Source organism: Oryx dammah, unplaced genomic scaffold, assembly GCF_014754425.2.
Source record: "Oryx dammah isolate SB20612 unplaced genomic scaffold, SCBI_Odam_1.1 HiC_scaffold_13, whole genome shotgun sequence".
Lineage (NCBI taxonomy): Eukaryota > Metazoa > Chordata > Mammalia > Artiodactyla > Bovidae > Oryx > Oryx dammah.
Genome location: NW_024070197.1, coordinates 12,204,637 through 12,482,104, shown reverse-complemented (window position 1 = coordinate 12,482,104; position 277,468 = coordinate 12,204,637). Strand labels below are relative to the sequence as shown.

At 51.8% G+C, this 277,468-nt stretch overlaps 14 protein-coding genes, 2 long non-coding RNA genes and 1 other non-coding gene across 31 annotated transcripts in view; 7 read left to right on the top strand and 10 right to left on the bottom strand.

Annotated features, from left to right (window-relative positions):
• The window catches only part of CKM (creatine kinase, M-type), a 9,626-nt gene extending 5,693 nt beyond the window's left edge, over positions 1 to 3,933 (bottom strand). Inside the window, exons 1-3 of one of the 2 annotated variants that reach the window (XM_040252585.1) lie at positions 3,634 to 3,933; positions 1,243 to 1,456; positions 49 to 203 (exon numbers count right to left, since the gene is read on the bottom strand). In XM_040252585.1, the coding sequence (XP_040108519.1) occupies positions 49 to 203; positions 1,243 to 1,435 (348 nt within the window). In that variant the 5' untranslated portion in view covers positions 1,436 to 1,456; positions 3,634 to 3,933. Of the gene's footprint in view, positions 1 to 48; positions 204 to 1,242; positions 1,457 to 3,520 lie in introns of both variants that reach the window. The other variant, XM_040252586.1, reaches the window with a different exon arrangement.
• A 12,128-nt stretch (positions 3,934 to 16,061) lies between these two features.
• Positions 16,062 to 20,872, top strand: KLC3 (kinesin light chain 3). The gene is made up of 12 exons (XM_040252571.1): positions 16,062 to 16,391; positions 16,893 to 17,123; positions 17,426 to 17,495; positions 17,929 to 18,148; positions 18,511 to 18,598; positions 18,676 to 18,777; positions 19,051 to 19,224; positions 19,809 to 19,899; positions 19,974 to 20,014; positions 20,100 to 20,206; positions 20,347 to 20,410; positions 20,651 to 20,872. Exons 1-12 carry the CDS (start codon positions 16,134 to 16,136, stop codon positions 20,720 to 20,722), a joined length of 1,518 nt encoding a protein of 505 aa, XP_040108505.1. The 5' UTR covers positions 16,062 to 16,133; the 3' UTR covers positions 20,723 to 20,872.
• Positions 20,494 to 37,693, bottom strand: ERCC2 (ERCC excision repair 2, TFIIH core complex helicase subunit). 2 transcript variants are annotated; one of them, XM_040252534.1, is made up of 23 exons: positions 37,598 to 37,693; positions 37,188 to 37,287; positions 35,233 to 35,310; positions 35,088 to 35,150; positions 34,792 to 34,905; positions 31,656 to 31,772; positions 31,457 to 31,573; positions 31,039 to 31,162; positions 30,853 to 30,949; positions 30,637 to 30,770; positions 30,350 to 30,518; positions 28,260 to 28,378; positions 25,884 to 25,953; positions 25,724 to 25,793; positions 25,529 to 25,630; positions 24,481 to 24,544; positions 23,862 to 23,983; positions 22,398 to 22,490; positions 22,228 to 22,300; positions 21,951 to 22,021; positions 21,715 to 21,858; positions 21,466 to 21,609; positions 20,494 to 21,075 (listed from the first exon to the last, which is right to left on the bottom strand). In XM_040252534.1, exons 1-23 carry the CDS (start codon positions 37,600 to 37,602, stop codon positions 20,983 to 20,985), a joined length of 2,283 nt encoding a protein of 760 aa, XP_040108468.1. In that variant the 5' UTR covers positions 37,603 to 37,693; the 3' UTR covers positions 20,494 to 20,982. The 2 variants fall into 2 exon arrangements, with proteins under 2 accessions (XP_040108468.1, XP_040108469.1); XM_040252535.1 differs by lacking the exon at positions 25,529 to 25,630.
• Positions 33,086 to 33,691, top strand: LOC120872334 (ATP synthase subunit d, mitochondrial-like). Its single transcript, XM_040252620.1, has one exon. It carries the CDS (start codon positions 33,128 to 33,130, stop codon positions 33,611 to 33,613), a length of 486 nt encoding a protein of 161 aa, XP_040108554.1. The 5' UTR covers positions 33,086 to 33,127; the 3' UTR covers positions 33,614 to 33,691.
• A 7,629-nt stretch (positions 37,694 to 45,322) lies between the features above and the next one.
• PPP1R13L (protein phosphatase 1 regulatory subunit 13 like) lies at positions 45,323 to 61,103 on the bottom strand. Of its 2 annotated transcripts, none has more exons than XM_040252519.1 (13): positions 61,074 to 61,103; positions 55,211 to 55,291; positions 54,956 to 55,101; positions 54,111 to 54,615; positions 53,906 to 54,004; positions 53,740 to 53,831; positions 52,978 to 53,446; positions 51,354 to 51,808; positions 49,037 to 49,168; positions 48,815 to 48,948; positions 48,557 to 48,723; positions 46,775 to 46,974; positions 45,323 to 45,918 (listed from the first exon to the last, which is right to left on the bottom strand). In XM_040252519.1, exons 2-13 carry the CDS (start codon positions 55,263 to 55,265, stop codon positions 45,880 to 45,882), a joined length of 2,493 nt encoding a protein of 830 aa, XP_040108453.1. In that variant the 5' UTR covers positions 55,266 to 55,291; positions 61,074 to 61,103; the 3' UTR covers positions 45,323 to 45,879. The 2 variants fall into 2 exon arrangements, with proteins under 2 accessions (XP_040108453.1, XP_040108452.1); XM_040252518.1 differs by lacking the exon at positions 61,074 to 61,103 and adding an exon at positions 59,700 to 59,964.
• A 107-nt stretch (positions 61,104 to 61,210) lies between these two features.
• POLR1G (RNA polymerase I subunit G) lies at positions 61,211 to 64,027 on the top strand. Its single transcript, XM_040252568.1, has 3 exons — positions 61,211 to 61,501; positions 61,988 to 62,129; positions 62,303 to 64,027. The coding sequence occupies exons 1-3, from the start codon at positions 61,468 to 61,470 to the stop codon at positions 63,735 to 63,737; spliced, it is 1,611 nt and encodes a 536-aa protein (XP_040108502.1). The 5' UTR covers positions 61,211 to 61,467; the 3' UTR covers positions 63,738 to 64,027.
• On the bottom strand, positions 63,856 to 78,565 carry ERCC1 (ERCC excision repair 1, endonuclease non-catalytic subunit). 3 transcript variants are annotated; one of them, XM_040252599.1, is made up of 10 exons: positions 78,454 to 78,565; positions 77,837 to 77,948; positions 76,634 to 76,849; positions 73,089 to 73,192; positions 72,126 to 72,225; positions 71,051 to 71,127; positions 65,853 to 65,952; positions 64,556 to 64,627; positions 64,256 to 64,324; positions 63,856 to 63,967 (listed from the first exon to the last, which is right to left on the bottom strand). In XM_040252599.1, exons 2-10 carry the CDS (start codon positions 77,927 to 77,929, stop codon positions 63,914 to 63,916), a joined length of 885 nt encoding a protein of 294 aa, XP_040108533.1. In that variant the 5' UTR covers positions 77,930 to 77,948; positions 78,454 to 78,565; the 3' UTR covers positions 63,856 to 63,913. The 3 variants fall into 3 exon arrangements, with proteins under 3 accessions (XP_040108533.1, XP_040108534.1, XP_040108532.1); XM_040252600.1 differs by having other exon boundaries at positions 63,859 to 63,967; positions 78,313 to 78,543; XM_040252598.1 differs by lacking the exon at positions 78,454 to 78,565 and adding an exon at positions 78,175 to 78,273 and having other exon boundaries at positions 63,859 to 63,967.
• Positions 78,566 to 84,472: 5,907 nt separating this feature from the next.
• LOC120872349 lies at positions 84,473 to 85,902 on the top strand. The gene is made up of 3 exons (XR_005723230.1): positions 84,473 to 84,680; positions 85,409 to 85,630; positions 85,769 to 85,902. It is a non-coding gene; the product is annotated as an uncharacterized LOC120872349 (long non-coding RNA).
• Positions 84,511 to 117,418, bottom strand: LOC120872352. Its single transcript, XR_005723232.1, has 3 exons — positions 117,329 to 117,418; positions 112,319 to 112,391; positions 84,511 to 84,660 (listed from the first exon to the last, which is right to left on the bottom strand). It is a non-coding gene; the product is annotated as an uncharacterized LOC120872352 (long non-coding RNA).
• Positions 113,119 to 120,058, top strand: FOSB (FosB proto-oncogene, AP-1 transcription factor subunit). The gene is made up of 4 exons (XM_040252590.1): positions 113,119 to 113,810; positions 115,733 to 116,053; positions 116,301 to 116,408; positions 117,405 to 120,058. The coding sequence occupies exons 1-4, from the start codon at positions 113,685 to 113,687 to the stop codon at positions 117,873 to 117,875; spliced, it is 1,026 nt and encodes a 341-aa protein (XP_040108524.1). The 5' UTR covers positions 113,119 to 113,684; the 3' UTR covers positions 117,876 to 120,058.
• A 2,367-nt stretch (positions 120,059 to 122,425) lies between these two features.
• Positions 122,426 to 122,512, bottom strand: TRNASTOP-UCA. The gene has a single exon. It is a non-coding gene; the product is annotated as a tRNA-Sec (tRNA).
• Positions 122,513 to 125,870: 3,358 nt separating this feature from the next.
• RTN2 (reticulon 2) lies at positions 125,871 to 134,823 on the bottom strand. 2 transcript variants are annotated; one of them, XM_040252575.1, is made up of 10 exons: positions 134,638 to 134,823; positions 132,709 to 132,753; positions 132,115 to 132,585; positions 131,751 to 132,008; positions 129,145 to 129,352; positions 128,650 to 128,788; positions 128,431 to 128,500; positions 128,257 to 128,303; positions 126,927 to 126,985; positions 125,871 to 126,371 (listed from the first exon to the last, which is right to left on the bottom strand). In XM_040252575.1, the coding sequence occupies exons 1-10, from the start codon at positions 134,669 to 134,671 to the stop codon at positions 126,290 to 126,292; spliced, it is 1,413 nt and encodes a 470-aa protein (XP_040108509.1). In that variant the 5' UTR covers positions 134,672 to 134,823; the 3' UTR covers positions 125,871 to 126,289. The 2 variants fall into 2 exon arrangements, 1 of the variants encoding a protein (XP_040108509.1); XR_005723220.1 differs by lacking the exons at positions 129,145 to 129,352; positions 131,751 to 132,008; positions 132,115 to 132,585; positions 132,709 to 132,753; positions 134,638 to 134,823 and adding an exon at positions 131,054 to 131,130.
• A 508-nt stretch (positions 134,824 to 135,331) lies between these two features.
• On the top strand, positions 135,332 to 140,464 carry PPM1N (protein phosphatase, Mg2+/Mn2+ dependent 1N (putative)). The gene is made up of 5 exons (XM_040252631.1): positions 135,332 to 136,999; positions 138,024 to 138,141; positions 138,218 to 138,323; positions 138,408 to 138,468; positions 140,032 to 140,464. Exons 1-5 carry the CDS (start codon positions 136,085 to 136,087, stop codon positions 140,098 to 140,100), a joined length of 1,269 nt encoding a protein of 422 aa, XP_040108565.1. The 5' UTR covers positions 135,332 to 136,084; the 3' UTR covers positions 140,101 to 140,464.
• A 2,825-nt stretch (positions 140,465 to 143,289) lies between these two features.
• LOC120872313 (vasodilator stimulated phosphoprotein) lies at positions 143,290 to 156,775 on the top strand. 4 transcript variants are annotated; one of them, XM_040252584.1, is made up of 13 exons: positions 143,290 to 144,187; positions 151,212 to 151,383; positions 151,467 to 151,632; positions 152,690 to 152,783; positions 153,274 to 153,323; positions 153,443 to 153,681; positions 153,820 to 153,917; positions 154,449 to 154,500; positions 154,665 to 154,698; positions 154,917 to 154,962; positions 155,115 to 155,205; positions 155,742 to 155,799; positions 155,924 to 156,775. In XM_040252584.1, exons 1-13 carry the CDS (start codon positions 144,183 to 144,185, stop codon positions 155,959 to 155,961), a joined length of 1,143 nt encoding a protein of 380 aa, XP_040108518.1. In that variant the 5' UTR covers positions 143,290 to 144,182; the 3' UTR covers positions 155,962 to 156,775. The 4 variants fall into 4 exon arrangements, with proteins under 4 accessions (XP_040108518.1, XP_040108516.1, XP_040108517.1 ...); XM_040252582.1 differs by having other exon boundaries at positions 154,662 to 154,698; XM_040252583.1 differs by having other exon boundaries at positions 153,817 to 153,917.
• OPA3 (outer mitochondrial membrane lipid metabolism regulator OPA3) lies at positions 156,626 to 223,691 on the bottom strand. 2 transcript variants are annotated; one of them, XM_040252616.1, is made up of 2 exons: positions 223,439 to 223,691; positions 156,626 to 158,521 (listed from the first exon to the last, which is right to left on the bottom strand). In XM_040252616.1, the coding sequence occupies exons 1-2, from the start codon at positions 223,578 to 223,580 to the stop codon at positions 158,088 to 158,090; spliced, it is 576 nt and encodes a 191-aa protein (XP_040108550.1). In that variant the 5' UTR covers positions 223,581 to 223,691; the 3' UTR covers positions 156,626 to 158,087. The 2 variants fall into 2 exon arrangements, with proteins under 2 accessions (XP_040108550.1, XP_040108551.1); XM_040252617.1 differs by lacking the exon at positions 156,626 to 158,521 and adding an exon at positions 187,255 to 191,100.
• A 3,794-nt stretch (positions 223,692 to 227,485) lies between these two features.
• Positions 227,486 to 237,865, bottom strand: GPR4 (G protein-coupled receptor 4). The gene is made up of 2 exons (XM_040252517.1): positions 237,803 to 237,865; positions 227,486 to 229,556 (listed from the first exon to the last, which is right to left on the bottom strand). Exon 2 carries the CDS (start codon positions 228,703 to 228,705, stop codon positions 227,617 to 227,619), a length of 1,089 nt encoding a protein of 362 aa, XP_040108451.1. The 5' UTR covers positions 228,706 to 229,556; positions 237,803 to 237,865; the 3' UTR covers positions 227,486 to 227,616.
• Positions 237,866 to 245,138: 7,273 nt separating this feature from the next.
• On the bottom strand, positions 245,139 to 269,532 carry EML2 (EMAP like 2). Of its 5 annotated transcripts, XM_040252514.1 has the most exons (22): positions 269,438 to 269,532; positions 266,608 to 266,826; positions 266,392 to 266,515; positions 266,103 to 266,207; positions 263,994 to 264,022; positions 263,663 to 263,795; positions 259,707 to 259,856; positions 258,889 to 258,958; positions 258,671 to 258,781; positions 257,145 to 257,240; positions 256,114 to 256,248; positions 255,243 to 255,342; positions 254,325 to 254,479; positions 253,887 to 254,012; positions 251,638 to 251,769; positions 248,911 to 248,978; positions 248,550 to 248,638; positions 248,218 to 248,315; positions 247,598 to 247,685; positions 247,064 to 247,159; positions 245,860 to 245,990; positions 245,139 to 245,560 (listed from the first exon to the last, which is right to left on the bottom strand). In XM_040252514.1, the coding sequence occupies exons 1-22, from the start codon at positions 269,502 to 269,504 to the stop codon at positions 245,435 to 245,437; spliced, it is 2,448 nt and encodes an 815-aa protein (XP_040108448.1). In that variant the 5' UTR covers positions 269,505 to 269,532; the 3' UTR covers positions 245,139 to 245,434. The 5 variants fall into 5 exon arrangements, 4 of the variants coding, with proteins under 4 accessions (XP_040108448.1, XP_040108446.1, XP_040108449.1 ...); XR_005723211.1 differs by lacking the exon at positions 248,218 to 248,315 and having other exon boundaries at positions 266,103 to 266,210; XM_040252512.1 differs by lacking the exons at positions 266,608 to 266,826; positions 269,438 to 269,532 and having other exon boundaries at positions 266,103 to 266,210; positions 266,392 to 266,496.
• Between the last annotated feature and the right edge of the window lie 7,936 nt (positions 269,533 to 277,468).

The following is a 277,468-nucleotide window of genomic DNA, read 5'->3' as shown; positions in this document are numbered from 1 at the left end:
GTGTCTCCTCCCCCCACCCGGCCCCGCCCTTCCCCTGGGGCAGCCGACCTTGAGGTTCTCATGGTTGAGGTCAGTCTTGTGCTTGTCGGTGGGTTTGAAGCCCCCGTGCCGGTCCTGGATGATGGGGTCAAAGAGGTCCTTGAAAACCGTATAGGACTCCTCATCGCCAGCCACACAGCCCACGGTCATGATGAAGGGGTGACCTGGGGGGTCAAAGGGAGGTCAGAGGTGCTTGTCACCCATGGGGAAGACCTGGGCTCCTGGGTCCAGTGTAGACTGTGTGTGCACACATGGGTGTGTGTGTGTGCATGTGTGTGTACATGCAAGGGATTTCACTGAGCACCGTGGGTCAGAACTGAGGAGGCTGAGGGTGGGTAGGAATGGGGAGAGAAGACTGGGGGAGATCGAGGCGGTATCTGGGGGTGGGCGGTGAGAGGAACGTTGAGTGCAGGGCAAAGGAGAAAGGAGAGTCTGGGAGGCGAGTTACTAAAAATATTACCACGTGTGAATCCCCAAATCAAGGGATCGTCCCCTAAAAAAGTTCAGAACGTTAGAGACTCTCAACCACCACTGATAAGAAGAGGCTTGAAAGACCCTCTTGGGCTTCCCTGATGGTCCAGTAGTTAAGACTCAACACTCCCAATGCAGAGGGCCAGGGTTCAATCCCTGGTTGGAGAACTAAGATCCTGCATGCCTTGTGGCCAAAAAACAAAACAAAACAAAACAAAACACCTTCTTATTTCTCAAGTAGGGAAACAGAGGCTTGAAGAGAAAGGGCCTTTTCCCTCAGTCATGAGTTGGAGGCTGAGGCTGGAAGCTAGTCTCCTGCCCAGTTCCACCCGCCCTGGTGGGGTGTTCCTGGAGAAGGAACCCCCTGTCAGAGTCAGAGCGCCCACTCGGTGCCAGGAGCCACTCCACATGCCTATGTTTTCCCAACCTGGGTGCCCATTTTTCAGGTGAGGAAACTGAGGCCTGGAAGATGCAATAGCTTCCCTCAGGGGAGTCTCACGTGATACTTGACACACATTTAGCAAGTGGTTTGCCACCTGCCAGACCCTGTCCCAGGCCCTCACACATTCAACTCATCTGTTTCTCACAGCAGCCCCATGCGTATGGTCCCCACTTTACAGATGGGAAAACTGAGGCTCAGGGAGGTGGGACTGAGGCCCGGCAGGCAGCCTCCAGGTCACCCCCCCACACACCGGCCTCACAGTCCCTGGGACGCTCCCCCAGGAGGCTTACCTGGGTTGTCCACACCTGTCTGGATGACATCATCCAGAGTGAAGCCAGATGGCGTCTCCTTGTCCCGCAGCTTCTTGTAAATCTCGAGGGTCAGCGCCTTGGCCATGTGGTTGTTGTGCTTGCTGAGGTCTGGGTATTCCTCCTCAGCCTTGAAGTTCAGCTTGTGCTTGTTGTGGGTGTTCCCGAACGGCATGGTGGCAGTGGTGTGGGGGGCCTAGTGGGGAGGGGTGGAGGGGGACGTTAGGTCACATCCACGGAGACCAGCAAGAGAGCAGAGCCAGGCTCTGGGGTCAGGCAGGCCTGAGAGCCAGTCTGAGTCCTGGGCTGTGCGACTTGGACCCAGAGGGATCCCTTCTCTGAGCCCCTGCATCTCAACAGGATGTATCATCAGTCTGGTGTTGGGATCTTCGCTCTGCCTTATCCTGCTGGTGACCCTAGGCTAATAGCATTGCTAGAGCCTCACTTTCTCCAGCTGGAAAAATGGAGGAGAGAACCCCTCAAGCCTGTGATAAGATATGATAACTGATAGATAAGAGTATAGGTTCTAGAATCAGGCAGCCTGGCTTTGAATCCCACCCAGCTCTGCTGTGTGACCTTGGGCGAGTTACTTAACCTCTCTGTGCCTCAAAGTAATCATCTGTACAATGCGGGTAGAATAGCATTCATCTCATGGAGGTGCTGGAAGGATGTGATGAGTTCATTACATAAAGCACTTAAAATAGTGCCCGACACACACTAATTATTTTGCTAGCTATTGTTATTATTGTTGTTTTGAATTACGAGGAGCTGGTGAGGGTGGAGGCTGTTGCTGGGAATGAGTGTGCGAGCAGAGAAGGGCCGTTCTCTCTATGAAGATTCCTGGGTGCTCAGTCGAGGGAGGAGGGGCAGGGTGCCTGCCTCCACCACTGTGTGCTGACAGCTGTCCTGCAGGGCACAGTTAGGAACAGCTCAGCCTCTGAGGTCGACAGAGCTGGGTTCAAATCTCACCCGTGCCATCTCTGGGCTGTGTGACCCTAGGTCAACTGCTCAGTCTTTCTGAGCCTCTGTCTTCTGTGAACTGAACTTTTCCCATGGGGTTGCCCGGAGGATTCTTTGAATCTAGCACAAAGCCAGTTGAGCACAGGCCCTGGCATGGAGCTGGGGCCTTGTAAAGAACCTGCCTGCCAATGCAGATGTAAGAGATGAGAGTTCAATCCTTGGATCAGGAAGATCTCCTGGAGGAGGAAATGGCAACCCCTTCCAGTACTCTTGCCTGGAGAAGCCCTTGGACAGAAGAGCCTGGTGGGCTAACAGTCCATAGCGCCACAAAGAGTCTGAAGCAACTAGCACGCGCACACCTAGAAGGGTGGTTGCTGTACTGTTATTATTACTTTTATTCACAAGACCCAGGAGGAGGGAGGACCCTTTAGCGGTGGCGGTAGGGATGAGATGCTCATTCCCAGCTCCAGGAATGGGAAGTGGGCAGGACGGTGGGGAGGAGACGGGCACAAGGGTGAGCTGAAGGCCGAGGCATCAGGCCAAGGGGGATGGAACCCACGAAAGCCTCTGGAGTTGATGTTCAGGGTTGGGATTTATTTTTAGAATCTGGCAGACTCCTCTCCCCCACCCCCAGCTGCCACCCCACCCTCACATTCCAGGGGCTCGGCTTGCACCACGTCAGCAGGCCAGAGACAGGTGGGCCAGGGTGGCCGGGAGCACATGCATTCAGGCTTTGGGGCTCAAGGGCTTTCAGCCCAGAAAGCCCCCTTCAGAGCATGTCCCCACCCCCATCCCTCCTGGGGGCAGGCCGGGAGAGGGCAGGGAAGCAAGGTCGGGGAGCCCAAGAAACACCAACAGACGTAACCCAGAGCCCCTCCTGCACACACCCTCACGCACCCCCAGGTCGCACGGTAAATGGGCCCACATGTGCACACCTCCCAGCTCAGGGACACCGGCATACAGGGACTCATGCAGGAGCCACGGAAAGCCAAACCGACACAAGGTCACGCTGTGCAGAAGGCAATGGGACCACAAGGTCACCAAGGCAAAGACCCTGACAGGTGATACACAGACACCTCCCATGGCTTACGGCACCCAGTTCTGGCCTCAGACCATCATGAACAAGGGCTGGCCCGCAGCCCCTTGCAGGGGGGCGACAGCTGGTCGCTGTCAAGGCTCCTTTCCATCCTGTGGTCTCCCCCCAGGACGCTTGCCCCAGCCATCACAGGCATGGCCGGGAGTCAGGGGCTGCAGGTGGAGGGGACTCTCTGACATAAGGACCACCTTGCCACACACTGACCTGCCTGTGCACGGGGGCATGTGGGGGGCAACATGCAAGTCCCCTTCCAGAGACAGCTCGACCTCTGGCTCCTATGCCAGACACCCCACTCTGGACCCTACCCCGGGCAGTACCTGGCTGGGCGGTGCTGGAAGGGGCTGTCTGTATCCCGGAGGCGACACTGACCCAAAGGAAGGTCCTACAGCCCTGGCCTTATATAGGGGGCGCCTGAGCTGTGTGATTGGCTGGGAGGGGCTGCCCCTTGGGAGCGGGCTGGAGGGCAGCTGAGCTCTTCACCTCACTGCCCAGGCATTGTGCCCACCCCGAACCCAGGCATGCCTCGCGCCCAGCCCTATGGCCTTGTATGGGCCGCGCCAGGGTCTGGGCCCATATCCCCCCCGCAACCAAGCTGGTCCCCCGACCAAGTGCTGAGTTGGGCTGGCGGGGACAGCTGGAGCCCCGCCTGGGCCACGGGATAGTGTCAGAAAATGTCCCAGGCACGTAGAAGTCACCCTCCCCTGGCCCTCTGCTAGGCCACTGGCCTCCCCTGAGCCCCCAGTGGCCTTGACCCCAGCACACAGCAGGTCCTGAGCTCTGTCCCTGGGGAAGCCTTGCAATGGCCCCTGGAGGTCAGGTCTTTGGTTTTCCTATAGAGGAAAGGGCCCAGAGAGGCTGTGTGACTTGCCTGCTGTCACCCAGCTACAGGCAGTGTGTGACCAAGGCCGAGGTGGGAACAGGGGACGGCCTGACCCCAGAACCCTGTGCTGGGATGCACTTTCCTCCTCGGAAGTGCAGGGGAGGGAAACTGAGGCTGGGCCGAGCTAGGGCGGTTCTTACTCAAGGGCAGGTTGAAGGTGGTGGTCACCCTTTCCACTCCAGTCCACCAGCTCAGTGACCCAGGGAGATTTCTGCTGTGGAGGGGACAGAGAGGGACGGCCTGCCGGGAAGGGAGTTTATTTTTAGAGCTCACTGCTCGAGATCTCCTCTGGGAGACCCGAGGTGCTGGGGCTGGGGGGGGGGCACGGGGGCAGGTGTTGGTGGGGTGAGGTCGCCACGTGTCCGGGTTAATTATAACCCAGCGTCTCGGGTGTCCCTTGGCCTCGCCTCCTTACAAGGGCAGCTGAGAGCTCGGGGAGGCCAACCCCAGCCACGGCAGAAGGGGGCTGGGTGGCAGTTCAGGTCAGGGACGTGCTCAGATCCAGGCTTGATCGGGGACCGCAAGGGCTGAGCAGGAGATCCTGCAGAAATGGGATATCACAGAGGGAACGGCGTCTTCGGCCTAGAAGGCACCAAGACTGCAGGATGCAAGGATCGGGCAAGTCCAGGGAGCACCCAGCATTGAAACAAAGAAGAGAATGTTCCTTTCCCTCTGGAGTTCCTCCCTCCTCCTGGGTCTCCCCCGCTTCTTCCTAGGCAGAGAGCACTGATCTAGAGAAAGGGGGGCCCTTTCTGCCTCTTCCGATGTTCCTGGTGGTAGGGGGGCTATTTAGAAAGCTTTTCTCCTTGCGGCCTAGTCCCTGATCGCTCCCTTCACTGTCCTGTCCCAGCAAGGTCAGTGTGTCAAAGCACTCCTTCACAGTTACAGAAATTGAGGCCCAGAGAACGAAAAGGAACTGGTCTAGAGTCGTTATGCGTGTATCATGTCAACAATGATTTATTAAGCACTTACCGGGACCCAGCAGAAGATAACCCAAACCCCTGTCCTTATGGAGTTAATATTTTAGTGAGGGTGAACAAGTTGTTATACATTTTAATGTTGGGGACAATGGGGCTTTGAAGGAAAGAGACAGAGGATAAAAGATGCAAGTGACGGGACACAGCGGAGGGGATCAGGTCAGACCTCTCTGGGGAGGTGACATCCAAGCAGAGACCAGAGGGAGCCAGCCATGTGGGTATCTGGAAGCGGGACAGCAGGTGCAAAGACCCTGAGGTGGGGGTGGCGTGGCATGTCAGAGAGACGGGGAGGACGCTGGAGCAGATGGAGGGGAGAATGGGAGGAAGAATGTGAGGTTGGAGGGGGACCAGGAGCAGATCTGTAGGGTCCTAGGGCTCCAATGGGAGTCCCTGAGGGTTGTGAGCAAAGGAGAGACAGGATCCAGCCACGTCACACACAGCCCAGCCCCCAGGGCCCCAATAACCCCTTGTGTGGACATATGACATTCCTCTTGGCCACACAGCATCCGAAGCCCTTTCTATATTGAGGGAGTTCTCCACCCTTTAACCACCTCCTTTGGAGAAGCCCAAATATTAGAAACTCAGTTTCCCAGAATCCTTTGCAGCAATGGTTCGGTCATGTGACCTGTTCTGAGCCAATCAAACCCTCCAGCAGGACCTTGCAGTCATGTGACCTGGGCTGAGCCAATCAAACCCTCCAGCAGGACCTCGCAGTCATAGCCCTACCTCCTTTATCTTGAGTCTGGCAGAAACAGTTGGCCTTGGGGTTGGCCTTGGGGAGCACGGTGATCCTTATCGTATAGCTTCCTCCCACCCCTTGAGCCCCTCAGTCTCCAAGGCTTGTCCCTCCCCCGTCCCATGCCTCAGGACTTCCACATTCCCTCCTGCCCTAGCCTCCTCGCTCGTCTCCTGACCCAGTCTTGGCCCCTCCACTGACTTCCCTGCTGACCTCTCCTGCTCAGAACCTGCCATGGCTCCCCAGTGCTCTCAGGAGAAATGAGTGTTTGTTGACTAAGTAAACAATAGCCTTATCAATCAATAGGAAACCCCTCCAGCCAGCTTAGGCATAAAGGGCTTTCCTACCAAATGCTTACAAAATTGTTACAAGGGCTGAAGGAACACCTCTTGCTCTCAGAACTATGCTTCCTCTGGAAACTGGACATGCTAGAAGGAGGTTAGTGTGGAGGTTAAATGGCCTCTTCACTTTCTGGGAAAGACTGAGGGTAGGAGAAGAAGGGGGCTATAGAGGATGAGATGGTTGGGTGGCATCACCGACTCGATGGACATGAGTTTGAGCAAACTAAGAGATAATGAAGGACAGGGAAGCCTGGCATGCTGCAGTCCGTGGGGGTCACAAAGAGTCGGACACGACTTAGCGACTGAACAACAGTTAACTCTCGGAGCACTCCTACATGTTGAGTACTAGGCTAACTGCTTGACATTTAACTCATTTACCATTCTGAGCCTTACCAACAATAAGGCTCAGAGAGGTTAACTGACTTGTCCAAGGTTGCACAGCTGGGAAAGAGCAGAGCTGGGAATCCAACTGGCGCAGGGCTGCTGAAAGTAGGTTCAGTGTTTGGTGAAGATAATTTCCAGACTTCTCAGCAAGGTGAGACTATATTGTCAGCCCCAGAGTCCCTTTCTAGGTCTTCAGGCCCACATCCCCTTGCCCACTTAATCACTTTAGCAGTCTGACTTCAGGTTTCAATCACTGTATGTGTATTAACCAGTTTTAGTTTTCCAACAGCACTATGAGGTAGGTCCTGAAAATTTTACACAGCAGGAAAGTGAAGCCAGAGAGTCTGAGTTACTTGCCCCAGATCACCCAGCTGGAAAGTAGCAGGAGCAGACTGGATGAGTTAGTCACTCCCTTCCTCATTTTACCTCTTTATGCTGAAGCCTTATTTTACAGAGAGTGGATGCTGAGGCTGCAAAAGGGCCAGCGATTGCAGATTTTCTTGCAGTATTCTCAGGAGGCAGAAGGTCCAAGGGCGCTTTATGGGTTCTCTCTTATAAAGGCACTAATCCCATTCATGAGAGCTCCACCCTCATGATCTAATCACATCATACTAATACCAAAGTGAGTGAATTCGCTCAGTCATGTCCGACTCTTTGCGACCCCGTGGACTGTAGCCCACCAGGCTCCTCCGTCCATAGGATTCTCCAGGCAAGAATACTGGAGTGGGCTGCCATTTCCTTCTCCAGGGGATCTTCCTAACCCAGGGATGGAACCCGGGTCTCCCGCATTGGAGGCAGACGCTTTAACCTCTGAGCCACCAGGGAAGCCTAAAGGCCCCGCCTATTAATACCTTCACCTTTGAAGGTTAGGATTTCAACATATGAGAAAATACGTTAGAATCATAGTTGTTTGTTGTTGTTTAGTCGCTAAGTCGTATCTGACTCTTTTGTGACCCCATGGACTTTAGCCCACCAGGCTCCTCTGTCCATGGGATTCTCCAGGCAAGAATGCTGGAGTGGGTTGCCATTTCCTCCTCCAGGGGATCTTCCCGACCCAGGGATCAAGCCCGAGTCTCCTGCATTGGCAAGCGGATTCTCTACCGCTGGGGCACTAGGGAAGCCCTTAGATCATAGTACCAAAGATATAATGCTAAAGTGAAAGTGTTAGTCACTCAGTTGTGTCTGACACTATGCAACCCCATAGACTTTAACCCCATGGACTGTGGTCCACCAGGCTCCTCTGTCCATGGAATTCTCCAGGCAAGAACACTGGAATGGGTAGCTATTCCCTTCTCCAGGGGATCTTCCTGACCCAGGGATCAAGCCAGGGTCTCCCGGATTGAAGGCAGATTCTTTACCATCTGAATCACAAAGGAAGCCACCTACGTGAGGACAATTCTCTAACCTGTTACCACAAAAGTACAGTGAAACCCATCACCCCAAAATGCAGGAGCTTAAAAGCGGACGTAGGGCTGGCTGAGAGTTGGTTGTTTGGGGCTGGGTGTGACTGGGAAGCTTTGTTCTATACCATTATGTTAAAAATGAGACAACAGGCTCAAAATGCTAAGATCCATGTCATAAAATCAAGACTTAATGACAGCTGTGGCTCTCCCGGAGACTGAATCTTAAACCAGCCACTCAGATCAGCTCTAGTTAGGTAATCTGCCCAGATAGGTGCCTGCTGTCCCTAAAGGAAAGTGACCTCACCATAACCAGTCTGCTTTTTTGCCTGCTTTGTTGTTCCAGGAACTTTCTTGTTCCTGCTCCCTTCCTCCTATAAGAGTCTTCCATTTTGTTTAGTTCCTCGAAGCGCCTTTCTGTCTGCTAGATTGGGTGCTGCTCGATTTGAATCGATTTTAAGTAAACGCAATAAAATGTCAACATGCCTCAGTTTATCTTTTAACAATATGGAGATGTTGTGGTAAGAGGGAACACACAGGGGCTGTGTCATGCCTCCACCGGGATGCAAGAGGGAATCTTCAAAGCCCCTGAGATCGAAGCTCAGAACTGGGAGGACTGTCACTTGTGCCCCTCTGCGATGGACCAAAGCAAGTCACCACACCCAAAGTCAAAGCCATCATTACCCTCCAGGGGTCAGGTTTTTCTCATTTGCGTTTTTCTTGAATGGTCACTCATGCTCAGTCACACACAATTCATTTCTGTGGACTAGCTCAGGAGGATATTAGAAACTGGTAATCATGTCTGCCAAAATCACTGCAGATGGTGATTGCAGCCATGAAATTAAAAGACACTTACTCCTTGGAAGGAAAGTCATGACCAACCTAGACAGCATATTAAAATGAAGAGACATTACTTTGCCAACAAAGGTCTGTCTCGTCAAGGCTATGGTTTTTCCAATAGTCATGTATGGATGTAAGAGTTGGACTATAAGAAAGCTGAGAGCCGAAGAATTAATGCGTTTGAACTGTGGCGTTGGAGAAGACTCTTGAGAGTCCCTTGGACTGCAAGGAGATCCAACCAGTCCATCCTAAAGGAGATCAGTCCTGAGTGTTCAGTGGAAGGACTGCTGTTGAAGCTGAAATGCCAATACTTTGGCCACCTAATGCGAAGAGCTGACTCATTTGAAAAGACCCTGACACTAGGAAAGATTGAGGGCAGGCAGAGAAGGGGCCAACAGAGGATGAGATGGTTGGATGGCATCACCAACTCAATGGAGATGAGTTTGGGTAAACTCTGGGAGTTGGTGATGGACCGGGAGGCCTGGCGTGCTGTGGTCCATGGGGTCTCGAAGAGTCAGACAAGACTGACTGACTGAACTGAACCGAATCATGTCTGCTTCTTGGAAGAGTATCTGAGGATCAAGGAGAGACAAAGACCTACTTTTCATTCTGTAATCTTTTGTTATCTCTGAGCATCCTTCTGACACCACTTTTTTTTTTTTCGTTTTTATTTATTTATTTGGCTGCATTGGGTTTTTGTTGTGTCATGCAAGATTTTTCATCGCAGTGCGAGGATTCTAGTTGTCTCACACGGGCTCAGTAGTTGTGATGAGTAGGCTTGGTTGCCTTTTAAAGGGATTACTCATTAATCCCCACATCAGCCTCACAAAATAGGTTACCCTTGTGAGTCCATTTCTACAGACCAGGACCGTGAAGACCAGAGAGCTTGGCTCCTGGCTCAGGGATTGTACAGCCAACAAATGACGGAGCAGGGATGTGCCTTAAACCATCTGACTCGGTGCACTGGTTTGGAGTGAGAGTGTGGCAGTTCCAGAATCAGTGACCAGTGTCCTGAGGCCAGAACAATCGGGGACAAGGGCTCAGCTGCCCTCTTCCACCCTGTTCCCTAGACATACCTGGAGAAGTAAGAGCGTGAGTTTGAGTTTGATTTTCCATCGGTCAATCAACAGACATTGTCAGTGCTTTCTCTGGGCTCAGGCTGCGCTGGGGAATGTGCCTTGGCTCTGTCAGTCCTCCTGGGGTTCCAGTCACCGCGAGGGAGAGAGACATGTGATGACCTAGAGTGGGCAGGGTTGGAATGTGGCAGCCTAGACAGTCGCAGGAGCCCAGGAAGGTCGTATCCTCCAGCGAGAGGTCAGCGAGGGCTTCCTGCAGGCGGGAGCATCTGCACTGAGGCTCCGAGAACAGGGGAGCGGCGCCAGAGTCTGGTGCCTGGTCCACGGGCCAGCAGCGCCCTCTGCTGGATATATACTATAGTGCAGTGACCGGGATACTGCAGAGTTTGGCAAAGCTGGCGATCAAGCTAAAATCCTGTTGAGCCTAGCTTTGGCCAATTTATGTTTCTAGGACTTGATTTATTGAGTAAGTCACTCAACAGGTATTTATTGAGCACCTACTTTGCACCACGTTGTTCTATTGCTAAAGATAACGTGCTTACAACACAGAGCCCTGCCCTCAGGGAGCTGGCATTCTAAGGTGGTTGTTCAGTAGCTCAGTCATGTCCGACTCTTTGAGACCCCATGAACTGCAGCACTCCAGGCTTCCCTGTCCTTCACCATCTTCCAGAGGTTGCTCAAATTCATATCCATTGAGTCAGTGATGTCATCCAAACATCTCATCCTCTGTCTTCCCCTTCTCCTCCTTTCTGCCCTCAATCTTTTGCAACATCAGGGTCTTTTCTGATGAGTCAGCTTTTCGAATCAGGTGGCCAAAGTATTGGAGCTTCAGCTTCAGCATCAGCCCTTCCATTGAATATTCAGGACTGATTTCCTTTAGGATTGACTGCTTGGATATCCTTGCAGTCCAAGGGACCCACAAGAGTCTTCTCAAACACAGTTCAAAAGCATCAATTCTTCAACGCTCAGCTTTATTGTCCAACTCTCACATCTATACATGACTACTGGAAAAACCATAGCATTGAGTGTATGGACATTTGTTGGCAATGTTTCTGCTTTTTAATACGCTGTCTAGACCGGTCATAGCTTTTCTTCCAAGGAGCAAGCATCTTTTAAATTTCATGGCTGCAGTCAAGATCTGCAGTGATTTTGGAGCCCAAGAAAATAAATCTGTCACTGTTTCCACTGTTTCCCCATCTAGTCACCATGAAGTAATGGGACCAGATGCCATGTTCTTAGTTTTTTAAATGTTGAATTTTAAGCCAGCTTCTTTACTCTCCTCTTTCACCATCGTCAAGAGGCCTTTTAGTTCCTCTTCGCTTTCTACTATAAGGGTGGTGTCATCTGTGTATCTGAGGTTATTGATATTTCTCCCGGCAATTTTGATTCCAGCTTGTGCTTCATCCAGCCCAGTATTTTGCATGATGTACTCTGCATACAAGTTCATAAGCAGGGTGACAATATACAGCCTTGATGTACTCCTTTCCCTAGGGGAGAACAATAATGCATGTGTGCTGAGTTGCTTCAGTCGTGTCTGACTCTTTGTGACCCAAAGGACTGTAGCCTGCCAGACTTCTGTGTCCATGGGATTCTCCAGGCAAGAATACTGGAGTGGACCGCCATGCCCTCCTCTAGGGGATCTTCCCAAACCAGGGATTGCACTCGCGTCTCTTATATCTCCTGCATAGGCAGTTTTTTTTTTTTTTTTTAAGCTCCACTTGGAAAGCCGAACCAATAATATAACACCACAAAATCAGCAGCTAATATTTGCTAAATGCTTCCAATCCATATATTAAGGCATTCAGTCCTCACAGCTTTTGACTAATCTATTACAGATCAGGGAAACGGAGACAGAGAGGTTAAGTTACTGTCCAAAGCCTGCACAGCCAGTAAATGGTGAAATAGAATGTGAACTCAGAGCAAGATTTTTAGCCTCGCCAATAACGTGATGTAACATAACATAGTAATTATCATGTTATATAATTTTAGGTCCTGAAAAATTTTATTAACAAAATCAAGCAGATAAATGAGGCTGTGTTTCGGTGGGAAAGGTGTATTTTAGAGGCGGGAAGGAAGGCCTCTCGGAGGAAACGGCCTTTGAAAAAGGACAAACGTCGAGATCTGTGTGGAGAGATTTCCAAAGCGGGCGCACAGCCGAGGCGAAGGGCCGGAGGCTGGCCTTGCAAGAAGGCCATCCGTCTGGGATGCAAAGTTTCTAAGATTCCGAGTTTCCAAGATTCTAGTTTCGCGGAGACTGGCATTTCCCGCGCGCCTGCAATCATCCCGGATTCGACGTGCCGCAGACTACCGGCTAAACGTGCGCACAAGGCTCTGCTATTCCCGCAGCGCTGGGGCGGCTGGGCTTAACTTTCCAGCAGTGGCGGGCGGGGCCGGTCTCACCTGCGGGGCGGGGCTCCGGGCCGCCCCGCCCCCCGGAGGAGCCGCCCGCGGCCGGAGACTGCGGGCGCAGCTGCAGGCGGCGGGCGTGCGTGCGCAGCGCGGAGAAGCGGGACTTGGAGCCGTTCGCGGTCAGGTGGGCACCAGGAGTGCGGGGTGGGAGTCCCGGGAGCCGAGAGGATGGAGGCGGGAGCAGAGGGTGTGGGCTGGGCCTGGCACACCCCTGGGACCGCTGGCCTGGAGACGGGGACGGGCCTTGGGGTCCCTGGACGCTCCCTGTCCGGCTCTAGGGCTCTCCCGGGTCTGGAGGCCCCGCTGGGGCCGTGCCCCCTCTCTCGGGGCGCAGGTAAACAGGCGCGAGGACGGGGCGGGGCCTGGGAGAGGGAGGGGGCCCTTGTGACGGGCCGGCCGGCTGGCAGGCTGGCAGGCTGTGAAACCGGGGTGCGCGGGGCTCAGCCGGCCGGCCAGGGGTAAGTTGTGTGGTTTAGAGAGCGGGCCATATACTTCCGCTGCAAGTGTATATGTGCGTGGATATTGGGCGTGGTGTAGAAAGCTCAGGTGTGTGTGATGGTGTCAAACGGTTAGTACAGATGTGGGTACAGGCTGGTACAGGGGATGGCCTGTCCGTTTAGCCCTGCGAGGACACCAAAGGACCGTGTGAATGATGTGAAACTTTCAGTGGTGTGAAAATGTGGGCCACCTCTGATGGTGAGTCTGTAATGCTGTGTGTGTATGTGTGTGTGTGTGTGTGTGTTTGGCAGAGTTGAACTGTTTATAGGATTAGGTATGTGACCAAGAAATTGCGTGGCCGTGGTTGTCTCTCTGATGGTAAGACTGGTGGGGGCGGGGATGGCAGGGAGGTGTGTGCTGTGGGGTACGGGATGGATGTGTGGAGTGTGACTGATTATTGTGATCAGCTGTGTGCTGGTTCACACGGGGCTGAGCAGGTGAAGGGGAGTGTGCTGTTTGGAGGATGTGTGAGTGTGGGAGACGTGTCAAGGACAGTCCGAGTGATGCGTGGCTGTGGTCGAGCCGTATGTGTTGCTGTGAGCGGTACTCTATGAGGCCATGTCTGGAACAGTTGACTCAGCTCTTCGAGGTTGTGCGTGATGTTGTCGGAGGTTGTACACGTGAATAAGGGTCGTGGTTGTCAAGATGACTCAATGAACTGGCGTGGTTGTGAGTTTGATCATTTATAGGACTTGCGTGTAAGGTGTGAAGCTGTTAATAAGTCTGATGTGATATACGCACACATACGTACAGCGTACATGGAGATCAATATGTGCGTGAACACGTACATAGGGAAAGAGGGAGATTCGGGGTGGAGAGCCTGCAGTGTGTAAAACCCCTGCGGTTACACACCTGCCCTTGCTCTGTGTCTGAGTGGATGTGATTGTGAGCATGTGCACAGGGGTGAAAAGCGCCGCACTGCTTTCGGGGATGCCACGGGTGGAGTGAAGTCAGCCTGCGCGTCTGTGCGTGAGAACATGGAACTCCGTGTGTCTCCGTGTGTCTGTGCCTTGGGCACCTGCTTGCGAAGCTGTAAGAGCTAGCATCGGGTCATTTGCACATTCGTGTGTGAGACTCTAGTGTGTCTGTGTGTGGCCGGGCAGGGGCGGTGGAGGAAGCGGGGAGGAACGATGACAGGTCCACCGCGAGTCCTGGGAGCCGGCGAGGGAGGGAGGCGTGGGATGGAGGGCTGGCGCTGGCAGGATGTGGAGGTGTGGGAGAGAGCACGTGTCACGGGCTCAGACGTTCAAGGAGACGGTCCGAATGGGAGTGACTTGGGATTGTGTTACATTTTCGCAAGTGACGGGGGTGAGGCAGGGGGGTTTATTTGTGTGCTGGCTTTTAGTTTCAGGGGTGCAGCAAAGTGATTCGGTTGGATTTTCTCTTTATTTTTCCCATTGTTTTCCACTGTAAGTTATTATAATATATTGAGTACAGTTCCCTGGGGTTTACAGTAGATTCTTGTTGGTTATTGATTTTACATATGTATATGTTAACCCCAATCTATCCCTCCGCACCCTCTGCCCTCTTTGGTAACCATACGTTGTTTTCTGTCTGGCGTTTTATTTCTCTTTCTTATTGTTTGGTTTGTTTTTGGCTGTGCTGGATCTTCCTTGCTTCGTGGGCTTCTCGTCGAGGTGGGTTCTCCTGTTGCAGAGTACAGGCTCTAGGCTCTTGGCCTCCATAGTTCAGCTCCCTGGCTCTAGAGCACACACTCAGTAGTCGCGGTACACTGGCTTATTGCTCTGTGGCATATGGGATCTTCCCGGACCAGAAATTGAATCTGTGTCTCCTGCATTCTCAGATGGATTCTTTACCACTGAGCCTTCAGGGAAGCCCACGGCCTTTATTTCTGAAAGGAAAATGTACCTGTCCGTTGGGTTCTGTTTTTCAGAGGGGAGTGTATGTGTGTTATTTTCCTTTTATAAAATTTTTTTAATGCTTATTTGTTTGGCTGTGCCGGGTCTCCATTGCAGCACCTGGGTTCATTAGTTGCAGCATGCGAGATCTAGTTCCCTGCCCAGGGATTGAACCTGGGACCCCTGCATTGGGAGAACGGAGTCTTAGCTACCAGGAAAGTCCCTACACATGCTGTTTCTGGAAGAAGAATATATGTGTGTGTGTGCCTGAGTTAGTGTGTTGTACTAGGTTGTATTTTGAAAAGAAAACGCGGGTGTGAGTGGGTGTGTTGAGTTGTATTTTTAAAAGAAAGTGTGTGTTGTATTTCTGAAAGGAGACTGTGTATTATATTTCTGAGATGGAGTGTGTGTAGAGGCATATTTCTGAGTGTGTCTTGTGTTATATTTGAAATAACAAAGAGTATGTATCACATATCCAAGAGGAGAATGTGTATAGCATGGTTTTAAGAAGGGAGGGTGTGTGTGTGTTGAGGTCTGTTTCTAAGAGGGGAGTGTGTGTCCCAGAGACATCGTCCCCACTGTCGTTGACCTTGTCACCCCCATACAACCCCATGCAGTCCCACGTGTGAGACCCTCCCCCCTCCCCCATTACCATCTGGGACTCAGACCCTCAGCTGTCACGTGGCCCGTGTGACACCCCTGGGCCATGCCTGCCACACGTGTGTTCCAGCACGCTTTGGGCTGGCCGGGCCTGTCTGCAGTGGAGGGGGAAGCCGGTTTCCTCTGGTCTGTCAGCTCCTCGGGTCCCCAGGAGTCGCCACATGTGGGGACCCTCCCTGACCTCCCCAGTACCCAGGCCTCCTCAGCTTCCTGCACCCCAGCCCCGTGGCCCTCTCCTCCGCCCCACCCCACCCCCAGTGGTCTGACTGGTTCCCAACAAAAACACCCTGAGAGTGAGCTCACGGAGAGGCTGCCGCCTCCACACGTCCTGGCCCACACGCCCAGCAGGGGAGGGCACCTCCGGTCCGGGTCACACAGCCGGGCCGGCCGGGCCGGGGGATCCGGGATCCTTGGGGTCGGGAGGGCTGACCAGGTGAGCTGAGGGCAGGTGGGCGGCCGTGGGATGGCTGCTTGGCTGTCTGGGTTAATTCCACACGGGAAGGTTTGGGAGTTGTCCTCGGGGCCGGGCCCTGGGGCTGAAGACAGGCAAAGGAGACCAGAAAGTTTCCAGCTGCGGGCTCGCTAGGATGGGCGTGGGACAGGTTGCCGGCAGAGGGCTGGCCGGGATGGGCGGATGGGGCAACGGCTGGGAGGGGCTGTGTGGCCCAGTGACGCGGAGGCCGAGGGGTGGGCTTGCCCGGCCCCGGCAGTGACCACCAACCCCCCACCCCGGGCCCGGTCCCCCACAGGGGCAGCCATGTCCGTGCAGGTGGCGGCCCCGGGAGGCGTGGGGCTCGGCCCGGAGCGCCCAAGCCCCGAGGAGCTGGTGCGGCAGACGCGACAAGTGGTGAAGGGGCTGGAGGCCCTGCGGGCAGAGCACCGGGGCCTGGCCGGGCACCTGGCGGAGGCCCTGGCTGCCCAGGGCCCGGCGGCTGGCCTGGAGCTGCTGGAAGAGAAGCAGCAGGTGGTGAGCCACTCGCTGGAGGCCATCGAGCTGGGGCTGGGCGAGGCCCAGGTAGTTATGAGGGGCGCACTGTCTGCGGGGGTGTGGCTCAGGCCTGGGGGGTCGCCCAGGGGTGAGGGGCCAGGCGTGCTGGGGGGTGGTCTGGGCAAAGGGGGGCCTGGGGGCACCTGGCCCAGGACAGGGAGCCTCTAGTCCTGAGATGGGATCCCTAGCCTGCAGTTCTGGGGGCGTTCCTTCTGTGTGGCAGGGACTCCTGAACCAGGTGGGATCCTTCCATAGAAGGGTGGGTCCTGGGCAGACTTCGGGGTTGCCCGGATGGGATATGTATGACGAGTCCCCATGTGTGATCTGTGTGTCTGAGTGAAACGGGAGGGAGGGGTCCCCCCGGCAGGATCGGGGTGTGGCCCTGGGACTCGCTGAGCATCCCTGGAGCCACATCGGAGGGCTGTCTGTAATCTGGGGCACCCTGGGGAGATGGGGGTGCTCTGGCTCGATTTGAGGCCCTGGGCTGGGTGGGGGCCTCTGACTCGCCGCCCCCGGCCCCTCCGGCAGGTGCTGCTGGCGCTGTCGGCACACGTGGGCGCGCTGGAGGCGGAGAAGCAGCGGCTGCGGGCGCAGGCCCGGCGGCTGGCCCAGGAGAACGCGTGGCTGCGGGAGGAGCTGGAGGAGACGCAGCGGCGGCTGCGGGCCAGCGAGGAGGCCGTGGCCCAGCTGGAGGAGGAGAAGAGCCACCTGGAGTTCCTGGGGCAGCTGCGGCAGTACGACCCGCCCGCGGAGAGCCAGGTGTGGCCAGGCTGGCAAGGCGGGGCACCCCAAAGGACCCCTTGTCCCTCTGCAGAGCCCCCGCCTTCAAAGGTTCCCTGGCCCCCCTGGAACCTCTGAAGAACCCACCACAAATCCCAGACCCACTGGAACTTACTCAGAAGCCTGCCCCACACCCAGCTGCCCTACAAAGCCCCAGGATGCTCCCAGGCCCTCAGGAGACCCCTGCCCACCACCTCCCTCAAGCCCTGGGGTTCAGGACCCCCGTCTCGGAATCAGACTCCCAAGCCCCGTGACACCCCACTTTCCTCCTCTCTCTGCAGCAGCCTGAGTCCCCCCCTCGCCGGGACAGCCTGGCCTCCCTGTTCCCTAGTGAGGAGGAGGAGCGGAGAGGTGGGTGTGGCCTCAGCCATGGAGGATGGGAGGCCGAGGCTGGGGGAGCGCATCTGAGTTGCTGGACCCTGAGGTCTCTGGGGAGGATGGGGTAGCTCAGGGCCGGGTGTCAGGAGGGTGAAGCAGGTGGCTGTGTGTGTGGGGGGGGGTGCGGGGGGGTGGGGTAACAGGGCAGGTGAGGCTGGAAAAGCTGGAAACCAGGCCTGTCATGGCGACCACAGCTCCAGGAACCAGGCGGCTCCCGCACGTCCATCCCACAGGCCAGGCCCCCTCCTACGGGCCAGTGAGATGCCTGGGATTCCCATCTTGGGAGCCAGTGCAGGGGCCCGTGGTCCCAGGGACCAGCGGTGGCTTTGGGGGGCATGTGTCCCCTGGTGTGTGGGCTGGGGCGGCAGGAGGCCTGCAGTGACTTGGTGCCCTGCATGCACCCCAGGTCCTGAGGCAGCGGGGGCCGCGGCAGCCCAGCAGGGTGGCTACGAGATCCCAGCCCGCCTCCGGACCCTGCACAACCTGGTGATCCAGTATGCGGGCCAGGGCCGCTACGAGGTGGCCGTGCCGCTGTGCCGCCAGGCCCTGGAGGACCTGGAGCGGAGCTCAGGCCACTGCCACCCCGACGTGGCCACCATGCTCAACATCCTGGCGCTGGTGTACCGGTGGGGGCTGCTGCCGCTGGAGGGCGGAGGGGGGATGTTGTTGGGCAGAAGTGGGGGGCCCTGGTGTCCTGCTCTACAGCACAGGGTACCTGCAGGGGTGGGGCGGAAGGGGATGGAGATCTGGGGAGACCACGGAGACCTGGGCAGAGAGGAGTCGGCGTGGCCGAGACCCGCAACAGAGTGGGGCGGAGGCCTGGGGCGGCAGAGGCTTGGCACCCACCTGAGGGCATGCAGGGACCCTGTGCTAGATCTGGGAGGGGTGGGGACACCCAGAAGGGACCCCTGGGGGACGCCACCCATGCTCAGCCCAGCCCAGAGCCCCGGCCCCGGCCCAACCGCCTCCCCCCGGGGCTGCTCCACAGAGACCAGAACAAGTACAAAGAGGCCACAGACCTGCTCCATGACGCCCTGCAGATCCGGGAGCAGACACTGGGCCCTGAGCACCCTGCAGTGAGTGGGGGCCCGGGAGGGAGGGCGGGAGGCTGTGGGCTGGGCGCCCCTCCCCTGACCCCCTCCCGACCCCCCAGGTGGCCGCCACCCTCAACAACCTGGCTGTCCTCTACGGGAAGCGCGGGCGTTACCGAGAGGCAGAGCCCCTGTGCCAGCGTGCCCTGGAGATCCGGGAGAAGGTACTGCCTGGCCTGGCTCCCACGGGGCCCTGTCCCACACGGCCCTTCCCGACTCTGCGGCTCTCGCACGACCGATTTGTTCTTGTGACCCCAGACCTTTTGTGCCCTTACCCATGTGATGCTATGAACCTAGAACCAATTTGAACCTAGAGTTCCCAGTCCCCTGACTCACCACCCTTGACTCCAGCTACCAACTCATGAGCCTCGTCATGATGGCTGCTGGCAACACGTGGCCCGCCAACCCCAGATGACTTGTGAACCCATGACCCCTAGGTCCTGGGTGCCGACCACCCGGATGTGGCCAAGCAGCTCAACAACCTGGCCCTGCTCTGTCAGAACCAGGGCAAGTTTGAGGAGGTGGAGCGGCACTACGCCCGGGCCCTGAGCATTTACGAGGCCCTGGGCGGGCCCCACGACCCCAACGTGGCCAAGACCAAGAACAACTTGGTAAGGGCACCTGGGGGCGCAGCGGTCTCGGTCTTGAGGCCCCAGCACCGGGCGAGCACCCATTGCTTGACGGGGCCCCATCTCTGCCCAGCCCTTGAGGGTGCCCCACAGGGATGGGCTTCCACACCAGTGAGGCTCGCCAGCTCAGAGGACGTAGAAGGGTTGGGAAACTGGCAGGTTGGTGGGGGCCAGAGAACTGCTCCGGGCAGAGAGGCGGCCAGAGACACTGGCCGGGAGCAGAGAGCATTTGTTGAGCCAGGCCCCCTTCTCAGGACTTTCCCTGGACCGTTTCAAGGGCCCTGTGAGGGAGGTGCTCCCACTGCCCCATTGTGCAGATGAGGAAACTGAGGCACAGAGAGGGCTGTCGCCGGCCCAAGGTAGACTGGGGAGCAGGCCCCTGCTCAGAGCCAGCAGGGCACCTGCCCTGTGGGAAGCAGTGGGCTCGAGCTCCAAGCCCACTCTGCGGTCGGCGGAGGGCCTGGAGTGCGGGGTGAGGCTGGGCTGCTTCCTGGGGGGCCAGGAAGGAAGTGCCTGGTGCGGCGCCTGGATGAGCCAGGATCACCCAGGCCATGCCCTCCCCGCAGGCCTCAGCCTACCTGAAGCAGAACAAGTACCAGCAGGCGGAAGAGCTGTACAAAGAGATCCTCCGCAGGGAGGCCCTGCCCGCCCCGCTCGGTGAGCCCCCGGCCCCTCCCCTGCCCCGGGGGCTGCTCGGCATTCCCCCCTACAATGACCCCATCTGTCCCCAGGAGCCCCCAACACAGGCACCACTAGTGACGCACAGCAGCAGGTGAGGAGGGCTTTGTGCGGGCTCCCAGGGGAAGGGCGACCCGGGTGGCAGGGGAGGCTGACCGGCGTCCCGGCACCCTCCCCAGACCCTTCGTCGGAGCAGCTCCTTCTCTAAGCTCCGGGAGTCCATCCGGCGCGGAAGCGAGAAGCTGGTCTCCCGGCTCCGAGGCGAGGGGGCGGCGGGGGCGGCCGGGTGAGTCTGCCCCTCTCCCCCTGTCCTGCTTGAGGACCATGCTTGGCTCCCACCTCCCCTGCGACACAGACTGTCAGGCCCGGTGCCCAAGTCTCCCAGGGTGGGAGCCAGACTCACTGCCATGCCCCATTCCTGGGCAGGATGAAGAGGGCCATGTCGCTCAGCATGCTGAACACAGATGGCTCGAGGGCGCCCGAGAACCAGGTGAGGGGACCCCTGGATCCGGTGGGACAGGCCCAGAGGCTGGGGGGAATGGTCAGGCTGACATTGGGATGGACCCCCACACATGAACACAATGGGTTTTATTGGGGTAGATGCAGGGGGATGGAGGGGTTGTAGTGGGTAGGGACAGGAAGACGGGCAGACAAGCGGGCCGGCGGCATAGCCCCGCTGGGCAGGGGCAGCCCCGTGTCCTGCCCTCAGCCACCCCGTGCCTGTCCCCAGTTCCCCAGGCAGCACCTGAGCGAGGCCTCACGGACCCTCAGCGCCAGCACCCAGGACCTGGGCCCCCGCTAGAGGCGACAGGACCACGTGGCTGCGGCTTCTCAGGAGGAGCGGGAGGGGTGGGCAAGGGGAGGGAGTCCTCTCCTCTCCCTGATGGCTCCCCACGGCTCCGGCCTCCCTGAGCTCCACTCCTGAGATTAAAGGCTGTAGATCTGGCAGCTAGAAGGTCTCCCTGAGGTGTCCTGTGAGGACCTCCAGGCCCCTCCCGGAGGCCCCTCTGAGCACCGGGACCGAGGCTGGCTAAGACTCGGGTGTCATGGCCCTGCCTGGCGCTACAGCTGCTGGGCAATCTGCTCGATCCTCCGCAGAGTCTCCTCCGACTCCAGCTGCTCCAGGCTGAGCAGGGACAGGCCCAGCTGGTCCTCCTGGGAGTGAGGAGAAGGGGTGTCAGCTGGCCCACATCCCCCCACAGGGCTCGGTAGTGACAGGAGGCACCACCCGGGGGCCCAGGACAGGATGCTTCAACTTGAAATGCCCAGTTAACTCGGGTCATCCCATCCCTGTGAACGGAAGACGGGCCCAGGGAGGGAGGTGGCAGAGCACCAGGTCCGAGCCAGAAAGGACTGGCCTTCCACAGCCCCCACGAGCAGCTCGGGGCACCCGCTGGGGACAGGCTGGCATCAGGAGCCCTCAGCTCTCCCCCAGCTGCCAGGCACGGGCTGGGGGGTGGAATGCACACAAACCTCCCTGGCTGGGGCAGGCTGGGGTTGGGGCTCAGGAAGAAAGCCCAGGGCTCTTCCCAGAAGAGGGCTCACCCGGTGGAAGGGCTGTGCCATCTGCCTCAGGAAGTACTTGGCGACCTGGACCCCCTCGTCGACGGTCAGGTTGAGGTTGGCATCCGTGAGGTGCTCCTGGATCCACCGGGGCAGCTTCCCCCGCTTGTCAGCCCGAGCAAACCGCTGGTGGTGGTGGGGGTGGGGGTGTCAGGACCCTGGTGGGGGAGCCCAGGCACCCACAGCCTGGCCCTCCCCCTCTGGTTGGTGGGGGCCCTGAACCCACCGCACCTTGTCGGCAAAGATCATCAGCCCATAGTCTGTCTTGCCCCTGATGGCCCGACCCACACACTGGGCAGCGTGGCGCATGGCATCAAAGGTGAGAAAGTCGTTCTCACGAATCTGGAACTGGTCCCGAAGGTATTCCAGCCGTGCCTGGGGGTGCAGAGATGGGGGCCAGGGCCCTTCCTCGCACTAGCCCCAGGGGAGGCCGTCACGTCCGTCCGCCTGCCCCCAGCGAGGCTCACCTTGAGAATGCGGCTCTGGGTGTAGACGTAGGGCACCCCGAACATGATGACGGCCCGCCCGTAGTGGTGCACTGCGGGGCGAGGGGGAGCAAGAAGGGGCTGACTGCGCAGATCCCAGGTGCTCTTGCCATCAGAGGGGGTCCCCAAGGGCCCTGCTGGGCGCCCAGGGATGGAGGGAAGGGGAGGCCCCTGTGTGTGCAAGATGGTGGGTGGGTGGGTGAGGTCCCCTCGGGGAACAGAAACGGCCACACGGGCGGGGAGGGCCAAGTCCACTCACCAAAGTCGATTCCCTCAGACACCTTGCCTCGGGCCACTGAGAGCAGGATGGCCCCGCGGCCGTTCTCACAGGCCTGGGGAGGGAAGGCCAGGACACAGACGCGTCACCAGGGAACTGTGCCGCCTCTGGCCCCTCTCCGCCCAGACTCCCCTTGTCCCCCCAGTACCCACCTCCTGGTACTTCTCCAGGGCAACGCTGGTCTCAGCCCCATCCTGGGTCTCGATGAAGAGCAGCTTGTTCCTCTGGATGTTCTCCAGGATGCCCTTCAGGGAGGACAAGGGGAGGTCAGGATATGGGCGGCAGACGGTGGGTTCAAGGACGGGGGTGTCCTGCTTAAACTCAGCTCTGCCACCGACTCCGGGGCGACAGGCCACCCTGTCCCCTGGCCTTGGCCTGCCCTCTGGGGACCGGGGGAGGGTGGTGGCAGGGTCCAGCCTCACTTCTTTGGAAAACCCTGTGATCCCTGGAGGGAACCAATCCCCATCTTCTGGACAAGTGGGGCAGGCAGGTGGCCCGGGGGACCAATCAGGATGCTCCACCCCCAGCTTGTGATTGGTGGGGAGGCTGATGTAGGCCAGGCAGAGCCAGAGGCTGCCTTGAGCGTTCATATTTGACACTGAAATAGACGCATGGTTCTGATCAAGGACAGATGCGTGACAGACCAGAGAGACAACATAGAGGGTCCAGAACAGGCCCCAACAGAGATATCCGTCGCCTGTGCCACTCAGTGTGGTGGGGGGAGCTCGTTTCAGCAAATGGGCCTGGAGCAACAGATTTCCAAATGGGGAAAAAATGAACCTTGACTTAAATCCTACACAAAGACGAACCTGTGGTACCTCACAGAGCTTAGATGTGAAAGTTAAGACTACAAAACTTCTAGATGGAAGCACAGGAGACCATCTCTGTGACCCTAGGGTAGACAGAGGTTTCTTAACTAGGACACAAAAGACACTGAGGACGTGGGGCGCAAGTGGCTGACACTGTGCGGAAAGAGCCTGAGGACAAGACCGAGGTCTTGCCTTTGTGCATGACATTCCCACACACGCTGGTGTCAGCCACGTTCACTTGTCTCACCCCAAAGAAGCGCTTGCTCTAACTTACCCGAGAGCTGGGCTCATGGCACAGAATCATATCAGGGGCCCAGTGCCCAGCTGTGGTGAGCCCCATCTCCAGAATGCCCCATGACCTCGCCCACACAGTCCCCAGAAGGGACTCCTCCAGGCTCTTTGCCCCAAGTCTCTGTTCAGCCTTAATTCTCCGGAACCTTCCTCTAACGGCACAGCACCCCACTACACTCACGCCTGCTACCCAGTGTCTCCACACCACACCATACGAGCTGGAGGGACAGCTGGGGGTAACCAGGAAGGAACCAGGAACCCCTCAGGTGGGGTGTGGTCAGCCCTCCTGAGGGGCACGCCACTGAGGAAGGGGCCCAGTGAGGCCGCTGATGTCCTCGTTCTTAACCTGGATGTGGGGGCACGGTGAACATAGTTCTTTAAACTGCCCTCTGTGTTTTATACGCTGTCTTGTCACTTGCAATACACATCACCATTTAAAACACAAGAGGAAAGAAGCCAACAAGGGAATGAGCTGAGAGCTCAGAGGGTCCGAGCGCGGGGCCAGAGGCGGCGTACCTGCTCATACCAGGAGGCCACGGTGCTCTCCATGTATTGGTAGCTGGTGAAGAAGGCCACGAGGCCGTCGGGGACCACGGCGGACATCTCCAGCAGGAGATTCCCGTAGTTCCGGATCACCGCTATGAGGGGTGAGAGGTCAGACCGTCTCCTGGCCTGGGTCCTCCTCCCCACTCCCCATCAGAGCTTTCTTGTCTGAAACTTGGGGTTCCTAGAAACCCCACTGCCAGCTGTTCACACGCATCCCAATTCTCCTTCCAGACTCATGGGAGGACTGCCCCTTGACCCACCAGTTAGGTGTGGCCACGTGACTTGCCACGGCCAGTGAAGAAAGGGCCGTGTCACTTCCAGGCGAGGAGCCTTACGAGCCAGTACACAACCCACCAGGACCCCTCCCGTCCCACCTCACCAGCGCAGTGATGTGTCCGATGGTGGAGGTTCCCAGAAGGGAGAGGCTCGTGGCAGGCCCCCACCAACCCACAGCGGCACGCAGCACAGGCAGGAAGCAGCCTCTGTGTGAAGCCGCTTTGACTTGTTACTGCACCAGGACCCGGCTTGTGCTGACCAACCCACCTCCCCTCCTGGGACACACACAGACCACCCGCTGTGGGAACCATACCAATATCTTCCCGGGTCTCAAACTTGGAGCTGATGGCCACCTGGTCATTGCCACGGCCGATGATCTGGAGAGCGCGAGAGGTCGTGATGAGCACGCCACAGCAGCCGCCCTGGTGTGCCCGCGAGCCGCGGGCTAGCTCTGCTGTGTGCTTTCTATAGACACAGTGTCACCAAGTGAACCCTCAGCTACCCTCTTATCTGTGGGCTGCAGATGAGTGACCTCAGGCTCACAGAGGGCGAGTTGCCCGCCCAAGGTCACCTGGCAGATAGACAACAGAGATGGAACTGACCCCAGGTCTGTCCGTGTGTCTCACCAGCAAGGACCCTCTAGTCTGCCCCAGCCTCCAGCCAGGCGGTTCCAGGAAGCTGCCCCTCATGCCACCGGCAAAATCACAAAAGCACTGTGTGGTGGAGGGTCCTTACCAGCCCACAAGCCCTGAAGGACAGCTCCAAAAGCCAAAACACTCAGGAAACTCCAGGTGCTTAAGTCTGGCACAAACTCATTTAGTAGCAGGAGTTGCCCTGCACGGAGCCTTTTCAGTGTGCTGACGGATCTCCCTTGGTCTGACTCGTCAGAATGTTTGCTCAAATATGATTTTCACTAGAAGGATTTGCTCAGATCCCTTGGGAGTGTTTCAAGTCTGGAAAATTCTCAACTCTAAAACACATCTGCCCAGTGACTTCAGAAATGGGACCGAAGGCCTATGTTATGAGGTTCATTTCACAGAGAAGAGGACTGAGGCTGAGTGGCAGGGTCACTTAGCAAGGTCACTGCCAGACGACGGGCCAGGTAAAACCCCATTAACCAAGTAGCAAGCCCTGGGCCATGAAAGCCTGTCACACTCACTGTCTCACTAAATCCCCTCAGCCACCCTGGGAGATCAGAGAGGGGGTGTTCCCATTTCACAGATGAGAAAACTGAGGCTTGGTGAGTCAAACTCAAGCCCAGGTCTGTCAGAACCCAGAATCTGTGCCCTCAGCTGCCTGAGCATCAGAGAGGAAGGGCAGCCCTCGCTCCCACCGCCCTCCCCGCCACCTCCCCCACGCACCATGGGGCAGAGGCAGACCCGGGCTAACGTCATGGTGAAGGTTGCCATGGTGACCGGGTGGAAGTCCAGGATCTTGGGGTAGATGTCCAGCGGGGACAGTGTCTACAGCAGGGACAGCAGAGGGATCTCAGCAGGACTGGGCAGGAGCCAGGAGCCCCCCGGGGAGGGCTGGAGGCCAGAAGGGAGGGTCCTCACCCCGGATGTGATGATGACGGACTGGAAGCGCTCGAACACGGGTTTGATAGCCAGTGAGGCGTCCATGCAGCTGTGGGGAGCAGACCAGGGTGGTTAGGGCCAGACTGCGGGGACCAGGCCCCTGTGGTCCGCTGACATCCTCCCTAAGGTGGGATCTCACCTGAAGTGCAGGATGGGGTTGGCAATGGTCGGGGTCCTGTCGTCGAAGGGCTCGATGATGATGGTGAAACCTACAGGGGGCCGGCGGGATTCCTTGAGGGCCAGGCATGACTCCGCCCACTTGGCCATGCGCCCCCACTTTCTCCCTCCACTCCACTCCCCCACCCCTCACATTCCTCAGTGAATGGCACCAGCCATCTGAAGCCCAACGCTACAACCCAGGCCCCTGAGTCCAATATATACCCCAACCTGCCCGCCCCTCCCTTAGGCCGACACCTGTGTGAACGTTCACAGAGGACCCTGAGCCGGGCACCAAAGGCTCACCCCTCACCCTCCGGGGCCCACGGGGGCCCACCACACCCCTCCAGCCAAAGCCTCCAGCCTTCTCCCACCAGCTTTCTGTCTAAGCGGTCAGGAGGCTGGTCAGCTCTCCTCCAAAGTCCAGCTGCCCTCTGACCGCTTCCCCTGCCCCGCCCAGACCAGCCGCCATCACCCCCTGCCTGGCCCACCGCCGTCGCTCCTCATCCCTGCTCCCTTCACAGCGGCCAGAGGATCCTTGAACTCGAGTCAGGCCACATCCCTCCCTGCTCAGAAGCCCCCCAGGGCTCCCCATGACCCTCCCAGGGTCCAGAACTGTTGAGGGGATCCTGCCACCCCATCCCCCTTCCCTCTGTGCTCACAGGCTTCCTGCCTGACTTTCAAAACCACCAGGGTCACACACACAAAAGAACAACCCCACCAGAGTCATTCCACCCCAGGGCTTTTGCACGTGCCCCACTGTCTGGAAAGCATCCTGAGGTGGCTGGCTCCTGGTCATTCAGAACCCAGCTCAAATGTCAGCTCCTCAGGAAGGCCGCCCTGGTCACCGCAGACTCTGTGTGCATGGTCCAACACAGTGCCAGGTTCCTGTCTCATGGAAACTTTCTGGAATTATCTTCCGTACCCACATTTACATCTTTGTTACCTGTCTTCCCTGCTAGAATTTAAGTTCTGGGAGGTCAGGAATGAGGTCTTTCATGGTTCCTGCCATCTCCCCGGGGCTGGGCCTGGCCCATTTATTGAGCAAATAAATGAATGAATGCATCCGCATAATCAATTTCACTTAGCAAAGATTTTTTTAAAAACATCATGTCCTCTGTGCCAAGCCCTGGACTGGGAACACAGCAGTGACCGAGACAACCCTGGCCTCGCCCTCTCAGGACTCACAGTCCAAGGATAGGGACACAGAGCTGTCCCCAGAGTGACCACTCTGAGTAGGAAGGCTGGGACAGGGGAGCCTAAAGGAGAGGGCCTGGCCCAGCCTCGGAGCCAGAGGAGCTTCCTGGAGGAGGAGACGTCTCTCCTGAGCCAAGAACTGAGGGGTGACAGGGAAGACAGTTGGGAAGACAGGGAATGCTATTCCAGGTACAAGAATGTGAGGTGTCAGTAGATGGAGAAGTGGGGAAGAAAGGAGGACGGACAGACCGAGAGGGAGGATGGGATGGACAGAGGGACAGAGGCAGAAAGAAGATTCCAGTGACACTTGCTGCCCATCGGCACTGGGGTGGGGACGGGCTATCTTCCTGCCAAGGCCAGGCCCGCCTGCGGGCCGTCAGACAGGCTGACCTAGTTTGCTGGATAGAGGAGTAATCCCCAGGGATGAGACTGAGCCCTTGGCAGCTTAAAGCTGATGAGTAGGGGGCAGAACACTCCCCTGTACCCCGGCAGGCTGGAAACCTGAGCGTCCTCCCCACAAGGCCCCACACGACCAGGCACCAAGTCCTGGCCTCTTCACCTCCCACGACTCTCTCCAGCACCCCTCCCGCCCTGGCCCAGCCTCTGCCAGGAGAATCCTCTAAAGCGCAATCTGACCCTGCCTCTCCCTGTTCAGAACCTGCCATGGCTCCCCAGTGCCGCTGGGAGCAGAATGACCACCCCATCACCTGCCCCCCAGGGTGAGCGGACCCCGTAGAATCTCTCCCTCCTCGTCTCACGCCACTGCCCACTCCCACCCACCTCCATCTGCAGCCAGAGGGAGCCTTTAAAAAATTCCCACCTGAGCACAAGGCTCACTCATTCAAGGGCTGTTCGTGGCTCCCCACTGCCCTCAAAATAAGGCCCAGAGCACTTCCCTGGTGGTCCAGTGGCTAAAACCCTGCACTCCCAACACCGGGGGCCTGGGTTCGATCCCTGGTCAGGGAACTAGATCCCACATGCCGCAACTAAAGATCCTGCATGTCCAACTAAGACCGGCGTGGCCAATAAACTTTAAAACAAATAAATAAAGTCCAAACTCCAGAGCCCAGCCTGTCCAAGTCCCAGGGGCTACCCTCTAGGCCCTGCCGGATCCCAATTCCAGCTGCTGGGGGCCGGCAGAGGCAGGAAGAGGCGAGCTCACCCTTGGCGTAGGTGCTGACGAGCGTGGCGAAGTTAGCAAGGAGGGTGAGTGGGGAGAAGTCAGTGAGGTCCGAGATCTCCAAGGTGTGCAGGAGGGAGCGGAGGCGCTCGGCGCAGAACCTGGTGGGGTCGGGGGCGGGCAGGTGAGGGAGGCGGTGGCTACAGGCTGGACAGCCCCTTGTCACCGTCAGAGCACGTGCTCACATGCCATCTCCCCAGCCGCCTGGCAGCTCCAGGAGGTCAGGGTCTGGATCACTGTGTCTCTACCTTGTACCACTGCCCATCATGGGGGGCGCAGCCACAGGAGGGCACACAGAGCAATAATCTCACTGCCCAGAGTCACTGCCCGAATTCTTAGACTGTGAGGAATCTGCCTGTAAGGCAGGAGACCCAGGCTCGATTCCTCGGTTGGGAAGATTCCCTGGAGAAGGGCATGGCAATCCACTCCAGCATTCTCGCTTGGAGAATCCCATGGATAGAGGAGCCTGGTGGGCTACAGTCCAGGGGGTCGCACAGAGTCAGACATGACTGAGCGACTAACACTCCAGAGTCACAGTCCTGTCACATGAGGTAACGCTCTCATACACAGGTTCTCAATCAAAAGGGGTGACCCACGACAACCCCCAGCATCCCACGGTCAGCATGTGAACGCTGCAAGGCCACACGGTCGCACACTCCCGCCCGGATATCCACAAGGTCAGTCTTGGCCACAGTCCTCAGTGACACAGCGTTAGAGTTCCGCACGCTCCCAGACGATGTCCTCGGTGACGGCTCCTCCCTCACCGAGCCTGACACAGGCTCTATCAATGGCACACAAGCAAGGCCACCCAGCTCGAGGCAGGGACAGGCCGTGTGTGGAGCGGGAGCACCCAGCTTTGGCGCCAGACAGACGGTCAAGTTTAAAACCTGCCTCCTGGGACTTCCCTGGCGGGCCAGTGGTTAAGACACTCAATGCAAGGGGCCCAGGTTCAAGCCCTGGTGAGGGAACTAGATCCCACATGCCGAGTGGTGTGCCCAAGAAAAATAAGAAATAAAATGAATAAAACCTGTCTCCTGTATGTCCTCTCTTCCAGTCTGCCCTTCTATCCCCCAGGCTCGATCAGACGGCCCCTCTGTGTTCCTGCAGCCTCCAGGACACCCCCCCACCCCGAGCCCTGGACTGACCCTGTCTGGGACGGGTCTATCTCCCCAACTGGACTGTGAGCCCAGGAGGGCAGGGCCAGGGCCGTCTCCACCACCGCTGTTACTGCAGCACAGAGCAGGCCCTCGGAACACGGACCCTGTGACTCCGATCCCCTCTGTCCTCACAAGTCTCTTGTGAGGGGAGAAGGGTGAAGCCGCACCAAGGGCTCCCACCTCCTCAGAGGCAGAGCAGCCAGGAGCCTCAGAGCCCGACCGGGCAGGCTTCTGGTCACAACCACACACAGTGCCGTGTGGCTTCCCCTCCACGGGACGCAGCGTCCTCATCGGCAGCACGAGGCAGGGACGCTGTGTTGCGTCCCCGGGCCGTGGACTGCGAAGCACTTGGCTCGTCATCAGTGCTCTAGACCAGGTGGGTTCCCAGGGTCGCTGCTTTGTCATTAAACCACCACAGGAACCTGGGGGTAAAGGGGCTGACCCCCTACCCCTTGCACAGAGAAGGAAACTGAGGTTCAGAGAAGACCAAAGACTGATCCACAGCACAAAGGAAAAGCAGAGGAAGCTCCAGCCCCGCTCCCAAGCCCCTCATCACTGGCCCTGCCCCCAGACTGCACCTGAGGGGCTAGCTCCTGCCCAGGGCCTGGGGGGCAATGAGAGGCCCTGGCGGGAGGAAACAGGGAGTGAGGGGCCCACAGCATTTTCTCCCAGCTCCCACCCCGCTGGCCCTCATCAGGAGCCCCTCTCCAGGCTCGCTCCCTCCATGGCCTGGAGTGAGAACACCCCTGAGCACTGGCCAGGGCGCTGGGGTCTCGCCCCCGCCCCCCTCCCTCTGCGCACAGTCTTCCATCACACTTCCCGAGGTCAGTTCTCTGATCATGGCTACTGACAAGGGCGCCCACCCCACATCCCCACCGGGACCCCTCCCATGCCCAGCCCACGCAGCAGCCGCACCTGAGGGGCTTGCGCTGGATGCAGACGCGCTGGGCCAGGCCACTGAGGAAGGCGGGTGGGCTCTCCTGGACCACATGCTGCACCCGCAGGCGCCACTTGACGTACTCCAACAGGCGGCGCAGGAAGCCCAGGAAGTGCTCGGCCGTGCGGATGGAGCCGGGCACCGCCTCTGCGGGGAGACCGGCTCAGCCAGGGGCCGGGGGAGGGGGGCGGGGGAGGGGAGGGGTGGGGAGAGGCGAGGGGGGGGGGCGCGGGGGAAGGGGGCGCAAGGCGGGGGCACGGCTCACCCTTCAGCACTTCGTCGGGCAGCACGGGGTTGGCCAGATGGGCATCGGTCTCCCGGGCGGCACTGGCCTCCCGCAGCCCCTCCACCAGGCGGCGGTACTCCTCTCGCAGTCGCTGCTCGTCCGTCTCCTTGATCCTGCGGGGAGTCAGGGTGTGGGAAGAGCTGGGCCACTTGAGGGGCAGATCAGGCGCCAGGGTCTAGGCCGGGGCACCCCCACCTGAGCACCGTCTTCTGCAGGGTCTCCAGGTTGGCCTGGCACCGATCCAGGGTGCGGCGGGTGAGGTTGACGCTCATGGAGTCGATGCAGACGTTATCTGGGGGCCAGGGAGAGGTCCGGGCTCAGGCAAGCGGACGCAGCAGCAGCGGAGGGGCCGCCTCGCCTCCCTGCCCGCTCTTTGCTCACCAATGTTGTGGGCCTCGTCAAAGACGACCACAGCCTTTCGGGCCAGCTCCTTGGACACCAGGTCGGCAATCTTGGGGTCCAGCAGGTAGTGGTAGCTGTAGACCACCACGTTGGCATGCAGGATCTGGGGGCCGAGGGGGCAGGGTCACCCCTAGGGCCCTGTCGCCTGGTGGACTCCACCAGGTCACATCTCTCCCTCCCAGGCCGGGAGAGGTGAGGCAAAGGGAGGGACACAGGCAGGTGGACAGACAGACATAGACATGCAGGCAGAGGCGAGGAACAAACAGAAGTGAAGAGGTAGAGACAGACTGAGGAACAGACACAGGCAGACCAATAGGGAGATCTAGGCAGGCAGACAGGCACACCGAGGGGCAGCCTGTAACCCTCCCACCTGCCCGCGGCCCCAGTGCCTCCTCACTGAGTATCGGGCCAGGAAATACGGGCACCAGCCCTGGCGCCGTCCCACGGCCTTCAGGTCATCCAGGTTGTAGATGCCCGTGGGGAGGGGCACCTGGCGCCCGTGGACATCAAATTCCTGGGGTGAGAGGGTAGCTGGGGGTCAGGGGGGTTGACTGCTGCAACTTGCCCTCCCTCACTCCCCGCTGCCCCGCAGGTACCTCATAGAAGCGGCAGTGGGGCAGGCTGGAGTCCCGCTGGTACTGCGCCCGCACATACGAGGCCGTGAGGCTGTGGCATTTCCCGTCCACGTCCTTCCCAAAGCGCAGGGGCGTCACCTGCGGGCCGGGGAGCATCTTAGCACCGGGACAGGCCAAGAACCCCGAGCACGCCTGGAACCCGGGGCTCAACACCTGATGGCTGGTGGGGTGGGAGGTCATCCTGTGAGATGACCAGGGTGGGACTCGGGCAAAACTTGTCCTGAACCTGCTTCGTGATTAAACAGTTAAGACACCTGCAAACTTACTGCAAGGATGCAAGAGTGGCCCAACTGTTGGGCTCTTATTCTTTTTAAAATGTTTAACCGTGGGGACTTCCCTGGTGGTCGAGTGGCTAAGACTCAGAGCTCCCAATGCAGAGGGGCCTGGGTTCAATCCCTGGTCAGGAGACTAGTTCCCACATGCTGTGACTAAGACCTGGCACAGTCAAATAAGTAAACTTTTAAAAAAAAAAAAAAAAAAAAAAAAAATTTAAAATGTTTAACCGTAAGACTTCCCTGGTGGTCTAGTGGATAAGAATCCGCCTGCCAATGCAGGGGACATGGATTCGATCCCTGGTCCGGGAAGAACCCACATGCCACAGAGCAGCTAAGACCGTGTCCCACACTACTGAGCCCACGAGCCTAGAGCCTGCGCTCTGCCATAAGAGAAGCTACCACGACGAGAAGCACACACCGCAATGAGAGGAGGCCCTGCTTGTTGCAGCTAGAGAAAGTCTGTGCATGGCAGTGAAAGCCCAACATGGCCAAAAATAAATAAAATGAACAAAACGTTAAGCCTTGTGCAATGTCAATTATACCTCAGTTTTTTGTTTTTGTTTTTAACATTAAGGCTTGAAGAACCTTCAGCATGTCGATTACACTTTATCTTTTAAAATGCTACAACACCCAGAAACCTTGGCAAGGTCTGAGAAGCAGAGGAGGTTCTGATCGCAGTTTGAGACCTTCCTTGGCCCTGCCCTGCTCTGAACCCTCCAAGGCTGTTGGTGGCATCGTCACAGCCCAGGGCTGCCCTTCCTCGGAATGAAACCGTTCTTTCCCCAGAGTGAGGGCTCTGAGGCTGTGGGCCCTCCCTCACCCATTCCATCAGCGGCAAAGACTGTGCTGCTTCTTTCTCTTTCTTTACATTTTATTATTACTTTTAACAAGCAATACAGGGACTTCCGTGGTGATCCAGTGGTGAAGATTCTGCACGGCCAATACAGGGGGTGCAGGTTCGATCCCTGGGCGAGGAACTAAGATCCCACATGCCGTGGGGTGAGGCAAAAGACAATAAATAAAAATGGGTGCAAGTGTGTCATATGAGGCACGCAAGGCTAAATGTGTCACAGATGCTCCCACAGAAAAGTATTTTAAAACTCTGAAAACTGGCTGCTGTGGACTGCGGGCTGCCCGGGGTCAGTGAAGGATCTCAAGATGGCTGGACGGAAACTTGCTCTAAAAACCATTGACTGGGTAGCTTTTGGGGAGATCATCCCTCGAAACCAGAAGGCCGTGGCTAACTCCTTGAAGTCCTGGAACGAGACCCTAAACTCCAGGTTGGCTACTCTGCCTGAGAAGCCACCTGCCATCGACTGGGCTTACTACAAGGCCAACGTGACAAAGGCTGGTTTGGTGGATGACTTTGAGAAGAAGTTGAATGCCTTGAAGGTTCCTATACCAGAGGATAAATATACTGCCCAGGCGGATGCTGAAGAAAAAGAAGATGTGAAAAGTTGTGCTGAGTTTTTGACTCAATCAAAGACCAGGATTCAGGAATATGAGAGAGAGCTGGAGAAGATGAGGAACATAATTCCATTTGATCAGATGACCATTGAGGACTTGAATGAAGTCTTCCCAGAAACCAAATTAGACAAGAAGAAGTACCCCTACTGGCCTCACAGGCCAATTGAGAGCTTATAAGCGTGAGTCCAGGAGACAGCTCTGGCCCTGGAATTACAAACTCTGGACATTAAAAATAATTACATGGTGCAAAAAAAACAAAAAAAAAACAAAACTCTGAAAACTTTCGCTAGGACTGAAGCAGAGAGCTAATAGCAAATCTACTTTGACAAACTCAATTCAGTCCAGATGAAGACTACAGCTATGCTGGTAAGTCCTTCCAAGGCAGCAGGCCCGTGGAAGGAAAAAATCGAGATGGAAATATCTGGCGCAACCTTCAGCCTTATCCAGGTCACTATACAACTCTGGAGACAACTAAGAAACCGCCCTGAAGTACAGTATAATACTGCTTATGCCCTTACCACGTTTCCAGAAAACCTACCCCAGCTTGTTAACTCTCGACTTCTTACTATCCTAAGGGGGACAGAACCACCCTTTGCATGTGTTCTGGACACACCCATGCAGCAATTTACTACATGGTAGCTCTTCATTTGTGGCTCTTAAAGTCCCAAGGCAAACTCTTACTTAAAAGCAAGCATCTCAAGGGACTTCTCTGGTGGTCCAGTGGCTAAGACTCCCAGCTCGCAATGCAGGGGGCCCGGGTTTGATTCCTGGTCAGAGAATTAGACCTCACAATCTACAACTAAAACCCACCACAGCTAAGTAAACACATAAATAAATAAAGCGACCTAGCACAGTCGGCCCTCCTGACCTGTGGTTCCCGATCCCACAGATACGAAGCGTCAACTCTACATTACATGACTTATTCATTTCATAGCTAGAAGTCTGTCCTTTTTGACTGCTTCACCCATTTCACCCAGCCCCCACCTCCTTGCCCAATCTTATCAACAACGGTATGAAAGGTAATTAATTATCCCCATTTTACAGACAGGCGGACTGAAGCCCAGATAGCAGAAATCACGTATGCAAGAGTATACGGTTAGTACGTTTCACAATCAGGAAACCAGGCCTGCAAGACTCCAGGAGCTACCTCTTCACCTCTCCCAGACTGGGGGAAGTGGGAAGGCTCCCCAGAGGAGGTGTGCCTGAGCCATGAGTGATGAGAGAGAAGAGAACTTTGTGCGCGGCCCCTGCACATCATGAGAGGTCTGGTCTGGGTGGGGATCTAGAACCCCCGGTTGGACGGAAGAGTTTCCTCAACCCTGACACTTAGAGAGAGGGGAGGAATAAGCACTCACCTCGGGATGAATACACAGGTTCTTCCGGGAGCTCAGAGCCAGCCCCAAAAATGGCAGCTTCTCACCCTCCTGTTTCTCATAGAAGCTGAGTAACTTTCGAAGTTCTTCAATCACCTGTTACAGATGATGAGGGAGGGGGGAATTGGCCTCAGTGAAAGTACAAGCCCCTGTCCAGGCAGGTTCTAGCCCCTTCCCCAGCTTCCCACAGGCTCAAAGCTACGGTCGCAACCACCAGGGGGGACAGATGGGTTAGGGAAGAGTGAGGGCGGGAGGGCCTGGGATAGCCCAGGGCTCACCTTCTCAATCTCAGGCACAGTCCTCGAGCAGTAGATGAGTTTAGTCACCTCCAGGGGATACGCCTGCCGACAACCATGGGCTCAGCCTCGGCCCCTGTCCAGCCTCCTCCTGCTGCCCCCTCCTCGGGCCCAGGGAGTCACTTACCCGCTGGTACGCCATGATCAGGGCCAACAGGGACACTGTCTTCCCAGTGCCTGAGGGCATCTCCAGGACTCCATGACCCTGTTTGTGGTGGGCAGGAGGGTCACGACACAGGCGCTCAAAACTCCAGGGACACAAACTCTGGGACCCTCCCCCCAGAATGAAACCATCTTGGAATAACAGGACAACATAGCAGTTAGAAATCTAGGCCTCAGGGGCAGTGGATTTGAACCCCACTTTTGCCACTCTGGTTGAGTGGTCTTAGGCAAGAACTCTCAACCTCACTGAGGACTCTGTGTCTCTAAAAATTGGCCTACAGTGGTGAAGACTGTGAGCCTTCACTACCGAGGGCCCAGGTTCAAACCCCAGTCAGGGATCTATGATCATGTGAGCCATGCAGTACAGCAAAAAAAAAAAAAAAAAATAGGGGTTGGGGTCTAATAAGCTCTTCCTCATCGCAGGACTATGAGGATTAGGGACAAACTGCGGGCTAAATATTTAGTACAATACCTAATATGTATGTATGCTAAGTCCCTTCAGTCATGTCTCTTTGTGACCCCATGACTGTAGGACTTAGAGCCCGCAAGGCTCCTCTGTCCATGGGATTCTCCAGGCAAGAGTACTGGAGTGGGTTGCCATGCCCTTCTCCAGGGGAATCTTCCCCACCCAGGAATCTCCTGCATTGCGGGCAGATTCTTTACTGTCTGCACTACTGGGGAAGTTCTATCAGATATGTAGGAGCCCTCTCTTTTAACTTAGCACAGCACTTAACTCTGTGCCTGGCACTATTACTAAGTGTCTTACATCAGAGTATCTCAGCCTCGACTCTTGACATCTGGAGGCTAGATAACACTTGACTGTGCGGTCTGTCCCCCACTGCAGCAGCAAATGTGGCCTCCACGTACTAGACGCCAGTTGCACCCCTCCTCCACTAGTATTGACAATTGGGAATGTCTCCACACTTTGCTGAGTGTCCTCTGGGGGTCAAAATGGTCCCCAGTTGAGAACTTCTGTCTTACTTAGTGAATTAACCCCTGCAGCTGTCATTATTATGAAAGTGAAAGTAGTGAAAGTGTTAGTCACTCCTGCTGCTGCTAAGTCGCTTCAGTCGTGTCCGACTCTGTGTGACCCCATAGACGGCAGCCCACCAGGCTCCCCTGTCCCTGGGGTTCTCCAGGCAAGAACACTGGAGTGGGTTGCCATTTCCTTCTCCAATGCATGAAAGTGAAAAGTGAAAGTGAAGTGGCTCAGTCGTTAGTCACTCAGTACTGTCCAATTCTTTGCAACCCCATGGACTGTAACCTTCCAAGCTCCTCTGCCCATGGAATTCTCCAGGCAAGAATACTGGAGTGGGTTGCCTTTCTCTTCTCCAGGGGATCTTCCCCACCCAGGGATCGAATCCGGGCCTCCTGCATTGCAGGTAGATTCTTTACCATCTGAGCCACCTGGGAAGCCCCATATTAAGCTGAGGTAGGTACTATTACTACGGCTATTTACCAAGGTGAAGGGGAGATTAAGTGATTTACCCAAGGACACACTGCTGTGGGTAGCCAATTCCTGAGTCTCTATATGCCTAAGCCAACCACAGAGCAGTTCAGCCTTTGATAAAGGTCAGCTAATGCTATTTTTAATTACTATTATTTAAGATACCAAGTTTGGCAGCGCTGGCTATCACAAGGACCTCAGATTTCTAAACTCTAGACCAGAGGTCCCCAACCTCCAGGATCTAATGCCTGATGATATGAGGCCTAATGATCGAATGTCTGATAGACCCGATATAATAATAATAGAAATAAAATACACAAAAATGAGTTTGAATCCCTCCGTTCGCAAACTGTCTTCTCCAAAACTGGTCTTTGGTGCCAAAAAGGTTGGGGACCACTGCAATCTCAGTCTTAAAGGCGCGTGTTGATCAGCCCCACCTCTCAGGTGGGCAGCGGCGGGCCCGGCCCACCCACCTTGGCATCCAACGTGCGTTTCAGCTCCAGCATGTACGAGAACTGCTCCGGGTAGATGTAGTCGTAGGGGAAGTAGACCAGCAGCCCGTCCACGTTGAGCCTGGCGGCGGGGGCTGCCGGATCAGTCGCCCGTCCCCTCAGCCCCTCTCCAGCCCCCACACTCCCCTGCCGCGGGCCGAGAGCCGTTGCCCGCCGAGCACCGTTCGGCTGGTCCGTCCCGCACATCCCCCCGGTTCTCTAGCAGCCTCCAGGTCCCTTCGGCATTCCCTCGCTGGCCCTCCCTGCACCTATCCCCACCCCAGCGCGGCAGCCTCCCTTCGCTCCGCCGGGACCCGAGGCCGGACCACGCGTCCCCGCATCTTCCGGACCCCCACGCCCGCTCGCGCGCGAACCCAGGACCCCCCTCTCACTTCATGGCGCCGGTCGCGGCTTGGAGCGGCGTCGGCCCACCTCCCTCATGAATATTCAGGAAAGACAGGCTCCTCAGGGCATCCTCGAGGCGCTGCCCCACCTTCTTCGCGACGCCATTGGCTGAACCTGCCCGTCACTACCCCATTGGAGTGACGTCAGGAGGCACAGTGCGCGTGCGCACGGCAATTGCGGGAGGCGGGTTCCGGGGGAGGTGTTGCCGGAGGCATCGCGGAGGATCGCCGAGTACCCAGAAGGAAACGCTGATGGAAGAGAACTGAGAGAATCGATCTCATTCGCTGGCATTCGGTCTTCCCGCGTCTGTCCAGATTACCTGAGCAGCGAATGCATACTCAATTTTATTCTTTTATATTCTTGGTTTTAAGAGGTACTCCTCCCTTTCCCCCCAACTTCAATAAAGTAACCAAGTCTACAATGGGAGAACCCAGAGAGGGTCAGAGCCTGGGAGATCATAGAGGGCTTCCTGAGAATCTTCCCAACCCAGGGGTCGAACCTAGGTCTTCCGCATTGCAGGCGGATTCTTTACTATCTGAGCCACCAGGGATGTCCTGTGCTGTACATAGTCGCTCAGTCGTATCCGACTCTTCGCGACTCCGTGGACTGTAACCCACCAGGCTCCTCTGTCCATGGGATTCTCCAGGCAGGAGCTCCCAATTATCATGTCCCGTGTATTTGCGCTTCCTGACGCTTCCTGATTTCCGATGCACGCAGTAGTAACCGCAGTTTGCAGCAAGCAGAAGCGAGCATAGCTGGGAACAAGAGCTTAGTTCCTAATTAGGAACTTAACCTCTGGATCTCAGAGGCCAGAGGCTAGGACCTGGATTCCCAGTCGTTGCCTGCCGTGTTAAGAAAAAATTCGGGGGAGGAGGCAGAAGGTAAAGAGAAAAGTAAAAAGTTTATTGGAAAAGAAGAATACGTGTGGAAAGACGCAGGGGCAAGCTCTGGGGGTACACCTTTGGGAAGTTGTAAGGGGGCAGTTTTCCAGATCTTGGTCTTCCTTCAGGCCAGTCATCTTGCTTTGTCCTCCCTCCCTCCTCTGAGATGCCCACTCACCCCTCAGCCAAGATGAATCTGGAGGTGAAGTCTTCTGGGACCAGCAAGCTGCATTATGGCCTGGAATTATCCCCTGACTTTTGACACACCGGGAGCCTTTCTGCCGGCATGGTGTGTCTCCCTTGTTCCAGAAAGGGTGGGGGAGGGGAGCGGAGATCCCTTAATCCTTTACTCAAACAGTGTTTTGCCCCTCTTTGTCCTTGCCATGATTATTATCTTAAGGTGTTTACAAGAGACAAAGACAGGCTATTTACCCTGTATCTGTTGTTACTTCCATTTCGGAGGGCAAACAGGAGGCTGATTGTAAAGGTCTAAACTGGAGCCCACCTATCTCCTGTCTCAGGAAATGCTAACAGAAGGCTAGTTGTAAGTATCCAGCCTGAAGCCCACTTCTTCCTGTCCCATGAAATGCAAAAAGGAGGCTAGTTGTAAATGTCTAAACTGGAGCTCATCTAGTCTCCTACCTCATTCCCAGTTTGTTCTCCTGCTGCATGGTACTGCAAGGAGCATCTCTGTGGCATGCCTTAAGGATCAGGGTCATGTGAGCAACCTAATTGGCTTAACACCCATGCCACCGCCGCCACCATCATGAGCTCTACTAGCTCCCTAGCCCCTATTTTCAAAGACTTAACCTGACTTTGGGAGTATATTCTCATTTGTATGACTGTGATAGAATGTTCTCTTTTTTTTGAAGTCTTTATTGGATTTGTTACAATATTATTTCTGTGGTTTTTTTTTTTTGTTTTGTTTTAATGTTTTCACTTTTTGGCCACAAGGCATGTGGGATCCTAGCTCCCTTACTAGGGATCCCTCACCACACCCCCTGCACTGGAAGGTGAAGTCTTACCCACTGGACTGCCAAGGAGGTCCCTAAATGCCCTGTGTTGGTTTAAGTGTCATCATCCCCACTTTGGAGGTGAGGAAACTGAGTCTCAGAGAAAAACTTGCCCTTGACTTGACAGCTAGGCCCGGTGCTGCTCCCCATCCCTCCCTTAGCCCCACCCTGCCCCCTCTGGGTCATCGCTGTCTGGGATGGCTGTCTCCCCTGCTGGACTGTGACCCGAGGAAGGTAGGGCTGAGACTGTCTTGGTCTCCAATGTGTGTGCCTTTTGCCACACAGTAAAGAGTCAGACACGACTGAGCGACTAAGCATGGCACAGCACAGGGCATGCACAGAGAGGGGGCTCAGTGAATGTATGATCAACTTCCTTACAGTCTGCCCTCCATATCCACGGATTCAGAAGCCACAGATACAGAAGATGAGCTGTCCTAGGGCATTTTTTTTGCCGGGCTTCAGTATTCAGCAATTTTTGGTTTCTGTGTGTAGGGGCAGGGGCAGCATCCAGACCTGGTCCCCTCCACTTATACCAAGAGACAACTGTATTTTCAGTCCGCTGTTGGTCCTCACTGATAGTGAGGACCTAGTATATTCCATTGCTTAGAATCCATCAGTACAACAAGGCCAGGGTCAAGGGGAGGCCTTACTCAAGGGCATCAATAGCAGGAGGCAGGGGTGATTGACAGAGTCTTAGAATGGCTGCCTCCTATCTGCTCCAAGCCTTTGTAGTCGCTGCTCCCTGTGTCTGGAAGGCTCTTCTCTCAGATCTCTGTGTGGCTTCCCTCCTCACCTTCCTCAAGCCTTCCCTAAATCTTTCTCAAGCATCCTCTCAGCGAGACCTTCCCTGACTTCCCTATTGAAATTGCAATACACAGCACAGCATACACTGGATAGGCCAGATGATGGTCCCCAAAGATCTCCTGGTCCTGATCCCTGGAACCTATGAACGTTCCCTCACGTGAGTCAACCAAAACCAAAACAAAACACAGAAGGTCCCAAATAAGAGTTTAGGGAATTCCCTGGTTGTCCAATTTAGGGCTTCCCTGATAGCTCAGTTTGGAGAAGGCAATGGCACCCCACTCCAGTACCCTTGCCTGGAAAATCCCATGGAAGGAGCAGCCTGGTGGGCTGCAGTCCATGGGATCGCTAAGAGTCGGACATGACTGAGTGACTTCACTTTCACTTTTCACTTTCATGCATTGGAGAAGGAAATGGCAACCCACTCCAGTGTTCTTGCCTGGAGAACCCCAGGGACAGGGGAGCCTGGTGGGCTGCCGTCTGTGGGGTCACACAGAGTCGGACACGGCTGAAGTGACTTAGCAGCAGCAGCAGCAGCAGCAGTGATAGCTCAGTTGGTAAAGAATCCCCCTGCAATGCAGGAAACCCTGGTTTGATTACTGGGTCGGGAAGATCCACTGAAGAAGGGAAAGGCTACCCACTCCAGTATTCTGGCCTGGAGAATTCCATGGACAGTCCATGGGTTTGCAAAGAGGCAGAGCAACTTTCACTTCACTGGTGGTCTAATGGTTAGAATTCTGTGTTTCTACTGCAAGGGGCCAAGGTTTGAGCCTCGATCAGGGAACTAAGATTCCTCAAGGTGCATAGCATGGCAAAAAAAAAAAAAAAAGTTTATTTCGGGTCTTAAGAATTGCAGTTCGAGAGACACAGATTTGGGTAAAACTGAAGGATTATTCCAGGCTTCCCAGGTGGCGCTAGTGGTAAAGAACCTACCTGCCAATGCTGGGGACGATTGCAGGTTCGATCCCCGGTACAGGAAGATTCCCCATGCCTCAGAGTGACTAAGCCTGTGTGCCACAAATACTGAGCCTGCATTCTAGAGCCCGCGAGCCGCAACTACTGAGCCCGCATGCAAAGATCTTATATTTTGGTAGGTGTTCTGGATGCCTATGTTAAGACAATAGGTGATTAAAAGCTGAGGTTCTAGCCAGGCTGGGATGTGCAGAAGGCACACTTCCTCAGTGGCCTCCCGGCTCTGTTTTAGAGAGCTCTCTTAGCAATACTGACTGCATTTTTATTTTCCCCCTACATAAAGAGTATGCCTGCTGCTGCTGCTGCTAAGTCGCTTCAGTTATGTCAGACTCTGTGGGACCCCACAGACGGCAGCCCACCAGGCTCCCCTGTCCCTGGGGTTCTCCAGGCAAGAACACTGGAGTGGGTTGCCATTTCCTTCTCCAATGCATGAAAGTGAAATGTGAAAGTGAAGTCACTCAGTCATGTCTGACTCTTAGCGACCCCATGGACTGCAGCCTACCAGGCTCCTCCGTCCATGGGATTTTCCAGGAAAGAGTACTGGAGTGGGGTGCCATTGCCTTCTCCGAAAGAGTATGCCTACATAATGGCAAAAGGGAACTTGCAGGTGTGATGAAGGTGAGGGACTTGAGCTATCCAGGTGCATCCTAAGTATAATCAATCAGGTGTCCTCATAAAAGGGAGATTTGACAGCAGGACACAAACAGAGGGAATTGGACAATAAAGCGAGATACTCGCTGTGGGCTTTGAAGCTGGAGGAAGAGGGCAGCGCCAAGGAATTCAAAGAATGCAGCTCTAGAAGCTGGAAAAGGCAAGGAAATTGATTCTCCCCTGCAGCCTCCAGAGGGAGTGCAGCCCCGCCAACACCTTGATTTCAGCCCAGGGAAACAGACTTCTGATCTGACGAACTGCAAGAAAACAAATGAGTGTTGGGGCTTCCCTGGGGGCTCAGTGGTAATGGATCTGCCTACCAAGGCAGGAGACACTGGTTTGACCCCTGGTCTGGGAAGATTCCTCAGTGGCCTCGGAGCAACTAAGCCGGTGCCCCACGACTAATGAGCCTGTGCTAACTACTAGCCCACGTGCCTAGACCCCATGCTCAGCAACAGGAGAGGCCATGGCAATGAGGAGCCCGAGCACTGTGACTTGGAGAGTAGCCCCCGCTCGCTGAAACTAAAGTCTGTGCAGCAACGAAGACTCAGCACAGCCACAAATAAATATAAAATTTATTTTTTTTAATGTGTGTTGTTTAAAGCCACCCAGTTTGTGGTCATTTGTGACAGTAGCCATAGGAAACAAATGAATACACCTGCAATCAAGCACAATATATCCACTTCTGCTTTAGTTTTTTTCCAAAACAGTGATCAACATCTGATGGACTATATGTTTTTTGCTTATCATTTTGTGCATGGTCTGTCTCTTCTGCTAGCATGTCAGATGTACAAAATCAGGGGCATTTTATCAGTGGTTGATGACAGGGACAGAATGAAAGGACAAAATAGGTGCTTAAATAGTTAATTCCCAGTAAGGGATTGTAAGTAGAAAAATAGAGACCCCTGAAAGTTAATGATGACTCGAGAACGCTGGTTTGCTTATCCACGAAAACAAGCAGGCTTGGTTAGCAACAAAACCAGGCAACGGAAGCACAGGACACGCCCCAAAACAATAAGACAATGGTGGCATGAGCCCCACTTCCTGCCCAGTGAGCTCAACAAGTGAATGATGCCTAGAACATGCTCTCTGTACACATAAAAACAGTAATTTGCAGACGTAGCTTGACCATGCAGGGACAAGAAAACTCCCCTGCTCAACCTGGAGGAGGAGCTAATGATAAAAGTATGACTTCTACTTAAGAAAGAAAGTCTTCTCTCCCTCCTCACTCTTCCTTTGATTATGAAACTGTAGCCCATTAAGTTCTCAGGGTGGAGCATTTCTCACTTCCCTCCTTGTCAGCCTCACAGTTGTCCTAGTCTAATAAATCCCTTCTTATCTACCACTTTGCTCTCGCTGAATTCTTCTCTGCACTGAGACCTAAAGGACTATGGTAGCGGAGCTCTCTGGACTCCTCCCTGAAATGACACCTATGGGTTTTATTAAGGATAATTTCAAATGTTTGATCCCTGGTCCAGGAGGATCCCACATGCTGCAGAGCAACTAAGCCCCTGCGCCACCACTTTTGAGCCTGCGCTCTAGAGCCCGGGAGCCCCGGCTTCAGAGCCCATCTGAAGCCAACGTGCCCTAGAGCCCGTGCTCCACAAAGAGAGAGGCCACCGCAACGAGAAGCCTGCGCACCGCAACCAGAGAAACGCCCGTGCAGCGACAGAGACCCAGCACAGCCAAGAAGTAAAGAGAAATAGCAAAGTCAGCATACTTAGAAACATACAAGAAAATACCAGAGCAAACAGCTAAAGCAGTTGAAAGTAGAGGCCTCTGGAAAACAGACAGGAGTAGGGAGAGGTGGCAGAGGGGACCGTTTTTCTTTGTTACACATATCTTAGTACCAGTACCATTTGATTTTTAAAGTATATTCATGAAAATTAATCGGCAGTGATAGAAAGCGTTACTCCTTATGGGGAGGAAACATGCATAGACTGAGAAGAGGCACAGTGGAGCTTCTGGATGACGGAAATGTCATCCATCAGTTTTATCCAGTAGAACTTTCTGGGATGGTGAAAAAAGTTCTCTATCTGCACAGTTCAAAACAGTACCCAGTAGCCACGTGGCTACTGAGCATTTGAAAAGTGTCTAATGTGACTGCGGAATTGAATCCTTAATTTTTATTTAATTTAAATCAATTTAAATATTAATTTAAAATAATTTAAATACACCCATGAGTTGTTTTGGACATTGCAGATAATGAGAATGACAGGGAAAATGTTCACAACATAATGTTTATAACGTTAAATGAAAAATAACAATTACAAACCATATGCATAGTATGGCCTAAATTTTAAAATATATATCATACTGTATATGAAGTTTTAAGAAAAGACTAGAAAGAAGTATACAAAAATTTTTTTTTAAGTGGAAGCTTTATGATTTGTAAAGAAATACAAATCAGAAGAGAGAAAGGCTTGTGATATACCAAAAATCTTCACGGAGCAGTTTATGAAATAAAGAAGTGGGGCAGAAACCAAGGAAAATCAGTCTTTGGGGTCAGAGCCTCGAAAAGAACACATGGTAAAACCCTGCTGAAGACGATCTCACAACCCATCATTTCAGGACACACGAGGAAAAAAGCCACTGTGAGAACCAGCAGACACAGCAAATTACAGAAGCAGATGGTCCCAAACTAAAGATGGCAGAATTATCAGACATGTAGATCCCCTGGAGAAGGGAATGGCAACCCACTCCAGTATTCTTGCCCGGAGAATTCCATGGACAGAGAAGCCTGGCAGGCTACAGTCCGTGGGGTCGCGGAGTCCCACACGACTGAGCGACTAACACTTTCACTACTTTCACGTCCATGTCTTTAAGCTTTTAAGTAAGTGTCAGCGGTCAGTCCTGCCCAACTCTTTGGGACCAAGCTCCTCTGTCCATGAGATTTTCCAAGCAAGGATACTGGAGTGGGTTGCCATTTCCTTCTCCAGGGTATCTTCCCAACCCAGGGATCAAACCCAGGTTTCCTGCACTGCAGGCAGATTCTTTACCGACTGAGCTACAAGGGAGGGAAGTCCAGTTTAAAGATGCTAAAAAAGAAGCAGCCAGGAATTTACCTGGTAGTCCACAGGTTGAGACTCTGCAGTTCCGCTTGCAGAGGTGTGGTGCAGTCAAAAAAAAAAAGAAAAAAAAAAGCACAGTTGAAAGAGGGAGGATTGGATTCACACAAGAGAAATCCCTTCCAACTGCTACTGCTGCTGCTCCGCTTCAATCGTGTCCGACTCTGTGCGACCCCAGAGATGGCAGCCCACCAGGCTCTCCTGTCCCTGCATTGGAGAAGGAAATGGCAACCCTTCCAAAGGGACTACTTTAAGACTGGTTTACCAAACATATTCCACAATGACAAGCACTTATTAAGTCAGGATGGAATTCAAAGAGAAGGAAGTCAATTTCTGTGCAAACTACCTTTATTTAAAAAGGAAAATTCCCCGTTCTGTTGTCACACCAGCGCTATGTGAAGGCACTCGACTGGAGAGAGATAGAGCAGGGATGCTGATAGAGACAAAGACGCCCACGCCTCACCTGGCCCCTGAAGGCTGCTGGTAGATACGGGGCGCAGGTGACTCCCGGGGTAATCCAGCGGCGGTGACCCACTCTAGGCTCTGCTGGGATGGTGGGTTAGCTTGCTTTGGGGGCACAGGGGGTGGGTTGGCAGTGGAAATAGGAGGCACTTCGGATGGGACGTGATGTGGCAAATGGAGGATCTCTCTTGCCCCCGATGATGTCCCAGCCCCACCACGACCTCCCACAGGTAAGGCAGGCTTCTACGTTTAAGGCTGGGGTTCTCGTTCTCCCCATGGTTTCCAGAGAGCTGTTGGCAAGGACCCCACCGCTGCAACGGCTTGGGGGTGCAGAGAGATGCAGCGGGAAGGGAGGAGGAGGTCTGGAGCGAAGGCAGCTGCTGCTTCATCCTGTCTCCCTTGGAAACGTCCTTCTCTCCAGCTACACCTTACTCTTCTGAGGCTTCACCCTGGGGAAGAGCTGAGGGAAGACAGGCTCTTCAGACGCCGGGAGCTCCCACCCTTTGGCTTCACCCCAAATGTAACACAGTCACTTAATCCACCCCCAAAACACGTGGACCGTCTCCATCCTCCCATCCCTCCCTCAGGGAGCCTCTCAGCATCGCGCAGGCCACACTGGAATCCCCTGGCAAGCACCAGATGGAGCCTTCCAGTTGGCAGCGGACTGGTGAAATGGAGACTTCCCCCGTCGTGAAAAAGACACCCGCCTCTCCCGCCCACCATGGCCGTCTGATTGGGACCCACCTGCCACCTATGCCCTACTTAAAGGCATCTTCTTGTCTCCCAGGAAAGTCATGAGATCTTCCTGGTCTCCTCCCCTTACCTAGCAGACTCTCCCTCAATCCTACCGCGATTATATTAATGGATTCTTCCTCACCCGGCCCAGGGCAGCGTAACAAAAAGTTTCCATGCCGGTAATACACAATAAGTGCCCCCCACCACCAAACTGGGATTCTTCATACTCCTCTTGGCTAAAATACATTCTTCTTTACCTCTCCATGAATATAATTAGGGATAATAAAAATATTTGCTTGAGCAGAAACCAATCACATAATCGGGAAAAGAGTACCGGTGAGTACCCCTCCGGAGTACCACCAGCAAGGGGTGGTTTTTCCTCTTCTAAGAAGGGATTTCCCTTACCTCCCCTGTTAGTATAATGGTCTCTTCCTCACCTCCCCACGACAGATAATGGACTCTTCTGACCGCCCCTCCACCCCAGTATAAAGGGATGTCTCTCTTGCCCCTCTCCTCACTCGTGGGGTCAGCCCTTTCCCGAAACAGCCGTTAGGAGACCCGCACATTTCTTCCGGGCTCACCCCGAAGTAGTTCCGGGGCACGTAGCCCTCCTGGCCGCGCAGCGTGGCCCACCACCAGTCCGTCTCTTCTAGTCCGTCCCTCCGCAGCACGGTGACCGAATCGCCCTCTCGGAAGGACAGCTCGTCCCCAAACTCCGCGCTGTAGTCCCAGAGGGCGTACACCACCCCGTTGTACATCAGCCCCATGCTCTGCTCCACGTCTGAAACAGGAAACCGCAGGGATGGTCAGCGCCCGGTCCGGGGCAGGCCAGGAACACTCAGGGTCGGAGCCTGAGATCCGACACCAGCCCCACCCGGGGGAATGAGCTCCTATTAGAGCTGTGTGTGTAGCCCTGTCTGGAGGGGGGCGCCTGAGCTGCATTCAGCTGCTGGGACTGGGAGTCTCTAATGGGGTGCATCAGGCCTGGCCACGAACCCCCAGGGAAAGATCGGTGTCTCCATTTCCTCTTATACCTGGTTAAGTTCCTGGACGACTCCTATAAAAGTAATTGTCTGCAGCCCTCCCCACCCCAACCGCTCCCCACTTAAGAGCTTCAGTCTCCATAGAGGACTCAAAGCAGTCCTTCCAAGGGTACAGCTCTACTCCACCCCCGGAAGTGGTCCCAACGCCCTTTCCAGATGGTGCAGTCTGCGCACTTCCCATTCAAAAGATAAAGTCTCCAAAGAGGATGTAATCGTTTTCCAGATAGTATAGCCCAGCCGCACCGACTCCCTTAAGTGGTAACATGCCCAAGGATTTACCCCCTTTCCAAATGGTCCAGCCCACCAGGCTCCCCCCTTAAATGGTCCAGCCCACCACGCTCCAATCTCTTCGCCCCTCCCTCCCCCTACAGGTGTGCAGTCCAATCTCTACTGCATTCTCACAAGACTCTCCGAGTCCAGGCTAGTAGGACGACAAAAGGGGTCACACTCCCCCCTAACCCGGAGGTTACAGCCCTCCTCCTCTTCGGTGGAAGGTCTACTTCTCCCCCTTCATCCCCCAGTCCCGGCCTGCCACCGCTCACCGCTAAGGCAGGTGTTACGGCCTCCTTGCTCCCACCTACTTTCCGCCACAGCACAGCATGCTGTCCCGAAGTCCCTGCAGGCTCACCTCTTACATACGCTGTCCCACCCCTACGTCCTACAGCCTGCCATACTCCAACTGTGTGACGCTCCGGAGCCCACCTTGGCTACAGTTGACCCCTTCGCTCCAGACCCTAGGCACGTCGCCATGATACTGCCTACCTAGCTCCTCCCATCACCTGTTTAGATGATATGATCCCCGCCGCTCCCCCCCCACCCCGTTCCTGGAGATACATGGTACAGTCTCGTGTCTCCCTACAAATGGAAGAGGCCCCAAGCCCCTCCCCAGAAGCCAGGGCCCGCTCACCGGTCACCTGTGTGGCACTGTATCTCCCCCAGGGAGCCCTGGGCCAGGAGACGGTATAGTTGGAGCGTCCAACTCCCCCACCCCCACAGATGGGAAGGCAGATAAAGCGGCGCAATCTCCGCAACCGCTCTCGTCACCACGGGAGTCCAGCTTGAGGGGCACGGTTGCCCTGCCCCCCTTTCCCTCGAAGCTGGCACAATCGGCTGCGTCACACACCCTTCTCGCACGTGCCAGGTGGGCGGCCCCGTCCGCCATCCCCGCAGGTGGTCCCTCCCGCCGGCCCCTCCTCGGTGATGCTGTCACAGGTCCGTACAGCCCCTCACCTCCCCAGGCAGCCTCTCTCGGGAGCCGCAGTCGGCTTCCTTTCCCTGCCCAATATCTCTAGCAGCTGGGCCCCTCGCCCCGCCTCGCACCTGCCAGGTAAGTGGCGCAGTCGGCGTAACCCTCGCGGTAGGGGTCGCACTTCTCGATGGCGGTGGCGCCGTCACTGAGCGTGGTGGCGAAGATGGCCGCGCCGTGCTGCACCAGCGCCGTGCAGATGGCCGTGTCGTTGCACGACGCCGCGCAGTGCAGCGGGGTCCTAGGCGTGGGAGGCGGGCATGAGCGGCCGCGCTGGACGCCCCCAGCGCCGTCCCCGCCCCACGCCGGCCGCGCGCGCCGTCAGGGCTCACCAGCCGTGGCTGTCCGGGGAGTTGACATTGGCCCCGGCCGCGATGAGGAAGTCCACGATGGGGTAGTTGGCGCCGCAGATGGCGTTGTGCAGGGCGGTGATGCCCTCCTCGTTGGGCTGGCTCGGGTCGTTCATCTGGACGGGCCGGGGGACCGGGAGGCTCATTCCCGCGTCGGGCCGCCCCACCCCGCCAGCCCTGCTCTCCCGCACTCGAGGCACTCACCTCCTTCACCGCCTGCTGCACCACCTCCAGCTCCCCGGTCAGTGCGGCGTCCAGAAGCAGCACCAGCGGGTTGAGGCGCGCACGGCGGACCTTGCGCGGGGACCCGGCCTTCCGCAACACCGAGCGCATCTCCTGGGGGACAGGGTGGGGATGCTTCAGTGGCTTGGGGGCGGGTCGCTAATATACCCATTCCTTGGAGGTGGAAAAAGAGGCTCGGGAACCCGGTGACCGCTCCAGGTCATCCACCTGGACAGGGCTGGAATTGGAACCCAGGAAGGTACAGAGCCTGAGTCTAGAGGGCCATGGGGAAAAGGGTGCCTCAGTTCTAGTTGTCTCTGGTTCCCTACAACACTCAGGGAATCCAGAGATTTTGGAATCTAGGGGCTTGAGAGGAGGCCGGGAGACCATCAGGTTGATGACTATGGAAGCCAGATATTCAATTCATAGTTTCATTTCATTTAGATAATAAACATGATGTTTCCAGGTGTTCATTTTAGATGTCTGAAGTTTGAATATTTGTCATACTATTCCTTCTGCTTTCCTATTTTTTATTTTCAAGTGTTCTCCTACAAAATTCATTTATTCTGAGCACAAAGCATTTGTGACTCCAGCCTTTGCTATCAATGATTTCAGGATTCTGGAATCTGAAGATCCCAAGAGCCACTGATTTCAAAATTCTCTGATGTTTCCAGTATACTGTGAGTCCAGAAATGCTAAAGTTGTGCCATTTCAAATTGCTAGGGACCCAGGACGTTGCATTCTCAAGATTCTGTGATTGAGAACTTGAATATTTTATGGTTAGAATTTCATTCCAAAAGATTGGAAGGAAATGCTCAAAATGTTCATCGTGGTTCTGAGTGCTTGTGATTTGGGCCTCTTTATTCTATTTTATCTATTTCTTCCTAGTTCCTTTCTAGTGGAAAATGCTCACTTAAAATAAAATCTTGTCTTATAACATATTAGTGCCCTAATCTGTGATATTTTTTTTGAATCAAATAATAAGTCTTTCATTTTCAGTTTTGGGGACTTCAAGAATCAGTACAACCAGGGTTTGTGCTACTAATCTTTTACTTCTGCTCTTCGCATCTTCAGTGTCTTTAGGGTTCTGAAATTTCAGTTTTGAGTTTGTGACGCCAGGATTTAATGATTGAATGCTGTGAGTTTTCAAGTTTCTCTGTGGCCAGGACTTTGTGATTCTACTATGAGGCAATTTGACCATTTCAAGGCGTTTTTATTCTTCCATTCTTAATTCAAGATCCTGAGCCTCAGGATCTTGGCTGAGCCAACATATCTTGGCTCCACCCTCAGGAAGGCCTAGGAATAGGCATTTGGGGGTCCACCTGGCCCCCACTTCTTCTCTGGGGATTGTTTCCCTCCCCCTGTCTACCCATGCTGAGCAATTAAGATTATTCCATGTGACTATGCTCCCCACCCCCAGCCTAGATGCAGAAACCTGAACAAGATCAGCAGGAGACTGTCTCCTAGTCAAATGCTAACAGTAACAATAGTGGTTAACAGTTAAGTGCCAGGCACTATCCTAAGCATTACATTAATGTATTAAATTCTCACCGCAACTCTGTAGTTACTCTCATTCCCATTTTACAGATGAGGAAACTGAGGTCCAGGGAGGCTAAAGGTCTGGCCCAAGGTTGCACAGCTAATAAGTACAGTGTAGCTGGGATGTGAACCCAGGCAGCCTTGCTCTGCAGCTGGGACACTTAATCATGAAACCCACAGGCTCAGAGACCAGAGACTGGTTCTTGAAAATTTGAAAGGAAGAAGCTCCGACTAGAGTCAAAGGATACCATGGCTTACACTGAGAGGTCATTTTGATTCAGGGCTGGGTGGGCCATTTCTAGCCATGGCATGGGCTTGCTGAGGTGTAAGAGGAGAGCGGATCTCCAGAGAAAGGGGACCTGAGAAGCTGTGCGGCAGCTCAGGAGAGAAATGGTGACTGCCTTGATTCCAGCACGCTGTTCAGATCCTAGAATAAACCCTCTGTCCTTCCAAGACAAGTCATTTCCAGGTTGGAAGACTCTTAGATTCCTGAAGGGAAGCCCATGGCAGGGACAGGTTACTGGAGAGGAGCAGAGAAAGTCTCTATATGGTCAAGACTTCCAGATGCCCCTCCATATATGTTCTCTTTCTTTTGACCCTTGTATTAAAAACTACATTTTCCAGCCTCCCTTGCAATTGGGTTCCTGGCCAGTGGAATGCGGCAGCTGTGAGGTGTGCAATTTCCAGGTTCTGTCCTAAAAGGGAAGGAACATTTCCATATGCTAAATGATATACCCTGGGTTCCTCCTGTATTACTTACCATGCTCTGTGGCTGCTCTGGTGGGCTGCTCTGGAGAGGGGCTGAGGGTGGGATGGGAGCCGGTGGGGCTGGAGCAGGGGGCCCGGCCCTGGCCTCAGATCCCTCAGTGATGGGGGACAGCTCGGGCTCAGGGCCCCCAGGCCCACCATGACGATGGAAGAGGCGGCTGATGATCTGTTGGTATTGCTTCTTGTGGGTGGGGGGCAGGGCTACAGCTGGGCTCTGCTCCATGGAGCCCCGGCGTTTGAGGGGCCGTGGAATCTCCGCCAGCACCCGGGCCACCTCCTCCAGCTCTGGCATTGACTGTGCCTCGGGCGGCAGCGCTGGCTGCAGCCGTGTGGGACTAAGGGGCCGAGTCACAGCACCTTCATCTGCATCGCCAACCTCCAGCACGGGCGTCAGCAGCCCCTCCAGCTCTGGCTCAGGTTCCAGATCAGTGGGAGGTTTGGCGAGGCCTAGAAGGAACAAGCACCCCGTCAGAGGAGGGATCCCTGGAACCCCTCAAGACTCCCATCGCACAGCTTCCAGGACCTGCCACCAAGGCCTGATTTGCTCTGCGTCCCCGGGGCAGTTCTTGCTCTCTCTGGGCTATAACTTCCTTGGGTTGTAAATAACAGACAACTATGACCTCCCCCACTCATCACACACTTAAGCTTGTGCCTTGTGCTTTCTCCATGCCTGTCTTACTGAATTCTTACCACTACCTTGTGAAGCTGATATGACCATCTTCTCATTACTACAGAAAGGGAAACCTTATCTCAGAGAGGGCAAGTCAGTTGCCCAAAGCTACACAGCTGGAATTTGAACTCACTTCTATCTCACTCCAGAATCTCTACTCCTATTATGATAGACTTGACTAAGACTCTAATCATTTCCTCTCTTAACATCTCAGGCAGACAATTGCTCAGACTAGAATCCTGGTATTTGATGGTCTCATTGCTGTTTCCTGCCTCTCGATCAGTTTCTAAAAGCAGGTTGAAATGTATGGTGCTTGTTCTCCTTGTTTTTCTTTTTATAATGATCATTTTCTACATGATTTCATTGAAAGCCCATCATAATCTATGAAGTAAGTATTATTCATCTCTCTTCACAGATGAGAAAATGAAAGCTTATATGGGTTAATTAATTTATCCTGAGTCACACAGCACGTCGATCGCAGAGAGGGCTCAAAACCCACTCTGTTTAAATCCAAGCCCTGAGCTGGTCTCACACCAAAAACTATTAATAATTATTATGACTACTATGATAGTTACTGAGGGCTTAGTATACATCAGGCCCTATTTTAAAGCCTTTATAGGGATTATATAATCGAATACCATACCCCAGTGAGGTAGGTTCTACCACTATTCATCTTTTCCACTCAAAGAAATTGAAGTCCAGAGAGGTTATGTAACTTGCCAAAAGTCACACAGCATGCAGCCAGCCAGTCTGACTCCAGAGTCCCTGCTTAAGCACTGTGCTATGGCTAGTTCCTGAGCAAACCCCAAGCTCATCTGGCCTCATGCTCTGCAGGGACAGTGTCTGGAAACAGATATTTGGTTGTGATGGGTCCCCCAGCTGGTTTGGTCCCCAGCCATCTGTCCTCCCTTCACCCAGCCCTCCAGAACCCCCAGCGCTGACTCACCTTCACTTACAGGGGCCCAAGTCTGTTGGGGGGCTTGGGGGGCTGGGGCAGGGGCTTGTGGCTGAGGCTGGGGTTGTAGTTGCGGCTGGGGCTGTGGTGGCAGCTGGGGCTGTGGTTGGGGCTGGGACTGGGGGGGTGCCTGGGGCTGGGGAGGCATCTTAGGTGGGGGAGCTCGAGAGAAGATGGAGGAGCTCGGGAGCATGGCCCTGCTGGCTCCATGCTCCCAAAAAGCATTCTGCAGCTTGAATATCATACTGAGGGGGATGGGGCGCTGGCGGGGGCCACTGCGGGGCTGCGGGCTGGAAGGAGGCATGGGGATGCGACTGACAGGCTGCCAGCTTCGGGGCAAAGTGCCTGACAGCCCCGTGGAGCCCAGTGATCGGCGGTAGCTGCCCACATCAGAACGCCTGTCGTTGGCCAGAGGGGAGACCTTGTAATTGCGGGGCAGAGTGGCGCTGGTGAAGTTGTCCTGGGGGAGAAAGAGGGAAGGAAGGAAGATAGAAAGGGCTCAGGTGGGAGGGCGATAGGCTTAAGGGGACAAAAGACAGGAGTGGAGGAAAGAACGAGGGAGGTCAAGGCGAAAGGCAAGAAGGGAGAGAAGGAGCAGAGGGCAGAGGAGAGATGGAAAGAAAAGAGGGTCAGGGAGGGGGTGGAAATCCAGGATAAAGCCAGGGAAGGGTATAGAAACTGCAGGAGCAGCCAGAAAGGGGAGACTAGTCCTGACCCCACAAAACCCCTCCCCAGGTTTCTCTGGCCGCTCACCTTGCTGGTGGCCCCCAGCCCATCCAGGCTGCTCTCTCTCCAGGGTAATAGCTGCAGGCCTGGCGAAGCAGGCCGCGGGAAGACATCCAGACCTGTGAGGCGAGAATCATTAGGGTCTGAGGGATGCCTCTCCGGCTCCCCCACCCTCTGGCCTTCCATCACTCACGTTCATAGCTCGCAGTTTGCGAGGGCTTCTTCTCATAAGCCACGTCCAGGTCGGACTCGTTCCAGGCTTTGGGGGGCCGCCGGCGCAGCGTTAGGTCGTCTGGGGGAGAAGGTGCTCATGAGGATCCCGGGTGGGAGTAGGGGAAGAGAGGCTGGTCCCGGGCTCAGCACCCCTCGCACCCGCCAAGTAGAGCCCCGTGGTTCACCTTGAGCGCGCAGAGGCGGGGCGAAGGCGCTGCCGCCCGCGCCCAGCAGAGGGCTCCCAAAGGCAGCCGGCGCGTCGTAAGCTGCGGTCCCGGGGCGAGGCGAGGGCCCGCGCTCTGGGAAGAAGACCTGGGGCCCTTCCGCCAGGGGGCTGCCACGCGGGGAGCCGGCGCGGCCCAATAAGTCAAAGGGCGTGGGGGGACCCTGCTGTCGGAGCGGACCGGGTCGAGGGGAGGGCGCCCGGCCGTGGGGGCTGCCTGTGCCATCGAAGGCGCGGGGCCGGGGCGAGGGCGAGCGGTCTAAGCTGCCGTAGGCCTCTGGTTGCAGGTAGAGCTGGGTGCGCGGTGACGACGGCCGGCCCTTCGCAGATAGCGAGCTATACGGGAGCAGAGCTGGGGCGCTCTCCGAGCGTCCGAATGGGGTGTCTGCGCCGTCGGTGGTCGCCTTCCGGGAGGGCCCGCGGCTGCCCAAGGGCTCGGGGACCGGGCTGGTGCTGTATCGGGGCAGCTGTGGCGACATTGTGGGAGACGTTAGTGGAGGGTTGGTAAGTCAATCGATAGCGGTGATCGAGAGCCCACCCTGGAGAGGTAGGCGGGGTTGGAGATTCAGGCCTAGGGAGCCCTGCCGTCGGGGCTGGGGCCAGCACACACAGTGCCTTTGTGCCGCTTAGAAAAAAGCCCCTTTTCTTCCGAGGGTCCTGACAGAAGTCCACTTCCACTGGCTCCCTTTTTCAGATGCCCTTAAACAGCCCACCGCCTGCCCCATGAGACAGGCTTGCTTGAACTCCTGGCCAAAAGAAGCTGACTTTTCGGGGGGCCAGGGTGGGGACCAGGACCCGCGGGCTCACCCTAGTCGGCGTTGCAGCCTGCGAGCCAAGAGGCGCCGCGGGCGAGTCCGACCACAGCGACTCCAACTGCTTGGTCAGTTCGTCCACCTTGGCCGCCGCCGTGTCCAGCTCCATCTGCTTCAGGTCCATGTGCTTCATGGCTAGAGCTGGGCAGGCAGGAGTGGCAGTGAGGACCAGGACCCGTGGGCCCCGCCCCGCCCCGCCCCGCCCCCGAGGGCCGCGCCCCGCCCCGCCCCGCCCCCTACCCCAGCTCACACTGGAATTTCAGGTCCAGAATGTCCCCCGAACTCTGGAACGCCTCGCTGTCCATGGTGCCGGCCGGCCGGAGCGGGGCGCCTGCGTTTGGGGAGGCAGGGGCGGGGGAGAGTCTGCTCAGGGCCCGCCTACAGGGAACCTGGGGCCCTAAGGAGCTCGAGGGTGCCTTTACTCTCCTAGTTCCTTCCACTGGAAGTTCTATGCCTCTCCATCGCCCTTGCTGGGAAATGCCAACTCCTGCAAAACCCTCTGGCTCAGGACAATTCACTCTCTTTATGTGACTCCTTGTTCATCTCTGTCACAGCCTTAAAAAAACTGGATCATTCCTTCAACCATTATCCACTGACCACCTACTATGTGCCAGGCATTATAGTGAACAGAGGTTGCAATAATAATAACTATCAATTACTGAATGGCTACTAGGGACCAAGAGACACTGCTAGATGCTGGAGATCTTTTTAAAAATAATGATGGCGTTGCCTTCTATATGTATGTGCCTACTATGTACCGACTCAATGGACATGAGTTTGAGCAAACTCCGGGAGATGGTGAAGGACAGGGAAGCCTGGGGTGCTGCAGTCCATGGGGTCGCAAAGAGACACGACTAAGCAACTAACAACATTATGTGCCAGGACCTTTGCTAGTTGCCTGAAGGTTTAATGAAATAAAGCAACAACTATTTATTGAGAGGTCACTGTCACCTAGAATTGTACCAAGTGCTTTACACCCAATACCTTATCCCAAGATCAAAACTTCCATAGCAGGCATGAAAGTGAGGCTCAGAAACATACATTTCAGATCACCCTGCAAGAAGTCAGCATACTAGGTTTCACATCTGAACCTGACATTCTGGGTCATTTCCGTCAGTCTGGAGGGGCTCCAGAGGACAGGGACCACTCAGCTTCCTCTCCCAAGTCCCCGCCCAGAGCAGACTCAGCGTGTTCCCACGGGCCCAGCGTCAACAGAAGAACCGGGAGGTGACCAGGGGCCACTGAAGTCGCCAACCCAGTGGGAAGGAGCCAGGCCCCCAGGAACCAGTTGGGCCAGCACCACCCCCATCTGCATGGTAACCGCCACGCCCGCCAAGTCTGCCACCTCCCTGCTGCACCAACCGGCTGCTTAGCTTTGATTTAGGGTGCAGGCGTGGGCAGCAGGGCGGGCTGGGGCATGCTGATTCTGGCTTCAGTCTGGGAAGCCTCGGAACAGAACCTGTTGGGGCTGGTGGCTCATTTGGGTGTGTTAGGAGTGTGTGACCTTGGACTCGGAGTCCCCTCCACTCCTTGGGCCTCAGTTTCCCCAACTGTGAAAGGAGGAAGCAAATCAGCTATTCTAAGAGGCCTCCTTAACCCCTCAGAGCCCTAGATTCTGAAATTATAAGGTCCTTGAGGTTGTAACTAAATTCCTACAGAACCTAAAACCCTCCGCTTGAGAAGTCTATGGTTTGAAAGTTCTGAGTTCAAGAGTCTATCTTTGGAACATTCTAGAATTCTCCACTTTGGCTAGCCTAGATTTCTCTGTCTTCCTGCACCCAGTTCTACCTATTCCAGGATTCCAAAGTCCTAAAAGTCTAGGTGAACGTCTGGTTTAGTGGAGCTGCTGAAAGCACAGTTAAGAATTCAAACCTGGCAGCACCACTGTCCCACCAGGTAGCCTCGGGTTCCTGATCTGTAAAATTAGAATCAATCGCAGTTCATTTCAGAGGACTGTTGTGAGGATCCAACTGGCCAGAAAGTGCAAGAGGAATTAAGGTTCTGAGAATTGAGGCCTCAAAAAGTAGAGACTATAGGAATCAAAACTCAGCATCTTTTAGAATCTTAGAGATACATAGGAAACACTCTGTTAAAATATAAAAACGAACTATCTATGCTACCTCCAGGGCCAGCATTCTGGTAGCGACTGCTTCTTTGGGGGAGTTTCTGATTCTCAAATTCTAAGACACATCCCACGCTGATATCCTCTGGGTCTAAGGAAATGCCAGGGCTGGGCGTGGAGCCGTCCCGCGGCAGACGCGGGCGGAGGGGGCGTCGGGGCCGCCAGGGGGCGCTCCAGGTCACGGCACGACCCCAGCTGAGAGCAGACCTCGCCTGAGCTCAGACACTGGGAATGCGCGGCGGGCCCAGGCAGGTGCAGCACCTCCCGCGGCAGGGGAGCGGGGACCGGGCGGGGCGCAAGGGTGGCGCGGGCCGCGCCTCTGCTCGCGGCCCCTGTCCTCCACCCCCAGGTCCTCTCCACCGGGCGCCCCTCTCCTCCGCTCTTAGGTCTCCTTCCCCAGCATCTTCTGCACCGCAGCCAGGTTCTTTGGAATTAAAAATCAGGGGCGGCGGTGGAGGTCCTGGAGGAGGCATCCTCTGTAGGAACCGGGTCAGAATGCTAGGCTGGACTGGCAATACCCAGGTTGGAATCCTCCGAGACAGACGCTGGGAGCCCCCCGCCCCACCCCACCCATCCCGCCCTGGAACTTGGTTTCCTCCTCTGTGGACGTCTGTGCAATGAGCTTGGGCCTTCCCATTCTTTCAGTTATTTAGCTTCTGTGTGCCTCAGTTTCCTTAAGTGTATAAAGGGGGAATCAATACCTTCACCTCAAAGAAGTGTGACGTTTGAATGACATAATTTATGTACATAGTTTAGAACACTGCAAGGCACAGAATAAAGTTCACACGGATAAGATCCCTAATTCCCAGGCCTGAAACAGAGAGCTCAAAACCCAAAGTGACTGTTTTTCTCCCAAATGGCCCTTTCAGATCTTTCTGAGATTCTAAAAGCCCTGAGCTTTGACCCTTCCGTCTTGACTTCAGTCCTCGGATTTCAGAACCCAAACTGTGGCCTCTATGACTCAGCTTGCCCCCTCCTGTCCATATAATGGCTGTATTGTGCAAGCCCACCACCACCAATCCCATCCCATCTTCTCCCCTGCGTTCCTGACTTCTGGCCATCTCTAGTTCTGGCCCATTCCAGGGCATAGGAATCCCTGTAAGATTCCAGACAGAAGGTGGCAAGAGCTGAAGGTATTGCCTTCACTGCAGCCTCAGTTTCCCCAATGGACCAAAGAGAAGTCATTCCCTGGGATGGGATCAGCAAACCCCAGTGGAAGTAAGACCTTCGGGCAATTGCTGGAGACTTCTGTAGACAGTGGGAACCATTTCTCTACCTGCCAGCCCTCAGCCTGGCACGCTGTGAGCTCTGCCTTGGCAGCCACGGTTATTATTTTTAATTTCATCCCAGGCTATCAGCAAATGCCCTTCAAGCCCAGACATTAGGAAGTTCTTCCCTCTCTCACCAGAACCCCCTGGCTCCCTCACCCCCTTGTATAATCCCTTCACGTGACACATAGGGGTGGAGAGAAGGGGGAGTCTTGGGAGGGAGGTGCCGGGCGTCTGCCCTCCCCCAGCTTCAAGGACAGACACACACCTCCAGAATTAGCCTCTATCCTCCCTTATCTGCCACACTACCTCAGGTCAGACAGATGGGAGGGGAGGTGACATTTCTCACCTCAGGGTCAGGGCCAGGAGCCCTAGGAGAGAAGTCAGTCAGAAAATCCGGTGGGAGGGGATGGAATCCTGACGCCCAAGAGAGCTGTGTGGAAGGGGGAGGGCAAATCCTGACCCCCAACGCTGCTGCCACTTTGACCTCTATGACTCAGCTTACCCCCTCTTCTCTGTATAATGGCTGTATTGTGTCCAGCCTTGCAAGGCCCCCCTCAACCCCACCCCACCTTCTGGAATTCTGCCCTGGATTCTAGAACCCTCTTTGCAAATCCCAGATATTTCCCACCTTCAAGGGGTAATAGGAGGTTACCCGCCCCCGCCAGGGGGCGCCCTGGGGCGGAGGTCCCTCCTCTGGTTAGGCAGGTCTGACGCCCCGGTTAATGACATGTTGAGGATCGTGCAGCGGCACAGAGAAGGTTGGAGACCTGCCCTAGTCCTCCCCACCCCAACCCCGGCCCCCACCCCAGAGCCAGAAAGAGGGGGGAACGCCGGGGCACAGTCTTCAGAGGGACCGAGGGTGTTAGTTCTGATTCATTTCAGGAACCCAGGTTCCACTATCCCCACCCCATCCCTAATTCTGCTCCCAGACCTACCTAAAGACTCGGTCGAAAAGGCAGCTGAAGGGTGGCAGGGATGGCCGCCCATTCCAGAGCCCCAGCAGTCCAAGTCTCCCATTTCTCCCCAAGAGATCCGATATCCCAATTCTACTCAAGGATTCAGGATTCCTAGAGCTCCCAATTCGAGAGACTGAGGAGTCCCAGTTCCGAACCTCTCCCCAGAACTACGGTGTCCGCGCCCACCCGTCCAAGAACTCAGGCATTCGAGCCCCCTTTCCTTCTGCCCAGTAAAGCAAGCATCCAAGTTTTAGCCTTCTAATGTCCCTGGAGTCGTGCGCACTCCCAATTCCGCCCTGGGACTCGGCGTCCTAGCCTCTTCAGGACCCTCCCCGGGACGCGAGTCTCGGGCTCCACCAGAGCCGCTGAACCCAAGGGGGTGAAACTCACAGATCCGGGGCAGACTTTGGCACCGGGGGGCTTCCTCCGGCTCCGGCTCCGGCTGCGGGGAGCCGAGGATGGGGCGGGGCAGGCGCCGGGAACAGGTTAGACGACGTGACTCCGACCGGAGGGAGGCGGGTCTCGGAGGGGAGGGGGAGTGGGGGGTCGCCTCGAGCACTTTGGGACTTGTAGTCCCGGAGGAGCGGGACATAGCCGGGTACGTTCCCATTCGAACTGACATAAAGTCCATTTCACAGACAGGAAGGGCGAGGTCGAAAAGCCAAGGGTGACCTAACTAAGTAAACAGAATTCAGACTCTCACCTCTCTGTGGTTGCAAGAGACGAAATCCTGAGCCCCTGCCCCACCCCTCCAGGCTCAGTTTCCCCCTTCTTGAATGAAGATTTGGACACTACCGAAGAGGCACAAAGTTACAGAGGCTGGGGGAGACACATATCCCGCCCCCAAGGCGATAAAGAGGGCCTCGCTCAAATTAGTATCCCCTCGGGTCTCTGAGCCTCAGTCTCTCCATCGGTAAAAAGAGTGGTTGGGATCTTGACAGAATTTCGCAGCTACAGCTTCCAAAGTTGGAGGCTGGGACTACAACTCCCAGCAGCTTTCTCGACCGACGTCCGGCGCCACCCAGTCTCGCGTCCTCTGGGAACTGTAGTCCCGGAGCTCGCAGGGGCGGCGCCCTCCTGTCTCGCCCACGCACGGGAAACTGGAGATCCTGGGAAGAGGCAAACCGTCCTCTTTCCCTGAGCCTCCCTCCGCTCTGGGTAGCCGCTGGCTCGTTGAGAAGGTGGGTGCCCCAGTTCTAAAGTAGGATCCGCAATCTCGGCAGAGGGGGCGGGAATCAGCGCTGACACACCGGTCAGGAATGCAGTCTGGTCACCCTGTCTAGTCACCGTCCCGCGGCTCCGCCTGTCTCCCCACGCGGCACGATTCCCGTGGGAAGGGACGTGGGCGTGTCCCCCAGATCTGCGTCCACGTGCCGCTGTTTACACGCGTCCAAGGACAGAGACGGGGCACTGATCAGGACTTCTACTCATTCTCCCTTCCTCAAAGCCTTTGGAAATGCCCCCCACGCACGAGAATAAATCCTCGAGGGACTCGACCCGTTTCTGGCCCACTGCCTCTCCCCTTAGTCCGCACCCCCCCACGCGTGTCCAGCTCGGGAGCCCGTAGGCTCCTTCCCGGGATCCACAGGCTCCTCCCCCTGTATTTCCCGCTCCCCTGGAGCCCCGAAAGCCCGCCCCTGGCTGGTAGTTAAAAGCCCTCATTCCTCGGCTTTCCCAGTCAAGTTCTGAACTTCCGAGGCATCTGGGCCTCCCTAGAAGGGTTTGTAACACTAAAACCACAGTCCTGACCACCTGGACCCTTACCGGTCTCTTTAAGGATTTCAGACCACTCGATCTTCCTGTCTCTTTAAGAGTTAGGGCCTATGAATGTGGCGGCCCCTTTAAGGCAACGTTGGACCAAATCATGTGTGAAATGCTGTGGGGATAACCGCCGGGACCTCGTGCGGCTCTAACGCCTCCTCACGCCCCAGACAGCGAATCAGCTGCTTTTTGGAGTAGACTTTCAGTAAAAAATGACTTTTCTCGCTTCTCGGCCGTGCACAAGTGGAAATTCCCCCTAGTTATGCTCACAGAGAGAGCGAGCTCCGAGCGACACCTCCCGCGCTCCCGTGCCTCATGGACGCTCACAGACGAGGCCCCACCCCTGTGGTTCCACGTGGTCGGCGGCGGGGCCTGAGTTGCTTGGTCCACTTGAGACATGGGTCCAGGGATGGCGGGGACCCCGTCCGGTGGTGAGTTGCTTCACGGCGGGCCTACAGGGTGCAGAGAGTTGGCTGGCGGGAGGAGAAAGGGGCGCCCTGGAGCGTTCGGACGGAAAAAAAGAGACACCTTCTGAGACCGGACCATGCTTCTTACCCCAGTGGCTAAACCTGGGGGAAATCTAGAAGGGTTTTCCTGGGGAACCCAGAAATGCCTCTTCTCAGCTGCTGCCCTCGTCTCACCAAAAGAATCTGACCAAGCGGAGAGTGTATCCCCCGGGGGATGGTGGGGACGGGGAGGCATTCAGATAGAGGATATTTGAGGGTCGCGGGTGGGGGGGATACTGGTGGGGAGAACTAGGGTTGGGATGGGGGATATAGGCGCGCCTCTGGGGAACAGACAGGAGAGAGGAAAGGCGTGGTAAGAGGATTGGGGCGCTCAAGAAGTTGAGACCAATGGACCGATAGGCGCGCCCTGGAGGACTGGACCGGCACAAATGACCATTTCCCCTTCTGCAGGTGCTGCTCGGTTTTCTTGTCCTCCCAACTTTACTGCGACGCCCCCAGCCTCAGAACACAGTCGTTTCTCTTTGGAGGCATTGACCGGCCCAGATACAGAGCTGTGGCTCATCCAGGCCCCTGTGGACTTCGCCCCAGACTGGTAAGAGGTCCCATGCCAACTCCCAGGATCATTTCTCACCCCAGTGGCTGAACGAGGTGGGGTACTTAAAGGGGCTTTCTTGGGGAACCCAGAAATGCTGCATCTCAACTGCTGTCCCCTGTCCCACCAGAAGAATCTGATCAAGCTTCTGCCTGCCTCTTTTCAACTTTCAGCCTCAATGGACGTCTCGTGCCTCTCTCTGGCTCTCAGATTGTGAAGGGCAAGTTGGCAGGCAAGCGGCACCGCTACAGGGTTCTCAGCAGCAGTGGCCCCGGAGCTGGAGGAGAAGCAACCCTGCTGGCCCCCTCAGCGGAGGCAGGAGGGGGACTCAGCTGTGCGCTGGCACCCCAGGGCAGCCTGAGGATCTTTGAGGGTCCCCAGGAATCCCTGACAGGGACTCTACTGCAGTCCATTCCCACAAGTCCCCCACCACAGATCCCCCCTGGCCTGAGGCCCCGGTTCTGTGCCTTCGGAGGCAGCCCGCCAGTCACAGGGCCTGGGTCTGTCTTGGCCCTGAAGTCCCTGGCCTCAGGGAAGAGGAAAAAGAAGAGACACTTGCCAGAAGCCTCAGTTCCTCAGGAGGCAGTGAATGAGCATGGGGCCCTGGAGGTAGAAACAGCTTTGGGGTCCCCAGAGCTGGAAGTGGGGAAGAAGAAAAAAAAGCACCAGCTGAAAGAACTAGAGGTGACAGAGCCACTGGCAACGGAGCCCGTTGCTGAGACATTGGAGCCTCCAGGAGCACTGTCCCCATCCACCACCAAGAAGAGCAAAAAGAAGCCCAAAGAGTTTGTAGAAATGGTCAAGCCAGAAACAGGGATGCCAGAGTCCAAAGAAAAGACGGTGGAGGAGCTAGAACTCAGGGTTAAAAGGGAGCCTCTGGAAGAGACAATCCTGTCCCCCAGAAAGAAGAGGAAGAAGCAGAAGGAGCCAGGAGAGATGGAGCCGGTGGAGGGGACGACAGCGGAGTCTCAGCTGCAGGTGAAGACGGAGCCACAGGAGGAAGCCATCCCACTGCCGTCCTCGAAGAAGAAAAAGGAAAAGAGGCACAAAGGGGTGAGGGAGCCAGGGATGGAGGCGACAGAGCCAGAGGTGAAGCCTGTGGAGCTCGCAGGGGAGGCGATGGAGCCTGAACTGCGACCTGATGCGCAGCCGCAGGCTGAGGCAGCTCTGGGATCCCCCAAAAAGAGAAGGAAGAGAGAAAACCAGCAAAATGTGATGATGCAGCCAGGGACACAGGTGGTGGAGCCACAGGCAGAGGGGATGGAGCCCGAGCTGCCAGGTACTGCTGAGCCTCAAGCAGCTCTAGCATCCACCAAGAAGAAGAAGAAGAAAGAAAGAGGGCACCTAGCGACTGAGCCCGGGACTGAGATGACTAATCCCCGAGGCGAGATGATGGAGCCTGAGCTGCCAGATGAGGGGCAGCCTGAGGCCAGGGCAGATCCAGCATCCACTAAGAAGAGGAAAAAGCAGGGCCAGAAAAGCCAGGTGCCCGAGACAGCACCCCAGGAGGAGATGCCAGAGCCCCTGCTGAATCCCAAGTCAGGGCAGGCTGCTCCCACGGGACAGGAGAGGAAGCGGAAGAAGAAGCCGCAGCAGGATCCTGTGTAAGCGTCCACCGGGGAAACCGATGACTGCAGCACAGACAAGTTGAAGGTGGCCGCCTGGGCCATCAGAAAGCGAGAGCAGAGAGCCCCCACCCACTGAATACACCAGCACGCCAGCCAGAGCCTGCGCCAGAAAAAAGTGCTTTATTATTACACCGAGGACCTCCTTGGCATCTGGGGTCAGTGGGGCACTTTCAAGAAGGGCTCGTGGAAGACATCAAACAGCCTTCGGGCCTGGAGAGGTGGGGAGGAAGAAAAGGAACTGGTCATTAAATGAGCCATTTGTTTGATACATTGGAGTGGGCTTCTGGTTCTTTTTCTCCTCACTTGGAGGGGACATTGTGGGGGCGAGCAGAGAAGTGGTCAGATCTAGATTCTATCCCAGACTGGCTATGTGAGGTTGGGCTGGTTCCCACCCTCTCTGGGCCTTCTGAAACCTCAGAACTTTGGAATCTACGGTCCCATTTCTTTGGGGCTCCCTCCTGCCCTTCGCCCCTCAAGCCCATTTCCCCAGGCTCTTACCTTCTGGGGTCCCAGACCTGGGCACAAGGACAGATCTTCCCGGGATGCAGCTATGAGCTGTTCCAGAGACTGAGGAAGGTAGAAGCGAATGGTCAGGGCAGGTAAACCCAAAACCTCCCCTGCCCCCAGCTGCTCGGTGGGTGTACAGTATTCCTGGAGGGCAGGGAGATCCTGCAGGGGCCGGGGGAGGCAGGAAGGATGGGGAGAGGGCACTGGGAGGTAGAAGCAAATAGGTGGGCAGCTTCCTCGAAAAGCAAAGCAGGTAGAAATGTCAGTCGGCACACGGGAATTGTTCCTCACCCCAAAAGTAGTCAGGAGGGTCTGACTGTCCGTTTTGTTGACTGACTTGACGGTGGTCAGACATTCAGTCACCTGGAGGGAAAGGAGAGGGGGGCAGAGGTGGGAGAAGAAAGGAAACCAAGACTGAGCCTCTGAGGGTGGCACTGGGCCACTGCTGTGTCCCTAGGCTGCTCTGCATGCAGGAAGCGCTCAGGAATGCTTTGGGGGTGTGTTTTTTGATTATGTGTTTTGATGATTTAAAGGTCATCTCAGAGTGATCCCCAACTAGCTGAGAGGGTGCTGGTCATGGTATGAGAAGATAAAAGTCATTTATCTTGAGCTGGTTCTGCCCGGGGGAAGACTGTAGGCTCTGAAGTTGGACCCGAGTTCAACACCAGGCCCCACTGTCTTCTTCCTGTGAGACCCTGGGCACAGGAACTCACCTCTCTGGGCCTACGTTTTCGAAAAATGGAGGTTCTCACAACACCCTGCACAAGGGTGGCTGGGGGCATCCTCCATCACCCTATCGTTGGAGCCCCAATTCAGTCCATTTGGCAAATATTCTCTGAGCACTCTCTGAGTGTTGGGTGGTGCTGGGGACACGGCAGGTCCGAGACAGCCCCAGCCCTGCCCTCCTGGAGCTCCTAGTCCACTGTGAGAGGGAGATCAGTTCCAGACACAGTGACCCAGACGGGCAGGGCTGAGGGAGCCCAGCGGGGGCACTTGACCTGACCTGGGGATCCTGGAAGACTTCCTGGAGAAGGAAGCATTGGAGCTGAGATAGGGGAAAGACAAGATCAGGCAACTAATCAACAGAAGAACAGGAATGGACACAGAAGTGACATAATGAGGAGGTAGGGGGTAGATGGGGCTGCTGGGTCAAACAGGCAGGACCTTGGAGAGTGTGATGAGGGCACTGGGGAGCCATGGGAGGGTTTGGGTGTTTGTTTATTTGTTTAATATTTATTTATTTGGCTACACCAAGTGTTAGTTGTGGCATGCAGGAGGTTTAGTTGTGGCTCTCAAACGCTTAGTTGTGGCATGTGGGATCTAGTTCCCCGACCAGGGATCGAACCTAGGCCCCCTGCGTTGGAGCTCGGAGGCTTAGCCACTGCCAGCAGGGAAGTCCCCCCGCCAAGGGTTTTGAGCTGAAGAAAGCAGGCTTAGGAAGACCCTGCTAGCTGCTGTTGGGGCAGAAGTGACTGGAAGCTGAGGGTGGGGTTGAGGGGGGAAAGATGTGACTTGAGATCAGGATTGCAGCTCAGACCCCCAGAAGGAGCTAGGGGGAGGCCCAGGCAGGGAGGGGAAGGTGCCTCACCCGGGAAACGAAGTCCTGCTCCAGCTTCTCCATCAGGAGATCGGCCGGCTTCTGCTCGTAGGCCTTGTAAGTCTCCAGGTACCGCCCGGCCTCCTCGGGGCTGGGGTGAGAGACATTCGGGTCAGGGGAAGAGGGCAGGGGGGTCATGTTTTACATTAATTTCATTTGCTGATGCTAGAATTCCAAACTTTTAATATAGAGAAATGAATGTTCTTAACCTTGCCTAAATGTCCCCTGGCGGTAACCCCTGCTGGGCAGGCACATCTTGACAGGTCTTTTCTAAGACATGTGGCTAAGGGCCATAGCTTGGGAGCCTGACCAGTGGGGTTCAGCCCCCACTTCCCACCTGAGTTACCCTGGGCCAACAATTTTCATCTCTCTGCGCTTTGGTTGCCTCACCTGTCAAGTGGGGTGGATGCTAAGTTCTAAGTGTTAGTCGCTCAGTTGTGTCTGACTCTTTCCAACCCTATGGACTGTAGCCCGCTAGGCTCCTGTGTCCATGGGATTCTCCAGGCAAGAATACTGGAGTGGGTTGCCATACCCTTCAGGGAATCTTCCCGACCCAGAGACTGAACCCCAGTCTCCTGCATTGCAGGCATATTCTATATCAACTGAGCCACTAGAGAAGAGGGGTGGATGCTAATGACAATTAAACAAGTCCACACTCTTAAGTGCCATGCCTGGTGCTTAGAAGCCTATTTAAGAAATGTTAGCTATTCTGGGAGGGAGGTTTTATATGCAGCACAACTTCAAAAGGAAAGTTCTAGAAGCTGACTGCTGCAACTAACCTCACAGTCACCATTCATGTTTCCATTAGGCACTGGGTTTTTCTGACATGTAATTAACTGTCTCAAAAGTAGCTGAAACAACTAAATCACTAAACGGGCCTGTCTGTGTGCGGAATAGAGGAACCCAAGTTTATTCACACCAGGAAAAAGCTGGCCTTTTTCCTCAAGTGTTTGTCTTGAGGCATTTTCTTAGCCTTCAAAGTCTAGCTAGAGGACAATGTTTGTTGATTAAACACTGATTTATATTCTCAAAAGAATACTCCTTTTTTAAATTCTGTGTCTTTCTGTGGGCTTTGTTGCTTTTGCTCTAGTCGCAGAGGGGACTGTTACTGTTCTTAATCATTTGTTCAGGACAAGCTGTATCCACTTCCTCACTTTCACTTTTGTTCCTCAGTACAATGAGGACATTCTTCCACATCGAAAGACAGAGCTCGACCCCATTTACTTTTAAAAAAATATTTATGTCCTTATTTATCTGTGCCAGGTCTTAGTTGCAGCAGGTAGGATCTTCAGTTGCAGCATGTAGTATTTAGTTCCCTGAGTAGTTCAGGGATCGACCCTCGGCCCCCTGCCTTGGGAACACGGAGTCTCAGCCACTGAAGCACGAGGAAAGTCCCTCGACCCCATTTACTTAGTGGGTCCAAAATATTCCCCAGTTTGGATATAAAGACATGGGAAATATTTCCCGTGTGGGGGCCTAGCTGCATTCCAGACACTGTCCAAAGCCCTTTATCTTCAGAAGCTTCTGGGCTCTCTTGAGAGATCCTGTAAGGCAGTTGTTTTCAATCCATGACAATGGAGGGGGAAACAGACGAGTGGGGTTGAGTTACTTGCCCAAGATCACACAGCCGGGCTCCCCATATGCCACTGTGCTACTTCCCACAATAAAAAGAGAACAATTTTTCATACTTGCTTCTATTTTAATATATAACTAATACATAAGCACATTTTTCTAAGTAGTCAAAAAGTATAGCAGTGACACAGCCCTAGGGAGGACACAGAATGACAAATACATGTACCCTTTGGCCTCAAAGCCCATCCCTGGGGTTGGGGGCAGTAGTGGGAGTGTTGCTGTTAACAGCCAAACCCTGGAGTCAGCCAAGTGTCTACCAACAAGGGGCTACAGGTAGCATGCTACACAGCTGAAAAAGAATGTGGGTTCAGACGGTGAGTAGTAAAGTGATAGCAAATGAACTACCAAGATCTGAAAAGACATGGAGGGGAACTTCCCTGGTGGTCCAGTGGCTAAGACTCCACGCTCCCAATGCAGGGGCCCCAGTTTCAATCCCTGATCAGGGGACTAGAGCTCACATGCAACTAAGAGTTTGCATCCTGAACTAATTATCCCCCATGCTTCAACTAAAAGAACCTGCATGCCACAGCTAAGACCCCATGCAGCTAAGTGAATTTAAAAAAAGACATGGAGAAACCTTAAAGAAACCAGTCTGAAAAGGCGTCCATGAGCTAACAGAAAATATATACTGGTGTCTGTCCCTGTTTCTGACACAGAGCTCCAAACCCCTGTAAATTCCCAAGTGATAAGATCACCAAGGGCTTCTGTTCCACAGAGGTGACCCTGGGTGGCTCCTAGATGGGCGGCTGGTAACTGGAAAGCCCAAGCCAGGATTAGAAGCTTGGAATTTCCCACCCCACCCCCAATCCTCGAGGGGAGAGGGGCTGGAAATGGAGTTAATGAGTGACCATGCCTGTGTGAGAAGCCACCATAGAATCTCAACACTAATCCTGGGATTTCGGGAGTTCCAGGCTGGCAAGCACATCCACACCGGAAGGGTGACACAGACCCAGCTCCCAGGGACAGGAGCTGCTGTGCTCAGGACCCTCACAGACCTTGCCCTGTGTACCTGTTTGTATTCTTTAGTGTGTCCTGTAATGAACTGGTAAATGTGTTTCCCTGAGTCCTGAGAACCACGCTAGCAAAATAATCAAACCTGAGGAAGGGTCATTGGAGGTCTTGACCTGCAGCCGCTGCTCAGAGCACAGGTGATTCCCTGCGCTTGCGACTGGCGCCTGCAGCGTGTGTGGGATGGGTAGCTCTGTGAGCCATTAACCTGGGGGATCCAACCTTACTCCAAGAGAGTGTCAGAACTGAGCTAAACCTGAGGAGTGAAGGAGACTCACAGGATGAAGAAGTGCATTAAAGAGTATGACTATTTTCTGCTTTAATCCCCAGTCAAGTCTCCTGCTAACCAAACATGCAGGTGCCTGTTTCTTGACGTTTTCACCAAATTAATGGGTGAGAAATAACACCTCATTCTTTGAAAATTGACATTTCCTGACAAGCTGTATGGCTGACAGTTTTTTCATGGCTTCTTGACAACCTGCTTTAGACTTCGGGCTTTTTTTTGGGGGGGGGAACACTGCATGGCTTGCAGGATTTCAGTTCCTCAACCAGGGATTGAACCCAGGCCACCGCAGTGAAAGCCCAGGATCCCCTCACCACTAGGCCACCAGGGAGCTCCTGGGCTATTTTTCTTACCGATTTGTAGGAGGTCCTTTCTATATATAAATACATGATACATGTTTAAATACATTCCTGTGAATGTAAACATGTAAATAAAATAAAACATTTATATGTAAACATATAAATTAGGGATCTTAGGACTTCCCTGGTGGCGCAGTGGATAAGAATCCGTCTGCCAATGCAGGGGACACAGGTTCGATCCTTGGTCGAGGAAGATTCCACATGCCTCAGAGCAACTAAGCCCATGTGCCACAACTACTGAGCCCGAACTCTAGAGCCCAGGAAATGCAATTACTGAAGGGCCTGTGAGCCACAACTACTGAAGCTGGAGCACCCTGGAGCCTGCGCTCTACAACAAGAGAGGCCACCGCTCGCCACAACTAGACAAAGTCTGCAAACAGCAACGAAGACCCAGCACTGCCAAAAACAAATACGTAAGTACAGTTTCCTTTAAAAAGAAAAGTAAATTAGGGATCTTAAGTCTTTTTGTCATATATAGCAAGTATTTCCTCTCAGTGTGTCACTTGTCTTTTAACATTGTCTAGAGTTTCACTCGGAGAAGGCAATGGCACCCCACTCCAGTGCTCTTGCCTGGAAAATCTCATGGATGGAGGAGCCTGGTGGGCTGCAGTCTGTGGGGTTGCAAAGAGTCCGACACGACTGAGCGACTTCACTTTCACTTTTCACTTTCATGCACTGGAGAAGGAAATGGCAGCCCACTCCAGTGTTCTTGCCTGGGGAATCCTAGGGACAGGGGAGCCTGGTGGGCTGCCATCTCTGGGGTCGCACAGAGTCGGAAACAACTGAAGCGACTTAGCAGCAGCAGCAGCAGCAGAGTATCACTTACTCTCCAGCAGTTTAAAATTTTAATTTTCTCAAATCAGCCAGACTTTTCCTTTATGGCTTCTGGGTTTTGAGTCTTGCTTTGAAAACCTTTCCCAGCACAAGAACATTATATATAGATAGATAGATAGACAGATATGAAAGTCAAAGTCGCTCAGTCGTCCAACTCTTTGTGACTGCATGACCTATATACCGTCCATGGAATTCTCCAGGCCAGAACACTGGAGTGGGTAGCTGTTCCCTTCTCCAGGGGATCTTCCCAACCCAGGGGTCAAACGAGGGTCTCCTGCATTGCAGGTGGATTCTTTACCAGCTGAGCTACCGGGGAAGCCATATATATATATATGATTTCTTATACTTTCACTGTAGTTTTTCTTTTTATGTCTATAACCATCAAGACTTCGTTCTGATTATGGTGTGAGGAAGGGATCTCTTTTTCCTGTGGAGAACCAATCAAAATGGTCTTTATAAACCTAGACTGGGAATTAATTATTCAGCCAGGTTTTATGTCTAACTCATAAGGGCCTACCATGGTCCTGGGAATTTCATCTATGTCACCTTCTTTTGTGCCTACAACCCTGTAAGAAAGATATTAAGACCATGGTTTATAGATAAAGAAATTGAAGTCCAGGGGCTCTCCAGGTGGTCCAGTGGTTAAGAATCTGCCTGCCAATGCAAGGGACATGGATTTGATACCTGGTCAGGGAACGAAGATCCCACGTGTCTCAGGGCAACTAAGCCCGTGTGCCACAACTACTGAGCCTATGAGCTCTAAAGCCCGAGCTCCACAGCAAGAGAAGCCACCGCAGTGAGAAGCCCACGCACCACAACCAGCGAGCCGCCCCTGCTCGCTCCATCGCTGCAAGTAGAGAAAGCCCGTGTGCAGAAACCAAGACCCACCATAGCCAAAAATATATAAATAAAAAATAAATAAAATATTTTTAAAAAGAAATTGAAGCCCAGAGAGGCAGTGCCTGGACCAGGCTCACACAGGACATTCCTGGGAGGAAGAAGGAAGGTCTGGGGGTGGAAGGGGGAAGAACTCTCGGAATGGAGCCTGACCTGAGGGGGAGCCTCCATCTCACCTCCAGGCAAGGATCAGGGTGCAGTCGGCCAGGATGCACATCTTAGCCAGCTCCTTGAGGGCCTTCTGAGGATCTTTCTGAGAGAAGAAAACCAGAATGAGGGATCTGGGAGAAAGCAAGTAGTTAAAGAGTCTTAAAAGCTGAGCACCTTAGGAAGCCAAGAGCCTTTCACTCAACTGACACTCCCTATTCTCCGATGGCGTGCCTGACCCGGGTGGGGCAGTCCCAGGACCCAGCAGTGACCAGGCCAGCCCTAATGCTGTCTTCTCGGGACTCACAGTCTGATGCGGGGGGCAGACCCAGCCCTAGACAGTGATGACCCAGAGTGCCCAGGGCTGAGGTGGAGAAGCCAGAGGAGCATCTGTTGTACCTGGGGGATCAGGGAGAGCTTCCTGGAGGAGGGGACATCTGAGCTGGGACCTGAAGGAGGATGAGGAGTGAGGGTAACAAAGGACAGCAGAAAAGAGAATTTCAGACAGGGGAACAGTGTGTGCAAACGAAGGAAAGGGAGAGAGGGCTTGAAGAAATAAAATCCACTGCTATGGGAGAGAAGATATGAAATGCAAGGGTGATCGTTGGAAGCTGAGAGATGAGCTGGGAGAGCAGGGCAGGGATTGGGTCATGAGGGCTTCACACAGGGCACTGAGGAGTTGTAGGGGGTTTGGACCGCGGGTCTGTGTGCTTGAAGAGCCCTCCGCTTGTAGAGAGGCACAGCTGGAGGCCACGAGATGAGAAGAGGCTGGGACAGAAACCCAGGGAGGAGAAGCAAGGGCCTGGATCAGGGTGGAGCTGCGAGGACAGAGAGAAAGAAACAGGTTCAAGAAGTATTTAGGTGGCAGAGGGCTGGGCCTGGCTGAAGGCAGGGTGGTGCGCGTGGAAGGAGAGATGGGTAATCTGACCATCCCATCTCCTCGCCAACACAGGTTGCAGCTCAGATGCAAGAAACTCCCCACTGAGGTTCCGACTTGCATTCCTCCTTGGAAAGGACTCAACACCCACCTGGCAACCAGGAGGCCCAAGGCTCCCCATTTCACAGATGGGGACACTGAGGCCCGGGGGAGTGACCCCTGCTTACCACATCCACCTGGACGAGCAGGACCCGCAGGGCGTAGCTCTTCCCGAGGCTCTGTAGCCGCTGGTGGATGTAGTCTGGGTGGAGGTTGTGGTAGCGGAGGCTGGGGGGTGGGGAGAGTGGGTGGGTGGGAGGTTGGGAGGTCTCTGGCTGAGACACCCCAGAAGCCCTCCTTCTTCCCTCTGGCTGGAGGGCTTGGAGACTGAGGCAGGCAGGCTTGCCGGGGTCTGAGGCTCAGAGAGGTTAACTGTCTTGCCCAAGATCACCCTTCAAGAAGGGAGCACAGCGGGGCCTGGCAGTGACTCTGGCTCCCTGGAAGGGTGGACCCCCGGACTCTTTCACCAAGGAAGAGAAGACCTCTGGGTTTCAGGTGGAGCACAGAGACCCTGGAGAGTGCTCGTTCCCCGGGGGTTAGGGTCACGGGGTGCTGCACAGCTGCTCTGGGGAAGCAGGGCCCACCTACTCACCCCTGGGACTGCCTGCTTTGGCCTCTGAGGGTGCTGGCAGGGAGAGGTGGGACAGCTTTGCCACCCAGGAACAAAGGGGCGTCTCTGCCCAGCAGCCGCCAGCTTCATACCCCACAGCGAGGACAGGAACTTAAGAAGTTTCACTTCCCCTGTCTGGCTCTGTCTGGAGAAGGGCCCCAGGAGTGGAGGGGGGAAACCTGTTTAATTGGTGAAGCTTACCGAAACCTTGGCTCCAGTTCTGAGGGTCTGCGGCATGAGGCCCCTGCCTCCCTCAGAGGCAGGAGTTCCGGCCCCCGGCCTCTCCTCCCTTGGACCTGGGACCTCCACTCTTGTGCTGGGCACTTACGGGCCAAGATCTCTGCCTCCTCCATGGGGTCACACTGAGGCCCAGAGGTGACAGGGCCGTGCCCAGGGGTTTCCCCCCACCCCCGACAGCCCAGAACACCCAGAGCACCCCCCTCCCAGGCCGTCTGGAGGGCGGGGGGGCCCCAGCGCTCACCTGAGGAAGAGGGCACAGGTGCTCTGGCCCAGCACATAGTCCGGGAGCACATCCCCAAACTCCCAGGGCACGTTGCGCACGAACCTCAGCACGGGGTTGCCCCTCTGGGCAGACGGAGGAATGAAGCCATTAGCAGGGGGGCCCTGTGACCACCGCACCCACCGCCACCCCAGGGCCCTCCTCCCGCCTCTGCTCCTGCCTCTGCTCAGCCCCTCCCCACCCTCTTCCTGCTTTGCACTGGGGGCTTCTCCAGCTCTGCTCTCCTCCTCTCCCCAGATCCGCTCCCCCTCAGCCCGGAATGTTCTTGGTGCTGGGGCTCTGACCTAGGCCCATCATCCCGGGCCCTATTCTTTAGTCACTTCAGTCATAGCCCGACAGGCTTCTCTGGTGGATTTCCCAGGCAAGAATACTGGAGTGGGTGGCCAGTTCCTTCTCCGGGAATCTTCCTGAGCCAGGGATGGAACTCACGTCTCCTGCATTGGCAGGTGGATTCTTTACCACTGACCCACCAGGGAAGCCTTCCCTAGCCCTCGGCCTTAACCTAACGGTCCCTAGATCTCTCTTGGGCTCAGTCTTCTCTCCCAGCCCCAGTTTATGTGTCCTGTGGCCCACTGGACACCTGTCCCCAGGTGTCTGCCTCACTGGCCCCCATACCTGCTACCCTTCCCAGCCCCAACTCAGGGATGACCCCACCATCCAGAGACCCAGGGCTTCCCTCTCCCTCCCCTCCCCCAAGTGGGACATCTAGCTTCTAAGCATCCCCCAGAAATGCCTCCCCTTCCAGTGCCACAGCTCCACCCCACCTCTTCCTGGTCCCCTGCCCCTCTTGGCTACCCTCCAAACAGGAGCCAGACAGCTCTTCCTAAAGCACAAACCTGCCCTTCCCCTGCTCTAAGCCCTGCTCTGGTTCCCCACTGCCCTCAGGAGGAAGCTTCTCACGGTGCCTGTGACCCTCCACAGGGTTAGACCCCTGGCGTCTGCTGAGCAGACGCCTCCCTCTAAACACCCCCTCACACTCTACTCTCTACCTCACACTCTACCCAAGATGGAAATACTCTGAGCAAGTCAAGTGCTGATCTATTTATAGGTATCTGAGAACCCACTTTGTGTCTAAGTCTGACCAAGAGGACACAGATCCCGGCCCCTGTGGGGGACACAGACATTAAACAAAGGCATCTTGGGGGACTTCCCTGGAAGCTCGGTGGTAAAGACTCTTCCTGCCAATGCAGGAGACGCGGGTTCAATCCCTGGTCTGGGAAGATTCCCCAGAGCCTAGAGGAGCAACTAAGCGCCTGCGCCACAACGACCACAACGATCAAGCCTGTGCTCTAGAGCCTGGGAGCCACAGCTACCGAGCCCCCGGGCCGCAACTACTAAAGCCCATGCACTCTAGAGCCTGTGCTCTGCAACAAGAGAGGCCATCGTAATGAGAAGCCCACAGATCGCAACTAGAGAGCCCCCACTTCCCACAACTAGAGAAAGCCTGTGTGCAGCAACAAAGACCGAGCACACTGCCCTCCCAAAAAGTACCTGGGGGATGGACATGTAATCACCAAGTGAAGTGGAATTCGGCTTGAATGAAGGTGTGGATTTGCTCTTGTCAGGGGAGCGGGGTGGTGGTGTGAGGTCAGAGAAGCTGGGGTGGGAAGAGTCTGCAGCCCTGGGGCATCCTGACCTGAGATGCCAGGAGTCATGGAAGGGCTTTGGGTAAGGCAGAGGCAGGATCTGATTTTAATTTTTAAAGGATTGTTCTGTCCACTTCACACCCTTCTAGAATGGCCAAAATCCAAAAGACCAACAATGACAAGTGGGGAGGATATGGCAGAAATGCAACCTCATCCAAGGCTGGTGGGAACATAAAGTGGTGCAGCCTTTTAGAAGACAGTTGGGGGTGCCTGAGAAAGTTAAGCACAGCGTTGCCACATGACCCAGCCAATCTACACCTAGATAAATACCCAAGAGAACTGGAAACATGTCCACACAAACACTGGTACCTAAATGTTCACAGCAGCATTTTCACAATCAATGAAAAATATAAACTCAAATGTATATACCCAGTATATACCTAGGATATAAAACCTAAATGTATATACCTAGGATATACCTAGAGGTGGAATTGCTGGGCCATATGGTAACTCTGTTTAAACATTCAAGGAGCTGCCAGACTGTTTTCCAAAGTGGCTGCACCGTTTCATATTCCCAGCAGCAGTGTACGGAGGATTCCAGGTCCTCCCTACCCTCCCCATCCTTGGTATCGTCTATGCTTTTGATTCGAGCCATTCTCATGAGTATGAAGTGGTATCTCACCATGGTTTTGGCTCGTATTTCCCCGATGGCTCACAATTTTGAGCATCGTTTCATGCTCTTGGATCTTACTATTATCATCATGTACAGCTGCTCTCTCCCTCCAAAATGCCAGTCCCATCAATGACAGAGACTTTGTCTCCTGTCCCCAGAGCCTAGAGCAGCATCAGGTAAACTCTGACCACCTAGGAGGATTATAAGTGGCTCAGAGGGGCTAAGTCACCTGCCCAAGAAGACACAGCTATAGTGTGGCAGAGCGGAATTCAAACTTGGGCCTGTGTTCAATAGTTTTTGAATAAATGGACAAAACTGGGGTCAGCAGATGTAGCTGCATGAATACAGTCACACCTCCAACCAGAACAGTTGGGGCAGGACTTTCCTGGTGATCCAGGGTTTAAGATTCTGAGCTCCTAGTGCAGGGGCCCTGGATTCAATCTCTGGTCAGGGAACCAGATCCCACCTGCTGCAACTAAGACCTGGTGCAGCCAAATAAATATGTATATAAATATCGTTTTTAAAAAAAGAGTTGGGGCATTAGGGACTGAATGTCTGTGTCTCCCAAAATTCATGGGCAAAATTCCAACCCCTAATGTGACGGTTCGTGCTGTGTGCTGCGCCACTTCAGTCGTGTCCAGCTCTGTGCGATCCCAAGAGCTGTAGCCCTGCAGGCTCCTCTGTCCATAGGATTCTCCAGGCAAGAATACTAGAGTGGATTGCCATGCCCTCCTCCAGGGGATCTTCCCAAGTCAGGGATCAAACCTGCGGTTCCTGCATTGCAGGCAGATTCTTTATTAGGAGGTAAAGGCAGGTGATAAGGTCATGAAGGCGGAAGTGTCATGAATGGGATTAGTGTTTCTATAAAAGAGACTCCAGGAGCTCCTCGCCCCTTCTGAAGCTGTGAGGACATAGTGAGAAGACAGCTGGCTATGAACCAGGAAGCAGGTCCTCACTAGACATGGAACCTGCCAGCCCCCTGATCTTGGACTTCCCAGACTCCAGAACTGTGAGAAATAAATGTTCACTCTGTAAGCTACTAGTCTACGGTATTTTTGTTAGAACAGCCTGAAAGGACTAGGACATGGGGCATCCTCAACCCACACACACTAGCTGAATGGATGAATGGCACTGTTGAGAGCACAACGGGTGGAACTCAGACCTTCCCTGCCAACCAGAAAGCCCTCCTTAAAAATGCATTTCCCACCAGAAAGTCCAAAGTCCCACTTCTCCATTCCCGTCCTCACCTGCCGGGGGCTCACAATGATGCTATTGGATTTTGCTCCTGGTTTGGGGGCCTGGTTGGGGGTCTCTCCTGCCAGGGGTTCTGGCTCCACCGGGCGTGTGGCTTCAGCCCCACCTGGAGGTCCAGAGAGGGCATACTCAGCATAGGTCTGAGGGCCTGGTGGGGGTGAGGTCTCCACGGTGGGCAGGCTCCGTGTGGATCTGAACAAAGGCTTGGCCTGTGGGAAGGGATGTGAGAGGGCACCTCAAGTCTGAATCCAGCCACTTCTTCCCCTCCTCGGCCACCGCCACCCTGGTCCCAGCCACCATCTTCTCTCCCTCGGGCCACTGCAGTCACTTTCTCACCAGTTCCCTAACTGGCCCTTATCCCCTCGTCTGCTCCCCACACTGAGTCATACCATGCCCCTCCTCTGCTCAGAGCCCCGAGATGGCTCCTGCCTTACGAGTAAAAGCCGAAGTTGTCACCACAGCCCTCCAGACTTTTAAAGAGCTGTCCCTGCCCCTCCACCTCAGAGATCTCACTTTCTATCTCCTCCCCCTTGGTTTTCTCTACTCCAGCCCCACTGGCCTTCTCGCTGACCTAAAATGCATCAGGTTTTCTCTCACCTCAGGGCCTTTGCACTGGCTGTTTCCTTCCACCCCATATCACAGAGCTGGCTCCCTCACCTCTTTTACATCTCAGTAAAGGCATCATCTCCTCCAAGAAGCCCTCCCTTGACTGTTCTATCTAAAGTAGCTCTCCCTTCCCATCACACTGTACATCCTTAGCTTACTTTCTTTTTCTTCATAGCGCACAGGTGGCAGTCAGTACTTAGCACCAGCCAATTGTGTTCCTGTGGGGTTGAGAACTCAGTGCTGCCAGATCCTTTATTTACCAGATGTTAGGTGTGCAGACTTATTTCAAAACCGCAAAACCTTCCAATTCTTAAAGTTCAGGAATAAATTCACGCTTTTGCAGAACCAAGGTGCTGACCACGTGAAACATTCCAGAACTAGTCCCCTTAGTGCCGGTTTTCTAACTCTGCCTCAGCCCTCCTATGACATTTTACAGACAGGGAAACTGAGACCTGCGTAGGTCAAAGGACTGCCTTCTCAAGGTGACCCAGGCCCCAACATTTCCTAACCCACACGGCGGTCCTACAGGCCCCTTCCTCCTAACCAACGCCCCCAAGCCTCTCAGAGTTTCCCTCATCTCCAAGTCCTACCCCAGGAGGAGGGACCACATCCTCGTCTATAGGAATGAGGAATTTCTTCCTTGTGGGTGGGCCAGCGGGCTTGTGTACTCCCTCTCCGTCCATCGCAAGCTCCTTCTGGGGCCTGAAAATGAAGGCGTGGTGTTGGGAGCCAATGAGACATCGGCATTCCCCAGCAGGAACCACCCCCCGGCCACCTCCAGTCACAGTCGCGCCTCCCGCCCCCCGCCAACCGCAAAATAAAATGCCAGGGATCGATAGCGTCCAGCTCCAGACACCCAGGGAAGGAGCCAAGTTCTATAAGGCCCCGCCCCAGCCAGCCACCACCTCCGGCTTGCCCCGCCCCTTACCGGTCCACACTCTCCATTCGCCACGCCCTCCAGGGCCCCAACCTTCTTTTCTTCCGCCCTCACAGTTCCCCACCTTCCGTTTGCCAGGCCCGACCACTATCCCCAACCATCCGTCCGCCCCGCCCCCAGGGCTCGCACCTGGATGCCTTCCCCTCGCTCCACCTCCTCAATCTCTTAGACGCTGTACCGATTGACTGGCAGCTGCCAATCGCCGCCGGCGGTCTCCACCCCCGACCCCTCTCGCCCTAGCCCGGCTGTCTTAGCTCCCCGAGGACCCACCTCCTTGCCCCCGGGCCCCGAGGAAAAGACCGGAGGGAGATAGAGGCTTCCCACCGCCCGCGCGGCCAGCGCGGCCCCAGGCTCGCCGCACTTCCGGCCTCTCTAGCCCTGTAGCCCGCTCCCGACGTTCCCCAAAAGAGTAGAGTAGATGGGCGGTCCTGGCGCAGCTCTCTATGGTCCTGGAGGACTGCAGCTCTCTATGGTCCTGAGGTTTGGGTTGGAGAGAGCTGTCGCCCTCTCGCCCTGAGCGTCTTGGGTTGCCAAGCCGTTTGATTTCAGCGCCCTTATTAAACGCCTCTAGTGTGCCCGGGCTCTGGGCAAGGCTTAAAGGAGAAGAGATGGCAGCATATCAAACTAGGTTCCTTCTCTCTGTACAGACTTGGGTTTGAATCCCAGTTCTGTCATTGACTTGGCCTCAGTTTCCCCGTTCACTCATTCTTTAATTCCACATATGATCCCAGAATGTCTCCTCTGTTCCTAGCTCTGTGCGAGGCACTGCTAGTGACACAGTGGTAACCAAGGAAAACGACAGCCCCGCTCTGCTCTCCTGGAGCTCACAACGCATTCGGAGAGACAGACCTGTTCCCCAACAGGGGCGACCCAGAGTGGGCAGGGCTCGAATGGAGACCCCAGAGGGCCAGGGAGCAGGGTGGGGACAGGGACACCTAATCCAGCCCGAGGGCCAGGAAGAGCTTCCTAGAGGAAGGGACATCTGAGCAGAGACCTGGTTGATGAGTTAGTATTAGTCATTTCCTGAAAGATCGTATCACACTGTTCCAACTTGTAACTCTGATTACTAAGAAGAGAGAACATTTTTTCGTGAGTTTATTGCCCTTAAATATTTTGTTTTCTGTGACTTGGTTGCTCATATCCTTTGCCCATTTTAAAAATGGGGTTGTATGCTTTTTTTTTATTACTATTAATTTGCAGGAGTGCTTTATGAATTCTAATCCTGTTAGTCAGTTACATATATTCCAAACATTTCCCCCTAGTTTGCACTTTATATTTTAACTTTATCTATTTATGTTCCTCACACAGAAATTCTTAGTTTATGTGCACCTATTTATCAATCTAGTCTATCCTGACTTTTGGTATGTTTAAGAGGCTTGCCATACCCAAAGGGGCTTCCCAGGTGGTGCTAGTGGTAAAGAACCCACCTACCAATGCAGGAGACATAAGAGATGTGGGTTCAATCCCTGGGTCGGGAAGATCCCCTGGAGGAGGGCATGGCAGCCCACTCCAGTTTTCTTGCCTAGAGAATCCCATGGACAGAGGAACCACAGTCCATAGGGCTACAGTCCATAGGGTTGTAAACAGCTGGACACGATGGAAGTGACTTGCCATGGAGGCATGCATACCCCAAGGTCATTTTTTTTAAACACTTTCCTAGTTTTGATTTTCTTTCTGTGTTGAATCCACATGAGACTTATTTTTGAACAGGGATTTATGATGGATATAGGCAGTTGTCCCAGTACCATTTATTTTATTATTATTATTTTAAATTTATTTCGAGTTGCATAACTCAGGATCTTCTATCTTCATTGAGGTTTGTGAGATCTAGTTCCCCATCCAGGGTCCCCTACATTGGGAATGTGGAGTCTTAGCCACTGAGCCATCAGGGAAGTCCCCAACACCATTTATTTGAAAAGGCAGCTCTGGGAATTCCCTGGCGGTGCAGAGGTTAGGCAGAGAAGGCAATGGCACCCCACTCCAGTACCCTTGCCTGGGATATCCCATGGGTGTAGGAGCCTGGTAGGCTACAGTCCATGGGGTCTCGAAGAGTTGGACACGACTGAGCGACTTCACTTTCACTTTTCACTTTCATGCGTTGGAGAAGGAAATGGCAACCCACTCCAGTGTTCTTGCCTGGAGAACCCAGGGACAGAGGAGCCTGGTGGGCTTCCATCTATGGGGTCGCACAGAGTCGGACACAACTGACTCGACTTAGCAGCAGCAGCACCAGAGCTTAGGAATCAGCGCTTTCATTGCTGGGATCGAGTTCCATCCCAGGTCAGAGAACTAAGATACCACAAGCCTCACTCCCAAGCAGCCCCCGCCCCCGCCAAAAAAGAGAGAGAAAGTCAGTCCTTTTCCCTGTTTTTTTTATATTCCACTGTTGTCATCTGTCAAATTCCCATACATCCACAGGTTGATCTCTGACATTTCTATTATATTTCATTGATCTCTAAATCTGCTTCTTGCCTCCATGCCAAATTGTTTATTTAGATATGTTTTGATATCATATGAGGGTAGTCTTCCACCTCTGTTCAGTTTCAAATCTGTCTTCACCGTTCCTGTCCATTTTCTCTTCTAGATGGACTTTAGTAGCTGCTTTTCTAGCTGGTTCCCTGAAAACTCCTATTGAGATTGGGATGGGAATTGCATGGGGCTGATGAATTAACAACAAGAAGATTGACATCTTTTTTGATATCCATGAACATATTGTCTCTCTCTCCAGTGATTTTGCCTTTTGTTAGGAGCCTACTGTAAAATATTTTTTAAATTAATTTTTATTTCTATAATTGACGCATAATTTCCTGGGCTTCGCTGGTGGTTCAGTGGTATAGAATCTGCCTGTCAATGCGGGAGACACAGGTTCCATCCCTGATCTGGGTAGATCTCCTGGAGAAGGAAATGGCAGCCCACTCCAGTATTCTTGCCTAGGAAATCCCGTGGACAGAGGGTTCTGGTGAGCTACAGTCCCTGGGGTTGCAAAGAGTGGCTGAGCACACAGGCACCAATGACCCCGTTTTAACTTGTCTCTGTAAAGACCGTGAAAGTGAAAGTAGCTCAGTCGTGTCCAACTCTTTGTGACCCCATGGATTGTACAGTCCATGGAATTCTCTATGCCATAATACTGGAATGGGTAGCCTTTCCCTTCTCCAGGGCATCTTCCCAACCCAGGGATCAAAAACAGGTCTCCCCCACTGCAGCTGGATTCTTTACCAGTTGAGCCACAAGGCAAATTCACAAACACTGAAGTGGGTAGCCTATCCCTTCTCCAGCGGATCTTCCCGGCCCAGGAATCGAACCTTATTTCCAAATAAAGTCACATTCTGAAGTAATGGAGGTTAGGACTCAACCTTTTGGGGGACCACCATTCAACCCTTAACAATTTTCTGTTACTTTTTATAAACTTCTTCCTTCTGAATTAATTTGCTTCTTGCTAGAGTACATTCTCTTCTCTTTCAGAGAACGTTCTAGATAGGCAATTTCTGAGTCTTGTTCATCCGAAAATGTCTTTATTTGACCCTCACAAAAGGAACCTCAAAATCTAGGGGAACTTCCCTGATGGTTAAGACTCCGAGCTCCCAACGCAGGGGGCATGGGTTCAATTCCTGGTTGGGGAACCACGCTTCCACATGTTGCATGGCTCGCCAAAAAGAAGACCAAATGGAGTCTCAAATTCTGGGTTCTTAGTTATTTTTCTTGCAGTTAGAAGATACTGGTCCAGACTTCCCTGGTGGTCCAGTTTTTAAGAATCTGCCTGCCAATGCAGGGGACAAGGGTTGGATCCCAGGTCTAGGAAAATGCCACATGCCGAGAACAAGGCAACAAAGGCCATTCACCACAACTACTGAGCCCACACGCCTAGAGCCCGTGCTCCACAACAAGAGAGGCCACCGCAGTGAGAAGCCCATGCGTGCAACGAAAAATAGCCCCCACTGCTGGCAACTAGAGAAAAGCCCGCGGGCAGCAAGGAAGACCCAGTGCAGCCAAAAATAAATAGAATAAAAAAGAAGGAAATACGGGTCCTCTATCTGGGTCGCTGATGACAAATCTTTCGTCATAAGCAAGCTCTGAGCATAATTTTCCCCAGGATTCTTTACTAGCAGTGTGACCTAGTGCCAGCAACTCAGTTTCTCCATGTAGGTCAGTTTGCTCACCTCTAAAATGAGAGTAACAATAGCAGAACTATTAGGAAGAGGAAATGAGGTATGTGGAAAGTGCCTACATCTGTATTTGGCACACAGTATATCCAATATTCAGCTCTGTCATAAAAATAATATAATCCTTGACCACATGCTGGGCAAGCAGGGGCTGAAGCTGTTGTGACCCCTACTGTATCAAAGTGCCCAGAAACCAGAAGGGACTACTGAACCACATATTGTTTGAATGAACAAAGAACTGAAACAGGGTCCTCCAGCAAGCGGCTTTACTACTGGAGCCGCTGCTTCCACATCTGTAACTGCTGAGGTTGTGGGAATTCAGTAAGACCACAGAGACACGCCTTGAGCTGCATGGTTCACTCAGTCCTTGACTAACTACATGCTAAGCATCTATGGTGTGACAGACACTGGGGATACGCGCGCGTGTGCGTGCTAAGTCGCTTCAGTCAGGTCCGACTTTTTGCGATCCTATGGACCCTAGTCCACCAGGCTCTTCTGTCCATGGATTCTCCAGGCAAGAATACTGGAGTGGGTTGCCATGCCCTCCTTCAGGGGATCTTCCCTACCCAGGAATCGAACCCGTTGTCTCCTATGTCTCCTCCACTGACAGGCAGGCTCTTTATCACTAGCGCCACCTGGGAAGCTCAGCTGGAGATACAGCTGACAGCAAATCAGACCAGGTCCCTGTACTCTGGCGCGGATGGTTTCATGGGAGTCAGACGGTAAGAAAAAAACACAAGTAAGAGTTCCAGACAGTCATTTATGCTCTGGAGATGATTTTTTTTAAAAAGTGATGTGAAGTAGATGATGGAGGAGACCACACAGTCTCAGGAAAAGGGACTTCATAAATTTAAAAATATGTATATATTACCATTAACGAGCTAACTATCAAAGTAGATTGAGCGCATACTATGAGCTAAATCCTCATAATTACCTTCCTCTTAGGAACTAGTGTTAAAGAATTCGCTTGCCAGTGCAGGAACCGCAGCAGACACGGATTCCATCCCTGAGTCGGGAAGGTCCCTTGGAGAGGAAGATCTTCTGGAGGAGTAAACTGTACCCCACTCCAGTATTCTTGCTTGGGAAATCGCATGGATGGAGGAGTCTGGCGGGCTACAGTTCACGGGGGTCGCAAAGAGTCGGACACGACTTAGCGACTGAGCATGCATGTAGGTATCGATAATTTATTTAACAAATGAAGGAGCTGAGGCCCCAGTGACACGGAGATGGCCTATGAAATTTTGTCTCTAAATCCAAGGACAGAGAGGGTTCCTAGAAGGAAGCCAGCCTGGGCGGGACTCGGTTTCTCCCAAAGGAGAATGAAAATTACCAAAGAAACCTGCAACTCGTATCTTTTCCGCCAGGGGGCGATGGCATTCCACAAGAGGATTTGAGCTGTAGGGGCGCTAGAACAGGTACCCACCCTCAGGCAAGACCCCCCAGCGAAGGCGGCGGGCTGTCCCTTGCCATCTCCTGACCCGTTTCTCTCTTGCTGAAGTGCAACAAAGGCTCCGCGGAGCGCGGCTCAGGTTAACTCTGAGCCTATTCGATTAGTTGAGCGGGAGAAAGTTGCTCTCACTTCTACAGTATATTTTCCAAGCTGGATTCCAACTTTCAGTTCCCAAGTTGAACTTTCGGATCCTGAATTCGAATCTTTCCAGCTCCCAGAGTTTGTTTGAGTCTAACAGCTGTCCGTACTGTACTCATTTCCCCATCCTTCCAAATACTTCAAGTTCAAAGTCCAGCCCCAACCGAAGTTCCCGGGTAACTCCTCGGAGTCCAGACCTTGCCCCATTCCCAAACCTTTCCCTAACCCCAACTTCGACTTTCCTCTGAACCTTCAAAGGACTAGGGTGAGAATGGTGAACATAGGGATACCTCGCTCTTAATTCCACCCAAGAGACTCTGGGCGGGGGGCCGACTGCCGCCGGACCGAAGGCTCTGAAAGCTAGGGCGCGGCCGAGGGGTGCAGTGACCTGGCCAGCGTCCCCACCCGCCTCTAAACTTAGCCGCGGTGACGCGCGGCCCGGCTATCGCGGCGGGGCCGGGGACGCAGGGGGGCCCGAGCGGAGGGGGAGCGGCTCAGCTCCGCTAGCCTCTATTTATAGAGCCCGGAACCCGAAATAGCGCGGAGCCGAGCGGCCGGGATGACGCGGGAGCCGCGGGGGCTGACTCACCCGGCCCGGAGCGGCGGCCTCCGGATGGAGGACAGTGGAGACGCTGGACTCGACCCCGCGCCATCCCGGGCACCTCTTCTGCTGGGACGTCCCAGGTTTCCACGAGGCACTGTGGTTGGATACGCAGCAAAAAGGAGGATCTGCAGCACGAGAGACTGAGGTTAGATCAGAGGTGGGACTTCCCTCAAAGAGCCCAGAATCAAGGAACTAACTTTATACAAGAAGAGGGGTTGGGAAGGAGAGGAGATGAACCAGATATACACACGTATTTATCACCAGCAACAGCACTGAGGCGTCTTGGGGGCAGAAACATGGACACAACCAAGCCAAACCTCTGGGTCACAGCTGTCCCCCTCTCCGCTTGCCATGGCTCCTTGCATGCTGTTCCCACTCCCTAGAATGCCTTTCCCTGCCTCCCCAGTCTTACGAATTCATGCTCCTCAGAGACCTGGTGCTAAGCGCAATCCCTCACAAATTAAAACTCTGACCCACTGGCCTGGGAGCCCCATGAGAGTAGGGCCAGGCGCTTCTCAGTCATCACCATTTTCCCAACATAAGATAGACCTCTGGAGAAATTAACTGCATGAATAAAAACTGTTGGTAATAAAATAAAATGATGTTTCCCAAACGATCACAGCAAATGTTGGTTGTATGCTACATGCCAGGTGTGAGTCGGACAGTAATCTCCTATGGGTCTCACTACAACCTTAGGAGGGAGGTATTTTTATTATTTTCATCATCACCAACCTCATGATGTTGTCTTTTTTGTTTAGTCACTCAGTTGTGTCCGACTCTTTGTGACCCCAGGGACTGTAGCCCGCCAGGCTCTCCTGTACACAGGATTTCCTAGGCAAGAATACAGGAGTGGGTTGCCATTTCCCTCTCCAGGGGATCTTCTCAACCCAGGGATCGAACCTGCGACTCCTGTATTAGCAGGCAGATGCTTTACCACTGAGCCATCTGGGAAGCCCAACCCCATGTTAGAGATGAAGAAACTGAGGCTCGAAGAATACCTTACATGTCCTCAGAACTGTCTCCTGAACCAGGTACCCTGGCCCCAGAGATGTCCAGTTCCCAGGATACTGTGTTTGGTTCCTATTGGACCAAAAAGTAAGGGGTGATTCTCAAAGTGCAGTCCACAGAAACTTGGGGGGTTCCCCAGCACTTTCTTGAGGTCCCTGGGGTCAAAATGATTATCATAGTGCTGATACTTAACTCACTTTTTCACTTTCTCTCTCAAATGTTCAGTGCAACCTGCAAAATATCTCAACACACTGGCACAGAAGCCGAGGTGAAGACCTAGCTATCTTCTGTCTAGCCAGACATTAAAGTAATCTGTAAAACACTGCCCCTCTTCTTACTAAATGTTCTCTTTCTTTCAAGTACTGTTGGTTTTGTTTGTTGGTTGGCTTTTTTTTTTTTTTTGCCATGCCTCAAGGTCTGTGGGGTCATAGTTCCCTGACCAGGATGGAACCCGTGCCCCTTGCAGTGGAAACTCAGAGTCCTAACCACTGGACTATGAGGGAATTCCCCCAAATATGGTGGTTTTAAATTTAAAATATAGGATTTATGTTAACCTGATTTTTTTGAAATTTTTTAAATGAACCAATAAATAATCTTTAAATATCTCAGCTTTAATTTCTAATATAGTAAATATGGATAGATAGAATCCACATCAGCAGAAGTTCTTTGGAGTCCTCATTACTTTTTATGCATTTATTTTTAGTTTTTGCTGCGCTGAGTCTTCGTTGCTATGCCCAGACTTTCTCTAGTTTCAGTGAATGGGGTCTACTCCTCACTGCGTTGCGAGGGTTTCCCCATCGTAGTGGCTTCTTTTGTCACAGAGCTCAGGCTGTAGGAGCTCGGGCTTCAGGAGCTACAGCACTTGGGCTCAGCAGTTGAGGCTCGTGCGCTTAGTTGCTCCTTGGCATGTGGAATCTTCCAGGACCAGGGATCAAACTTATGTCCTCTGCACTGGCAGGTGGACGTATCCATTGTGCTGCTAGGGAAGTCCAGTCCTCATTACTTTTTAAGAGTGTAAGCGACCTTGAGACCAAAAGTTTAAGAATCTCTGACCTAATACCTAAGTGTTATATGAAAGACAAGAGTATGAAACATCATTTTAACTGGGAGTGGGAGAATGGGAGGGCGGGAGAGTTTTTTTCCATCAAAGAAACATTAAAGATATCTACAGGATGACTGGCAATCCACCAGGTGAAGGGAGGAGAGCTTTCAAGGCAGTGGGAACAGTTCATGCAAAGCCCCTGTGGTAGCAAGTTGCTAAGCCTACAAAGATGAAACACATGGAATGAGGAGGAGAATGGCAAGAAAGAAGAGAAGGCAATCAAGGGACCAGACTATGTAAGATTGCAAAGGCCATGGTAAGAATTTTGGATTTTATTCTGAGTAGAGAATGGCCAAGGATGGAAGCTGGAAGCCCGGTAGCGAAGTGATCTCAGTTGTCCAGGGAAGATCAGATAGTAGTCTAGACAAGGGTGATGGGAAGTCAAAAGAAATGCCTGGGGGCTTCCCTGGTGGCCCAGTGGTTAAGAATCCACCTTGCAATGCAAGGGACACCAGTCTGATCCCTGGTCCAGGAAGATCCCACATGCCAAGAAGCAACTAAGCCCCCATGCCACAACTACTGAACCCACATGCTGCAACTACTGAAGCCCCATCGCCTAGAGTCCATGCTTATCTTGTTTCTATTATAATTTCTAGCTGATTAATACTACTGAATATTATCAGTTGGCCAGGCAATCTGGCCTAATTCTCAGTTTAAAATAGTTTGTTGATTCTCTTAGTCTTTCTTTGAGATGGTAGCATTCTCTCTTGCCTTCCCGTCTTTATAGCTCATTTATTTTTCTTGTCCTACAGCATTTGCAAAGACTTTCAGGACGATGTCAAATAGCAAGGTTGATCGGTCCTCATGTACTCCACAGTGCAGCCTTCTGAGAAGACTTTTTTTTTTTTTTTTTTTTTGCTGTATCAGGTCTTAGCTGTGGGATGCCGGCCCTAGAGCAACATGGGCTCGATAGTTTTGACGTGCAGGCTCTTAGTTGCTCTGTGGTATGTGGGATCTTAGTTCCCTGACCAGAGATCAAACCTGCATCCTCTGCATTTGGAAAGCAGATTCATAACCAACGGACCACTAGGAAAGTCCCTGAGATGACTTGTTATTCCTATTTTGTAGGAGAAAGTGAGGTACAGAGAGGCTAGTCTCTTGATCAAGGCCACACAGCAAAGAAGCAAACAAACCAGGACTCCAGCGAAAGCTTGTGTTCTCAACCACCGCCTTAAAAGAAAGTTCAATAGGCATTCTGGATTTTTTTAAAAAAAAACAGGCAAAATACCTTGTGAGTTTCCACAGTGGCCCCTGGATCTTGAATGAGGTTCTGGGAACCTGAGATCTGATTCCAACCCTGCCTTCTTTTTGAGCCTCAGTTTTCTCCTTTGAGGCAGCATTTGAAAGCCACAGAAACTCTGTCTTCAGAGTGTAAGGGGACAGGCCCCCCAGACTGTATTCATTTCCTGTGGCTGCCTAACAAATTACCACAAACTTGGTGGCTTAAAACAACAGAAATGTATTCTCTCTCAGTTCTGGAGAGCGGAAATCCTATTATAAATCAAAATCTTAGGAGGGTCACACTCCCTCTGTTTTTTTAAAACTCTTCTTCTTATTACTTTTATTTATTTATTTTCGGTGGCACTGCATTTCCGAGACTGTGCTTGGACTTTCTCTAGTTTCGGCCAGTGGGGGCAGCTCTTTGTTGAGGTGCTTGGGCTTCTCATCACGGTAGCACAGGCTCTAGATCCATGACTCAGCAGTTGTAGCACTCGGGCTTAGTTGCTCCCAGGCATGTGGAATTTTCCTGGACTAGGGATTGATCCCGCGTCCCCAGTCCCGTATCCCGAGTCCCGCGTCCCCTGCATTGGCAGGCAGATTCTTAATCATTAGACCACCCTCTGAATTTTCTAGGGGAAGATCCTTTCCTGCCTCTTCCAGCTCCTGGTCGCCCCAGGTGTTCCTGGGCTTGTGACTCTATCAGTCTCATCTCTCCCTCCATTTTCACATGACCACATCTCTAATCCTCTCTAGTTTCCCTCTGCTGGTCTCTCTCTTTCTCTCTTTTAATATCTACTTCTCCATTTATTTAGGTCTTCCCTAATTTCTCTCAACAACCTTTTATTAGCTTTCAGTGTACAGATCTTGCACATCTATTGTTTGTTTATTTTTGACCATGCTGCATGGCATCCAGGATCTCAGTTCCCTGACCAGGAATTGAACCTGTGCCCCCCGCAGTGGAGGCGTGAGTCCCAACTCCTGGACCTCCAGGGAATCTCCTCCCCCGCCATTGCCTTTCTCTTGTAAAGACACTTGACATTGGGTTTAGGGACCACTTGGATAATCCACAGTGACATCATCTCGAGATCCTAACCTTAATTATATCTGCAAAGACCCTTTTTCCAAATAAGTTCCCATTCACAGATCTCAGGTGGACTCATCGTGGGTTGGAGAGGGGCACGTCATTCAACCCATTACACAGATTAAAACAGAAAAATGAGAACAGGAAAACATGTGGCAGAGTCTGGGCTGGGAGGTATCCAAAGCTTTGTGATTGCACACCCCTGTTCCAGTGGGGAATGTCCAAGCACGCGCCCTTGAGAGCCCAGAGTGGTCCTGGTGGCCTTCACACGATGGTCAGAAGTCGGGTGTGTCCACCATGCTCTGACATTTCCATGAGGATGGGAAGTCTTTAAGGGAGTTTTTCATTCTTCAACTCTTAAAGTGGAGTTGAGAGATTTTCTTTTTCACAAAATTCAAAATAATAATAAAAGTCAAACACTCATACAGCACTTAACATGTGCCAAGTCTTGTTCTAAGTGTTTAAATATCTATTAATTCATTTAATCCTCACAAAACCCCCTCTGATGTCTTGCCGATTCTCCTTTCATAGAGGAATAAACTGAGCTGCAGAGAGGCTAGAGTTTCAGTTTGGAAGTTTCAGAGCTTGAACCCTGTAGTCTGGCTTCAGTGTCTAGGTTCTTGATGTTAAGCCTTACTGTCACCTGGAGGCACACCACATCACATTCAATCTGAACTCTGAGGAAGCCATACTCCCAGATCCCTAGTCAGGGACTGCCTACTGCTGTGATGTCTAATAGGGCAGCCATTTGGCTACACGTGGCTCTTAAGCACTTGACATGTGGCTGGTCCAAAATGAGACGTGTCATAAGTGTAAAATCCACATCACATTTCATATACTTAGTGTGATTAAAAAAAAAAGAACATAAACTATCTCGTTATGAAAACTGCTGGACTTCTCTGGTGGTCCAGTGGTTAAGAACCTGCCTGCCAATACAGGGGACACAAGTTCTATCCCTGGTCCAGGGAGATTCCACGTGCCCTGGGGCAGCTAAGCCTGAGCACCACAACTACTGCAACGTGCAGTCTAGAGCCCACACCCTGCAACAAGGGGCCACCGCAGTGAGGAGCCTGTGCACTGCAACCAGAGAGACGCCCCTGCTCACCACAACTAGAGAAAGCCCATGAGCAGCTACAAAGACCCAGTGCAGCCAAAAATAAATAAATTTTTTTTAAAAAGGAGACTGATGATATTAAGTTCATGTTTAAATAATATTTTGCATCTATCTGGTTAAATAAAATACAGGAACAAAATTATTTTCACCTGTTTCTTTTGGCTTTTGCAGGGGAGCTACTAGGCCATTCAAGCTCACGTCCTATTTCTTGTGGACAGCGTTGGTCCATGGGATTTGCTGTCTTTCCATCTGGGAGGGCATCAGATGATGGGGTGCCACTTGTTCCGGGGGTCACTGAGCCTCAGGATTTCTTGTGATTGTTCTGGAACAATCCATGTCAGAAGCACATTCAAACAGAGCGACTAATGCTCACATCAAAAACATGGCCTTAAAGGACGCTGTCAAATTCCTCTCTGCACCAGACCCAGGGGAAGAAGCTACTTAGCTGAGAGAGACCGCAGTGCCAGGCAGTACTTTGCAGCCACTCGGTGTCTGGAGTACATTTTTTATTCATAAATTATATACACGCGTGCCTTTATCAGGCTTTCCAGGTGGCACTCGTAATAAAGAATCCGCCTGCCGAGGCAGGAGATCTAAGAGACCCAAGTTAATCCCTGGGTCGGGAAGATCCCTTGGAGGAGGGCATAGCAGCCCCCTCTAGCATTCTTGCCTGGAGAATTCCATGGACAGAGAAGCCTGGTGGGCGTTGGTCTACAGGGTCACAAAGTGTTGGACACCACTGCAGTAACTTAGCACACACACATGTGACCTTATTAAAAACATTATTAAAACTTACAAAACAGAGATAAAGGGACTTCCCTGGTGGAACAGTGGTTAAGACTCCACATTTCCAATACAGGAGGTGCAGGTTTGATCCCTAATCAGGGAACTAAGATCCCACATGCTGGGTGACATGGGAGGCTGGGAGCTGGCTTAGGTCGGAGGGAGTCATGTTAGGTTTCTCGGCAGAGGGGATCGCTGTGGTGGACCTCAAAGCACGGAGCGCTACTTACTAGGTGGAGAAGGATGGGAAAGGTATTTGGGCAGAGAGAGCAGAACATTTAAGTCCGGAGGCATGCGTGAGGCACTGGAGAAAGGCAGGCTGTTGCAGTGTTGTTTGAAGGTGAAGTGGCGAGTGTTAGGGAAAGGGGTGGGGGGCAAGCGATGGAGTTGAATAAAGCAGCAGGCCACGGAAGGCCTTGTAGATCACAGGACCAGAGCACTGGGGACCCACAGCAGGCTCTGAGCAGGGGAGAGATCTGAAAGGAGCGGGTTTGTGGTTTAGCAAAATCCTTGCAGGTGGGAGGGGGCAGATCCGTAGCAGGAAACCAGGGATGAGTGTAGATGTGAAGGAAGAAGTGGGGAAAGGGGGCCAAGTAGGCAGCTTGGTCAGAGTAAGGAAGAGGAGGAAGGATAGCATATAACATCTTTAAAAGGTAGAATGGAGGGAGGGGTTCTCTGGTGGTCCAGTGGTTAGGAGTTTGCCTGCCAGTGCAGGGGACACAGTTACCCCCGGTCTGGAAACATTCCACGCGCCGCAGGACACCGAGGCTTGTGCATCGCAACTACGAAGCCACGCACTGCACTACTGAAGCCGGTGCACCCTAGAGCCCTGCTCTGCAACAAGAGGAGCCACCACAATGCGAAGCCCTGCACAGAAACTAAAGACGTTGCTGGAACTTCAGAAAGCCCAAGCACAGCAATGAAGACCCAGCGCAGTTAAAAAAAAAGAAAGAAAAAAGAATAGAGGAATTCCCTGGCGGTTCAGTGGTTAGGAATTCTCAGCTTCCATTGCAAGGGGCGCAGGTTCGATCCTTGACTGGGGAACTAAGGTCCTACAAGCTGTACAGGGTGGCAAAAAAAAAAAGAAGAAGAATGGAGATGAGTGATGGGCTATGGGAAGTAAGGGGAGGAAGGCGCCAATAGGACTCTGGTCCAAGAGACAGGGTCTATGTGGGACTAAGCGGAAGCTGGGGGCCTGGGAGAAGGAACCAGAGGCATAGGAGGAAGATACTGAGGTCAGGGTCAAATTCTGTGGGACAACCAGGGGGAGGCATCCAAGAAGCTTCCAGATACATGAGTCTGGAGTGCAGGAGAGATGGCGAAGCAGAGGCTGGGAGGCAGGCGGAGCTCAGACAAGGCTGAAATCCCGACAGTGGGAGAAACTGGAGGGTGCAGTAGGGTAAACCCACCATCGGCCAGTGACGACAGTGGAAAGTGGCCCTGCCCGGGACAGTAGCCTCAGATTCGGGTTCTCATTCTGATCTATACCTGGGGACAGGAAGATGAGCAGACCCAGAGCCACCACAAGAGTGCCTGCCCGATGAGGGGTGGGGGCTGCTGTGTATACAAGCAGTCCATGCCTCCATGGGTGTGTGTGTGTGTGTGTGTAATGAATGGGTACTTCATGAGGTACAGTTATAGAGGTGGTGGAAAGTTCCTGGTTGTGGGGGTGGTTAGAAAGCGACAGTGAATTAATTGGGAGTCTCTCAGTTTCAAATGCAGACTGGTTCAGGGAAGCATTGGCTCACACTTTCAAAAGGTCAAGGGGTAAAACCTGCTTCAGTCACAGCTTGATCCAGGAGCTTAAACAATGATATGAAGTCACTGTCCCATATCTGGGTTTTTTATTTCTCTGATTTTCTCCTCAGGAAGACATTCCTTGAAGTAGCAAAGACAGCCCTAACAGCTTGAGGCTCATATCTCATCCTCTTAGCCACCCCAGAGGGGAGAAAGGGCACCTGCTCAAGCGTTCATCATTCATTGTCTTAAATGAGCCACATGCTCACCTCTGACCCAATCACTGTCCTCAAAGGCCAGCCCAATTGGAATACTCTGATTGGCTGGACCTAGGTCAGGTATCCTTCTCTGGAACTGAGATGGGGTGAGCCCCAAGACAATCAGGTGAACTGAACTTGAAAAAGAGGTGGTTTCCCAAAAAACAAGTAGAAATTTGGCAAAACCATAGATACTCATGTGGCTGGAAGCAAAGGGAGATGGGAAAACAGATTTTCTCTTCTGTTAATGGGGTGTCCTCACCTCTGCAGGTTAGGGTGAGGATTATATGAATTAATACAGGTGAGACATTTAGTAGACTGCTCAGTAAAAAGTAAGTGCTGGATAAGAGGTAGCTTTCATTTAAAAACCAGTAATCAGTATTACTATTATTGATGATGAATGGCATCTATGTGCTGGGAGGTAATGAGCACCCAGGCTCAGGAGGAAACCAAACTGAAGCTGAGCAATCATGCAGTGAAAACTCATGCAATCTACACTGTACAAGCTCAGTCCCCAAGTGATTCTTCTCTGGGTTTCTGTTTCCAAGTCTATGAAATGGGGTAAGGGGACTGAATGAAACCAGATCATTTTAGAGGGTCACCTCCTTAGAAAAAGGCTTCCCCTGGATTACTCTCACAGCGTGTGGGTGCTCAGTCCCGTCCCACTCTGCGAACCCCACGGACTGTAGCCAGCCAGACTCCTCTGTCCATGAAATTTTCCAGGCAAGACTACTGGAAGCGGGTTGCCATTGCCTACTCCAGGTGAACCAAGGATGGAACCCAAGTCTCCTGCGCCTCTTGCCTCAGCAGGAGGATTCTTTTATCACTGAGCCATCTGGGAAGCCCACTTTTACCAAAGCATTCCTCTAATTATAATAGATCCTCCCATTTTATTTTCTTAACAGTGCTTACCACAATCTGAAGTCATCTTATGGTTTTTTTGGGGGGAGGGGGGGAGGGGCATACCATATGTCCTGTAAAATCTTAAGTTCCCCAACCAGCAATCGAACCCATGCGTCTGAAGTGGAAGGACAGTCTTAACCACTGGACCACCATGGATGTCCCAAATCATCTTATTTATTCCCCCATTAGAATGTCAGCCCCACAACACCAAGGATATTTGAGGTCTGTCTTGTTCACTGCTGTGTCCTCATCAGCTAGCACGTTCCCTGGTACACATTAAGCCCTTGATAAATACTTGTCCAGTGACTAGCTAAATGCTGTTCATAAAAACATAGGGTGCCTAGTTTTCTGATAGGTAGTGAGTTCTTCATGAAGGGAAGTGCTGGAGGTGAAACTGAACGAGCAGTACCTTGCAATTCATGATGCGAGGCCCCTAACCCAGTTCCTGTCCCGGCCTCAAGTTTCCTCATTTATCAAATCGGTGTGTGGCCGGCCGTGGGTGGTTTGTGGGGGTGTGTGAACTCCTGGCCCAGCCCCTGCCTGCGATCCCCGCAGGGGCCACCAGGGGGCGCGGCGCCTCTGCCCAAAAGTCGGCCCTCAACCGCTCGAGCCCGGGTGGATGCTTCCCGACGGTCCTGGAATATTCTGAGCCGCGCTGGCTTCCAAGCGCTCAGGAATCCAAGCGTTTGTGCGGATGGGCGGGTGTCCGCGCTCCTCGCAGGGGGGCGGGCAGTGACTCAGGCGCGCGGCCCCCAGTTCTCGCGAGGGAGCGTGCGCGGCCTCGGGAACTCGCGCGGCGCCGCGTCCATTTTTACCCGAGCGCCGCTAAAAATAGTCCCCGCGCTCCGAGCGGAGCCCGAAATAGCGGCCCCCAGATAAGGCAGGACGACTCAGCGCTTCCGGGGAGCGGAAGGGGGAGGCAGCGGGGGGGCGAGGGGAGTGGGGCCGGGCTCAGCTGGGCCTCTCCGCGTAGCTGCGGCCGGACGACCGGCCCCCGCCGTCCCCGCGCTGCCCCCAACTGCGACCCCAACCCGCATCTCCCGAAGCGTCGCCAGCCTCGAATCAGTGCCCCTAGCCCCTCCATTCCCCGCAGTTGCCTGTCTCCCGGTCCCCCACGCCTCAGTTTCCCCTCTGTTCTTCACCCCTGACCGTTATCCAGCTTCCCCTTCCGTATCCTAGCCTTATTCTTAACCCTGCCGCCCTTCCCCAAGTCCCCCGCTGACATTCGTCTCCATCCCTCAGGCCACCCTTCCCGAAGCCCACCTCGCGCCCCGTCTCCCCCCAAGCCCCAGCCCTCAGTTCCGCTTCTATGGGGGTATGATGCAGAGGTCACAGGAATTCACGCCGGACCAGCCAGGCAGAGGGCTGGAGTGAGGCTCTGACTTCTTGGCTAGTTTCTGTACTGGATCCGATAGGCTTAGTTCTGGGTCTTAGCCAGGTTTAGGGCTCATACTATGCCAAGGGTCAGGGATTCAAGCCTGGGCCAGGGTTGGGGCTCAGACTGGGGACAGAGGCAGGTCTGCTGTCACCAAAGTTGGGGTCTCTGTGTCACCAGTCAGGGCTCTGCCCGGCGCCCCACTGTTTGGCTCATCAAACCCAATTCAACTATGATTCTCCCTTCCTTGCAAGTGTGGGACAGGATAGCCCCATGCAGTGGGAAGAGCTGAGAACCCTGCTCCCACTGGGCCTGGGCCTCCCCTTTGCACTTGGATCCTTTAGGGGCACCTTCCTATTCTGATATCCTGTGACTCAGTGACCTACCCTCAGAATCAGCCTCAAAGATTTTATACCATGCTCACCTGAGGTTCAATGCCTGCATCTTTCTAGTCTTTGAAATACCACAGAACAGAAACTGCCCTGTAGAATGATGTCTCGATGAAAATTCAGGCAGAACCCGTCAGCTGCGGATGGAAGGCACCCTCAAGTGCTGTGCCTGTCCGTAGTAGACACTGAGCTTTAGGCAGGTGCCTTGATGGTTATATTGTCTGGATGAGACGTCAACCAGCAGGCAAAGGGACTGGGCTGGAGGATCCTTTAAGGCAAGAAGAATCGTGCAGCTGGATCGAAGAATTAGGCTAGAAAAGTGAGCAAGGACTAAACAACCCTGGGCCCCATGGGCCATGGTGAGGAGCCTGGACTATTTCCCCCAGGGGCACTGGGAAAGCCGTGGCAGGTTCTGAGGAGGGGAAGGACCCAGGCAGGTTTGAAGACCTTTCTGACTGCTACCTGGAGGTAGACTGAGGAAAGGAGGGGGAGAGGAGGGCCCTGGACCTAGGGAGGAGTGAGAGGAGAGGAAAGAGCAGATTTGAAAGACAGTGAGAAGGCAAGAAGGGCCAGACTTGGTGGCTGAGAAACTGTGATGGCAAAGAGGCGCCCAAGATGAGGCCCACGTCTCTGCTCAGGTGAGACTGGGATGGTGGGGTCATCCCTGACATGAGGCCCAAGAGGAGGAAGGGCAGGTGTGGGTAGAGGAGGCCCAGGTAAGTTTCAAAGTTAGTCCAAAGAGGGTCATTTTTAAACTTTTTTTTTAAGGTATTTTTAAAAAATTGAGGGAACATATACTGGCAGATGGCATCCCACTCCAGTGCTCTTGCCTGGAAAATCCCATGGATGGAGGAGCCTGGTAGGCTGCAGTCCACGGGGTCTTGAAGAGTTGGACACGGCTGAGCGACTTCACTTTCACTTTTCACTTTTATGCATTGGAGAAGGAAATGGCAACCCACTCCAGTGTTCTTGCCTGGAGAATCCCAGGGATGGGGGAGCCTGGTGGGCTGCCGTCTGTGGGGTTGCACAGAGTCGGACATGACTGAAGCGACTTAGCAGCAGCACCAGCATACTGGCAAATGGGCTTCCCAGGTGGCGCTAGTGGTAAAGAACCCACCTGCCAGTGCAGGAGACATAAGCGAGGTGGGTTCCATCCCTGGTTTGGGAAGATCCGCTGGAGGAGGGAATGGCAACCCACCCCAGTATTCTTGCCTGGAGAATCCCATGGGCGAGAGGAGCTTGGTGGGCCACAGTCCACGGGGTCACAAAGAGACACAACTGAAGTGAAGCGACTTGGCACACAAGCACATTGGCAAATACAAAAGAGTATACTTTGAAAAAGTAAATTTCCCTCCTCCCTCTGATCCCCACTTCTCACTATTACCTACATCCCCTGTGCCTTGGCCTGTGCTAAGCCCATCATAGAAGTGACCTTGTCCAAATCACTCATCACCCAGTGTGTAACCCAGGCACCACTGCTATACCCATTTAAGAGAAGTGAAAATTGAGGCTTTGGAGAGATGTGGGAATGTGTCCTTTCAAGGACCTGGCTGTGAAGGCTCTTCAGACTTGAAGGTATGGGAGCAGATGCGATCAGAGGAACAAGTCCAAAGGGCCAGGGTCCAGAGCCCAAGGACCTGGAGGGGAGTGACTGGCAGTTCAAGGAGGCTGCCTGGAGGAGGAGTGAGGAAAGCTAGGAAGGTGCCTTCCAGAACCTTCTTATGAGGGATTTGGATGGAAGCAAGTCACTGCCTTTGGGGGGCTGAGGTGTCCCTGGCTGCAGGGCAGTGCCCCCTCCTCATGCCCCAGAGGTGATGATAGGGACAGACTGAGGCTTCTGGATGACAACTCAGGGACATGGTGATAGCACAGCCGGCTGTAATGACGTTGGAGTGATTCGCCAACGACCAGCATCTCTAGTCATGCCCTGTGGGGGGCATGAGGATGGGAGGAAGTGACAGGCCACGGGGGTGGGGGCAACAGGGATGCAGTCATTCAGAGACCAGGGGACTCAGGAGCTGAGCCAGTGTGTCCTGCCCTGAACACAGGGAAGGCTGGGTGGGAGGATCTGTGGTTTGGGGCTCTGTTTAATGAAGAAGGTCGTTTCTGCCACCTTTGACTGGGATGGAGTAGGTCTGGGCACAGAATCAGGGGCCGCTGGGATCAGGGACTTCTGTTTTGTTTGTGGCTTGTTCCCCATCACCCAGGACATGACTGGCACAACAGTAGGGGCTCATGTTTGTTGAATGAATCCAATGAAAGGGATCAGCACTCCTTGGATCTCTTGCCTCACAGCCGGGGCCATCAGGCCGCCTCAGCCAGAGGCATTGCTAGGAATATGCTTCCCCACCCAGGGTCTCATCTCAGTCCTCGCTTCCCGAATGAGGGTGGGGGGCGGCTGAGGGGGGTGAGCAAGAAAACGAGTTCTTGCCTCTGATGGACTCCGCCCATATGTGATGTCACAAGCCGCTTGGGGATCCCGATCCCTGTCCCTCCCTTGGGATGGGGCGTGGAAAGGAACCCGGGAGTCCTAACTTCCGCCCCTCCCCGGGGCCTGGCGGTATTACATAACCCCGACGTCGCGTCCCCAGGGATGTCTCCGGACGTCCTGGCCAGGCCGGGGACAATGGGTGGGGAGAGGCCCTCCCGCCAGGAACCTGGAAGTGGCAAGGGCACCCTCTCCTCTGATTCACCCTTGTTTCCGTCCCGCTTAAGCCTCCTCCTTCTCCTCAGGGATCCGTATCTCCCCCAAGCTCTCTACCCTCACTTCTTGGTCCCCGCTAAATTTCAGCTCTGTCCCGGCCTGCAAATTTGTCTCGGTCTGCAAATATCAGCTCTCTACCGAAACTCCCTGCCATCATACCAGTCCTCTGTCATTTCTGAATACCCTAAACGTCCAGTTTCCCACGCCCTCCTTCACCACCCATGTCGAGGTTGGGGGTGGGGGGAGCCTGTCCCGGGTCCCTCAAACTATCCCCAACTTCCTACCCGCCCCCGCCCTCCCAATCTCCTCCCGTGGCTTCTCCAAGCTTCCTCCATCACCTGTCTTCCCCAAACCCCGCCCCACCTCCCTCAAACTGATCCCTAATACTCTTTCTCGTGCCTAATCCCAGCCCCCTTGTCTCCCGAAACTGCCCTAATATTCCTACTTCATTCCCTTCAAATCGGGTCTCCGATTCCCTCCCGACTCCAGACATCCGCCGGGCTCTCTCGGCCCCAGACCCCCGGCGCCCCTCCCCAGCCCGCTCCCACGCCGGGCTCGGTTTCCCAGGCTGCCCCCCCGCGGTGGCCCAGAGACCCAGTTTGCCGCGGCAAAACATTGGTCTCCGGGCAACAGGCCCCGCCCGCCCCAGGGCTGCCCGCTGCAAGTCCGGCAGCGCCGGGGCCGAGACTGGGCGCGGAGGCGGGGTGGGCGCACCAGGCTGGGGCCTTCGCCTCCGGAGGTCCGCCGGGCGCAGGGACCCGGGGAGACGGCAACGCGGAAGTAGAGATTCTGGGCTCCAGAGTCAGAAACCCCGAGAAATTCGTAGAGTCTGAAGGGAGCTGTCTGGGACTCAGTAATAGAGGCTGCGCAACCAAGGAAAGAAGGAATGGGCCCTGAAATAAACATGGGGATGATGAGGATAAACACAGACAACGCACCGGTCAGCAGGGACGCCCCTGAAGGCAGGATAATCGACCTCTGACCGTCCGGGTCTTTGAGCTTCTGTCTTAGGGACTTCCCTCTCTGACTCTTAGTTTCCGTATTTGTGAAATGAGTAGCGTTTAGCATAGAGGGCTGTTGTGACAATAGGGATTCAACATAAGGATTCAGTGAATTCACCGACCTAGAACTCGTGGCGCACTCCTGGCGCGTCATTCATTCGTTTAGCCTGTTTCTCAAGCACATTATGTATCAGGTACTGTGGTAAGCACTGGCAATTCAACAGTGAACAAGATGAAGGTCCCTTTCCTCCCAGAAGCTCTCACTTTGGGAGCGGGCAAGGAGATGATGGACCTTACATAGCACATTGGAAAGTAGCAGCGCTGGGGAGGGGTAGAGAGGAAGGGAGGGTTGAAGTTGCCAGTTCAAATAGGGTGGTCAGAGAAGGCCGACATGAGATGGTGATTCTTTGAGCAAAGACTGAAAGTTGGTGAGAAAGGAGCCGTGGAGATATCTGGGTCAAGAGCATCCGGGTCAGAGGGAGCAGCAGATGCCTTAAGGGGGGAACATGCCTGGTGTGTTGGAGGAACAGGAGGTGGCTGGTGTGGCTGGAGCAGAGAAAGGGAGGGGAGGGAGAGTGGCAGAGACAAGGAGCCTATGGGCCATGGTGAGGACCTTGACTTTTACTCTGGGTGAGTTAGACGCCAGGGGAGGGTTTTGAGCAAAAGAGGGACATGAACTGACTTTGATTTAAACAGCATCCCTCCAGCTGTATATGGGGAATGGGCTTCGGGAGGCCAGAGTGGAGGCAGGCAGACCAGCAAGGTGACCCAAGCAATAGTCCAGGCAAGAGGTGATGGCAACTTGGACAAGAGGCAACAGGAATCAGATTCTGGAGATGTTTGAAGGCAGAGCTGCAGAATTTGCTGACAGGCACATTCATGGCGAGCCCTCAATAGATGGCAGCAGTTACCATTTTGTGAAAGAGAGCTCACAAAATCCTCACACAAGTCCTTATCCTCCCCATTTTACAGATGCAGAAATCAAGGCTCCCAGAGGTCACTCAGCTTGCCTAAGGAGTCAGCTCAGTCTGGCTCCAAAGATGGTACCCCTCTATTAGGTTGGTTCTCCCCAAGTCCACAACACCCTCGGAGTCTGGAGCTATACCCAAACTTATCCACGTGGGCCCCAGGACCCCTGGAGCTATATCCTCATTAGCCGCACCCAGTGGGTGTAGAAAGTGGTGGCCTGACAGAAGAAGCTGCCTGACTGGTGTTCCAGTTGTCAGCTAGTCACCCATGCTGGCCCGGGACACTGGCTTAAAGGCAGGCAGGTACATGTACAGAGGGTCCACCCAGAACCTCCCAGCCCAGCATCCGCTTCCCACACTCAGTCCCAGCACTGGACCCGGCACACCCCAGTGCTGCCTGCAGCGACCTGTTGAATACAGTCACACACACGCACGCAGGTAGGTACGTGGCCCTCCACCATGAAGGTGCATTTTCAGGCAGTGTGCAGAAAATGCAATTTCTGGCTTTATCTCTCTGTTTCCATATCTCTCTGCCTCTATTTTTTTGTCTCTGTCTGTCTGAGTCTTGCTATCTGTCTCTCTCCGCACCCTGACCCCCTGCTCTGTCCACACTCAGGACCCTCTACCTGCAGGGGAGATCACTCTTGTCCCTGGCCATGTCTCCATGGAACCTCACCTATTATGTGGCATCAGAACTTGGCATCAGCCAACAGGGACCTATGTACAGCACTGAGAACTATACCCAATATTTTGTAATAATCTACAAGGGAAAAGAATGTGGAAAAGAGTATATAAATATGTATATATATATATATATACACACACACATATAATTGAATCAGTTCACTGTTCACCTGAAACTAACACAACATTGTAAATTAACTATACTTCAATTTAAAATACCATTAAAAAAACAACACCTGGCATCAGGACACATGTGGAGGCCTCAGAATCTCTCAGGCAGACTCTCACATGTCATAATCTCTGCCACCTCCTTCTCTGAGATTCTGACCCACAGCTTTTGGGTGTGGGACTGAGGCAATCCCCCTTTACCAAGTTGCCGAGGAGATGGGGTTCCCTGTCAATCTGCACTGCCGTGTGTGCACACTAAGTCGCTTCCGTCGTGTCTGACTCCTTGCGACCCCACGGACTGTAGCCCAGCAGGCTCCTCTGTCCATGGGATTCTGCAGGCAAGAGTACTGGAGTGGGCTGCCGATGCGCTCCTCCAGGGCACCTTCCCGACCCAGGGACCAAACCACATCGTGGGCAGGCAGGCTCTTTACCTTTACTGCCACTCGGTACTCCATCTGATTTTGCACAAAGGGAAGAGCAGAGGCCCAAGGAGCGGAGGAGCCATCCCGACACCCACAGCACTCGGTTGTGAGGGGATTGGTGCTGTTCAGAATCAGTGGACTCTGGGAACAAATTTGGGAGTTAAATTAATTAAAGAGAATCACAGAGACACAGAGGGAGACCCAGAAATGGATAAAAACCCAGAGAAAGGGGAGTGGGAGGGAGGCAGAAACCCAGAAAGGGACTCAGGGGAACAGAGAGAGAGAGTTACAGAAAAGCACAGAAATGGCATAACAGAGACAGAGAGACAGCAGAAAGATGAAGAGGGAAACTGAAGACATATTAAGAGACAGAGACTGAGACACAGCACTTAGGGGGATAGAGAGACCCCAATAGAGGCATATTTTGCGTGAGGCAATATAACATGATAGGCTTGACTTCCTAGAAGCAGCCAGTGCCACAGTTTGGCAATTGCAGGCTTAGCAAGCCAGGTCCCCTGCCTAGGCTTGACATGTAGGATGCACATTAAACACGTTTATATAACCTGCCCTCTGTGCAGAATCTAAGAGCTTTACATAATGTAGCCCCATGAGTCATGCTGCAGACATGGGGCAGTGACCTGACACACCCAATGAGAGCGGACCCCTCACCCAGGACTGTTACCTGGAAGTGACTATGTGAGAAGTGAGAGATCACAGGTTTCACTAAGGAGAAAGCAGAGGGTCAGAGAAGGCAAGGCATTTGTCTGAGGTCACACAGCCAGGGGCCGGTAGAACAAAAATTCCAATCACATCTGCCTGATTTCCTTGCCTTTGCACCCCAAGACACAAAGAAAGGCCATGACTGACAATGCCCTGCGATGTGTTATTTCACAGAGTAGAGGAAATGATAGTTAAAACATCAGCAATAATATGACAGCCCCTGTGTATTTAGCACTCTGTGCTGCAGTAAGTACTTTACAAATACCATCTCATTCCAAATCCCAGTGAGGTAGGGAAATAACTCAGTTATTAAAGAATATAATTTCACCTGTTATGTACGGAGCACTTACTATGTACTAAGTACTTAACAGGATTTCATACAGTCAGAGTTCTGGAGGCGGATGATGCTATCACTCCCATTTCAGGAAGCAAAGATGCTCAGAAAAAAGAAGTTACAGGTCAAGGTCACAGAGAGGGTATTTGAACCCAGGTCTCTCTATCGGTTTATCTTTGCCACCCACTCTCCAGTGGAAGTGCGTGCCTACAAGTGCGCCTATGCACGTGTGCAATCAATCTAACATCTTGCACTAACATCTTAAAAACTTTAGTTCAAATATCAACAGTCCCCAGCTTATACCCTTTTCTCTACTCCAGGAGGGTGTAAGCCAGCCTCCGATTCCCTAAATCTTCCCAACGCCTGGGCAGCGACCCTCCCCTATCCCTGCAGAGCCTCAGTCACGCCGCGCGGTCCAGCCGGATCCAGTAAAATGTTCCTGCCTCTTTAAGAGAATGAACAGTCGGCCGGCGTTGCCTGGCAGCGCCTCGGCGGTCGCCAGGCAACGTCAACAAACGACTCAGCCGCCGTCTCCGCGCTCACCGCCCCCCCGCCCGCGCAGACGCGGTGACGCGACGGGCTGTGGAACGCCGTCGCTTAGCAACGTGAAGGCTGTTTGTCCCGGGCCTGGCCGCGCGGCGGCACAGGGTGCAACCAGGACCGGCCCGGGCGGACAGACGAGCCGTCCGGGAGCCTGGTGTGGGGGGAGCGCTGCGGTGATGGAGCGGGGGAGAACCAGGCCCCCAAATTGCCGGTTTCCCTTTAGACAGCCGCCGTCTGCTTGTCACCCGCTCCTCCTGTCTGACCTAGGACCGCCTCCGCTGGGTATCTGTCCGTCTGCGCCCCCTCCTCCCCGGCATGTCTGTCTGTCCAGCATCTCCCGCGCGGTGGCTGTCTCACATTCCCCCAAATAATAACAACTAAAATAGATCCAAGCACACTTCTCTGGCCTTCTGCTTTTGCCTCAGACTCCCAGGTTCCCGGGTGCGCTGTTGAGTTTGGGGTCCCAACCAGTGGAGACAGGCAGGGCACACACACACACCGGAGCCACAGCGCGAGAGCTCCCTCCCGCTCCTTTCCCTGCTCCCCTCGGGGTTTCTTGCCTGTCTTCCTCGAAGCTCTTTCATCAGACAGGCAGCCCAAAGTCCTTCCATCCTGTGTCCGGGAAGCTGTCCACAGCTGGGAGGTTTTAATAACTCATCCCCAACAAACACACCCGACACCCCCGAACCAGTAGCTTCATGTGACCAGGGCTGGGGCAAATCTCCAAGCAGAGAGAAAAAACTGGGTGTTTGACTGTGAATGGTTGTGACTGTAGGTGAGTGATTCTGTCCGTGACAGTGTCCATCTGGGGTTTCCTGTGTGAGAGCATGCTTATGAGGGCTCCCTTCATGTGTGTGAGAGCAACTGACGGACCCAGCGAGTGGTTTCCTCAGTTTGCACTTGTGTAACTGGATGTATTGGAGAAGGAAATGGCAATCCACTTCAGTATTCTTGCCTGGGAAATCCCATAGACAGAGGAGCTTCGTGGGCTATACTGTTCATGGTGTTGCAAGAGTTGGACATGACTTAATGACTACACCACCAACAACAACTGGATGTATGGCTATCTGAACCCTGCTGACTATGTGTTTGGGTGTGTGTACTTGAGTCTTTTTGTGTAATCGTATGTGAAATATGACTATGTAAGTACCTATATACGTATATTGGAGAAGGAAATGGCAACCCACTCCAGTGTTCTTGCCTGGAGAATCCCAGGGACGGGGGAGCCTGGTGGGCTGCCGTCTATGGGGTCGCACAGAGTCGGACACGACTGAAGCGACTTAGCAGCAGCAGCAGCAGCATGTACACGGCACTACAGATACACACATTTGGGTGTGTACAGGTTTGTTTTTAGCTTGCCTGTCTCTGTGTATGTGTACAGTTCTGGATCTCTGTGTATGGTCATCTGTGTGTGACTGCGCAGGTGGCTGCGTTTGTCAGCCAGTTATCTCTCAGTTCTTTGCACAGAATTTATCAGTCTTTAGTTACATATTTCTTTGTTTACTGTCTCTCCTATGGGGGCTGTGTGCTCCATGAGGACAGGGCCTAGGGCTGTCATGGTCACTGCTGGATTCCCAGCACTTCTCTGCACACAGTAGGTACTCAGTAATTACTGTTGAGTAAATGAATCTGTAACTCATGTGTCCACGTTGAGTGCACATCTGTGTAACTGTGTGACTGGTTCTGTGTCTCCTATGTGTGCCTTCCAGCTTTGCAGCTCTTGGTAAGCCATGTCTAGTTGTATAGCTCTGATTTTCTCTGGGAAACATAGCTGGATTTCAGTCAGTATTTGTGGACTTGAACCGTATTAGCATTAAGACCTCTATGGACCTGTTTTCTCATCTGTAAAATGGGAATAATAATTGCCCACACTCATGGGACTGTTGTGGGAAGTAAATGAGTTCCTACAGAGAACGTTTAGAAAGTGCTCAGCACAGAATAAACTTTTACGAAATACCACACTTGACTGTCAGCAGTATTGTTACTTCCTCTCCGTGTGTGCCCTGTAAGCATGTGTCCAGAACATGAGTTACAGGCTCAGGCATTAGCTGTGTGGTTTAGTGTCAGTTCCCTTCCTTTAAAATGAGCGTGACAACAGGCCTCCTCCATGGGTGGCTGTGACCAGATGAAGGTGTGTCTCTAAGTCTTGACCCTGGTATAAGGACCTAGGGAGCCCTTAGTGTCTGCTAGGCCAATCATGATCATCACTGAAGCTCAGGTTCTGGGAAAGGCAGTGGAGGGTAAGAGTTTGGGGGTAGGGAGAACAGAGGCTTAAATCATTCATTGGGATGGGGAACGAGGAAAGTCCAAGAGGGAAGGAGAGGCACCTGCTGCAGCAGGCTGGCTGAAGATCAGAGTCCTGAAAGGACTTCCTCCCAGGGGCTGTTTGGGAGCCAAGGATTAAAAGTAACTGGAGCTGTTTGGACAGCTGCCTGGAGGAACAGAAACTAGCCTGAGTCTTGCAGCCTGGTGGGATCTGGGGAGGGGGGATAACAATAGCAATAATAATATTATAAAACTTTCAGGCTCTGATGGGGCACTGTGAGGAATTTCTGTCTTATTCTCAGCTCTATCCCCAGTGTCTGGAGAGCCTGACACAGGAGAGGTGCTGAGAACATGTGTTTGAATGGCTGGTTGAATGAATAAGTTAATGAATGAATTCCATCCCATAACAATCTGTGAGTCCTGGTCTCCAGGGGAGGTGGGGAGGTTCCGGTGGTCTGTTGGGGCTGGCCTGGGGTCTGAGCCTCTGGAATCTGCCTCCTGCCAGTCCCCTAGTCTGCTGTTCCCACAGCTCAGGGGTGTGGAGGGCGTGGAGGGGGCCGGGAAGGGAGCGTCAGGCTGCCTGCCGGCCGCCAGCCCTGGAAAGCTGCCCGGAGTGTCTGCAGGAGGGAGAGGGTAGCTCTGGGCCTGAGTCACACTCAGAGAAACCCCGGACGCATACCTGGCCGCTGACATCACAGACCAGGGCACCCCCGGCGACCCAGACAAGCCGACTGAATCACAGGCGGAATTCAGCCACCCCGGGTGCGGGCACGTGGCCCACTGTGACACCCCCCCCATGACACCCCCGCGTGGCTGTCTGGCTGTGGGGGCCAGGCAGGCCGCATTCGGGTCAGTGAGGGGGCACAGGCCTGAGTCAGGGACGGGGCAGCTCCAGCCTGAGACCACCCAGTCCAGCCACAGGCATCCTCAAGGTGCAGGAAGGGGAGGCGGGGGAGGGGGTCAGCCAGTGGGGAGGCCCCTGGGCCATAAAGAGGAAACCCGCACTGGGTATGACTGTGAGGCTGTGGGTTGTGGCTAGCAGTTAGATGACCTGCTGGGGGTGGGATGGGGTCTGGGTGTTTGCGCAGAGAACAATGGAATCACCCTACGTGTGCTCACGCACACATGCACGCAAGCACACACACACACCAAAGTGGGGAGGCCCTGCCTCCCCCACCCACTACCCCAGAGCCTCACTACCAGTGTCGGAACCAGTCTTCACACAAACCTGCAGGTTGGACAAGTTCCCTAAGGGCTCCTGGCCTCAGTTTCCTGATCCATTGAATGGGGATAATAATAATTATTGCCACTGCAGCTTACACTTACAGGGAACTTATTTTCTGCCAGGCACTGTTCTAAGCATTTTTACATACAAACTCATTTATTCCTCAAAACGCTAGGAGGGAGGTCCTGTTATTATCTCCACTTTACAGATGAGGAAACTGAGGTCAGAGAAGTTGCCTGCCCAGAGTCACACTGCTAGTGCCCTCCTTATAGTGTATCAGAGACTTAAACAAGAAAATACAGCGGATCTGTATGGAGCAACTGGCACATGGTTAGTTTTCTCAAGTGACTGCCAGCTATATTATTACTACTACTATTATTTTCATTCAAAGTGCAGCTGGAAAGGTCTCCAAAACTGTTATCCACCTTGGTCCAGTCCTTCCTTTTAGCTTCCTGCAGGCTCTCCTGCTTCCTCCTCTTTGGTCTTGGATGTCTATAGTAGGGAGAGAGTGCTTTCACGGACTCCCTCCTTATCTAAATCTTTTCAGGATTTGACAACAGTTGCCCAGACCCACCTCCACCAGCAAGTCCTGACTTGCTCAGGCCTCCCTAAGCCCTCCCACCTCCCCTCTCCCCATGCCTGGAGTGGTTATAGCCAGTGCTACACCATCACACTATGTGGGTCTGAGGATGGGTGAGAGGTTGGCTCCCACAGTGAGGGGGTTCACAGGGCCTCTGGACCAGGGCCTGAGACAAGTCAGCATCTGAGAGTAGCCTCTGCTCAGCAGTGTCTGCATGCCCTCACACGTGAAACTGCGCGTGTGTAGCTGTGAGCATGCGTGGGAAAGAGGGTACACAGTAATGGGGTCTGAGTATGTGATGCTGTGTCTCTGTGTGCCTTGTTCTGCAGGTTCATATGCAACTCTGAGCAAGAACGTGAAGCTTCCCTGTGTCCGAGTGACTTGGAGGCAGGAACCTCCACACAAATGTGGGTAGCTAAGAAATTCTGCCAGTCCACAGCCCTGGGGGCCTCTCTGTGGCAGTGGGGTGCCTAGCTCTGCCAGTTTGTGTGTGTAGAGTTGTGCGCCTGTCAGTATCTGTTGTCTGGTGTCTGTACATTTCTGCAATGTGTGTGCACAAGAGCGTGTGTTAAGCTCTGTGTGTGACTGTGTTCGTTTAGTTGTGTGTCTGTGCAGACAAAGGTGAGAGGTGTGCATGCACATTTGTGTTGTCTGCCTGTGTGTCTGTCTTTTTGTCTCCACGGTTTGGATTCTGTAAACCAAGCTTCCTCCTTCCTATCCCTGATGATATGTCCACCTCGACCCTGGGAGGACCCAGGGTCACCAGCTCAGCTGGGAAAAGACAGGGAGGACAGACAAGCGACTGTTTATCAACACTGAGAGCCAGGTCCCAACACCCGTGTACAGCTGCCCCGCCTGTCAATTAGTCTATAGCATCTTCCCCCTTCAATCCATGAAATGGCAAAGGAACAGATATGTTTCTGTCCAAGGCAGTCTGTCAGAGTTGATAACTGAGTAAGTGAGTGGATAATGAAGAATCATTTAATCAACAATATTTACTGAGCACCTGCTGAGTACCTGGCACTGTGCTGGGGATGCGGCTGTGACTTGGACAACCTCGACTCAGGTCTGAATAATAATACACCCCAATGAAGAAGAGCAGATTGTCCCCAGAGAGTGATGAACCCAGACAGGCATAGAGGGGAGGGGGGCTCTCCAAGGGAAGGGTGCTAACCCAGGGAGGGCTTCCTGGAGGGGGGAATAGAGGAGCTGAGACCGGGAGGAAGAGAGTACGAGCTAGAGGGAGGAAAAGGGGGCATGCTCCAGGCAGAGGGAAGAGCACATGCAAAGATCTGAAGACCAGGGAGACAGACCAGAAGAGGAGGGGGAGGCGAGACTGGAGTGGTTGGCCCCAGCCAGGTCATGCCAGACCTTGCGGGCTGTGGTGAGTGAGGAGTTTGGATGCAGGACACAGGGGTACTAAGGGCAAGCTGAGTCCCAAGTCTGGACTGCTCTGCTTCCCTGAAACTCCACAGACACCGCCTCCAGGAGGTCTCCAGGATAGCTCAATGGAGAGTGGGCCCAGCCAGCCAGTGACACTCACTACTTAACCCTGGGCTCAGAGGAGCCAGCGGTTACTAACCAGCTCGGTGCTACCCTCTTGGAGGTCACAGGTGCCGTAGTAGGACTGACACCCGCGCATGTGCGCCCTCCCCCTCACACCTCAGAAACTCTCACAGGCCCGTCCTCTGGAGCCAGAGCCTCGGAATCACACAGGGCCTGCCTGGAAACACAAAAGACTATACCAGACATGCGTCATAACCAGATTCCCCAGCTGGCTTGATTTCACAGAAACAGCTGAAAAACCCTGTTCTCAGGTTTAACCTCCCTGTGCCTTGGTTTCCTTCTCTGTACAATGGGGATAATATCAGAACCTACTTATGGGGCTGATGTAGTGTGAGGATTAACTGAGATAATTCATGTGAGCAGAGCTAACTGTTTACTTCCCGTATATTCCTTTTTTTTTTTTCATAATTTCATTTATTTATTTTGGGCTGTGCTGGATCTTCTGTGCAGGCTTTCTCTAGCTGTGGGAGTGGGGGCTATTCTTTGTTGCAGTGCTTGGCCTTCTCATTTGCAGTGGGTTCTCTTGTTGCAGAGCACAGGTTCTAGGTCCGTGGGCTCAACAGTTGCGGTTCCCTGGCTCTAGAGCACAGGCTCAGTAGTAGTGGCACAGGGCCTTAGTTGCTCTACAGCAAGTGGGATCTTCCCAGACCAGAGATCGAACCCATGTCTCCTGCGTTGGCAGGCAGGTGCTTCACCACGGAGCCACCAGGAAGCCTCTCCTTATCATTTTTATTGTTAAATTTCAGAGCGGGAAAGGACTTTCAGAGCCCATGGCCATCTAACCTTCTTGCCCTATGGGTGGGGACACTGAGGAACACAGTAGCAAGGGTTTTGATAAAGGAAGAATTAAAGAATGAGGGCTCCCTTTGGCAGAATTGGGTCTCCCGGGCTGTTTACAGGATTCTCTGAACAAACGCAGCCGTCGCTGCTTCCCCACCCCCAACAGGAACAGGAGGCTCAGGGCTCCCCCCTGCTCCCCATCACCCGCAGAGCCCAAGCCCTTGGGAGCCAGGGCAGGGGTCCTGCCCTCTCCCCCACACTCAAATCCTCCTCCTCCTGGAAGCTCCCTGGTATTGAGCCTCATGGAGTAAGACATGCCTTGCCCCCGCCATGCTGCGAGGGCATGTCTGCGTGTATGCTCAAGTGAGACTGCGTGAATGTGAGAGGGGGTGTGTGTGTGTGGTGTGTCTTCAGGGCCAATTTTTCCCTTAGGTGCAGAGGGCATGGTACTAGGACCTATGATAATTTTAGGGGCCCATATAAGTGTTTAATTTCTTTTCTTTGGTTGGCCAAAAAGTTCACTCGGGGTTTTCCCTAATATCTTCTGGAAAACCCAAACAAACTTTTTGGCCAACCCAAGAAAATCCAAGAAGAACTGAACTTCTAGGTCAAGTGAAATGTTTTAATATTCAGTATTTGTCTTTATACCAATGCAGTCATGAAAAAATACTTTTAAAGATGTCTTTATGGAGAAAGAGGCCCACAAAGGCAAAAGTACTCAGGACTCATGAAAACGGCAATGTGATCTGGCGTGTCTGGTGGCTTTCTTTTATTTTTTATCGTTACTTATTTTTTAAATGAATGAATTAATTTTTTTTTGTAGCACAGCATGTGGGATCTTAGTTCCCTGACCAGGGACTGAACCCACATATCTTGCCTTGAAAGTGCAGGGTCTTAACCACTGGACCGCCAGGCAAGTCCCACGGTGGCTTTGTTTTAAAAACAAAACAAGCCCCTCCATTGTGCCAGGCATGTTCCAAGATATTCACTTCACATGATCCTTCCACCATCGTCATAAGCTGGGCACTATTTCTCCTCTTTTCCAAGGACAGAAAACAGGCTCCAGACTTCACCAGCTCAAGTTCATCCAACTACTAAGTGGTGGGGTCAGAATGTAAGCCCAAGGCACCTAGTTTCTGGGTCTGCCTGTGGGCAGGGGGCGGGGGGAGGAGGGTAGTAAATGCCCAGTGCCTGCATGAGTGTCACCATCTGCCTGTGAATATATTGATACACGTAACTCATTTAATAATAATTAAAAGCAGGGGCTACATTCTTATCCTAGCTCTGCCACTAATTTGCTGTGTGACTCGAGGCAAGTAACTTCACCTCTCTGGGCCTCTATTTCCTTGCCTGTAAAATGATAGTTCCTACCTCCTAGGAGTGTTGTGAGAATTAAATAAATTAATACAAGTGCTCAGAAGAATTAACACACAATTGTCATTGTGTGTAAAGAGCAACCACAAGTATCTATAGTGAGGATGTGCCTGTCACATGTGTTGGTAACCATGTGAAGTTGTGTTTCTATGTGCGGTGTGTGTGTGTGTCTGTGTGAAACCTAATGCCAAGTATGCCCCTTTGAGAAGATGCCAGCAGTTGTGTGGTCATAGGGGCCACCTCGGTTGAGGTATGAAGTCTCTGAGCAGCGAAGGTAGGCATTTATGTGTCTCCTTTATTCCGTGGGAGAGGAGATGAGGGGCTTGGACAGAACAGGAATGAGGGGTCACTCCCTGTCTGATGCTGGAACCGAGTCACTGCCTGCTGGTGGTTGCTGTGTCATCTCCTAGTCCCCTCCCTACTCCCAGACGGGTGGCAGACAGAGGGGGCGTGGGGGAACGAGGTGTTTGAAGCCGGGCTTTTTTCTCAACCTCCCTGTATTGAGCCCATGTACCTTCAGCCTTCCCCATCTCCCTCCCTCCTCCCCACTTTGGGGAGAGGGAATCAAAAGTCTCCTGGGAATGAGGAAAGACCTAACCCCTCCAACTTGGCTTCATACCTAATGTGTGACCAGGAGCCAGCCCTCCCCCTCTCTGGGCCTGTGGGATTCAACAGTTTTAAGGTGCTTCTTCCTCTGTGCCCTGGCTGAGCCAGGCTCCAACCTGGGAGGGAAATGCCAGGAACTCAGGTTTCTGAAGCAGCTGGTGAGATCCTTACCAGTATGTGCCAAAGAGTTGGAGACTTTGGGGTCTGAAATACCCTAATTAGACTCTTGAACCACATTTCCTAGCAGGGTCTGAAATACCTTAATTAGACTCTTGAACCACATTTCCTAACTGGATAGCCAAGTAAGTAGCTTGCTCCCACCCACCCCCACCCCCTACCCCCGCCATCGCCCCCCAAGTCCGACCCAGAACCTGGGTTATAATAATGTATGCTGTGAGCAGACAGGGAGAGGTTTGGAAGGTGATCACTCTCCACCACTGGAAGTTGTTATTTCAATAATCCCAACACCCAGGTTTTTCAGGGAGTGTCATTGAAACAGGCAGCTCTCGGAGGAACAGAACGAGAATTCTGGGTTTGAATTTCTTGAGATCTTGGGCAAGTCGCGATCTATCCTTTTCCTCTTTTATAAGATGAAGATTTTCCTCCCCTAAACTTCTGAAGCTGTACGAGGATTGAAAACCTTGTTGAAAGGCTTAGTACAAGAGCCGGTATTTGGTAAATGCTAAATACGTGGCATCTATTATTATTATTATATCATTATTATTACTATCATTTATTTCCCACCCCACCCCCCACCGCCGTCACACATATTTCTGACTACGAATAGGATTATAAAGCAGAAGGGGGAGCACCAGCAGCAGCAGGGACACTTCACCTCAAGTTTCATTCCCCTTCCCCCCCAAACCCGCCTACCTCCCAAGCGCCGCACCTCTGGGGGCAGTAGGGTCCAAGATACACACTCTTTGTCCATCCGGGAAAAGTGAAGCTGAAGTTCAGAGAGAAGAAGAAAAAAAAATTTTTTTTCAAGGTTGCACAACTAGTCAGGGCAGAAGCTCGTACGAGCCTAGGGACTCCACCCGCACCTCCACTTTCTCCCTTCTCGGGACTCAGTTTCCTCGCCTATGTGACTACAACCACAGAGCCAGAGTCTCCTTTTGGAGATTGACCTTCCTCTCGAGAGAGGGCGCTGCACCATCAGGGGAAATGGGAGGGGCGGCCAGAGGGATATGGACCCCCAAGTTGGGGTCTCCCCAGCCGGGATCCTTTGCCGGGTCAGTCTAATAACCTATTAATACCAGCCCTCCCCCGTACCCCCGGGCGGCGCTGGACTGCGCAGGCGCGGGCGGGTTCCGCAGGCGCGCCGGGTGAGCGCGCGAGCGAGCGAGGGATTCCCTCTGACGTAATTGCTAGGATACCAAACAAACACTCAGCCGCGCCGGCCGAGCTCCTTATATGGCTAATTGCGTCACAGGAACTCCGGGGAGACCGGCCGGGATCCCCTCCCGCCGAGTGGTCCAGAATGCAGCCCCCAAGACCCCCAAGGCCACGAGGGTGATGCAGATGATCAGATCGAGGCTAAGACAGACCTCTTGCCGGACGGTGCGGGGCTGGGTTCACAAGGACAGGAGATATCAAGAAGTTTGCCGAGTGAGGGACGGGTGACGTCAACAAGGGGGCCGGGCCCTGGGCATATAAATACAGGCTGGCGGCTCCGAGCTTCATTCATAAGACTGAGATCTACGGTCAAGGCTGGGACACGCGGAGCTGGAACTTGATTGTTGTGGTTCTTCTTCTTGGGGGCTGTGAAATTCGGTTTATTTTCTTCCGGAAAGTTTTTGGAAGGATTCTTCTAGATAATTCTACATTTTATTTCGGAGGATCGACTTACTTTTTTTTTCGTCTTTACTACTCCCTCCTCCCCCGTGGGACCCGCCGGACGCGTGGAGGGGATCGCACCCGAAGCAGATTCTGTACAGCAGGACAGCGCTTTCCGCCTCTGGGGGAGCGATCCCCCCCTCGCCCCCGGGTCCTACGGAACGTAGACTACCAGGAGGCACAGCGGCATCTTGTGGGGGCCTGGGCACCGCAAAGGAATTACACGGAAACTTTGCCATTGTTGGAGCGGGACGCTGCCCCCACCCTGAGTTTCCCCGGACAGCGCACTTTGGGGACGCGCTCGGCTCACCCCGGACTCGCACCTTTCTTCCCCCACCCGGCCATAGCCTTGGCTTCCCGGCGACCTCAGCGTGGTCACAGGGGCCCCCCTGTGCCCAGGGAAATGTTTCAAGCTTTCCCCGGAGACTACGACTCCGGCTCCCGGTGCAGCTCCTCACCCTCCGCCGAGTCTCAGTATCTGTCCTCCGTGGACTCCTTCGGCAGTCCACCCACCGCCGCCGCCTCCCAGGTAAGTTCTAGAGGGCTGGGTTACTGCTTTGTGGTTTATAAATTTTTTAAATTCAAGGGTGGCGCGAGCAATCCCCTCACCCCAAATAAAACGCGTCCAAATCTAGGATCAGACAGGGAGTAGGCTCACGGCGCACTTTGCAAACTGCAGAGTCTGGACGTGCTTGCAATTGGTTGTCTGCGTGGAGCGCAGGGAGGGAACACAGAGGGGTGAGCTTTGGCGGTGGGGAGAGCGCGCAGTTCAGTGCAACGTGTGTGAGGTAGCAGGGCTGAGAACTTTTAGCCGGTTCGGGGACTGCCCCCCACTCAGGTCACCAACCTGAAGCTAGAGCGGTTAGGCAGGTGGGGGAAATCCCGGAGAAGCTTCCAGTGGCCTCCTCTCTTTTTCCTCCTCCATCCTAGCGCCTACTCCGGCGCCGGGTCACCCTCCATCCAGCGGGAAGGCGGGCCTCGAACCCTCGGTGGCGCTGCCTCCGCCTCCTGCGCGGAGACGTAACGGGGGACCCGTGCGTAACGGCTGACGCGCTGGAATCCTCCGTCTGACGCGGGGCACGCACGGCGCGTGGCGCCCCCTTCGTCCGCCCCGCCCCTGACGTCCCGGGAGCGTTCTATTTTGGAACGCCGGGCCACGTTGCTAAGGGAGGGGGCAGCTCGGCGTCCCGATTGGCCGCCGCGGCACGAGCTGTGGCCAATCAACTTTCGCTTCCTATTTGTAGGGCGCAGTTTCCTTCCCACAGTTCGTCCCCGGAACCTGTGGTTCTCCGGCGCTAGGGTCTCTTTCATGGGCCTCTAGAGGCAGAGCGAGGGGATTCCTGTCGCCACAGGAGCGATCTTCTGCCACCCAATGAGTCCGCAAGGACCTGGCAGGGATCCTGTCCCTCCACTCTCAGGGTCAGAGCGTGTCTGTGTGCCAGGGTTCCTTTGGAAGACGTAGTGACCGTCACCCACCTCTCCAGGCACACACAGACACATTCTCACTCTCTCTGCTCCGGACGCCGGCTGCCTCCGGTGTGTCAGAAAATAGGACTAAAGCCGCTAGCCCCGGGGGATCCAGCCAGGTGGTCTCCAGGAGCCCCGCCCCCTCTGAGTTTCCGGGGCGCTGATTGGCCAGTGAGCCAGCCCATCCCTCACCACGCCCCCTGCGAGAGTAGTTGAGCCTTCCGAGCAGTTCTAGGATTACATTTTGGGGGTGGGGGGAGGACATGAGCGCTGCTAGGGCTTGGGGTCTCAGGACATACCCCACCCCGCCTCCGCGACAGTCTGTGGGATCCTGGCTGCTCACTTGCTGTCCTTGTCTGCCCACCGTAACCTGTCGCTCGTCAGTCTCACTCTGGGGAGAGACAATTACTTGAAACGTTGTTCTAAACTCCTAGACCCGTCCCCCAACACTCTTTGAACTGGGACCCCCCGCCCCTGCACGGGGGTCTCATGGACCCTCTAGTCCCTTATCCCTGTGCTCAAAGGGGTGTGTATATGTGTGTGAGTGTAGAGGAAGGCTTAGCCTAAGGCCTCTCCCTCTCCCTCCCCTTGCCTCTGCGGTGGGGGTGGGGTGTTGTGGCTGTGTGTGTGGCTGTGACTCCATCCCGGGGGTTCTGTCACCCGGCTATGTCCAGCCTCCTCCCCACCCCCCACACCTAAGAGTCACCAACCCGGGGTGTGATTCACCACCCGCTGGAACCGTGCAACCTTTCCCCGAGGAAGAAGGAGGAGGTAGAAGCCAGTTGCACAGAAATCCTCATTAACCACTGCGTCACGGTGTAGTGGAAGGGTGGGTGTTGTGGCTTTTTGCCTGTGACACACACATCCACACCCGCTGGCCCTGTGCTCACTCACCGGGTCGGTGTGTGTATGTGTGTTGGGTGTGTGTGTGTCGGTGTCTCTGTTTGTGTGTCTACGCCTGTGTGTGTATGTGTCACCCCGTAGGAGTGCGCCGGTCTTGGGGAAATGCCCGGTTCCTTCGTGCCCACGGTCACCGCGATCACAACCAGCCAGGACCTCCAGTGGCTTGTGCAACCCACCCTCATCTCTTCCATGGCCCAGTCCCAGGGGCAGCCACTGGCCTCCCAGCCCCCGGCCGTCGACCCCTACGACATGCCAGGAACCAGTTACTCCACACCGGGCCTGAGTGGCTACAGCAGTGGCGGAGCGAGTGGCAGTGGTGGGCCTTCCACCAGTGGAACCACCAGTGGACCTGGGCCTTCCCGCCCCGCTCGAGCCCGGCCTAGGAGACCCCGAGAGGAGACGGTGAGTAAGGGGCATCAGAGCTTGCTCTGGGGGCTGGCAGGGAGGAAGCGAGAGAGGCAGGAACTTTCCCACTCTTTGAATGAAGGACCACCTGCAGCCTCAATGCTGCAGAAACCCTGTCCTCCTCCCCACAGTGAGGACTTGGTCTGTTTCTGACTCCTGGGGGTTCTCGACGAAGAGGAGATTCAGGATGGAGGGGGGGTACACCGTGTCCCCAGATCTCACCATCTCTATTTCTCCCACTCAGCTCACCCCAGAGGAGGAGGAGAAGAGAAGGGTTCGCCGAGAACGAAACAAACTGGCAGCAGCAAAGTGTAGGAACCGGCGAAGGGAGCTGACTGACCGACTCCAGGCGGTGAGGGTGGTCCCTGGGGTGGGGTGGGCTGAGGGAAGGCTGAAGGGGAGCTCTCTCCCTATTTTCTGCTGCCCACCACCACTTGTGCCTCTGTCCTGAACTGAGAGCAAGAGGTTCCACATGTGGAACTGGATACAGATGGGGTCAGCCAGCTCACACACACTGACCCTCACATACTCCTGGCCAGTCCCTGTCCTGGTTGATGACCCCCTCACGCCCCTGACCACTTGCCTGGCCTTCAGTTTATCCTGAGGGGGACCTATGAGCGACCTTTAATAGAGGGATGCTTCAGTCATGTCCCTTTTTTGGTCTTGGGCAAGTGATAACCCTTTTTGCCTCAGTTTTCCATCTCTTCAACTCCTCATTGAATCTCCTAGCTTTAACATTCTGGAGAGTCTGAGGAACAAAATCCTTTAATCCTATGTCAATTCCCCCACCATCTGCCCCCGCCACCTGTAGTTCTATCTTGGGCTGGTGGCCTGTGCCAAGGTGCCCCTCTATTTTCATGCCCTACCTCAGTCTGAGAGTTTTCTACGTTATGCTTGTAGGGTGACCTGCTCACCTTGGAGGAAACCAGGGAAATTGTCTACTTCCCTAAGCTACCTGGTCTCTTCCCTGGGAGGCAGAGGGGAAAGGGTAATGAGGTGAATAGGGGGCATGAAAAACAGGTAAGGATGGTTGGTTCATTCAACAACCCTCCGAGTGCCTCTTGCAACCAGAGACTTCCCGTGTGTACCTGGCCCTTTGCCAAACAACCACTGGACAGATGGGGAGACTGAGGGTCCTAGAAGGCAAGACCCCTCCCCCAAGTCCCCTAGCACACCAGGCCTCTACCTCAGGGAGTCTTTCAATCGGGAGCCGCCTTCCAGCCATGGGCCTTAGCCATCAGATTAGCAGAGCTGGTTTCAGCCATGACCCACCTTCTCCAGTCGCTCACGGCCTTTTCCTCCTTCCTTGCTCTCCTCCGTGCTCCACCGTGGCCATCGGGGACCTCAGGAGACAGATCAGCTAGAGGAAGAAAAGGCGGAGCTGGAGTCGGAGATCGCCGAGCTCCAAAAGGAGAAGGAACGTCTGGAGTTTGTGCTGGTGGCCCACAAACCGGGCTGCAAGATCCCCTACGAAGAGGGGCCCGGGGGGCCCGGGCCGGGCCCGCTGGCGGAGGTGAGAGATTTGCCGGGGTCAGCATCCACTAAGGAAGATGGTTTCAGCTGGCTGCTGCCGCCCCCGCCACCACCGCCCCTGCCCTTCCAGACCAGCCAAGACGCACCCCCCAACCTGACAGCTTCTCTCTTTACACACAGTGAAGTTCAAGTCCTCGGCGACCCCTTCCCCGTTGTTAACCCTTCGTACACTTCCTCGTTTGTCCTCACCTGCCCGGAGGTCTCCGCGTTCGCCGGCGCCCAACGCACCAGCGGCAGTGACCAGCCTTCCGACCCCCTGAACTCGCCCTCCCTTCTTGCTCTGTGAACTTTAGACAAAACAAACAAACACACAAGGGAGAGAGATTTGGACGCGGAGGAACTGGAGGAGAGGGGAAGAGACAAAGCGGGCGTGTGGTTTCCCTGCCTCTCCTGCTTGACCCTCTGCTGCCGCTGCCATCGGACAGGAGGACTTCCTTGTGTTTTGTGCTGCCTCTTGTTTCTGCCGGCCCGGCGAGGCCAGAGAGCTGGTGACTTTGGGGGCACGGGGTGGGGAGGGGATGGACACCCCCAGGCTGCCCACTGCTGCCTGTGGGCCGTTTCACTTGGACCCAACCTCTGGGGATGGGGGTGGGGGCGGGGGCGATGCCCACTTTGGGCTGGAGGGAGCGGGGTGTTGGCAGTGGGCTGTGGGTGGGTTGGAGTTATCGCCAGAGAGGCCCAACAAGGAAATGCCACCGAACCCCCAAAGTGTTTCTCCTACGCCCACCCTTCCAGGGGTGACTAGGCTGGTTCTCCCTGCCACCCCCCACAACCTCAGCTTATTTATCCAACATTTCCACGTGCTTCGATCCTCATCCGAATTGAGCCCCCCTTTAAAGGGAAGTTGATGCCCCCGCCTTTGATAATCTTCCTTCCACCCTGACCTAGTCTGAAATGTGAACCTCCCTCCCTGACCGTCCAGCTGCTCCGTCCCGGCACAACCGGCTCCGATTTTGAATTTCCCACCTCCTAAGCCTCCCCCAACCTTCAGTCCCCAGCCCTCCTTTCTGATTACAGTATTATTCTCCCCCTGCCCGCCACCCACCTCCCACAGCCTCCCCTCCTGGCCTTCCTTGTTGGGCCTCTCTGATTCAGGCAGCAGGGGGCGCTGTGATGCCTGTCCTGCTGGAGTGTTTTATACTGTGAAACGAGTTGGCCGGATTGTGGGGGGAGCCGGGTGGGACAGAACCCCTCCGGAGGGATTGTGCCCCCCACTCCCCAAAGCCTTTCCGTGGTCTCCCCTCCCCCCATCTGCCTCCTTTCTCCCCTCAAAATGAGTTAGACTCGAGGGGGGTGACAGACTCGAGAGGGGATGACAGTTATCCATCCACGTGGCCTCTCTCCTCAGGACCCCCCCTTCTCCGTGCCCCAGACCAAGCCCTGGCCTTTTTCTTTAAGGCCTGTCGCCCTATCCCAGCCTAGGACGCCAACTTCTCCCTTGCCTTGGCCTCCCACAACCTTTCTAGAAAGAGAGCAGGGGGAGATCGCCAGGGGTGCCCGACGTTTTCCCGGAGAAGATTTAAAGGCTGAGGCTTTGACCCCCACCACCCCCTAATATTTTGGGACTGGCAAACTCCAAGGGGCTGGGTTCCCTGAGATCCCAGCTTTCCCTCGCCCAGCCCCTGCCCCAGTTCTCGGTTTAGGTTCCCTAACCCTGCCTTTCCCTGTGTTTCCCCTCATGAGGATTGTATCATGAGGCCAATTGATATTTTTTAATATCGGGTGGGTCACGCCGCCCTCTGTGCTGCATGGAAAACATTCCACTGCCCCGTCCTGCGGCCCCCGCCCTGAACCCAGATGCCCCCAACCCACTTCCGTGGCTATTTATCCCTTTCTTGATTTGCGAAAGACACTTATATCTATTATGTATAAATAAATATATTATATATGAGTGTGTGTGCGCGCGTGAGTGTGTGAGCGCTTCTGCATCTTTGGCCTAGGTCACGTTGGCCCTCAAAGCCATGCCGTTGAATTGGAAACACTGCTTCTGGAAACTTCCAGGCTGCCTGTCTCCGGCTGCCTCTGTCTCTAGCTGTCTCTTTTCTGGCTGTTTCTGGTTGTTTTCTGGCCATCTCTGGCTATCTCCTTCCTGAGTCTCTCCCGCCTCTGTCTGTTCTCTGCCAGTTTTTACCTGACTCTTCCATGTGACTGTCCCTGGTTCTCCAGCCGTCTTCTGACTCTGGGTTTGTTGGGGACCTGATATTTTATTTTTGTGAGTAAGCCTGAGGGATTATAGATTTTTGCAATCTGTATCTTTGAGAATTCTGGGTGCGAGTGTGAGGCTGTGAGCAGGGCCTGCCCCTGCAGACCACAATGTATTGAATCCCCAACCCCACCCCCATGCTGTATTTGTGATTCTTTTTGTATTTTGCACCTGACCCCCCGGGGGTTGGGGCTGGCTGGCACTGGGCCGCTACCCTCCTCCTCGTGGTTCTGCACTGTCGCCAATAAAAAGCTCTTAAAAATGTATCCACCAAGCTTCAGGGTCTCTTTGCTCCTGACACCCATCATCTGCCTTCCTTTCAGCATGAGGGAGTGAGGTTAGATTGCTACCGGACCACACACACACACACATATGCTGGAACTCTTACTAGTGAATCAGTCAACAGCAGGATGGAGGGAGGCTAGACAGTCAGGAGGACTTCCCACACAGACTGTACCTCCTCCTTGAAGAAGTAATGAGGCAGAATATTAGCCGTGAGGTGTCTGATACCAAAATACTAAAGGCTCAGGGAGGTTTCCAGGTGAGGGAAGAATTTATACTTGACCATGTAATGCTCTGAGGTTGGCCTGAGCAAAAGTGAGAGGTAGAAAAAAAGCTTGAACTGTTGAAGACCACTCAGGTACATTGGGAGTCCTCAGGGTTACATGAATCATAAAGCTTGGATCACTTTACAGTGAAGATGAGTTTCCTTTTGCTTTTTCACATGATCACATCTTCTGAGTGAGGAACATATTGGGGACAACCCAAGACTGACTAAACCAAAGATATTGCCACTTTGTCCACAGATACACTGAGCCATCCCCATTGCAAGATCCAAGCCCACTCTCGTTCGCATAGCAGCAAGCAGTTTGAGAACTGAAGTACTGGTCCAGAGGTTAGGTGTCTTAATAAATGACTAAGCAGGGGGATTTGTCATAATGGGATCCCTTAATTTATTAATTAGCTCAAAAATGTGCTAACTTATTAATTTCGAACTATTAGTTCAAACAAAGTCGGATGTGACTGAGCAGACGCACACAATATTATGTGCCCAGGGCTGGGGACACTGCAGAGACCGAGACAGCCTCAAGCTCCCCCTCCCAGGGTTCACAGTCAAGTGGGGGGACACAGACCTGTTCCCAATCAGGGATGATGTAAATTGGGCAGAGTTGGAGTCCATGGGACTTGGGGGGCCCCGTGGGGGCACCTAACCTGGTCTGGGAGTCAGGAAAGCCTTCTGGGAAGAGAGGATCCCTAAACTGAGTCTTGAGGATAAACAGAGGGCATAGAAGGAAATAGAAAAAACTGAGTCAAATGCAAAGAGTTGACGGGGGAGGGCTTGATACACTGAGAAAACTAGAGGTTCCCGGGGGCTAAAACAAAAGGTGTGAAGAGAGAGGTTGAGCAGGGACCAGATTCTGCAAGCTAAAATTCCAGACTAAGTTTAGATCTTCTCTTGAGAGTATTGGGGAGCTCTGGCAGGTTTTGGCCATAAGAAATTCAAGGACAGTTTTGTGCTTTAGGGAGACTCCTCTAGCTGCCAGGCTGAGGGTAATTGGGAAAGAGGAGGGGATGAGGCAGAGGACCAAGGAGGAGGCTAGGATGAGAACACTGAGGTGTGTGTGGGGGGGTGCCTGGAGCAGCACCAGGGCTGTGGGCTGGAGAGGAGGGGAAGGATTCAAAAGACTTCTAGGAGGCAAAACAGGCAGGGTTTGGTTAGTAGCTGGCTTAGGAAAGACAGCAGGGGCAGTGGTAAATAGTATGGTCCAGGGGTGTGAGAGCCCTGGGATTGGAGGCCTCCCAAAGGTGATCCTGGTTAAAAGGCTTCATCTTTCTGAGCCTCAGTTTTCTCAGCTGCAGAATGGGCTGAAGGGTATCAGTGAGCTTACACATGCCACCGCTGAGCACAGAGTAAACGTGCAATTATTGCCATCCTCATCCCTGTTATGACAGCCATCCTGTTTCCCTCTCTGGAATATTCTCCCCTTCTGCTGACTAATTCACTCCCATCCTTCAGGTATATGTTCAAACGTTACCCTGACACCCTACCTGAACTCGGGTCTCCTTATAAGATGTCCTCATAGTTCTGTACCTGCCTTCCCAGTAGTGATAGTTGTTAATTCAATGGGGAATTAATTAATGTTTAAAGTTTGTCTCCTCCACTGGCCACGAGGTCAGGGTCAGGGTTTTGTAGCCATCAGCGTGTCCCCAAGACCTCTCAGTGCAGGGCTGGGCATGGAGCAGTCACCCAGCAGATACTTGTTGAATATGTGAATGAATAAATGATCAAAGGAATAAATATTCGACTATTTTATAAGTGCATGCTTGATTAAATACATGAGTGGGTAAATGACTGAATAAGTGAGTAAGCAAGTGAAGGGGAGGAATCTAGGATCACTTTCTAACTGTAAATTTCATAGAACTGAGAGTATACACGAGTTTTTCTTCATCTTTTGGAGTTCTTTCGTTTTCCCCGGGGCGGGCAGGGGTGGGGTGTGTGAATGTATTCACAGGGAAACACTTGAGCGGCAAAAATAAAGACTGCAGCGACATCTCCAGACGCCGGTCCAAGGTCCTCTGGGCCAACTCGCATTCTAATGTCCAGTGTGGAAGAAGAAAAAGAGAAAGCGCTTCGCCCGAAAGGTGGAATTGAACCACTCTGTCGCTAGACAGCTACAGGTTTGAAGCCTGCACCCCAGACCACTGAGGATCATCCGGGCAGGATAAAAGCGCCCCCACACAGCTATATAAAACTCAGAAACTTCTAAGTTTTTACACTTATGGTGTTATAGTTTGCAGGACTGTGAAACTGTTGATTTCAACATCTATAAACTCTCCCAAGTTTATTACAACAGACATCCTCCCAAAATGCTGCGTTTGTTTCCTATGGATTGAATCACGTCTCTTTGGAAACTGTCTCATTTGCATAGCGCCGCGCATTCTGGGAAACGGTGGTACTGGACGTGGCCCCCTAGTGTCTAGCTGTTAAAGAGACTGAAGCCTTTTTTATCCAAGAGAGAAGTCCGTTTATCTTTTTTTTTTTTTCGTTTATCTTTTTTAAACAAAAAAAGATTCATAGTTCGGGATTCAGAAGCTTCTTTCCTGAAAAATCTGAATTCGAGTGTGTCCATTCCCGTTAAGAGTTTGATTTAGCCCAGCCGCGGAGACTCAGCGCTGGCAGCTGTAGGGCTGGTGCGACACCTGCTGTTGTTTTGTAGAACTTCAGCGATCTAAACCTTTCAAAAGTTTAATAAGCGCCTCTCGGTTCAGTTCAGTCGCTCAGTCCTCTCCGACTCTTTGCGACCCCATGGACTGCAGCACGGCAGGCTTCCCCGTCCATCACCAATTCCTGGAGCTTGCTCAAACTCATGTGCATCGAGTCGGTGATGCCATCCAACCGTCTCATCCTCTGTCGTCCCCTTCTCCTCCCGCTTTCAATGTTTCCCAGCATCAGGGTCTTTTCCAATGAGCGCCTACAGAGTCCCAGACACAATCCTAGGTACTGGTGATGACAGAATTTCTGTTCCCATTGAGCTTACACACTAGAGATCATCAGTTTTTTCATTTGCATTTTATGGCCGAGGAAAGTGAGCCATAGAAATGGATAGTACCCTACCCTATCCACACAGCCCATCCACGTGGGAAAACAGAAACTGTGCCATCGTAATTATTATTTAAGCAAAAAAAAAGTGATCCTTTTATAATCCAAGTCGGTGATCCTGTGACAACAATGTCATTCCCCGACATGAATTTTCCCGTGTCTGCCTTCTCAGCAGAAACTTCAAATCTCTTATCACAGCTTTAGGATCCTGACGATTAGCCCTTTCCACTTCTCTGACCCCATGTCCTCCTACTCCTCTCTCATATACTTGGTTTCTGGCACACAGATCGCTTGCTGCAGACACCAGGCATGCTCACTTCCCAGGGCCATTGCATCTGTTGACCCCCTTGTCTGAATCTCCTTTCCTCCATATGTTTCCATGACTCACTGCCTCCCTTCACTCTGGCCTCTGTTTAAATATCACCACTTAATGAGGCCTTCCCTGACCACTCAGTTTAAAATAGCAAGCCTTGTCACTCTGTCCCCTTCTTCTGCTGGACTTCTCTCCATCACCCTGATCACCACCTACCCTTGTCTATGTCCATTTGCTTATTGTCTGGCTGCTCCCGCTAAAATAGCAACTCCATGAAACCATGGACTTTGTTTTGGTTCATTTCTGTGTCCCTGATAACTAAAGAGTGCTTGAGCACTTGCCAGACGCTCACTAAACGTTTGTACAATGAACGCAAGAATATGGGGACTTCCCTGGTGGTCCAGTGGTTAAGGCTATGTGCTCCCACTACAAGGAGGTGCAGGTTCCATCCCTAGGCGGGGAAATAAGATCTGCATGTGGTGGGACAAAAAAAAAAAAAAATCACCATCCTCTTCTGAGCCTCAGTTTCCCCATCTGAAAAACAAGACTAGTGCAACTAGGGGGAATCATAACAAGCAGATGGATATAAAAGCCAGACGTGGCACTGTGAGTGACACAATTCAGACTTCCCATCACCAACCTGTTTCCTGCTTCCAGTGGGGGTGCCAAGGATGGGCTTGGGGGCTTTAGACATTCTTGGGTCCATAATCTCAACCAGTCCCTCTTCCTCCAGTTTTTGATAAAGACAAATGGACACTTTGTCTTATGGAAAGTATCAATAAAAATATCTTTAGGAAATGTTGCTATTTTATTTGGAAGTTTAAAACATTGCCCCTAAAAAACAAAAACAAAACACTGCCCTTGCTTGCCAAATCTAGATTCAGGAGAAGCCCCTCAAGTACTCTTTTAAGTAGCAAGCTGCTGCTAGGCAACCCCTGTATACAAAATCTGGTACTGTAACTACCACTCATTATTATGTATCTTGTGAAATGTGACATGCCTCACTACAGGCAAGATTTTAAGTGATGCACAAGTAAACATTTTACATGGTAATAGTTTTGTGTTTAACTGTTATCTTCTATTGCTGGCAAGGGATACTGACTTCCTTAGTGGTGGAATAACATTTCATTTTAAAAGACATTTGCTTTATTTTTTAATAAACCAATTTAAGGAATTCCCTGGTGGTCCAGTGATTAGGACTCCGTGCTGTCACTGCCAAGGGCCCTTGTTTGATCCTTAGTTGGGGAGTTAAATTCTACAAGCAATGTGATATGGCAAAAAAGAACAAAATAGTTAACTAGCAGAACAGGTGGTATACAGATCATTAAAAGTCCGAGGAACTGAGTGGGATGTAGGTAGCTTAGGGTGACAACTTTTCATTTGAGGAAAGGGAGGCTTCCTACTCAAGGTCACGTAGTCGAAAAGTAGAGAAGTTGATTCAAATCCAATCTATTGATTTGTTGTTGTTGTTCCCCTATTTTTTGGCCCTTCTGCACAGCGTTCGGGATCTTATTTCCCCTAGGAGGGATCGAACCCATGGCCCCCGCTGGGGAAGCGCAGCGTCTCAACCACTGGACCGCCAAGAAGTCCCAAGGTCCCTGGGTCTTTAGAGTCGAGCTTCCTGTCTTCTCTTGCCCCGGTTTAGTTTTGGAAACCGAGGCCCAGAGGCCACGAGGCCCTGTGTTTATTCCCAAGGCATTTGGAATAGAGAGAAGTGGGTGGATGAGAGACGTTTGTGAGAGTGAAATAGGTGTGGCTTCACGACTGAATAGATGCGAGGGAGTAGGAGCCCAGGGCCAAAACTGGGTCTCTGGCTGGGCGACAACGTGGACAGGAGGGGGCCCCCGGACTTGGAAATCAGGTAGACCAGGAAGAGGTTTGGATAGATTTGAGGGGGAAGTCCTCCAGAAGGCAGCTGGATACATGGGTCTGGGACTCAGGTGAGACCGGGGGCACAACAGGCAGAGTGTGGGAATCGCCTAGTGATGTCCGCTAGGAGTACAGGCGTGGAAAGCGACTGTCAAGACCTGACTAGCCCTGGGATCTGCCGCCTCTCCGTTCTTCTTCTGCAGAGATGAGTAAGGTTCCTTCTTGAGAATCACTTACGCGCTTTTCAGGGCAGGAATATGAAAGCTGGAGGGGGCTGGAAGCACAGGAGGCCCTGGGTTTTCCACAGAAGTCTTTATTACAGTGTAAATCCAAGCTCAGGCCTCCCCTGGGCCCCATGCAAAGCCCCAGCGTTGGGGCTAGTGGCGTCAAAAGAGACACCAAGCCCTCACGGCGCCTCCAGCGGTGGGGTCACGGAAGTGCAGGGCGTGTGCCCTATCTAGGCAACTACAAGTCCCAGCAGGCCCCGCGGCCAAGGTGCCTCGCTTTCCTTGGACTCCTACACAGAGCCTCTTGGGAAATGTAGTCCTGGCCGCTCAGGCAATTTGCGCAAACTCCCTGGTGTGAGTGATCCCGACACCCACGCGGAAATGGCTCGGGCTGAGGCTGGGAGAGGGCAGGGATGGAAGGGAGATGGAAGAGGGCAGAGGGCTACACGGGGTGGGGGCAGGCGTCCCGCAGGCAGAGACACCTCTTTCATTCGGCTTTGGCTTTGGGTCCGGAGACTGCAGCTGCTACCGAGGCAAGGGCTCCGGTCCCTGGGATTTTAGCTCGGATCCTGAAGGAAAAACAGGTGGAGTCAAGGGGTGGGGCAAGAGAGGATAATTCTGAGAACTAAAGGGAAAACTGGAAGGAGAAACTTAGGGCCCAAACCAGCCCCAGCCCTCCACCTACTGGCCTGCGATGGAATTGTCTCTTACCTTTTAGGAAGGAGATATGGAGAAGGCAATGGCAACCCACTCCAGTACTCTTGCCTGGAAAAGCCCATGGATGGAGGAGCCTGGTAGGCTGCAGTCCATGGGGTCGCTAGGAGTCGGACACGACTGAGCGACTTCACTTTCACTTTTCACTCTCATGCATTGGAGAAGGAAATGGCAACCCACTCCAGTATTCTTGCCTGGAGAATCCCAGGGACGGGGGAGCCTGATGAGCTGCAGTCTATGGGGTCGCAGAGTCGGACACGACTGAAGCGACTTAGCAGCAGCAGCAGCATTCAACCCCAGGAGGTTTAGAGACAAGGAATATGGGGACGTGGGGGCTCAAAGGGGGCAAGGGGAACGGTCCCCAAGTTTCCCCATTCCCCATCCCATCCATCTCCACCACATGCACTTACTTAGCTTTGATGTGGCTCAACTGATTGGTCACCAATCCCACATACTGATCAATCTGGGCCTGGGGGGGATGAAGAAAAATGGTGAAAGGAGAGATTGGAGGGGGCTCTTCTCCCTAATTCATTAAGGAGGCTGCTTCCTTCTCCCTCTCCCGCCCCGACTCAAATCAGGAGTTTGGGGGAGCAGCCTACCATGCCACCTTCAACTCTAAACCTAATAAAATACCCTTAGAAGTCAGAAGTCCAAGTTGAAGTGTCAAACTGATTGGACCATACTCTGTGTAGGAAGGGATGATGGGTAGACACAAGAATTTGCCAGTGAGTTTGTGTCCTGGGCACTATTGTTAATCTTTGAGATGTGTGTATGTATGTGTGTTTAGGGACAGCATAAGAGCAGAGGGCATTAGTGTTGCTTGTCAAGTCCCTGAGTGGATTGATTTAAATTCACATTAGCTGACTTTGTGAGTCTTGGTGATTCCAGCATGTGAGGGAGTTAGTTAGGACTATATCCCTGGCAGGGATGGGCGTCGCTGGGCTCTCAGCTGTGCTGGAGAATGTCAAAATGGAATGCGGTCCATCTGTCTGTCTCTGGATAGGATGTATGTCAGTTGGCCCCGGTTCTGTCAGTGTTCTGGGTAACAGACATCCCACCTGATTTAACTGAAATGTCAGTCCCTCGCAGTTTCAGGGAGTGAGGGCATCAGTCAGTCCACCTGATTGGCTGAGATGGGTGCCAGTCAGACCCAGGCTATGTGTAGGGATAGACGGCATCAGTCTGTCTATCTGTCTGCAAATGGAATATGTGTTTGTCAGTCCCTGGTGGTATCACAGGGACAGAGGGTATCAGGGTGTCGGGAGGAGGCATTAATCTGTCTGCCTGTTTCTAGCTAGGATGAGTGTTGTTTGGCCTCCTGCTGTGTCAGGGAGAGAAGACACCAGTCCGGCTTTCTCTGGAGCTAGGACATGTCAAGGCAGGCCTTGCATCATTGTTGGGGAGGAGCATCGGTGAGTCCACTTGCCTTGGGTTGGGATATATCAGCTAGATCCTGGCTCTGCCACTGGCTCTGTCATGGGACACCAATCAAAATGCCTGTCTCTGACTATTGAAATGTATTAGGTAGACTCTAGCTGCATGGAGGGAGGGCAGCAGGCAGACCACCTGTGCCTGGCACGTGTCAGTCAGATCCTGACTCTGTCGGGGTAGGAACACCAGCTGGTCCTCTCTTCTTTGGCTGGAACATTTGTCATCGACCCTGGCTGTTGGGGGGCAGGGGGCGATCAGACCAGTTGTGTTTGGTTGGGGTACTCCCAAGTGAAGGCCTGTCACACTCACCTGGTGCTGTCGATATAGCAGAGGGACTGTGAATACACCGATCACTCCTGCGGGCACAGAGATGGGAGGTCAGGGTCCTCCCCGGAGATTAACAGTTCCATTCATAACCCTGTCCCCCACCAAGCCCCAGCGCCCCACCTCCCCACCCTGCCCTGCACAGCCTTCCCAGCTCACCGAGAATGAGAAGAGTCAAACCGTTGAAGACGGCACCCACGAAGGTCAAGATGTAGAAGAGAAGGGCCAGCTGAGGGTGAGGGTGAGGGTGAGCAGAGCCTACAGGGTGCACCCCAGGCTGGGAACTCACACAGCAATGGCCCTCCTCCCCCTCCACCCCACCAGGGGCAGGCAGGGGAATGCTGGGGACCCAGGAGGGAGGTGGGGGCTTCAGGGCACCTTGAGGGAGTCCACGAGGTCTTCTACCAGAAAGAAATGCCGCAGCTGTATGGCCGCAGAGACCACACGGGAGGCAATCTGCTGGGACAAACGTTCAGTCTGCTCCCGAGTCAGGGTCAGGTCCACGTCCAGGTAGGCCCTGAGAGAACAGAGGTGTGTGAGGCAACTCGGCAGGTGGAGGGGGCCCAAGCTGAGGGGGATGCCCAAGACAAGGACAAGAAATGAGGGTTGGGGAGGAGACCAGGTGTAGAGGGGTAGGGTGGAGGTCAGGGTCAGGAGATGGGATCAAGGATTAAGGATCAGAGGTTAGGGTCTTAACCGTGGAAGCCAAGGGTCAGGAGTCCGGTTTAATGTCAGGGTATCAGGTTGGAGTTAGGAACAGGAAGAGGATGGGTCAGGGCCAGAGTGAGAAATCAGTGCCTGATCTGAGGTCATGGGTCAGCACTGGGGTCTGGACAGAGATAAGGGGTGGGGGGCCGGGCTGGGGCTTCTCACTGGAAGGGGTTGGCGCCGTCCCCCCGGTGCACGGCCTGCAGCACTTTTCGGTAAACCCTGAGAGAGATGGTGCCGCAGAGCAGCAACAGGGCCACATGGGCGGCCACGGACACGATGCTAAAGTGCAGGAGGCTTAGCAGGGAGACCATGAGGCCTGTGAAGACCACTCCTGACGTCCTCGCGTCCTTCCAGTGCAGCAGGTCCACCACTGTGGAGGGAGAGGGCGTCGATCAGGCTGGGGTGTCGAGCTGCCCTGGCTGACCTCTTGACCTCGTATTTCCTGTCTCAGGGCTGAACCATGACCTCTTGACACACCTGTGGGAGCCTTAACCCAATTTCCAAATTTTTGTCTTCTTTTATTCCATGCTTGGGCTTTCCTGGTGACTCAGGCAGTAAAGAATCTGCCTGCCAGGCAGAAGACCCAGATTCGATCCTGGGTAAGGAAGATCCCTTAGAGAAGGGAAAGGCTACCCACTCCAGTATTCTTGCCTGAAGAATCCCATGGACAGAGGAACCTGGCGGGTACAGTTCATGGGGTCACAAAGAGTCAGACATGACTAAGTGACTAACACTTTCATTCCATGCATGCCTCCTGCAAAACCCAAGTTAACTGTCTAGCACGTCCCCATAAGCTTACTCCTGCCCATAGAATATGTGTGAACAGAAGTTTGGGTGAAAAAAATCATTCTTCTGCATCATGCCTATTCTCACTCTACTTTTTCTCCTAGAATTCTCTTCTGGTCAACTAGAACAGCCTTTAATTCATTCTTTTTAAGGGCTACACAATATTCCATGGTGTAGCTACACCATTATTCATTTTATTCAATCACGTATCTATTGCCAGGCCATTTATTTTGTTTCCTCCCTCCATCCCCTTCCTAGACAGTACTGGAAACAACAGAACCTCCAAGAGGTTCTGTTTCTGAGATACAATCCCAGGGGTCAAATCGCAGGGTGGACTAATTTTGTATTTTCAAGTATCATAAATTTTATTGGATTGCTTACAAACAAGAGTCTAACAATCCTTTTTTCTGTGAAATGAAAGTGACCTTTTCCCAGCATCCTGCCCAGCAATGGGTGTTATTGTTCTTTTTATTTTATGCACCCTGAGGGGTATAAAGTAACATCTCCCTGATACCCCTACCAACACATATATCTAAGTCCTAAATGTATTAATGACATCATTCTCCTTCCTAGGCTCTAATTCAAATTTCTAACTCACCTCCCAAGCCCAGCCTAAGCTTTGATCAGTGGCCTTTGGACCCCAACCCTCATCTCACGCATCTTAACTTTTAACAGCTTTCCCTATAATCGGCTCCCCTTTGAGCACTGAACTGAGAGCCTGGTACCCTGCCTTCTATTTCTAGACAGTTTCCATCCTACCACCCTTCCTGCAATCAAACTGACCCATCCCAACCAGTCCCCCTCAGAGTCTGACTCTCCTCACGTCTGCATCCTCCCTATACACATCCTCCCATCTACTGTAACTAGGGTAGGTCTCCCCTCAACCCGTCCCCTGCAGGCTCCCCAAGGCCTGCGCCATTGGGTGGGGGAGGGGCGGGTCGTCTGAGGCGGGGGCTAAGTTTAGGCGCGCTGCGGGGGAGGGAGCCTCTCCCGCAGCTGTGCTGGCCTGTCCAGCTACTGAGTGACAGCGCCGCCTGGACCAGAGGCTGGGGGAGGGGGCCTCGCTGCTCTCGGGCCCCAAAGCTCCGGCTGGAGAGAGAGGGGACCCCACACTCCCACCACGCCCTCCCTAGGTGCCCCCACAGCCCCTCAGCCCCAGCCTGCATTTCTGGGGACTCTGGGACCAAGAGGAAACATCCCCCAGAGTTGAGGGCGACAAAAGCGAATCTGGGGCCCTTTCCACGGTCCCCCAGCCCTCGCGTCCCAGCCCGCCCCGAAAGCCCACCTTTACTCCCCATCTCGGCTCCTCCGAGTGAGAGGCTACAGACACCGCTGCTTCTCAGGGATTTTGCCCACTTCAGTGGAACCCGGAGGGAGGGAATAAGGGGCGGGGCCCCCTTTGTACCCAGCCAATGGCTCTCCATAGAGGTGGGAACGATTCCAAAACGGTATGGCTCTCTTTGTAAACAGCCGAAAGCAGGGATGTCTACAACCAACCTATAGGAACCGTTCATGAAGACTGAGCATACTTTAAAGCAAGGCGGGTATATTTACAATTTGCCAATGCTAGTGGTCAGGGAAGAGGAAAGGTTTAAAAGGCTCTGAATTTACTTTTACGAGCCGGGTGGCCACATTCAAAAGAGAGCCTTTTTCAGGGATTTGGCCTGTCCAAAATCAGCCTCTAGGGGGAGCACTACAAAAGAGGGTTGTTTTTGTTGTTGTTTTTTTAAGCAATTAGCCAATCCCAATCCTAAACCCTCAATGGGAGAGCTAATTTCTCGAGTGGGAGGGGCAGCTATATAAAAAGAGCCAATGGCAATCTTAGGACTTTTCTTAAGGGTAGAGTTTATAATGTCGTGCCAATAGCAATACCTCCTCCGTTTCTCCACTCTCCTCCGTTCCTTCGGGAGTTTGGTGCCTTTAAATATCAATCCTCCACCCTCCCAGTGGTCCAAAGTAGCACGTTCCCTCGCGGAGTTTACCTAGAACGTGTGATTCCAATGTGAATTCTGATTGGTCCGTGCTATCGAGGCACTGCCCCGTGATTGGCTCCCGCTCCAGCGGCCCCCAGGGCTCTTCCTCCTTCTCGTCCAGCAAGGGCTCATCCGGCAAAGAGTTCGAATCCCGGGATCGAGGCGGGGATGGGGTGGGAGTCTGGGGGATCCCAGAGACAGGGCTGGGCTGTGGAGTAAAGACTTCCAGAGGCGAGGACTGCACAAATCCGAGTGGTAGGTCCAATTCTGGTGCGTTAGAGAGAGAAGGCTCTGAGCTTTCGCTTTGGAGGTGCCCTAAGGAAAGAAACCACCCACCCTTGTGGCTTCAGTCTCAGCACCTCAGACATCTCACCTTTCCCAGCCTCTCCAGCCACTGATCCTTCGGGCTCCTCGTCTTCCAGCGGAGTGGAGCTACTGGTGGCAGAGTCCTCCCCAGTCACTGCTCCCCGGGTCGCCCAGCCCAGTTGATCCAGCTGGAGCCCCAGGTCCTCCGGGGGACGCTCAGCTGGAGGGGCAGAACTGGGGTCACCTCGACGCCCGGGCTCTGGGGATTGGCTCAAGCTGGGGATGCTTTCCAAGCTGTCGCCCAGGCCGGGCTGAGGGGGCAGGTCTCGCGGCTCCGAGACTGAGCGGCCCTGGGGCCGTGGGCGGCGAGCGGCTGAATCCCTGCGAGCCCCAGAGCCCACCACACCGTCGAAGGCAATGTAGGAGAACGTCAGCTCCCGGGGAGTGCCCCAGTCCTGCGACGTGGTCTCCTCCTCGTCGTCCTCCGAGAATTCCCGGGCTGTATGCAGCTCCCGAAAATCCGAATCGTCGTTCCCTCCTGCCACAAGCAAAGGAGGGCATGAGCTCCTCTGCCGAAGGCCCTAACCCACTCCCCTTAATCCCTTGGCCCAGCTGTGGGCCCCCGTCAAGTTCCACTCTCACATCCTCCCTCTTTGTTTACCTTCTGTGGAGTCAGGGGTAGATGAAGCTGTAGACGGAGCTTCTTCTGCAAGAGAAAAATATCGAGGACTCTTAGAAGTTTAGACTGCCTGAGTTACAGTAGTGAGCCTGGTACGTGTCTGGAAACGTCCTGGAAACGTGTCTGAATTAAGGAGTCTTAGAATTTTCATCACAGGACCTTTAGAACATTCTGCATACAGACTGTAAAACCTTCCTATCCCTGCTATCTGAAGCTCGGTCTTGGAAGTTCAAATCCAGGAATCTTGATCTTAGAGTCTTTAAGCGTTGCTTCCTGCGTGTCTGACTCTTTGCGATCCCATGGACTGTAGCCTGCCAGGCTCTTTTGTCCATGGGATTCTCCAGACAAGAATACTGAAGTGGGTTGCTGTGCCCTCCTCCAGCGGATCTTCCCAACCCAGGAATCAAACCTGCGTTTCTTACGTTTCCTGCATTGGCAAGCGGGTCTTTACCAACAGCGCCACCTGGGAAGCCCTTAGGGATTTCAGGAGGCTTTTAGGTTTCAATCATTAATTCTTTCAACAACCATTATTTGAGTGCTTAATAAACTCCAGGCACTATTTTAGATCCTGAAGATACAACTGTAAACAAAACCCCTAGTCTTATAGAGCTTACACTCTATAGGGGAGACAGACACAAACAATTAAACTTATGGTGTTGGGTGCTAAGTGTATGGAGAAAAATCAAAGTAAAGGAAGAGAAAATAAGGGGATGCCATTTCAGACAGGTTGGTGAGGAAGACTCCTTGGATGACATCTGAGCAGAAATCTGAATGATGTGATGAAGCCATGAGAATATCTAGGGAAGAGTCTTCCAGGCAGAGGGAAAAGCCAGTGCAAAGGCCCTGAGGCAAGCATTAAGCTTTGCATATTTGAGGAACAGAGAAGTGTGCAGATATGACTGGAACAGGGTGACTGAAGGGAAGATGGTTGGAGATGAGAGCAGAGAGGTAAGGGGGGGGGTGGGGTGGGGAGAAGATGAAGGGCCTTCCTTTGTAAGCCCAAGTAGGGACAAGATCTTAGAATGTAGGGATGATACGCTAAAACGTTGAAATAACAAATTCTTAGAATCTTGGCATCTGGACTCCCAAGACATGCAAATGGCTAGGTCAGTGTTGAAATCCCCAGTTCTCAGAACCTCGGGGGTGTGAGACAGAGAATGTTAGACCAGGACCATTAGAGCTCTGGGCTCAGAAATCATGAGGCTTAGATAAGGCTCAATTTCAATTATGGAATTCAGCCTCTCAGAGCTAGCTTGGGGCTTTGCCTACAGGAGATGCTCAATACCTTTTGGAAATTGAAATCGCATGCCCCCCGCCCCCACCTCATTTCCTCAGATGGGGAATAGGAGACCAGGAATGAAAAACCTGGAGTGGTAAAAACAGCTAAGGATCCAGGAGTCATAGCCCCAACCCAGAGATTGACTGTTTTCTGGGGACAGGGGATTGGACACTTCGGGTGAGACCGGGGCTGCCTCTGATTCTGGGCAGAAAACGGAGGTGGGATGCGAAGATGGGTGATGCGGGGAGGGGGAGTCAGACCCCTCTTCTCCATCCTCACTCTACCCCTCCATCGAAATCCCCTCCCCGCCGGCTGCGGCCAGCACCAGGGCGAGGGGACAGCTCCTGGAGAGCGTCCTCATGCCCGGGCGGAGCCCCGCGGCACATACAAGCGCCCAGCGCGCCCCCCTTCGGCTCTCTCAGTGCCCCCAATCTCTGGTCAGTCTCACTCAGATTCTCCGGGTCAAGTCGCCCCCATCGCTGCTAGAACATGGGGGAGGGCAGATCTTCCTTTGTCTCCTTCACCTCCTCCCCTATCTCGGCTCTCCCGCGGCCCAGGTCGGAGGGGAAACCAAAGAGGAGCCCACCCGGGCCTCTGGGCCCCACACCAGGCCTGAGCCTCCCCCTACTCACTGCAGTGGGCGAAGACCGGCAGGACCTGCCCCATGGCCCCCCTCGGGCCTGCATCGGGACCCCCGCCCACTCCGGCCACGCCGCCTTGGGCCTGGGGCCGCGAGCGCTCATCTCCGCCGCGCCCAGGACGCCGCCGCCGCCGCCGCCATCCTCGCCGCCGCCTCCTCCTGCCGGGCCGCTCCAGCAGTCGCCGCCGCCGCCGCCGCCGCCGCCGCCCTCAGTTCAGCTCGGCAGGGGCGGGAGGGGCCGCTGCGGGGGGGCACTGCAGCGCGGGGGCCAGGGGCGGGGCCACAGACCGAGGGGAGGAACCTGAGGGAGGGTGAGGAGGCGGGGAAAAGCGCGGGAGGATGGAGGGGTGTGGTCTTCCTAATAGAGGGGCGGAGCTATGGCGGTAGGCTACTGGTCGAGAAGTCGTGGAAGGCGGTCTGAACGGCGGGGTCTAGAGAAAGGAGGGCGGGGCCTTTAGTGGGAGTGAAGTGGGGCCGAGGGTTGGGTGAGGGGCTCAGAGAGATAAGGATGCAGGAGCCCAGGCGGAGAGGATGGAGGCGTGGAACTCAGACTCCGTTCTGGTGGAGCTAGAGGTGTCAATGAAGGGAGGGTACAAAGATTATCGCTGGGAGGTAAAGGTAGAATCTCCATGGGAGTGGGAAAGGGGGCGGGAAGAAACTACTTGGAAACTTTTGAGACAAGGGGAGGAGCTCAGACTTGAAGGGCCTTAAGCTAATTTGGAATTATTCAGAGTTGGGCGGAGTCAGTCCGAGACAGAGGAGCTAGAGGCGTGGCCTAGGGGGAATAAGGCAGAACAAACAAGGGAGATGGTGTGGCTCAGAAGGTGAGCGCAATCTGGAGTGAGGGGGCTGGGCCTGTAGCTAAGAGGCGGAGCTAGAGTCAGTAGGGATAGCAAATATTTGGAGCCACTGTATGTATGAATGGATGGGCGGGACCTGGAAGAGAAGCGACTGAAACCCGGGGACTAGACCGAGAGCGAGAGGTCAAAATAAAAAAGTTAAGAACTGAAAGCTTTTGAAACCCGGGATGGGACCACTGATATGGGAGAAGATTGGACAGAGCAGGGCTGGGTACCCGAAGCCTAGTGTTGTGTTGAGAATACAGATGCTAGAAATCGTTTCCCAATAACACTGTTTACTTCTGTGACTCGGTTTCCTCTTCGGTAAACTGGAGATGATGATGTAAAATTATGTGTACCTATGGTCAGTGCTAGATTGGCAATATTGTCATTTTTCTCTGATCCAAACCCAAAGCCTCGCTTTGAAGATGTGGAAGAGGGAAGCCCTAAGAGTTCAACCCTTTCTAGTGACTTGAGTGCAAGTCAAGGGCATAGGAAGGAGATTTAGGTGGTTTAAAATGTCACAAGGCAGGGGATTAGTGGGGCGGGGATGGTTAGCAGGTGCAGAGGGTGGAGTCTTCCTGATCTCCAGGCCGAAGGATGGCGGCCCTTGCCCGCCTGCTGGAACGTCTCCTTTGGCCAGCCCGCAAGGAAGAGGAGGTGGAGGAAGAAGAGGAGGGATGCAAGTCTCCCAACCGGCCTCAGTCCCTCCTAGACGCGCCGCGTTGCGCCCAGCGGCCGCACGGGGGTGCGGCGGCGGCGTGGGGTCTGCGCTTTGGGGCTAGCGCAGTACAGGGCTGGCGCGCACACATGGAGGATGCTCACTGCGCTTGCCTTGCGCTACCCGGGCTGCCCCCGGGCTGGGCTTTCTTCGCAGTCCTCGACGGTCACGGCGGGGCAAGAGCCGCCCTCTTCGGCGCGCGCCACCTGAAGGGCCAAGTACTTGAGGCGCTGGGCCCGGAGCCCAGCGAGCCCCAGGGAGTATGCGAAGCACTGCGCCGCGCCTTTCTGAGCGCAGACGCGCGCCTGCGTGCGCTCTGGCCCCGCGGCGAGCCGGGGGGCTCCACCGCTGTGGCGTTACTGGTTTCCCCGCGCTTTCTGTACCTGGCGCACTGCGGTGACTCTCGCGCGGTGCTGAGTCGCGCCGGCGCCGTGGCCTTCAGCACCGAGGACCATCGGCCCATCCGTCCCCGAGAACGTGAACGCATCCATGACGCGGGCGGCACCATCCGCCGTCGGCGCCTCGAGGGCTCTTTGGCAGTGTCCAGAGCACTGGGAGACTTTGCCTACAAAGAGGCTCCGGGAAGGCCCCCAGAACAGCAACTCGTTTCCGCGGAGCCTGAGGTGACCGCCCTGGCACGCCAAGCGGAGGACGAGTTCATGCTCTTGGCTTCTGATGGCGTGTGGGACACGATGTCCGGGTCTGCCCTAGCGGGACTGGTGGCATCGCGCCTCTGTTTGGGCTTGGCCCCAGAGCTTCTCTGCGCGCAGCTGTTGGACACGTGTCTTTGCAAGGTCTTGGGGGCGGGGCTTGAGGTTTTTGAGGGAAGAACATAAGGATTTAGGGAAGAGGAGCTTTGATGGAGAGGCTAAAGTAAACTAGAGGATGGGCGGGGCCTGCAGAACCGGGGCAGGGTCAAAAGATGCAGAGGGCGGAGACTGAGGGAAGACTGGAGACAAGATGGGATGGATAGATACGCGGGAAGGATTTAAGAGAAAGGGCGTGGTCTTTTGGAATGGGACAGCTCTTAGGGCTTTCCAGGTGGTTCAGTGGTAAAGAATTCACCTGCAATGTAGGAGACGGAGGAGACGCAGGTTCGATTCCTGGGTTGGGAAGATCCACTGACGTAGGAAATGCCAACCCACTCCAGTATTCTTGCCGGGAAAATTCCACAGACAGAGGAGCCTGGTGGGTCATGGTCCATGGGGTCGCAAAGAATCGGATAAGACTGAAGCAACTAAACACAAACGCTTAGGCCTAGAGGTGGGTACTGAGGTGTGATTAGTGGCGGAAGGAAGAGAAGCGAAACAGCAAAGTGGGAGGAGCTTTGGAAAAGAGAAGCTGTCGTTGCTGTTGCTCAGTCATGTCCAACTCTGCGACCCCATGAACAGCAGCACACCAGGCTTCCCTGCCCATCACTATCTCCTGGAGTTTGCTCAGGCTCATTTCCATTGAGTCTGTGATGCCATCCAACCATCTCATCCTCTGTCGCCCCCTTCTCCTCCTGCCCTCAATCTTTCCCAGCATCAGGGTCTTTCCCAGTGAGTCGGCTCTTCGCATTCAGGTGGCCAAAGTGGTTCTCCTTGACAGGGTGGGGCTAGGACAGCAAGAGAGGGCGTGGCCTAAGCAATTGGTCTTTGTGAGAGGCTTGCTTTAGAGTGGCAGAAGGGTGGGACTTTCGAGAAATGCGCATAACCAGATTGGGAAGGGGACACTAGAACAAGGGGAATGTTGGGAAACTGCTGCTGAAGGTATAGAGCCCTGTGCTGGGGCCCTCACACGTGTTCCACCAGGCCCTCTTTTCTCCACCTTCTCCAGGGCAGCCTGGACAACATGACCTGCCTCCTGGTCTGCTTTCCCGGGGCTCCCAGACCTTGTGAGGAGGCCGTCAGGAAGGAGGTACTGCTCGATGCAGCCCTGGGACACAGAGTTGCAGGTGAGCGGTGTTGGGAGTCCAGCGGAAGGGGTTATCTGCCAGCCGAGCACCCCCACAATTCTTGTCTCTTTCTCAGAGCTGTGTGCCTCTGCCCCAGAGCCCCCCAGCTTGAACACAGTTTTCAGGACTCTGGCCTCTGAGGACATCCCGGATTTACCTCCTGGGGGAGGGCTCTACTGCAAGTGAGTTGGGGTGGGGTAGGTTGGAATGGGAGAGTTGCTGGCCGGAGGAGGATGCCCTCCTGAAGGCCTTCCTTTGCTCTCTAGGGCCACAGTCATCGCTGAAGCTTATTCTCAGTTCTGCCAGGCCTCAAGACAGCGCTGTGTGGTAAGGACCCTGTTTTCTTGAACGTTTTCATAGAAGCATGTAATTCAAGCCCCCACCCTATTCCTTTAAGTGATGGGGAAATTGCAGCCAGAGTGGATTTGCCCGATATATTAATAAATTCTCACACCTGTTCCTGAAGAATTGTGATAGGGGTGTGGGGGGTGGGGAGAGGGGTGGGATCGGAAGCAGAAGCAGAGAAGAGATTGTGCTTCTTCTCCAAGAAATATGCCTCTGACTTTGCTTCATCATTGGGAAAGACCCTGAAGTTGGGAAAGATTGAGGGCAGAAGGAGAAGGGGGCAACAGAAGATGAGATTTTTGATGATGAGATAGTTGGATGGCATCACCGACTCAATGGACATGAGTTTGAGCAAACTCCTGGATATAGTGAAGGACGTGGAAGTCTTGCCTGCTGCAGCCCATGGAGTCACAAAGAATGGGACATGACTTAGCGACTGAACAACAACATTGCTCCGTGAAGCTCCATCATCCCAAGCACCACCCCTCCATCCAGGAATAAGGCAGAAAAATTCACAGAACGTTGATGACCAACCTGACTGCTCTGCGGGGACCGCCAGGACATCTCTGAGGGTAGTCTAGGTCTTAGAGGAGAGAGGTTGTGGATTGGGCCCAGATACCCTATTTGGGGGGCTTCCCTAGTGGTTCAGACAGTAAAGAATCTGCCTGCAATGCAGGAGACTTGGGTTCGATCCCTGGGTCAGGAAGATCCCCTGGAGAAGGGAATGGCTACCCACTCTAGTACTCTTGCCTGGAAAATTCCATGGACAGAGGAGCCTGGTGGACAACAGTCCATGGGATCACAAAGCTTATTTGAAGATGTCCAAGGAGGTAGTGGGTGAACCCATATAAATTAAGGTATAGGGTGGAGGTCTGGGAGGAAATGGGAGAATGGAAACTGGAAGGCCTTTGCAGGGCAGAGAAGGGAGCTGGGTTATTTATTACTCTTTGGCTTGGGGTATGGATAATTTCTTAGCAGCAGAAAGGAGAACTTTGTAAGGATTCTTTTGATTTGTGAGTGACAGAAATCTCATTCAAACTGTGAAGACAAAGCAAGAATTTACTGGTCCGTGTAATTGAAGAGTTCAGGGACTTAAGGCATGACTGCATCCAGTTGTCAACTGATGTCATACGGTTAGTTTTATTTTCTCTGAGTTAGCTTCATTTCCTGGCAGGGTCTCCACGTGAGGTGGCAAAGAGTTTCTGCTCCAGGCTTACGTCCCAGGAACCTAACCTCCCCAGTGGGGAGAGCAGGCGTTTCCCAGTAGGGGGCAGCCGCGGTTCCAGAGCTGCTTCTCATTGGCCATACTGGGTCACGTGCCCGACCAGTGTCCGTGTCTCTGACTGGCCAGGCTGGGGTCACAGGCCCATCCCTTAGTGCCTGCCCTTGGGGTCCCCTCTCCCTAAAACAAAGGGGTTGAAGAGATGAGGAATGTTGGTTCCTCAAAGGAAAAAATAGGAGCGGAGCATTCAGAACACCAGGGAGTAAATACCCAGAGGCAAGAAGGGGTTCCTATTCACCGTCTTCCACATTTTGTTTTTACAGAAGGGGCAGAAAGGGGCTGAGGAACCCACTGGCGCCCATTCAGTCTCTGCCTTGCACTTGGAGGCTTAACAGCTGTCATCCTTTGAGGACCCTCTGCCCAGCTGGAATTAAGGAAGAGAACTCCCCTTCCCCAGTTATGAGACCAGCGGAAGGAAGAGAAGCTGATGGAGGAACCCCAGAGTGTTTATTTCCCTTTCTCCTACTTCCCTCTCATAAGACGTCTTATGAGTGAGGGGAAATTCCACCCACCAGCTAGACCGAAAAAAAAAAAAACCCAAAACCAAATGTCTAATAATTAGAGCTGATTGGACTCTGAAAAACACTCAGTTCAATAACCTCTTCGCTTCCTATTTTTCATCTATTTGGCAGGGAGGTTGGGGAAAGTTTTTATGATTAAATTTTAATTACATAATTCAAAATATATTTTTCTTGTGAAAAAAAAAAAAACATGCATTATTTGCTCAGTCATTTGGCAAATATGTATGGGGCACCTACTGTGGGCAAAATGCCCTGCTCATGTCCATCAACCTGGCAGACTCACTAAAGTTCTTCCCCCTGGAACTTCCGGGTGGGGGGCGTGGCGGCAGTGGGGGAACAGCAAACAAGGGAACCCATAAGGTCATCTCAGACACTGACAAGGGTCTTAAAAAAAAAAAAGGAGATGGGGGATGTGATTAAGAAAACGTCTAGGGGAGCTATGTTGGTTTTTTACGTTGCTATCTATGGGTAATAAGTTCACTTGGTTTGAAATTCACAGGGCACAAAATGGTATACAATGACAAGTCCCCACCCATAGTCACCCCATTTTCCACCTGGGGATGGTTGCTTTAGACAGGGGGGTCCGTGAACACTTCTGAGGAGGGTACAGCTGAGTAGAAACCTAACAGAGAACTAGTCAGCCATGCAAAAACCCCCTGGGGCAGAAGGAACAGCTAATATGAAAGCCTAGAGGAAAGATTGAACTTGACATTTTCTTTTTTTCTTTTTTTAAATTTTGCTTGCACTGGGTCTTCACTGCTGCCTGTGGGCTTCCTCTAGTTGGCAGCAGTGATCGAGGGGGTTCTGTTGTTTCTGGAGCTTGGGATCTAGGGCAAGTGGGCTTCAGTAGTTGAGGCATATAGACTCAGCAGTTGAGCTCAGAGGCTCTAGAGCACTGGGCTCAGTAGTTGTGGTGCATGGGCTTAGTTGCCCTGAGGGCATGTGGAAATCTTCCCCGACCATGTCTCCAGCATTGGCAGGTAGATTCTTAACCACTGTACCAGCAGGGAAGTCCCAAACTTGGCATTTTCGAGATGAGGCTTGAGATTATGATCATCAAATTCTCCATGATGCCATTCACTGTCCTATTGGTAAACCCTGGAATGAGTTTGGAGTGGATTTTTTGAGACCTTTTATTGCACAAGTACACACATGTATGCTGCTGCTGCTGCTAAGTTGCTTCAGTCGTGTCAACTCTGTGCGACCCCAGACAGCAGCCCACCAGGCTTTCCCGTCCCTGGGATTCTCCAGGCAAGAAACGAGTGGGTGCCATTTCCTTCTCCAATGCATGAAAGTTTTTGAAAAGTGAAAGTGAAGTCACTCAGTCGTGTCCAACTCTTAGCGACCCCATGGACTGCAGCATACCAGGCTCCTCCGTCCATGGGATTTTCCAGGCAAGAGTACTGGAGTGGGGTGTCATTGCCTTCTCCGACACACACATATATGGTACCTTAAAGTGTTGCCTTGATTTTTACTCATACCCTATGTATCATTTGGTAATTTGTTTCCTTTTACTCAGTAATGTGTTAGAGCCTTCTTTCATGCCACTTGCACACATCTCATTCTTTTTAGCTGCCTCTCAGCACTTCAGACAAGAGATATGGAATGGTTTCAACACCCATCATCCTCTTGACGGCTATTTAGGTTGTTTCCAGTTTCTTACCCTTGCATTGCTGCTGCCATAAAGATTCTTGATCAGACTCCTGTGTACACATGCAAGAGTTTCTCTAGTGCAGAGGTCTTGCCACCTGTTTTGTACAGCACTTGAGCTAAGAATGATTTTTACATTTTTAAAGGGTTGTAAAAAAATACATAAAAGAGGCCCTATGTCTAATATACCTAAAATATTTACTATTGGACTTTATTTATTTGGCTGCTCTGGGTCTTACTTGCAGCATGTGCGATCTAGTTCCCTGACCAGGGATGGAACCCAGGACCCCTACTTGTGGTCTTAGCCACTGGACCACCAGGGAAGTCCCTATTTGGATCTTTACCAAAAAATGTGCTGACTATAGTGCAAGTGGCACACAGAAACACCACTTTCCCATTTCACAGATGGGAAAGCTGAGACCCAGAGAGGAGAAAGGACTTGCCCATGGTCACAAAGAACTGGGGTTTTCAAGTCTGTCCCCAAACGACTCACAGCCTGAGACACAGAGAGAGATAATTATAACCTACAGTGGATCAGGGTTTAAGGCCTTCCACTGTAGGGTAGGGGAGAAGGAAATGGCAACCCACTCCTAGAGAATCCTGTGGACGGAGGAGCCTGGTGGGCTGCCATCTATGGGGTCGCACAGAGTCGGACACGACTGAAGCAACTTAGCAGCAGCAGTGTGGGGCAGAGAAGGGGAGAGGATTACTCAGTTATTCAGAGAAGAATTAATATCAAAGACTGGCCTAGAAGAATGAGATAGCGATCAGGGTATTGCCCAGGCAGCAGGCTCCTTTAGGAAAAAGGTAGGAAGCTTGATTCCCTCACCAAGTCAGCTAGGCCCTGAGAATTGTTTTACTCTCATTAACCACTGGAGTCCTGGTGGCTCAGGCAAGAGGGCTCTAGTCCAGATTTATTTCCCTGCCTCTAGGCCTCAGTTTATCCATTTCTAAACTTGCAACTGATTTCCCAGACTCCTGCCCCCCAGGCCAGGTGGCGCTCTACAGGAGGGGCGTGGTCATATTGCTGGCGTCACGTGGGGGTGGAGTCTGCGGGTCCCGGTGCGGAAGCCGGGGAGGGTGTAGGGACTCAGCCTGAACCTGGCGCGTGGGGGAGGGGTCTCGCAGGAGTTGGCAGAGGGAGGGTTCCCCAACTCCGTGCCCTCGGATTGCTGCATGATCCCACCATCCTCCGCACGCGAAACTGAGTCACGGCGTGGCGTGCGTGGGTAGGGGGCCAGGAGCCTTATTCAGACAGGGATCGGGAGTCCCATTCCCACCCAGGTCCACTGCTGCACCACCCCCCACCCCGCCCCACACACACACCCTGCGGTTGTGAGTCAGCGGCCGGCCGCGCCCACTTCCTCCTCACCTTCCCTGGGCGGGCGGGGGTGGGGGGCAACGAGAGAGGTGGGCCCCTTCCCCACCCATCCCCCTTCTCGGCGAGGGAGGTGGATCACCCCTTAGTGACCCCTCATAAATTGGGGAAGGAGGGAGACCTTGCGGGGGCGCGTCCCGAAGGTAGGATTTAAGGGAGAAAATCGGAGAAAATATATTCTTGACCCGAGGGCCCTCCTCGTCCCCCAAACTGAGTAGAATGTAAAGAAATGAAAAAAAGTCGACGAGGAGGGTGAGAAGAAATTGTACCCCCCTGATATTCCCCTAAGAATTTCCATCGTGGGAGAGAACTCAGGATTAAGGAAAGATCCCTTCCTCTCTATCAAGCTTCCCCTCTAATTTGGGGGTGACCCCCAGAGTGCATCGCTGTGCAAAAAGGTTGGGGAAGAGGGACTTAGCGGAAGTCGAAGGCTCCGCGTTGCCCTTTTAAGCGCCCTCCACCAACTCCTCCCCAACCCCACCGCCTTAAGGTGTCCGCGGCCCCTTTAAGGCGCAGGGCATTGTGGGTGCGGGGAGTGGAATTTTGGAACGAAATGTAGCAAAGAGAAGTACAGTAGTAAGAGTAACATTGTAGCTGCCGCCGGCCGAGGGGGCGCGCCGGGGAGGGGACGCCGCACCCTCTTTCTGCCGCACGGACCCCGCGAGCAGAACCCCAGAGGGAAGAGGCGCCCGAGGACCCGCCCCGGCCCTGTCCACGTTCCCCCCCAGGAAGCCGGACTCTATGGGGCGGGAGCCTGGGGCAGACTGAGCAGAGCCTAGAGCCAGCGCTGAACCTCTGAACCGCGAGCCAGGGGCGCCCCGGGAGCACCTAGCCCGTGGGCGCTCCGCCCGCCCGCCGAGCAGCCATGAGGTGAGCCTCCAACTGCCTCCAGACCGTTCCCTGGCCGGCGCGGGCTCCTGCCGCCCTGCCTTTGTCCCCTCCTCCCCGCAGCTTGGTCCCGGTTGGAATTTGGGGACTGGGCACTGGGAGCCTCGGATTTGAGGCCGAGCCCCCTTGGACAAGCTCCAAACACTGACTGCTTCCCCTTGACTCTCAAAGCTCTGGGTGATGCCGTGAGATTCTCCTGGGAACCCTTAGGTTTGGGGGCGCTCCGAGGACTCCCGAAATTTTTAAGACTTTTCAGAGAATCTCCAAGTTGGCAAATAATCTCCGCAGAGAAGCTAGAGGTTAGGCAGGACTCAGACTGCCCCCAAATCTCAACCTGGCCCTGAGAGGGATTATGGGGGGCCGGTTTGGGAGTCCCCTGGGACCTGGAAGAGAGATTGAGACGTAGAGCTTGGTTTTCGGGGTCCCCCTATACATGGCGCTGGAAATTCTTCCCACGAGGGACTTTGCTCACTAACTTCGGGGGTACTTAACCCCTAAATTTCGGCGGCTCATTCCCCTGTGAAGGAGGTTGATGTGGACGGATCCAGGGACCCAGACGCAGCCTGGAGGGTCTGGTTGGGACTCCCGTTCCTCGCCGCTCCCCACCCACAATGTGCTTAAAACAGGCTGTGCCTAGGAGGGAGCGAGCGCTCTGTACCGAGGGCGCCTCCCCGGCCCTGGACCGAAGGGCCGGCCCCTCTCCGCCACCTGCGCGGCCCTGGAGAAGGAGGGGGCGCGGCAGCTGGGGGAAGGGGGGCCTTTGTCTAACTGACTCACCTGTCGAGACAGCTGGTGTGTGTGTGGGGGGGGAGCGGCCTGAGAGCGCCGTGGGCCGGCTGCTTTCCCCACCACGGCACCTCCCCCTCCTCTCAACACCGCCCCCCCTTACCCAACCGTCCAGAGTTGTGAGGTTGGAGGAGGGGGCGTTGGAAAACCTCAAGGTCATAGCCCTCTCCCCCTGGGACTCAGGCTTCCCAGAGAATTCCAGCTATCTTCCCAGGAATTTAATCTTGGGTGGGGGGCCCAAGGGATCCAGGGATTTTGTTTTTCCCGGAGCCTCCCTCAAAACTCCTGGGCTTACCTGAGGGCGGAGCCGGTGCGGACTGGGGGACCCGACTGGGCCTCCCCCTCATTCTCCCATCCTCCCCGGCCCCCCATAATCTCTCCCTTGAGGCCTGAGCCTGACAATACTATCTCCCTTCCTCTACTCTCTCAGAGACTTCCTGCTCCAAAGCCCCCAGCTTGAGGGGGAGGCCCCTGGGGGGCCGCTGGGGATTAACCCCCTGGGGCCCACATCCTCTCTCATCCGCCACATTCCCTGCCCTTTGACATCTGGGTGGCATTCCTTTTTGTGGTCATTAGAGAATGCCCCCTTCCCACATTTGTTCCTTCTGCTGAAAAGGGATTGTTGGAAAATTTGGAGCGATGGGGGCACCCACAGACACCCACAAGACTTCCTGCCTACCCTTTCCCCCATTACAGCAACATCTCTCAAAGGTCTGCCCGGGAGAGAGGGCAGTTTTGGGGAGTCAGCCCTCTTCCTTCACCTTCTTCCCGGGGGATTCTCCTCTTCCACTGCCCCCCCAGCCCCGCCCCTTGCGCGCTCCCACCGCCCCCCACCCCGTTTCCGGTCCCAGGCACGGTGGAAGGCGGATGGCGGATGTCCGAGTTAGTGCTGCCTCACTCACCGAGACCGTAAAAGGGCAGGAGCAATGTCTGGGCCAGCCTCCCGCCCCCGCCTCCCCCAGTCCCAGAGGCCCTGGCCCTCCCACAAGGCCCCCTGCTACTGCGGGCCATGACCAAACCTCCTGTATCTCCTGGGGGGTGGGCAGAAGTTAGCTGATGCCTGTCCCACCAGAGGGTTACTCCCATCTTCTGAAGGGTCTTCCCTGCTGATGGCCACACTGGCCTTCTTGGGCTGTGCCCCTTCTCCCAGGACAGCTAGGATTCAGAATGACCCTAGGGGCCTGTCTAGGGGCTGCTGGGGAAACTGAGGGAGGCTCAAAGAGAGAAAGGCCTGGCCCAAGATACCTCAGAAATTTCTAAGCAGTGTTGAGGGATGGGAGGGCACTGAGATCCTCTGATTTCTGGCTGGTTAGGCTGGAGACAGTCTAGGGGACAGTTGGAAGAGAGGCTGTTAAGATGGAAAATTACAGTTTTTTTTTTTTCTCAGTTTGACAAATATTTGTTGAGTGTCTGCTGTGTCCAGGACTCTGAGCTGGAATTCTGGGAAGTGGGGCAGAGGTCTGAGACTCTTAGTGCAGAGGAGACTCTAGAAGAATTTGGTTCATTTATTATTGTTTTTAATAATGAGAGACCATTTGATTAAGCACCTCCTTTGTGCCAGGCACTGTACCAGGTGCCTGATTCAAATTAATCCTCATGGAGATTCTAAGAGATTGCTACTATTATGATCGTCCCCCTTTCCCAGATGGGAAAATTGAGGCACCGGGGAATTAAGTAGATTACCTATTAAAGTCAGTTTGGAAGTAGGCAGGTCTGAATAGGAACCCAGGCCTATTATACTCTTAACGAAAAGCAAAATCAAACCTTTAGTGGCCTTAGAAAAAAAACAAGTAACCTGTTTTTACTGTACAAACACTGAAGATAATGATGATAAGCAAGAAGGAACCCAGTTACCTTCCTGTTCACTTATGGGGAACTGAGGCCTGTCAGGGAGGAGGGACTAGAGTGAACCCATACAAGCCCCGCAGACCCTAAACCTGTTTTTCTATCCAGGATTGCTTCAAAGATTTGTAGTTTGGAAAGGCTGTGTATCCCTGGGTCTTTGTGGGGTGGATTACAGGTTAAGGGGCTATCAGATGAAGGGGTAGAAGGAAGGGCAAACATCTCAACGGGAAAGTTTCGGTAAACCAGAGTGACTGTGCTTGATTGCCTCCCATGATGAGAAGCTCTCTCCTTCCTGTATTGCTTCTCGGCTCCCTTATATGTTGTGTGTGTGCTTAGTCACTTGAGTCTGACTCTTTGTGACCCTATGGACTGTAGCCCGCCAGGCTCCTCTGTCCATGGGATTCTCCAGGCAAGAATATTGGAGTGGGTTGCCATTTCCTTCTCCAAGGGATCTTCCCAACCCAGGGATCAAACCCACATCTTCTGTGACTCCTGCATTGCAGGCAGATTCTTTACTCTCTGAGCCATCGGGGAAGCTCTCCCTTTTGGTCCTGTGCCAAATTCCAGGTCCTGCGCTTAAGGCTTTTCTTATCTTTTTCAATCCTTAACAAACCCCAGGGAGTTATGGTTTCCAGGGCTGGAAAGTAAGGCTCAGAGAGGTGAAGCCATGCAGCAAGGGGGTGACTTCAGTTCTCCTTTACCGGCCACATATTGAAGATTTCCAGAATGGGAGGGCTTGTGGGAGAGTTCTGGGCTGACTGGGGATTCAGACTGTCTCATGTCAAATTGAGGCTGTGAGACCCCAGTGTCGAGTAGAAAGTGTTAGTCACTCAGTGGTGTCTGACTCTGCGACCCCATGGAGCCCGCCAGGCTCCTCTGTCATGGGCTTTCCCAGGCAGGAATACTGGAGTGGGTAGCTATACCCTTCTCCAAGGGGTCTTTCCAACCCAGGGATCAAACCTGTGTCTCCTGCATTGCAGGCAGATTTTTACCATCTGAGCCACCAGGGAAGCCCCCGGAGACCACTGGAATTAGGCAGACCTTATTTGCATCTCACTCCCGGCTTCCTGGCTGTGAGATTTTTCTGATCTAGCTTTTTGTCTGGTTTATAGGTGGGTTTTTTTGTTGTTGTTGTTATTCTTAAGTAATGAATTAATTTTTTATAGGTAATACCAGCCCATGGTAAAACAAAGCAAAAAGAAAAGACATAATCAAGCAACTCAAGTGGATAAACAGTGCGAACTGTCCACTTCCTGCCTCCTTTATCAGACCCCCAGTGCCCCCAGTGCCTCAGAGGCAAGCAGGGGAGGCTAGTCCCCTGAGAAGCAACCTCTGCTTTTCACCTCTCTGGGTGCAGAGGTATTTATATCCTCCCCAGCTTTTTTTTTTTTTTTTTTTTTAAAAAAAAACCTCTCACACCACTTTATACCTTGCCTTAAAAAAAAAAAAATCAGCTTAGCTATTTCCTCATCTTTAAATGAGGTTAAGAACATTGGGGTGGGGAAGATCAGGACTTGGGTTCAAATATGAGCCCCTCTGCTTGTTTGCTCTGTGACCTGGGATGACTATCTTCACCCCTCTGTGGCCACAGTTCCTTGTCTGGAAAAAGGGTGTGCCCTGAGGTCACTGTAAGGTTCGTTGTGGCAGCTGGAGCTCAGTACCTGGAACGGTGTCTGGGACACAGACTAACCAATACATGTCAGCGGCTGTTAAAAAAACTTTCCTTTTTTTATAGACGGCTAATTTAACAACTCCTGGATACCTGCTAGGTTCTAGGCACGAGTCTAAGTTCTGAGAACACAGTAGTGAACAGAAAAGACAAAAATCCCTGCCCTTGTGGTCCTGACAGTTTGATGGGAGAGACAGATAAGGCCCTGTCAGGCAGGGATTGGGTGTTATGAAACACCCAACAGTGTTTGCAATGAGAGCTTTCCCAGGTAGGGTAGTCAGGAAGGGCTTCTCGGAAGAGGTGACGGCTAAGCAGAGGCCCAAAGGAGGTGAAAATCCAGGTTGAGGGAGAACGAGAGCACAGCCCTGAGGTGGGAATGTGTCTGGCATGTTGAAGTGGGGGCTAGAACGGCCGGTGGGGCCGGTCAAGGGGAGATCAGAGATCATACAGATCATGAAGGTCCCAGAGAGAACTTGGCCAGAATAAAAATTCTGCTGGGAGCTGCCAGCGGAGTTTCTAAGAAGAGGAGAGACACAATCTGACTTGTGTTTTAACAGGACCCTTTTGCTGGAATGGGGATACCATGGCTTGGATAGGGACAAGACCATTCCGGGGTTACTCAGCAAACACCCAGAGCTCAGGCTAGTCCAGAGACTGAGCAGGGCAGGGGCTCTTGGAAAGAGCAAAGTGCAGCTAGGGTGGGGTAGCAACGAAGGCCCTGGGCACCTGGCCAGAGTCTGCCCTGGGTGTGGGTGGCAGGTGTGGGCGAGGCCTTAACCCTGCCCTGCCGGGGGCAGTGGAAGCCAGAAACAGCCCCTGAGGCTACGCTTGTCTAGAACCAGAACCTGGTGTTTGGGTAGGGCCCACACAGTCCCCGGTGGTGAAGACAGTGGACTTGGGGGCCAGGTGGCCTGGGTTCAGATCCTCGCTCTGCTACCTACTAGCTGTGTGACCATGGGTGAGTCACACAACCTCTCTGTGCCAGTTTGCAGTCCTTGCAGAATGAGGATGAAACAACCCACCTGGAAGAGCTGCAGTGAGAATAAAATGTGAGACTCCAGAGAAAGGGCAGAGGGAGGCCCCCTAATTATGCAAACCTGGGGGCTTAGCTCCCTGGCCTAAGAACTTGGATCTGGGTCAGCTGAGGGGGCTTTCCCTGCTTTGTCTTTTATAGTCTCACTGTCACGCTCCAGCCCCCAGCCCTGGTAGAGACAGAGCCATTGCGGGGTGTAATTTCTCTCCCCAGAAACCTCTGACCACCAACTTCCTCTTTTCAGGAAAAAGTCTGGTGGGGGTGGGGCCGGGCAGGGACCAGTGCTTCCCCCTGGTTTGTGGGTGACCTTGGCCAAGTCACTTCCCGTCTGGAAGCCTGAGTTTCCCCACTGAGAGAGGAGGGCATTGAACCTTCCCAGAAGGACTGGTGAGGGGTGGAGGAGGGCCCCTTGGTGCCTGTTCAGAGTGCTCGGGGAAGGGATGCTGACAGTTACTCAGCACTCATGCCAGGCACCACGCCAAGCACTCTACATGCCCAGACTCATTTACTTCTCCCACTGCCCTGGGAGGTGGGGTCTGTCGTTTCCCCAGTTTGCGGGCAAAGAAGATGCCTTCTGTTGCAAGGGTGCTCGCCTGAGTCACATGGAGTAGGTGGCCCAGTGGGGATTTGAACCTACGTCTGTGGATATCAGATCCTGAACCCTGAGCTGTGTTACTCAGCCCCCTCCCCGCAGGGCTAAGTCAGATGTCACCTCCTCCAGGAAATCTCTGATCCAAAGGCTGGGGCAGGCCCTCCTTCTGGGCAGCCCCAGGCCTGGTCTTGGATTATCACCATGTGCAGACAGGACAGTCCCTTGCGATGCTCTCCTGCCCTGCAGGGTGGGGCCGGGGCTGTCTGGGTCACTGCCGGACACAGAGCAGGGAGTGTCTGCTGATGGCTGTTGGTGCCAGGGGGTGGGGGAGGGTGGGTGGCGCCGGATGGATGGGGTGGGCAGCAGGAAGGGGAAGAGCCTGGGATCTCGCATCGGTCCCCAACTTGCTGCAAGCTTCACCCTTCACCTCCCTGAGCCTCAGCTTCCTCCTCCACAGTGGGGAGTGGGGGCAGGAAGGTCCAAGCCTCCTGGCAGAGACAGGGAAACTGAGGCTCCAAGGGCGTCGGGCAGGGGCTTGTTCCCGGTGCTGCCCAGGACACCTGCTCTGTCCCTTGCGTCCGCTTCTCCCGGGCCCCCTCCTCCAGCTCTCACGCCACATCTCTCTCTCTTGGTCCATCTTAGTCCGCCTCCCCTGTAACAATCTGACCGCCTTTCTTACCTCTCTCTCCCCATCATCAGTCTGTATGTTTGCCTCTTCCAGCCGGTCTGACTCGTCCTCTTCCTGTCTCTTGCTCCCCGTTTGACTGTCTGTCTCTTTCCTTGTCTGTCTCACATCCCCCGGTTTGTCTATTTGTCTGTCTCTCCCAGTCTGTCTTTTGTTGTCCCACCCGTCTTTTTCTCCTCCAGTCTCCCTGTGTGGGTCTCTCTGAGGGCCTGTCCTCAGCCCTCTCTCTCGATCTGTCTTCCTCTGTCTCTCTGTGGGTCCCTCTTCCTGGCACACTGACTTTGCGTCTGCGAATCTCCCAGGGGAACGAGAAGGTGACGGGCCCCTGGGGGGAGGATGCCAGGCTCCCCACAGCTAACTGGCCTCTCCCCTTCGCCCCCGCCCGCCGCCCTGCAGCGAGACGGTTGTGTGCAGCAGCCGGGCCACGGTGATGCTCTACGATGACAGCAACAAGCGCTGGCTGCCCGCCGGCACGGGCCCGCAGGCCTTCAGCCGCGTCCAGATCTATCACAACCCCACCACCAACTCCTTCCGGGTGGTTGGCCGCAAGATGCAGCCGGACCAGCAGGTGAGGCTCCCCTCCTCCTCGCCCCCTCTGCCTGCAGGGCCTCACCACCCCCATCCACTTTTCCCCTCCCTGCCTCCCGCCAGGTGGTCATCAACTGTGCCATCGTCCGAGGTGTCAAGTATAACCAGGCCACCCCCAACTTCCACCAGTGGCGCGATGCCCGGCAAGTCTGGGGCCTCAACTTTGGCAGCAAGGAGGATGCCACGCAGTTTGCCAACGGCATGGCCAGCGCCCTAGAGGCCTTGGAAGGTTAGAGACAGTGGGCGGAGGGGACCATTGAGCCCTGCCGTGGGGCCTGGGGCCGCCCCTTTACCACTCGGCCTCAGTATACTCATCTGAAAACAGGGCTCATTCACTGCTGCTACGGAGAGTTTCTGGGCTGGCCAGAAAGCTCGTTCAGGTTTTTCCGATGTTACGGAGAAATCCAAGTGGATTTTTTTCGCCAGCCCAATTTTGTGGGCTCCTCTTTGCCCTGAGTGTACCCACGTGTCAAGCGCATGGTTCCTAAGAGCCCATTTTGCTCCATGAATTTTTACACTTGCACACTCCTGTGTGACCCCCTCCCAGATCAAGATAGAAATGTTTCAGGCCTCCGGGAGGTTTCCTTTGCCCTTTCTCCAGGTAACCATTAGACTGACTGACGTCATTGTCAGTTAGTTTTCAAGCCACAATGTTAAGAAAATACTTCCAGTTGGTATTTCTTAAACTGGAATGTGCCTGCGAGTCATCTAGGGAAAAATGCAGATTCTGAATCAGGTAGGTGGGCCAAGACCGGAGCCTCTGTGCTTCCCAACAAGCTCCCTGATGATGCCAAAGTTGACCGGTCCATAAGGAGTGCTTTGAGGAGCAACAGTTTTAGGTGATGGCTGTGCGTCTAGGTTCGCCAGTCGTCAAATGGTGGAGGCATTTGCTTCCAGGAGCAACTTCAGTGGCAGTCTGAAGCACAAGAAAGAACGGGAGCCGGAGGCCTGAGGCTAGGTGAGGAGGGGGCTGTCAGCCTCTTCTGAGCTCTCAGGTAGGGGGTCTGAGCAGCTGTGACTGTGCATTACTGGATTCTGGAATCTGCCTGAATTCAAGTCTTGTCCCCAATTCCCATCTGCAGGCCTTGGGGTGGGTGACCCCCTTCTCTGGGCCTTCGCTGTCCTGCCTGTGATCTGGGTATCCTTCCAGTGCCCACCACCTGTCAGCTCAGTCAGGGGAAGCGGGTGCCAACCCTCCTCACAGGGTACCCGGAGGCCCCTCGGGAGCGTGCCAAGGGGTGGGGCTGGCTTCCGTGTGACTCACTAGCCTTTACTCTCACTTCCAGGAGGTGGGCCCCCGCCCCCACCACCATCTACAGCGCCTCCCACGTGGTCTGCCCAGAATGGCCCCTCGCCAGAGGAGATGGAGCAGCAGAAAAGGTGGGGCTGGTCCCCGGGTGGGAAACCCCCCAGCCAGAGTTCTAGGTGGTTCCAAAACCCTTGACGCCTAGAGTTCAGACCTCTCCAACTTTCAATTTTCAGAATGTTCCAACTCCCAGGGGACTAGAAATCCACATCTTTAAGAACCACCCTCCCCCACCTTGGAGTTTGAAAAACTCCTGATGCCCAGAGTTACAGAACCCTTCAAATCCCAGTCCCCTGGACTCGCAGAGTCCAGAACGGGGTTGTTTAAAGGATGTTGGGCGTTTTGTGATTCTTGATGGTCTGATGACTGGATCACTCACATCCCGGTCTTGCCCTGTCCCTGCCCTTACCACCCCATCCCCCAGCCCTTTCCTAGGCCCCTCGGGGATAGAGGACATGAGTGGGGCTTAGGAACCAGCCCTGCCGGACACCTCTGAGGGGCAATCCGGGAGGTTGCTGGCCACCTGGGGGCCCTGGGTGATAGCCACTCGCCCTCTCTCCCCAGGCAGCAGCAGTCAGAGCTCATGGAACGGGAGCGCAGAGCCTCCAACGCAGGTGATTGCTCACATGGCCTCGGGGGTCAGGGGGCCGCCCCAGAGGAGGGGGTGGGCCAGCCGGACAACAAAGAATGAAGCTTCTCTCTCAGCACCCCTCCTGTTTTGTGTTTCTTCCAGGAGGCCCGCCTGCTCCCCCAGCTGGGGCACCACCACCGCCCCCGGGACCTCCCCCTCCTCCAGGTCCACCCCCACCCCCTGGTCTCTCCTCAGGGGTCTCGGCCACCACACAGGGAGCAGGGGCAGGCCCACCCCCGGCACCCCCTCTCCCCACAGCACAAGGCCCCAGTGGTGGAGGGACTGGGGCCCCCAGCCTGGCCTCAGCCATTGCCGGCGCCAAACTCAGGAAAGTTAGCAAGGTGAGGGGCAGGCGCAGCAGGTGTGGGGTGACGGGTCTGATATAATAATGGAATGAGGCCAGAGTTGCCTGGGAGCCTCACAGGAGGGCTGGGAGGCCCGCCTGTAAAGCCCTCTCTTCTCTGTAATTTCTCCAGCAGGAGGAAGCTTCAGCGGGGCCTGTGGCCCCCAAAGCTGAGAGCAGTCGAAGCACAGGCGGGGGCCTCATGGAAGAGATGAACGCCATGCTGGCCCGGAGGTGAGCCTGAGCCCAGAGCTCTCAGTGGTCTCGGAAAGCTCTCAAAACAAACCCCTCAGCCCAGCAGTTATCACCTGGAGATTCCAGTTCAGTAGGACCAGGTGTGGGGAGGGCTCAGATTCCTGGTTAGTTTGTTTCTTTGGGTGAAAGTTCATCCTTTGATAGCCGGGTTTGAGATATAATGATGGGGACTGCATTCTCCTGAAATGACTGAGGTTTGCAACCCCCTAGGTAGCCTCTGGAATGTTTTGGAACCCAGAATTTTAGGACCTTAGATGACCCTGCCTCAGAAGCTGGGGACTCTGCCCTGAGAATTTTGTGATTCCCAAATGTAGGAATCCTAAACGCCACCCCCACCCCCTCATTCGAGAACAGCACTCTCTTTGACTTCTAAAATTAAAATGTGCTTAGCCTTGATGAATTCCAGAAGTCTGCACCCTAGGACCCACTTTTCCAGAACTCTGGGGAAGGGAACCATTGAGTGGCTGAGAGGGGACAGAAGCCATCTGTTTCTGCCTTTCTCTCTCACAGAAGGAAAGCCACGCAAGTTGGAGAGAAACCTGCCAAGGATGAATCTGCCAATGTGAGTTAGGGACCCTTCCTGCCTTATACACCTTAGGATGTACCATTAGAGAAGGAATATTGGGGCGGGGGCTGTGATAGGGATTGGCTGTGTTTGAAGGTGGAGGAAGAAAAGGAGCAGAATGGCCATGTCTGGCTCGTGACAGTTTTATTTCCCACCAGCAGGAGGAGTCAGACGCCAGAGTCCCAGCCCACAGTGGTGAGTGAGTGAGAGCCCAGTCTAGTCACAGGAACAAGTCCCAGGATGCCCTCTTCTCATGTATAACACACCTTCATGGGAGAGTCTGTACAGATACTCCTGGGGATTGTAGTCTCCTGAGACGGTTCTTTGAATGGGGGCTGATGAGGCTCGGGAAGAAAGGCTGAGGCAGGGCATTCCTTGTTCCTGATCTTTTTGACTTATTGTCTGTCCCCCAGAATCTGTGCGGAGACCCTGGGAGAAGAACAGCACAACCTTGCCAAGGTGGGCCATCAGTACTGGGGCCCCACCCCCAGAAAGAGTCGGACTTGCCAAGTTTGTAGGGAGGAACACAGTGTGACCCCTGGAATGGGAGGCAGGGGAGGCAGACCCTCTCTCTAACCTCGTTTCTGCCCCACACCATGCCACCTCTCCAGGATGAAGTCGTCTTCTTCAGTGGCCACTTCCGAGGCCCACCCCCCTACACCTAGCTCCAGTGACGAGTCAGACCTGGAGAGGGTGAAACAGGTAGGGGAGGGGACTGGGGGTGAGGCTTGGGGGATAGAAAGGAGATCTGGGTCTAGACTCTGCCACTGACCTGCTGTGTGATTCTAGAAAAGGCCTTGGAACCCTCAGCTTCCCAGTCTGAGTACTGGAGAAATTGGATCGTGTCAGGGATGACAGACCCCATAACCGCCTTGTACAATGCCCATGACAGTCCTTACTAATATCACTGCACTCATTCCTGATGAATATCCAGAATCCTTTTCTGCACACTGGCCGCAGACATTTATCACCAATCGGAGTTGGCAGGAGACTGGAATGTCTTATTTGCCAGCCCTGGTACTGGATGTTCTCCAGTACTTTTCTCTCTGGTTCAGAGGATCCAGAATTCTCCTCTAGAAATCTCAGTCACTTTGTGGCCTGGCCGGTGATGTCATGGTGTATGTGTGATATGGGTCTTGACCCTCCTTCCTCTGGCCCCTCAGTCATTAAGAAATGGGGGATTCACTTCTGCAAGTCCAGGTACTCTTCCTCATTGGTTGTACCCCCATTATTTTCAGGAGCTTCTGGAAGAGGTGAGGAAGGAATTGCAGAAAGTGAAAGAGGAAATAATTGAAGGTGAGGTGTTTTCCTTTTTAAGCATTTATTTATTTTGGAGGCATGGTGTCCCTTGGAACCTTGTTTTGGAAGGGAGAAGGGGAAGAGGCTCTGCCCCTGACCTGTGCCCACTGTTTCCTTCCAGCCTTTGTCCAGGAGCTGAGGAAGCGGGGTGCCCCCTGACCACAGGACCCCAGAAAATCCAGTTTCTCCTTTCCACACACCCCCTCCACCTGTCACCCTGCTTTCCCCTGCCTCGACTTGGAATTGGCTGAAGTCTACACAGGAATGCATCTTCCCCACTCCCTCTGTCACTTGGAAAATTCCAGGGGGTGTGGCTTCCAAAGCACCACGCCCACACCCATATTGGCTGCTGATTGGCTGGGGAAGCCCCCACCCTTTGTTCCCTTTGGTCCTTCCCCTCTGCCATCCCCTTGGGGCTGGTTCCTCTGCTGGGGATGTACCAAGTAACCCCACAGTAAGGGGGAAGGAAGGAGGGAATTTCACATTCCCTTGTTGTAGATCCACTTTAACGCTTAATGCCTTTGAAGTTTTGTTTTTTAAGAAAAAAAAGTATATATATATATATTTAGGTTTGTTCGGGGAGGGGGAGGAAAATTTTTTTTTTCTCTTTGGTTTTGATAAAATGGGGTGTGGGAGTTTTTAAATGCTGTGCCCCTGGCTTGTCCCATTTGGGACAGCTGTGTAAGGAGGGTTGTCCCACCAGGCTGGGGGTGCCTCCCCCTACCCCAGGGACCTCCCTCCCTTCCCTCTGGCTCCTTCCCCTTTTCTATGAGGAATTAAGATGCTGTAACTTTTTGGAACCTCAGTTTTTTGGTTTTTTATTTGGGTAGTTTTGGGGTCTAGGCCATTTTTACCCCCTGGGGATAAACAAGATAAGGGGGAAAGAAATAGGGGAGGAAACCTCTCCTCTTACCTTCACCTTTAGCTTCTTGGAAATGGGCCCCTGCGGAATAAATCTGCCAGTTTTTATAAATGCTAAGATTTCTGGTGTCATTTGAATGGCTGCTCTCATGAGGATGGGCATGTCCCTCCCTCCCTCAGTAATCCACCTTCCCTCACTTTCCTCCTTCCCTCACTTTCCTCCTTCCCTCACTTTCCTCCTTCCCACCAGAACCTGCTCCTCTGCCCCCTCTTGGCTTTCCGGTGCCCCTCAATAGGCAGCTTCCTTACTCCTTTCCATCCAGCCCTAGAGAAAGCCAAGGGCATCCCTCATTGACCGCTTGCCTTTGGGCCAGACCCTTTGGTTCTCCTGGACCTCAGTGTCTTTGTCTCAGAAAGGACTCAAAGGATGACTCAGGCCTTCTCCCACCGGGAACCCTTCAAGCTTCTAATTTTAGTGAGCCTTGTACCCACTGGCAGATATACATCATGGTTCTCAAGACACTTTCTTAAGATGACTTTTTTCCCTCCAGAGCTCCTTTAATTATTACAATATTTACAGTCTTAAAAAGTAGAATTCAGGAATCAGAGGGCATACATACCCCCCTCTTCGGTGGTTCATTGGGTGGGCAGGGGGTAGGTGAGGTAGCCTGGTGGAATTATTCCATTCTGTTGGAGCTAGGGAACTTCAGGGCTGAGGGGCAGACTTCACTGGCAGAAGACTTTGCATGAAGGTCGGGGGGTGGTAACTGAGTGTCCAGTTCAAAGGCAGGAAGTAAGGGGGAATCCCTGAGTACTCTGAAGAGCAGATTTGGATGGAGGCAAGGGTGGAAGGGGAGATCCACTTAAAGGGGAGGACCCCAGTCAGGATACCAATGGTGGACTAAATACAGGAGACACAGAGTGACTCAGAAGAGCTGATGCATGCCAAGATCCATCCTATTCTTAACCCCCTAAAAGTGAGGTAGATGGAAAGTCATGGGGTCAGGAAGTCCATCAGAGGTTTCTGTATTTCCACTACAATGTTCTGTACCAGTGAAGAAGCAGGAGAAGGTAGATGAGGGTCCCAGGAAGAGAACCACTCCTCAGGTAGGTTGAAGATGTGAGTGATAAAATGAGAGATGTAGTGGTGGGTGGGTGGGGTCCAGTGGAAGATACTGCTTCTCCATTCCAAAGTGCTAAACCAGTGGAGTAGGGGGTGGAGGGTTGGGCTGGAACGTTTCACCAGTGGATGGGGGAGTCCCAGTAGAAGGTACCCCCTCACCAGGCAGGTTAGTAAGAAGGTGACCAAAGGCCTGGTTGGATCAAGCCCTGTCCAGGATCCCAACTGGCCCTAAAGGGGCCTGGTGTTATTAGCTGGGCCGGTTCAGGGAGGGATAGTGCAGACAGACATGGCAGCCCAGACATCAGTCTTGTCCAAGGCCTGGGTCTGGCAGTCCCTCATCCTCTGGTGTGGGCTCTGCCTGGGGCGCCGGCGGCAGGTCCTGGACGCAGAGCTGGGCACGCACCTCTCGCATCTGCGCCTGCAGCTCCTCCAGGGCGCCTGGCGGCGGCGCCGCCTGCACCTGCGCCTGCAGGGCCTCCAGCACTAGTGCCAGGTGGTCGACCTCATCCCGCAGCGCGTCCCAGGTGGCGAGCTGCTCCCCCTCCTTGCGACGCTGTTGTGTCTTTTGTCGCGAGTACTCCAGCACCAGGCAGCCGCAGGCCACCATGAAGATGGTGGCCTCGCCCAGCAGCTCGGCACCCAGCTCCGCAGCTGCCTCCTCGTTCAGCGGCTTGATGGTTTCTGCATTGAAGCCCATGAGGCGCATCTTGGCCCGCATCTCGACCCAGTGGTACACTGCAGAGGAAGAGAGGGGTCGGGGATCTTGGCTGGGGCCGCAAGCCCTGCCCCTTGATGCTCGGTGTCCCTGTCGGAGCAATGGGGACGCAGCGGCCAGAATTGCAAGCACTAGTGGGAAATGGGCACCTTTAACCAAGACTGGCACCGGGCCTCGCAGTTACCTGGCCAGAAGTGGCCTTGAGGGCATTATTTTGAAAACTTCCAGAAGGTTCTGGTGAATTACTGCAGATGAGAATTGCTGCCCTGGAGGGGAGGTCCTGGGTGTGGGGCAGCATCTCTAAGGGGAGGTGAGTGACCACAAGTCCAGCGTAGGTGTAAACCTTGCTCCTGCCCCACCCCCGAGCCCACCAGCCAGGCTCCTTCCCTCTCCCCAAAAGGTGGAGCTGATGGTGATGCACTCCGTCCTGAAGTGAGTTCACTGTGGGGTTTGGGGCTTTGTACAGAGCTCAGGGCTGGGGCTCCTGCTCTAATGCCAACTTCTTCCTTATCTGATCACTTGTGTGAACAAGGGTTATCACCATTGTCCTTGTTTGTCAATGCAAGAGCAGCCTAGAGTTGATATTTAAGCCTGAATCCCTGCAGTAATAATTAATATTTATCCATTGATACAAGAACTGATGGGAAAAATAAGGTTCCTTGGGCTCATTAAGGGATGAATTTCTGAAAACATTTATACTTGACCCTTGCCAACCATCCTCCACAGTGATCAGGCTGACCTAATAGGTTTTTTTTGTTGTTGTTTTTTTCCTGTAAGTTAGAAGAATAACATGCACGTGGGGGGTGGGGGATCATTTAGATTACACAAAAGTGAGTAAATTGCAAGACAGAAGTCCATCTTTCCACCTCCAGTTTTGGTCCTCCTAGTCCTCAAAGGTTAACCACCTTTTTTTTTTTTTTTGGTCACACTCTGTGACTTGCGGGATCTCAGTTTCCTGACCAGGCATTGAACCCAGGCCACATCAACGAAAGCATGGAATCCTAATCATCTGACCACCAGGGAACTCCAAAGGTTGACCGCTTTTGATCTTTTTCTGTTAACATTTGTTAAGGAAAACATGATAAGGACTAGCCATAAAGAAAAAGTTTGACACACTGGAATGCTCTGAAATTACAAACTTTCATTCCTGTTTGATGCCCCAGAGGGCAATTCCCTGGCAATCTAGTAGTTAAGACTCCATGTATCCAATGCCTCGGGTCCTGGTCTGATCCCTGGTGGGGGAACTAAGTTTCCACATGCTGACCCAGTGTGACCAAAAAAGAAAAAAAAAAACGTGGCGGGGGGGTTGGTGGGGAGACACAAGCAAGAGAAAGAAAAGGCAAGTTCCAGACTGGGAGAAGCCATTTGCACCACACCGGACAAATAACTGACAAATAACTCAGGTTCAGGACATGCAAATACCTCCTGGGGATCAATAAGAGGATGTCAGACTGGTCAATAGAAAAAGTAAGTGGCCACTCGTGTGTGTGTGTGTGTGTGTGTGTGTGTGTGTGTGAGTCTCTCAGCCATATCTGACTCTCAGACCCCATGGACTGTACTCCGCCAGGCTCCTCTGTCCCTGGGATTTTCCCGGCAGAATACTGGCCATTCCCCTTCTCCAGGGAATCTTTCTGACCCAGGGATTGAACCTGGGTCTCTTGCATTGCAGGCAGATTTTTTTACCATATGAGCCACTAGGGAAGCCCACTAGACATGTTAAAAAAAAATGTTAACCTCTATTACACATCAGGAAAATAGTAATTAAAATCACAAAGAGAAAGCACTATACACCCACCAGAATAGCTGAAATGAAAACACCACACATCCTGAAGTGAAGTGAAAGTCATTCAGTCGTGTCCAACTCTTTGGGACCCCATGGACTATATTGTCCATGAAATTCTCCAGGCCAGAATACTGGAGTGGGTAACCTTTCCCTTCTCCAGGGGATCTTCCCAACCCACGGATCAAACCCAGGTCTCCTACATTGCAGGTGGATTCTTTACCAGCTGAACCACAAGGGAAGCCCAAAAACAGTGGAGTAGGTAGCCCATCCCTTCTCAAGTGGATCTTCCCGACCCAGGAATCAAACTGGGGTCTCCTGCATTGCAGGCGTATTCTTTACCAGCTGAGCTATGAGGGAAGCCTGTTACTACACATCCTAAGTGCTGCCAAAGACAAACTGCAGTCAGACTCTGAGAAGGTCATTGAGGACATCCACCCACTCCGGCAGCTGGTTGGCAGTGACTACTAAATTTAGCATCCAATCCTGATAAACCAGCAATTCCGCTCCTGGGTGGACACCCACCAAAACCTGTCACATGTTTTCCGAAAGACATGTCCCTGCATGTTCGTCTCAGTGCTATGAATAAAGGACCTGAGGCAACTTGAATGCCCACCCATAATAGCAGGATTGGCTTTTTTTTTTTAAAGGTACACAGTGAAACACTCAACAGCAGTGAGAACAAGTGAACTATGACAACATACAGCGGACTGAACAGTGTCGAGTGAAGGAGGCCACACAAGCACACACACTGCTGTGTGGCTTCATTTATATAACATCCCCCAAGAGGCAACCTCAACCCCCAGAGTCACAGGTCAGGATAGTGGTTACTCTTGGCGGGCTTAGTGACTGCAAGGGGGGCATGGTAGGCTTTCTAGGGGGCTGGTTATGCTTTGTTTCCTATTCTTTCTGTGAGTTTATCAAACTGGACACTTAGGATTTGTACACTTTGCTTTAGGTACATTATAATCCTGTTAAAATTTTTCGTAACCCAAATGAACCGGTGTTGTCCAGCCACCTTCCTGGTCTCTCCCAGGTGAGTCTCACTTGCAGCATCTGGAGAGGCCCAGAGAAATGCCACTGGCCAGTGCCCTGCCCTTCATCAGTCTATTCCTCCCTGTCGCCTGTGGGCAATCAGACTTGGCCTTGGCCACCTGTCAGAGGAGCCTGAGACATCTAAGTTCAAAGTGCCCTGACTGCCTATTTAATCCTCTTCCAGTTGGGAAATTGTATGGGCCCTTCCCAAGAGGAATCCCAGTCTTAGGATGTCCTCCAGGCTTCTGCTTGTGTGCAGGGAGCAGGGAGAACGGTTGTGATGGAACCATGAATTCTCTACTCTCCCCGAGGTCTGTTAGAAGGCAAATGGATTCAGAACCCAGGCCTGAGAAATTCCAGTCCCCCACTCAAAATGGGGGGAGAAGGGGCATGACTATGGCTTGTGTTAAAGGGACCCAAATATACATTCCTTTCTCTCTCTCTCTCTTCTTTAACATTTGTAATTGTATTTTTTTTTTAAACTTTAAACTTTTTACTTTGTATTGGGGCATAGCTGATTAACGATGGTGTGAGTTTCAGGTGAACAGAGAAGGGACTCAGCCATACATGGATGCATATGTATTAGTTCTCCTCCATACCCTCCTCTATCCAAGCTGGCCCAAAACACTGAGTAGAGTTCCCTGTGCTATACAGTAGGTCCGTGTCAGTTATCCATTTTGAATACAGCAGACGACACATTCCTTTCTTGTTTAAAAAACAAAATTTGTTGAGCAGTTAAGACAGTTTTTTTTTTTTTTTGGCCGAGCAGCATGTGGGATCTTAGTTCCTCGACCAGGGATCTAAAATGCATTCCCTGCATTGGAAACACAGAGTCTTAACCGCTGGGTCACCTGGGAAGTCCCCAAGAGCGTCTTTATAATATACTTTTATTATATGATTTGAACCACAAGTTTAAAAAATTTTCAAATTCCACATGTCAATTACCTCCACAAATCTAGACAGTTCCTTAAAGGTAAAGGCTCTAAAGGGAATCTCAGCCTGAAACTGAGGAGGATTTTATGTCACCATCTATAAATGCAGCTATGGTTATCAAGCACAGTAGTTAAAACAAAACAAAACAAAATGGTGAAATCACTCACGTTTGCTTCCCTAGCAATGTCTTATATTCCCAAGCATATTTTTGCCAACTTAGCAACACTTCAGAATTATTTCACTACTAATAAATAAATCTCATGATTTGCAAAGGAGCTTTATATATTTCAACACACAAGAATCTCCCAAACATAACATGGAGAGAAGAAACGCAAGTTCCAATAGATACAAACAGTGTGATAAAAACAAGAATGTGCACTGACTGTGGACACACATATGTTTAGGAAAAGGAAAATCTCACATGGAGTAACACCCAGCAACTTCAGGACAGATAAGGGAGGAAGTAGGGAGAAAAGAGACTTTTTAATTTTATTTCCTAAAAAAGGCAGAAAAACCCAAAGCAAGTAGGGCAAAATGTTCATCTCTATTAATTCCAAGTGGTAGGTACATGGGTGTTTGTTACATTATTTTCTCTATGTCTGCAACATGTAATGATTAAAAGTAAGATTACAGACTTCCCTGGTGGTCCAGTGGCAATGACTCCAGTGCAAGGCTAGGGTTCGATCCCTGGTCAAGGAACTAGATCCTGCATGCTGTGGCCAAATAAATAAATAAAAATATATTAAAAGTAAAAGATTATTTCAAAAAAACCAATTATATACATATATATTGCCATTTGGGGGCAGGGGAAGAGATTTTGATGAATGCACAGTGATAAAAATCAGGTCACTGGTTCCCTGAGGGCAGGGGTGGCCAGAGGGATGGACCAGAAAAAAACACAGGGAAATCTGGAGGATGATGGAAATATTTTTAATGGTAGTGATTTCATGGCAAATACACATGATAAAACCCATCACAGTGAACACTTAGAATAAGCACAGTTTATTGCATGTAAGTTATACCTCAAAAATGTTGTTAAATAAAAAAGGAATTTTACATTTTATACGATTATGAAAGTGAGAAGGCAAGCCGTAGACTGGGAGAAAATATTTGCAAATCATATATTTGATGAAGGACTTGTTCCAGAACACATAATGAGCTCTTAAAACTCAACAACAGGAAGATAAATAATCCAGTTAAAATGGGGGAAAGATTTGAACAGACCCTTCACCAAACATGATATGCAAACTGTTAATAAGCAAGTGAAAAGATGCTCAATACATTAGTCAGCAGAGAAATGCCAATCAAACCCACATGAGATTCCATTTCACACACAATTTGTTGCTGTGGTCCAGTCACTTAGTCATGTCTGACTCTGCAACTCTATGGACTGCAGCACGCCAGGCTTCCCTGTCCTTCACCATCTCCAGGACTTTGCTCAAACTTATGTCTATTGAGTCAATGATGTCATCCAACCATCTCATTCTCTGTCACCCCTTTCTCCTCCTGCCTTCAATCTTTCCCAGCATCAGGATCTTTTCCAATGAGTTGGGTCTTCCCATCAGGTGGCCAAAGTATTGGAGTTCCAGTTCCTTCCAATGAATATTCAGGACTGACTTCCTTTAGGATTGACTGGTTGGATCTCCTTGCTGTCCAAGGGACTCTCGAGTCTTCTCTAGCACCACAGTTTGAAAGCATCAATTCTTTAGCATTCAGCTTTCTTTATGGTCCAACTCTCACATCTATACATGACTACTGGAAAAATCATAGCTTTGACTACACGGACCTTTGTTGGCAAAGTGACATCTCTGCTTTTTAATATACTGTCTAGGTTCGTCATAGCTTTTCTTCCAAGAAGCAAGCATCTTTTAATTTTGTGGCTGCAGTCACTGTCCGAAGTGATTTTGGAGCCTAAGAAAATAAAGTCTGTCATTGTTTCCATTGTTTCCCCATCTACTTGCCATGAAGTGATGGTACCGGATGCCATGATCTTAGTTTTCTGAATATTGAGTTTTAAGCCAGCTTTTTCACTCTCCTGTTTCACCTTCATCAAGAGGCTCTTTAGTTCCTCTTGGCTTTCTGCCATAAGGGTGGTGTCATCTGCATATCTGAGGTTATTGATATTTCCCGTGGCAATCTTGATTCCAGCTGTGCTTCATCCAGCCTGGCATTCTGCATGATGCACTCTGCATATAAGTTAAATAAGTAGGGTGATAATATATACAGCCATGATGTACTCCTTTCCCAATTTTCAACCAGTCTGCCATTCTATGTCGGTTCTAACTGTTGCTTCTTGACCTGCATACAGGTTTCTCAGGAGGCAGACAGGGTGGTCTGGTATTTCCATCTCTTTCAGAATTTTCCACAGTCTATTGTGATCCACAGTCAAAGGCTTTAGTGTAGTCAATGAAGCAGAAGGAGATGTTTTTCTGGAATCCCATTGCTTTCTCTATGATGCCAATTTGGATGTGGGCAATTTGATCTCTGGTGCTGAAACTAAAACCTGACTCAGCCAAAAAAAAAGACTGTACAATGGTCTCATATGGAATTGGAGGGGAGGGGGATGCTCTGGAGCCAGGGCAGGCCAGCCCCAGCCCTGTTCTGTGACTGTCTTAGCTGGCAGGACACCCAAGGACTGAAAGAGTTTGTGGCAGGAGAAGGGGTACAGTGGGTGGTGTGTGGCTGAGCACTGCTGCTTTTTTATGAGGAGCTTTAGAGAATGCTTATTTATTTTTTTTAAGATTTAATTGATTATTTGTTTTGGCTGCCCTCGGTTTTTCGTTGCTGTGCACGGGCTTTTTCCAGTGGCGAGGCGACAACCAGGGACTGCTCTCCAGCTGCGGTGTGCAGGCTTCTCACTGAGGGGGCTGCTCTTGTTGCAGAGCACGGGCTCTAGAGGCGCCGGCTTCAGCAGCAGCAGCACCCACTTGGTTGCTCCTGGGCATATGGGATCTTTCTGGAGCAGGGATCAAACTATGTCCCCTGCATAGGCAGACAGATTCTTAACCACTGGACCACCAGGGAAGCCCCAGGAATGTTTATTCTTTAAACTGAGAATTAAAAAATAAACGTTTAATGTAATTACACTACTGAGCAACTGAACTGTGCAATTACACACACACGTTGGCACAGACACAATATTCATGGGACCTGAACACTGCAGCTCCTATCCTCACCCACCTGCTCTGATTGGTCACCAGGTCTGATGTATCGCAGCCTCTGCCCCTTGGCATCCCCCTTCAGCTCCCCACCAAGAAGTGATCATCCCAGAAAATAAAAATACAATGTTAAGCCACAGCCCTCTTCTGCAGAAAACCCTACTACAGTGGTCCCTACTTGCTCACAGAAAATGTCCTGACTCCTTAAAATGGCCACAAGGCCCAATGGGATTTTTTTAAATTTATTTTTTATTTCTAATTATTTAAAAAATTCTGGTAGCGCCAAGAAGCTTGTGAGATCTTAGTTCTCCAACTAGGGATCAAACCCTGCTCTGGGAGCACAGAGTCTTAACCACGGGATTGTTGAGGAAGTTCTTTCTCTTTTTCTCACCCAGGTGTTATTCTTAAGAAGAATCTTCTTGTTTAATCACTACATCCTGTCGGACTCTGCAACAGCATGGACTGTAGACTGCCAAGCTCCTCTGTTTGTGGGATTTCCCAGGCAACAATCCTGGAGTGGGTTGCCATTTCCTTCTCCAGGAGATCCTCTCTACTCAGGGATCGAACCCGCATCTTCTGTATTAGCAGGTGGGTTCATTGGCATGCACAAAGATTGAGTCCAAGGTCCCTGTGGACACCTTTCTGCCCAGCGTGGCTTTTTGGGAAGTTCTTTTCCTTCTAGTCACCAAGGTGCCCTGATGCTGCCTTTCAGATCAAGTAGAAGTGGAGCTGCTCTTTGGTGTGTGACATGTCCATCTTCCAAGCTTAAAACTCAAAGCTCATGGGGAACTTAAAAGAACAGAACGGCAAACTCTGGGGTACCTTATACACTGTCTCTTGGAGGGGTCCCTGCAAGGCTGAGCAGGAGTAACCTGCTCACTAACATATCCTATAAAGACTTCCTTCCTTTTCGGTCTCACCTCCCTCTCCAGGCACCCCTTGTACCTACCCTTCTAAGAGTCAAAGAATAGTCAGTTCAGTTCAGTCACTCAGTCGTGTCCGACTCTTTGCAACCCCATGAATCGCAGCACGCCAGGCCTCCCTGTCCATCACCATCTCCCGGAGTTCACTCAGACTCACGTCCATCGAGTCCGTGATGCCATCCAGCCATCTCATCCTCTGTCGTCCCCTTCTCCTCCTGCCCCCAATCCCTCCCAGCATCAGAGTCTTTTCCAATGAGTCAACTCTTCACATGAGGTGGCCAAAGTACTGGAGCTTCAGCTTTAGCATCATTCCTTCCAAAGAAATCCCAGGGTTGATCTTCAGAATGGACTGGTTGGATCTCCTTGCAGTCCAAGGGACTCTCAAGAGTCTTCTCCAGCACCACAATAGTCATTTATTATTCCCATAGTTACTTTCTGAAGAGGTAAAGATGCATTTTTCTTGCATCTCCTGCATTGGCAGGTGGATTCTTTATTGCTGAGCCACCAGGGGAAAATCGTGTATATCTTACCACAATTTAAAAAGAAAAGGTAACCTGGTAATGAGAAATTGGTTTAGGTGCTACTCTATTTCACAGCCAACTGGTCAGCACCAACTGGGTGTATTGCAATATGACCTGGATTATGATCACCCAGCGTTAGTGCAGACCCCACACTGTCTGGGCTCAGTCCCAGGAGACTACCCCGACTCCAGACCTCAACCACAAGTGGGGTTCCCAAGCCATGTGCACTTCTGACTGACTGGTTACAAATTCGGGGTGCCCACAATTCTCTCATGTTCAAAACTGTCTAGAATAACTCATAGATGCCCTAAAAACATTATAAACATACTTGCAATTACAGTTTCATTATACAAGATGCACAGAGGGTGAGATTCAGGAGAGCTTCCTGGCTCTCTCCCTGAGAATCAGAACACGAATCACGTGGCCACCCAGGAAGCACCGTTCCATCAGGAGTGATGACATCTTCCGCCAAGTGATTGAACTTGGCGGTCTCAATATGGCTAGTTTAAAGTCACAGCCCTCTGGGGGTCTGAGGTGGGGAGAGATAAATTAGGAGTTTGGGATTCACACAAACACACTGCTATATATAAAACAGGTAAATAAGAAGGGCCTACTTTACAGCACAGAGAACTCTACTCGGTATTTGTAATGGAAAAGAACCTGAAAAAAATACATATATATAGTTGAATACATATGTATAATTTAACACAACATGGTAAATTAACTACATCAGTTCAGTTGCTCAGTCGTGTCCGACTCTTTGTGACCCCATGAATCACAGCACGCCAGGCCTCCCTGTCCATCACCAACTCCCGGAGTTCACTCAGACTCACGTCCATTGAGTCAGTGATGCCATCCAGCCATCTCATCCTCTGTCGTCCCCTTCTCCTCCTGCCCTCAATCCCTCCCAGCATCAGAGTCTTTTCCAATGAGTCAACTCTTCGCATGAGGTGGCCAAAGTACTGGAGTTTCAGCTTTACCATCAGTCCTTCCAATGAATACTCAGGACTGATTTCCTTTATGATTGATTGGTTGGATCTCCTTGCAGTCCAAGGGACTCTCAAGAGTCTTCTCCAACACCACAGTTCAAAAGCATCAATTCTTCAGCGCTCAGCCTTCTTCACAGTCCAACTCTCACATCCATACACGACTACTGGAAAAACCATAGCCTTGACTAGACGGACCTTTGTTGGCAAAGTAATGTCTCTGCTTTTGATATGCTATCTAGGTTGGTCATAACTTTTCTTCCAAGGAGTAAGCGTCTTTTAATTTCATAGCTGCAGTCACCATCTGCAGTGATTTTGGAGCCCAAAAAAATAAAGTCTGACACTGTTTCCACTGTTTCGCCATCTATTTCCCATGAAGTGATGGGACTGGATGCCATAATCTTCGTTTTCTGAATGTTGAGCTTTAAGCCAACTTTTTCCCTCTCCTCTTTCACTTTCATCAAGAGGCTTTTTAGCTCCTCTTCACTTTCTGCCATTAGGGTGGTGTCATCTGCATATCTGAAGTTATTGATATTTCTTCCGGCAATCTTGATTCCAGCTTGTGTTTCTTCCAGTCCAGCGTTTCTCATGATGTACTCTGCATAGAAGTTAAATAAGCAGGGTGACAATATACAGCCTTGACGTACTCCTTTTCCTATTTGGAACCAGTCTGTTGTTCCATGTCCAATTCTAACTGTTGCTTCCTGACTTGCATACAGATTTCTCAAGAGGCAGGTCAGGTGGTCTGGTATTCCCATCTCTCTCAGAATTTTCCACAGTTTATTGTGATCCACACAGTCAAAGGCTTTGGCACAGCCAATAAAGCAGAAATAGATGTTTTTCTGGAACTCTCTTGCTTTTTCCATGATCCAGCAGATGCTGGCAATTTGATCTCTGGTTCCTCTGCCTTTTCTAAAACCAGCTTGAACATCAGGAAGTTCATGGTTCACATATTGCTGAAGCCTGGCTTGGAGAATTTTGAGCATAAATTTACTAGCATGTGAGATGAGTGCAATTGTGTGGTAGTTTGAGCATTCTTTGGCATTGCCTTTCTTTGGGATTGGAATGAAAACTGATCTTTTCCAGTCCTGTGGCCACTGCTGAGTTTTCCAAATATGCTGGCATATTGAGTGCAGCACTCTCACAGCATCATCTTTCAGGATTTGAAATAGCTCAGCTGGAATGCCATCACCGCCACTAGCTTTGTTTGTAGTGATGCTTTCTAAGGCCCACTTGACTTCACATTCCAGGATGTCTGGCTCTAGATGAGTGATCACACCATCATGATTATCTGGGTCGTGAAGATCTTTTTCATACAGTTCTTCTGTGTATTCTTGCCACCTCTTCTTAATATCTTCTGCTTCTGTTAGGTCCATACCATTTCTGTCCTTTATTGAGCCCATCTTTGCATGAAATGTTCCCTTGGTATCTCTAATTTTCTTGAAGAGATCTCTAGTCTTTCCCATTCTGTTGTTTTCCTCTATTTCTTTGCATTGATCACTGAGGAAGGCTTTCTTATTTCTCCTTGCTATTCTTTGGAACTCTGCATTCAGATGCTTATATCTTTCCTTTTCTCCTTTGCTTTTCATGTCTCTTCTTTTCACAGCTATTTGTAAGGCCTCCTCAGACAGCCATTTTGCTTTTTTGCATTTCTTTTCCATGGGGATGGTCTTGATCCCTGTCTCCTGTACAATGTCACGAACCTCATTCCATAGTTCATCAGGCACTCTATCTATCAGATCTAGGCCCTTAAGTCTATTTCTCACTTCCACTGTATAACCATAAGGGATTTGATTTAGGTCATACCTGAATGGTCTAGCGGTTTTCCGTACTTTCTTCAATTTGAGTCTGAATTTGGTAATAAGGAGTTCATGATCTGAGCCATAGTCAGCTCCTGGTCTCGTTTTTGTTGACTGTATAGAGCTTCTCCATCTTTGGCTGCAAAGAATATAATCAATCTGATTTCCATGTTGACCATCTGGTGATGTCCATGTGTAGAGTCTTCTCTTGTGTTGTTGGAAGAGGGTGTTTGCTATGACCAGTGCATTCTCTTGGCAAAACTCTATTAGTCTTTGCCCTGCTTCATTCCGCATTCCAAGGCCAAATTTGCCTGTTACTCCAGGTGTTTCTTGACTTTCTACTTTTGCATTCCAGTTCCCTATAATGAAAAGGACATCTTTTTTGGGTGTTAGTTCTAAAAGGTCTTGTAGGTCTTCATAGAACCGTTCAACTTCAGCTTCTTCAGTGTAACTGGTTGGGGCATAGACTTGGATTACCGTGATATTGAATGGTTTGCCTTTGAAATGAACAGAGATCATTCTGTCATTTTTGAGATTGCATCCAAGTACTGCATTTTGGACTCTTTTGTTGACCATGATGGCTACTCCATTTCTTCTGAGGGATTCTTGCCTTGTCTGCAGTAATAGATATAATGGTCATCTGAGTTAAATTCACCCATTCCAGTCTGTTTTAGTTCGCTGATTCCTAGAATGTCGATGTTCACTCCTGCCATCTCTTGTTTGACCACTTCCAATTTGCCTTGATTCATGGACCTGACATTCCAGGTTCCTATGCAATATTGCTCTTTATAGCATCGGACTTTGCTTCTATCACCAGTCACATCCACAGCTGGGTATTGTTTTTGCTTTGGTTCCATCCCTTTATTCTTTCTGGAGTTATTTCTCCACTGATTTCCAGTAGCATACTGGGCACCTACTGACCTGGGGAGTTCCTCTTTCAGTATCCTATCATTTTGCCTTTTCATACTGTTCATGGGGTTCTGAAGGCAAGAATACTAAAGTGGTTTGCCATTCCCTTCTCCAGTGGACCACATTCTGTCAGACCTCTCCACCACGACCTGCCCATCTTGGGTTGCCCCGAGGGCGTGGCTTAGTTTCATTGAGTTAGACAAGGCTGTGGTCCTAGTGTGATTAGATTGACTAGTTTTCTGTGAGTATGGTTTCAGTGTGTCTGCCCGCTGATGTCCTCTTGCAACACCTACCATCTTACTTGGGTAAGTCTTCTATCTATACCTTATTCATAGGTCTTTCTGGTGACCGGCCTAGCCTGATTTGAGTCATCTCATGAGCATAACAAACACACACCCATCCTTTAGGAATTTATGGATGACTCTGAAATGCTGTTAGGAGTTTCGAAATCTGCATATATCTGCATATATTCTTTATTATTAACACTAAAGGAATTTACTTGATACATTGTCATCACTGGTGACTAGCTCTTCCCCGGGTCCTGCTGGCCTCCGTGACATGTGGCAGCCGGCAGGAGTCAGAGGCAGGCCGGGGCTCAGGCCCAGAGTTGGCAGAGGGTCCCGACTGCTCATCTTCTCAGGTACAGGCCTCTCCCCACCCTCCTCCTCCGGCCCAGCTCCCCGGCTGACCCCGGCCCTCACGTCTCTCTCTCCTGCAGCTCTCTTCCTTCTGCTGTTCCCATGCCTGCAAGGCTGGTCCCAAGCCTCCAAAGGTGAGCAGGGGTGTTGTGGGGCAGGGAAGCCCAGCTCCTCTGGGGTGGCCGGGCAGTGGGGAGGGGCCCAGCTTCCACCTCGGTGCTCCTGCTCAGCTGAAATGCCAGCCTGAGCGCGAAATTATGACCCACTTTCCACCCTCGGGTTCTGGGATTGCCTCTGGGAGGATCCCGTCTGCCAGCTCCCTGTGCTGGGGGGCAGGGGGTCTTCCCAGGAGGGAGGAGAAATGGGGCTTGGAGGGAGATAGGGAGGGGTCTGCTGAGTCAAGTAATTGTAACCATGCTGTGCTCAGTCGTGTCCAACTCTTTGTAACTCCCTGGACTGTAGCCCGCCAGGCTCCTCTGTCCATGGGATTCTCCAGGCAAGAATACTGGAGCGAGTTGCCATGCCCTCCTCCAGGGCATCTTCCCAACCCAGGGATGGGAACTCTTCTCTCTTTCATCTCCTGCACTGGCGGGCAGATTCTTTACCAATGTCCCACCTGGGAAGCCCAGATGAGTCATGGTCAAAAGTCCCTTTCTACAAGGAACTCAGCTGGGGAAGCTTCTCTATCATTACTGCCCGACAGCCACTTTCACTCTGGTGACATCGCCACGAAGCAGACAATCCCATTTTAGGGATGGGGAAAGTGTGGCTCAGAGGGGTGAAGTTAATTGCTTGAGGTGAGAGGAAAAATCAGGGCTTAAACCTTGACCCGGCAAGTCCTCTTTCCTCTACTTATAAAAAAAAAACTTAGTTTTTCATTTGCGCTGGGTCTTAGTCACTGCACATGGGATCTAGCTCCCTGACCAGGGATCAAACCCACTCAGGCCCCCTGCATTGTGAGCATGGAGTCTTAAGTCACTGGACTGCCAGGGAAGTCCTCCTCACTGTCCCATTCTCTTTCTGGAAACTGAGGGAGGCTGATCAGTACTTTTTTTTTTAATGACCATTGGCTGTATGCACTTCTTTTGCTGTGACGGGGCACCCAAGGTGAGTGGCTGTAACTCTGCCCACTGAAAGCCTGAGAACTCAGCACGGAAGCTACACCCCTGGGCCAGGAGGAAGGCAGATGAGGTAGTGAGAGGAAAGGGGGCACGTGTGCTCTGGGGACAGAAGTGACCTGGACATTGGACCTCAGTGCTGGGTAAGGGATAAACGGATGCAGGGAAACACAGATCAAAACCACAAGGAGATACCACTTCCCACCCACAAAGGAATGGCTATAATCAGAGACTCAGACATCATGGACCGGCAAGGATGTGGGGAAAGCAGCACTCATATACTGCTGGTGGAAGTGAAAAATGGGGCAGTGTCCAGAATAGACAGCAAGTAGACTGGTGGTGGTTGCCCGAGGCTGGGGCGTGTGGGGAAGTAGGCGGAAGAGAGGACTGACTGCTGATGGACACGGGGTTTCCTTTAGGGTGACTGAACATCTAAAATCAATTGTGGTAGTGACTGCACAACTCTGAAAATATACTAAAAACCATGTATGCTTGAAATGGATGAATTGTATGATACGTGAATTCTACCTTTAAAAAAATTTTTTTTTAATTAATCTATTTGGCTCTGCCGGTTCTTAGTTGCTGTAAGTGGGATATTCATTGTCAAACGTTGTGCATGGGGGATCTTTTAGTTCGAGTGTGTGGAATCTTTTTTAGTTATGGCCACTTAAACTCAGTTGCAGCCTGTGGGATTTCGTTCCCTGATCAGGGATCGAACCCCGGCTCCCTGCACTTGGAGCTTGGAGTCTCAGCCACTGAACCACCAGAGAAGTCCCTGAATTTATCTCTTTGTTGTTGCTGTTGTCAGTGTCTCTCTTTTTCAGTACTTACTAATGTACGATTCATGGGGTCGCAAAGAGTAGGACACGACTGAGCGACTGAGCTGAGCTGACTGAACGGAATGTATTTGGCTGTGCCGGGTCCTAGCTGTGGCACGTGGGATCTGCTGCTGCAGCGTGCAGAACGGGTTAGTTGTGGCATGTGGGATCTAGTTCCCTGTTGTTGTTTAGTCGCTCAGTTGTGTCTGACTCTTTGTGACCCCATGGACTGTAGCCTGCCAGGCTCCTCTGTCCGTGGGATTTTCCGGGCCAGATTGTTGCAGAGGGCTGCCATTTCCTTCTCCAGGGGATCCTCCCGATCCAGGGATCGAACCTGCGTCTCCACGTCTCCTGCATTGCAGGCAGGTTCTTTTACTGCTGAGCCACTGGAGAAGCCCCAATAGTCCCTTGACCAGGGATCAAACCTGGGCCCCTACACTGGGACCTCGGAGTCCTAGCAACTGGACACCAGTGAATTCCGCTGGATTCTATCTTAACAAAGGTATTCAAGAGAAAAACACAAGGGAAGAGGGAACTCCTTGGTGGTCCAATAGTTAGGACTCCATGCTTTCACTGGCAACATCTCGAGAGCAAGCCAAAAAACCACACAAAAGACAAAAAACATCCCCCACCCCCAGAAATGAATGGATGTGAGGGCAGGGCCCCTGCACCCAGGCCCTCCCAATGAGCCGAGTCTGGCCCGCAGGCGAGGTGCTGGTCCTGAGAAAGGAGCGCTGGCGGCTCTGCGGCAGCCTGGCGCTGGACCCCAAGGACCAGAAGTGGAGCTGCTGCAGAGGCTTCTACCCTTTCCACCGCCCCACGCAGAGGTGCTGCCAAACCTGGGGGAAGTTCCTGGTCATCCCCATGGACCCAGAAAAGTCAGAGGCTGAAGACTGCAGGATGTACACCCAGAAAGCTCTAGGTAGGTTGTGTGTGTGTGTGTGTGTGTGTGTGTGTGTGTGCATGTGTGATGGGAAGTCCCCTGGGTGTCTCACAAGCATGGCCGACTCCAAACATAGGCAGGGGTGGGGGCTCCTTTTTGGAGGTCGCCACCAGGTGGAAAGCACCCAAGGGCCACTACACTGCAGTGAGGCCTGCTGCCTCGAGGGTCCCACAGACACTTCCAAGGTCACAGGCGGCCCTGTCTCTGAACTGGGCTGGTGGTGACCTGGGTGTTTTTCTCTTCTCCATGTATTACACAATAAAACAAAGACTGATGATTAGATCTGTGTGCATTCTCAAGCAAACATGTCCTTGACAGAACAAGCCTGATACTGATGGGCACACATTCTGATCTGGCTTTGATGAAAAGCAAATCGTTGTGTTAACTGGCTAGAAATGCAGGACGTTCTTCTTTTCCTTCTGGCTGATTACATTTCATGAACAGGTGTTACAGAATAGGAACAAGAGCAATCCCCTTCTTGGGATTGGAACCTCTATGGATCCAAGTGAACTTCTCCCAGGGACATGAGCCACACCGGCCCTGTGAGAGGAGGTGCCCTGGGAATCGGGCACTAACCCGCAGTCACAGGTAGTATTCTGTGTTGCAGGGCAGCCTGTCCACCTGCCTTCTGAGTCACACTTGGGGAGGAAGGCAAAAACCTTGGAACCAACTCCATGCTTTGAGTGTGACTCACCACGCCCAGGACCTTAAGTCTCACTCTGCAAGATCACACCAGGTAACTAATGGCACAGAGGCTGGGCTTAAGTATACAGCAAAAACGTGATGGGTGAGGGTCCGCCCCTGAGTGTGGATAGCTCAGATGAACCGTTGATATCAGTGGTCTTGGTCTCTGCTCACCTGGAAAGTTGGGGAATGATGGGGCCACCATACTTCCCTTCGCCCCCAGACACCCTCTCCCCACTTTTGGCTTCCCTTCTCTGCTCCTGGAAGCTTAGTGCCTCTCCTCTGCTTGTGGTGGACACTGACTTTGGGCAGTGCCCTCAAGAGAGGAGGGGATAGGGACCTCCCTGGTGGGCCAGTGGCCAAGACTTTGCCTTCCAGTGTGGGGGCAGTGGGTTCAATCCTTGGCCGGGGAGCTAAGATGGACTCACATGCCTTGGGCCGAAAAATCAAAACATAAAATAGAAGCAATATTGTAACAAAACTTTAAAAATGGTCCACATCAAAAAAGCTTTAAAATAAAAAATAAAAAAAAAGGCAGGTACAGGAAAAGGTGGAGGTGGGGCCTGTCTCCCCAGGCCCCTCTGTGGCTGGGCTGCAAGCTCTTACATCTGCCCATCTGGGTTCTGCTTCTGTTGCCCCCATCCCCCTTTTTAAAGACATTTACAAATATTTATTTATTTATTTATTTTGGAGAAGGAAATGGCAACCCAGTCCAGTATTCTTGCCTGGAGAATCCCATGGGCAGCCTGGAGGGCTACAGCCCAGGGGACTGCAGAGTTGGACACGACTGAAGAGACTTAGCATGCGTGCACTTGTTTCTTTCTTAGGGCCGGGTCTTCACTGCTGCAGCAGTCTTTCTCCAGCTGCCGTGTGCAAGCCTCTCATTGCAGTGGCTTCTCTTGTTTCAGGATGTGGGCTCTAGGCACGTGGGCTCAGTAGTTGTGGTGCAAGTACATAGTTGCTCTGAAGCATGTGAGATCTTAGTGCCTGGACTAGGCATCAAACCCGTGTCCCCTGCATTGGCAAGTGGGTTCTTAACCACTGGAGCACCAGGGAAGTCCTCCTGGTGCCCGTCTGACATCTCCGGACAGTGTCTGGTCCCCGGGGACCTTAGCCCCCTGCTGGATCCCTCACCATACCAGCCCACACTTCGGTCCTGCACGGGCGTGAATAAACAAAACCAAGGAACAAACACGCAGGAAAAACTCGCACAGTTCCCAGGAGCGCTCCAGGGCCCCTGAGGTCCTGCACGAATCTGCCAGCCCAACCTCATCTTGCCCCCACCCTGCTCCAGCCACTCCCACCACTCCCTGCAGCCACCAGATACTTGTGCAAGCTGTGCCCTTTACTAGATCATCCTTCCCTCCCACACTGCTGCTAGTGCCTAACAGAGGCTCATAGATCCATCCACCCTCACCTGGCCAAGGGGACCTGACGCCTTCTCCCCCAAGACTCCTTGGTCACTTAACATACAGATACAGAGCATTTTATAGAATGATTCCCACTTTACATTAATACATATGTGTCTATCTACCAATATACATGGGGCTTCCCAGGTGGCGCGAGTGGTAAAGAACCTGCCTGCCAGTGCAGCAGACCTAAGAGCCAGGGATCCGATCCGTGGGTGGGGAAGACCCCCTGGAGGAGGGCGTGGCAACCCACCCCAGTGTTCTTGCCTGGAGAATCCAGGGACAGAGGAGCCTGGTGGGCTACAGTCCATAGGGTCACACAGTCGGACACGACTGAAGAGACTTAGCACGCACCAATATATACACAATGCATAACGTTTTTCTGTACACACACACGTGCATGTGTGCATTTAAGATCATGAAATACAGCTAAAAGTTAACAATGATCATCTCTGGGTAGTGGCATTACAGATGATTTTTTTCATTTCATTGTTTTTCAGTTTTCACTGCTGTTTCTATAATGAACTCTGTTGTCTCCTAAATATGATGGAGTGACATTCCTTTCTGTACTGACACCTTCAACTCCAGACCACCCAGTGCCCTCAGCTCTCGAGGCCATACCCTCCTTTCCGTGGCCCCAAGCCTTCTGTGATCTGGTCTCCCGCCTCTCGTCCTGCCTGCTAAGCTCCATGACTAAGCCATGGAGTCATCCCTTCTCACTCTCATCTTTGGGCCTCTGCACAAGCTGTTCTCTTTGCACCGGGACTTCACCCCATTTACATTTCCCCTTTGTTGATAAGAATCTGTATCCTTTCACTGTAAGGCTGTGTCGGCTGTTCGGAGTCCTTAGCAAATAAATCATCAGGTCTGAGGGTGGTTTGGAGGACCCATGACACAGGGAGATTCAGGGATTCAATATGACTCTTGTAAAATCCTTCTCGCGGTGCCTGGAACCTAAGAAATGTGAACTGGAAGAGATTATGCTCTTCTGTGTCTTAGTTTCCTTCTCTGTAAAATGAAGGTTATTACCATTCTGCACCCTTAGGGTGGGGGTGCTTCTAACCTGGGGCAAAGACGCTCTTCCCAGACAAGGGAGGAAAACTAAGAGCTGTAAAGGAAAAAATGGGAAAACCTTGTTTATTAAAGTTGAAAACTTTTGTAAAAGGACAGAAGACCTCACAAACAAGCACCAAGGGCGAGCAAAGCAAACATTCTTTTGGGGGTGGGGAGCGGGAAGCTGTGCCATGTGGCTTATGGGATCTTGACCAGGGATTGAACTGAGGCCCTCGGCAGTGAGAGTACGGGGTTCTAAGTACTGGACCGCCAGGCAATCTTCCAACGCAGGCATTTCTCACAGAATTGAAAGGTCCGATAAACAGCTGAAAATAAATATGCTGAGCCCCCTAGCGATCATCTGGGAAGCACAGACCACAGCCCCATGTCAGCCTTCTCACTCCAAGGCTCTAACAAGAGGTTTACCAAAAAGTACCCCCATCTTGGGCTTCCTTGGTGGCTCAGTGGTAAAGAATCCGCCTGCCAATGCAGGAGACACGGGTTCGATCCCTGGTTCAGAAGATCCCACACATCTGGGAGTAACTAACCCCGTGCACAACCACTGCGCCTGTGCTCTAGAACCCCGAAGCCCACGCACCTAAAGCCTGAGCTCCGCAACAAGAGAAGCCACCGCAAAGAGAAGCCACAGGCTGCTGTTAGGAAGCCCCGGCTCCATGCAACTAGAGAAAAGGTCCTGGCGGCAATGAAGACCCAGCACAGCCATAAACAAACAAATGAATTTTAATGTCCCCATCTCAAATGAAGGGGCAGTATGCAAATTCTGTGTAGAGCACTTAGAAATCATAACAGAACAGCCTAAAAAGGGGGGATGTGGTATATTAAATAGTGGGTCCCGCTCCCCGGATCTCGTGAATCTTACTTTATGTGGCAAAAAGGACTTTGCAGGCGTGACAGAGTTAAGGATTTGAGACGGAGGATGATCCAAGATTATCCAGGTGGGCCCTAAACGCAACCCAAAGGGTCCCTGTGTGAGGGAGGCAGGGGGAGATTTGATCACCGGAGTAGGAGGAAAGGATGAACACACCCAGGTCCCTAGAACGTGTGACTGTTGCCTTATTTGGCAAAAGGATCTTTGCAGATGTGATTAAGGTTAAGAATTTTGAGGTGGTGTCATCCTAGCTTACCCAGGTGGGCCCTGAATCCAGTGACAGGTGTCCTTAATTGAGAGGGAAGAGGAAAAGAAAACACAGACATACAGGGCAGGGGCTATGTGAAGGAGGGAGAAAGTGGATTGGCGCTGCCATGAGGCAAGGAAAGCTCGGAGCCACCAGAAGCTGGAGGAGGCGAGGAATGGGAACTGGCTCTCCCCTCAAGCCTTTGGAGGGAGCATAGTCCTGCCAACATTCCAGCCCAGTGATACTGATCTGCTTTCTGGCTTCAGGAATTGTTAAGAGAATAAATGTGTACTTCTGTTTTGAACTTTCTGTATTAGAGTATAGCCGATGAACAATGTTGTGGTAGTTTCAGGTGGACAGAAAAGGGAGTCAGCCATACGCATACATGTATCCATTCTCCCCCAAGCCCCTTGCCCATCCAGGCTGGCACAACTTTGAGCAGAATTCCATGTGCCATACAACAGGGCCTTGTTGGTTATCCATTCTGAATATAGCCGTGTGTACATGACCACCCCAAAGTCCCTAACTGTCCCTGAACAACCATAAGTGTGTTTTTTAAGTCTGAGTCTCTTTCTGTTTTGTTAGGTCTAAATGTGTATTCTTTCAAGCCACCAAGTTTGCGGTAATTTGTTACAACAGCCACAGGAAACTAATATGACTGGCTGATGACTTGAACAGATCTAATTATTACCGAATAATGGTATTAACAGACGCAATTATTATCTTTGCCAAAGAAGATGATGAGCATGGCCAATAAAGACGCTCAACATCATATCCCATCAGAGAAAGACAAATTAAAACCACAATAGTAACACAAGGAGCTCAGCTTGGTACCCTGTGGTGACCTAGAGGGACGGGATGGTGGGTGGGATGGGAGGGAGGCTCAAGAGGGAGAGGATATATGTATACTTATAGCTGATTCATTATGCTGTATAGCAGAAACTAACACAACATTGTAAAGCAATTATCCTCCAATTAAAAAACATTAAATTAAAAAAGAAAAAAAAATACAATCAGAGGAACTTCCCTGGTGGTCTAGTGGTTGAGAATCTGCCTTGCAATGCAGGGGACACGGGATCCATCCCTGGTCGGGGAAGATTCCACATGCCGTGGAGTCACTAAGCCCTTGGGCTACGACTAGAGAAAGTTCACATTTCACAGTGAAACCTTAGCGAAGCCAAAAAAAAGAGAAAGAAAAGGGAAACATGTAATGGGAAAAAAATGGCCCGAGGTTAGAAACAGAGTTTTGCAAATCTGGAAAAAATTAACTGCTCAGTAAAAGTGAGCTAGTAAAGACATGACTACTCTTTCACCATAGACTACTAAACATGCTATCAAAATACCTGTGTCCAGTTGAGGAATTACCTTCTCTCCAGCAACACAGAGGAAAGCCACGAGAAGTCTCTGGAAAATCCAGGCCCTCCACACCCCCAGCAAAATGAAGGAGGCTTGTCCTGTCTTTAATTGAGAGGCCAGGGTTACTCAGGATGAGCCATCAGACATACTGTGGGAGTGGATTAACTTCCTGTGGCTCCCGTAACACATTACTATGAACAGGATGGCTTAGAACAACAGAAGAAAACGAGGCAAAGCAACCACCACCCAGAAACTTACTCTCTCACAGTTCTGAGGGACAGAAGTTCAGAATCGGCATCACCGGCCCCAAAACCAAGCTGTGAGTGGGCTCCACTCACTCTCAGAGCCTGAGGGGAGAATCTGTCCTCTTTTTGTTTGTTTTCATCATGCCCTGAGGCCCGGTTGTTCAATGTCCTGGTCATCTATCACCTGTTCTTCAAGTCTGCATCTCCATTAAAATAAATGAGGAAACTGGGGTTCTGAGAATAACCTTCTCTGGGCCACACAGGGAAAGGGCTAGGGTCAGAATGTGTCTCTCTTGCCTCACAGTACAATGTTCATGCCACTACCACCACACCATGCTTTGAGATCAGCTCTCCAGATGTTAACTATAAAATAGCCCAGTGTTAATAAACAGTAAAATCCCGACTGTTTTTTTTTTAAGTTCATGTTAAATATATCAACTTAAATATTTTCAGCTCCCTGGGCTTCCCTGGTAGCTGAGACGGTAAAGAGTCTGCCTACAATGCAGGAGACCAGGGTTCGATCCCTGGGTCAGGAAGATCCCCTGGAGAAGGAAATGGCAACCCACTCCAGTATTCTTGGCTGGAGAATCCCATGGACTGAGGAGCCTGGTGGGCTACAGTCCATAGCGTCGCAAAGAGTTGGACACGACTGAGCAACTTCACTTCATTTTCAGCTCAAAGACCATGACAATTGTTCATGGAAGACCCAATCAGAAACCTTCTTTGGTATGACCCTTGATAAATACAGAAGGGCTTTCATGTGCCTTGTCAACCCTAATGAAAATTATAGTAATCATTTTTTAATTGGTTCAATAAGAACCTTTTTATTTATTTATTTATTTATTGGCCCTGCCAGACAGCTTCCGAAATCTTAGTTCCCAGACCAGAGATTGAACCCATGCACCCTGCAGAGGAAGCGTAGAGTCCTAACCACTGAACAGCCAGGGAATTCCCCATAGTCGAATTTTTATTCTGTATTAGAGAGATGCTGAATTTAAGGAGAAAGAGTTTATATGATAAATATTTTGTGACATGTACACGAGAAAATTCAGCTAGGTGAAGGAGCGTTTTCAGATGTCTTTCAGATTTAATGTTGTTCAGTCACTTAGTCGCTAAGTCATGTCCGACTCTTTTGAGACCCCATGGACTGTAGCCCACCAGGCTCCTCCGTCCATGGGATTTCCCAGGCAAGAATACTGAGGTGGGTTGCCACTTCCTTCTCCAGGGGATCTTCTCAACCCAGGGATCAAACCCACATTGGCAGGCAGGTTCTTTGCCAGAGTCACCTGGAAAGCCCAGAATACTGCTGTGCGGCTAGCCAAAGGGGAGAATCTATTCTCTGCCTCTTCCGGTTTCTGGTGACCACTTCATTCCTTGGCTTGTGCCTGCATCCCTCAGTCTCTGCCTCTATCTTCACATCACCTTCTTCTCTGGGTGTGCAACCTCCCTCTGACGTCTCTTATGAGCACACTGTAAAATCTCTTTCTCACAGCATCTTTAATTTGATCATGTCTGCAAACATTTTTATGGGATGAGATCACATTCGTGGAATGCAGGGACTGGGTCCGAGGCTCTTTGGGGACCACCACTTGTCCACTGTAGGGTGGGAGGGCCTGGAGGCTACAGGTTGGCTGGGGTTAGACCAGGTACATTGTGAAACTCATGGATTCACTGACTCAGCAAATGCAGGAGTGTTGGTGGGCGACAGAGGTCTCATATCACACAAGACTGTGGAGACGGTAAAAAGATCAGTGCTGCAGGGGGTCAGGGTAGGAGAGGGATCAACGGATAAGTGGAGCACAGGGGGGCATTTTAGGGCAGTGAAACCATTCTGCATTTTATAACAGTGGATGTCATTATAAATTTGTCCAAACCCATAGAATATACAATACCAAGAGTGAACCCTAATGTAAACCATGGACTTTGGTAATGTATCAATATTGATCCTTCAATTATAACAAATATACTAAAACAAGATGTTGATAATAGGGGCAATTATACGTGTGTATGGGGGGAGAGGATACGTGGGAATTCTCCATATTTTTAAAAATACCTTTTATTTATGTATTTGGCTGTGAAGGGTCTCAGTTGCATCATGTGGGCTCTTCACTATGGCGGGCAGACTTCTGTCTAGTTGTGGTGTGGGGCTTATCACCACCAGGCAAGTCAGATCCTTGACCCCCGCATCCTGAGTTACAACCCAGATTCTTAACCACTGCGCCACCAGCGAAGCCCTTTCTGTACTTTCTGCTCAATTTTCCTGTAAGCCTTCTTGTTGTTTAGTCACCAGGTCATGTCTGACTCTTTTGTGACCTCCATGAGCTATAGCCCATCAGGCTCCTCTGTCCATGGGATTTTACTAGAGTGGGTTGCCATGCCCTTCTCCAGGGGATCTTCCCAACCCAAGGATCGAACCCTTGTTTCCTGAATTGGCAAGCAGAGTCTTTACCACTGAGCCACCTGGGAAGCCCTTCTGTAAGCCTAAAACCCCTCAAAAAATAAAGTCTATTAATTTTGGAAAATGTATATCAAGGAACAGAGGTACTCAGCTAAGTCTGAAAACAAGGACGAGGCTACCAGTTTGCCTTGAAGAAACCAAAAAGTATTTTCAAGCTCTTGGCATTCAGAAGACCTGGTGTTGGTGCTGGACGGACAAACAGTTGACAGAACAGGATCAAGAAGGAGGTACTTGTGTCTGGGAATGTAGCGGACGCTGCTGTCCAGAATCAGATGAGGAGGGAAAGGATGTGCCATTCCACACACTCTGAGACGCCAGCCCTCATACATCTGGAAGCTGAGGATCACAGACCACACCCAACCTTACACTCATCAGAAACCAAAATGTAACGCAACACAAGTTCAGTGAAAGACAAGCACAAAGGCAACATTAACACAAATATGAGAAGAAGGGAGACGTTGAAGGTATAAATTCTTAGGGTAGAGAAGCCCTTCTCAAATAAACACAGAAACAAACAAACAAAACAAGTGCCTGAAAGGAAAGAGACTCATAGATTTGGTTACTTTAAAACGAAAAAAGTTCAGCAGGACAAAACACACCAGAAATGAACATTAATTCACAGACAATGAAAACAGGCATCTTTCAAAAGCAGTATCAATGTCCAATAAGCAGCAGAAAAGATGTTCATCCTATGGGTTAAAACAAGAAAGTACAAATTAAAAGAATAATGAAATTCCACCACACACTTGTGTGGGTTGAAAATTTTTTTAGTTTGATCCCTGCAAGTGTCGACAGTTCCTCAGACACTTCACTGAGATTTTAGGGGGCATTCTTTTTTCGGCCATGCCACGCAGCAGGCAGGATCTTAAGTTTCCCAAACAGGGATCGAACCCATAGCCCCTGAAGTGGAAGCGCAGAGTGCTAACTACTGGGCCACCAGGGAAGTCCCTACAAGGCATTTTTATATTAACTATAAATGTCTTTGGCTTCCCTGGTGGCTCTGTCGGTAAAGAATCCACCAGCAACGCGGGAGACCTGGGTTCGATCCCTGGGTTGGAAAATCCCCTGGAGGAGGGCATGGCAACCCACTCCAGTATTCTTGCCTGGACAATTCCATGCAGAAGGGAGCCTGGCAGGCTACATTCCATGGGGTTGCAAAGAGTCAGACACGCCTGAGTGACTGAGCACACAGCCCAGCATAAATGTCTTTAAGGGTATTTGCTTCCTTCAGCTCTGGGCATCTTCCTGAGGAAACGCTCATGCTGACCACAGAGGCGTGGGCAGATCTCTGACTGTCACAAGAGGGAAGAGGGGGACAGCACCCGTGCCCACAAAGGGACATCTTTAGTAGATGTGTCACGGCCAGACCACTCCCAAAAGGGTTCTTGCCAACGTGTTCCCCCCACCGCCACCGGAAACAAGAATCCTTTTAGGGAGGGAACTTTGGTCTCTCTGAAGTGGCCGAACTTTAGGACGACACTGTGCAATTTCCAAATATAAACATCGAGGTACAGGGATGTGACCCCTGAGAGAGACAGAGCCCACTGCACTCATGTACCCCCCCAAACCAGATCCATATGAGCCCTGATTGGTGGAGGCGCTTCTGGGGAGCCTGGCCTGAGCACTGCTATTCCAGGGGTGAGGAGAGCCCTAAGACTAGAGTCCCAAGTCCAAGCCCACCACCTCCAGTTGCCTCCTTCCTCCAGGGTGTCCCAAATGGACCCCAGGAGTGTCCCCTGATGGAGGCATGCTGGAGATACACAATGTCAGTTACACAGTGTGAGGAGAGCACCCAGGACCAGCCCCCACCAGCTATAATTCAATATAACCGAAGCCTGCCAGAGGGCACCCAGATCTGAGACGACCGTGGGGAAGGGGAAGGGGAATGCTATCCATATCTACTCACACTGGTTCTCCTGCAGCCTCAGACCCTCGGCAACAACGTGTCCCTTCTCGGTACACAGAGCAAAAACCCTGAAGCCATCAGTGACTCACCATCTCCCATCCCTGAGCACATTCTGTCTGCTCTACCTTTGAAATATTAATCTGCCCAGAATCCCACTTCTCCCTACCCCCACTGTCTCCACTCCCTGGACAATCACAGTAGCCTCTTCACTGGGCTAGCAGCTTCCAGTTTTGCCCCGTGCTCATAGTGTGTACAGCGTTCCTGTTAAAACTAAGCCAGCTCACATCCTCCTCCACTCAGAGCCCTCCCTTGGCTCCTGCTCACCCCACAGTAAAAGGCAAAGTTTTCACCATGGCCCAGGGCATCCTGCTTTATGGAGGTTAGTGTAATTCATAACTATGTGTATGTTTTCCTTAAAAAAAAAAAAAAGTGAATAGAAAGTAACACAGTTCATCACACACCAGTAAGGGCAATTATTGTTTAGCGAAATTTTGTTCTAACAAGATATGTATGATATTAACATTGTTGTCATTCCATCACCCAGTCATGTCCAACTCTTTGCGACCCCATGGACTACAGCATGCCAGGCCTCCCTGTCCATCACCATCTCCCAAAGTTTGCTAAAGCTTCACGTCCATTGCTTCGGAGATGCCATCCAGCCATCTCAGCCTCTGACGTCCTCTTCTCTCTCTGCCCTCAATCTTTCCCAGCATCAGGGACTTTTCCAATGAGTCAGCTGTTCCCATCAGATGACCAAAATACTGGCGTTTCAGCTTAAGCGTCAGTCCTTTCAATGAACATTCGAGGTTAATTTCCCTTAAGATTGACTGGTTTGATCTCCTTGCTGTCCAAGGGACTCTCGGGAGTCTTCTCCAGCACCACAGTTCAAAAGCGTTAATTCTTCAGCGCTCCACCTTATATAACACATGATATTAACATACATGTGTTTTATGACACGATGGATTTTATGTTTATGATACATATTAGGCATACGATACATGTTTATCTGTAGCTTTTCTAAATGCAACACAATAAAACAGATATCAGACTACACGGCACATATTAAGGGTATATTACTGAAATGTTCGTTGCAATGATAAATTTACACACACACAACACACACGACGTATATGATGTTATACGACATATTACATAAAGTGTTTTTATATCCATTATATACTATGTCACATAATACGGGAATTACACAATGTATATCCAACATGGAGGGTGAGTTGTGAATTATTATACACATATATGGTGGATTATATAAAATATAGGTCTTATTTCACCTTGTAGATCGAGATGGAGACTCTGCAATCTGAGAACGCCAGGGTTATTGCAGCGTCTCCAGGAAGCAGCTCCCGTAGGTGGGGACTGGAGGAGTGACGGAAGCAGGACCAGGCAGGGGGCATAAGAGCTGAGCTGATGGGCATGTGGGAGCTGGTTGGCCCCTCCAGAGTTGTGCCAACTGAGGCAAGGGGGCCAGCCTTTGTCCTCTTGAGCCCTTTGCCCATCCTTCTTCCCTTGCTTACTCTGTTCCAGGGGTCAGTAAACTCTTTTTAATGTAAAGGGCCAAATAGTAAATATTTGCATCTTTGAAAGCAAAATGGTATTTTTCACAAATGACTCAACTCTGGCATTGCCATGCAAAAGCGTCATAAAAAGACATAAACAAATGAGCGTGGCTGGATTCCAATAAATCTTTATTCCCAAAGACAGGCAGCGCCAGGCCCTTAGTCTGCTGACCCCAGCCCTGTTCTCATAGCAGACCCTCTTGCAGGTCCAGGAACAGGCAGACCCCACACCGTTGCAGGGCCTGCTAACCCTTTCTCACTCTGGAGGCTGCCAACAGGGCTCCTCGCATCACCTCCCTGACCAGCTGATATACTTCCCCATCTCCACTACTCCTGAACTTTCTTCTCAGCCCTCATCACCCAGGCCCGGATTAGTTTTTCTTCTTTCTTCCTTCCTGTTTTTGGCTGCGCTGGGCCTTTGTTGCGGTGCACAGCTCTCTAGCTGTGGCACATGGGCTCAGGAGTTGTGGCTCGAGGGCTTAACTGCCCCCCAGGGATCGAACCCACATCCCCTGCATTGGAAGGTGGACTCTTTACCACTGAGCCACCAGGGAAGAGCCTAGTTTTTTTCCTTTACTGTCCCTGCACTAGCTGGTGGCTCCGTGGCAACGGCAACCTCGTCTAGTTTCAGGTTGACTCCCAGCTGCTAGATAGAATGGGGCCAGGAGCGCAGTAAACATTTGTCCAGTAAGTGGGTAGATGGTGCCCTCTCCACCCTCCTCTGGACGTGCTTCTCCTCTCCTTCTGCCTATGGGGGCTGGGGGACCCCAGCCTGGCCCCACAGCATCACAGTGGCCAGCTCAGCAATAGGCCAGTGGGTCAGGTGGGGGCTTTAGGAAGTCCATTTTCTCCTGGGGTGGCTCTCCCCAGGCAAGGGCCTGCCCAACGGGGAAAACAACATGGGGGCCAACAGGGCCTGTCAGGAGATGACAGAGGCAGAGTCCTCAGGACACTGGATGAGGCTTTTGTGAGTCACTGTTGAATTTGCTTCTGATGGCTTACAGCCTTCCTCAGGAGGAGTCCTTCCTTCCCAAATAACCACAGGGCAGATAATACTGGACTGTAAGCCCCCTGCGGGTAGGGTTGGGGCTATCTCCTTCACAGCTGGGTCACCAGCTCTGCACAGAACACAGTGAGGAACATGGTGGGCACCTTGGTGACAGTTTGTTTGTTGGTTGGTCAGGCGCGGCAACACCCAGGGATCAAGCTCCTGCCCCATGCAGTGGATGCGCAGAGTCCGAACCACTGGACCACCAGGCAATTCCCTTTGTGACAGTTCTTTGAATGAAAGAATAAACGAAGGACAGTTTTTCTAAGGTTAACAGGGATTTTTAAATGTGGGGGGAAAAAATACACCAACTTGAAGACAGCCAATTTGAATTACAAATTTATTCTAACCCCTTTTCCCAAGTCACAAATAGATACAAAATTTTAGCTAGCAGGAAACCAGAGCGATGAGCCATCGTCTGGTCTTGTGCGTTTTGGGGGGGATTCTTTCCCCTCACATGCGCTAACCCCACCCGCATGCAGCGGGCGAAGCGGCTACATCCCACGAAGTCTCGCTGCACGTGAGAATGCGTCAGGGCTGAGTTCTGAGTCCGAGATGCGAGAGCAGCACTATGTCAGGGTCAGGGTGGCACAGGGGGTAGGAGCTCCAACCCAGACTGCCCGTCTTCTCATCCCACGTCTCCTTCCCCTCCTGTGTGACCCTGGGTAGGTGACTTTCCCTCTCTGTGCCTCAGTTTCCTCATCAAGGAAACAAAGAAAATAATGTTATGCTAACTATATGAAGCACTTAGAACAGTGTCCCGTGCCTAACTGGAATTCAATAATTAACTCCACCAGAGGCTTCCCTTGTAGCTCAGTTGGTAAAGAATCTGCCTGCAATGCACGAGACCCGGATTTGATTCTTGAGTCAGGAAGATCTCCTGGAGAAGGAAATGCCAACCCACTCCAGTATTCTTGCCTAGAGAATCCCATGAAGAGAGGAGCCTAGCAGGCTACAGCCCATGGAGTTGCAAGAGTCGGACATGACTTAGCAACTAAACCACCACCACCACCACTCTGATAATGACCGCATCTAACTGACAAGAGGTCACTGACATTGATGTCATTGACTCGGACGTGATGTGGGGGGCAGTTACAGTCCCTGGCCTCCAGAAACCTTGATCCAGAGATGTATCAGTGCCAGAGTGGACCCACCCCCACCAGAGGTAACCATGGAAACAGGTACTGAGCTGGCTCACCTGGCTCCATCAACCACTCCATCATCCTGTGGCAGCTTTGTCTCTTGCTTTCATCATTTAACCCACTCAAGTCACTTCCAATTTTAAAAGTATCCCTACCTGGGCCCACCTCCTCAGCTCCCTCTATATCAGTGGAGGCTCTTCTAGAAGGAATTAAGATGCTGCCTCAGAACCCCAGTTTCTTGGTTTTCTATCTGGGTAGGTCTTGTGTCCATATGGTTTTCACTCCCCTGGGGAAGGGAGGTGAGGGAGGAAGGGAGAGAAAGCTGGCCCCTCCCACTCCACCTACAGCTGCTGGGAAACAGATATGGAATGGGTCTCACCTCATTCATCAAATGCTAAGATCCTGAGTGTAACGGGGGGCTGTTCTGATAGAGGATTGCACCCTCTCCTTTCGCTACTGTGTAGAGATCTCTACCCCCTCCCCAAGTAGTCCACCTCCCGCTCATCTTTCTTCTTGCTTCTCTCCTAATTTTAATAAGCCTTGTACCCGTTTTGGAGATCAGCTCATGATTCTCAAACACATCCTTCAGCTGACTTCCTCACTCTAGGGCTCCTTTAAGTAAGCAACATCTACAGCCTGAAAGGGTCTTCCCAGGTGGCTCAGTAGTAAAGAATCTGCCTGCCAATGCAGGAGACCCAGGTTTGATCCCTGGGTCAGGAGGATTCCCTGGAGAAGGAAATGGCAACCCATTCCAGTATTCTTGCCTGGAAAAGCCCATGGACAGAGGGCTACAGTCCATGGGGTTGCAAGAGTTGGACACGACTTAGCGACTAAATAACAGCAACAGCCTGAAAGACAGAATGCTGACTGGTGGGCCCCAGACCCCTCCCGCTTCAGAGGTGAGTCTTGGAAGAGAAGCCACATTGTGAAGGATGGTTCCTGGACTGTTCCTCTCACCCTTGTGCTTCCCCAAATGTAGGGCTGTTCTGATAGAGAATTGGCAGGGTTGGCAGGAGTCCCAGAGTACTCCTGGGCTGCCTCACCCAGGAAGTTATGGGAGCTTATCTGCAAAGAGGCTTTGATGTAATTAAGTCAAGGATCTTGACGTGAAATCATCCTTGATTTAGGGTGAGCTCTAAATCCAATGACAGGAGTCTTCACAAGAGACAGGGAGGAAGAGAAGGCCATGGGAAGATGGAGGCAGAGGCTGGGGACATGTGGCCAACAAGCCAAGGGATGCCTGATGCCACAGAAGCTGAAGAGGCAAGAAAGCGTCCTCCCCTAGAGCCTGTGGAGGGAGGGAGATCTGTGAACACCCTAGTTTCAGATCTCTGACCTCCACAACTCATGTAGTTGTGGGTTTTGGTTTTGGTTTTGGTTTGTTTTGGCCGCCCTGCAGCATGTGGGATCTTAGTTCCCCAACCAGGGACTGAACCTGCGTCCCCTGCACTAGAAGCGCAGAGCCTGAATCCCTGGACCACTAGGGAATTCCCTAAACTCCTGTTGCTTTAAGCTACCGAGTTTGTGGTAATTTGTTATGGCAGTCCTGAAAACTAATAACAAAGGTAAGACCCAACTGGTAGCTAAGCCAAGTGGGATGGAGGTGGGACTTGGGGATTGGAGGCAGGAGGGTAACACTGCGTGAAGGGGGGCTGCTGGACCAGAGCCCCATGAGAGGAGGGTAAGAGCACACAGGTCTACAGATCTGACACAGGGATGTGGTCATCTAATCCAGGGCAGTCCCCTGAGTGACACCACTGAAGAAGATGGTGGGAAGGCAGGAAAGGCCTGGGACTCTGAGGACAGGTAACCAGAAGACTGAGGCTGCAAAGACAGGCCAGACTAGCCATTGGTAGGACCCAATTTTCTACCAGGAGAGGGAGCGGTAGGGCACTGCTGGAAGACCCTGCACAGCCATTCCAGTGGGTTGTGCCCTAGACCAAAGGAAGTGGGTGGCGGTTGGTTCTGTTGGAAAATTCCATTTGAGTGTCTCAGGGGAAGAGACCATGGATCATGTTAAGGGGAAAGATATAATATTTGATGGATCAACTGTAAGCCAAGATCCCCCGTGTTTTCCCCTCAGAGGAGTGGTGCCCAGAGAGCCCGCCTTAAAAGGTGAGGGAGGCAGAAGTGCATTGAAAGACCCTGCATTCCCTCACAATGGCTGGCGCCACCTGACAACGGGAAGGAGGCATTCTGATGTCAAGGATGAGCGTCCCAGGGAAATATAATACTGATCACCGTAAACGGGGGGCTGGCAGGTTGATCTGGCTCAAGTCCGGTTCCAGGTCTTCTGCCAGAGGAGTGAGCCTGCTGTCCTGCTGGCTGGGCCTGGCGTCTGCGCGGTTTGAAGTGGGCGGGAGGGGTGAGCACTGCGGACTGCACCACCTGAGTCAGAGGCCGGAGAGGCCGCGTTGTAACGCTTCACCTGCCGGCCACTGGTCACAGTAGGAAAGTATCACGGGTCAGCAGCAGGGTGACCTAAGCCAAGTTTCATCCATCCACATCCTGGTGGTTTCCCCTGGGCCAGCACAGGCAAGGGTAACGCAGGGAGAAGGCCACATCAGGGCACACAATGCTGCGCCCAAGTTCAGGCTTCAGCAAGCTCCTACTTCTTGGGTGAAGACACTGCCTGGGACGTGGACGCGGCCCGGGGGGTGGACGGCGGGTCCCCAGCGCGCAGCTGGGTGCGCACCTCTCGCATCTGCGCCTGCAGCTCCTCCAAGGCGCCCGGCGACGGCGCCGCCTGCACCTGCGCCTGCAGGGCCTCGAGCGCCAGCGCCAGGTGGCCCACCTCGGCCCGCATCGCGTCCCAGGCGGCGCGCTGCTCCTCCTCCTTGCGCCGCTGCTGCGCCTGGTGGCGCCAGTACTCCAGCACCAGGCAGCTGCCGCCCACGATGAAGATGGTGGCCTCGCCCAGCAGCTCTGCGCCCAGCTCGGCGGCCGCCTCCTCGTTCAGCGGCTTAATGACCGTGCCCCGGAAGCCCATGATGCGCATCTTGGTCCGCATCTCCACCCAGTGGTACACTGCGGGGGAAGAGAGGGGTCAGGTCGTGCGCTCAGGGACCCCTGCCACCCCCGCCCCTCCACGCCTCGGTGTCCAGGTCAGAGAACTGGGGACACAGCAGCCAAAATCACCGGGGGGTGCTTTAAAGAAGACCCTGCCCCTGGCCTGGTCTGAGGAACGCCAAGTCACCCCTATTGGGGTGACCCTGAGGGCATCCTTTAAATCTCCCAGAAGATTCTAGCAAGGGGCCAGGAATGAGAAACTGTGCCCCAGAGGGGAAGTTCTGAGACTGGGGACCAAGCTCCTGGAAGGTCACTAGGCGCTCCCAGGGCTCAAAGTCCCAGGAGGTGTAAAGAAAGGGTCAACTGCTGAAAGCTTAACTCCTTCTCCTTGTCTCTCAAGCCACCTCCCTGGGTACCATCACCCCGCCCACTTGAGAGAGGCAGAACCCTTTCTTTCCAGATCTTCCCCAAATGCAGCTGTGGCGGCGGGGCGGGAGGTGGGGGGGAACCTCCTGGATCTAAAGAAAGGGCAGCTGAAATGTGGGAATGGATGCTAAGCGACTGTGAGCACAGGGTGCCCGAGCCTCTGCAAGTCTGGCTCCCAGCCTAGATCTTCATCGACTCTGAAGATGGAGCTCCTCACAATAAGGTTCTGGGCACATATCCTGGAAGAAGCTCAGAGCTGACTGATGCTGCTGGAACAAAAAACTTCCTTGCCTAGCTGTTTCTTTGTGAAGGAAGATTCTCAGCGTTTGAGTCTTAGAAACCAAGGCAGAATGGATGCTGAACCCTGACTCACTCATAGGACATTCATCCAAGGACACTTGGGATTATTGGGGGTGATGCCCTGTTTTCTGGCTCATCTGGAGATTCATTTTCCTTCCTCTCATTTTACTTTTAATGTTTAATAATTATCCAGAAAATGTAGAACATATAAAATGTTTTAATTAATTGTGAACTAATAATTTTAGTTTTTGGACCAATAATTTTAAAGGCAATTCAAACCAGAAGAAAATATTTTAACATTTAGAACCTTACACAGGAAATTAAACAGATTCAAATTTGAATTTCTGTACGTATTTTGGTTGCTGATACATCATTCATTAGAATTCTTCGGGGAATGAAACTGTAAGTATAATTTCAAGGACAAAAAGGGACAACATAAAATTTGACTGTAAAAGAGGAACTTGCTCTTTTTTTTTCCTTATAAACTGGGCAACGGCAGGCACCAAATCACAAGAGGATATGGATTTCGGTAATCCACAAAGAATCCTTCAAAGAAAGGATGCTCCAGGTGTTTGAAAATGTTGTATTCCTAACACAACAGAAATGATATCTTTTGTATTTCCTATTTGTATTTCCCCCAGCCACACCGTAAGAGATGAGCACCTCGTCTTTCCCTGACCCCTCTGCTCCCCATTCCTACAAGTGATTTGTAATGTGTGTTTTATTCTTATACTTACACTCTTCTCACCATCTCCCTTGGCTCCCAACATGGCCGAGGAGGAAGCCAGCAACCCCTCTTCCCCTCTCCACTTCACACCCCGCAATCTCCTTAGGCCAGACCATTCTTTCTCAAGATCAAGGTTTAACACACTGGCTGTTCAGGGGCTATAGTACAGTCCCTTCACTCTGTACATCAGACAAGTCAGAAAAGTGAAAATAAATGGCACACACAAGGCAACAATCATGGAGACACTGTTCGGTGTGACGTGACTATGCTAGAAAGGAGCCCCTGCAATGGGCTGTGTGAGGGCGGGGGCCGCCTGGCAGAGGGGTCTGGATGCCTTGATGCGTCCTCAGGATCAAGGCCAGCCAGCTTCTCTACTCTTACTCCATGGAGCACATGTCAGTTTGCTCTCAACTGGACGATGATTTTCTAGGATGACTTGACTTTCTCTTGCATGACAGTTCTCAAACTGCATATCTCATCCCATAAGTGGGTCATGAGGTCAGTGTGGTTGCACAAACTATTATTAAAAATATAAGCAAGAACGTAATTTTTAGGGAACTGGTGACTGACCCTGGTCAGGTATGATGATAACCACTTGCATGACCTGTGTTGCAATAGGAGGTCCTGATAAGGAATGAGGTACTGCCTCCAAATATTAACCTGGAGAATTCAGAAAGGACCAAAGGAGAGAGGATACGCCCACCCACAGCATGTCCTGTAAAATTAGCCCAGAATTCAGGAGGAGCCCAAGGAGGAGGGTGAGTGCTAAGTAACTTCAGTCGTGTCTGACCCTCTGCAGCCCCATGGACCATAGCCCGCCAGACTCCTCTGTCCGTGGGATTCTCCAGGCAAGAATGCTACAGGGAGTTGCCGTGCCCTCCTCCAGGGATTCCCAACCCAGGGACTGAATCCAAGTTGCTTATGCCTCCTGCATTAGCAGGCAGGTTCTTTACCACTAGCACCACCTGGGAAGCCAGTGGAGGAGGGAGGAGATGATATATCCTGCCAACCTCTCAGAAACCCTCACGCTGGAATCCATCCTGGCTAAGTGATGCACGAACCACCAGGGAGGAGCCTGAGTCAGAATGATTGGTCAGAGGCAACCGGGAAACTAACCCCATCACCGTAAAACCTGAGACCTCGAGCCACGTGGCAGAGGAGTCCTCCTGGGTTCCCTTACCCTTCTGCTCTCCACCCAGGTGCCCCTTCCCAATGAAGTCTTTTGCTTTGTCAGCACGTGTGTCTCTTCCGACTACGCATTTCCAGGTGTTAGAAAAGACCACACTCTCGGGCCCTGGAAGGGGTACCCCTTCCTGCAACATAATAGAAAATATTAGATGGACTTGGAGGCATTACCCTAGTTGGTCAGAGAAAGACAGATACCCAATGATCTCATTTACATGTGGAACTAAAACAACAACAGCAAAAAACCAAGCTCATCGATATAACAACAACAAAAAAGAAGACAAAACATCCAAGCCAATCTCATGTACTCAGGGCAAGGACTGTTTCACAAAACTGTTATTCTTGTTTTGTGTGGGACTATATGACTGTGTGTGCGACTGGAACATGGGCAAAAGGCTGAAAGCCACTGTCCTAGATTTCTGCCAGCCTTGCACTTCTCTAATTTTATTTATTCCTAGGTACTAATAGTTTTGCCATTCTTATTCATGGTATTTTAAACTCCATTTTCCATTTGGCTGGGCTGGTACTCAGTGATGATACAGTTGAGTTATGTAAATAACTTTCTCTCCAGTGAGCCCCCCCATCCATTCTTTTTTTTCCCCTTTTTAGTGAAATATAACTTACACAAAGTATACACATGTTAACTGTAGAGCTAGATAATTTTTTTTTAATCTTGATTTTGTATTGGGGTATAGCTGATTAACAATGTTGTGATGATTGCAGGTGAACAGTGAAGGGACTCAGCCATACATATACATGTACCCGTTCTCCCCCAAGAGCTGGATAATTTTGTAATATGTAAGCGTCACCTAGATCAAGATCTAGGACATTCCCACACTCCAAATCGCTCCCACCCTCAAGCCTTCTTCCAGTTGGTTCTCCTAAAATCACTATTCTGACCTCTTATGATAGATGATAGTTCCCTTAAATCCTATTCTGTCTTCCTTGCGATAGATCACTCTATCACTCTTTTTGTTCTGACTTCTTTTGTTCAACAATATGTGAGATCCATGGTGTTGCCATGTGTTCAGCTCATCCACTGTGTTGACTGAACAGTTCATTCACCCACACCCCACGGATGGACACTCAGAGAGCCTATAGTAGGAAGCTTTCCCAGGAATGAAACTGCTGAATCACAGGGCATTGCATAACCCAGACAATCCCAACACACATCTTAATGAAGTATTTTGTTGTTAGGGGCAAGCTGACCCTAAAATTCACAGGAAATGCTGATGTCCTAAGAATAGAAAATTTTAAAGAAGATCAAAGTTTGAAAATTTACACAATCAGATTTCAAGACTAACTACAAAGCTAAAGTAATTAAGACAAGACACTACTGGTACAAGGTCAGACAAATCGAGAACTGGGAAAGAACACACTGTCCAAAACTAGGCCCTCACATATTTGACTGCTTTTCAAATGCTAGACCAACCTTGTAGTCTTGGAATAAATCCCACTAGGTTATAACGTATTATCTTTCTTATACAGTGCTGGATTCTACTTGCTAACATTTTTGTTCAGGATATCTGAATCCATGTTTAGAAGGATCTTGGCCTAAAATTTTTCTTTCTTATAATGACCTTGTTAGGTTGTGGTTATCACTATCTCATTCAACTCATAAAATGAATAAGGAAGTGTTCCACATTCTCTATTATTTAGAAGAGTTTGGATAATGACCTTGTTTCTTTCTTAAATGTTTGGAAGAATTTATCACTGAAGCCATCTGGGCTTGTGATTCTTTACGGGGAAGGTTTTAAATTGTAGATTCAATGTCTCTTAACAGATATAGGGCTATTCAGAGTTTCTATTTTTTCTTGTGTCAACATTGTTAATTGTGTTTTTCAAGGAAACTGTCCATTTCCTCTACATTGCCAAATTTTGAGGCTATAGTTGATCATGATATACTCTTGTCATCCTAGAGTTAGGATCTGAATTTATCTTTCATCCCTTTTAATGGAAATTTGTGTCTTTCCCCTTGAGTAGTATTAACCTTTTCAAAGAAACATCTTTTGACTTTGTTGATTTTTCTCTATGAAATGTCTGCTAACTCCTAGTTGTTCTTCAAGGTGTGTCTCAGGTGTTTCTTTTCAGGACTAAGACCCCTCTGGGCATCCTCAGCTCCTGGGGCTCCTACATCCCAGCCCTGATCAATCCTGGGTATCACTGGTGACAGACCTGTCTCCCTCACTGGGTCATGAGCTCCGCAAGGGCTGGGCGCAGGCCCGTTCTGTTTGCCCTTCCATCTCACACCTGAATTCACCTATGCCCGGGGTACCAGCCCCACACTCCTCTTCTCCCACTGTGCCCAATTCACTTTTCAGGTCTCAGCTGGAGTAACTCTTCTTCCTAGAGGAAGACACCTCTCTGATAGCTAGGCTGCATCAAACACATCCTCTAGGCTCCCAAAGCTCCCCAGGCTTCCCTTATCAGTTCAGTTCAGTTCAGTCACTCAGTCGTGTCCGACTCTTTGTGACCCCATGAATTGCAGCACGCCAGGCCTCCATCACCAACTCCCGGAGTTCACCAGACCCACGTCCATCGAGTCAGTGATGCCATCCAGCCATCTCATCCTCTGTCGTCCCCTTCTCCTCCTGCCCCCAATCCCTCCCAGCATCAGAGTCTTTTCCAATGAGTCAACTCTTCGCATGAGGTAGCCAAAGTACTGGAGTTTCAGCTTTAGCATCATTCCTTCCAAAGAAATCCCAGGGCTGATCTCCCTTAACATGACATCGTTTACTCTAGGTTGAATTTTTTTTTTCTTTAAATATGGATGCAGAACTCCTTGCTTCTAAAATGGATACAGAAATCAGTTTCACCCAGGCTTGTTTGACCTTTCACCAAAAATGTTGGTTTCACTGTTTCAAGTTTCTTGAGACCTTTGGCAAATTCTCCTGCTTCGTGGGGAACTCCTTTGTCACTGCCTGGAGGCTAGACTGAAGGGCAGGTTCCCAGAAATGCCCAGCCCAGCACCTGGCATCAAGAAGGCACTCAGGCAATGTTTAATGAGTGGATGAATGGCTCATCTTTCCTTCGGGTGTCCTCAAATTTACTGTATTTAATGTCACTATAAGCCTCCAAATTTTGTCCAAACATTCTTGTCTGTTTTGAAGTTTATATCTTAAATAAAGCTTGATGTTTATCCTATCTCTCAGGAGTCAAGAATGCTGCCCTTCCCAAGCAGGAGAGACTTTCACAGGTCGCTTTAGCCAAGAGAAACACAGGATTGACCTAACCTGCTCATCTGCCCTTAGTCACTCTGCTGGAACTTTTAACATCATATCATGGTGGCACACTGCCACCGTAAATTCTTCTCCTTTTGAACTGGGCTAAGTTGATTTACAATATTGTAAATATATTATGTATTGTGAACAAGAGTTTCAGGTGTACAGCACAGTGATAGTCTTTTCACAGATTATACTCTATTACAGATTATTACAAGATAATGTGTATAATTCCCTGTGCTATCCAGTGAATCCTTGTTGCTTATCTGCTTTATATATAGTTTGTATCTGTTAATCCCATGCCCCTAATTGGTCCCTTCCCACTTCCCTTTCCTCTTTGGTAACCACAAATTTGTTTTCTGTATCTGTCTGTTTATGTTCTACATATACATTCATTTGTATTATTTTTTAGATTCCACATATAGGTGATATCAAATAGTATTTTCCTTTCTTTCTGTCTGACTTATTTCACTAAGCATAACACTTTCGAGGTTCATCCATGGTGCTGCAAATGGCACCATTTACTTTTTATGCCCAAGTAATATTCTATTACACACCCACACACATCTCTCTATATATGTATGTATACACACACACACACTCATACATATTATATATCTCACATCCTTTTAATCCAACTGAGGCAGGAGGTAGATGGGGCCCCAGGTTGAACAGCCCCAATCGGTCTCCTGACTGATACTTGGAGATATAAGGTATCATCAGGACTACTGGGCCTTGATTGGGTAAAAGGCAAAGCAACCACATTCTTCTAATTCTTGTGGATAAGGGGATTTCCCTGCCCGACACACTGGCAGAGAAGGTCCTCAGTCGAGGGGAGAGAAAAAGGGAGGGAGGAGACACCAGCCCGTAATTTGTCCTGCCAACCTCCCAGAAACCTTCATGTTGGAACTGATCTTGGCTGAGAGATGCACACACACACTGGGGAGGACCCTGAGTCAGACCAAAGATGGACACGGACAAGATGGTGTCAGAGGCAACCCAAAGACTGCCCGGATACAAGCGACTTAAATCTCTCCTATTGACACACAACTCACTCTGAGTTCCCCTGTGTTTTCTTCCACACATACTTTGCTTCTAATAAATGCTTTACTTTTGTTTCAAGTCTTAATCTCTTTGCTAAATTCTTCCTTCAAAGAAGACAAGGACTGAGGCCCTCCTTCTTCCCAGCAAAATCACAATCGTCTATTGATGGGCACTTGGGTTGTTCCTATGTCTCGGCTATTGTAAAGTGCTGCTATGTACACTGGGGTGCGTGTATCTTTTCAAATTAGTGTTTCTGTTTTGTCCAGATATATGCCTAGGAGTGGAATTGCTGGATCGTATGTAGTTCTATCTTTAAATTTTAAAGGAAATTAAGCAAAATATATTGCACAACAAATGGATCAATGAAAAAATTCAAAGAGAAATTAAAAAAAATACTTTGAGATGAATGAAAATGAAACACAACATATCAAAACTCATGGGAACCAGCAAAAGCAGTTCTAAGAGGGAAAACAATTTTTGAAAATACAGTGGTAAATATAATAAAACAGATAAATAGTTAAACTGGGGAACAGGAATTGAGGTGGAAAAGAAGACGGTTGAGTTTTCTTCTTTTTATCATAAATCATGGATATATTTGACTCTTTAAGTACTCATGTTCCTTTGACAACATTTAGTAATTAATGCAATTTTGAAAACACAAATACATTTAAAAGACTTGTCTAAGCCAAATATTCAATCAAAAGTCACAGAAAACACATTCTTCTCCGGTCTCAAGTGTACATGGAATGTTCTCCAATTATAGATCATGTGTTAGGCAGCAAAACAAGCCGTAACAAGAAGACTGAAATCATATCCAGTATCTTTTCTGACCACACTGGTATGAAACTAAAAAATCAATTACAAGAAAACTGGAAAATTCACAAATATGTGGAGATTTAACAACATGTATTGCTCAACCAATGGGTCAATGGAGAAATAAAAAATACTTTGAAATGAATGAAAATGAAATACACCATACTGAAACTCATGGGATTTAGCAAAAGCACTTCTAAGAGAGAAGTTCATTGTGATAAACACCTACCTCAAGAAGAAGAAAAATCTCAAATATACAACCTTATTTTATACTTCAAGGAACAAGAAGAAGGACAAATGAAGCCTAAAGTTAATAGAAGGAAGGAGATAACAAAGACCAGAGCAGAAATAAATGAAATAGAAACTAAAAAGACAATATAAAAGGTCAATGAAACCAAGAGCCGGCTCTTTGAAAATATAAACAAAATTGATAAATCTTTAGCTAGACTGACCAACAAAAAAAGGGAGAGGAATCAAATAAAATCAGAAATGAAGAAGTTACTACTGACTCTACAGAAATACAAAGGATCGAGAGAGTACTATAGACAATTATATGCCAACAAATTGGACAACCTAAAAGAAATGAATAAATGCCTAGAAACATACAATCCTCCAAGATTGAATCATGAAGGAATATTATCTTCAAAAATATATTTATCTTCAATAAAAGACACTGGGAAAACTAGACAACCATATGTAAAAGAATGAAATTGTACCACGATCCCAGGTGGCACTACCGGTAAGAACCTGCCTGCCAATGCGGTAGACGTAAGAGACGCAGGCTCGACCCCTGGGTTGGGATGATCCTTTAGAAAAAGAAACGGCAAACCACTCCAGTATTCTTGCCTGGAGAATTCCATGGATAGAGGAGCCTGGTAGGCTATGGTCCATAGGGTCGCAAATAGCTGGACACAACTGAAGTGACTTAGCATGCACACATCTTACACCACATACAAAAATTAACTCAAAATGGATTAAATACCTGACTGTAAGACCTGAAACCATCAAACTCCTAGAAGAAACAGATGGTAAGCTCTTTAACATAAGTCTTGGCAACGATTTTTTGGATTTGACACCAAAAGCAAAAAATAAACAAGTCAAACTAAAAAAGCTTCTGCACAGTAAAGAAAAACCATCAACAAAAAGAAAAGGTAACGTATGGAATGGGGAAAATATCTGTAAATCATATATCTGATAAAGGGTTAATATCCAAAATATATAAAGAACTCATTTAATTCAACAACAGAAAAACCAAACAACTCAACTGGCAGAAGATTTCTGAGCAGACATTTTCTCAAAGGGGATATACAGATGGCTTGCAGGTACATGAGAAGATGTTCAACGTCACTAGTCATCAGAGAATTGCAAATAAAAACCACCATGAGCTATCACACCTATGAGAATGGCTATTATCAAAAAGACAGGAAATAACAAGCAATGGTGAGGACCTGGAGAAAAGGGAGCTCGTGGACATTACTGGTGGGATCATAAGTTGGTGTAGCCACTATGGAGAACAGTATAAAGGTTCCTCAAAACATTAAAAATAGAACTATCATATGATCCAGCAAACCCACTCCTGGGTATTTATCTGAAGAAAACGAAAACACTGACTCACAGTTCTGATTCTAGGAATTTATCACTTTCTTCTCCAAGAAAAAAAGTATGTATGGGTTTATAGAAAGATTTGGAGTCCAGAGGAATGCATGCTAACCCCCACATGCTGGGCCCATTTAGCAGGGAGCTTCTTTCACCTGCTAGGCCGGGGGCCTGCTCTGCATTCAGTTATCCAGGGGTGCACCCTGAGCACCAGCCACTCCTGAGGGGCTGATCTGCGGGACCACTGGGACTGACCAGGAGGGGACTTTATCAGTGACTATTAGGGCCAGAGGCACGTGAGTGGTGCATGACACCATTTGATGACCTGAAGTTTTATGGCCATGTGATAAGATGACTTGAATAACCCTCATGGGGAAGACAGGTTCTTGGGAAGTTAATCACGAAGTATCTGAGGAGACTTTGGAGCTTTCTCAGGAAGCTCTGTTGCTGCAGAGTCAGTGTGCACCAGCCAGGAGAACCCCGGAGGGCGGCGTAATGGGGCCCAGGGTCCACTCGCGCGGAGGACCTGACACATCACCTCGCTGGAGACCCCCTGGGCCCAGTCAGTCCTCACTCTTCTCTCCTCTGCCTCCTGCTGTGGCCATTCTCTTAACAGCTTGCCCTCCCTGAGCCAAGAACCCGGGGTGAGTATAGGGAGAGGAGGTGTGAAGGCCAGAGTCTTCTGAAGGGCGGTAAACGTGAGGTGAGTTGTGGAGATGACAGCCTTCCAAGCAGGAGTTGTAAACTGCAGATCTATGATCATAAGCTGCAAAATCAATGTGGTATGTGGTAACCAGCATCTCTTTAAAGTAAAAACATTTTAATTCACATTGTGTAATTTCAATTACATAAAATTCTAGAAAATGCAAGCTGCTCTCCAACAGATCAGTGGTTGCCTAGGGATCGGGGAGTCACAGACAGGGGCTGGGAGGGGCACAGGGATACCCTGGGGTGACGGCTGTGTTCACTCTCTAGGCTGTGGTGATGGTTTCACGGGTGTACACGTTTGTCAGAACGTATCAAGTTGTATACTTTAAATACGTGCAGTTTATGATGTATCAATTATATCTCAATAAAGTCATTAAAAATTAAAAGAGGAAACCTCCCTGGTAGTCCAGTGGTTAAGAATCCACCTGCCAATGCAGGGAATGTGGGTTCAATCCCTGGTTGGGGAACTAAGATCCCACATGCCACATGGTGTGGCCAAAAAAAAAAAAAAAAAAAAACACTAAAAGAAACAGAAGACAATAAAATAGAATAGAACAGACTAAGCCAGCCAGGAAGGAAGAGGAGCAGATGTTAGCTGGGTGAAGTCGATAATACCACAGGAGATGAGGGCAGTCCCCAGAAAGGGGGATAAAAGCTGAACCAGAGTGAAGAGGGCAGGGGCCCAAGACACCCCCAGGCAGGGAGCCCCGCCTCCCAGCTCTGCCCAGGCCCAGGCTGAGCTGTTTCTGGCCCCCAGGTGACGTGCAGGTGGCTCAGTGGAGGCAGCGTGGCTCTGGACCCCAGGGAGCGCAAGGAGAGGGCTGTGGGCTCCGCTGCTCCTTCCATCAGAGCTGCTCAGTTGAGATGGAGTTCCTGGTCATCTCCGAAGACAATACCAAGTCAGAATAGGTCAACTGCAGGAAATACTACAGGAAGAACGTCCAGGCCCTGAGAAGCCATAGTTCCCTCCCCTTCCTTCCCGAACCTTCACTTTGAGGACACGGCCCGGAGTCACCAGTGGTCTCTTCTTTCCAAGATCTATGTTATGGACCACAGATTCCTGGTCTGGGGCTCCTTGTCTGCAAAACAGACCAAATTAGAGAGGTTTCCAGCTCTAGCCAGCGGGTGAAGGATGATGGCTAGGGAAGATGAAGCATGTGGTGGCAAGGCAGATTTCTTTCTGTAAGCAAATGAACATGCTGAGCTGAAGGCCCCAGTTTGCTGAGTTCACAAACCACAAGATGGTGCAGAAACTTCTCTCTGGACCTTCTCCTTCCTCATGATTCTCCTGAGCTGCAGGCCAGTCTGCTGGTCTTCCTCCTAGCAGCAGAGAGGCAAGAGATCCAGGAGGGGGAAAGACAGGCATTCAAGGATTTTTTTTTTTTCCCCCCTGGCTGCACTGGCTCTTCATTGCTTTGCAAGGGTTTTCTCTAGTTGTGGCTCAAGGATGTTCCTGGCAGTGAGGTTTAGAGGGGTAAAAAGTGGGAAATAACTCAGCTGCCAGAAGTAGATGATTTTGTTTGTGCTGCAACAGTCCTGGGTGACTGGGCCTTTCTGTACCAACAGGCTGCAAGGTACTTCCCCAACTGCCTGACCACGCGAGACCAGGATATGAGTAAAGAGTCCACCAACGAGACGCATCACCCAGGATTTGCAAGGAGACATTACTGAGATAGGGTTCCCCCAACTGCAGCTTTGCATGGGTTCTGCTGGCGAAGGTAGGTTAGGGACCTCAAGGTTTTCCAAGGTAAATGTCCAGTGTCCTATTACCAACTTCAGGGGTGTGATGGCTTCTTGGCCCCTGGATGGCATTAAATCGGTGTGTTCTTCAATACAAAAGTCAAGCAGGCAGCGTCAGAGGCAGCATCTCCCCTGGTGGGTCAGTTCGTTCTGTGGTGGCATTCCAGGAAGCTCAGCCAAGAGGCACTTCTTCTAGCCCTTTCAATGACTCTGCAAACCTCATCCTTTGTATTAAATTGCTTTCTGCCTAATTTATTTGGAAATGCATCAAAAATAAGACAGATTAATCAATGGATAGAGGGATGGACTAATGGGTCAAAACGTGGTAAAGGAAGTACAGTAAGATGCTACTGGGAGACTCTTTGTGGTGGGTATATGGGTATTCAAAGTAAACCTCTTTCAATGTTGCTGTATGTTTGGAAATGTTTATGTTAATAATAAAATGTTGAGAACCATCCTTTTTCAAAAAAGAGCTGGAGTGTTTTCTCTTTCCTGCAGGTGAACCCCGAAGATGCCGTGGTCTTAGAAATGATGAAAGCTGTCTATGGCCAATGTGGAAAGGGGCTCTGAATATAACAGGTGGACTAAGCAGCTGTCTAGTTCTTGGCCAGTGCCCAGCACGAAGGAGAAACCTCCTCTCCAGGAACAGGGACCTCAGGGGACACTGGGTCTCCGTCTCCCTCTGCTGGCCTGAGATGACGGTGGGACGCTGTCCCTCTGCTCCCTCCTGCAGGGGAACCTACTATTTTAAGAGCCTGACTTGGATTCAGCAGTTCCAAGGCTGGAGGCCCAGCGATGCTCCCTGTCCAAGCCTCAGTCTCCTGCTTTATAAAAAGGGTTTAATAATAATCCTTACCCATAGGGTGTGTGAGATCCATCAAGACTGTGGCGCCAGCTGAAGGTTTCCATACTGGGCAGCTACTATCATTGTTATAATCAGGCCTGGGCTGAGGCTCCTGAATCTCAAAACTGAAAAGTTTTCACTGGGTGTGGTGCAGGGAGATGACAGAAAATACACGGGGGTGTGTTCCTCCAGGCTTGGGAGACAAGGTCGCTGTTAGCAATACCCAGTGGGTCCTCTTTGCTCCTACAAAAGCCAAGACCACAGGCTGGAGGCAGGCTGGGCCTGGATCCAGTCTCCATGTCCTCGGTGAACCCCCTTTCCCTCACCACAGTGACTGGTAAAACAGCCCCCAAGAGGGAGGAACAGTTCTTCCTACTTTAGACTTCCAAATAATAAATGGAGAAGAAAAGAAGGAAACACAAAATCAACACTGGATAAATACCACAATAATAATGGCCGCAGATAAGATCCACAGACGACGCTAAAATTAGTGGGCAGAAGTCTCAGGAGAAACAGGATATCTGTATAGTCTCAGAGTGTCTTCCCCAAGAGATTTATTTCATTTTAAAAATTTTGTTTATTTATTTATTTGGCTGTGCTGGGTCTCAGTTGCAGCATGTGGCACCCAGTTCTCTGACCAGAGATTGAGCCTGGGCCCCCTGCATTGGGAGCTCAGAGTTTTAGCCACTGGACCACCTGGAAGTCCCTCATTTTATTTATTGAGGTATAACTGACATAGAGTATTACATTAACTTCAATGACTTAATGACTTGGTACTTGTATATACTGCAAAATTAGATTAACTACAAATGGAAAAATGCTAACTTCACACTGGACAAACCTAGCAGACACCCCCTCAACCATGTGACCAAGGTCAGTATGACCGGAAATCCGGCTGATATCCCAAACTCCCTGAAACAGTGCACTGAGAAGCACACGCTGGTTCTGGGTTATGCTTGCCAAAAACGTGGAATTTCTTTCCAGTCATGGGAAAGCATCAGACAAACTCAGATCAAAGGACAGTCTACAGAATTAACTAACCAGTACTCTTCGAAAGGGTCAAGGAAGACAAAGACAAACTGGGAAACTGTCACAGGTTAAAGGGAGCTACAGAGACATGGCAACTGATTCGGGATATCGGATGAGATCTGGAGACAGAATAAGGCCTTCGGTGAAAACACTGGTGAAATGGGAATGCCATGGGTGGTTGCGTTACCAGCACTGCACTTGTGTTCCTTCCCTGGGTTTGCTTCCTGTACCATGTTTAGAGAAGATGCCATCATGGGGGGAAGTTGAGGGAAAGGTCTGCAAGAACTCTGCACCATTTCACAACTTTTCTTTAAATCTACCCTGAGCTCAAAGGAACAAGATTAAAAAAAAAGAAGAAGAAGAAGAAGAAGGGACTTCCCTGGTGGTCCAGAGGCTAAGTCTCCATGCTCCCAACACAGGGGACCTGGGTTCGATCCCTGATTGGGAAACGAGAACCCACATGCCAAGACCTGGTGCAGCCAAATAAATAAATTTTTTTAAGAAAGAAATAGCCTCCAGGTGGCGAGACTGGGAGGAAATGAACCTTTGGGAACATTCGTGGCTGCCAGGGTAATCCGTTGCACACCTTTGAGTCAGTAATTCCACTCTGGCCAGATTCACCCTGCAGGTGTGAAAGGCTTGCCTGGCACATGAGTTCTGTAGCATTGTTTATGATATAACAATAAAATAAAAGAAAATAAAAAACAGGGGAAACCCTACGAGACTATCTACAGTCTCAGAAATTACAAGAATCTGTCAGTAGCTGAGAGTAAGGAAGTTTTTTATGTTACAGATAGATAATTCTCTCCAGGATGACATGGAACACAGTGAAAAGCAGTGAGGACCAGCACAGTGTCTACTGTTTGCTGAATTCATGGAAAAGAAAGTGAGGTGGCGGGGGTGCATATCAGCATCTGCTTGGAAATGCACAGTTGCTTTTTTTTTTTTTTTTTTTTCTGGAAAATACTCAAGATAACCGTGGTTGCTGATGAGGAGGAGAACAGCGTGCCTGGGGAACAGAAGTGGCGGGAGACTTTCCCCTACTTAACTCTTTTGAACCTTAAACTATGTGAACTTGAAACCAAAAACTGAAGACAAAACAGATAACTAAAATTTTTCCCCCCCAAAATCAACAAACAAGCCACCCTGGACCTAGAATTTGGGGTCAAGCCTGTTTAGATGAAATACTCTGCTCTTCCCTCAAGTCCCACTAAGATGGTGATTGGGTAGAAAGAAGCCAGAACCCACAAGAACAGAGGGGAGAGGGTGGAGTGGCCTGGAGGGAGTGAGCGGGGGCACCCGTGGGTGGGGTGTAGCAGGAGACCAGGATGGCAGGCCCTGGTGCCCCTGAGGTGAGGATAAGCTAAGGACCCTCAGAACCCCTTCCCCACCTGACAGGAAGCTGCAGAGGGTGAACCAGGAACCGCTGAGGGAGCAGGCACCATGCTGAAATTTTACAGGCCTGCCCCTCTGGCCTGGGACTGGTGGTCAACGCCCAGAGGTCAAGAGTGAAGGCCAGCAGCCCAGGTGGGAGTTGCTGGGAGTGAGGCCACATTGTTCACTGAGGCACTTTTTTTTAGAAAGAGGCTTTGCTGAGCTGGGACCTCCGTCATCAGGAGCTCAGGAAAGATCTAGGCCACTGACATACCAGTAGCTCCCAGACCCCTCTCTTCAGGAATCCAGAGCCCCCTCCCGGCTCTCCCTCTAAAGCCCCGGTGAAGTGGGTATCTGTTGGGTTTGCCAGCCCAGCATCCACTCCTCTTTTTCTGGAAACTTTCCCCGACCCTCCTGTGGGGAAGCCACTCCCTCACTGTTCCCGCATGCTGTTCAGGTAAACCTGACCCTACCCTCATCTTCAGATGCTGGCATTCAGCCCTGGGACTTTTCCTGGAATTTCAGGAAAGAGGCCTCCTCCTTCCTCTGGGGTTGCCTGGTGAGTGGGATGTGAAACTGGAGTTACTGAGGCCATCTTGTCCCCAAAGAGAGAGACTGCCTGAGAAAGAAGACAGCACAGAGAAACACAGGGCTTGTGGACGGGACTGCGCCTTCCAGGAATTGTCTGGGTTCCTGGATGCAGCTGAGCTTAAAGCTGTACACTTCCGGAGCTTTTATGCCCCTGCCCATTAGCTTAGGATTCCATCACTTGTAAACAGGAGTTGAGAGAGGAGTTCAAAGTGAGGTCATCACCCCTTCTTGACAAATATTGAGAGACAGGAGTCTCAGGGAGCACTGAGGGGGCCATGCCTAGAAGTGTGTGCCAGTGTACAACAGGATGCTGACATCACAGACAAGAGGCTAGACAGGTCTTCTGCACTGAGCAAGTGTTACTTTTATTAGAAATCAACTTTCTTTGAAAAATAATAAAGCAAATTAACTGATTCCTTGCTGTCCTTCATTTCTTTAGTCACCATGACCTCCCGGACCAGGTCCAAATATATTAACATGGCCCTGTGTGATCTGTCTTTGGGTGGCCATCCGGTCCCACCGTCTACATTTCAGCCACCCCAGCCTCTTATTCCTCTCGTTCACACTTTGACCCTTGCACCTGTGCCTCCATCTTTCCACTGTGGCTCACTCCTCCTCGAGTTCTGAGTCATCCCCTTCTCTCCAAAGCCCTCCCCCAAACCCACAGACGGGCTAAGGTCCCCTCCAGGCTTGCCCAGCCCAGCACTGACCCACTAACTACCCCTCATCATCAAGGGCTGGGCCTGTGCCCCGCTCTGCACTGGAGACTCATCAGGGCAGGGCTGTGTCCCCACCACTGCTCAGCACAGGCCCCAGCACAGAGAAGCTGCTGGGCAGTGTTAACGGATGGATGAGATAAGGATGACTACAACAGGCAGGGACAGGGTTTGTCTCACCCCTGTGCCCCCAGCGCTCAGCACAGGCCACGGTATGGAGAAGATGCACAACAAGAGATATGTTGAAAGAATGAGACCAAAAGTGAAAAGTCTGAGGTGTGAAGACACATCAAAGTGAAAGTCAAAGTCGCTCAGTTGTGTCCGACTCTTTGCCACCCATGGACTCTTACAGTCCGTGGGATTCTCCAGGCCAGAGTACTGAAGTGGGTAGCTTTTGCCTTCTCCAGGAGATCTTCCCAACACAGGGATCAAACCCAGGTCTCCCGCATTGCAGGCAGATTCTTTACCAGCTGAGCCACAAGGAAAGCCCAAGAATACTGGAGTGGGAAGACATATCAGTGTGGTGAGAAAAAGATGCTTCATTCAATCATTGCTGTTGGGACAACTGAAGAGCCAACTAGGAAAGAAAATAAGATGGATCCCAAGTGGATTGAGGTACCGCTGGGAGGAGCTGGGTGGTGAGAGAAGCCGATATGGGAACCAGAGCCAGGGATGAAGCCTGATCAAGAGGACAACCTCCCCAAAGCACTGAGACTTCAGGACAGAACCCATGGGGGAAAAGTCAGTGGGAAGCCTAGCCCGGGCTGGCAAAGACCTGGGCAACAAGCTGGAGGAAAGGGGTTTTGACAAGGCCTATGTGGTCCTTGGCCAGTTTCTACTGCTAAAGAAAGATGAAGACCTCTTCCAGGAATGGCTGAAGGACACACGTCCTGCCAGTGCCAAGAGGGAGGGGACCCTGATGCTAGAGGGAGGAGGCTGAAAGCTGCTGGACGGTGTCCCCAAACCACAGCCCACATTCCCACAGACGCAGACCCAGACCCACAGACAGGCACACTAAAGAATAATTACAGGGAGACACCCTTGTGTGGGAGCCAAATAAGCATCGCATTGCTCCTGTGTATTCTCAACAAATTTTGGAAGAACTGTGTACCCTCTTTATATACTTTGAAGTGGTCAGATCCATTTTTTCCATCCTAAGTTTAAATTATTGCAAAGAACATAATGAATTTCAAAAGAAATCCACTGCAGCACTCTTTTAAGCATACGCAAAGGGCTAAAGAGCCATAGAAATGTAACACCTTCCAGGTTCATTTTAAAGAGCTGCCAGGCAGCTCTTCTTTAACAGCACTCTGCACTGTTCCTTACTCTTCTTTTTTAAAATTCATCTTATTTGCTGTATTTCTGGCTGTGCTGGGTCTTTGTTGCTGCACGGGCTTTAGTTGTGGTGCATGGGCTTCTCACTGCGGTGGCTTCTCTTGTTCTGGAGTTTTCAGGCCTCAGCACTTGCAGCTCTCAGACTCTAGAGCACAGACTCAGGAGTTGTGGCATGTGGGCTAAGCTGTCCCGAGGCATGTGGGATATTCCCGGACTAGGGATCGAACCCGTGTCTCCTGCACTGGCAGGCAGATTCTTTACCACTGAGCCTCCAGGGAAGCTCTAGCATGATTCATTTTAAAGATAAACACCAAGCAGCTCCTCCTTAACAGTGTTTGCACTGTTCCTTACTCTCTTGATGTTCAATCTATATTCTACTTTCTCTACAAAATCTTATCCTAACGTGACATATTTTTATGCGCAAATGTCCTATTATATTTCTCTGAAACAAAAAAAATGTGTCTACGAATTAAGATCAAAATTTTCATTTCCTGTGATCTTAGTTAAATTTTTCTCTAAGAGTGAGTCACCCTTACAATTATTATTAGTATGTGTGTGCGCTAACTTGCTTCAGTCATGTCTGACTCTTTGTGACCCTGCAAACTATAGCCCCCCAGGCTCCTCTGTCCATGGAATTCTCCAGGCAAGAATACTGGAATAGGCTGCCATTTCCCTCTCCATATTGCTAGTGTATCAGCTGATCAAGATATCATATATGACACAATTTGATACATATTAATAACTATTGAGCATAAAAAGTAAATTTTGACCACAGATGCATGTCTTAATAAGGTGGACTGGGGAAAGCATTCCTTCCATCAATATCCTAAATTGTTCCTTTGTTATGCTGATTGGCTTTCGATATGGGGTAATGCATGAGTAGGAAGGGAGAGGAGATTCCCCTCTCTTTTCATACTTCTCCCAGAATTTCTTTTCCTGGGAGCAGAACCATTGAAAAGGGAGGGAAGGAAGGAAAAGAGGGAGGGAGGAAGGGAGGGAACCCAGAAGATTCGTCAGGCAAGTCGGGTGAACATGGAGCTCTGGAAAGGATTCCCTTATGCTCCCCTGCAGGAGTGCAGGGCGTGGGGTGGATCCACATCTGCAGCCTGCAGGCCGCCTCCATGCGCCGCACAGACTGCAGTGCTGACGGCAGCATCTCCGGGAGAGACTAACCCAGAGATCACCCAATGTTCACCACAGGGGCCCAGGACAACCACACTACGCACCAAGGGCTGGGAAGAAGAACATGGCATAAATGTCCAAGGTACGCAGTTAAGAGAAAAGACAGGTCACTGAACAATGTGAATAGTACACAATCTGTTCTGTGAGTTAAGTTTATACATACAATACACCTGATCACGCCCAGAACACCTCTGGAAGGTGCCTGGGGAGTGACCTTTGGAGGTTCTGACCTCTGACTGCCTACTCTTCCGATCAACCTCTGTCCCAGCCACACAAGCCACTGTTTCTAGAACTTGATAGGCATGCTTGAGCCTCAGGGCCTTTGCACTTACTGTACCTTATGCCTGAAACACTCCTCTCCAAACAGCAATACTTCCTCACTTTACTCAAGTCTCTCATCAATCAATGGAAATGACTAAGAGAGTGGATAAACAAAATATAGGCTATTCATATAAGTATTAGAATAAAAGAATATACACTAAAAGCAATTTTAAAAAATGAACTGATACATACAGCAACAGGAAATATCTCAAAAGCATCTTGTGAAGGAAAGCTAGACATGAGCTTCATCCTGTGTGATTCCATTTACATGACATTTAACAATATATAAAGTTAATCTATGGGCTTCCCTGGTAGCTCAGTGGTAAAGAATCCACCTGCCAATGTAGGAGACGTGGGTTCAAGCCCTGGGTCAGGAAAATCCCCTGGGGAAGGAAATGGTAACCCTCTCCAGTATTCTTGCCTGGAAAATCCCACAGACAGAGGAGCCTGACGGGCTACAGTCCAAAGAGCTGGACACAATTTAGCGACTAAAACTACAACAAAGTTAATTTACAGTGAAAGGAGTCATACAGGGCAACAGAGCCGGAAAGAAAGGAATTTCTCCCAGAGTGATGGAAATGTTTTATGTCTTGAATGCTGATTATATGGGCATATGCATTTGTTAATGCTCATTAAACTATATATCTTTACTAACCTTTAGATCTGTATTGCACTGTATACTGTGTTGTACTTCAATAAGTAATATGCAGACAATCAAATATTAGTAACTAAATGTGAGAGGAGGAGTTTGGGAGCCCGTGAGGCTTGATTTCTTATTCAGTGTTGCCTTGGGGAACTTAACGGTCTCTGGGCTATTTCATCACTCATACAACCAGGACAATCACATAAGCTCCCTAATCAGGTGGTTAATATCACTTGCTGAGATCACAGAAAGCATAATAAATGAGAACTATTATCATCAGTTAAGAAATTACTATTTAGAGTAAACACAGCTTTGAGCCAGTCCCTGGGCTGGCTGCCCTTTTGCTGGCTGCCTTCCAGCCAGTTGAAAGCGCGCCCCGACAGCGCTCCAGGTGTTCACAGACTTGTGCTGCCAGAAGCGGGAACCTTGTCTGGCAAACCTGGTCCCGTCCCTCTTCACTGCCTCTGGAGACAGCGGTGACGCACCAGGCACCACAGGAAACACGACTGGTTATGTCTTTCCAGCACCTTGGCGAATCTCATGTCCCACACTCTGGGTCTAAAATATTTCTTAGGGGTTAACTCCGCCCACAGGCTGGGCAATCGGAGCACGGCATTCCCAGGCCACAGGGACTGGCTCAGGGCTAGGGACGTGACCCAAGCTGCACCACTGAGGCTCACCCTGGGAGGCATGACGTCCCTGAGCCCTGGACTCGCTAGGCAGGTAACCGGTACTTCAAATGTGAGCTCCCGAGAGGAGCGTCTTTTGTCTGCTCTGTTGTTTGTCACACATCCTGGAATAGCTCCTAGCACACAGTTGGCACCAGATAAAGACGGAATGAGTCAAGTATACAGATGCCTAACAGACCGAAGCGAGTCCTGGTCCCGGAATATAATTCCACTTCTACTCCCTGCCCAGATCTGGAGAGTCTGTACAACTTAACTTAGTACAGAAGGCATCTGGGGATGTAAGAGGCATAAGGGAAGCAGCTAACAGAGGCTAACAGTTTAGTGGGCTCTAAGTTCCCGGATTCAAGTTCTGGATCTGCTACTTGCATGCTGTGTGAGCTTGCAGACATTTCTCAACCTCTCTACACCTCCATTTTCTCTTTTTTTTTTTTGGTCGTTAAGGAAAGTAGTGTTTATTGTAGGGCACTAAATAAGCAGTCCAGGCACAGACTCCCTGTTGGCTTTCAAGGAAAGGTTTTTAAAGACAGAATGAGGCAGGGGGAAGGTGGGGTGCATGATCAGGTGGACATTCTTCTGGTTGGCTGGTGGTGAGGTAATCTGGGGCCAACATCATCAATCTTCTGATTCCAACCAGTCTGGGGTCTGCATGCTTACGGGCAGCATACAGTTAACGTCTCCCACCTGGTGGGGGTTTCAGTACCTGCAAAACAGTTTACAGGACATCGCAAAGAATACTATCTACAGCCCTTGAGGAGGAACTAATGCTCCTTGACTTTGTCCATTTCCTCTTTTTCAAAATGGGGATCATAAACTCTGGCTTGTAGGGATGTTGCCACAGTCAAGGCTTGTGCATGAATGAACTGTCCAGTGGGAGATTCAGCAAGGCTGCCTGCAGAGACTAGGAATGAGGCTGAACACACTGGGTGCAAACTGGAACCAGACAATCGGGTCCCAGCTCTGCCACTCGGCACCCGTGTGAACCTTGGGCAGGTTGCATAGCTGCTCTGCTCAGTTTCTCCATCTGTTTAGCTATGTCAGTGATGGCGATCTACTTCATGGGGCATGGTGAAATAAATTGAACATATAGAAGGATGAGAACTTTAGTGTTCACTTTGTACCATTCTTTACTGTCTTATTAACTCCATTCTCTCCTGCCAATGGGCTTCCCTGGTAGCTCAGCTGGTAAAGAATCTGCCTGGAATGCAGAAGAGCTGTGTTCAATCCCTGGGTGGGGAAGATCCCCTGGAGGAGGGCATGGAAACCCACTCCAGTATTCTTGCCTGGAGAATCCCCAGGACCGATGAGCCTGGCAAGCTCCAGAAGATGGTGAAGGACAGGGAAGCCTGGCGTGCTGCAGTCCACGGAGTCACAAGGAGTCAGACACGATGGAGCGACCAAGCACACTCCTGGCATTAGAGTCCAGAAGCTATATCAATTGACCACCATGACCTTCCCAGATAGCTAGAGACTATGACTCAATTCTGGTCAATCAGCAGTAAGGGGAGTCCCCTGGGGGCTTCTGGGAAAATATTTTTCTCCTTGCAAGGCCTTCTCTCATTTCCCTAGAACCCCCATCCCACATATAAACACACACATGAACACACACACACTTCCTCCCTTTGGACACAGCAGTATAAAGGCGTGATGCCTGGCACTCCAGCAGTTCCTTTGAGACCTCGAGCGATTTATTGCCTAAACACCAAGATAGTAAAGATAGAAAGAGTCCTCAGGTCCCTAATGACATCACCAAGCCACCGAACCAACCACAAGCCACCTTGCTCCACCAACAATAAACATCCCTTAGACTTAAGGTTTGGTTAAGATTTATTGGCTGGGTTTCCAATTCATGCCAGATGGGCACAAACTACTTTGTGTCTTGTTCTTTCTTTCACAATAAGCATGTATTACTTTTGCAGATTTTGTAAGTCCTCCCAAAACACTTCGGAGGGAAAAAAAAACCCTAAAATTCCAAAATAAAATAAAATGTGATTTAAAATAAAATCTGATTCAATTTTAAAAAGAAAAGAGATAAAACACAGCACATAATTCAGCACACACTAGGCCTTCAGCAGAAGAAAGCTACTGTGGCTGTGTGCTCATCAAAGGCAGGATGGTGGGTCTGGAAGCTGGAAGATCACTGAGAAAAGAGAGAGAGTGGGGGGATCTGAAGAAATCTGAAGAAATACAGTGGCTTAGGGGTCTGATGTGGGGTCAGCTGGAGCCAGGGCAGCAGAAACAGAGAAGGAACCAATTAGCTAGAAATAAGGGTTAAGACCCCAGTTAGAGACAGGAGCACACCCTGGGAGGCGGAGCCATCGGGATAGGTTTATAAGGAACTAACCAGGGAGTCTCAAGGACAGGTGAACAAGGAGGGGTGGACAAGGAGTTTCTCTGGTGCAGAGGGAGAAAATGTCAGAACTCACAGTTAAGTTTGTTTGAAAAAGGAGGAAGAAAGGTAAGAAAAGGGGGAAGAAGAAGAGAAGGAGAAGAAATTAAGCTTTACTAGGCATATAATCGGAGAAGGCAATGGCAACCCACTCCAGTACTCTTGCCTGGAAAATCCCATGGATGGAGGAGCCTGGTGGGCTGCAGTCCATGGGGTCTCAAACAGTCGGACACGACTGAGCGACTTCACTTTCACTTTTCACTCTCATGCATTGGAGAAGGAAATGGCAACCCACTCCACTGTTCTTGCCTGGAGAATCCCAGGGATGGCAGAGCCTGGTGGGCTACCATCTATGGGGTTGCACAGAGTCAGACACGACTGAAGCGACTTAGCAGCAGCAGCAGCAGCAGGCATATAATAAATCAACCCTGAATATTCACTGCAAGGACTGAAGCTGAAACTCCAATACTTTGGCCACTTGATGCAAAAAGCCAACTCACTGAGAAAAGACCCTGATGCTGGGAAAGACTGAAGGCAAAAGGAGAAGGGGGTGGCAGAGAATGAGATGGTTGGATGGCATCACTGACTCAATGGACATGAATTTAAGCAAACACCAGCAGATAGTGAGGGACAGGGAAGCCTGGTGTGCTGCAGTCCATGGGGTTGCAAAGGGTTAGACATGGCTAAGCGACTCAACAACCACCACCACAGGCATATAGAGATACACCCAGAAAAGGCCTCTAGGGCCCCTCCACTGGCAGGGGCCAGCATCCCCAGGTGCCAGACCTAACAGCAAAAGGACTGACACGGGCGCCCTCTCCTGTCCACTCAGCGCTTCGCAGCTGGGCAAATCGATTCCCAGGGACATTCTCAGGTTGCAAATCAAGTTCTCACACAGGAGCTTCTTAAAGACTCCTGCTCAGAAACCAAGGACTGAACGTCTAATAAGACCAGCAAGAGGAAATCCCAACAAATGCCTCTGCATATGAAGGGTGGGGATGCAAACTGAGCAGGGGGATTAAAAGCAGCTGACAGCACACTCTTCTTTGGATCTCTGTATCTTAGTGAGGTCTTTGCCAGCTGTGACAGCTGTGCACAAAGAATGTCACAACTCTCACAGAGGGTCTCATGGAGAGCTTCCAAATGCATTAACAATGTCTGTAGAGGAAAATATTTTTAGTGAGAGCAAAAATATCTGGGGGGCTATGAATACATAAAACAAAAAATTTTTATTTAAATATTAGCTTCATCCCTCCTAATTTTTAAATGTTTTTAAGTGCACTAATATATTCATAGTAATATGTCAGCACTATACATGACTCCTAATTAAGTGTGTGTATATATATATATATATATATATATATATCTTCATATTGTAATATATATACACACACGGGCTTCCCTTGTGGCTCAGCTGGTAAAGAATCCACCTGAAATGTGAGAGACCTAGGTTCAATCCCTGGGTTGAGACAATCCCCTGGAGAAGGGCAAGGCTACCCACTCCAGTATTCTGCCCTCGAGAATTCCAGGGACTGTGTAGTCCATGGGGTCGAAAAGAGTCGGACATGACTAAGCAACTTTCACTTTTTCATTTCACACACACACACACACACATATATATACATATACACACATACATACATTCATACTAGGGGAGAACGCTCAAAATGTTTCCTTAATAGGAGAGCATGATGAAACTGGAAGTCACCAACATCAGCTTGCTGCTGTGTAACATAACTGATACGGTGCTCTAGAGATTATAAATAGACTTCAGGGAAGTGGTTTTCAAACACTCATGCACACGAGGATCCTTTCTGAAGAATATTAAAAATAAAAATGCCCAACTCTTCCTTCCCCAGATGGACCCAATCAGGATCCTGGGTGGCTAAGGGGAGCACCCCACAAACCTCACTTTTTTTCCCCTTCAGGGCATCTACTTTCAGCTCATCAGTCTTCACAGCAGCTGTATTTAGTCTGGGGTTTGTGTAATCCTATTGAGCTCTGAATGTCAATTCTATCTGTCACTTCTTGGAGCTCTATTTGGCTTTTTTCCCAACTCCCTGGTGATTTTTTATTGTACTCATTTGTATTTTTGTATCCCTCCTATTTTATCCTTTCCATACATAAGCAGAGCTCTTTTATATCCACATCTGACCATTCCTGTATGTCTTGAGCTGCCATATTTTGTATCTGCTAACTCTTGATCATGGTGCCTGCTTCTCTGTACCGCACACAATTTTTTCTCATGAACTTATATTTGCTGGAACTCTACCTGAAGGAATTCTCCAAGGCCCAGGCAGAGGAGGGAGACCTCCTCCAGGGAGAGTTTATGTTTGTCCTGACCAGGTACTTAGGGGCACACAGAGCCAGGTTCATTTTCAGCCTGCTGTTTCCAGGACCTTTCAAAGAGTATAAATTAAGCCTCGAACCCACACAGGGACAGTCAGTGGCTGCCAATTCACTGAGGAAGACGTTTTCAATCTCTACCTAGATCTAAGGGTGTGTGTCTTCACAGGATGGGTTCTTTTCAGTCTACTCTTCCCCTGAGGGCTACCTTCGCTGGGAGCTGGTTGTGCACAAGGTGGTCCCCTGTCCAGCTTTCCCACAACACAGCCTCTGTCCCTGAGGCCACATGAACCTGTCGATGTCCCCAGACTATCAGGTAGCCTCTGTGCTCGCTCCCCTTCTTGGTTCTTGGCTCCTGATTTCTCCTTGCTCTGCGAGGAGTCCCTCTTCTTCCTTGCAGGTACAAACCATTCATTCCAAAGGATGCTTCAAGTATTTCAGGAAGCATTGGGTCATAGGAGGTTCTCTACTCAGCCACACTGTCCTCTCTCTCTTTGACCTTGTCACTTTTCTTTGCTCAGAGATACACCTCCAGTGCCATCACATCAACATAATTGCCCTGTGCTAGTTAGAAATGTTCACAGGGAGGGCCCAACTCTTCTGCCTGTGGCAAGGCTGTGAGGAATGACTGAGAAAGAGACACCAACACCACCTAGAGGCCTGAAGTACTGAGAGCTCAGCTACAAGAGGCCACCAGGGAGCGCACCCTGAGAAGGAATGCACTTGAAAGTTTAGTATTAAGATAATGATGGGACTTCCCTGGTGGTAGAGTGGTTAAGAATCTGCCTGCCAGTGCAGGGGACACAGATTTGATCCCTGGTCTGGGAAGATCCCACATGCCTTGGGGCAACCAAGCCCCTGTGCCACAACTACTGAGAATGCCCAGAGCCTGTGCTCTGCAACAAGAGAAGCCACCACAATGAGAAGCCCGTGCACCGCAACTAGAGAAAGCCTGAGCACGGCAATGAAGACCCAGTGCAGCCAAAAACAATGACTAAATACACAAATAATTTTTTAAAAATTAAAAAAATACTCTAGGATGATAAATGGATAGCTGCAAGCCCCTCCAAAGGCGATGATAATGATAAAAATAGTATGGTGCCTGACATCTCCATATATTCAACAAAGAATTATGCAGTGCTTAAGAGCCAGGCATTGTTTAATGCTTTATGGATATATGAACTCATGGAATATGAATTATAATGATACAATTTATAGACAACAAAAGTACGACCCAGAGAAGCTAAATAACTTGCCTTGGGGCCACACAGAAAATGGCAGAACTGGGATTCACATGCAGCCAGACAGCTCAGCTCCAGAGGCTAGTTTTTGCCCACTGTACCCAGCCAAGTTACTGATTTCACGCTACGTCATTGGACTTAGAACGTGCCAGGCCTGTGCTAAGGGTATTCGCGTGCTTGACAGATCCTCCCATCAGACCTATGAGGTAAGTGCTACACTGTGCGGAACAGGCAACCGAGGTACAGAAAGGCAGCGGGGCTCGCCCAGGACACACACTGGATGGCGGAGCAGAAAGCTGAGTGCGGAACGCCTTTATCTGGAGGCAGAGTTCAGCCTCTGGACAGTAATGCCCATGCAGGATAAGAACAGATCATCACAGCCAGCACTAACGACCAGATCCACACATTCTGGGCTAGGCCTTGATATCCACTAGCTCTTGGATCCTCACGAGAATCCTGGGAGGTGAGTTCTATCGTCACCCTCATCGGACAAACATGGATTTGGGAGTCTCGGAGAGGTCAAGCTGCTTGCCCAAAGTCACACAGCTCGTTAGTGGCGCCAAGATGCCAAGCCAGGAGTGTCTCCCCTGTGGTAAACTGCCTTGGTGACTGTCTGTACCGCCCTGTGTAGTCCCCTCCCACACTCCCTCTGGTCTGTGCCAGAGCGGCTGGGATCAACAGAGTGTGCTGGAAGTGATGCTGTGTGGTTCCAGGTCCTGCCCTGAAATGGCCCACAGCTTCTGCTCCTTCTCCCATGGAAATCCGGCTGCAGCAAGCCCTGAGAGGCCACGAGGGGAAAGACGTGGGAAAGAGAGGTGTGTAGACAACACTGAGATGGGCAGAGGGAGCAGGATATCCCAGGACCCCAGTCGGGCCTCCTGATGACTCCAGGCCCGGCCGCCCTCTGACTGAAACCCCCTGAGAGACCACCAGGCCAGACAGGCAGAAGAACCAGCCATCTGAGCCCAATCAAGGCACAAAACTGTGAGAGAAAAATAAAACGGTCGCTGTGTAAAGCCCTTAAATAGTAGGTCACGTTGCTTTGTAAGCAAAAGAAAACAGAAACCAACTCCAAAGCCAAAACTTGTAAGAATGGCCACAGAGCTGAGCTCTTCTGAAAAGATTCTCCCAGTCGCCTGAGAGAATTACATGGCGTATTAGTTTCCTATTCCTTCTGTAAGAAATGACCACAAAAGCAGTGCCTTAAAACAACTCGCATTTGTTATCCACAGTTTCAAAGTCAGGAGTCTGAAATGGTTCTCACTAGGCTACACTCTGTGTCAGTGAGAGCTCCTTTCCGGAGGCTGTAGGGAAGAGTTTGTTTTCCTGCCTTTTCCAGCTTCCAGAGGCCACCTGCATCCTGGGCTCACACTTCCTCCTCCATCTTCAAATGGATGGCTTTCCTGTCTCCTTCTTTCACCTCTAAGGACCTGGGTGATTACACTGGGCCCACCTGTGCAACTCAGGCTGCTCTCTCGTTCCCCAAACACCTGATTCAATCATACACGTAATAATGTTCCTCTGTCGTGTAAGGTAACACATTCAACAGGTTCCTGGAATTAAGATGTGGGCATCTCGGGGCAGGGGAGGGCTCATTATTCTGCCCACCAGGGTAGCAAACTGGAAAAATAACCAGTGTTCTCCAAAGGCCTAAGTGGAAACACACTGGAATTTTCCCACTGCCCAGAGACCTCCCACAGCTCTTCCCACGGTGCACTTTGCAGGCATGGCCCCAACCTGCCTGGCATCACTGCCCTCTTTTATTTTCTCTCCCCAAGAAATCTTGGTTGAAAAAGATCGTTGCCTCCCCAGCACAGTGCGTCACCGATGATTTATGCTTCGTGCATTTACTGTTCTTTCTCAGGCAGACACACCTACTCCTCCAGCTTCTACTGTGAGGAGACGCATGGCCAGGCCCACCCTCTGTGTCTAAAGAATCTTAGCCAAAGATACAGTCGCTGTATGTGTGGGTCAGCTCAGGAGGCCTGCCCCGGGAGAACACACAGTAGCCATAGCTCTGGAAAACTCCAGTTGCCTGGGACGGGGGCCATGGTGAACAGCAGTTAGCAGTATGAAGACAGTATAACAACATAATTCAAAAAGCGTAAATCTGATAAGTCAGTGCATTCCAACATCAAACAGCATCTCCAACCAAACCTGTCCCCCCACTGAGCTCCTGGTGCCTTCTGTTCAGCCCACCCCTCCACCAGACTGCCTGTCACACCCCATCCACAGGAAATCCTGTGGGAGCTACCTTTCAAATAAATCTACTGCTTATTCATTACTAAGGGGAAAAAGAAAGCTTCTTTTAGTGGTCACCACCTTAACCAAGGGATCCAAGTTACCACCACAAATGACGGAACAAACACATCAGGAGCCCCCCTGAGGTGATGTCCTTAGGTGTTCTGTAGTGTTCCTGCCAAACATGCTCAACGTGAATCAAATCAGAGGAAACGATCAGAAAACTTCAGAGTGCAGGACACTATGGAACAACTAGCCCAAAGTCAACGTCACAAGGACAGGGATACTCTTATAGAGGAGGACCAGCAAACTCATTCTGTGAAGGGCCACAGAGTAACCATTTTACATTTGTGGGCCACAGAAATCCATCTCTGTGTCCACAGACAAGGTATAACAAACGGACATGGTTGTGTTCCAATAAAACTTTATTTTACAAAGACAGGCATTGGGCCAGACTGCCAAACCTGCTGTAGATTAATGGATACTAAAGAGGCACGATCATCAAATGCCAGGCAAGATTATTGAGCTGACTCTAAATTAAAAATAAAAATAGTAAACAGCTTAAAAAGGACATTTTGGGGACCAGAATATGAGCTATATATTATATAGAAGCTGTATATTAAACAATATTGTCACCAATATTATTGTTATCAATGCTAAATTTCTCAGGTGTGATACTGGTTCTGTGTTATATAGAAGGTCTTTGTTGTTAGAAAATACAGGCTGAAATAATTAGGAGTTTAGAACCATGTCCAAAACTTATTTACAAATTTTTCAGGGGAAAAGAAAAAAAGATTGTGTGTATACATTCACACACACATTCATGTATGATGGCAAAAGCCAAACAAATCTGCTGAAAGCTAGTAAGAGCGAACTAGGGGTTGAAGGGCATGTAACCGATGACCATATCATTCTTTCTTTCAACTTTTTGGGGAGTGTGAAATTTTAGAAAGAAGTTGCTGGGGAAAGACTGTGAGGCAGTGGGCAAATGACTTCTCCACTCACCTGGACTCCTGTAGTCATCTCCTACCTGCAACCACGCTCACCCTATGATTGCCAAAAGATCACATGAAAATTGGACTCAGATCCCATCCCTCCTCTGCTCAGACCCTCCAGTGAGTCCCAGCCATTCAGAGGGGCCCACAGGCCCTGCATGATCTGCCCCCTTCCCGCCACCTGCTCCGCTCTCAGCCTCCACTCTGTCCCTCTGTTCAGCCACACTGGCTTCCTCGATGTTCACCAAACATTCCAGGTGCGTGCTCACCTCAGGGCCTTGGCAGGTGTGGAGACTTCGGGTGAGAAAGCTCTTCCCCCAGACACCCGTACTGCTTGCTCCCTCCTCCCCTCATATTGTTGATGAGGTCACCTTGATAATCCTATCTAAACTTCACAACCATCCGCCAAATACTCCTTCTGCATCCCTGATGTTTTCTCCAGAGCAGTTTGTGCTATCGAATATACTTCACACTTTACTGTTTTCTTTATTGTCTGGCTTTCCCCCAAAGCTAAGAATGTAAGGTCTCCTGAAGACAAAATGTTTTGCTTTTTCTTTTCTGCTGTATCCATAACATCTACACGACAGCCACAACTCAGAGCCATGCACTGACCTACCATTATACATTCACTTACTCCTCACAACAACAGGATGAGATAAGTATTATTTATAGCATAAATGCATATGCAGCATATACACAAGATAGGAATAATAACAGTGTCTAACTCAGAGTAATTGGTGAGGATTTAATGCTGTGACGTGCTTAGCACACTGCCTGGCACAAAGTGAGTGGCCATTAAATGTCACTGTTATATAATACCCACTGTACAGAGGAGGAAACTGAACCTCAGAGGGGTTAGTGACGTGCCCAAAACCACCTGGCTGAGAAGGGGGGGACCCAGTTTGGAACCCATGTCAGTTTGACTCAAGCTGCTGCTTTTTAAACCACAATACTAGACATCCCACAGTGTCTGGGAGAAAGGCAGTGGCACGAAACAGAAACCAGCTCTGGGAATCCAGAATGCAGGGTTTAAGTCCCGCCTTAAAGGGCCAGGGTTTAAGTGTGGCCCAGACTCCATGTGTGACCTCAGCAATTCTCCTCTGCTCTCAAGACTTGAGTTTTCTCTTTGATAAACTGCAGGGAGTCATTTCCCCTCCCTGACATGTGGACAAAACAGTGTGAGAATCAAATGAGAAAGCTTATAGGAAAGCACTTCGGTAACTGAAATCCAACACTTTTCCACTCTACGATCTGCAACTCTGGCAGACAACCGACCAAACACCAAAATATTAAGAATTCCAGACCCTACAAAGCAAATTTTAGGCATCCAAACTTGTAAAGAAAAGAAGTGTGCGTCCCTTAACCATTTGGCCTTTGCACACGCTCCTCCCTGTCCCTCAACATTATCCCTGTCCTCGTGCTGTCTGGTGACATTTTTCTCACCCTTCAGTTCCCAGCCCAGAGGTCTCCTCTGCCAGGAAGCTCTCCCTGAATGCTACATCAGGTCAAGGGTCCAGTGGGCTCCCTTATCCAAGCTCTGCCCACTCTGGGTCATCACCTTGAAGGACAGGCCTGTCCTCACCCAACTGTGAGTCCCATGAGGGCACCGACTAGGGCTGGCTTGATTCCTGCTGTTTCACCAGCACTGCCCAGCACAAGGCCAATCACAGGGCAGACACTCAGAAAACACCAACTAAATGAAGTACCAGCTGGATTAACGGTGGTTCCCCGACCCAGCAAATTAGGTTAAATTTCCTTATTCTTTGCTCCCACAGGTCCATAGCACATAGATCGTCTTCTCACAGTAGCCCATATTTTGAATGTTTACTATGCCCTTCGGATCTCAGCTCAGGCAGCCTTCCTCCAGAGTGTAGACAGCTTTCCCGACCCCACGCCCCTGGCTCAGGAGGTCTCTCAGCCCTGGAGGTGGCACCATCCTGTCCACTCTGGAGTGACAGTGATGGATCGTAAATGTGTCTCCCCGCCCAGCAAAAAGCCAGCACGGCCTGTCTACTGAATGAATGGAAGAGCAAATATGGTGTATGTGTGGATTAATAAATAGACGGATGAATGTCCACTTTAGTTGAAATGACTCCTTTAGCCAGATTCCCATGTCATGCCTCCAGACTCCAGACTCGGCCCCGAGCCACGCCCCTAACCTAGGCCTATTCCCCGGAGTACAACTGGGACAAACGAATGACCTAAACAGATGAAAAAACCACCCATCACTTCCCAGGACGGGAGGGAAACTGAGGTAAGAGGTGGAGTTTGAGGAATGAAGCCACCCAAGGATGGTTTGGCAAATGACCCCGTCAAGTTTTTCCTCAGCTCTCCCCAGTTCCTCGCAGTCCTGGCATGCCCCGCCCAAATCACTCCCGTTGCCCACACTATTGGCTCGTCTAGACGTCAATCTTCTCGCGCTCTTTTCCTCTATTGGCTAACATTCCCAAATCAAGCGCGGGCACTTTGTCCCGCCCTTCACCCCATGCCCATTCTTACTATTGGGCTACGCATATGCCCCTCTTCAAGGAACCCTCCCTATTGGCGCCAAGACTTTGCCGGTTCGGGCTGTGATTGGTTGTGAACAGAAGCCCATCTCCTGAGCAACCACCTGAGAAGGGTTAGAGAATGGAAAGGTTGGAGGGACGTGGGGTCAGACTCACGCTGAGCCGGCGGGAGGCAGATATAGGTCTTGAAGAACTCGCTTCGGCGGGCGGCCTCCTTAATGCGGTTGGCAAGCGGCTTGCTGACCTGCCGGATGCCCAAGTATAGCAGCTTCGCCATAGGGAACGCGCCCACCACCATCTTGGCGGTCGCAAGGGGCACACGCAACCTTGCTGACGGGGAGGGGCGCCTCAGATCGCTCCCTCCTCCCCCGCCCTCTCGTGGCCGTGCGTGCGTACGTACGTGCGTACGCCCCGGGGGAACCGCTGGGGGGGGGGGTCCACGACGTCACGGCGTCGACGCTGACGCTCCGACGTCCGTTCTGATGAATATGCAAATATATGGCGGAAGTAAGACTGTCAGAGGGTGGTACCGTTAAACGGCTCGCAGAAGGCTCTATGGGTTCCCACGCCCGCTTCGGCTGACGTCATCGCCTTCCTCCGTGACATCGCGTACCTGCGCGGCTTCTCCAAAAGAGCAGTCTTATTTAGTCCTAGTTAGGGCTCAGGCGTCCCAAATGCACCTTCTCCCTCAGTTTAGAGCTGTCACTGGTCGTGAGAAACTAGCCAGGTAACCTGTAGTGAGATCCCAGCTCCGCAGTTTACTTGCTCTGTATGGCGAGTGACTTAACCTCTGAGTATCAGCATTCCCATCTACAGAATGGGAATCATAAGAAGGCACATTCCTTATTAGATTGTTATGAGGTTTGCATGAGAATCTTGAATATAAATACATAATGAGTGAACTATGTTAACTGTTTAGAATGATGCGAATCACCCAACAGCCCTTACAACTGCACAGGTATTAGCATTGTTATTGCTAACTTGAGCACGAGGGTTCATTTCATCCCTTTCCCAAGTAACTGACAAACAGGCCCAAAAAGAGAGGCCAGGGGAGTGGCACGAGGTCCCTCGGCCAGGAGAGGTTGATAACTCAGCCTCTTGGCTAATAAACTTACCCGTTCTCAAGCAGGTCCACTTCCTCCGTTGGGGAGGAGGGTCCCTAGGGAGCTGGCTCAGGAAGGAGTTTAAAGAACATGTCCCAGACTCATCCCTTACCCAGCGGGGAGCAAAATCATGTAAACAAGGTTGTCTGAGAGAAATGCCTGGGTGGTGGAGTGCTAATGGGTAATTGAGAGATTCTGGAAGAGGCAGAGGGCGAGGGAAAGTCCAAGGAGCAGAGTTGTGTACAGGAGGAAACAAACTTTCAGGTCACAGAGTCAGGGGACTCAGGGCTTCCCTCGGCAACTGCTCGGACTCCCTGTGTGTCTTTTGTCACTTTCCTGGCCCTGATGGACTCCCATTTCTCCATCTGAGATAATGGTGATACTGACATGTATGAACCCTGATATTATAAATTACTAAGAATGCCAAGACTCCATAAAAACAACTCCTCTCTAGGATCCCTGTTGGACTGAAGTTGTGAAGGAGCTTGGGACCTATTCCAGATCCATCATCCACTCACTGGGAACCAACCACTCCCTCATTTTACAGACTGACCAACTGAGGCCAGAGAATTCACAAGGATTTATCCAGAGTTCCATGGGTAATCAAGAGAGAAACCCCTTGGGTTTCTTGAGTTCCAGCCTAGAGTCTTCTCCTGATCCCTAGGGATGTTAGCCTGGGGTCCAAGAACCAACTTGGGAGTGGGGCTGAGGTTCTACTTGATGCATTTAGGAAACTTTTAAACTTGTACATGACGTTTTTGTGTATAATTCACTACTATTTCCTCAGCTCCTAGAACAATTTCTGGTATACAGTAGGTGCTCAATACTTATTGAATGAATGGGAATGAGCATTTGGTGGAGGGGTAGTGTTCAGGCTTTCATCCAATTCCCCAAGGGGCCCATGTTCAGAAAGTTTCTGGCTCCCTACATGTCCATCCTGGTAGCTGTACTGCAATGAGACAGGGTGGGAAAATTATAACACCACCACCGCACCGCCCCCCGCCACCGCCAGATCCCAGGCCTCCCTCTTTTCTTTCTCCCACAGCACCAGAGCCCCAACTTCCTGCATCTCAGTGACCCAGCCCTCCTCCTGCAAAAAAGTTGTCCTCATTAAGTTCTTTTTTTTCCCCCTCATTCCCCTCCTCCCTCCTCTTTCTTTCTCCCAGGAACCTCTTCTGGGAACTTTCGGGGCAAGGGTGTATTTATGCCCGTGTGTGTGTGTGTGTGTGTATGTGTGTGTGTAGGCTTCACATCTCCTTAGCCTGGAGCCTCTTATACACCCAGAGGGGTCAAGGCCTGTCCAGATCTGGGTGTTTCCTTCTCCTGCTCTCCAGTCTGGTTCTGAAAGGACAGCCATTCCTGGTTGACCCCTGAGAGCCAGGGGAGGGAGGGGAAAGCCGTTAGCCAGGGCAGCAGCCTTGGCCACTCTGGGGCGTGGGAACAGAGGCAGAGGCGGGGAGGGGAAAGGGAACCCAGGATGGTCTCAGCACTGACTCACCGGCTGTGTGACCTTGGGCTATTCACTTGGCCTCTCTGGTGAATAGTGCCTGGGATCATTCCCAGAGTTCCTTCTAGTTCAGGTCCTCTGGTCACCCTTTTCCCAGGATGGGCAAGGGACTAGGGTTACACAATCCCATAGGGCCTTGTATTTCTTCCATCATTGGATTCCTTCAAGAGAAATCCCAAAGCTGACACCGATCCTTGCTTGCTCCACCCTGACCCGGGTCCAGCTGTCAGCATCTCCTGCCTGGGCTTCTGGCTTCCGCCTTTACTTCCCATATTCTATTCCCCACTCAGCAGCCTGGGACTCTTGTTAGCATTTAAGCCAATCCCAAATGTTCTTTGCTAAGAGCCCCTCTGTGGTTCCCATCTATCTTGGAATAAAAGGCAAGGTCCTCACATGGATTCACAATGCTCTGGGACATCGGCCCCTGTCCCTGTCTCATCTCCATTCTTAATGTCCTCCCACACTTCTGCTCCTACCACGCTTCTGTGTGTACTTGCTGGCTCTTGAAATGCAGGCACTCTCTTACTCCAGGGCTTTCCACCTGCTGTTCCCTCTGCCTGAGCCCTCTCCCATCTGACCCCTCACCTCCTTCAGGTCTTTTCTCAAATGCCCCCTTCTCAGTGAGCCCTCCCCACTCTCCTGATCTAGATCAGACTCCATATCATTCTCTGTCCTCTCAGTTGGCTTTATCTTGCTCCATTACCCTTACCAATTCCTTTTTTTTTTTTTTTGGTTGCACCACACAGCATATGGGATCTTAGCTCACCAACTAGGGATTGAACCTGTGCTCCTTGTAGTGGAAGTACAGAGTCTTAACCACTGGACTGCCAAGGAAGTCCTTTGCTTTCAAATTTAATATTTATCTTTATTTACTCATTTACTGTGAGCTCCATGATGGCGGGGCCTGGACTGTCTTAGTCACTGTATATACCGGCCAGCATAGGTATAAGTAAATCTCTCTTGAATGAATGAATATCCTTCTCTTGTCCTGAGCCCCATCCCCAAGCCTATCCTGCTCCCTGCTCCTCCAGACAGTTGACCAATGGCCCCTTATTTGGGTTCTGACATGCTCCCTCCTCCTCCTCAGGCCTCACTTAGAGAAATCTCTTTATCTCCAAACTCTGAAATGTTCTGTCCTGCTCTCTCTCTACTCTATATGACCAGGGGCTTCCCAAAGACACACTGATTGTTCAATACTCAATGAATTTCTCCTTCCACTTTCCCCCTGAATCATAGACTTTTACTCACTTGTTGGAAATAATCCTAACTTCTTTGTCTTTACCTTCTGGAAACTTAATCTATCGGTCCCCTCCTCTAGGAAGCCCTTTCCATCCCCCAAACTGAGACAGAGGCCCTCTTGGGTTCCCCCAGCCCCTGGGCTCCCATCTGAGCCCTGCCCACTCTGGAGCATCACCCTCCCAGGATAGATCTGTCTCTTCCATTGGAATGGGAGTCATGAGGACAGAGCCAGGGCCGCCATTTGTCACTGCTGGGTCACTAGCACCACCCAGCACAGGGCTTGGCACAGTTCTACTGAATTATCAGGGGGTCATGGCAGAGGATGACGGCTGATCAGTGACACATCAGCCTCACTGTCTTCCTATTTTCTTACATTTTATGAATAATAACAGGGCCTTATTTACATACAATTTGCATACACTGGGCCAGAAGGGAAGGGAGTGGAGGTTAAACAGGAGGAGTAGGGGCTCTGCAGGATTTGAGGTTCACTGTGCCGGTGGCAGCATCTTCAGCTGCACCTGGTCCCCCTGGGCAAGCGGAGCTGCCACCCAGCCGGCTGCCATGGCCTTGGCCACGCTGTTCCTCTTGGAAGTGAGCGGGGTCTCCAGGGTGAGTGAGGCGTTGGCCATCTCCTGGGGCTTGTTGCTGGCCAGAAAGCGGAGCAGGTGGTGTAGGGCCTTGGCCACGTCACTGCGGGTGCCCTCGTTGACGAGGCAGTAGAGGATGGGATCAGCCACGCAGTTGAGGCTGGTGAAGGCCAGCGAGCTGTGATAGGCTGAGAAGACACGCTCCTCGAAGCCACAGTCCCGGGGGCGGCGCAGGTAGACGGCGCTCCGAGACAGCAGGAGCACGTGGTAGGGCGCAAAGCAGACCAGCACGATGGCGATGAGGCTGAGGGCCAGCCTCTTGATCTTGACCTTCTCCTGGCGCTCGGTGGACACGCTGCCCCGCACAGCCCGCAGGATGCCGCGGTACGACAGCAGCATGAGGGCCCAGGGGAAGAGGAAGCCCACGAAGACTCGGTAGAGGTTCATCCAGGCCACCCAGCCCTCCATGGGGAACTTCTCGAAGCAGAAGGTGTGGTTATAACGGTCGCGGAAGAGCTCGTCATGGAACAGGGGTGCCGAGTTGGCGCCCAGCTCCGTGGCCCAGACCACGCAGCTCACGGCCACGGCCGTCTTGACACGGCGCAGGCGGGTGAACCGCAGTGGGTGGGCCACGGCTAGGTACCGGTCCACCGAGATGCAGCACAGGAAGGCGATGCTGATGTAGATGTTGGTGTAAAAGATGAACCCGAAGAGCTTGCAAGAGCCAGGGCCATGGATCCAGTTGTCGTGGTGCAGGAAGTAGTCCACCCACAGCGGCAGTGTGCAGATGTACAGCAGGTCAGCGATGCTGAGGTTCATCAGGTACACGCCCAACTCGTTGTGTTGCCTCACCTGGCGGTAGGCGGCCCACAGGGCCAGGCAGTTGGTGGGCAGCCCCACGCCGATGACAAAGATGTAGAGGGAGGGCGGGAAGAGGTGGTCCACGCGGGAGTCCACGTGGCAGCCCTCCAACGTGCGGTTGCCCATCCTTGGCACTGGGTCTTTCGGGGTGCTTCCCCTGGCCCACTGGGGCTATGGGGCCACAGGGGGCGGGAGGCCATCAGGCCCCCCTGAGCCCCCTCCTTGGAGGCTCAGGGGAACATGGTGGGAGGCAGTTCACGGGTTAGAGAATGAGGTGGACTGCGAATTGTGGGCCAGACTGGGCAGAGAAGGACAGAGGCTTCAGAGAGAAAAGTTGGAGAAAGGATAGAATTACCACAGGAGGGAGGTTTGGGGGTGGCAGGATTAACACAGACCTTTGTCAAGGTTTTATAGACCCAACCAGAGCATAAATGGGAGAGTACTGGGGTAACACACGATTGACCAAGGGGAGTGTTTATACGGGAGATGAAGGCATCAGTGGGCAGTGGTGAGAAAGAGAGATTTGTGGAGGATGTAGAAAGTAAGCGTGACTATGCTAAAGTAACAGTGAGGTGAAATGTACTAGAAGGTGGATGCAGGAAATGTATGGGGTAGTGTTGAGATAGGGCAGTTCACAGTTTGGGAGTGGAGGAGACCAAGCCAGATGGATGGGGGTGCTGACACCTCCTAGGATCCCAGTAAGAAATAAGGAAATAAGGGAGGTAACCAAAGAGGCGAAGACCACAAAAAAGGGGGGTGTCCTATGAGGGATGAAAGAGAGGGAAGACTCAGTCTGGGGAATGTGGGAAGGGTTTTAAAGAAACAGGAAGGTGGTGAGTAAGGGCTCTATCAGCACAGGGTAACCAATACAGGAAATTTAAAGGGACATGGGAGGGGCTCCAGCTTGGTCCTGGTGGGGGCTGAGCAGTTGAGATGAGGTGGCCCTGCTTCACAGTTCAAAGCTGACTCTGCGGTACCTGTGGGGAAAAAGAACTGCCGTGAGAGGTGTCAGGGACTTCCCTCTGCTCCCCACACCCTTTTGTCATTGACTCTAGTGAGCTCCAGAGGGTAGGCACCTTAATGATGCTTAATCTAAGCAACAGATCACTGAAAACACAGATTCGAGATGTTAGTTATATTTTTTCCCTAATTGTTTCTTTAAAACTTTCTTCCAGAAACCATATAAAACTGGCACAAGTCTCATATCATGCTTTAGGAAATGCTAAAACTAGTCTCACCTATCATATTATAGACATAGAGACAGGGCCCAGAGAGGCTGGGTCACTACAGCAAGGCAGCGATGGAACCAGGCTAGAACCAGCTTCCTACTCTTAATCCAGGGCACTGAATTCTTGACAATGATGATGATGGTGGTGATAATAACAACTAAAATTTTTTTTGAGTCCTATTACATAGCAGACCTTGTCTTTAGCACTTTATGGCTGTGAATTTTAAATTTTCAAGAACCTTATGAGGAAAGTACTGTTATTCCCCCTATTTGACAAACTGAGGCACAGAGCAGTTCAGAGACCTGTCCAAGGTCCTGATAACGGGAGCGGGGGCGAAAATCTTGGCTTTCACCTTTCTCCAGCCTGAACGTCAGTTTTCACCCAAGAATACTTGGACAGAAAGGGGTCGTGGGCTGACAGCCCATGGAAGCACAGATGCAGGGGACTGGGGCAGGGAGGTTATGAGAACTCAAATCGACCAAGGAGGAGCCCTGGGGGCAGTGCCAGGAGTCCCCTCCCTCAGAGACCACCCCCTTCATTGTCTCTTTCCGCTTCCCTCCAACTTCCCCGAGTGAGAGTCTTGAGCCTGTCACCCCCTGGTCCTGGGGAGATCTTTAAGCACAGGGCAAAAGACAGTGTTGGACCAAGCTCTGGACCACTGTCAGCCCTCGAGAGGACGGGAGTGAAGTCCTGAAGTAGAGGCATCTTTAGAGGCCATTCCATCTAGCAGTTTGCATCAGTTTGTAGGCTGTGGAACCACTTTAAAAAAAACATATCTCATCAGGGAACCTCATCTAAGACCGTGAAAAGGAGAAGCTACTCTGTGCTCTAGATAAAAGGGGGTGGCGGGAGGAAGTCCACCTCTGAAGAGTCCCCAGGACACATTTTGAAAACCACTGGTTGAGTCAGTAGGACAGATGAGGAAACTGAGGGGCCAAAGAGGGGAAGAGGGATGAGACCCAAGACATCCAGCAGGCCCACGGGAACCTCCCAGGTGCCTGCGCAGCATCTTCCCATGGGAGAATGCTCTGGGCTCTCCCTAACCTCCACACTAAATTCTGCGCCCACGCATGTCTCTGAAACCCCGGGCGCTGCCCACTCTGCTCCACTATGACCGCTGGCTTGGACCTTGCGATTGAGCCTCCCCAAGGCTTTCCTGCCTGCCACTCTGGCTACCCTCCACTCACTCCCCACGTGACAGCCAGACAGGTCTCTCTAACATGTCAGTCAGCTCTTGTTATTAATCGTTCTCTGCTTGAAATCCTCCAATAACTTCCCCATGAACTTGGGACAAAACCCCAAGTCTTCCCCCCAGGTGACAAGGCACTGCCTGCCCAGCCTTTGCAGCCTAGCTGACTTTTGTGCCCACCTCTCCCTCCCCGACCTCAGCAGGCTCAAGGCTGGACCTTCTTTCCAGCCTCACCACCTCTGTTCTTCCTTCAGATCTACTTAGGACTAGCTCCCATACCTCCATCACTTCCTCAGGGAGGCCCTCTGTACCCACCGTCCTGCCCACGCACACCCACACACTCTGTGTGGAGGAATTACAGGAATCACAGAATCTCAAGATAGGGCTCTTCTTTTCCAGGAGGTTGCATCCTATTTGAGGAGAACTTTAGTTCATCCAACATCTGAGTGCCTCCTCTGTGCCCCGCATAGGACTGGACACTGGAGATAAATATAAATAAGACATGATTTCTGCCATTGTAGATGGCTGGTGGGAGAGAGGTACACATGTCTGTGAGGTGCTTTTTGTTAGTTTATTCACAGCTGGAAAAAGTTGTTGTAAAAGTCAAGGCAAGAAAGAAGACTGAGTCAGGACAGAGGCAATGGCTATGAAGTTGATGTTAAAGGGATAGACTGAATAGATTGGGTACTTGGAAGTTCAAGAAGTGAGGGAAATCTGTCATTATTGAAGGAAATTTAGAAAAGACACAAATGCAAAATGAAAATATGCTTATCCATAGTTCCGGGGCTTCCTTGGTGGCTCAATGGTTAAAAAAAAAATCTGCCTGCCAACGTAGGAGACACGGGTTCCATCCCTGGGTTGGGAGGATCCCCTGGGAGAGGAAATAGCAACCCATTCCAGTATTCCTGCCTGGGGGAAAACCCATGGACAGAGGAGCCTGGTGGGCTACAGTCCGTGGGGTTGCAAAAGAGTCAGACACGACTGAGCGACTAAGCAACTCTCTTCACATCACCTTGCATCCTGTTTGTGTCTGCCTGTCTGTCTTGAATGGACATTTCAGGAGGGCAGGGACCGAGTATTGACTGCTGTAGCTATTGCCAGCACCCAGGACAGGCCCAGCATACAGTAGGCACTCAATAAATGCCTTTGGACTGAGGGAACAGGCATTTGGTCAGCCCGTGCTGCCACACAGGCACCCCCTCCCCTTGAGGCAGCAGCACCCCCACTTCAAACTCCAGCGAGTCCCTGCAGGGTCCCAGAGATAAAGAGATGAGGAAGGAAAAAGTGAAAAGGGCAGGCTCTCTCTGTTGCATAATTGACTTTGAAAGGTCAGGGCTGAGTCCCGCTTAGTAAGTCCTACCCCCTGTGGGGTCCTCGTCAACAGAAGGGCTGCCCCCACCTCAGACTCACAGACACTCCTGGATCCTGTGGAGATGGGAAGGAGAGGGCTTGCTCTGGAGTAGAACAGTGCAATTCGGTCCCTCCCTTTGAACTGAACCACCCCTCCCCCAGCCCAGAACAAATCACTCAAAACACCTCTCTCTCTCTGCCCTGGGTCTCTCCTTCAGCCGTTAAGACCAAGGGAATTACTTCTCCTTCAGGAGACTCAGTTTCCCCTTCTGCATGAAGGGGAGGTGGAGCACAACTTTTATATCAGTCGCATCACAGATACAAAAATCTTTTGGACTTCCTGGTGGTCCAGTGGTTAAGGCTCCTGGCTTCCACTGCAGGGGGTGTGGGTTTGATCCCTGGTCTGGGGAACTAGGATCCTGCATGCTGCATGGCATGGCCCCTCCTCCCAAAAAAACACAGAAGAAAATATCAATTCGATACAAGCTCTTACAGAAAATTGAAGAGGATGAAACATCTCCCAACTTATTCACAGGGAACTATATTCAATATCCTGTAAGAAATGAAATATTTCCTGCCGTATCAGTAAACAAGGATGTCACATTCACCAGCAACTGCGGCCACAATGGATGGTGAGCTGGTGAGCCTTGAGGGAACTCAGGAAGGAAAGAATACCTGCCATCTAGCAGCCATCAGACTGCAACCACTCGCTGTGGTGAGTCCCCTCCAACCCCTAGAAAGCTCAGGATGTGAAAACACAGGATACTGGCCCCAGATAGCTGAAGTGCCTATCAAAGGAATGATTTCACTGAGCCCAGACTCTTGCATCTTCCCATAATACATAGAAAAGCGCTAAATTCCTCAACTTGGGATATCTGGTTTTCTTTAATTGACAATAATCTGATGTTCAGACTACCTGCCCTTTGTTGCAAAACATCTGTATAACCTGGCTCCTTGGAGCATGTTTTCTCAGGGTGACTTGAGATGCTATCTCCCAGGCTTAAAGTCCTAACAAGTCCCACCCAGTAAAACGTAACTCTCAACTTTTAGGTTATGAGTAATTTTTTTGTGTGTGAATATTTTCTTAACTCCACATCTGTGACAAACCCTAATGGAAAGAATATTTTAAAAACAAGAATATGTATAACTGAGTCACTTTGCCATACAGCAGAGACTGGCACAACACTGTCAATCAACTGCTGTTGTTGTTGTTCAGTTGCTAAGTCGTGTCTGGCCCTTTGTGACCCCATGGACTGCAGCACACCAGGCTCCTCTGTCCTCTTCCATCTCCTGGAGTTTGCTCACATTCATGTCCATTGAGTCAGTGATGCTATCTAACAGCGCCAAAATCAACTATATACTCCAATCTAAAAAATAAAATTAATTTTAAAGAAAGAAACAAAATCCTTGGTAGAGGTGATATCATCTATAAATTGTGCAGTGTTTGAACAATTATTACTATTCCACAGGCACTGGGGAGCTGACATGAGAAATGAACCAGTTCATAATGGAAGGAGGCATTGAGAGCGGAGAAATTCCCTTTGTCCCACCCTCTCAAGAACCCCCCAGTTCTGCTGAGGCTGGGGTGGGTACACAGGCCGGAGACTGATTTCCTGCAGACAAAGGAAATGCACTTCCCATTGCTAATTTCCTCCAGGGGGAACCAGTAGGACACTCGCCCCTCCCTCCTCCGGTCCCTCTTCTTCAACCCACCTGCTTCTTGCGGGATGCTAGGCGTGGGGGAGGGGCATTCAGTCCTCTCTTCTCCCCCACCTGAGATATGCCCAACATCAACCCCTCCACATACAAAGATAGCATGGAATGGCAGACTCTTAGAACTCCACAATACATAAGCCTATATGCCACAACTGGAGGCACAAGGTTATTTGATTCCTACTTGATACACAGACGGGGAAACTGAGGCCCAGGGCCACAAGGCAGTTAGTTGTCTAAGTCACATGACGTGTCAAGGCTGCCCAGATCGGTCGTTCTTAACGAAAAAGAATGTTTTCTCTCTTCCCTCCCTGTACTCTTGTTTTTTCTCAAGTCTTTCTGGGGTTCTCAGCCCTCTTTGAGACTCTGCTGAAAAACCCACAGACTCTCTCACCACCAGAAGGCAAGTGACCTTGGGGGTCTCCTGTGCCCCTCCATCACCTGACTCCCTTGCCCAGCACTCTCTCCCCCAACCCCACACCCCCGCTCCCTCCTGGTCCCTGCTGGTCCCTCCCAGAGGGCCAAGGAAGAGAGAAGTTGGGAATGTGGAGCGATAGTGGGGTGACAGAAAGGACTGTCTGACCCCTGACTCCACTTTGTGCAGTCTCAGCTACTCAAGCCAGGCCCCAGGAGCAACTTCTCAGTCCAGCAAGGCTGAAGGCTTGGGGGTGGGGGGTTGAAAGAGCAAGAGGGAGAGGTAATACAGCCCCGCACCCCTGTCACTCACCAGCCTTGTCCTAGAAGCCTCCAGGTCACCTCTCTCACTCCCCACTTCCCTCCTCTGAAGGCTCCAGCTCCCCTGTCAGCCCCCTGGGGACCAGTCAGCTCCGGTCGGTCTGCTCATTAGGGGAACGAAATGTGATCACAGAGCCTCGCTCCCCACCTGGCGCCTTGGCGGCTGGCTGGCGAGAACCGGGGACAGTCAGGCCCCCGTGACCACTCCACTGGCCTCAGTTTCCCCATTTCTACCTAAGGTATCCCCATCCCCCCACATATGTCCCCCATACCACCCAGAAGGGACACCAGGGAGGGTCCTTGACTCTACTCTGATGTTCTAGATTCCCAAGGCTCTCAGATCCTCAGATTCTATTGTTAGTCCAGGCCATGGTTTACTGTTCTATTATTATAACCTTTTAGAACTTTACCTTCCTTCCATTCTATTATTATTATTATGGCGGCTTTCCACACCCCTACCCTTCTAGGTTTCCAATATCCCAGGAAATTCACATTCCAGGATTCTCAAGTTCTATTGTTAGAACGCTCTATGATTAAAAAAAAATTATACAACTTTCATAATCTATTATTAAACTCTCAGTGATCATTATCTTTGCCCAGCAAACATGAATCTGTATTTCCCCTTTCTTTTTTACAGATATGGTGAACCCCACTTCCTTTTTTCTCCCTTTATCTCTTCTAGTTTTGTGTTGTTTTTTTCTTTTCAACATTCCAGGAGCCTGAAGTTCTAAAATTGTGCAGAATTGTAATACTAAGAATTTAATTTTGGCGGGGGGTGGGTAGTCACCACATTTACCTGGCCCCTTAATTCTCTCCTCCTGGTGGGGACACTAAGAGCCCAGGCTGCCTCTCTATACCTGGCCCAGAAACTTTGTCTCATCCCATCCCACTGGATCACATACTGGCTGAGGCTGAGTTATTATTTGTCTAGACACAAACCAAATTATAGGCCCTGTCCTGCAGGAGCAGTGGGCTTCATGGGGAGGGTCAGGAGACAGAGTCAGGCGGGAGTTAATCTCTGCCCCTTCTCCTCACTTGCCTTCTTCTCTTCCCTCCTTTTCTGAAATTCCACCCCTTCCACTCCAACCAACTCTTATCCCCTCTCCACCACCGTGGCTTTAGAAATATTTTCTCTCCTCTGCTTCTAAAAATGCTCCTTCCCGGGTTCCAGCCATTCACACTCACCCTGGCATTTTTCCCTCTTCCCTGTGAAGACCTCCTTCCCCACTTTAATCTGAGGTGGTGGCAGCAAAAGAAGCCAGTACTTTGGATTTGGGCTTCAGTGGAACCAGAGTCCCAACCCAGCCTGAAACTGACTCACCTTGGGGACTTCTACACTTGGGCCTCAGTTTCCCCATCTCTGAAATGGGGGGTTTGGTCTAGCTGGCTCTGACAGCACTTTTGAGCTCTCACTGCGACCACTGAAAACTGCCAATATTCCAAAGCCCATCTTTTGGGACTGAAGGATTCAAATACCCCAAGACCTTGAACTTGAAGGTTTGAGCTCTCCCAATCCTCCTTTTGGATCATTCTCACATACTTGGGTCCTTTCATGAAAAGACTTGACATTCAAAACTGATGATACTCTAATTAAAAAATTAATTTTAAAAAAGTTAACATTCAAAACTTCTTGATGCTATGATTCCCAGAGTTTTGGAGCTCCCCCAGCCCCGCAAAAAAAAAAAAAAAAATCAATCTCTCTTATTTTCTCCTACTGAAACCTCACCCAGAAAGGACAACCACCCCATCCTCACCCCAAACCTGAAGTCAAGCTCATCCACAGAGACAGAGTTGGAGGGCCCTTGGTGAATTCTTTTCCAGTAGTTTATCGGTAAAGAATCTGCCTGCAGTGCAGGAGAAGCAGATGTGGGTTTGATCCCTGGAGGGGAGGATTTCCTGGAGAAGAAAATGGCAACCCACTCCAGTATTCTTGCCTGGAAAATCCCATGAACAGTGGAGCCTGGCGGGCGGGGACAGTCCACGGGGTCGCAGAGTTGAACACAACTGAGCGCGCAGGGACTCACTGGTGAGTTCAGGAGAAGTGTGGCTGGTGGACGGCCCTGGTTGGGGGGTGATGAGGGGTGTGGCCCCCATCATCTTCATCTCTGCCCTCCAGAAAATCCCCCAGCTCTCATCCCATTTGAGTATATATGACATTCATCCCACAGTCGATGCCTCACAGAAATTCCACAGCTGTCCTTCAGGGTGGTTTAAGGGGGTGGGGGGGCGGGGGGCGGGGATGAAGCCGAGACAGGAAGGAGTTAATGGGTGACCCAGCCAAATCCTGGACTGGAGGAAGTTGGGGAGGAAGTTTACCCCCTCCCCCAGCCAGGAATTCCTGAAATTGGAGGGTGAGGTGGGTGCGACCTCCAGAGCAGTGGGGTAACTCTGTTAAGGGGGAGCCCAGGTCACAGCGGTATTCAAAGTCCACCTGCCCCAGGTGGTAATCCTATTGCCCCCTACCCGACTCCCAGGAAGACCCTCAGCCCAGGGGAAAGTTGGAGAAGGATGGCGACGGAGTGAGGTTGCCAGAACCGAGTCTAAGATACGTGGAGACAGAGACAGAGGCATACAGAGAGATAGACAGGAAGAAAAAAGGCAAAGAGATGCCCAGAAGCGGGGAGACGGAGGCAGAGAGATCCGTATAGACAGAGTTCATCAAGACCCAGGGATACAGGCAAACGGAGTGAAAGAGACGGAGAGGCAGAGATAAAAGATATCGACACAGAGACATCGAGATGGCTAAGGAGAGACACGAGCAGAGGGAGAGGGACCGCAGATCCAGAGAGACATCAGAGACCGACGGAGAGATGGAGACAGACCCAGAGACAAAGTCAGTCGCGGAGACGCAAGGAGAGCCAGCCCCAGAGAGGGGCGGGGACCGAGGCCACGCGGGAGACTGAGGCAGCGGACGGACGCGGGGACGCAAAGCCCGCGAGGGGCGCGGGGAGGAGCGGTCGCCGGCGGCCGCGGGACCTGCACGGACCCGGGAGGAACCGGCGCCTACCTGCGCGTGGCGGCTGGACGGGGCGGGCGGCGCCTCTCCCTGCGGCTGGGGGATCCGGGCTCCGCGGCGGCGCAGGGACCCGGCGGTGACTCCTCCCGGCCCCGGGCCAGAGCCACCAGCCGAGGCCCCGCCCCGCCCCGACCAGGCCCGCCCCCGTTAACCCCTCCATTGTCGCTCCCCCTTAACCCCTTCACCCCACTAAAGCCTTCCAGCTCTGGAGAAACCTCACCTGCTGGTGAAACACCTCCGAGTCCTTCAACGTCCCCAGCCTGGAAGCCTCCATCTCATAAACTCCTTTGCTTACCCTCCCTCCAACCCCGCATTCCAACTAGATCAAGCCTTAAGCTATGGGGAGATGGGGGACCCCAGACCCAAGTCATTAACTTTTTGGTCATTGCACTCCCACTTCCCCAAGGGAGAGAATGAGGGGTCTGTTAGGTACCCATGCCCATGGTCAGGGCCACCCCTGGAAGGAATCTCTCTTGGGTTTTCCAGCTCCAGCCCTGCCTCTTGGCCAGACTTAGGCTGCTGACCTCTGTGTGCCTCCGTTTCCTCTTCTGATCATGTGGTCTTTCATAGTCCTTTTATCAAGAGGACGTCATACTATAAAGTCTGTAAAACATGACCCCCCCCTCACGACTTCCTTTCTCCCTGCTTTATTTGCTTTTCCCCATAGAAAGTGTCCTAACAGTCTGTGTATTCCACTTTTTGTTGTTGTTTTTCTAAATACCTGCCTTCCCACTAGGAGGAGTGTCATTTTTCTGTTGGGTTACTTTACTACACAATACATGTGCAATACACGTTGTTTTCAAGGAGTAAATACATGAATGTTAAGTGCTGCAAAAATATTTGCTGATTTTTATGTTATCATCATGTCCTTCATAAACTGATCCATTCTTAGGCAAAGCACTTTGGACAGACCTGGGATGTAACACTCAAAAGTGACAACTAATAAAAAATAATTTTAAATTTTTCTAAATTTTTTTTAGAAAAAGTGACAGCTAGAACTTCCTTGGTGGTCCAGTGGCTAAGACTCTGAGCTCCCAATGCAGGGAGCCTGGGTTTAATCTCTGGTCAGGGAACTAGATCCCATACTCCACAACTAAGACCTGGCACAGTGTCAGGGGGAAAAAAGTGACAGCTATCAGGCTTGAAAATTCTTTTTTGTTTATTTATTATTCTTTTATTATAATTATAATAATTATTGGGGCTTCCTCGGTGGCTCAGCTGGTAAAGAACCCATCTGCCAATGCCAGAGATGCAAGAGACAAGGGTTCGATCCCTGGGTGGGGAAGATCCCCTGGAGAAGGAAATGGTAACCCACTCCAGTATTCTTGCCTGGAAAATTCCATGGACAGGGGGGGCTGGCAGGCTACAGCCCATGGGGTCGCAGACTCAGACATGACTGAGCGCGCATGCGCGAGCACACACACACACACACACACACACACACACACACACACACACTCTCTCTCTCTCTCTCTCTCTCTCACACACACACACACACACACACACACTCTCTCTCTCTCTCTCTCTCTCTCTCACACACACACACACACACACTCACACACACAGTGATAATTATTATTTTGGCTGCTCTGGGTCTCCACTGTGGCATGAGGGCTTCTCTAGTTGAGGTGCGCTGACTTGGTTGCCTCATGGCACGTGGGATCCTAGTTCCCTGACCAGGCATGGAACCTGCTTCCCCTGCATTGGAAGGATGATTTTTAACAACTGGACCACCGGGGAAATCCTTGTTTATTTTGAGAATAAAAATGCCGGGATCTTAACGGAGAAGCCCAATAAGTTGTGACAAACAGCACCCCTGTGACTAAGCACCCAAATTAAAACATAAACATTTCCATCACCAGCGACCACTGTTTTGTTTGGGTTTTTTGCTCCCTTCCAGGGCACTCACTCTCTACTTTACCCCCAGAGACACGCCATGCCTTTTTTTTTTTGTTACTGGAAATGAGTGTTGCCTGTTCTAGAACTTCATAGAAATGAAATGAAACAGTTCTAAAAAAAATACTCCTTTCCTCTCGGGGCTCTGGAGGCAAATAGAAAGTAAGACTTAACCAAGTACCCCAGTGACCTGCAATGCACACAGGAATAAAAGCTTTTTCCTTCCACCCTCCCTCAAGGGGACAGGCAGAGAGACATACCAATGGAAGTGTCATGAAGAATTTAGCCCCTCCCCACAAATAACCCCATGTAAAGTTTACCAGCTTTCAGACAAATCCTCCCATCAGCTCCTTGGCCATCCCAAGGTCCTTCTAAAGAGAACTCTGAGGTGCCCTGATGGGTGAGGGTCCCTTTCTCTCATGGACTCACCCTAAGTTTATAATGTGATTCAGTTAGGACCCTGGCAGGAAACAGGTAGCCATTCAGAGAGCTTGTGTGCTGAATAGCTTCAGTAGCACCAACTCTTTGCGACCCTGTGGGCTGTAACCTGGCAGACTCCTCTGTCCATGGGATTGCCACTCTCTTCTCTGGGGGATCTTCCTGACTCAGGGACTGAATCCAGGTCTCCCACACTGCAGGCAGGTTCTTTATCGTCTGGGCCACAAGAGGAGCTATAGCTCTAGACAGAGAACACAGCCACGGGCAAAACTGCAGGGATGCAGAGAGAGGCCTGGAAAATAAATACTCCAACCTCTTCCCCCACTACTGACCTTCAGATTTCCCGTCAGTGCTTGTAACGGGAAGAACCCAACCAATGGACTCTCATGCATGGAGTCCACACAGGGCACTCTCACAGTACCCAGAGCTGGAGGAGAAAGGCTGAGAGCCACCCCTTGGGTGCACTGTGGAGAATCACCTGCACTCAGTTCAGTTCAGTTCAGTCGCTCAGTCGTGTCCGACTCTTTGCGACACCATGGACTGCAGCACGCCAGGCCTCCCTGTCCATCACCAACTCCCGGAGCTTTCCCAAACTCATGTCCATTGAGTCGGTGATGCCATCCAACCATCTCATCTTTTGTCGTCCCCTTCTCCTCCGGCCTTCAATCTTTCCCAGCACCTGCACTATTCTCCCAGAACTTTCTAGGCATATTTTTCCACGCAGGTCTGAGGCTGGACACAAGGGGGCGCCAGAGCACCAAGACCCAGGGAAAGGGATGCTTTGATGGAGCTGGACCAGTTCCTTCCATAGAACTTGGACAGTAGGGAAGGGTCAAAAAGCTGGAGGACAGGAAAGGAGACTTTGACTCCAGGAAGGGAGGGTTTGATCGAAAACCTAGGGGTCTGGAGTCGGGATACGATTGCTGAACTCTGCCTATCGAATGGGAGTTTTCTGGATGGACAAGTTCAGAAGGGTGTACTAGCAAGGAAGGAACAGCATGGGCTGAAGCTCAGAGGCATGAAATGTCACAGGGAAGGGCAAGGACTGGCGATGCAAGTGGCTGGAGATAAGAGATGGGGACAGGAGAAGATGTTGGCTTAAAAAGGAAGATCAAAAACGAGGGGAAAATAAGGGCAGCTAACATTTAATGACCACTTACTACAGTCAAAGTACCATTCTAAGCACTTCATGTGAATAACTCAGACTGGAAACTGCATCTCTGCCTCTCCTAGTTCTCCAGTTTGCTGATTGACCCAACAGATCTTGGGACTTGTCAGTTTCCACAATTGAGTGAACCAATTCCTTATAATATATAAACCCCACTGGCTCTGTTTCTCTGGGGTTTTCTTTGACTAATATACTACTTCAAAACTGAAACTAGATGTTATCAAGCAGGATATCCTATCACTAATTTAAGGACTTCTTTAGAATATCGTCCCATACCTGAAGTACGTTCAGCCCAGATGACAGAACTCATGGTACTTATTAGGGCTTGTTAACTAGCCAAAGACCAGAGAGCAAACACACTTATATATAAACAGCAAGTATAGTTTGGAAATACTGCAGAAACAAAAGGGAATTTATAACCCTTTCTGGATCCTCCTGAAAAAAATCCATACATGTGATAAAACTGCACACACACATACACACAAGAAGACGTATAAAACAGGTTAAATCTGAATAAGGTCTGCAGATTCACCAGGGCCAGTTTCCAAGTGTGGCAGTGTAGTACAGTTGCATAAGATGTTACCACTGGGGGAGACTAGTTGAAGGGTCTAGAGGACCTCTCTGTACTATGTTGGCAACTTCCTCTGAGTCTATAGTTATTTCAGAATTGTTTAAGTAAAACCGCATACACACAGAGGTTTCTCAAAAAGTTAAACATAGAATTGACATACAGCCCAGTAATTCTACACCTAGGTATATACCCAAGAGAAATGAAAACATATGTCCAAATAACATCTTGTATATGAATGTCTGGGCTTCCCAGGTGATGGCAGTAGGAAAGAGCACGCCTGCCAACACAGGAGATGTAAGAGATATGGGTTCAATCCCTGGGTCAAGAAGATTCCCCTGGAGGAGGGCATAACAACTCCAGTATTCTTGCCTGGAGAATCTCATGGACAGAGGAGCCATATGGGCTACAGTCCATAGGGTCGCAAAAAGTCAAACGTAACTGAAGCAACTTAGCACGCATGCATGCATGTAAATATTTATCACAGGATTATTCACAATAGCAGAAGATGGACACGACCCAAACTTTCATCATGTGTGAATGGCTAACACCAAACTATAAGTCATAGCAAAATGGTTGTGTTTTAAGCAATTAAGTTTTTTTTAACTCTCCTTTGAACTCTTTTTTTAAGAAAGTATTTTATTTTTAATTATTTGGCCACACTGGATCTTAGTTGCAGCATATAGTGTCTAATTCCCTGACCAGGTATCGAACCCAGGCCCCCACCATTGGAAACATAAAGTCCTAGCTACTAGACCACCAGGGAAGTCCTGCTAAACCATTAAACTTTGAAAAGCTTTGTTCTGAAACAATGGATACTGAGAATAGGGGTCTTCAGACTCCCAGAAACGTTGCTGACCCTGCCCTCCAGTGTGTCACTCACCTTGACGTAAACAGGCTGAGGTGGCTGGTGATCTCCATCTCCTGCTCATGTGTTTCCCCACCTCCCTTCCTCTGAAAGAACTCCCCCGCCATTCCAGGAGGTGTAGGTGCTGTCAGTCCCAGGTATCATACATTAACCCCTTCCTGAGCAAAGAGATGAGCAAATGACCCAGGCCTGGCCAATCACATGACCCTAGTCCCTAGGCCAGGGGTCCCCAACCCCTGGGATCTAATGCCTGATGATCTGAGGTGGAGCTGATGTAATAATAAAATGCACAGTAAACGTAATCACCTGAATCATCTCCAAACCACCCCTCTACCCTGGTCCATGGAAAAATTGTCTTCCACAAAGTCAGTCCCCTAGTGCCAAAAAGGTTAGGGACTGCTGCCCTAGGCCATAGAGACTGGGCACAGGATCCAAGCCGAGCCAATCTGATTCCTCTGGAGACAGGAACACTATGAGGAAAAGACTTCCTCTGCCTTTGTTATCATGTGGCCTGGCAGAATGCCTGCAGCCACGGTGTCTGTGTTCTCAAGTGTAAAAATAATCAGCCAACATTTCTAGAAGGCTTTTTATGTGTCAGGCCCTGTCCTAAGCTTGCCGCAGGTATTTAAGTCATTTTCACAGCACCCCTAGGGGGCAGGTGCTATTATTAACTTCTATTTTATATACCAGGAGACTGAGGCCTTGAGAGGTTTAGAACCTCGCTCCAGGGGAGAAGCCAGATCCCAAAAGAGTTCATGAAAGTGAAGTCACTCAGTTGTGTCCGACTCTTTGCGACCCCGTGGACTGTAGCCCACCAGTCTCCTCCATCCATGGGATTCTCCAGGCAAGAATACTGGAGTGGGTTGCCATTGCCTTCTCCAGGGGATCTTCCAGGCAAGAATACTGGAGTGGGTTGCCATTGCCTTCTCCAGGGGATCTTCCCAACCCAGGGATCGAACCCAGGTCTCACTGCATTGCAGGCAGACGCTTTAACCTCTGAGCCACCAGGGAAGCTCATACTCTCTGATTTAAGTTCATACTCTCTGATTTAAAGCAAAAGTGGGCAAACTATCAGTACCACTGTGGACCAAATTGTATCTACTGCCCATCTTTGTATGGCCCATGAGCTAAGATGGTTTCACACTTCTACACACAATGAGACTAAAACAATAGTATCTCATGACACAGCAAAAACGTTGAGGAACTCAAGTTTCGGTATCCATAAATAGCTTTATTTGAACACTGCCAAGCTCATTCATTCACGTGTTGTCTGTGGTCACTTTCACACGGACGAGGTCAGAGTTACTTGGGACAGAGACTGGGTGGCTTCTCAAGTCTAAAATATTTACTAACTGGCCCTTTCTGAAAAGTTTGCTGACCTCTGATTTAAAGTTCAAAAATGCTTCTATGGTGTGAGGAGTAGGGTAGTGATTATTGAGGGGAGAGGGGAGCAATGACTAGGAAGGGACTCAAGAGGACTTTCTGGGGGCTGGGGATGTTCTACGTCATCACGTGGGAGATGGCTGCATGGATGGGATCCGTTTGTTTTTGTATATTTATGATGAGTGTACTTTTCTGAATGTAACGTATCAACACATCAATAAAAGGTTAAAGTTCAAAATTTGCTCAAGATTACAGATAAAAAAAAATTGAGAAATCCCCAATGGGAGAAACCCAATTACCACAGTCCAGCTAGACCCCTCCTGGACTACTCAGTTCCATGACCTGGCAATTGCTTCTTATTGTTTCTGCTGGATGAAATTAGGTTTCTGTCTCTTGTAATGCAGAACACTCATACCTCATCCACCAGATCTCTATAGTGTCATCAGTCCACTTCTCTGAAAACTTTCCTTGCCCTATTTCAACCCTATGGTTCAAGTGAGGCTTCCATGTTTTTAATGATTCCATCTTCCTGGCCACAATCATTGGTCCAGTACTGGTCAACACGTAAGTGGAACTAACCGATCACAATAGACCAACCAACAGTCCAAGTTGATTGATTTGCAGATGGGCCAATCATAGCCCTTCTCTGGGATTTTTGGGCTTGGGGTTCAAGCTGCCTGGTGCCATCCTTCTGTTGCCTGGAGACTACTGTTCCCAGAGGAAAATGCTGACTTGCAGATCAGAGAAGGTATGGAATACCTTGATTGCCCTCAAACCCTTGGTTCATGGGCCCTGAAAGCCCAAGGGGACAATTGCCTTTCCTTGTTTGGGTATGTCGGCCAACTGAGTACTCCTTTGGCTTAAGTTAGAGCTAGCTTGGTTTCTATCAAGCTTAAAGACCAATTAAGACCTAATAATGGTCTCTCATCACAAACACTAATACACGCACACATACACATATAGACACACTCAATCTATGGATACGCCCATACACAGACCCTGAAACTCCACCTCAGTGCACATGTTTTTATTTCTGGATGATATAAAATAATAAACTTAAAAAAACACTCTGAACCAAACACTCTAATGGCTCCCCCAAATCAATGTGACCCCTCTTCCCACCCTGATAAATAGAGACTTCTGTCAGTCCACCCGCCCACCCCCATAACCCCCTTTGCTATAGACATACTCTGGGTATATATTACTCTACTCGGCAATAGACATCTCCCGAAAATAAAATTGCAGCCTCACCACCTGATTCTACCTGGGCCCCATGCTCCTGGGAACCCCACCCTCCTCAGTTCAGACCACCCGCCACTGCAGCACGCTGGTGTCCTTGCCCCCCGTGGTCAGGGCCATGCTGTCATCCCACAAGAAGGCCACGTTTGTCACATGGCTGCTGTGTCCGCCGTATTTGTGGCTGAGGGCCTGTGATAGGGGAAGAAGGAAACAAAAGGAGTCACCTGTCTTGTCCACTGCTGTATTCCGTGTGCCCCAGCGTATAGTAGGTACTCAATAAATATTTCTTGAGTTAACAGGATAATAGAACCAAAGGTTTCATAATGCAGATGCTCAGAGCTTTAGCACTACAGACTCAGAAATTTATTAAGTTTCAAGTTAAGAAAGGCCCTTCAATCAAGTCACTGCCCTCTTTGTATAGATGGGAAACTGAGATCCGGAAAGGGTTGCTTGGTACCTCCACCCTGCCAGCCCCCACAGGGACTCACTCGAGGCTGACAGCAGGGGTAGCTGAACAGGTGGACTTTGCCAAAGTCATCAGCTGAAGCCAGCAACTTCCCGTCATGGGAGCGGGCCACAGCATTGATGTCAGTACCATCTGCTCCCTCGGACCAGATCCCTGTGGACAAGATTGGGGGTGGGTGGTGATGTAAGATGTCAGTTGGGGCCAGGAAACCCCAAGGCGAGCAGGCCCCAGCTGCAGCCTCCCTGCCTTCCTCTCATCTAGCCTGTCTCTAGCCAGGGATGAGAGTTGGAATAATCTTTTGGAAATATGTATCTGACCCTATCTACCATCATTCAAAACCTTTTCATGGGGAATTCCCTGGTGATCCAGTGGTTAGGACTCCATGCTGTCACTGCCAAGGGCCTGAGTTCAAGCCCTGGTCGGGGAACAAAGATCCCATAAGCCACACAACGTGGCCCAAACAAAACAAAAACCCTTCCACTGTCCAGGCTTCTCACCATGACCCCTGTGCTCTGCCAGGCCCCTCACACTGCTCCAGCCTTGTCCTCACCAGCGCTTCCCTTGAACTCTGCAATGACTTAGCCATCCTGCCTTCTTGCATTTCTCCAAATAGCAAGCTCTATCACCTCTGGGCTTTTACACATGGCTATTATTCCCTTTGCCTAGAGACTGCTTTCCTTCTTCACCACACTGGAATGTAACTCCTCATCCTGCAGGGCCCAGTTTGGATGTCCCTTCCTCCAGGAAGTCCTCCCTGATTCCCTCCTAGACTGGGGCCAGATGTCCTCTCTGGAGTTCCCTGCCTCCGACTGATCTATTCTGGGTTGTCTGGGGACAGGTCTATCTTGTCCACTGGATTGTGAGTCCCACGATGGCAAGGCCAGGGCTGTCACAGTCACCAGTGGGTCTCGGCACTGCCCAGCTGTGCAGAGAGGTGCTCAGGGAGTATGTGTTGAATACATTAATGCCTGAATGAACTCATGACTGGGACACAGGCCGTGCAAATCTCTCTGGGCCAGGCGCCACCCCTCATTTGTTCTCATTTCATTACAACTACCTTGAACAGTCATCTCAACCTCCTCTTTCCTCTGACACAAATACGGCTGCTCACATGGGTAAAGGAATGAGTTTCCCAGCCTGGTAATAAGAGGCTGTAAAAACCACCAGTCAGGGATATTTCTCAGAACTCCTGTCCTCAGCAACACTCTGTCCATTCCACAACTTACCAAACACCCCAAACCCTAAGACACAAGTAGCCGTGGCCCATTCCACGTTCCTCACAGTTTCAGCAGTAGTGATCTGCTTACAGGTAGATGAATCCCCTGGGGCAGAAAATGGAGGAGAGATGTTCAGAGCATAAAGAACTACTGACAACACACCCATTTCACAGACAGTGGACACTGAGGTCTGAGACAGGAGGTTAAAGCCCCAGGGCTTATTCTACCTCTTCAGACTGGCTGAGGGGACTAGATCCTGGGAGGTGATGACACCCCAAGGCCAGAGCAAGGGTGTCTGCTTAGAAACCTGTACCCAACCCATCCAACCAGGGAGGGGAGGAATTGGTTAAAAGCTGGATCCACCAGGGAGGAAACCAGAAGTCAGGAGACAAGCCCAACAGATCAGCACCTGAATACACCAGCCAAAGGAGAGGGACTTGAATGCCCTGCCTTTTCTGCCAGAACCCAGGGAAGGCTATGCAAATCGCACATGCGCAGTGGAGAGGCTGAGAGAGGCGTGCCTTTGGGTTTCAGAGAACTCACAGTACAGAATCTCGTAGTCCCCAGAGTTGGTGACAAAGCAGCTGCTGTCCTGGGCCCAATCCAGGTGGGTGATGAAACTGGAATGGCCCTGCAGGGGAGGGAAGGGATGGGTTAGAGCTGGAGAGGGCAGGATCCGCCCAGGATGGGGGGAAGGCAAAATACGGAGGTAGAGTGAAAACACGAAGGGTCTACAGGAAGGGTACACAAGCCTTTGGAGTGTGGGGCCAGACTACCATGGGCAGGGGCAGACCGTGATGGGCAGGGCTAGACAAGGAGGGCTTCGAACACAAGGGGAGTTTAGAACAAGTGGGCCGAGCTAGACACAGAGGGGGCGGGCTTTGAATGCAAGGGGCTGGGCTATAACACAGAGGGTGTGTTTAGAACGTGAGGGGCAGGGCTACACGAAGGGGCGGGCTTAGAATGTGAGGGGCGGGGCTACACAAAGGGCGGGCTTAAAACACAGGAGAGGGTAAATGCGTGTGTGCCCGGCTAAGACTCCTAGACGTAATCAGGGCAGTCAGTTGAGTGTTGAAGCTGCGCTCCCTTGAGGTAGAAAACTGGTTAATCCTGCACCCCCCGGACGGGGTGGCGGCGCGGGCTGGGGGCCACGGCCCACTCACCGAGCACTTGCCCAAGCGGCTGACCTTGCGGCCGCCTTGGTCCACCGTGTACACGTACACCAAGTTGTCGTGGGAGCCCACGGCCAGGTACGCCCCGTCTGGGGGAGGGGGAGGGGGCTATGAGGAAGCACCCAGGTTCTACCCCCTCCTCTCTCAGATTCAGCCCCCCCACTATCCCAGACAACTCAGTAGTCCCGAGCCCCATCCCTACCACAGTCCTGGCCCCACCCTTAGGCCGGCGCCACACAGGCTCCAACCCTTCCTCCTGCCTGTAAACCAGCTTTTCTGTTCCCAGGCCCTGCCTCTCCAGCGTCCCCAGTAGCGTTCCTTACCCGGAGAGAAGCTGACCACTGAGATCTGTTCATTCCCATCGGTATGGATGGCCACCAGGTCATGGGTCTCCGTGTCCAGCAGCAGCCATCTTTAAGGAGAAGGCGTGGTGGGGGGAGGAGGGGTGAGCTGATCTGGCAGAGAGGGGTGGCAATCTGTGGGGGCCTTGAGGGAGGGACCCCAGAAAGACGTGGGAGAAAGCGGACTCCCAAAGAGGAATGATGGGAGATCAAGTCCTGGCAATAAGTTGGGACCTAATTATCGTTCTCTGTAGGCTTTGGGGCAGTGGGGAAGGAGGGGGAAATCAAGGGATAGTTCCTGGGGGGAGCACAGAAGCCCACCCCAAATGCCCGTCAGTGTTACCTGCCAGTCACTGTGCCGACGGCCAGGACAGAGCCACTGGGGTGGAAGCCGGCAGAGCGGGCAGGATCCTGAGGAGGGAGAGAAGAAACGAGGCTGGAAGCTGGGGTCCCCATCCATCTGGCCCACCTTCCCGGCCTCGGAGCCTGCCTAAGGGCTCTCACTTCCCTCTGCTGCCCTCTGGTAACCCCCTGCCGCAGACACTTAGAAAACACTCTCCTTCCCTTTAACATGTTGGCTCGAACAGAAAACATTCCTCCTATCACTGCGGACTCTGGATCCTTTATCACTCCTGTTCTAAATTCCCACAGTTTTATTCACCCAAGATGATCTCCTTAGGGACTTTTCTAGACATGAGATTGTTGGAATCAAGACTGTCCACATTCCTAAGACTTTTGATATATCGTGTTAATCTGATTGCCATAAAATTATACCAGCTTATCACCAGGTGTGTCTGGGTGCCTGTTTCCCCACATCTTTATCTCCAGCAAAAAAAATATTTAATTGGGGTGTGGGTATGGGGGGGAATTGGTTGATTTACAGGCAACAGAGCACCATGGAATCAGACCTGGCTTCAAACAGTGGCTCTGACATTTCCTAGTGATGTGACATCAAATAGGTTTCCCCACCTTGGCCTTGGTTGTCTCAAATGGAGAACATAAACACACACACTTCCCAGGACTGTTATAAGCAAGGTGTAAAGCCCTGAGAATGGTAAGCAAGATGGCCCACAGGAAGCACTCAATAAAGGTCACCTATGATCGTAATTCGGGGAAGGCAATGGCACCCCACTCCAGCACTCTTGCCTGGAAAATCCCATGGACGGAGGAGCCTGGTGGGCTGCAGTCCATGGGGTCGCAAAGAGTCGAACACGACTGAGTGACTTCATTTTCACTTTTCACTTTCATGCATTGGAGAAGGAAATGGCAACCCACTCCAGTGTTCTTGCCAGGAGAATCCCAGGGACGGGGGAGCCTGGTGGGCTGCCGTCTTATGGGGTCGCACAGAGTCGGACACGACTGAAGCGACTTAGCAGCAGCAGCATGATCATAATTACACTTGTTGATGGGCAAGTGATTTTACCTTTCTGGGCCTGTTTCCAAGTGAGGATCCATCATTCCTACTGCCTTGTGGAGGTTGGGGGCGGAAGCGGTTAAAAAGATGATGTTATCTGCCAGCCTGGATGGGAGCTAGGTTTGGGGGAGATTGGATACATGGATACGTATGGCTGAGTCCCTTCGCTGTTCACCTGAATCTACCACAACATTGTTAACTGGCTATACCCCAATACAAACTTAAAAATTTTAAGTTAGGAAAAAAAAAAGATGATGTGGGTAAAGTGCTAAGGCAGTTTCAAGCATGGTAGGGAGACTGCCCGAATCAGAATAGCCTAAGGGAGCTTGTTACAATCTGCAGAATCTGGGACCAAACTCAGACTTCTTGAATCAGACTTCCTGTGCTTGGAGCTCACGATTCGATTCTTTGTTTCTGCCATCTCAGGTGGTTCTGATACCCTGGCTAGAGAACTGCTGTGCTGAACATGGAACCTGGCATATAGCAGGTGTTCAGTTAGCAGCCAAGGTGAGGATCATTACATATGGCCCCAGTAATTTCTAGGACACACCATCCCTGACTCCTAGAAGTTGAAAGGCCATCAGGTGTTCCAGGATCACAGGTAACCCTGGATTCCTAGAGCAAAACCTCAAAAGGTGGTGTGAAGACTATGACAACTGACTTTCTACTCTCCCATACTGCACAGGCAGGGGAGCTTAAAAACTACATTGCCCAGAAGCCCATGCAGCTAGGTCAGCTGTGATTTGTGTCCAACAATCAGTTACACTGCTGTGGGCTCTGGAAGACGCAAAGTAGAGGCCCCACTCTGCCACTTCCGCTGATCAGTTAGGTTGTGAAAACATTTGCTGTGCAGGTGAGCAGTCACTAGCCTTGAAAGGCAACGGCACAGAGGATCTGCTTTTGGTCAGTGCAAATATAGCCAGCATTGAGTCACTCTAGATCTAGCAAGACAGTGCAACAGAACTTTCTACGACGATGGAGATGTTCTGTATCTGCACTTGCCAATTTGGTAGCAACTAGCCACATGTTTTGGCTCAGCAGGTAAAGAATCCGCCTGCAGTGCAGGAGACACAGGAGATGCAGGTTCGATCCCTAGGTCAGGAAGATCCCCTGGAGAAGGAAATGGCAACCCACTCCAGTATTCTTGGCTGAAAAATTTCAGGGACAGGGGAGTTGGACACGACCGAGCAACTGAGCATGTACACACGCATGCAGTCACAAGTTTGGAATGTAGTTAGTGCAAAGGAGAAACTGAACCTTTCACTCTTACATTTAAAGTTAATTTAAGTTTGAATAGCCACATGTACTAGACAGTATAGCTCTAGAGCCAAGACTTGAGTGACCACAGCATCCTGATTCCTGGATCGCAGTTATGAGGACAGCATTTTCTTGAACCCAGTGGTTCCTGACTCCCCACTTTCCTGACTGTGGAAGAGGCAGCAGCCCCTCAGGCACATCAGGTCTGGGGTGTTGTTCTAGGCTTCCTTCCCAAGAACTCACTCCCCCTAGCCCTCCCAAGCGAGTTTGTAAGCACTCAATTCCCTGCATTAAATCTCCTTCTGCTGAAAGACACTGGGCGTGGTTCCTGTTTGATCCCTGACACATTGAGACAGGTGGTCCTGTTAGAAGGGTGTATCAAGTCCCCCAGCCCCTTACCTCGATGGTCCTACTCCACAGGGGCTGATGGGACTCCACACTCCACAGGTGCACCAGCTTATCCTGCCCGCATGTCACAAACTGAGCCCGGCTGGGATGTGTGGCCAGGCCCCACAGCTCTTCCATGTGGCCCTGGCAGGAAGGAGAGAGTATAGCATGGAGATCACTGATCCAGATCTTTCCTCCGCATCCCCCACCTCTGATGCCAGAAAGAAGTGCTAGACTAGCCTCAGCAACACACTCTCCCCACAGGTGACCCAGGGACGACGCTTTGCCCAGGGTATCTGAAGGAGGCAATGATTGCGCAGATCCCTGCCCCAGTTGGGGGGCTCCAGGCAAATGTGCCCCCTCCCCTCAGACCTCTGCTTTCCAGTTTGCACAATGAGAAGCAAGAGACGTGGTGCGTAGGAGCTTGATCTTAGGAGTCAGACGGTGCCCAGAAGGCTGTGGGAAGCCATGGAGGGTACTCAGCCTGGTGAGTCTGACCACATCTCACTTATTGACTATGGCAGTCACCTACGCAGGTGACTTCTCCTTGAAGCCTTGGTTTCATCTTCTGCAAAATGGGTCCAATCACTGTATGTGTCTCATGGCATTCTGCTTACTCAAATTGTGGATGGAAAGTGCAAATACATGGAAGATGGATGAGGCTGGTACAAAGTGCTCATCGAATGAAAGTGGCTGACTATTATTGGTAATAATAACATATCCTATTAATATAGTATTAAAATAACTATGATAATCAACAGAACTGTAATTATTGATAGCAGCATGATGATTAATGCTAAATAATACAATTCTAGTAATACACTAATCATATATAACTTGGGAATTCCCTGGTGGTCCAGTAGTTAGGACTCTGCTTTCACTGCTCAAGGGCACAGGTTCAATCCCTGGTTGGGGAATTAAGATGCCACAAGTGGCCCAGTGTGGCCAAAAGAATAAAAAATTTAAAAATATGTATAACTAATATTGTAAAACATTGATGCTATTATTAGGGGTCTTTAAGGTCCCTTCTGGCCTTGGGACACCTAAGAAATCCCTCTAGCCCTTGTTTTTCTTCATCTTCTTCACACACATGTGTGTGCTGAGTCACAGTCACGTCCAGCTCTTTGTGACCCCATGCACTCTAGCCCGCCAGGCTCCTCTGTCCATGGGATTTCCGAGGCAAGAATACTGGAGTGGGTTGTCATTTCCTTCTCCAGAGGATCTATCTTCCTGAACCAGGAATTGAACCCATGTCTCCTGTGATGCAGGCAGATTCTTTACTACGGGGCCACTGGGAAAGCCCCTAAGAGCCAGAAGGGGGAATATAAACTCAGTTGCATGGATCTCAGCCACCTTGTAAGAGGGAAAATCCATGTTGGGAATGAAGGAAGGGGAAAACCACTGAACAAGGAACTTTTTTTTTCTCTTTTTGGCCATGCCATGCAGCATGGGGGATCTTAGTTCCCAGACCAGGGATCGAACCTGTCCGTGCCCTCTACAATGCAAGGTCAGAGTCTTAACCACTGGACCACTAGGGAAGTCTCAGAAAGGAGCAGTTTTGACCAAGATTCTTTGTGCAGTTACTCTGTGCCAGGCATCATTCAAAATGCTTTATATGAATTGACTCACGGAATCCTTATAAAACCCTGTGAGATCAGTTGTGTTACTCTCTCGTTGCATAAAGGCACAGAGAAGTTACTCATTTGCCTCATATCACACAGCAGGTGAGTGACAGGGTTGCCTTTCACTCCCAGGCAGTCACTCCCCAGAATTCATATATTCTAAGCCATCCTTCTAGATCACCACTTGGTAGGTGGGCTCTTTAAACTGGATGTGGGGTAGGGTTGTGGGAGGAGGGAGGCATGGGCATCTGAGCAGACTCAAGAGGGCTTGGAGACCTGCCAGGTGTGTGGCCCGGGGCCTGTGGGACAACCTGCCAGGGCACTTACAGAAACAGCACACCGCCCTGACCAGCAGGGGGCAGCATAGCTGGCGCAAGGTCCTGGGAAGCCCCTGCTGTGCTACCAGTTAACCCACTGCTGGGCCATGGGGTGTTCTGGGGCAGGAGTCCTAGGGCAGAGGTGAGGTTATAGGTCACAAGCAGGTAAAAGGAAGGTAAGAGGTGTTAACTAGGCCAGAGGATAAGGAATGGGGCAGAGAGGTGAGGAGAAATGGGAGTGGTAAGAGAGAAGTGAATGGTACAGAGGAGAGAAGAGAGGCAGGTAGGGACGGAGCGGGGCAGGTGCAGAAGAGATGCTCACCTGGACCAGCAGCGAGAAGCCGGTGTGGACAGAGCCCTGCAGGATGGAGTTGCGGGTGGTCCCCACGTACAGTGTGTCTCCCCGGCCCTCGGCCACAGTGCGCACGGGGCCGAAGTCCTCAGGGACCTGGAGGGGGTTGGCAGTGGGTAGATGTTTAGAACACAGAGAGGTTGGGGGTGAGATGGCTGGATAGCACCAACGATTCAATGGACATGAACTTGGGCAACTCCAGGAGATAGTGACGGACAGGGAGGCCTGGCATGCTGCAGTCCATGGGGTCGCAGAGTCGGATGCACCTTAGCGGCTGAACAGCAACAACAGAGGTGAGGGCAGGGTGGGGATGGGGGACACAGGCTGGGAGAGCAGTCTAGTGTTAGGAGCCCTGGTGGCATGGTGGGAGATCTCCTCACCTTTGTATGAGCCTCTCCCCCTCCTCACCTCCACCTCCTGCAGCTTGCTGTAGTCGGAACCCCAGAGGACCACCCGCCGATCGCGGCCCCCTCCGGACACCAGCGTCCCGTCCCGCAGGGCACAGAGCCCAAACACGCCGCCATCATGGGCACCTAGCACTGCCTGCGTGATTCGGTTCCCACCTGCGGGGTGGCCAGGGGCAGGGGTCAGCAGGCGGAAGCTGCCCCACACTGACCCCAGAAAACACCTTAAACTCTCACTCCCACATCCAGCCATTCACTCACCTTTTCTTCTACCTAGCCTCCCATCTACCCAACCACCCTACCATCCGTTCTAATAAGCCATCTGGAAAGATAGTGTATTCATTTACTCATTCTTCTATTCACTGATTAGGACAACCCCTACATTCATTCATTGCCTTATTCATTCATTCCTTTGTCTGGAACAAACCATCTTTCCATCCATCTAACCTGGGTTAACCCATTCATTTACAGTTCAAACTTGATCACTACCAAGGGGTTTGCAGAGGACAAGGGAAGGGAATATGTGAAGATTTCATGCAGGTGGGGATAGAGCTGAACCTTGATGGAGGCATTAGACTTGGTCAAGGATTTAACCTGTTGTATCATACCCAGGGCTTCCCAGGTGGTGCTAGTGGTAAAGAACCTGCCTGCCAGTGCAGCAGATGTAGGGTAAGTGGTTTGGACCCCTGGGTTGGGAAGATGGCATGGCAACCCACTCTAGTATTCTTGCCTGGAGAATCCCATGGACAGAGGAGCCTGGCGGGCTACAGCCCATAGGGTCGCACAGAGTTGGACACGACTGAAGTGACTTAGCACGCACACACGCACATCATACATTCCAGCAGGGTCTGAGGAAGGAAGGCACAGCCAAAGGGAGTCAGGGAGGACTGGGTTGGGGACCAAATGGTGGGGTGACACTGACCTTTGCCCCAGACATAGAGGTTCCCCCCAGAGTCCCCGGTGACCACATCGCCACCCTCCAGAAAGGTCACGCATAGCACGTACTTCGGTTTCTCGTATTTCTAAGGTGGGGGAGAAGGGGATGGTATCAGAGGGTCACTGAAGCCGGGTGGCCTCCCCGAGCTCACCCCCCAGCCAGGACCATGGTCCAGGGGACGTCCTCCCCGCTTCTGGTGCGGCCCTGTGAGGAGCTTCCTGGTCCCCAGTGCACACCCAGGGAGTGTCACAGTACCTAGAGTTTCTGACCCCACTGTCTCGCTTCCCCACCCCAGAGTCCCTTCCTCCCTCCTCTCTCTCATCTTGACTTCTGTCCCAGTCTCTGTCCTCAGTTTCCCCTGCCATCTTACCCTCTCTGCCCCACCCCTCTCCTCTCCTTCCCTCGCCTCTAGGCCCCTCTCCCTGCCCTGCCCCACCTTCTTCTCAATATCTCCATTTCACCTCCATCTGAGCCTGATGTTCTCAGGGCCTCCTCTGTTGGGGTGGAAGACCCAACTCTCACCAAAAGCTGGCCTCTGGTTCCTGCTGTTTTTTTCTCTCTCCTGGTCACCAGGCTCCGACCTCTCTATTTATCCAGACTATCAACAACCACAGCAACCCATTTACCCAGCATCCACTATCTGATAGGAGCTGCTATACTCTTCATCCCATTGAATCCTCACAACTTAAAAGAGTTGAGGAGGACCATCCCCTGGTATGAATAAGGGAACTGAGGCCCCAGCAGGCAATATTTCAGCATCCCTACACATTCTAGCCCCTGGAGTGTCTCCAGCTATCTGGGGAGTCCCTGCCAGCCTCCCTCAGGGCCAGCCAGTCTTGGGACCCCTGGCACTCACCTCAAAGAGGCCCTGCCGCTTGCTCAGGCTGCCCCCCTCCAGGTTCCAAAAGTAAATGTGGGATTTCCCACAGGTGATGAGCACGGTGGGATCTGTGGGGTGGAAGGTAGCCACCAGCACGGCCTCGTTGGAGCACTTTAAGGGGTGGAGGAGATTCAGAATGAGGACCTCAAAGCCACCAGGACCACCACACCCATCTCGGGAAGGACTGCCCTAAATACAGCTGTGTGGGTTGTGTACTGCACAGCTGACTTGCCTGTATCCTATACATGCAAGCTAAAGCACAGGAAGCAGGGCCAGTGAAGCTTTATTGCCTTCTTCACCAACCTAATGGCAGACACGTGGAGAGCCCTTACTTTGCACCAAGCTCCGTGCCAAGCCCTTTACATCCATCAACTCATTTAACCCCACAGCACCCTGTGAGATAAAGCTCATTAGTACCTCCCATTACAGATGACAAAGTGAAGCTCAGAGGGGAAGTCACTTGCCTAAGGACACACAGCCAGACTCCATCTGGAATCAAATCACTGGGAGCCCAGCCTCTCAACTACTTCTCCTTCCCCAGACCATGGGCCCCCCATTCTAGGTCTCTTGCCCCCAGCCCAGAATGAGCATGTGACCTTGGGCAAGTATCTCTCCCCTCTGCCTCGGGTTCCTCATCTGTAAAACCAGCCAGAGATGCAAGTCAAAGTCTATCTTAGACATCGCAGAGCAATTGAAACAGCAGCAGCCACCTTGTACTGGTCCTCCCGTTTGGCCTGGTCTGCCCACCCCATATCCCAACATCAAAGCCAAATTTTCCCTACAGGGTAGATGCTACCATAACTCCCATTTTACAGATGAGGCAACTGAGGCACCGAGAGGGCAAGCCACTTGCCTGAAGTCACACTGCTAGCAAATGGCAAAGCCAGGACTTCCGGGTGAGTCTGACTCTGGACTCATGAACATTGAGATCTGGCCACCACAGAGGGACTCCAAGGAATGAGTATTGAAAAAAAAAAGGAGGGGCGTTTACAAGGGGGTTACTTCACCTTGACATCCACCACCTTGGTCTCCTTGGCCCAGTCCCACACAGAAAGCACGTGATCATTGGATTCATCTACTGCACACAGGAGGTTGCCCCCATTCTAGGAAGAGGAGAGAGGATTGGGGAGGGGCAGACAGCTCTGGGTCTACCCCGCCTCCCCACCCTCAACACCAATACTTTGCCCACTGGGGCATTAGCCACTCAGGCCTGTTTTAAGATTTTCAAAGGCCCTGGCCCAAGGCATATGGAACACATTAAAATACACTCCCCATCCAGGGCCACACACATTTTAAAGGCTGTTTATAGTTTTCCTTTTGAAATGACTAGTCCCTAAGAAATTCATCTAATTTCCCCTCAGCAACAATTTCTCTGCAACCAGCACACCCTCAGGAATTCTAAGAGCATCTAACCTGCCTCTTTATCTGTAATGACTTGTATGACTATGAAGTTAAACAACTAATAAAGTTGGGACAATGTTGCTGTTTTATATCTTTAGTTAAGCACAGGTTAGTTTTGATTTTGCTAGCAACAAAATAGCTTTATTTCTCCAAAGGTTTAAGAAAACCTGTGAGGCTTTTAAACAGTAGGTGGGAGGACCAGTTGTTTTTTATTTCCTGATTCGCTGCAGCCACTACTTTGGTGAAATGCGATAAAAATGTAAAATATGATTTTAGGAAAAAACCACCAATCACACACTTGGATGTGTGGGAATGTCAAATTGCTCTACAAATCCCTAAAGCCTTACTCTTGATTTTTGTGCTTACCTCCCCCATATCTGCCAACACCTATGTTCCAGATGGTACTAGGAGGAGGGCTGCACTAGACACAGGGCTTAAAATGCCTACAGATAAGGATCCTTCCAGGATGAAGTGAAGTCGCTCAGTCGTGTCCGACTCTTTGCGACCCCGTGGACTGTAGCCCACCAAGCTCCTCTGCCCATGGGATTCTCCAGGCAAGAGTACTAGAGTGGGTTGCCATTTCCTTCTCCAGGGGATCTTCCCGACCCAGGGATCGAACCCAGGTCTCCCGCATTGCAGGCAGACGCTTTAACCTCTGAGCCACCAGGGAAGCCCAGAATGGAAGGTGGTGTGAAAACGTGAAAAGCATTACCTGATCTACAAAGGATCATTGGGGAAGTCTGTCTGGGGGCAGACATGCTGTTTTACTGTCGTTTCGTTGCTAAGCCGCGTCTGACTCTTGTGACCCCATAGACTGTAGCCTGTAGGCCCCTCTGCCCATGGGCTTTTGCAGGCAAGAATAGTGGGGCAGGTTGACCACTTCCCGACTCAGGGATCAAACCCACATCTACCCACATAGGCCAGCGAATTCTTTACAGTTGAGTCATCAGAGCAGGCCGGTGAGGCTGCAACTGCGGGCACGCAGCCTGGAGGGGTAGGAGGGCCAGGAGTGCCAGGAGTTTGACCGGGGGCATGTCCAGAACCCATGACGTCACGAGGAAGACGTGGCCTCCAACCCAAAGAGGAACCAGGGGCAGGAGAGGGCCCAGGGCCAGGCCTGCACAGGACTTACAGATTTGGAAAAGCCCACACAGCACACAGCTCTGTCAAACACCCCCAGGCCCAGCACATGTAAGGTGGAGAGGGACACCGAGTCCCAGATGCGCACGTGGGGCGGCAGCGGCTGCAGGAAGGAGAGAGGCCAGTTACCTGGGGGGCCTGGCTCCCTGACACCCCCCACCCCCCCAACTCCATCCCAGCCTCCAGGTCCTGCCCGCTTCACTCTGTTACCTTCCCCTCCTTAGTGGTGCCCGCCACCTGTCCAGTGGCGATGGTGACCATATCAGGGTGGACAGCCAGGCTGAGGAGAGAAGAGCAGGTGGAGGAGACTCAGGGAGTGAGGTGGGGGGCAGGGATGACAGCAGCCCAGAACCCCTCCAACAGCAGCCACAGTCATGATGCCTGATTATTCATTCCACAGGTTGGCTCAATGAGTTATTTTTAATCTAGCAGTCCCCAACGTTTTTGGCCCCAGGGACGGGTTTCGTGGAAGAAAACTATTCTTCAGATGGGGAAGAGGGAGATGGTTTGGGGATAATTCAAGCGCACTACATGTATTGTGCACTTTATTTCTATTATTATTACATCAGCTCCATCTCAGATCATCAGGGATTAGATCCTGGAGGTTGGGGACCCCTGAGTTAGTCAATGAACATTGAAGTAGTTCTTCAATAACAATTAGGGAACACTCTCTGGGTACCCTGGCTCAGAAGCAAGACTCAGTCCTCTGGTCTCTAACTCAAGGGCCCACAGGGCTCAAGCCTGAACCACAAATGGCCAAAAGAACACACCATCGAAAGGGTGGCTGCCACCACGGGATTCCAACACACTGCGGGACTGTCTGGTGTGCCTGCTTGAAGTTTTCAAAAGAAGGAAAAGATCCAGGTATCGGAGTGAATTTACCGACATCTGAAGTACTGATAATTAACCCACGGTGTTTCCCCCCCTGAATTCTGCCTGAATTCAGGCCAAGTGAAGACCTGGCCCCACCCACCTCCCCTTCGATGCCCTGTGCGGGAGATATTTGGCACCCTTCTCCCTGGCCTCACCACTTGATGTCATCGTTGTGTCCCAGGTAGTGCCGCTGCCTCTGCTCCTCCACACTGTACAGAACGGCCACGGAGGCCACGAAGTACACTATCTCCCCCGTGGGCAGCAGGTAAAGGTTAGCTCTGCAGTCTCGGCCACGGTAACCATAGCTAGAGATGCCCCGGGGTCAGTTAAGGAGTGTCTTTTGCATTGCAGCTGTTGGCTGACTCCCAGATGAAGGTCATGGGAGCTAGGTTTTCCTGTTTCCACTCTTACCCCTGTAGGAGGGTGAATAACCGCCCCTCCCCCCCCCACTAAAATATGTCTACTGTGGGACTTCCTTGGAAGTCTAGTGGTTAAGACCCTGAGCTTCCAATACAGGGGATGCAGGTTCAATCCCTAGTGAGGGAACTAATATCCCACATGCTGCCCAGCCAAATAATGAAGAAAAAAGAGTGTCCACCAAAATATTACCACCTGGAAACTGAGAATGTGACCTTACTTGGAGAAGGAGTCTTTGCAAATGTAATTAAGGATCTTGAGATGAGATCATCCTGGATTATCTGGCTGGGCCGTCTAACTCCAATGACAAATGTCCTCGTAGGAGCCAGAGAACAAAAAGAGACTGACACTGGGTGGGATAAGGCAGTGTGAGACTGGAGTAGATGGAAGAGCCGAAAGGCTGTCAGCAGCCACCAAAAGCTAGGAGCCAGGGAAAAATTCCCCCAGGACCTCCAGAGGGACCATGGCCCTGCTGACACCTTGATTAGGGATTTCTGGCCTCCAGAATTGTGAGATTTTTCTGTTGTTTTAAGCCACCAAGTTTGTGGGCATTTGTTAAGAGCAGCCACAGGAAACTAATCTGTCTACCCTTCTTCCCCAGAGGGATCCTGTTAAAACCTATTATCACTAAGTCAGTTTTCATGTGTCTCCTGCTCAGGGTCTCTACTCAACTGTCAGCTCCTTAGAGAGGCCTTCTCAGCCTCTCCTAAATAGTTCTGAGATATTTAAAACTGCAAACCGGAATTCCCTGTCGGTTTAGTGGTTAGGAGTCAACACTTTCACTTCCGGGGCCCAGGTTCGATCCCTGTTTGGGGAACAAAGATCCTACAAGTCTTGCAGCATGACCAAAAAGACCCTGCAAACTCAAGACTTCTTGGCAAGCCAGTGGTTAAGACTTCCCCTTCCAATGCAGGGGGTTCGGGTTCGATCCCTGGTCAGGGAGCTAAGATCCCACATGCCTGGGGTCCAAATAACCAAAATATAAAACAAAAGTCATATTGTAACAGATTCAATAAAGACTTTAAAAAAATGGTCCACGTCAAAAAAAAAAATCTTAAAAAATAAAGAAAACCCATACACCCTCAGTGCCCCCATCCCCCTTCCCTCTTAATTTTCCTGCAGTACATTCATCAGCATCCCACATGTTCTGTTTTTGTTTTTGTTTTTGCCACATCCCAGGGCAATTCCCCAACCAGGGATCTTGCATTGGAAGCACAGCGTCTTAACCAGTGGACCACCAGGGAAGTCCATCTGTTTAACTTATTCTGTGTCTCCCCAACTAGAGTGCCTGCTCCAGAAGGGCATGACCTCTATCTATGCTGTTTACTGATGTACCCCCTGTACCCAGATGAGCTCCTGGTACACAGCGAACATATGAGTTCAATATTTGTTGAAGGAATGTGACCCCTCTTCTGTTCAGAACTTTCTGTAGCTCCCCAGTTCCCCTAAGAGAAAGTCCAAGCTCCTCTTGCTGGCCTTGTTTGCCCTCCCCTGGTCTGAGCTTCTGCCCTCTGACGCTGAAATTCCCCAAAACACCATGATCATGACCATCACCCAGGTCTTGGCACTAACTGTTCCCTTTGCCTACTACACGCTTCCTGTCACCTTTCTCAGCTGTCACGTCCTCAGAGCAGGCCTCAGTCTCACTTCGTCTGCTGGACTCATCCTACTCATCTGATCAATGTAGTAACTGCACCTAGTCCTTGATAAGACTGTGAATTGCATGGCAGCCAAAACTGGGCTGTTTTGCTCTCTTCTGTAACTCCTCCTCCAGGAAGCCTTCCCTGATGCCCAGGCTGGGTCGGCTGCCCTCTCTGGGTTCCCCCATCCCAGCTTTGCCCACTCTAAGTTGTCATTTCCATAGATTCTGTCCCCACACTGGACTATAAGCCCAGGAAGGCAGGTTGATACTAATTTGGGCACTGTTGGACTACTTAGTCCAACAGAATGTCCTTAGTCCCAGAATGTTCTCGAAACATTTGAATGGATGTCAATATGCCTATCCCAACCCCACAGAAACTGCTTCACCTTGCAGCCATTATAGGGCTGGGGAATGAGGCCCACATGGACTTTTGCTGTCTCAGCTTCTTTTCTCCTGATGCTCACTTATCAAGCCAAGCCTGGCAAAACAGCATGGTATTCTTCAATTCCTGTGAATATTTCCAGCTGCCTTAAAGAGGTTCCAGGCTCCAACTATTCCTGCCTCCTCCAGAGAAAAAAACCAAGGCCAAGAGAGGAGGACAGGGAGTTTGTGTTTCGAAAAAAGCTGCCGTGCAATTGACAGTCTCATCAAAGACTAGGTGCAGTTACCACATTGATCAGAGTCAGAGTTCTGGCCTCAGTTCTGCTCTGACTCCCTAGGACAGGGCTGGGACCCCTCTCGTGGCCTCAGTTTTCTCATCTGGAAAGTAAGGATAATCATTCCCAACCTGCAGGCCTCAGAGGGCTCTTGGAGAACACTGGCTATAAAAATATATTCTGAACCCTACAAAAGAAAAGGATGATATTATTCGATGTATTTATATTGAAAGAACTTTGAACAGTGCCTGGCATCCAATAAGCACTCAATAGGGACTTCCCTGGCAGTCAAGTGGTTAAGACTCCACCCTTCCAGTGCAGGGAACGTGCGTTCAATCCCTAGTCAGGGAACGAAGATCCCACGTGCCATGTGGCATGGTCAGTATGTGCTCAATAGAGATTAGTTATTATTTTAATCAATCTCTGTTTATAGGGCACATATTATGAGTACGTTTCACAGTCTTATGAATCTGAGATCATGACACCCACTTTTCAGAGGCTAATCAGGCACAGAATGGGAAGGTGATTCATCCAGGGTCACAAAGCCAGCCAGAGGCTGGGCTGGCATTTCAACCTATTTCTGCCAGGCTCCAAAGACAGGGTTCTTAACCAATGCCAACTTCTTTCATTTCTCACATTCACCAAACTCACTCTGGCCACAGAGTCCTTGGACCTGCCGTGCCTTCTCTTCTTCCTATGAAAGTGAAGTGAAACTGTTAGTCACTCAGTTGTGTCTGACTCTTTGTGACCCCATGGACTATAGCCCACACGGCTCCTCTGTCCATGGAATTCTCCAGGCAAGAATACTTGAGTGGGTAACCATTTCTGGGGATCTTCCTGATCCAGGGATCAAACTCAGGTCTCCTGCATTGGAGGCAGATTCTTTACCATCTGAGCCACCAGAGAAGCCCTGGCCCCTAAATGTTCAATTCTCAGCTCAAATGCCCCCTCCTCAGAGAAACCCAGTTACTCCTCTCACTTGAGCTTAGGTTACTGTATGACCAGCGTTTATTACTTAGCTGAAATTATCTTATTTGTTGACTCACTGGCCTCAGTCTCCCCCACTTTAGAAGGGAGCTCAGGGAACCTAGCCTGTGTGCAGAAGAGAATCTGATGGATAGAGGGCACTCAGCAAAAGTCTGCTGTTCTAATGAATCATAAAAGTCACGTGAGCTAATCTGCCTCCCTCTGCCCACTGCAGACTCCAGGCTCTTCCTGATCCCTCACTTCACAGATGCCTGAGAAGTACCTCTCCGTACAAAGACTCTCCCTCTAGCTGCAGTCCCACGGAAGGGCTTCTGTCCCTTCCGGATTGGCGGGGTGGGGGTGGCGGTGGCGGTGGCGGTGGGGGTGGGGGTGGGGGTAGCGGGAGGAAGAGATTAAAGTAAAAGGATACACCCAGTCCAACTTGAATCTGCGCGAAGGCAGCTCAGAGCGTGTGTCCAGGCTGTAGGTGGGGACCAGCTCCTCCGGGATCAGCATGGGTACAGGGCGGCCCCTCAGGAACATTTTCACCGAGCCGTCCTCTGCTAGGATGCATACCCCCAGAGGTCAGGTGCTGACACCAGTCCGCAACCCCGTAACCTCTCCCCTTCTGACTTCACTTTTTAAATGTTTTTTAAGTAAAAGAGGGAAGGGGTGGGGGGTGGGGATGAGGTCAAAGAGGTTTCCTGACCTCCAGCTCTGGCCTCTCACCCCAGCGAGGCCCTCCCATTCTCCCTACTTACCCATGCTGAAGATAACTTCTTTGGTTTTGCTGTCAGGAAAGGATAAAGAAGGGGCGGGGCGGGGGGAAGAAAGAAAAGAAAGCCCTAATTAGCAGGCAAGTCAGAAACTGGAAGAAACCACTTCCCCCACCCCACGTCTCTCCTGAGGTCTTTGATGAGTAATGGGGGGGTGGGGGGCGAGTAAGGAGCGGAGCGCTGCCTCTCTGCAGGCCGTGTGCTTTGCTCGGTTGATCTTGCAGAGCCTAAGACACAGGCCCAGAGAGGCAGTGATCGCCAAAGATCACACAGCACGAAGTGGCAGGGACGCGATCCTGGAAGCGGGGAGTCACAAGGTACCCATCCCTCCTAAGTCAGCACAGTTCTCCCAACGCTCTCCAGCCCCAGTCCCACAGCGCCCCAAACTTCTAACAAAGGGAAGAGGTGAGGGTTTAAGGGAAGGGGCGTGTCTCTACACTCCTTGCTGACGGAAAGAGGTGATGCCCGCGGGTCTGGGTCCCCGGAGAAAGGGGAGACCTAGGTCCTGCTAGTGGAAGGAGGAGGGTGGGTGTGCAAGAGGGGCTCACCCAGGTCCAAAGCTACTCATGGCGGCGGCTGGCGGCGCTTCTGGGCTGGGGGTGGAGCCGGGACCAGCTCCGCCGCTTCCGGCCCTGGGAGGTGCCCGCGCCGCCGCGCCCTGCCCCGCCCTCCGCGGCAGACCCCGCAGCCGGAGGTTCGTGTTCCGGGGCTGTGGGGGTCCTGACACCAGGCTCTTTTGTCGGGGGAGGGAGAGTGTTTTTTGAGATCACGGACTCGAGGACGTGTCTGCCTGAGTTCAAACCCACGCTCTGCCAATTCCCAGCGTTGTGAACAAGTGGCCAAACCTCTGCCCCGGTTTCTTCACTTTTCACTTGGGGATAATAAACCTCTCAGGCGACTGTGAAGCTTCAGTTGGTTAATTCATGTAAAGTGCCTGTGTAGTACCTGGCACATAGCTCTGTGTACGTGTTTGCTATTATTTCAGTGGGGTGAAATGTGTGGGTTTTTGACTCCGGTCCAGCCTTAGTCCACCCCACCCCCCAGCCTTGACTCCCACCGCATGGGACTCCACATTTAGGTTTTTACACAGCCCAGACATTCAGTCTGGCCCGGCCTCTGGGAACTTGACCTCGCCCAACATTCTGATCATAGTCCCACCTCTCCTTCTGACCCTACCCCTGAATCGACAGCTCCCGCATGGAAACTCCTATCGTCTTCAGGTCTGGACAAGCAAGCAGACCAAGATAACCTTTACCCTTAGTCCCTGCAGACCTACTGAGGTCTGTCCACGTCCACCTATGACCACAGTTCAATTCAGTCGCACAGTCGTGTCCGACTCTTTGCGGCCCCGTGGGCTGCAGCACGCCAGGCTTCCCTGTCCATCACAATTCCCGGAGCTTGCTCAAACTTATGTCCATCGAGTCGGTGATGCCATCTAACCATCTCATCTTCTGTCGTCCCCTTCTCCTCCTATGACCACACCCAACCTTCTAATTCAAATCGCGCCCATTTCCACCTGGCAGCGCCCAGGCTCCCCTCATTCCTGTTTCTTGCACCGGACACTACTGTACATGATCTCAGCCCGTTACCCTCACCCCAGTGAGTTCTGATTCTGCCCTGTTTACCCTCTGGCCACGCCCTCAAATTCCTTTCACGCTCGCTCCTCTGATTACCCCATTTCCTGCAGAAACTCCTCTTAGAGCCCTGACCTGGCTGCCTCCCGGAGGCTCAATGCGGACTCTCCCTTTACCTTAATAGCCGCGCCCACAATCCTGGCTCCTCCCTAACTTCTACTCGGGCTCTTCCGAGAGACTCTGACCATCCATGCCTCCTACGCTCTAGTCCAGCCTCTAAAGCTTTGACCACGCCCCTCAAAGTTGGCTCCGCCTTCCCGTGCCTTTCACTACTACCAAGCTGTCTCAAGATTGGTCCCTCCGATCCTCCCGCACCGTTTCCGCTTTCTGAACTAGATGACCACGCTTTAGGTTATTACCTCGTGGCCTGGGGCATCACTCTAGTCTCCCCATCGTTTTCTAAGCCTAACTGAGGTCTTGGTCCCACCTTTGGGGGTACGACCCCGCTTTGGACACTTACCCTTCCTTTTTGGCGCTGCAGTTGCTGCTAGAGGATGTGGTGCGGCTGCGGGGGTCCTCGCGACGCACAGAGGCGAGGCGCTCTGGTGACAAGTAGCGCCGGGCACTGCTAATAGAGAGTACACAGTTAGGGTCAGAACCTGCGAAGCCAGCAGGCGAGTGCCAGACGCGGGCGAGAACTTTTCAGGACCTTCCCCTGCTGATGTTCAGACACCCGAGTCCATCCCTTTTCATATAAACAGCCTCCGAGGTCTTGGAAGAGGCTATGGATCCCGACTTCCGCGCCTCACCTGCGCCCAGATGTCGCCTCCTTTTTGGGGGATGATGGGGATGTGGCATAGCCGCCCACGCGCCGCGGGGGTCCCGAGCCATTGAGGGGCGTCCTGGTGGGAAGACCTTTCAGGAGCTGACACACTAGAGAGATGGAGTTAGAGGACAGAAGAGGATGAATTTGAGGTCCAGGCCCCAGCCCCGACCACCTCACCCCGCTAGTCTAGTGAAGATACCGGAGGCAGTGGTGCCTAGGCGAGGAGGAGCCCGGCCCTTGGGGGTGCCCCGCGCGCGCAGCGCTGCGCCTTGCTCTTCGCATGCCCGCAGGCGACGCAGCGCGTCAGCCAGCGCCGCCTTTAAGACCGCCAGCTCATCTTCCTGCAGCTGAAGCCGCTGCTCCAGCGCCGACACGCGGTCGTCCACTTCCATCCCGCTCGTGCCCGACAAATTGTCATCTGGAAGGCAAGAGATCACTGCGAGGGCCACCCAGGAGCTCCAACGCCCAAGGGGAAGTGTCCCTCCCACCTGCCCGGGGCTAAGTCTGGGGCCAGCCACGCCCCCTTCATCTCCCGCGACGTGGGGCTGGAACGCCTGGATGTGCGCCAAGAAGAGGGGAAGGAAATCCCCACGGCTCTCAACCCTTGGCCGCACACTCCTCTCTGCCGCAGCGCCCTGGAGGCGTGACCTTAGGGAAGTCCCTTCCTCGCTAACCTTCTAAGAAAGAGTCTACAAATCGAGCCTCTCGACTCTGGTTTTAAGATTCTATGACTAACATGCTAAATACCTATGAGTGATATCAACAGCTTAGGGATGACATCAACTTTTCCCGAATGACACCAACATTCTAGAATTGATCCCCAATATCCTCTGACGAATATCGAGATTTTTTATCGCGGGTACTAACATTTCCTCTCTGTTTCTAAGACTTTTCAAGCCAAAAAGGTCTGTTGCCTGGTCCCTCTCCGGCTTTCTCTCCTCACCGAGGGGTTCGACCCCAGAGCCTGCTGCAAGGACAGAGTTTCTGCGGCCCCTGGCGGCAAATTTGGGAGTTGCAGGCAGCTCCTCGAAGACCCGAGATTCGCGCAAGAGGATCTGACACCCAAACTAACTTCCCCGACCCAAGCTTCCCTCCTCTGATCCTCTTTTAAAATGTAGCTTCTGTACTCCCACGCCCCTGACTCGGCTCTCCCTCTCCTCTCTAGATGCAGCCAAACAACTCCTCCTCCGTCTCCCGCGGTCCTCATTTTCTCGAAGTGGGAGGGGCAGAGTACCAAAGTGTTCCCCCCTCCCCCTTTCGTCCCAGACCGCTCATACCCAGACTCATTGCTGGCAAGAACCAAGGAAGCCCTGGCTCCCAGTCCTGTGGAAGTAAAGGTGGTAGCCTTAACAGGAACGAGGCTTGGAAGTAGCACCTGCTATCCCCCGTCCATAGGATGCCCCTCCCGTCCGCTGGGCTCCGCAGTGCAGCCATCGGTCCCTCCCCTCCCTCCCCCACCCCCTGCGGCCCAATCGCTTGCCTGGCCTCGCCTGCCCTGCCCCCCACCCAGCGCCACTCTGGTCGGATGCCTGGACCTGCATTGGAAGGTGGGGGTTAGGTCTGAGGGAGAGAGCTGTCAGGACTCGGAACTCATTAAGAAAAGGAATCTCAGGGGGCTGTTGGCATTGCGTTTTGCAAAAGAGGAAACTAAAGACGGAGAATGGGGGAGAGTATAGAGATCACCAAAGGTCAAACAGCCAATAGGGGAGGTGCAGGAAGGCCTGATCACCTCCTTGTGCCAAGACCCCTCTTACTTACCATTAATAATACTACCCAAAACAATGAGATTTGTCATAGCTTACACATGCAAAACACTTAGCATCTCACCTGGCTCTGGTATGTGCTCAATAAATCCAGGATATAATTAAATGTTATTATGGTACCACACTGGAGGAGGGCATGGCAACCCACTCCAGTATTCTCGCTGGGAAAATCCCATGGACAGAGGAGCCCAGTGGGCTACGGTCCACAGGGTTGCAAAGAGTTGTACACGACTGAAGTGACTGAGTACATGGTACCCAATGTCCCAGCAACTTTAGTAGCTCTAGTATTATACCCATTTTAGGAGGCAAGGAGATAGATGGGGATTGAAGCCCAGAGAGATGAAGTTACTCGAACGTGGACACACAACCTTTCAGCCCCGGAACAGGTATTTGATCCAGGTTTAGGCACCCTGTCAGCCTGCCTCTCAGAGGGGCTGAGGAGGACAAAAATGAGCATTCTGGTCCCTGACAGTGGGGTGTATGCCCAGAGGTAAGCCTCCAAAAGGGAGTTCCTTCTCAGGGCCTCAGAGTGAAGTGGAGGAACTGTTACCTTGCTCCTGCAACCCCCATCCAGGGAGCCAGCTCATTCTGAGGCCTTGACCTGCCCACCCACCCCTCACCCGCCATGACTCAACTCCTCTGTTCCCTCCTGCCAGTTCATCCCCCCACCTTCAGCTCTTTTGCCCAGAGGCCAGCACCCACTTCCCACTTCTCCCCTCTGCCTCCCGCTCCCTTCATCCGGGTCTGACACCCACAGTGGCGTTTCTTTTTCATACCCATTTGTCTAGGGAGAAGGGATGAATCCTAATGGGCGGGAGGGGTGGGGCCTGAGGACTTGGGGGTAGAGTGGAGGCAAAGTCCTCTGGTCATCCTGCCTGGTCCCACACCCAGCCCACAAGCCAACACCCAATTCCACTCTCCCTCAATCGGCCCCTCTGATGAGGAGAAGGGAGAGGGTCCCGGAGGATTGAGAGGAGATGGAGAGAGCAGAGTTCCACACCTCCAGGCCTTCCCTCCTTCAACCCCAAGCTCCTAAAGGCTCTGCTCTCTTCTCTCGGTTCAACCACCTGGAGGATCGAAGAAGGTTGGGGACTGGGATCAGGGCTTTGGGGATCAGGCACCTTGCTCTGGGGTCAGGGTCCTGCTAGGGGAGAAAGGAGAATCTTCAGCTAGGGGCGAGGATGGGGACTTGGAAGGAGGTTGGGGTAGAAGGAGATAGGTCCAGCCCTGGGCGGGGCCAGGGTCGGAACTGAGGAGGGGTCTCACCGTTGCAATATTGAAGCAGCGAGGACGTGTCGTAGAGGCCGCAGAAGGCCGGGCCGCGCTCCGCCATCGCCCCGCCACATCCACCGCCGGCCCCCCCGGTCCCAGCTCGGGCCCGGTCTCCCCCCCCCAGGCCCTGCCTCCCGTTGCCATAGCAACGCCCTTCGTTCCAGCATCCCCGGCTCGGCCCGCCCGGCATCAGGCGGCCGACGCCGGGCCTGGCACCGGGGTCATCCCCCAGGATGCCCAGAAAGGGGGAGGGGGTCGGGACACCCCCTGCCAGGCCCCCCAACACAATCCTCGGGCCAGGATTGGTTGAGCCGAGATCCCTCGGTACTGTCTGGTACCGCCCACAACAGGCGCTTATTCTCTCTAGACCCCCTCCTCGCCTGTTCAGGACCAATGAGAGCCTGTCGCGCAGGCCTCCTCCACCAATAGGGATGCAAAAGGATTGGAAGGGGTAGGGCCTTCTCTGCTCTTCAGCCCGAAGCATAGCCCCCGGCTCTTAGAGAAAGGTAGGGTAGAAGAAGACACTCCCACATCCCCCAGACCTTCCTAATCTTTTCCTGGGTTTTCGAGAAGCCCCCTTGCAAGACCAAATCCTGGAGCCTCAAATCCGCCCAGATATCCACAAGCTCCGCCCTGGAACTCTTATTCTAGCTCATTTCTTCGAGCTCTTGTTTATTCTATCTACACCAACCCTCAGGGCTCTTAGCTCCACCCCACCCCGCACCCCGTGGGGGGAGCTAAAGTTCTATTCCCTCCCCCAGAGCTTTTGGCACCGCCCCCTGAGCATCCCAGGGCCAGAGCCCTAGACCCAACCAACCGATAGGATTGGCTCCGCCCTTGAAGTTTAAAGCCCCCGACCCTAAGTCTGTTAGTCCCGCCCTCACCTTTTCTTCCACTTTCCTATTGGCCAGCCCAGGCCCTTAGCTCCTCCCCCACAGGCTTCATCTCCCACCTTATTATCCAGTCCGGGTTTTGACAAAGGCCCAGTTGTGATGTTTGGACGGCTGGCGGTGTCAGTCGGAGCTGGCTCCGAAGTTGTGGGGAGAGAAAAGGGAAGAAAACCTAACAATGGATTTAAAGAATACTGGACCACTTTCTCCAGGTCCCCATTGAGAGTCAGCCCCTAGAAATGACCCAGACCATGCTTTATAGTTGGGGGCCAGATATATAGCGACATATGTATGCCAGCCAGCCAGTATGTGCTCAGTCGTGTCAGATTCTCTGCAACCCCATGGATTGTAGTCCCCACTAGTTTCCTCTGTCCATGGAATTTTCCAGGCAAGAATACTGGAGTAAGTTGCCATTTCCTTCTCCAAGGGATCTTCCTGACCCGGGGATCGAACCTGGGTCCCTTGTGCCTTCTGCATTGGCAGTCTGATTCTTTACCAACTGCCTCACCTGGGAAGTGACCGTAAATCAGAAGAGATTTGCTTCTGGACACAGGCAGGCCTTGAAGCTCAGGGCTTTGGAACCAAATTGACCTGGGTTTCAGTCCTGACTCCACCAGGGTCTGATTGTGACTCTGAGCCTCAGTTTCCACATCTGGAAACAGCGGGGAAGTGGGGAGTGGAGGTAATATATCGAACCGACTTCTTTTATTCATTAAAAAATGTTTACTGAGTGCCTATCATATGCCAAGCTCTGTTCTAAGTGCCTGACTTAAGCAAGTCAGCCCCCAGAATTTGCCCTCATGGACCCTGCAGTTTGCGGAGGAGGTTAAACCACAATACACAAAAGAGATAAAGAGTGTTAATAATAGCTAACATTTACCGAGCACTTCCTATATGCCAAGCACTCAGTTATCTTCACTACAAGCCCTATTTTCATCACCATTTGATAGATGAAGAAACAGGCACAGAGCTTGTAAGATCATTTCAGCTCCTGGCATTAGAGGGATAAGACAGAGTGATATTGTCAAGGATGGGAGGCTGAGGCTAATTTAGAGAGTGTGGCCAGAGAAAGTCTTTCTGAGAAAGTGACATTTGAGCTGAGATGTTAATGACAAGCAGGAAGCAATCACACAGGGGCAGGGGGAAGGGGGGGGGGGGGGAGGTGACTTTCCAGGCAGCAGGAACATGAAGTACAAAGGTCCCGAGGTAGGCATGAGTTTGGCAACAAGAAGGCTGTTGATGATGGAATTGTGGAGAGCTTCCATGTGAAGAGGAGAGCAGGAGGTAGATGGCATCAGGAGATAATGGGAGCACCAAATCTTATAGGACCTCGAAGGCTGTGGCAGATGTTGGTGATTTGTCACTGTATTCTCCATGAGCCCCAGGGAGGCCACATTGGTAAATCACACAGGAGGACAGTGCCTGGCACACAGTAGGCACACGTAAAGGGCAGCAACCCCTGTTCATGTCCCAGTGAACAACTACTATGTGAAGTCAATAGGGACTTACTTCCCTAAGACTCCACGCTCCAAATGCAGAGGGCCTGGGTTCGATCCCTGGTCAGGGGACTAGGTCCCACATGCTGCAATTAAGACCCGACACAGCCAAATAAAAATAAATTTTAAAAGATCAATAATAAGTTCCAGGTGATGACCAAAATAGACATGGGCCATTATCATTCTATGATCACAGCTAATTTTCTTACTGAAGAAACAAAGCAAGAACTCAGATTTCTTGCCTTCCCAACTCCCATTTCTCCCAGCCTCACCTCTCTGAGCTGAGATTCTAGGAAAGGGGAAGTCAGACTCCTACATACAGAACGATATGCAATGGGCTGAAATGTGCAATGTGCTAAGGGCTGTTACTGGAGTGTCCCCAGAGGATGGAGGGAGCCCAAGGGACTTCAAATCCTGCAGTTGGGGAAGGGGAGGGGAGCAAGGGTGTGAAGGAAAGAACCACAGGCAGGAGAGTTTAGGCTGCTGAGCTGTTGGGGGTGGGGTGGGGCAGTAAGGTTGACATACCAAGAAGTCAGGATTTCCCTGGTGGTCCAATGGTTAAGACTCTGAACTTCCACTGCAGGGCACATGGGTTTGATCCTTGGTCGGGGAACTAAGATCCCATATGCCTTGCAGTTTAGGGGGGAACAAAAGCCTCTGCTGAAGGTCTATTATGAGGATCAAGTGAGATACATGCATGTAAAATGCCCAATCTGGTGCTTATTAATAAATATGGCACCTATTATTATTATTTGTTAATTAGTAGTAGTAGTTCTGTGGTGCTGGAGAAGACTCTTGAGAATCCCTTGGACAGCAGAAAGATCAAAGCAGTTAATATTAAAGGAAATCAACCCTGAATATTCATTGGAAGGACTGATGCTGAAGCTGAAGCTCCAATACTTTGGCTACCTGATGGGAAGATCTGATTCATTGGAAAAGACTTTGATGCTGGGAAAGATGGAAGGCAGGAGGAGAAGGGGGAGACCGAGGATGAGATGGTTGGATGGCATTACTGACGAATGAACATGAGTCTGAGCAAACTCTGGGTTACGGTGAAGGACAGAGAAGCCTGGCGTGCTGCAGTCCGTGGGGTTGCAGAGTGGGCCACGACTGAGCGACTCAACAACAGTAGTAGTAGCAGTACTTCTATTTTTGATTTGGGACTGTGTTTTTTTTCTCTCTCTCTCTCTCAGCGTCTTTTTTTTCCTCTGTCTTTCCAACTCTTTCTGTCTTCCTGTTTCTCTTTCTACCTCTCCTTCTGTTTGTTTAGGTCTATGCCTGGGTGGGGAGCTCCGTGAGGGCAGGGCAAGAGCTATCTTGGCCATCGGGGTCCCCAGCATTGTCAAGCCCAGAGCCCGATATATAACAAGTACCCAGTGAAGGAACCTTTTATGCTGGTAAAGTAGTTAAGACTCTGAGCTTCAGGTTTGACCCCTAGTCACGGAATAAAGATCCCACATGCTTCGCACCATGGCCAAAAAAAAGAAAAAACAAGTACCCAATAAAGTAAACCAAACCCAGCTCTGTGCCTAACCAGTGTTGGGAGATGCTGAGGACCCAGCAGTGACTGAGACAGCCCCAGCCCTACCTTCTCAGAGCTCACGATCCAGGAGAGGAAATCATTATTTGTTGAATGAACGAGCTAATTTTGAAGTGAGCTTGGAAGACTCGACCAAAATTGGGTGGAGGTATTTGAGGCAGAGAAAACTGCTGGGACTGAGGTAAGAGGGGGTGGGAAAGAGTCTGAAGAGTTGGGAAGTGATGGAGAGAGGGCTGGAGAGCTCAGCAAAGGCCTGGAAGCCTGTGGAGAGGAACCTGAGTTTTCTTCTCTTGAGGGCACTGGGGAGCCATGGTAGGTTCTGAGCAGGGGAGGGACCACGGCAGGTTTGTGCTTTAGCAGGACCATTCTTACAGCCTGGCTGCCCTGGGGAGGTCGAGGCGGGGGGGTGATGGATGGAAGGAAGAAGGACATGACTGGGGCAGCAGAACGGGGGTGGGGGGCCAGAAGCGAACTGGATCAGAGTAGGGGCTGGGGGGAGAGGGAGGAAGAGCCAGATTCTAAAAACCAGGACAGGAAATTCCCTCCGCGCTTTCACTGCCGAGAGCCCAGGTTCAATCCCTGGTCGGAAAAATAAGATCCTAGAAGCCCCGCGCGGCCAGAATAAAATAAATAAATAAATAAATAAATAAATAACCAGGAGGAAAATGTCTCTGTCAGCCTGCTTTCCGTGATGCCAGAAAATGGGCTTGACGGCTCACGCACCACCACCAGGGGGCAGCCGGGACTTCAGGTTTGCATTTCCCAGCGGCTTCTCCCCCGGGGCGGGGGAAAACTGCACCTAGATACCGAGGTGTGGAGAGGTTGAAGTTGTCTTCCGGGCCCCAGCTGAGAGTCCCTCTGCTTTCCTGCTCCACCCCCCAACACACACACCGATCCTGGCCTCTTGGTTCCCTGGAGCCCCTACCCCACCAGCAAGAGATTATGTCAACACAGTCCGGCTGATTCTGTCCAGGACAATATTTGCCCTCAGGATCTGGGAAAGTTGCTATGGAGACTGGGGACTTGCTGTGGGGCTGGAGGCAAGGGAGGAGGGCGGAGAGGCAGAGCCAGGGGGAGCACCCTTCCTCCTGGAAGAGGGTGAGGGGAGCCAGGCGTCATCTCTGCCTCACCTTTGCCTGACTGAGCCTTGGGGAGTTTATCCATCCCCACTTATCTGCGTTTTCCAAGTCTTTTCCCCCCACCCTCTGCGCTCTCTCTGGACGTCTCTTCGTCTCTGTCCCTGATTATCTCTCTGGATACCTCTGCTCTCATCTCTCCGAGTCTGTCTCTCTGTCCTCTGGCTTTCTCTCTTTGGGTCTTCATCTCTATATCTCTCCACGTCTCTGTGTCTCTCTAGGTATTTGTCCTGTCTCTATGTCTCGATCTCTTTGGGTCTTTGTCGCTCTCCGGGGTCCCGTGCTTTCAGTGTTGGCCTCTCTAGGCCCTCATCTCTGGATCTCCGTCTCTGGGTTCCTGCTGGGTCCTCTGCCCACCTTTCTCTCTCCGTGTACCCCCATCTCTGGAGCCCTGTCTCTGGGTCCCTGTCTTTCTCTGTGTCCTCTGCCCACCTTTCTCTCTCCATGTGCCTCATGTCCGGAGCTCTGTCTCTGGGTCCTGTCTGTCTCTGGGTCCTCTGTCCACCCTTCTCTCTCTGTGTGCCTCATCTCCGGAGCTCTGTCTCTGGGTCCCTGTCTTTCTCTGGGTCCCTGTCTTTCTCTGGGTCCTCTGCCCACCTTTCTCTCTCCATGTGCCTCATGTCCGGAGCTCTGTCTCTGGGTCCCTGTCTTTCTCTGGGTCCTCTGTCCACCTTTCTCTCTCTGTGTACCCCCATCTCTGGAGCCCTGTCTGCTTGTGCCTTACTGGCTCCTGTGTCGCTCCTAGGCCTCTCTCTGAATCTCTGTCCCTCCTTCTCTCTAAGGATCTCTCTATTTTCAGCTGCATCTTTCTCAGTCTCAGTCTGTCTCTGACATTCTGAATCTCTTTCTGTTTGTGCGTGTGTGTGCGCGCACCCATGTGTGTGTCTCTCTCTGAGGCCTTGTCTCTCTGCAGTCCTGAATCTCAGGGGGCCATCTCAGCCTCCCATTTCTGGCCTCAGTCCCTATGGGGCCCCCTCTCCCCATCTCTCTCTGCCTCATTTCTCCTGCACCATCTGCTGGCACTCCAGGCCCCTGCCTGCTCCCTGCAGGCTCTTCTTAGCTGGGCAGCCCCATGGGGGGAGGCACAGTCCCCCCAAATTCCTCCCCACCATGGCATCCTGAGGTGTGTGGGGGGGCACACTGCCTGGTCATGGCTACGGTGGAGGGAACAACAGCCTGGAGACCCGGGACCAGGGGACATGGAGAAAGGGAAACAGATAGACACCCTGAGAGGCGATGGGAAAAGAGGCATGAGAAAGGAGAAAGCCTCAAGATAGGCAAGAAGAAACTGAGCTGGAGGATGGAGTGAGCAAGAGAAATGAGGAGGGGGCAGAAGGAAATCCGGAGGGAAGAGAAGAGAAAAGACAGCCCAGCCAACAAGGGAGGAAGATGGAAAAACTGCACTCAGGCTTGGAGGAAAGGAGAAAGTAGAGATTCTCGGATCAAAGGGACTGAAGGGGGCATGGAGAGAGAAGAAGGGCAAGGGGAGAGGGCATGGCTGCTTCTCTACCTGCAGCTTCCAAAGCCCTGAGCGTGGGGACTGGAGAGGGCCCGTGTGGCTACCCCTGAGGCCCTGTTGCCTCCTCCCCAGGCCCTGGGAGAATGTGAAAGCCCCCAGGAGGGCTGAGATGAACAGGGGGCCAGTCGGGGACCCAGACACCCCTCCTCCTGCCCTCCACACCCACTCTGGACCCAGTGCTCTATTCTGCCCAGAGGGACTGATGAGGGAGTTGCCAGCCCGCTCATCCCCAGGCTCCTGTCCTGGTTGTCTCTCCTCAGGGCCCATCTTTCAGGCTCTCCCTCCCTCCACCCACCTCATCTCCATCTCTCAAAGTCTCATCTCTCAGTTTGTATCTCTTCTTTCTCTCTCCCTTTCTCGGTCTGTTTTGTCTTCCTTGATTTTTTCTCTCTGTCTCTCTCTTTTTGTATATTTCTCTCTACTTCTCTGCCTCTCTTGATTCTTTCTCTCTGTCTCTTTCTCCTGGTCTCCCTCATCTCTGCCTCTTCCTGTCTCTGCTCTTTCTTGGTGCTTGGTTTTTTTTCCTGTCTTCCTCACCACCTCAGTTCCTCTCCTCTGCTTCCCCCTCCCACCCCCAGACTCTCTCTTCCCACTTTCCAGCCTCTCCCCACCTTCCCATCCCCAGCAAGTGACCCCAGACCCTCTTGGGACCAAGGAGAGGCTCCCTCCCAACCCCAGCCTCTTCCCGAGGTGCCCGGCATTCTCAGACTCCTCTCCTCTCCACTCCATGAACTGAGCCTTTCCCAGGACCCAGAGGGCGCCAGGAATGTGGGGCAGAGAGCAGGAGGCCAGCTGGAGGTCAGGAAGCCAGGAGCCCCCATGTCACTCCCCCTCCCCGAGACTGGTTTCCTTCCAGCCTTTAGTGCTGGATCTCACGCCACTCCTTACTCTCTGCCCCTCCTGGGGCCTCCGGGCCTCAGTTTCTCCTCTGCAAAATGGGCAGGCTCACCTCTGTCCCATTTATCTTCCAGCTCCCCGGGGAGTGTGTGCTCATGAATGCTACTAGTGTGATTAATGTGCAGGAATTGGTGGCTTGCATTCAAGGGGGAAGTGAGTGCTGAGAGCCGGGATTCAGTTTCTAAGCCAAATATTTTCCATATTTTAGGGCAAAGGAAGAGACTGGAAGTGGAGACTCTGAGGAGGTGTGTGATTCAGTGGTGACTGTGACCAGGAGACCATGTGAGGCTGTGGGTTCGTGCATGGTGGTAGGAGGATAGTGTGCAATCCTGTGCACAACTGTGTGACTGCGGGTGGCTGTATACGACTTGTGAGTGCAAGTGAGGCTGTGATGGACTTGTGAGTGCAAGTGAGGCTGGATGGTTTTATCCACAGCCAGGAAAGTTTGATAAGGTCGGGTTCTTATCCGTGATTTGAAAACCCTTTGAGCTGGGAGAGTAGGAAGTCCAAGAGTCACTTCAAGCTACATGCCCTCCTCTCCAAGGTG

Bases quoted from the DNA above. Each gene is read 5' to 3' on its own strand.
- OPA3 (XM_040252616.1), bottom strand. From the start codon at position 223,580: ATGGTGGTGGGCGCGTTCCCTATGGCGAAGCTGCTATACTTGGGCATC. The intron at 158,522-223,438 runs GTGAGTCTGACC...CTTCCTCTGCAG, and splicing joins CTGCCTCCCGCCGGCTCAGC to TGTACCACTGGGTCGAGATG.
- POLR1G (XM_040252568.1), top strand. From the start codon at position 61,468: ATGGGTCCAGGGATGGCGGGGACCCCGTCCGGTG. The intron at 61,502-61,987 runs GTGAGTTGCTTC...CCCCTTCTGCAG, and splicing joins GGCGGGGACCCCGTCCGGTG to GTGCTGCTCGGTTTTCTTGT. The intron at 62,130-62,302 runs GTAAGAGGTCCC...TTCAACTTTCAG, and splicing joins GTGGACTTCGCCCCAGACTG to CCTCAATGGACGTCTCGTGC.
- PPP1R13L (XM_040252518.1), bottom strand. From the start codon at position 59,940: ATGGACTTTATGTCAGTTCGAATGGGAACGTACCCGGCTATGTCCCGC. The intron at 55,292-59,699 runs GTGAGTTTCACC...CCCCAAACGCAG, and splicing joins CCAAAGTCTGCCCCGGATCT to GCGCCCCGCTCCGGCCGGCC. The intron at 48,949-49,036 runs GTGAGTGCCTCG...CGGCCCGTCCAG, and splicing joins TGCAGCAGGCGGTGAAGGAG to ATGAACGACCCGAGCCAGCC.
- FOSB (XM_040252590.1), top strand. From the start codon at position 113,685: ATGTTTCAAGCTTTCCCCGGAGACTACGACTCCGGCTCCCGGTGCAGC. The intron at 113,811-115,732 runs GTAAGTTCTAGA...GTCACCCCGTAG, and splicing joins CCACCGCCGCCGCCTCCCAG to GAGTGCGCCGGTCTTGGGGA. The intron at 116,054-116,300 runs GTGAGTAAGGGG...TCTCCCACTCAG, and splicing joins GGAGACCCCGAGAGGAGACG to CTCACCCCAGAGGAGGAGGA.
- PPM1N (XM_040252631.1), top strand. From the start codon at position 136,085: ATGGCGGCCCTTGCCCGCCTGCTGGAACGTCTCCTTTGGCCAGCCCGC. The intron at 137,000-138,023 runs GTCTTGGGGGCG...CACCTTCTCCAG, and splicing joins TGGACACGTGTCTTTGCAAG to GGCAGCCTGGACAACATGAC. The intron at 138,142-138,217 runs GTGAGCGGTGTT...TCTCTTTCTCAG, and splicing joins CCTGGGACACAGAGTTGCAG to AGCTGTGTGCCTCTGCCCCA.
- KLC3 (XM_040252571.1), top strand. From the start codon at position 16,134: ATGTCCGTGCAGGTGGCGGCCCCGGGAGGCGTGGGGCTCGGCCCGGAG. The intron at 18,778-19,050 runs GTACTGCCTGGC...CATGACCCCTAG, and splicing joins CCCTGGAGATCCGGGAGAAG to GTCCTGGGTGCCGACCACCC. The intron at 20,015-20,099 runs GTGAGGAGGGCT...CACCCTCCCCAG, and splicing joins CTAGTGACGCACAGCAGCAG to ACCCTTCGTCGGAGCAGCTC.
- RTN2 (XM_040252575.1), bottom strand. From the start codon at position 134,671: ATGGGGCAGGTCCTGCCGGTCTTCGCCCACTGCA. The intron at 132,009-132,114 runs GTGAGATGTCTG...CTAACGCACCAG, and splicing joins GGCTGGAGAGGCTGGGAAAG to AATTGGACCTACCACTCGGA. The intron at 126,372-126,926 runs GTAAGTGCATGT...TTTTTCCTTCAG, and splicing joins TTGAGCCACATCAAAGCTAA to GATCCGAGCTAAAATCCCAG.
- ERCC1 (XM_040252598.1), bottom strand. The intron at 71,128-72,125 runs GTAAGCAGGGGT...TTCTTCTCTCAG, and splicing joins TGCTCGTCCAGGTGGATGTG to AAAGATCCTCAGAAGGCCCT. The intron at 63,968-64,255 runs GTAAGAGCCTGG...CCACCTCTCCAG, and splicing joins CAGGTCTGGGACCCCAGAAG to GCCCGAAGGCTGTTTGATGT.
- LOC120872313 (XM_040252581.1), top strand. The intron at 153,918-154,448 runs GTGAGCCTGAGC...TCTCTCTCACAG, and splicing joins AACGCCATGCTGGCCCGGAG to AAGGAAAGCCACGCAAGTTG. The intron at 154,699-154,916 runs GTGAGTGAGTGA...TCTGTCCCCCAG, and splicing joins CAGAGTCCCAGCCCACAGTG to AATCTGTGCGGAGACCCTGG.
- ERCC2 (XM_040252534.1), bottom strand. The intron at 35,151-35,232 runs GTAAGTGACTCC...GGTTGTCGGCAG, and splicing joins TGATCATGGCGTACCAGCGG to GCGTATCCCCTGGAGGTGAC. The intron at 21,610-21,714 runs GTGCGGTGGGTT...CACCACCACCAG, and splicing joins TGATGATCTTTGCCGACAAG to CGGTTTGCTCGGGCTGACAA.
- GPR4 (XM_040252517.1), bottom strand. From the start codon at position 228,705: ATGGGCAACCGCACGTTGGAGGGCTGCCACGTGGACTCCCGCGTGGAC.
- LOC120872334 (XM_040252620.1), top strand. From the start codon at position 33,128: ATGGCTGGACGGAAACTTGCTCTAAAAACCATTGACTGGGTAGCTTTT.
- EML2 (XM_040252514.1), bottom strand. From the start codon at position 269,504: ATGGCGGAGCGCGGCCCGGCCTTCTGCGGCCTCTACGACACGTCCTCG. The intron at 259,857-263,662 runs GTATCCTTTTAC...GGGCATCTCTAG, and splicing joins AGATTCAAGTTGGACTGGGT to CTATGGTTACCGTGGCCGAG. The intron at 248,316-248,549 runs GTAAGGAACGCT...CCCCTCCCCCAG, and splicing joins AGTGGTCAGCTTCTCTCCGG to ACGGGGCGTACCTGGCCGTG.